The following is a 243,793-nucleotide window of genomic DNA, read 5'->3' on the forward strand; positions in this document are numbered from 1 at the left end:
AAAACAGGCACCTGGCTGACTCAGTCAGTAGAACAAGCAACTCTCAATCTTGGGGGCATGAGTTCAAACCCCACATTGGGTGTAGCGTTTACTTTTTAAAAAATGAGCCAAACAGAGATGTTATATCTTCACAGAACAACAAAGGAGGGCAAATATTTAATTACAATTATGCTAAGTTTTATGAAAAAAAATACAGGAACAGAGAGAACATATTACAAAGGGGTATAAACTAGGTGAGAAAGTCAAGAAATACACCCATTGGAATTGACATTCAAGCTGAGAGTTGAAGAATGAAGAGCAGGTATCTAGGTAAAGATGATTAGGATAAATGTTCTAGGTTGCAGAAACAGGCCCTATGCAAAGGCCCTGTGGTCTTTACAGGAAGCAAGGTGAAGAGTGGCATGAGATGTGACAGGAGATATGGCAGGTAGCAGACTGCATAGGTCTTTGGAGGCTACATTCATGATTTGGACTTCAATTCAAGAGCAATGAAGAACATCGAAACATTTTAAGCATGGGGAGACATGATCGGACATGTCTTTTTAATTACTTGTAGGATTACTTGTACAGAATGGACGGGTAGAGGCAAGAGAAGACCTAAGGAGACCAGACTGGAGGCTACTGTGGGGCACCAGGCCAGAGAAGATGGTGGCTTGGGTCATGAGATTGACTGTGGAAGGGGAGAAGAAGTCCGTAGATCTGACAAATGTTAAGGAAGTTGAGTTGACAGGATTTAGTGTTTGGAAGGATACATTGTGGGTGGGGGAAGAGCCATTTACAGAGCTAGAGACCATTCTTGGAGGACAAAGTTTGGAAGGGAGAATGATGAGTTCAGTGTGAACAAGTAGAATTTCCAGCACATGGGAGCCATCCAAGTGGCTATGTCCATTAAAGAATTGGATACATGGATTTGGAGCTCAGAGAAGGCAGAACTGGAATACCAATTTAAGAATCACTTAGACATGAACTGAAGCAAGGAACTACGGTGATCATTATAGGGTGACATGGAAAGTAAAAGGGGGCTTAGGATCAAACCTTAGTGAACACCATTTAATGTTGGAGTTGAATGAGGTCAACCGGTCAGGGAGACTGAACTGAGCCACCAAAAACCCGTGAGAGCTGTAGGAGGAAAACCAGAAAAGTGTAGGGTCATGAAAACCACAGGAAGTGAGTGAGAGTTTGCTAAAGAAGGATGAGGTGGGTTATGCCAAATGCTCCTATTGAAAGGGGTCCACTAGAATTGGCACCTCGGGGCTCCTGATATCCTTGGTAAGAGAAATCTCTATGGAACAGTGGTAGTAGAAGCCATATTGAGTTGCGGAACGAATACAAAGTGAGGTGGTGTAGACAGGGACGGTTAGGAGAACATTTCAGGCAGAGATGCAGCGTGAGCAAAGGCATGGAGGCCTGAAAATTTACGGTGTGTTTGGAAAACTTCAACAAAACCCAAATGACTAGAGACTTGAGTGTGGAACAGGGAGAGGGAAGGAAGAACGGCTGGAGAAGATGATGAAAAGGGAAACACAGGATGTGAACACCGTTGACTACAAAGGACAAAAGGAAGGAAAACTACTATTTTTTTTTTTTAATGTCTTCTACATCCAGGGAGTTTTCACATCGTCTCTCTCAAAACTCATGTCAACCCTGTGAGTAATGGAAACATTCTTATCTTCACTTTTCCCACTGGGAAAATAGCTGTTCGGAGAAGCTGAATGATTTACTCAGGATCACACATCTTGTAGGCGTTGGGATTCCAGGCCCCCTCCCATAGCCGAGGATCTGAGCAAGTGCCTGGCCAGGTGGCAGTGTCACGTGGGAAGAACAGGGCCAGAATCCCTCTTATCCAGCAGAGATGTAGTGTCAGGTGAGTTAGCCAAAGCAGAGAAAGAGTAGTCCAAAAACCAAAGCCAAGCGCAACAAGAAAATAGTTCAAGAGCCAAATGGTTGCTCCATCCAGAAGTCAGGTTGCCAGAGCCAAGAGAGGTTAGTCTACAAAGCCAAAACCCCACCCAGTAATTGGTCCAAAAGCCAAGTTAATCATAAGCAGTAGAGCTTGATCAAAGAGAGGGCCGAGGAAAGCCAGGAGACTTCACAAGTAGGTGAGCCAACAGCTAAGCCTCAAGCTTCCCGTCGAGCTGACATCAAGGTCCCGGGGATTTGAAGATGGGGAGGAGGTGAAGAACTAAACAATTAGGTCCTCCCAAGAATAGCATCATTGGAAATGTTTTGTGCAAAGATTCTGCTGGTGCCTCTGTGAAGAAGGGCCATGAAGGTCCAGATAACACTATCTCCTCAATCTGGATCTCAGAGAGAAAGGACAACTTGGGCTCAGTCCACAGATTCAACTGCTCTCTGCAGAGTGGGAATATGGGTAGGGCACTAGCTTGGTCCTTGGACTTGAGAAATTATACTGATTTGTATCCTAGAGGAAAAATACGAAGACCCCTAAAGAGGAACACTAAACACAGACCTAGTCTATCCAGGGTACTCAAGACAGCAAGAGCTGTAGGGCAACCAAGCTAGGCCACAAGCATCTATTAAGGGCTTGCCTAAAAATAAGTCTTCTCAGGGACATGTGGCTGGCTCAGTGGGCGGAGCATGACTCTTGATCTCAGGATTGTGAGTTCAAGCCCCATGCTGGGTGTAGGGATTACTTAAAAATAAACTCTTAAAAAAAAAAAAGTCTTCTCACTGGCACAATAGTTTTTCACTGTTTCATTTGAGCCTTGCAACTACTCCATAGAGTATTATTCACCCCTGCCCCTGGCTCGCCACTCCAATTGTTTAAACAGATGAGGAAGCTGAAGCTAGAGCAAGGTAAGTGACTGCCCAAAGTCACACAGTTGGATGGAGACCAGAAGTGCAAGTTGAGGGGTTCCTGGGGGGCTCAGTCAGTTGAGGTCCAGTTCTTGATTTTGGCTCAGGTCATGATCTCCTGGTTTGTAGGACTGAGCCCTGCATCAGGCTCTGTGCTGACAGCATGGAGCCTGCTTGGGATTCTCTCTCTCCCTCTCTCTGTGCCCCTCCCCTGCTTGCTCTCTCTCTCTTTCAAAGCAAAGAAATAAACTTTAAAAAAAAGGTGCAATTTGAGTTCAAGCTTTGTTTTATGCAAATTCTGTCTCTTTCTGCTCTGGAAAAGAAACTGATCAAGGAAGGCTTCCCAGAGGAGGAGGTGCCTGAACTGCCCAAATGGCAGTCCCAAATGTGAAAGGGTGACAGCACCCTCTGGGCAAAGGCACAAAGATGCAACACAGCACATCCAGTTAAGAACACAAAACATGGTTCTTAGAATGTGAGCTCCTTGAGGACAAGAAGGTGCAGCTCCTAGAATGGGGCCTGGGGCTCAGCAGGCACTGTTTGAAGGAATGGATGTCTGGAACACAGTGTACCTGGAGGTGAGGCTCGGAAGGTAGACCTGTATCAGAAGATGGTGGGGCTTGTAGACAATATGGAAGGCTAGTGGAAGAGGCGAGAAGGGGACCTGGGCGCATGTGCAGAGAACACGTGAGGAGAGAATCGGCTGCAAGGTGGTTCCAGGAGACAAGAGGAAGGCCAGAAGTAAATCAGGCTAGGGTAAAGGAACGACAGAGTCAGGAAACGTTTAGGAGTCAAGGTGCCTGGCACCACTCTGAAGGGGAGGGGTGAGCTATACGCGTCTGCAGGCAGAAAGGCAGGAGCAGTGGAATGATGGAGGATGGTACCTGTGGAGGGAACAAGTGTGGGTGGTGGATACCCCCCGCCCCGTCCCCGCCAGGTAGGCTGCAACCTCAGCAGTCACTCCGTAGGTTGCAAGCCAGAGAGGGAGGGGCCTCCCGGACGCCAGAAGGCATCAGCAACCTGCCAGAACCCGGTTAACAAAGGCAGGACTACAATTCCCAGCATGCTCGGGCCCAGTGGGGTGACGGCGGGCGGTGCCTGCGCCGCACCCGCCTGGTGGGCGCGGGACCTGGGTCGGCACCCGAGCCTGTCATTCCGGAGGGGTCCGCGGGGGTGCGGGCGGGCGATGCACCCCTGTCCCCCGCGCTCCGGCCGCGCCGGGCTCGCGCCTCCCGCCCCGCGGCCCCGCCCCTTGCCCCACCCCAGCCGGGCGGCTTAGCTGGGGCCGCAGCGCGGCGGCAACATCACTCTCGCCGCGGCTGCTCCGCCCCATCCCCTTCTGTTTTTCTCTCTCATTCTCCGGTGGCAGCGGCGGGGAAGGTGGAGGCAGGGGCAGCGGCAGCCGCGCTGGCTGCAATGAATGATCCCCCAGCGCGGGGGGAGGACCCCAGGTGAGCCTCTGCCCTCGGGAGGGCCGGGACCCCCGGCCGCCCAGGACCAGCAGCCCCCGCCATGGATCCCTAGAAGAGGAGGAGGAGGAGAAGACAGCTTCGCCGCCCACCCCCATCCCATTTTCCTCTTCCTTTATCTCATTGTTGCCGTAGCTGTTTACGGCAGCGCTCCCTCTGCCCCAGCATGGGGCGGGTTCCGGGCACTGCCATTCGGCCGGTGCGGCTCCCGCGGCTGCCCGGGGATTCTGCCTAATTCTCCCTGCCCGGCCGGTGCAGCGAGGACCGGAGAGCGGTGGAGGCCCGGACTGCAGCAGCGGCGGGGCCACCTCCCAGCATCCCCACCCTAGGAGGCTGCATGCGGATTGAAGAGCGGCGCCTGGGGGCTGGGCCGGCCCCGCTGATCCGGACCTAGAGAGGACAGCAGGACTGCCCAGGCTGCGGAGGGGCCCTGGGGGCAGGAAGGACAGAGCAGCAAGATGGCCAGTAAAACCAAGGCCAGCGAGGCCCTAAAGGTGGTGGCCCGGTGCCGCCCCCTCAGCCGGAAGGAGGAGGCTGCTGGTCACGAGCAGATCCTGACCATGGACGTGAAACTGGGCCAGGTGACCCTGCGGAACCCCCGCGCTGCCCCAGGGGAGCTGCCCAAGTCCTTCACCTTTGATGCCGTGTACGATGCCAGCTCCAAGCAGGCGGACTTGTATGATGAAACCGTGAGGCCCCTGGTAGACTCGGTGCTTCAGGGTTTCAATGGCACGGTGTTTGCCTACGGCCAGACGGGCACTGGCAAGACCTACACCATGCAGGGGACCTGGGTGGAGCCCGAGCTGCGCGGGGTCATCCCCAATGCCTTTGAGCATATCTTCACCCACATCTCTCGCTCCCAGAACCAGCAGTACCTGGTCCGGGCCTCCTACCTGGAGATCTACCAGGAGGAGATTCGAGACCTGCTCTCCAAGGAGCCTGGCAAGAGGCTAGAACTGAAGGAGAACCCGGAGACCGGCGTCTACATCAAGGACCTCTCCTCCTTCGTCACCAAGAATGTCAAGGAGATTGAGCACGTGATGAACCTGGGGAACCAGACCCGGGCAGTGGGCAGCACTCACATGAATGAGGTCAGCTCCCGCTCCCATGCCATCTTCGTCATCACGGTGGAGTGCAGTGAGCGAGGCTCAGATGGTCAGGACCACATCCGTGTGGGCAAGCTCAACCTGGTGGACCTGGCTGGCAGTGAGAGGCAGAACAAGGCAGGCCCCAACACAGCCGGAGGGACGGTCACGCAGTCCACGGGGAGTGGCGGTGGTGGTGGTGGTGGTGGTGGTGGTGGTGGTGGTGGTGGAGGTGGAGAGAGGCCTAAGGAAGCCTCCAAAATCAACCTCTCACTGTCTGCCCTGGGCAACGTGATCGCTGCTCTGGCGGGGAACAGGAGCACTCACATCCCTTACCGGGACTCCAAGCTGACCCGGCTGCTCCAGGACTCTCTGGGGGGGAACGCCAAGACCATCATGGTGGCCACCCTGGGGCCAGCTTCTCACAGTTACGACGAGAGCCTCTCCACCCTGCGCTTTGCCAACAGGGCCAAGAACATCAAGAACAAGCCCCGGGTGAATGAGGACCCCAAGGACACTCTGCTGCGGGAATTTCAGGAGGAGATCGCCCGCCTGAAGGCCCAGCTGGAGAAGAAGGGGATGCTGGGAAAGCGGCTCCGGAGGAAGAGCAGCCGCAGGAAGAAGGCTGTGTCAGCCCCAGCCGGGTACCCTGAGGGGCCAGTGATAGAGGCCTGGGTGGCTGAAGAGGAGGATGGCAACAACAACAACCACCGCCCGCCCCAGCCTACTCTGGAGTCAGCCTTGGATAAGAACATGGAGAATTACCTGCAGGAACAGAAGGAGCGTCTGGAGGAAGAGAAGGCGGCCATCCAGGATGACCGCAGCCTCGTGAGCGAGGAGAAGCAGAAGCTGCTGGAGGAAAAGGAGAAGATGCTGGAAGACCTAAGGCGGGAGCAGCAGGCCACAGAGCTGCTCGCAGCCAAGTACAAGGTAAGGGCCCCAGAGAGCAGGGGTACTCCAGAGGTCCCCAGAGGGATCTGGGTGACAGGCGTTTCTTTGAGGGTCTGTGCCCTAACCTGAGTGAAGCAAGGTGTCCTCCCTCAGCGCCACACACTGCCCTCTTGCCAGATGCTCCCCTGGAGCAGCCAGGCAAATTCCTGTGATTCCCGGCTGCCAGGCAGAACCTTCCAGGAGCGCCTAGGAGGACAGACAAACTCACACGCATACACACACGAAGCAAAGCAGGCAGGTGATCTTTCAAGCCAGTGAACCTGAGCTGGTCTCACCTACTGCCTGTCCATCTCTGCTGGTGCCGTCTGTGTCAGTCGGGTCCACGGGACGACCAGGTCAGCCTCGTTTGGGTGTGGATTGTCTTGCACAGCCTCCTCCCCTGGGACCTCCTCCCTCTGCAGCACCTTCACACCTCACACCATTTTAACCATATCTGACATTCGGACAGCACTTCCCGGTTGACCAAATGCCCCACAAACGCGATCTCCTTTGAGCCTTACAGGAGCCATCCAGGGTCCTGGTTCTTAAATCCCCACCGTACAGGCAAGGAACTAAGTAAGTCTCAGAGAGGTGACATGACCAAGGTTCCATCCTACAAAATGGCAGAGCTGAGCTGGAATGCCTGGACCTCGGGCTCTTTCGGTACTTGGATGGCAAGGTAGCACTAGGGATGGATCCAGCTTCCCATGAAAGCAGTCCACAGGAGCCATGCAGTGCAGAGCCTGGTCCTTGGTAGCATCAGGAGGGAGATTCAGGGATCACAGAGAGGGGACGAGAGAGCACTGGGCTCTACCCTGGAGCCCTGGAGACTAGGCCTAGCTATTCTATAGCTCATTAAGTGACCTTGTATAAGTTGCTTCCTCCTTTTCTCAAACCTCAGTTTCCCTTTTGGTAAAACCGAGGTGGTCTCGGCGATCTCTGAACCTCTTCCAACCTGAGAAGCAAACTGGCCCCCACACCCAGGCCTCGTCCTGGTCCCAGTAAGAGCTAGTTACCCCGTTGCCCTGAGAGCTATCTGGGCCTTCCTGAGCTGTTCCCTTCCCGATGGGGGCCACCAGGCCCTAGGTGGGGCTAAGCTACAGAGGTCCCTGCCAGGCCAGCCACAGACCTGTTAAATTTCACTGCTGCTGATGCCACAACTCAATGGTCCAGGTGTTTCCGGGTCCCTGGATTCCTCAGCACTAGGGGTTGGAGGAAGGACACAGGGAACCATGCGCTTGCTGGTTCACTTGCTGGAGAGAAAAAAACATTGCTATTTTTTATGCCCTCTCAAGAGTGTGGGCTGGGGATCAGGGAACCCAGCCCGCGGAAGGAGAGCGGCAGCTGCTGCAAGACGGGCAGATGAGCTGTATGCCATTGTCTGTGTTTATGGGAATGTGTTGCAGCACCCGCGGCTCTGGCCTTGCATATTTAATATTTAATTCACCTCCGTGAGCTCAGCAAGGGTTCTGCTGAGGTGCTTCCTCAAAGAACGGATCAGGGGCCCGGCACCTTTGGGGCCATCCTGGGAGAAGCGAGATGTTAACGGCAGAATAGTTACACTCAGCTCTCCCTAGGAGGAAGGGAATCCAGGCAGTCTGGTGCTTTCCACTGGGAAAGCTTACATGGGCAGGAGTCTGTCATTGGTTTCATTACCAAGAGTGCCCCCTTACCCCTTACTTTCCCTTCTCCATCCTCATGTCCCTTAAGGCTGGGAGGCCGTGGAGGCTGAGACGGTGCAGAAACACACTTCAGCCCTGACGAAATGGGTAGAGGGGTTGGAGTGAAGGATCCAGTGGATTCTTCCCACTGGGAACAATGGGATCTCCCATTGTTGGCAACTGACTGGCTCCCTCAGTAAGAGTCTTGGATCTCAGGCAGTGTGGGCACAGATAATAGGATGGTCAGGAGATCAGGGCAGCCAGCGCCAGAATTCTTGCTCTAAAGGCATGGTCCACAGAACCCTCCTTCTTAATGCTGGCAGGGGCTTTGGGAAACTGAGGCCTGGACTTGCCCAGGGCCACACAGGTAAGTTAAGGAAATCCTAGACTCTTTATGCTTGATCTGGCCTCTCCATGACAGCAGCATCCTGATGTTACCTGTGCTACTTGATAATCAGAAAAATTCATTTTTCTGTAACTCTTTGACATCTTCACCTCAGGCAACCCCAAGAGATGGGAACTACTTGTTCCCATTTGACAGTTAGGAAAACCAAGGCTGGGGAAGTTGAGTGACTCTCTCTGTGCCCTCAGCTGATAAGCAGTGGAGCCAGGACTGGGACCCAGGTCTCCTAATGCCCCCAGACCTGTGCTCTTCTCAAGTCATCACAGTCCCTCCATGTTTGCTCACTGTGTGATTCAGGGCGAAGGCCTTCGCCTCTCTAGGCCTTAGGTTTCCGTTCGCCTAATGAGAAGTCCCGCATATCTGACACATCTCCCTGGGGACTGGGAGAAACGGTCATTATGTGCCAGGCTTTCAGCCGTTAGTGGAGGGGGAGGGGTGGCTGGGAAATTCCAGGAGGGGAATGAGTCCATGTCCTGTGACTTCTTATCACACCCAGCCCAGGACAAACAGCAACAAGCAACTCAAAGTGGAGCCTGGACAGAGCACCCCAAGCTCCTCGTACCTCTAAGGCGCTGGCTGGTTCAGTGTTGGATGTTTCTGGGATGGAGGAAACAATTTGAGGACTTTTGAGGGATCACCAGGGCGAAGAGGGGAGGAGCGAGGTAGAGATAATCCCGGGCCTGCCTATTCCACGGGCTTGTGCCAAAGATTAAATGAGATCATTAGTGGGTGGGCATTTGAAATACGTTGAAAGAGCCAAATAAATGGAGGGGCATTAGCAGCCACAGGGTGGCTTCTGTCTACCAAGCAGGGGTCCAGTGATCTCCGGGATTGACATCTTTGTTGTTAGCTTGACTCTTTCCTTGCCGGGCCGTCCCCCACGGCCTTGCCATAACCCTGCAGCTCCGGAAGCAGAGCCGGGCAAGAAAGACGTGGGAGAACTCAGAAGGCTGGGAGCTCGGGTCCCTCCTGGAAATTAACTGAGCTTCTGCTCCCCATCAGCCACACTCTCCTCTGGTTCCCACTTCTGAGTTACGGCATCAACTCCCCTTCTCGCCTCCCCCCATTCCCTTCTTCCCGCTCACACCACCCTCTGGGGGCAACTAAGCGGTAGCTGATGCGACCTAGTGCCCTCATTCACTCTCTGACTCATCTTACAGTCTGTCTCGCCCGCTTTCTCTTCCACCTCCAGGCTCCCTGCTTCCTTTGTTCTGTCCTCACTGTGTACAAACACAGTGCCTGTCTCCTTGGAGTCTCCTTTCATCTCTCCTTCTGTGTTCACCGTGGGCCTCAGGGGGTGTTAGGTGTGCAAATGTGTGCTTGCTTGTGATTGCGATTGTGACCAGCGCCTGCTTTCTCACGAATCGTTAGCAACCCTTATGTAGTACCTCCAGGGGGCTTGATGGCTTCCAGGGCCTATGGGGAAGGGGGCGCAGGGCAAGTCACAGACCCACAACTGAGGCTGTGGCTCTGCTGACATGTGTCTGGGCACAGTGCACGGACTGCGGTGAGCACTGGTGAAAGCATATGGATTGGTTGGGAGAAGGCCCACTTTATTCACGTTTAATTGTGCAAGGCGTTTTTGGTTTTTTTGGTTTTTTATTTTTTTTAATGTTTATTTCTGAGACAGAGAGAGACAGAACATGAGTGGGGGAGGGAGAGAGAGAGGGAGACACAGGGTCAGAAGCAGGCTCCAGGCTCTGAGCTGTCAGCACAGAGCCCGGCGCGGGGCTCGAACTCACAAACCGTGAGATCATGACCTGCGCCAAAGTTGGTCACTCAACCAACTGAGCCACCCAGGCGCGCCCCGCAAGACGTTTTTTAAATGACTACTTTAATTTCGCACTGAGTTGTTTGAGGGATTGGACCAGGTAATCTCTAAAACTTTGATCCTGGATACTTAAGAGAGAAAACAGAAGTGTGTCTCAGGGAGGTCAGGGCTGCAGATGACACAAAATGAGGGTTCCAGTTAAAGAGAGGAGGGGAAGAGGCATGCCTGTTGGTCCCCACGTAACTAGGTCTGGAGGGAGAAGAGCAGGCAGGTCTTGGCCGGAGCCCAGCTCTGTCTGTGGTGGGTGTAGAAAAGAGACCCTGCAGCAGCGGCTCCCAAAGCCAAAGGGATGAGGTCATTGCAGAGAATACAAACTGCATTGAATTTTTATTGTCCACTTTGTAGGTCCCTCTTCTTCCCCCCCCCCCACCCCCCCACTCATAAGCACTGGGATTAACCACGAGAAGCTATGCAAAAAGGGAGTTTCAAGCTCCAGAAATAGCAGTGATCACAGTAATAATGCCGTTTACTTAACACTTGCTATGTGCCAAGCACGATACTACATACTGTATTATAAATTATGCAACTTAATCCACACAAGCACCTTCCAAGAAAGGTGGTGTCACTCTTCCCATTTTATAGCTGTTAAACCGAGGCCCATGGAGGTTAAGTAACTTGCCCAAGGCCTCATATTTTGCATGTGGCAAATCCAGTCGAGCCCGGGTTGGTTTAACACAAAATTTGATCCTCTTTTATGCTTAAAGAATTAGGAAGATCAGCAACCTGGTTGCTAGGAAGGTGGTGGAAAATGGCAGGACGTTGTGTGGCTGCATTGAACTTGAGGTGACAAAATCCAATGGGCAGCTAGAGATGAATGGATGGAGTTTAAGAGGAGGCACAAGACCAGAGATGGAGATTGGGGGCCCGTCTTTAGAAGAGATCTTAAATGGGACCCTCACCCTCTGTTCTTGACACTCTCTCCCTCTGTGTAAATGACTCCCAGACTGGGGTCTCCCATCCTGGTCTCTCTGCTGACCTTGTTCTGTAGCGTGCTGTATTCAGAACAGGTGCATCAGACACAGACCTGAGTTTAGTGACTTACTAGCTCTGAGACCTCAGTTACCTCCTCTATAAAGTGAAACAATAACAGTACCACTACGTCAGTGCTATTGGGAGGATTAAATGAGATAATCAGCGTTAAAACACTTTGCACAGTTCCTGGCATGGAAGTGTTCGGTAAATAACAACTGTTTATTACTGCCTCATGGACAGTGTCTCCTGGCTTCACCTTCCTGATAAGTCAGACACACCACGTTTTAGTCTGGCATTCAGGGCCTGCCAGTGGCTGGCTGCCATATATCTCCTCAATCTTGCCCACCCAAGCCAGCTACTCCAGTGGGAGAACCTCACAGCCAGCTGACCTACCCCCATCTTTTGAACCTAATAGGCACCTCACTTTCTGATGATTGCACCGTTTTTTGTTTTTTTTTTTTTTAATGTTTATTTATTTTTAAGTCAGAGAGAGCCAGTATGCACAGGGGAGGGGCAGAGAGAGAGGAGACCCAGAATCCACAGCAGGCTCCAGGCTCTGAGCTGTCAGCACAGAGCCCGATGTGGGGCTCGAACTCACAAACCGTGTGATTGTGACCTGAGCCAAAGTTGGATGCTTAACTGACTGAGCCACCAGGCGCCTTGATTGTCCTGTTTTTATATCCTAGATTGTCCTGGTAGCCAGAGGATGGGAATTACAGGAGCAGATTAAATTCAATATGAAAAACTTCCTAACACTTAGAAATGGGCTGCTTCTAGAGGTAGTGGGCTTCAATCCCTGGGAGGGCTCAAGGAGAAACTGAATGTCAGAGGCGCTCAAAAGGGATTTATCTATCAGCAAAGCCATTGAACTCGATGGTCTTTAAAGTCCCCTCCTCCTCCTAAAAGTCCTTAATTGTTGGAAATACTATTTTTTTAGAGCAAAATATAAAATACTCAGTTCATCTTTTTGAAAATTCAGATTAGGGGTGTCTGGCTGGCTCAGTCAGAAGAGCATACAACTCCTGATCATGAGTTTGAACCCCATGTTGGGGATAGAGGTGACTTAAATAAATAAAACTTTATATTACTATTACTATTTTTTCTAAGTAGGCTCCATGCCCAGCGTGGAGCCCAATATGGAGCCCAACGTGGAGCTTGAACTCACAACCCTGAGATCAAGACCTGAGCTGAGATCAAGAGTCAGATGCTTAACTGACTGAGCCATCCAGGTGCCCCAATAAATAAAACCTAAAAAAGAAAAAAGAAAAAATTAAGACCAGAGGGTTTGTTTTAATGTATGCATTCAATCAATAATAAAAAATAATTTTCAGTTCTCTATCGTGGCCAGTTAGAAAAAGACGATGAAATGAAGAAAAGAGAGAAGAGAACGGGGAGAAAGACAGGAAAGAAATAGAAGGGGACGGTGAAGAGGGGAAAGAGAAGTGGGGTCATAAAGGCAGGGAGAAAGAAGGAGAAAGTGGGTAAAGGGGCGAACAGCAGGACTTCTGGGGAGAAGGAGCCCCAGGAGGAGAAAAAGTGCTGTGGAGGGGGGAGTTAAATACCCAGTATCGTTCCGCTCTCTGGTCTTCACGTTGGTCTCTGAATAGGGCTGTTACCAGTCTCTGGAGAGACTCCCCAGTAATCTAGGAAGTGTCTACTTCCCCAAAGCTGGTCTGGTGCCTTCCACGTCCCCCAGGACACCAGTCCCATGCCAGACACTCGGATTTACGGGGCTGGGTCATCAGGGACTACACAACACACCCCCATCTCAGCTAAGTCCTCCACCATCCTTGAGAGAAGCCTCCTGATACAAAGTGATGGGTGCCCCGAGCTGCGTCTGACATCTAGGATCAGAGTCCATGGCCTCTCGGCATTGATGGGATCTGTGTCTTCTCTTCCTTCCCATCCCTGGCAGCAGTGTGATCATTTAACAGAACTACCATGAGCTGGGGCGTTTTATAATATAAAGATCTGCCTGGCAAGAAGCATTTAAGACTCATACATTTCCATCAGATGTTTTGGGCTTCGAGTTATGTCGAGGCTCAGCAGGCCTTTTGGTCCAGTGTTGGGTTTCTCCCTATGTGTGTTGACTGGAGGACTGTATTATTGCCCTTAGTCATTTCCAGCCCCCAGATAGCACAAGATTGGATCAAGTGGCTATGATAATGTTCTCATTGTGCTCTGAGGACTAGAGGCAAGGCCTGGAATGCAGCTAGAGAAGGGCACCCTTCTCCTGCCATGCCCTGCCAGCCTGTTGCACCTGACCAGTCTAGGGCGCTTCTGGAGCCTTCTTGGCCTGAGAGCTGTTGAACCAGGTAGCCTGAGGAGATAAGAAAATGGTCCCTCTTCCCACAAAGCTAGCCATTCTGCCATGCAGCTGTGCAAGGCAGATCCCTGTTCCCAGAGTTCAGAGGGCACCTGTTCTTGTGGTTTGGTATATCTAGAATTTGTAATATGCTGAGAAATTCCTGGGCATTAACTCCTGGTCATATTAGAGTTATTTCTCAGTCGTCTCCCTTTCCTGCCAGATGTACTTAACAGGAGTACCAGGTCCTGAGCTGATCTGTTTCTATAGCACTAGGTGACGGACCTGCAGGCTTTCTCCTTTCTTGAGGTGAGCCAGCAGAATAATAATGACAACAATAGTAATGATGATGATAGCTACCATTTCTTTAGTGCAGGTTTCGTACAGCCAAACACGCTGCCTGTGTTCTTTATGTGCATTGTTTTTCGTTAATCCGCACATCAGCCCCATGAAGTAGTACTATTTTAATCTCGACGTGACCAGTGAGGCTACCGAGACTCCTTAAGGAAGGAACAACCCAGGGTCACGTGCCTAGGAAGAGTTAGGGCCAGAACAGGAGCCTCTGTCTGCCTGTCTCCAGAGCCCACGATCTTTACCTCCACACTGTAACACCAACTCAGATACGAAAGATTCATGCCAGATCCCGGGCTAATAGGCCCCAGTGGGAGCTCTTATCTGGAGAGATGCTTAAATCAACCCATCTCTGGCCTTCCGTATGATGCAAACCCCCGCCCCTAACTCACCTGGCTCCATTCATTCATATCATCAACAAATCTTTTCGAGTACCCATGACCAGAAGCATGTATCAGTAGGTATAGTTGAATAAGTCTTTAAATTATTTAAATTTCTGGAAGGAATGATGAGAATTCACTAATAGTGGTTATTTCTAAGAATTTTAATGGGGAGGGAGGCTTTCATGTTTCAATTTATACTTTGTTTACCTTTATCATTTTATTTTTACTGCAAGCATATAGTACTTTGTTAAATAAAAACTAATCTAAAAATTTTAAGGGAGGAAAAATATATAAATGTGTTAACACCTGGTTGGAAGATTGCCTTAAAAACAATGAATAGGGGCGCCTGGGTGGCGCAGTCGGTTAAGCGTCCAACTTCAGCCAGGTCACGATCTCGCGGTCCGTGAGTTCGAGCCCCGCGTCGGGCTCTGGGCTGATGGCTCAGAGCCTGGAGCCTGTTTCCGATTCTGTGTCTCCCTCTCTCTCTGCCCCTCCCCCATTCATGCTCTGTCTCTCTCTGTCCCAAAAATAAGTAAACGTTGAAAAAAAAAATTAAAAAAAAAAACAAACAATGAATAATTGGGGCCTGGGTGGCTCAGTCGGTTAAGCGTCCGACTTCGGCTCAGGTCATGAGCTCACTGTTTGTGAGTTCAAGCCCCGCGTCGGGCTCTGTGCTGACAGCTCGGAGCCTGGAGCCTGTTTCAGATTCTGTGTCTCCTTCTCTGTCTCTCTGGCCCTCCCCCGTTCATGCTCTGTCTCTCTCTGTCTCAAAAATAAATAAGCGTTAAAAAAAATTATTAAAAAAAAATGAATAATTGAGGGAGATCCAGGGTTGATAATCATTCTCAGTGATATTCAGTTATTGGTAATCCTGTGACCGTGGACAAGTCACTTCCCCTCCCAGGGACTGTAAGACATGATCAGTAGATGATTCCTTGCTTTCTATACTATTTGCTGATTCACCTCAGAAGCAGCAGGTCAGGAGCCCAAGGTTAGAGGTCAGCCTGAATGATGGGCAGTGGGGACTGGAGAGGAATGACCAAGCATTGCCTGGGGGCTGGAGGCTGTATGACCCCAGTGACCCACCTAAGCCCTTTGGCCCTGTGCCCAGGCTGTCAAATGCTGAGTCTGCCCTTTATGCCTCCTTAGGTCTCATCCAGTTCTGACATTATAGCGTTCTGTTGTTCACTTGCATCCCTGGTGCTGGAGAGACACCCTCTAGAACACTACATCTAAACAAGGGAAGTAGGGGAGAAGGAGGAAGGTAGGGATCAGATGTGAGGTGTTTGTGGTTTTCTGACTGAAGTGAACGGGCTGTTTTTTTTCTTCCCGCTTTTCTCCGAGGGGCATCCATCCCCTGTCCAATACAAAGCTGGGAGCGGAGTCCAGCTCAGTTCACTCCCCAGCCAATATGCTTCCTGATCGCTAATTTTTTTCTTCTTGATGGGAGAATTCCTAGCATTTGAGAGACCAGTCCTTTCTGTTGTGCTTTGAGCCATCCAAGGAGACTCAAGGCAGGAAACAGCCCGAGTCTCCTGATTTCTGTCCCCCGGGGCAGAAAATCGCTGCAAATAGCACGGTTCTTCCCATTACTGTTGTCTCTTTGGTTTCTTTTTCTTTTTTCTTTCTTTCTTTTTTTTTTTTTTTCCTCTTACTGCTATCTTCTCAAGATCTGTAACGAGGGAGCCACAGAAGGAGAAATAGGCCTGTGACAGTAGGAGTGGTGGTAACAAGAGATTTGAGCAAGGACTGTTCCACTGATTGTTTTGTGTTGCTCTTTGTGATGAGTAGACACTGATTGACAAGTAACTGCTGACATTTGATTGCACTTTATCACTTACCAAGTACTTTCACATCTGTTACCCAACTCACCGTTCTTACCCAAAGCCTGCAAAGTTGGTGGTATTCTCTTCTGTTTTACAGATAAGGAAACTGAAGTCCAGGGTCTGATGCCCTAGATTTCATAGCAAATAGATTGTAATAGATTACATAGCAAATGTACCAGCATTCAGGCTCTCTGACATGCCCAGTGCTGTTTATATCATTCCTCTGTGGAACTTGGGAGGTGGCCTTTCCCATGAACATTCCAGGGGTTAGCCTCTCTCCGGGATGCTAGTGCTACTGACAGCCTCCCCCCAGGCATGTGGTTAAGACTCTAACCCACTCATCTCAGAGGCCCCCAGAAGATGCCTCAGGCAAAAGCATCTTCAGCAGAGATCTGCCTGTTTCGGCTCAGGGAGAAAGAAATGGCGCCCTGAGCTTTCCTGATGGTTCCCGAATTGGCAAAGGTGCAAATACCAAATGCTGCTTCTCTCCTAGGCTCCTTCCTTCCTGAACTCAGGAGAAAGCTGTGGAACGGGGAAAAGGACGCCAGTGGAGTTAGGAAGCTGCTGTTCAAATATCACCTCTGCCATTTACTGGCTCCATGACCTTGAGCGAGTCTGTTTACCAGTCTGAATCTCAGTTTCCTTTTATGTCAAATGGCAATCATTCTTGTTATCTCAAATGGGATGATTAAGCTTAAAAGGACCTAGCCTGGCCACAGGCACATGGCAAGTTGCATCTGTGATTCCTGTCGCCCTCAGAATGTCATAGATTAGCTGGCGCTGGCAGGGCAGAGCCTGTCTGGCTTCTGTGAAATCATACCTGATCGTATCTTCTCAGAAGAGTGGCTCTCTGGGCCTGGCTGTCTCCTATCTTTCCAGATTGGCGCTTAATGAGTACTGAGGCCTCCTTCCTCTTCCTTCTGGTCTTGCACTGGACCCTGCACAGGAAGGGGTGAACCTCTGAATATCCCAAGCTGGGCCTGAAGGCTGACATGGTCCCTGTGGTGAAATGGGCTATCAGTTGTCACAGCAGCCGCCTCTAATGCCTGGAATCAAGACCCTGGTCAAATTGGGAAATTATCTGGAAAGAACATAGTCAATGTAGGAGCAGATTACACTTCTTTATTTTATTTATTTTTTAATGTTCATTTCTTTTTTAAAAAATTTTTTTTTCAACGTTTATTTATTTTTGGGACAGAGAGAGACAGAGCATGAACGGGGGAGGGGCAGAGAGAGAGGGAGACACAGAATCGGAAACAGGCTCCAGGCTCCGAGCCATCAGCCCAGAGCCTGACGCGGGGCTCGAACTCACGGACCGCGAGATCGTGACCTGGCTGAAGTTGGACGCTTAACCGACTGCGCCACCCAGGCGCCCCAATGTTCATTTCTGAGACAGAGAGAGACAGAGCATGAGTGGGGGAGGGGCAGAGAGAGAGGTTAGACACAGAATCCGAAGCGGGCTCCAGGCTCTGAGCTGTCAGCACAGAGCCCGACAACGGGGCTTAAACTCACAAACCGTGAGATCATGACCTGAGCCGAAGTCGGTCGCTCAACCAACTGAGCCACCCAGGCACCCCCAGATTACACTTAAAATTTCCTGGATTATGAGACTCCAGGCTTAGACTACTCCATCTCTGTTGACACATCTTAGTGTCCCATCTGTAAAGCAAAGGGGGTGGGGTCCATGATTTGCTGAGGCTGCCTTACTTATGCCATGATTTGTATCAGTCTCTCAAGAGTCAGACCATGGCCCTGGAGCGCCCAGCCCTGCCTCTTCCACCCCCACAGCCTCTGCTGGCCTTTTAGTTACACTGGACTTATTTAGAACCAGTAGGACCAAACCCAGTCCTGTCCACAGGCCCCACCCACCTGTCTTTTGCCTTGAGAGATCACAAAGGCAGCATTAACTAGGGCAGCTAAGAGCTCCAGGGAACTGTTCCTGGGGACTAGGAACCCTGTATTCCCAGCCCCTCTGTTTAGTAAATCCCAGCCTGAAGTGGGCCTACGGATTTGAGGCATCCCTGTCCCTCCCTGTCCTCCATAGGTGATAGTAAGGACAGAGATCTGAAGAAAAGGAGGAGATGGCAACCGGTATCCTCAGAAAAATGGGAGGGGGACATAAAAGTAAAAGCAACAAAAAAATCCCACCCATGTTTCCAAGCAAAGAATTGAAGTCATGCATGACATATTTCAGAGCGTGGGGGCGAAGCAGACAGCATGGGTTGAGAATGGGGAGAAGGTGGGGGCTGAGACCTTGCACCTGCCCACAGATGTTGTGCCAGGACCAGCCCCCCCCCCCCCCCCCCCCCCCACTTCTAGCATAAGACAGGCTCTGTCAGCCAGGCTTGGCTGACAGCGTGGGCTGGACAAGTGGGCAAGACTTGGTGAATCACCAGAAAGGCAAATTCAGTTGTCATTCAGACCACGTCTGTGCTGGGTTTCGGCGGGGCTGGCGGAGAAGCACAGGGGCTGTGGACAAATGGGAGTGGGGTGATAACAGACAGTCAGACATCATCCAGAATTCTCTTCATAGAGCCCAGGGCCCAGCCAGAAGGAGAGATCCTGAAGCAGAGTTCTAGATCCAAGGAGGAGATCCAAGGAGGAGATCTAACATGAAGGCCAATTAGCAAGAACTGACAGAGAAATCAGTCCTGAGAGTCCTATTGTACGGGTAGGGGAGGCTCAGAACCTGGGGGCCCTGGTGGTCTTGGCTGGAACAGCAGATTCCAGGACTGATTGGCAGCTCAAAGTCTGCCTGACTGTCTAAATGGGTATCTTGAATCCATTTGGACATTGTCAGGCAGAATTTTTTTTTTAATGTGTATTCATTTTTGAGAGAGAGAGGGAGAGAGAGGGAGGTGCGGGGGGGGGGGGGGCAGAGGATCTGAAGCAGGCTCTGCTCTGACAGAGAGTCCTATGTGGGGCTTGAAGTCACAAACTGCGAGATCATGACCTGAGCCAAAGTCGGACACTTAACCAGCCGAGCCACCCAGGCACCCCTGTCAGGCCGAATTTTGAATGAAGAGAGCAAAGGACTAGGTGTGGGTAGCTGGAGAAAGTGGAGGCTGAACAAAGAATTGTTTTCAATCAGAGGTCTGTCTCCTTACTTAAAGATCACCAAGAAAAAAAAAATAACTTGAAAAAAGCGTAAAAGGATATGTTGTGAAAGGAGAGCTCAGCCCTCCACAAGTCCACCTGAAAGGTATAGAGAATATAAAATAAATGGGAAGCCTCAATTTTATATCTACTATTAGAGCAATTAAAAAAAATTTTTTTAACGTTTATTTATTTATTTATTTATTTATTTTTAAAGGTTTCTTTTTAAAAAAATTTTTTTTTCAACATTTATTTACTTTTGGGACAGAGAGAGACAGAGCATGAATGGGGGAGGGGCAGAGAGAGAGGGAGACACAGAATCGGAAACAGGCTTCAGGCTCTGAGCCATCAGCCCAGAGCCCGACGCGGGGCTCGAACTCCCAGACCGCGAGATCGTGACCTGGCTGAAGTCGGACACTTAACCGACTGCGCCACCCAGGCGCCCCACGTTTATTTATTTTTGAGACAGAGAGAGACAGAGCATGAACGGGGAAGGGGCAGAGAGATAGGGAGACACAGAATCGGAAGCAGGCTCCAGGCTCTGAGCCATCAGCCCAGAGCCCGACGCGGGGCTCGAACTCACGGACTGTGAGATCGTGACCTGAGCTGCAGTCGGACGCTTAACCTACTGAGCCACCCAGGCGCCCCTAGAGCAATTTTTAATGATAATACTTTGTGCCTATGACATTGTAATAAAAGCAGCTCCATTATTTATTGCTGGCAGTAGTTTAAGTGGTATAAACTTGTTAGAATTTGGCAGTATGTTCTAAGATAGACAAAATGTTTATAATCCTTTGTCCACTCCTGAAATTTCCTTCTAAGAAAGTCATCTAAAAAAACCAAAAAATTATAGGTACAAGGATGTTTGTCATAAACATTGTACACAACCAAAATATCTTTTTTTTTAAATTTTTTAAATGTTTATTTTTATTTTTGAGACAGAGAGAGACAGAGCATGAACGGGGGAGGGGCAGAGAGAGGGAGACACAGAATCTGAAACAGGCTCCAGGCTCTGAGCTGTCAGCACCGAGCCCGACGCGGGGCTTGAACTCACGGACCGTGAGATCATGACCCGAGTGAAAATCGGACGCTTAACCGACTGCGCCACCCAGGTGCCCCAACACAACCAAAATATCTTCTAATGCAGGTTAATGAAATATATTTAAATTAGCTGCTGTATTATGTAATCATCAAATTTATAGTCATAAAGCTTAGTGAAGTAACAGGAAATTCTGGAGAGATTTGATTAAATGGAAATAGCAGGACATGAGTGTATATTTATACCTTGCCTGTTGATGTGAAAAAATGATGTGTGCATATGGAAAAATCTGGAAAAACAGGGAAAATAAAAGAAGCTGAGTATGTGAGGAATATGTCTTTTCCTAATTTTGTTTTATTTCTGTGGTTATTCTGATATTAGTGCTTTTTTTTTTTTCCTGAAGGGAGAGAAAGACAATAAAAGGTTAAATATGTGTGCTCAGGAGGGCACCTGGGGGAGCAGAGCAACTCTTGATCTCGGGGTCCTGCGTTCAAGCCCCACACTGGGCATAGAGCTTACTTTAAAAAAAAAGTGTCTTTAGAATCCCTTAATAAACTGTTAGATATTTAATACAGTCCTCCTGAGATAACCAATTCCATAAATTTACCACCTTTTATGAACAGTAGAACTTCCCTTTATTTGTCAAAAAAAACCCAAAGTATAAGCTCTTCCTCTATGTACCAGGACTGATTGGAAAAGCCTGGATCTTTCCTTTTCACACCTATTTTAATTTAATTTATCTTTTAAAGGGAACATTTTTTTTTTTTAATGTTTATTCATTTGAGAGAGAGAGTATGAGCAGGGGAGGGGCAGAGAGAGAGAGAGAGGGAGACAGAATCCAAAGCGGTCTCTGTCACACTGTCAGAACAGGGCTCCCTCCACCTGATGAACCACGAGATCACGACCTGAGCCAAGGTCAGATGCTTAACTGACTGAGCCACCCAGGTGCCCCTATTTTATTATTCTTTTTTAACGTTTATCATTTTAAGAGAACGTGTGCCTGAGCGGGAGAGGGGCAGAAAGAAAGAGAATCCCAAGCAGGCTCTGCACGTAGCACAGAGCCTGATGCAGGGCTCGATCTCACGACCAAGAGATCATAACCTGAGCCAAAATCATGAGTCAGACACTTAACCGACTGAGCCACATATGGTGCCCCATATTTTATTTTGTTTTTTTAATTAAGCAAGTTCTATGCCCCAGCCTGGGGCTCGAACTCACGACCCTGAGATCAGGAGTCGCATGCTCTACCGACTGAGCCAGCCAGGCACCCCCACACCTATTTTGATCGTATAGTTTCCAGGTCTATCCTCGTAACCTTTCTTTGTCTTTGCAGGCTAAAGAGTCCTAATTTTTAATAGCCCTTGGATGGTTTTAGCCGCCCTTCTCTAGATCACTCTCCTCCGTGTCCCCAGAGACGCAGTGAGGGAACTACACACAGTGCTCCAGATTGAGCTGCGTCACCATTTTATATTAGGGTAGAATGATTTTTGTTTTGTTTCCAAAAAAGCCTTCATGATGGTGCCTGGCCAGATGCTAGTGGCTTTTTTAGCTGTGGAAGCATATTAAGCCAATGTCTTCTGGGAACAATAGAGAATTACTCCCCCCTCCCCCACTTTTTTTTTTTTTAACTCATAACTGATTGCTCACAGCTATCATTTAATGAGTAGAGCTAGGATTACTTCTTCCCAGAATGTAAAACTGTAATTGAAGCTCATCTGACATTTTTTTTGTCAGCTCACACGGCCTAGAAATTCTCTTGGACGTTACCACTTACGAAGCTCTGGGGGCATCTGTGGAGCTGGGTATCTGGCCAGTGTTCTCTTTCTTGTGTGATTTCTAGTGAAAATCAGTCCTGTCTTTTAACATCTGAACAGTTTTCCATCCAGAGAGATGCCTGTTTCTGTTTCCTTTTCCTAATCCACCCCCCTATTACGAGAATATACTTCCCTTCTCTGTCTCCTTACCACCCCCCCCCCCACCGACCCCAGCCCCCCTATCTAAATTAACCAAGGCAGGGGTATTTTAACCTCTAACGTTCTGGCCACTGGCTTCCCCATGTACCGGAATAACCATGGGGATGAGTCAGACACGATTTTCTCCTGATGGAAACGTGTTGCTCTTCTCTTAGCAGGTTCTGCTTCCTAAAACATTGAACAGAATGTCTGGAGTAGAAAGAGCATGGGCTTTGGAGCCAGGCCGACCTGGGCCTGGATTTTCCATTTAAATTTAATGGCCGTGATGTGACTGACGGTGGATGGATTACTTAACCTGTCGGAGCTTTCGTAAGGAAAATGATGGTGCTAACAGCATGCCCCTTAAAGCATGTCACACGGGCCACCTGAGGATCTCCTTACAAAGCAGATTCTGATTCACTAGGTCTGTGTAGGGCCTGAGATCCTGCATTTGTAACAAGTCCCCCGGTAATATTGATTCTGGGGGGAACCTCAAAAAGCAGTGATTCTGGGGCACCTGGGTGACTCAGTCAGCTAAGTGTCTGACTCTTGATTCTGGCTCGGGTCATGATTTCACGGTTCCTGAGTTCAAGCCCTGCATCTGGCTCTGCACTGACAGTGTGGAGCCCACTTGGGATTCTCTCTCTCTCCATCTCTCTCTGTCCCTCCCCTGCTTGTGCTCTCTCTCTCTCTCTCTCTCAGAATAAATTTAGGGGCCCCTGGGTGGCTCAGTCGGTTAAGCATCCAACTTCGGCTCAGGTAATGATCTCGCATTTCATGGGTTCTAGTCCCGCATCGGGCTCTGTGCTGACAGCTCAGAGCCTGGAGCCTGCTTCGGATTCTGTGTCTCCCTCTCTCTCTCTGCCCCTCCCCCACTTGTGCTCTGTCTCTTTCTCTCAAAGATAAATAAACATTAAAAAAATAATAAAAATTAATTAATTAAAAAAAAAAAGCAGTGATTCTTAAATATGAACCTTGAAAAAACACCAATGCCCAGACCTCATCACTGGCTCTCCTGCCCCTTTCCAATTTGGTTGACAGTGGGGTGTAGCCTGGGCCTAATAAAACCTCCCCAGGTGACTCTAATAGACATCAAAGTTTAAGACCCAATTCTTAAAGGTTTAGTAGAAGTAAATATGGAACAGCTGACCAGCAAAGAAAATAATGGTTTTCTTCCTCCTGGTTCCCTGTCCTGTTCTCTCTCAACCCGGGTCCCCGTCCTTAACTCCATCAGGAAAACTGGGGCATCAGCAGTGGCCCCGCACCTTCCTTACCAGACTCTTCCATGGAGCACCTGGCTTGGGAGTTCTCACGGCCGGTCATGAGCCGAAGGGCCCAAGATTATAATGCGATGTGGCCCCGCAGTGGGAATTTGAAAGGCTCCCCAGTGACTCTAATATAGCAACCAAGTTTGAGAAGTCGTGTCTTTATGAGGTGGCAAAGAGTGAAGAACACTAGAGTCACGTAGAGTACCACGGGAAGTGCGAGGACTCAGGGCTGGAGTGTTCCAGAACGGGAAGCCAGGCCAGACACCAAGTCCCCCAACATCTCATTACCCAGTATTTGGAGGGATCAGTTATCCATGGCCCCAGCAGGAGGGGGTTTCCTCCGCATATGACAGAACTGCTGCCTTGTCTCCTTCCTGCCTCTTCACACCCGTCCCATCCCTCCTGCCAGGCTTCCCAGATTCTCAGACCCCACTGCTCTGCCCTTTCACCCTGCACCAGTGAGTGTGGGCCAGTCAGTTGAAGTAGGAGAAGTTGCCAGAAAGGGCCGGTTCTATTCTGGATGAGCGGGCCCAGGAAAAGGACCTAGAACCCCCCTCTGGGACCACCTCAGGGATTCCTTTCAGTTCAGCACACATTTATTGAGCACTTACTATGTGCCGAGCACCAAGACACGATTCCTACCCTGAAGGAGCTCACAGGGGAGACAGGATATCAGCAGTAATGGTCCATTCTGGGAAAATGGTAGGGACGTGTCCTAGTCAGGCCCAAAGGAAGAAATGCGCAGATTTGAGGGAATCAGAGAAAACATCCCAAGGTTCTCAAGGTGGGTCTTGCAGGATAAGGAGCGATTTTCCAGGTGGACGTGGAGTGGGAAGAGGAGCCCGGTGTCGTGGAAAGGCACAGCACATTCCAGGAGCTGGAATTCTTCCTTTTTTTTTTTTTTAATCAAAAATAAATTTATTCTTTGTTTTTCAGGAACAAATTTAGTGATTCATCACTTACATATAACACCCAGTGCTCATCCTAACCGGTGTCCTCCTCGATGCCCCTCACCCCTTCGGCCCTTCCCCCCACCCAACATGCCACCGGGCAGCCCTCAGTTTGTTCTCTGTATTTAAGAGCCTCTTGTGGTTTGTCTCCCTCTCTGTTTTTATATTATTTTTGCTTCCCTTCCCTTATGGTCATCGGTTTTGTATCTTAAATGCCACATCTGAGTGAAATCATATGATATTTGTCTTTCTTTGACTTAGTTCCCTGCAGGAGCTGGGATTCTTTGGGTGGAACTGGAGCACAGGGCACACCTGGGGAGTAGGCAGCCAGGGAGGCTGGGGGGCTGGGCCAGCCCGCGGGGCAGGGAGCTGCTGCCGACCTTGGGTTTTATCCTGCGAGGAATGGAGGCCTGGTAAATACTTCGCAGCAGAGGAGGGGCAGGCTCAGACTTGTGTTTTTGGTGACTGCCCCTGGGTGTCATGCGGGGGGTGGATGGAAGGGGAAACTGAGGCAGCAGGGAGTCCATGGCAAAAACCCAGGTGAGTCATGGAGACCGCAGTGAAGTCAGCAGGTGTCGGTCGTGAGGATGAAAAGGTGGGAATGGCGCGAGCCCTAACAAGGCAGACTTGAAGGGGTCTGATGACTGGCTTGGTGTAGGGGAGGTGGGGGGTTGCACTCAGGGCAGGGCCTGGGGTGAGGAAGCTAAGGTGCCTGGGGCACAAGATTTAAGGAGTCACTCACTGAAAGGATAGCCGCCTTGGGTGAGAAGGAAGAATCTAGGCTGAGTTTGTGCCTGTGGTGGGGGGCGGGGGGGGGGGGGGGGGCTGGGTGGTGAGATAGTAACTCACAGCAAGGCCTGGAGGGGAGGGGCAGTAGCCCAGCAGGTGGCGGTGGTGTGGCCGTGAGGACAGGCAGCTATCCGGGGGGCCCCTTGCTCTGCGGCAGCCCTGCCCTTGGCTTTGGAGGCTGTGTGGGGCCGCTCTGACTGGCCCGGTTTTGCTCAGCGCCCAATGGCATCCTCACACAGCTCAACCTCTGACCCCCAAAAGCAACCCTTAACCCCTGTCCCGCTTTGTCCACGGTGATGGGGCTCTCACAGGTGGCAAAGGGTCTTCCTTTCTCCCACATTGTGACAGCACCGTCTGCTTTGAGAGCCCTCAAGCAGGTCAGCCGGTTCCACTGGGAAAATTTCCAGTGGGGAGGCAGCCAATATCTTCTGGTGGCTCAAGGTGATTTCAACCTTCCGGGAAGCCTGGGATGAAATCAGAGGACAGCTGGAGTGCCCTGGGGCAGCACCCTCTGATTAGCAAGAATGAAAGTGCATTTTATGTAGTCACAGGTTACCCAGTTTATACAAATGCATGACCAGTTAAGCTTCAGAGTCAACCAGCACCCCTGGCAGGCGTGTGCTTAGCACCGGGCTGGGGGCTTTCACCCAGCACAGGAGCTCACGGACTGAGGGTGGCGGGTTCAAATCTTCCCTCTTTGTTAACTAGCTGCATGACCTCAGGCTGGTTACTCTCCCGTTTCTTCATTTGTTCAGTGGGGAAAGCAATAGCACCTTTCTCTTAGGGTGAGGATGGAGATCAGAGATGGTGTTTGTTAGGGGCTTAGTTCAGCCCCTCGCACATAGTACCCAGCAAATATTTGTCGGCCTCCCTGGAACAGAGCAGTTCCCGTGTTACGGATGTGAGAGCCAAAGGGGGTAACTTGGCCAGGGCCTTGCATTTAGTGGGCAGAACCCGAGTCTTTCTGGAGCTCTCCAGGGCTCATGCTGCTTCTGGAACCTCATATTGCCCCTTAGTGCTGCAAGGTCTTCCTTTGCTTTTGCTTTCCGTGTCAGCTGAAGATTACACGTGTGTTGAGAGCCCTCTTCCTGAGTCAGGAGCCAGTTAGCTAAAGAGCTGGGCTGCCTGTTGACTGGAGCCTCTGCTCCCCACTCTTGAACACCAGCTCCAGCCGAAAGCCAGGATTAGGATGCCTTCTGCACGCCCCTCCTAGGCATGGCGAACCAACCTTCCATCTGTATCCAAAGCAAACAGATCAGGTGTCTATATTCCCCGAGGGATGCCCTCTCTTTGCCTCACCTGACAGTCTTGACAATGGGAGCCTTGGGCTGGAGCCCAGGAGGCTGGAGGGGAAACTTTGTTCTCAGTGAGGACCACAGGCCCTGTCTGGGATACATCTTTTGTCCACCCCCGGAAGGACCGCGGAGCAGGGAAGCCAAACCTCTCAAGCTGGTGATGCCATGGCCATTTGAAAAGCCCCTCACCTAATCCCTCTGTGTCCCCAGGCCATGGAGAGCAAGCTGCTCATCGGGGGCAGGAACATCATGGATCACACCAATGAGCAGCAGAAGATGTTGGAGCTGAAGAGGCAGGAGATTGCGGAGCAGGTAGGGCTGGGGGCTTCAGGTCTTGTGGGGGTGCATGGCCTTGAGGTCTTGTCCGGAGGGCATGGGGCAGTGAGCCATCATGGACTCAAGATCCCTGGAATACAGTGCTAAGAACCTAAGACCCGATGCCCTGGATCCCATGGGTCCACCAGCCCAGGAGCCTGCCTGTGTCCGGGGCACTGCCCGCCGATGGCTGAGAGGAAGTGGCAGTTCTCCATGACATCAGCCTCTATGGGGCATCTGGTGTTAATTCCTGCCACAAGGGCGAACGTTCTTTTCCATCTGTATGACCACATCTGAAGTCTTCAAGAACCACAATTTGTTGGTCCTACCGGTCATCGGTGACACCGCAAGGGGAGAGGGTGAGGAAGCTGGGAAGCCAGTATGATGGGAATCTATAGCTGCTGGACACCCCTAGAAGGTGCCAGCTATATGAGCCAAGAAGAAGGTTCAAAGAGGCTCCACTGAGGTTGGGGTAGAAGCAGGGGCCACGGGCCATGGGACACTGTCTTCTCCCCCCTGGCATCTGTGGTCACCATGCAGCCAGACCCCATGCAAGGCAGGATGCACCTGTCCCCTGAACTCCCTTGGCCCTCCCCGGTACACGCTGCCCCACTGAGCCCCTGTTCCCTGCCTTGGCCTAGAAACGCCGTGAACGGGAAATGCAGCAGGAGATGATGCTCCGAGATGAAGAGACCATGGAGCTCCGGGGCACCTACACGTCCCTGCAGCAGGAGGTGGAGGTCAAAACCAAGAAACTCAAGAAGGTGAGATGCCACAGGCGAAGGGGTCAAGTGAGGGCCCGGCAGCCTCTCCCCAAGACAGTCACCCTCCCGAGGGGTATGTGTCATAGGGCCCCTTCCCCACTTGGCTTGAACTGCTGAAGCCCCGAGTTACTTTGCCGGGGCTGCCGGGGTGAGGGGTGGGGAAGGCAGGGGTCTGGGGCTGGAGTGGAACAGAGCCTTTGCTCCTGGGCCAGGCAGGGCCTGAGAGGCTCGGAAGGCCTTCGCTTCCAGTTTCCAGTTGCCATCCTCACGGCGGTGGGTAACTTTCCCCTGTACAGTATCATCAGTGAGTCACAATTTGGGTAGCCAGGCCTGGGACAGGGCCCGGAGTGTCGAGGAGACCTGAGGAGACACAGCCTGGGGGAGCTCAGGAAGGGAGCCAGAGGCGCCTGTGGACAGGGGAAGGGCTGAGACTGTCTGCTCTCCGGGACTCTGCCAAGTCCTTGGCCAGGGAAGGGCATGTATAGGGACAGCAAACTCCGGCCCGGATTCTGGGAAGAGCCTGGAGAACCCTGAGGCTTGTCGACGTGGCTGCCCCAGTGCCGGCCAGGCTGCCCAGCCACAGTGGCAGTTTCCAGGGACATACCTGCCTCTTGGTGGGTTAGGAGTGGGACAGCAGGCTCTGTGCTGCCCTCCACACCCCCATTCGTGAGAGCCCCTGGAGAGGCAGGAGTGGGATGGGTCACCTTGCAAACTGGCTTAGGCCCCCTTCCCCTCCCTGGATCCTGCACCAGCTGTTGTGTACTTGGGTCCCGATTCTGACTCTTCTCTTAACTAGTTGTGTCGCCTTGAGCGTCTCTGTGCTTGAGTTACCTCTTCTATAAAAAAGAGGGTGTTGGATTAAAAGGTCTCGCGGGTCCCTTTCAGTTTGAACATTCCACAATGCTGCCAGCAGCTGAGAGGGAGCAGGTAACGGGCCCTAGTGTTGGGAGGGACAGGACAGCCCTTTGAATAACTTGCCCTGATTTGTGACGGGGCAAGAGGGAGATTCAGACTTGGACCTCACCCCAAACTCAGCTGGTAGACCCTGAGCCTGCGTCGGTGGGGCCCAGGCTGGGTCACAGGGGCCTCGCTGCCACACTGCACAGCCTCTGAGCTGCGCCTCTCTCCACGCAGCTCTACGCCAAGCTGCAGGCGGTGAAGGCAGAGATCCAGGACCAGCATGATGAATACATCCGCGTGCGGCAGGACCTGGAGGAGGCGCAGAACGAGCAGACCCGGGAGCTCAAGCTCAAGTAGGGCCCCCTCCCCTTCCCGGTCCTGGTCCTCACGGCCGTGCCTCACTCCCTGGCCTCTCCCTGATGGGCTTAATTCCTTCCTGAAGGCCTCATTCCAGCCGTCTGCTCACCCAGGAGTCCACGTCCCTTAGGAAGAGAATGTGTCGAGGGATGGGGACGAGGTCTAAGTTCTAGAGTTGCTTATCAACCTCCTCTCCTTGTTTCCTTCTCTTTCCTCTGCTCTGCCTGTATACGATCAGTCCCCCAAAGTGCATGCTGGGTGCTGGCCACGGGTCACCCCTCAGGCCCTGAGCTTACAGTCCTTGCATTGGAAGCAGTGATTTCAAGCTCTGTGACTTCTGTAGGGACCCTCTTCCTCCAATTCTCTGCTTTCTCCTCTGTTCCCTCTGCCTCTTTGCTTCTTGCTTCTAATCCTTCAACCTTCACATGCGCTGTGTGGTCTCTTACCACCCCCCCCAGTTCCCCATCTCTACCTCATTCCTGCTCCCAGGTACCTAATCATCGAGAACTTCATCCCCCCTGAGGAGAAGAACAAGATCATGAATCGGCTTTTCCTGGACTGCGAGGAGGAGCAGTGGAAGTTCCAGCCGCTCGTGCCAGCTGGAGTGTGAGTCTCTCTCCCCCTGGTCTGGGCCTAGGCACTTGCCGGCCCACCCGAGGTTGGGGGTGGCCAGGAGCCTGCGGGAGACAGAGGCTTCTGTGCCTTTGGAGAAGGGTGGGGAAAGTTCTGATGGAGTATGGATTTCTCGAGACCTAACACAGAGGTCTTCACGAAGGAAGGGTGTTTTGCCAAAAACGAAGTGTTTTCCTCGGGTGCCCCATGAGGGACCTACGGAGAGGAAGAGCGTCTCAGCCTTTTGGCACTCCCAGTGAATGATAACATTCTGTCAGTTTGGTGAATATTCGTTTTTCGGGTGCCAAAAACAGCGACGATAGTTAATGTTTGCCTTACTGTATTTTAGACTCTCCAGACAGAAGGTAAATCCGACACAGAGCTCACAGTCCAGTCTGTATTTTCTGAATACAGAGAAGTAATCAGATCAGGAAATGAGAGGCGTGATCCAATCTTTTTAGTTTCACTCAGCTCAGCGTGGTGATTCAGCATTTCCACCTGTTTCCTTGTAGCCCAGCTCTTAGGTACAGTTTGCGTCCCCTGGCTGTGTGTGTGTGTGTGTGTGTGTGTGTGTGTGGCTCCCTCTGCTGGTGGCCGTGAAGATGATCTTCAAACCCGGCAGAGGGACTGCCTCACTCACCTGGACCACTGTCCCTTGATTGAAAATCTTTAGACAGCGGTGTTTAGGAGGCTGGATACCAAAGCACTTCCCTGGAGGTTCTTTGCTGTCTTTATCTCAGGAATATTAATGCCAAGATAGGGCAGCATTCTCCCCAAAGCTCAGTGGGAAGCTAGCCATAGAGGTCTGTGGCTTCTCACTGGGGCATCTGATGCCCACTTAATCTGTCTACTTTCTAAAAGGCCGATCCTACCCAGGCTGACACTGTGCAACTTTGTAAGAGGCAAGTTCATGAGTAGAGGTCTTTTTTTTTTTTTAAGGTTTATTTACTTACTTTGAGAGAGAGAGAGAGAGAGAGAAGGAGGAGGAGCAGAGAGAGAGGGAGAGAGAATCCCCAGAAGGCCCCACACTGTCAGCTTAGAGCCTGACACGGAGCCTGAACTCTTGAACCATGAGATCGTGACCTAAACCGAAGCTGTTGCTTAACTGACTGAGCCACCCAGGTAAAATGCACCTTTCCACTCTAGGTAGGGACCCATAGTAGTACATCATCTAGCACAGAGGTTCTCACCTGTGATTTGGGTTCCAGAGAGTCTGATTTAAAAGGTCTTGGGTGACAGATAGATAGATAGATAGATAGTCAGTCTGTCTTGGGTGGATCCCAAGGACTTAAAATTTTTTTCGAAGCTTCCAGGTGATTCTGCAAGGAAGCCCCACTTGAAAGCCACGACTCCAGTGCCCTCTGCTGGAGGCAGATGCCGGTGAGGCTTCTGGTCTGTAGGGTGACTGATTTTGTGCTTGGACAGGTTCCTGAATTGAAAGTTTGCACGTGGGGGAATTTCTTTACATTAAATAGAGATGGGATGAGAGGCTCTGAGAAGTCATGTGTTTATTACCTTTTTATTTTGAAAAATAAGCATTGCAAGAACGGTGCAAAGAATTCCCTTATACCTTTCATCAAAATTACCAAATGTTAATATTTTGCCACCTCTTGCTTTATTCCCCATCCCCTAACCATTTGAGATTAAGTTGCAGACATCTTGACCCCTTAGCTGTATTCTCTAAGAATGAGCACATTCTTACATAACCACAATACAGTGATCAAATCCAGGAAATCTTATACTGGCACAATACTATTATGTACGCAATATTCAGTCTTAGCCACTTATCCCAGTAGTGTCCTTGAGGGCAATTTTCTGCCTCCCTACCTGAGCTGGGACATGGCATTTAAAGGCAGTGCCTCGTTGGTCTCCTTTAATCTCGACCTGAGAAAGGATCTTGATTGGACTTTTGTAATTTCATGCTTCAGAGGAGTTTATTCATTTCTCAGAATAGTTTGTATACACTGAAAAATCATTCATAGATTTTTTTTTAATTAAAAAAGCTATCTTAAGGGGCACCTGGATGGCTTAGTTGGTTAAGCCTTCAGCTCTTGACTTCAGCTCAGGTCATGATCTCACAGTTCACGAGTTCAAGCCCCACATTGGGTTCTGCACTGAGAGCATAGAGCCTGCTTGGGATTCTCTCTCTCCCTCTCTCTCTGCTCCTCGCCACTTGCACTCTCTCTCTCTCAAAATAAATTTAAAAAAAATTTTTTTTAAGTGCTTTAAATACTTTTTTTTTCTTTAAATACTTTTTAAAAATAGATGCTAGTAATAACTATTAAAAAGAAAGGTGGCTTGGTCGGTAAGCGTCTGACTTCAACTCAGGTCATGATCTCATAGTTTGTGGGTTCGAGCCCCGTGTCGGGCTTTGTGCTGACAGCTCATAGCCTGGAACCTGCTTCGGATTCTGTGTCTCCCTCTCTCTCTGCCCCTCCCCCACTTGTGCTCTGTCTCTCTCTGTCTCAAAAATAAATAAACATTAAAAAAAAAGAAATACATTCACAAGCTTTTTCAAAATAATGGTTAAGTATGTTCACACCTTAACCATGTTATTTTATACAGAATGTGTATAACCTGCTCAGAATACATACAAAGTATGTATTTTATATAAAAATACTAAAACATATCTGGGTAAGGATAAAAGGTATTAAGGCAATAATGACATCTTAATAATCTCTACTGTACTTAAAATACAAAGGATATAAACAATTATAGATTTGGCACCTGGGTGGCTCAGTTGGTTAAGCATCTGACTCATGATTTTGGTTCAGGTCATGATCTCATGGTTCGTGAATTCAAGCCCGGCATCAGGCTCCATACTGTCAGTGCAGTCTGCTTAGGATTCTGTCTCTCTCTCTCTCCCGCTCTCTCTGCCCCTCCCCCTGCTTGTTCTCTCTCTCTTGCAAAATAAATAAACTTTAAAAAATAAATAAACAATTATAGATTTCTCTAAGAAAAAACTCCAATAAATAAATTACTTCAAAAAAATTTATTAGGGGAACTGGGATGGTTCAGTCAGTTAAGCATCCGGCTCCTGATCTTAGGGTCCTGAGTTCAAGCCCTGCATTGAGTTCCACGCTGGGCATTGAGCCTACTTCAAATAAAAAAAAAAAAAAATTGTTAATAAATACCAGGGGGGAGCCTGGGTGGCTCAGTCGGTTAAGTGTCTGACTTGGGCTCAGGTCGTGATCTTGGCATTTCATGAGTTCGTGTTTCATGAGTTAGAACCCTGTATCAGGCTCTGTGCTGACAGCTCTCTCTCTCTCTCTCTCTCTCTCAAAATTAATAAAAATTAAAAGTAAATAAGTGAATGCCAAGTGATCAACTATATGCAATTCTGAATTACTAAAAAATTTTTTCCTTTTTAAAATGTTATTTGCTAACCATTTTTGCTGTGCGTTTACCTCAAAACTTTTTTAAAAATCACAGAAATTACAAAAGTAAAAAATAGATCAAGGATGTGTTTATATGAAACAATTTTTTTAGTTACTTTTTTTTTTTTTTTTTTTTTTAGCAGCAGTTGGTGCTTTAAAATAAAGCAAAAACAATTCCCTCATAACTGGAATCCTAGTTGTGATTCTGACTCAGCACAGAGAGCCACAGGGTAGCATCATAGTGCAAGCGTTGCTCATCAGGACCTCACACTGTCTGCCCCAAACCCCTCATTTCGCAGTGCAAAACTGAGGGTCGGGGGCGGAAGAAGCTGCCTCCCTGGGAGGAAGGGGGGCACCGGGTCTCACTATTTGCAGCCTCATTTCAGCAGGGCTGAAAAACTCTTTTCCCAAAGCCTATTAATCAGGGCGTTGTTCCTTTTGCTCAATTCACATGTGGAATATTTTGCTTTATTTTGGTACTCTAGGGATGAAAAACACTGAAGGCCACTCACAGGAAGAGAAAAAAAAAAAAAAAGCGTTGTTGGAAAGAAATTACCTGAAGTCATGTTGTCCCTTTAGAAAACTTTCGTTGGGGAGGGGTGCCTGGTTGGCTCAGTCAGAAGAGCATGCGACTCATGAGTTCTAGCCCCACGTTGAGTATAGAGATTACTTAAATAAAACTTTTAAAAAAAAAAAGAAAAAAAAAGGGGTGCCTGGGTGGCTCAGTCGGTTGAGCGTCGAGCGTCTGGCTTTGGCTCAGGTCATGATCTCACGGTTTGTGAGTTCGAGCCCCGCGTCAGAGTCTGTGCTGACAGCTCAGAGCCTGGAGCCTGTTTCAGATTCTGGGTCTCCCTCTCTCTCTGCTCCTCCCCTGCTGGTAGTCTCTGTCTCTGTCTCTGTCTCTCTCTCTCTCTCTCTCTCAAAAATAAATAAACATTAAAAAAAAATTTTTTTTTTAAAGAGAAAAGAAGGCTTTGGTTGGAAAAATGGTTTTCCTCCTCCTCCTCCAGCTACAAGCATTTGCCCCTACATGCCCTTCCCAGTGCCTTTAAAAGGTGTTAGCTCCAGGCAACTCTTGAAACGCGCCCATATCAAGTTCTTTTGGGAAAACTCCCCCTTTTTCTTTTTTCTTCGCGATCTCTGTGCCACCACTAGTTGCTACACAGGTGAGGTGCCTTCCACTATCACAATGTTTATGAAAGTTACTTTGAAAACCCATTTTTGCAACCAGCTCCAGCAGGAACTGTTCTACACGTGTGACCTTTTATTTTTAGTTTCTCATAATGGACTTTATTTTTAATTGTATGGATACAAAATTGTCCTCTAAGGGTCTGTATTTGACAATGTCTAGAACCATTGGTTTATAGTCACACAATTCTATTTGTAACTTTAGTTCTTGGGCCTTTGCGACCCCAGCCACCAGAGAGTCTTTTCATTTGTTTTTTTTAGCATTTATTCATTTTTGAGAAACAGAGTGAGACAAAGTGTGAGCCGGGGAGGGGCAGGGAGAGAAGGAGACACAGAATCTGAAGCAGGCTGTAGGCTCTGAGCAAGTGGTCAGCACAGAGCCTGATGTGGGGCTCGAACCCACAAACTGTGAGATCATGACCTGAGCCGAAGTCGGACGGTCAACCGACTGAGCCACCCAGGTGCCCCACCAGAGAGTCTTTTCAAAGGCACCATGGTGCAGCAGAAAGAGACTAGATTTTGGGTTTAGAACATACTGAATTCTAGTCCCTGCTCTGCCACTTGTGGCCTGGAAAAGGTTTTTTTAACCTCTCTGAACTCAAATTTCTTCACCTGTAAAGTCAAGATAGTAAATCGCCCTGCATGATTATTGAGGTTGAAATGAGGTAATATGGGGGGAGGGGCTCCAAGCCCCAGAGGAGATGATCAATAAATGTGTAATCAATAATCATATATCAATAAGCCAATATTATAATTACAGGGACTCCAGAAAAGCCAGTTTGCCTTCATCCCTTAGAAGGGCCGCAGGAGGGGAGTTTGGTTTGCTGTTTTTGTTTTAAATTTTTTTTTTTAACCTTTATTTATTTTTGAGAGACAGAGCGTGAGTGGGGGAGGGGCAGAGAGCGAGGGAGATACAGAATCTGAAGCAGGCTCCGGGCTGTGAGCTGTCAGCACAGAGCCGGACTCAGGGCTTGAACTCACGGACAGCGAGATCATGACCTGAGCCAAAGTCAGACGCTCAACTGACTGAGCTACCCACGTGCCCCTTGCTGTTTTTGTTTTAGAATTTGATTTTATATTCGGGCGCTCTCCAAGTTTAGAGAGAGAGCATTCCTTGCTCTAAATAGAATCCGGATAGTTAAACAGGTTTCATTACAGAGGCAAAGTTTACCTCAGTAGGAACATTCTCGGCTCTGGGTTGAGTCCCTAGATTTATTCACAGGTCTGTGACATCGGAGTTGAATCTGAAACAGGGAGAGAAGTTCCGGCCTCCCCAGGCAGGCTAGGCAGAGTGGAGAGCTGGCCTGTGGGGACAGAGGGACCAGATTGCGGAGACAAGTCGGGTTTGCTGTGGCAGGTGATTGGGAAAGACCCAGAAGGAAAACTCACCCTATGATGTTGGATGCCAGTTTTCAGAACAGAACAGGAAAAGGGGTGTGTGTGTGTGTGTGTGTGTGTGTGTGTGTGTATGCTGAGACAGCTGATAAGGAGATTGGGGTCAGTCCCTAAGACAGAGCTGAGCGATGAGATTTTAATATTAAGGGGAAAATACTGTGATGGCAGCCATTGAGAGGGAGGGTCATATGAGAACTCTCAGGATCTGTCCGGCATAGAGTGATTGTGGGTCTCTGTCAGGAGGGGCGGATACATACAGAGCCAGGCCTCCCGCTCTGGGCTGTCAGCCACAACCTGCTTACTAGAGAGGGATCAATCATGGAAAGTAGGCCTGGGGCAGAAGAGGGCGTAGATGGGAAGTTTGGTGTCCCAATTACAGACTCCCCTCCCCCAGCCCCCTCTTCCCGCATGTCACCCAGAATAGCGCTGGCATCTTTATTGGGTCAGGCTGCCAGCTCACACGATGCACTGCTCCGCTCGCCCAGCCCTGTCCCCCTGTCCATTCCCAGAGCCTGCAGCCTTCAGGGCGCACTCCGCCCCAGCCTGCTCCGGGTGTTCTCCTAGAAACAGTACAGCATCCTAAAAAGAGAATTTGGCAAGGTCCAGTTCGGAGTCTCTTCCTAATTGTTTGACCTTAGGCACAAAAGGCATTTTGCTTGTCTGAGCCTCAGGCTCCTTGTCTGCCCTGTCTACACCGCAGGAGATGACTGCAGAGTTCAAATGGGATGTACAGATGCACCTTATAAATGCTAAGTGGTTATGTTACTAATTTCCCCCCCTCCCCTTGAGTTATGGGCGCGGCTGCCCACGCGCACGGGCACAGCCTCCCTGCTCCCGGGGGTTATGCAGCAGCTGAGCGAGCTGGGGCTTCCGTGGTTTCATCCTTCCCTGTTTTCCTCCTTAAAGTGGGGTCCCGCACTCCCTTATAGGCTTGCTAAAATGAACCACAGGAATGCCATATCCCCTCACCCTCTGCCGCAGAAGGGCGGGCCTGGTGCCGTCAGCTCCAAGGACAGGATGTCCTATCTGCGAATTACTCGGCCTGTTTCTTCTCCTCTGTCTTCTGTCTGCCTTTTGGCTTTTTTTTCATGGCTCGTTTGTATCCCTGCTTGAAATTAGCAAGTAGAATTGAGAATAAATCATCATCACAGCTGCCATGAGTTGAGCCCTTGCTGTGAGCTATGCTAAATCCTTATCGAACTTAATCTCAGCAGTTCTGGGGGACAGGCAAGAGCTAGCTGAGCCGGGGCGCCTGGTGGCTCAGTCAGTTAAGCGTCCGACTTTGGCTCAGGTCCGATATCACAGTTCGCGGGTTTGAGCCCCACATCGGACTCTGTGCTACCAGCTCAGAGCCTGGAGCCTGCTTCAGACTCTGTGTCTCCCTCTCTCTCTGCCCCTCCCCCACTCCCTCTCTCTCTCTCTCTCTCTCTCTCTCTCTCTCTCTTTCTCTCAAAAATAAATAAACATTAAAAAATGTTAAAGAAAAAACGAGATAGCTGAGCCTCAGAGGTATTAAGCTACTTCCCAAGGTAACGCAGCTTTAAGGGGCAGAGCCAACATTCAAACTCAGATATGTCTTACTCCAAAATCTGTGTTATTTTATTTTAATGGAAATACTTTTCTTGATTTCTTTCCTATCTTCGTTTCTTTGTTTTGAATAATAAAAGTAATACACCACACTCATCAGACTGTTGAAAGTAAGAAGCCTGACATGCTGTGATTTGGCTAGGATATAGAGCAATGGAAGCCTTCACGTATAACCACTTTGGAAAGCAATACGGCAATATCTAGTAAAGTTGAAAATGCACATACCCTACAACGGAACCATTCCATTCCTTGGTATACCCCAGGGAAGTTTCTGAATATGTACTCGAAGATACCTGTACAGAAATGTTCACAACGGCACTGTGTATAGTAGATAAAAAAAAAAATCAACCTAGATGTCCATCAAAAGAATATGTATTTTATACACAAACACACACACACACACACATGATGACATATTGCAACCTTAAAATAGTCGAATAAGTAAACTTTAATAATCTAATCTAGAGGTGCATGGATAAATCTTAAAAAGTTGAGCACACAAAAATGTGGTATGTTCACCACACAGTTCAAATTTTAGAAATAGGCATACAAATACCCATTTAATTGTTTATGAATAGCCACATATAAAAATAACAATAAAAACAGGAATGGCATTGGTGAGCACCAAATTCAAGAGAGTAACTAACTCAAGGGAGAGAGAAATAGGAGTCTTAAAAACTGTCTACATTTTCTTGCCTTTTTTAAGCTTATTTATTTATTTTGAGAGAGAGAGAATCCCAAGCAGACTCTGCACTGACATGGGGCTTGATCTCACAAATCTGGAGATCATGACCTGAGCTGAAATCAAGAGTTGGATGCTTAACTGACTGAACCACCCGGGTGCCCCTACATTTTATTTCTTAAAAAAAAAGATTTAGTTTAAGTATAACAAAATGTTAAATGATTTGACAAAGCTGGATGGTAAGCATACATATATATTATTTTCTACACTTTTCTGAATGTCTGAGATATTTAGATATAAAGTTATACATTTTCATTGTAAAGTTCAGATTTTTCAGAAAGGCATAAAGATAATAAAAGTCATCTATGATGACACCATCCCAAGATAGTAACTAGTAGCATTTTGTTGAATACCCAGACTTTTTTCTAAGCGTGCAAACACGTTTCTTTAAAAACAAAACAGGGGCCCCTGGGTGGTTAAGCATCAGTTGGTTAAGCATCAGACTTCAGCTCAGGTCATGATCCTGCGGCTCAGTGCTGACAGCTCAGAGCCTGGAACCTGTTTCGGATTCTGTGTCTCCCTCTCTCTCTGCCCCACCCCCCCCTTGAGCTCTAGCTCTTTCCCTCTCGCTCTCTCAAAGATAAGTAAACATTAAAAAACAAAAACTTGGGGGTGCATGGGTGGTTCAGTTGGTACCCTTATAGAAAATCAATTGATTGCAAATATAAGGATTTGTCTCTAGATTCTCAATTCTTTTCCATTGGTCTATATGTCTGTCCTTATGCTAGTACCACACAGCCTTGATTACTGTAGCTTTGTAATAAGTTTTTTTTTTTTTTTTTTTGACAGAGAGAGAGAGAGAGAAGGTGCAAATGAGCAAGGGACAGAGAAAGAGAGAGAATCCCAGGAGGGGCAGAGGGAAGGAGGGAGAGAGAGTGAAGTGAGACTCACCCAAAGCGGGGTTCATGTTTTACCCGAAGCGGGGCTCGAACTCATCCAAAGTGGGACTTGAACTCATGAACTGGGAGATCATGCCCTGAGCCGAAGTCAGATGCTTAACAGAGCCATCCTGTAATAGGCACCCTGTAATCAGTTCTAAAACTGGGACGTGTAAGTCTTCCAACTTTGTTCTTTTCCAGGATTGTTTAGGCTATTTTGGGACCCTTGCATTTCAAGCCTGATTTTTTTTAATCATTTTTTTTTGTACAAACTCCTAAGAAGAAAAATGAAAACCAGAACAACTAATCATCAACGGTTTTGCATAATGTGTGAAATCAGCATATGAAGCTGAGAGCTGAAAGAAGACTGGATTTCCTTTCTTCATTCTAGCCCTTAATCAAACCTTCTTTACTGTGGGGGGAAAAAAGAACTGAAAAACACAAGAGTAAAGAAATCTATGCTTTCCTGTGTTTTGATAACGTTTAGTTGTCCAGCTGTATTAGAACAATGAGAAGAAAATTCCTGTGAACCACGGTCTGCGGAGTTTCCTGCCTACTTGAATGATACTTAATTCTTCATGATGTCATTTTCCCCGTGTTCAAAAGAAACCCATTCTAATATAGCCTCTTCCCCACAGGAATAACAGCCAAATGAAGAAACGGCCAACGTCAGCCGTGGGCTACAAGAGGCCTATCAGCCAGTATGCTCGGGTTGCTATGGCAATGGGGTCCCACCCCAGGTACAGGGTAAGAATCTGGGAAATAGAAGGGGCGGGAGGAGAGAGGGTCCAAGGGAGGGATGCTCATAACCTTGGCGTGCTCTACGTACCTCATCACCTTCGCTACACCCAGTATTTACTGAGTGCCTGAGGGATCCGATCATCAGGGCCGCTGCTCACGTCTGGTCTGATGTTCCCACCACAGGCTGAAAACATAATGTTTCTGGAGCTGGATGTGTCCCCTCCAGCTGTCTTTGAGATGGACTTCTCTCATGACCAAGAACAAGACCCCCGTGCACTACACATGGAGCGGCTTATGCGGTTGGACAGCTTTCTGGAAAGACCTTCCACATCTAAAGTTCGGAAGTCCAGGTCCTGGTCAGTACCGCTATGGTCAGAGTGGGCAGTGGACTTAGGAGGCATGGAAACCACGTGGGCTGGTTGAGGCTGAAGAGGGTTTGGGTTGTACCTGAAGGGCATTAAGGGAGGGTGATAACTGGAGCCCTGGGGGTGGGCGGGGGGAGGTGGGGAGTTCCTACAGCAACAGGATGAGGAAAAGGCAAGTCCTCACTTTTTTGTTTCCTGCCCTTCCCCAACCTCCCCATTCACCTACCTCACCCCTACCTTCTGCAGGTGCCAGAGTCCTCAGCGGCCTCCACCCTCTACCACACACGCCTCACTGGCCTCCGCTGCTCTGCACCCCACAACAGTGCTAGACCATGAGTGACAACCTTCAGTCAGGCTGCCCATCCAAGAGCCTCCTGGGCTGGGGAGCCAAGCCTGGATCATCTCACCTGACGCTCAGTGTGCGTGCGTGTGTGTGCATGTGCGTGTGCGTGTGTGTGAGGGGGTGAGCATCTGGCAGACCGCGTCTCTGCCTGCTCATCTTAGCCTCCTTTATTTAATTAATGTTATTTATTTGTGGAGCTCAGCTGTGGGGGGAGATGCCTTCACCTGAGCCTGCCGTGGCCACTGCATAGCCTCCTTTCCTTCTGACTTTGGACCCCCGCCATGTCTGACCTCAAGCTCCTCCCTGTCAGCTGCTCCCAGAAGGGAAGGTAGCCAGTGCCTGAGAAGAGAGTACTTTTTCTACCTGTCTCTCTCCATAATCTCCATCTCCTCCTATGCCGACGGTGAGCAGTTCTTAAGCACTTTCTGGGACTAGAAAAATGCTAGATGTCCACAAAGGACAAGACATGTCCTGACAGTGTCAGGCCGATGCTCCCAGGGAAAAGAGCCCTGCACTCAAGCGTCTGGACCTCAGACAACCTCTGTTGGCCTCTTGGGCTCCTTTTCAAGGACTTATGTGACCTCACCGACACAGCCATGCTCTTTGGCTTTGGCAAGAACTCATGGCTTACCAAACTCTGCTTCCTGGCCACCTTCCCAACCCTTGGATGGGAATTGTGAACCAACCAGTTGCTGCCTGCTCAGGACCTGCAGGAAATGAAACAGTAATGGGACAACATGGACAGTCATCAAAGGAAGTCCCTTCTCTGAGTCCCTTTGTTTCTGTTCCCTCTGAGAAGTAACTGGGGTCAACGAGTGATCAAGCCAACACCCCGTTTTTGAGACGCTGCTCCTTCCTGCTTTGGTCACTTTCCTCCGCAGCTGCCTGGATCCCAGTTCATAGTGGGAGCGATCAATGTCATTCTCCCCCTGGCTAAACAAAGGTATTGGAATCTGTTGCTTCCCCCTTCATTTATCACAGGAGACAGGGACCCAGGCACAATTTATCAACCTTGCCTATTACTCCTGTTTCTGCATCACATTTGTTGAGCACTATTTTGTTGAAAACTGATCCTTTTTCTTTGGCATTGTATAAATTGGTCCCTGGGGAAGTACTCCTCGCCTCCCTTTGTGACATACCAAGATGTCTCCAGGTTATCTCAAATAATAAGTAAATTTCTACCAAAAAAAAAAAAAAAACAAAAACAAGAGAGAGAGAGAGATTAATTTTCACTGATTTACTTTTTAAGTGTGTATTTTGGTGGAGGAATGAAGAGGCAATCATGAAAGAAACAAGTGGTTTAAGATTTCAAAATGCCCTAATAGGGGGAGTCTCTAGTTCCCAGAATTTGAGGATTTTAGTCATCGGGAGAACAGCATGAAACCGACCGAGCTGCTTGAAATTGGGTGAGGGGAAGGTGGTGGGGGGTGGGGGCTGATTACCTGGTTCTTCTCTTTCCATCAGGAAGTGAACCCGTCTTATACAGTTCAAGTTCTGCTGTAAGGACCAAGCTATGGTTTGGTTTAATTCAATGATGCTGTCATTTCTGCTGTAATTACCGGACTAGCTGGTTTGGCAACTCAATTGCCATTTGCTCCTGTCCTTCAAGGAAATGCCATTTTTCATCAGAGCCCAAGAGATTGAGACTCAGGATTCAGATCAGAGGTTTGGCTGTGTCTCGATGGGAATTGTGTGTAGAAATGCCCCAGGTGGCCTGGGCACAGGGGGACCTCCATGCCTACATTGAGTAGCCTCTCCCACTGACCTCTTTCTTGTTTGTAGATGAAACAGCACGTGTCACCCCATTCATCACTTGGACACATCGACTTCGCATTGTCTGGTCACTTGACCCTCACAGTCTTATAGCACAAAATACCCAGTCTCACCAACCCCAGTCTGAGGGCTGGGCCCTAGGTGTGTCAGATGAGGAGCTCCTGCCCGCAGTTTTGTGTACGTGTGTGTGTTTGTGTGTGTGTGTGTGTGTGTGTGTGTGTGTGTGTTTACCTCCACAGGGGACACTCGACACTCAGTGTAAGACATGCTGGGAACAGGGCCACCGGGGTGGTTGGATCTCAGTCTCTCTGTCTCTCTCCTTCCCTTTTGATGTATCAGACATTTGATTGACAAAGTAAGGGCCTTGACTGGGACCAAATTTCCATGTCTGTTGCTATGGTCTTTATTTAGGACAACAGTTAACGCAGTGGCTCATTCTTGTCACTATACATATGGCTATACAGGACATATGTAATATATAAATATATATAAAAAACATTACCGTCTGTCTCCTTGGCTTCAGATGAGGCCTCTCTGTTGAGCTGAAATGCACCTGCAGCCCAGCCCTGTTCAAATTAACACAGTCGATAATAAAGGAATGAGTATCGTCGCCGAGCTGGTTGCCTGCCTTCTCTTTTCTTTGTTCCTACTTTTACTCTCGTTTTCTGCCTTCTCTCTCTTCCTTGTTTTTCCAAGAGCAGTTCAAGGGTATTTGGAGCCCAGCTGCAGTTCCCAGCACCTTGGGGAAGAACCAACTGCTTAGAAGGGACTTGTCTGCCCAGTGGGGCTGAGGGGCAGGTCCCAGGCTCTAGTCTGAAGTCCGTGCCAGAACCATGGCAGCAACTGTTTGTGTCCTAGGCAAACGGTCCCCACCCAGTTAATTCTGAGCTATTAGCAGATGTCAGCGCGGCCTAGATTCCAGATTAGCTGTCAATATCATTTGACAGCTCTGCTCCTCCATTGATCAGCCAGGAGAAATGAAAGCGGTCAGTAACGTGTGTAAAGCGCACAGAGATGCCTGGCCGGCGGCGGGCGCTGAATTAAAAGAGTTTCAAAGAAGAACATCCCGATAGGCTCTCTTCTCAGGGCTTCTTTCCCTCCCTCTGAGATTGGACAATTGCTTCCCCGTAGCATGGGGGTCTTATGGGAAAGGAAAAGTAGTTACCTCTAACAAACACAAGGCCCCTGACTCCCAGGGGAGCACCGTGGTTGGCCTGGTGCACGAAATGCAGCAGTGAGCCAGCTGGTTTGGCACAGGTGCTTCTCCCGGAGGGGCTCCCTGCCTGTACACCATGCTCCAGCCCTGAGTGCCGGGGCTGGAGTGGCTCTGCTCTTTGGGACTTGCCAGGTGTTGGGCTGGGTAGTTTACACGTGCACACTCATTTAGTCCTCCCACATGGGAGTTATTGTCACTGGGTTACAGACGAGATTGAAGAAAATTAACTGACTTGGGGCACCTGGGTGGCTCGGTTGAGTGTCTGGCTTGGGCTCGGGTCATGATCTTGGGGGTTCGTGAGTTTGAGCCCCGCATCGGGCTCCCTGCTGTCAGCCTGTCAGCACAGAGTCCGCTTCGCTTCAAATCCTCTGTCCCCCTCTCTCTGCCCCTCCCCAAAATAAATAAATATTAAAAAAGAAAAAGAAAAAATTAACTAACTTAGCCAAAGACATGTGCTCAGTGATGAAGCTGGATTTCCAGACTCTAAAGCCCCTGTTTTTTTTTCCTTTCTCTGCCTCCTCTCTAGCCCATCCACACCTCAGGAAAACTGATAGGCACCCTGTATGTTTTACAAGTAGTGCAAGCCAGGGACAGAAGGGCAGACCCTTCAGACCCTGAACTTAGAGGTCCTATTTTAAAATCACTCGTTTCTGGGGTGCCTGGGTGGCTCAGTTGGTTGAGCGTCCGACTACGGCTCAGGTCATGATCTCACAGTTGGTGAGTTCGAGCCCTATGTCGGGCTCTGTGCTGACAGCTCGGAGCCTGGAGCCTGCTTCTGATTCTGTCTCCCTCTCTCTCTGCTCCTTCCCTGCTCGCACGCTGTCTCTCTCTCAAAAATAAATAAAGATTAAACAAAAATTTTTAAATCACTCATTTCTCCTGTTAGTAGTGGGGTCACTTGTGTGGTTGATGTAAGTGGTTTTCTAGAGCTTTACAAAACAGCTGAGGGTAGGAATTCTCCCTGGACCCTGACCCGGGTCTTCTGTCAACCGTTTGTTGATAAAGAGGCTGCTGTGTTTCACTTCCTCCTCCAAAGCTGGGCACCTGATCTCCAGAGGGTGGGGTGTGTGTTAGAACTCTTGACTGCTACTAAAGATTCATTTAAGCTGGTCTGAGTGAAATAAGGACACAGAGAAGCATGATTTCCACAGACATGGAAATAAAGACCCCAAGGGCAAGGACAGAACGAGTCCTCAGGTACAGCTTAGGACTGGAGGCTCAAAACACCACAAAGACCCTCTCCATTTCACCAAACTTCTTTCTGTGTGGGGTTCATGCTCTTTCCTCAGCTGGTCCAGTTTGTGATGTAGAAAATACGTCTGCCAGCCGCTCTCTAGTTACACAATCCAGTCATCCGGAGAGACTCAGAATCTCAGTCCTGGTGCCAAATTCGTGGGAATGTGATGCCAACTCAGTGGTTTGGGTCACGTGGGTGGAAACGTGGTAGATGGACAAGGCCTCCACAATTTCTGCTACTGTAACCATGTGTATGGGGGAGGGGTGGAAGTAAAGATTTTCTCGAGAAAGGGGGGGGGGGTGGAGTGTGCTCTGTACAGCCAACATAACAGAGGTCCATGACCAGTGCATTCATCACCCATGAGGCCTTAAGAAAGTTTGCTCTGGGGGCACCTGGGTGGCTCAGTCAGTTAAGCGTCCGACTTCAGCTCAGGTCACATCTCACAGTTCCTGGGTTTGAGCCCCACGTTGGGCTCTGGGCTGACAGCTAGGAGCCTGGAGCCCGCTTCGGATTCTGTGTCCCCCACCTCCCCCTCTCTGCCCCTCCCCTGCTTGCGCTGTCTCTCAAAAATGAATAAACATTAAAAAAATTTTTTTTAAACTTTGCTCTGGGGGTGCCTGTGTGGCTCAGTTGGTTGAGGTCTCGGTTGGTGAGTTCGAGCCCCGCACCGGACTCTGCTGTCAGCACAGAGCCTGCTCCATTTCTTCTGTCCCCCTCTCTCTGCACCCGCTAGAGCTCGTGCTCTCTCTCTCAAAAATAAATAAGTAGGGGCGCCTGGGTGGCGCAGTCGGTTGAGCGTCCGACTTCAGCCAGGTCACGATCTCGCGGTCCGGGAGTTCGAGCCCCGCGTCGGGCTCTGGGCTGATGGCTCGGAGCCTGGAGCCTGTTTCCGATTCTGTGTCTCCCTCTCTCTCTGCCCCTCCCCCGTTCATGCTCTGTCTCTCTCTGGCCCAAAAATAAATAAACGTTGAAAAAAAAAAAATAAAATATTTTAAAAAAATAAATAAATAAATAAATAAGTAAACATTAAGAAAAAAAACAACTTTGCTCTGGTATCCCAACTCTTAATTTCGGCTCAGGTCATGATCCCAGGGTTGTAGGATCAAGCCCCAAGTCAGGCTCCACGCTGAGTGTGGAGCCTGCTTGGGATTCTCTTTCTCCTTCTGCCCTTCTCCGCAATTCATGCTTGCTCGCTCTCAAAAAAAAAAAAAAAAAAAAAAAAATTTGTTTTGGGTTCATCCTATTATTCTCTTTATTTTTCTTACAACATGGTCCAAGGCTCACGTGCATCGAAATCAACACCCTCAGAGATTCTATTAGGTCAAGGACACATCAATGTGGTAGACACTAGGTTGCCTTTCCAATATCCACTCTTCTAATTTAAAAAAAGAAATTTAATGTTTATTTATTTTTGATAGAGAGAGAGAGAATGCGAGTGGGAAAGGGGCAGAGAGAGAGAGAGAGAGAGAGAGGAAGCCACAGAATCTGAAGCAGGCTCTAGGCTCCTAGCTGTCAACACAGAGCCCAATGCTGGGCTCGAACTCACAGTCCATGAGATCATGACCTGAGCCTAAGTGAGACGCTCAACAGACTGAGCCACCCAGGTGCCCCTCTTCCCTTCTATTTTACTTACAAAATAAATTTGTTCAAGGAGGGCAGTGTGCCCAACTAAAAATACTCATATTCCCAGACTCTCTTGCAGCAACAGGTGGCCATGGTTTTGGCTAAGGAGATGTAAACTGAAGTGGCTTAGGAATTTCTGGAAATGTTTTTTGCTTTCCGGTTATAGAAATCACCTGTTTTACCTCTTCCCCTTTCTTCTTCCTTCCTAGAACTCAGGTGTACCTCCTGGAAGTGCATTCCTTCATTGAACAACTCTTTATTGAGCACCTGTTGCCCATATATTCATTCCAGGCATGGTTCTAAGTGTTGGGAATACAACAGTGAATAGAATAAACAGAAGTGGTGCTTACGTTCGGTTAAGCCTCTGACTTCAGCTCAGGTCATGATCGCATGGTTTATGGATTCAAGCCCCGTGTTGGGCTCTGTGCCGACCGCTCAGAGCCTGGAGCCTGCTTTGGATTCTGCGTTTCCCTCTCTCTCTCTCTGCCCTCCCCTGCTCGTGCTCTCTCTCTCTCTCTCAAAAATAAATAAACATTTTTTTAATTATATAAAAAAAGAAAAACACGTTGCATGTCATGTAGTGATAAGTGGGGTTGAGAAAAATAAAGCAGAGAAGGGAGATGGGGCATTCCAGGTACTGGTTGGGGTGGGGTAGGAGGAGTTGCAGTTGGAAAGCCTTTACTAATTCTGAGCAAATTCCTGGTGGTAAGGAAGTGGACTCCAGGAGAGGAAAAGCAAATGCAGACTTCCTAGGTGAGAATGTGTCAGGCTTGTTCAAGGAGCAGGGGCCATATTGTAACCCTGAGGCAACAGGCACAGCATGTAAAGGCCAATGGAGTGGGGAGACGTGGAGAACCAAGGTCCTGATGGAGTTTGGGCTGCTGCACCAGCCTGGATCTGTCCACTTCTGGACTTCTAATGGTAGGAGATAGGGGCATCTGGCTGGCTTAGTCGGTGGAACATGTGATTCTTGATCCTGGGGTTGTAAGTTTGAGCCCCATGTTGAATGTAGAGATTACTTAAAAATAAAATCTTTATAATTTTTGTATTGTTTATTTATTTTTGAGAAAGAGAAAGAGAGCACGAGCGGGGGAGGGACAGAGAGAGAGGGAGACACAGAACCTGAAGCAGGCTCCAGGCTCTGAGCTGTCAGCACAGAGCCTGACATGGAGTTTGAACTCACAAACTGTGAGATCGTGACCTGAGCTGAAGTCCAAGGCCTGACTGAGCCACCTAGGCACCCCTAAAAATAAAATCTTAAAAAAAAAAAGAATAATAATGGTGGCAGACAAATCCCTACAGGTTTAAACCAGTATTAGGGGGATTTGCCAGAAATCTCCATTTGAAATGAGCACCTCCAGGTGGTTACAGGGAACACTTACTAAAGTGTGAAAATCTCCATTTCAGCTATTTGCAATTCCAAGTCCTGGTCACCATGGGGCCTGCCCCTCAACATGTACCAGCACTGGGGCCATCGCCTGTGTGGACGCCAGGACCACCCTCAAGGATGATAGAGGCAGAGGGAGGGCACAAAGCCACTAAGCCACTCCAGGGCCCCTTGGAGCCCCTGGAGCCCCTGTACTCAGTCACAAGTGCTACATTCTTTGGACTAGAAAACCAAAGTGATTATTTGTTCACATTCAAAGCTCCCACTTGACAATAAGGAAAAGTAGACCCAGAAAAGGAGAGTGATTTCCTAAAGTCACACAAATGGTTAGCAGGTGACATGGGCCTAGAAGGCATAAGGATTTCGTAGTCTGACTCACTGTTTCTGTTGTGTGTTGATTTTATTTTTTTTATGTTTATTTATTTTTTAATATTTATTTATTTTTGAGAGAGAGACAGAGACAGAGTGCAAGCAGGACAGGGGCAGAGAGAGAGGGAAACACAGGATCCGAAGTAGGCTCCAGGCTCCAAGTTGTCAGCACAGAGCCTGTCATGGGGCTCAAACTCACAGACCTCGAGAACATGACCCAGGCGCTTAACTGACTGAGCCATCCAGACACCCAGGCACGATTTTATTTTTATTTTTTAAATTATTTTATACTCATGGGGGGGCGCCTGGGTGGCGCAGTCGGTTAAGTGTCCGACTTCAGCCAGGTCACGATCTCGCGGTCCGGGAGTTCGAGCCCCGCGTCAGGCTCCGGGCTGATGGCTTGGAGCCTGGAGTCTGTTTCCGATTCTGTCTCCCTCTCTCTCTGCCCCTCCCCCGTTCATGCTCTGTCTCTCTCTGTCCCCCAAAAAATAAATAAACGTTGAAAAAAAAAATTTAAAAAAAAAAATAAATAAATTATTTTATACTCATGGAACCGTTGTAAGAATTGTACCAAGAAACCCATATACTCTTTTTTTTTTCCTTTTTAAGATTTTATTTTTAAGTAATCTCTATACCCAATGTGGGACTTGAACTCACAACCCTGAGATCATGAGTCTCACTGACTGAGCCAGCCGGATGCCCCAAGAACACCCATATACTCCTCACCTAGACACTGTGTTCAAGTTTTGCCAACTGTCCCAAGAATTACTTTTATAGCAACAGGATTCTAACCCAGGACCACGTGTTTCACTTCCTTATCATGTCTCTTTGGTCTACTATCTAGAAGAATTTCTTAGTCCAGTTTTTTAATTAAGCTTTTTTTTTCTTTTTCTTTTTCTTTTTCTTTTTCTTTTTCTTTTTTTCTTTTTCTTTTTCTTTTAAGTAACTCTACACCTAACATGGGGCTTGAAATCACGACCCCGAGATCAAGGGGTGCATGCCCCACTGAATGAACCAGCTCGGTGCCACCCCTAGCCTATTCTTGACCTTTGCACCTTTCACATTCTTCGGTATTACAGGCCTGTTAATTTGTGGCTGTCCCTCTATTAAGGTTTAGTTTCGTCATGATTAGATTCACGTGATGCACAGAAGTGAGGCGGTGGCCTTCTTACCGTATCCCATCAGGTGGCACTTGATGACAGTGTTTGGTTCGATTACTGGTGACATTAACTTTGATCATTCATTAAGGCAGTGTCTGTCAGGCTTGTAGCTTCTCCTTATCTCTTTGTAATTAATAAGCATTTGGGGAGGAGATACTGTGAACTATGTAAATATCCCACTTTTCTACGTTTCCCCACTAGTTTTAACGTCCGTTGATGTTTCCTGCTTGAATTAATTACTGCTATCTGGTTGCCAAATGGTGGCATTATTTGTTCTGCAGTTGTTAGTCGACATTAACGTGAGAAACCATTTTCTCTTCTTATTTGTTTGCTTGTTTATATCAATGTGGACTCTTGGATTCCTGTTTTATTTAATGGGTTATATAAGCCATTATTGTCATTTTTTTTTTAATTTAAATTCAAGTTAGTTAACATATAGTGTAGTATAGGTTTCAGGAGAATTCAGTGATTCATCCCTTACATGTAACACCCAGTGCTCATCCCAACAAGGGTCCTTCACCCATTTAGCCCACCCCTCCACCCACCTCCCCTCCTGCAACCCTCAGTTTGCTCTCTGCTCTTATGATTTGCCTCCCTCTGTTTTTATCTTATTTTATTTTTCCTTGCCTTCCCCTATGTTCATCCATTTTGTTTCTTAAATTTCACATGAGTGAAATCGTGGTATTTGTCTTTCTCTGACTTATTTGGCTTAGCATAAGTTCTAGTTCCATCCATGTTGTTGCAAATGGCAAGATATCGTTCTTTTTGATCACAGGGTAACATTCCACTGTATATTTATACTACATCTTTTTTTTTAATGTTTATTTAGTTTTGAGAGAGAGAGAGAGAGAGAGTGCGCAAGCAGGGGCGGCATGGAGAGAGAGAGAGAGAGACAGAGGATCCAAAGCAGGGCTCTGCGATGAGAGAAGCAAGCCCGACGTGGGGCCCGAACTCATGAACCACGAGATCATGACCTGAGCCAAAGTTGGTCGTTCAACCGACTGAGCCACGCAGGCGCCCTCTGCATCTTCTTTATACATTCATCAGTCGATGGACACTTGGGCTCTTTCCGTAATTTGGCTCTTGTCGATAGCGCTGCTATCAACATTGGGGTGCATGCGCCCTTTCAGATCAGCATTTTTGTATCCTTCTGATAAATAACCCAGTGGTGCAGTTGCTGGGTCTTAGTGTAGTTCTACTTTTAATTTTTTGAGGAACTGAATACTGTTTTCCAGAGTGGCTGCACCAGTTTGCGTTGTCACCATAGTTCAAATATTCCCCTTTCTTGAATTCTTGCCAACATCTGTTGTTTCCAGAGTTGTTAGTGTTAGCCATTCTGACAGGTGTGAGGTGGTATCTCATTGTGGTTCTGATTTGTATTTCCCCGATGATGACTGATGTTGAACATCTTTTCATGTGTCGGTTGGCCATGTGAATGTCTTCTTTGGGGAAGTGTCTATTCATGTCTTCTGCCCATTTCTTCGCTGCATTATTTGGCTTTTGGGTGTTGAGTTTGATAAATTCTTTATAGATTTTGGATACTAACCCTTTGGATACGTCATTTGCAAATATCTTCTCCCATTCCATTGATTGCCTTTTAGTTTTGCTGATTGTTTCCCTCACTGATGTAGAAGTTTTTATCTTGATGAGGTCCCAATAGTTCATTTTTGCTTTTGTTTCCCTTGCCTCTGGAGACATGTCTAGTAAGAAGTTGCTGCAGGCAGGGGCACCTGAGTGGTTCCGTTGGTTAAATGCCCGACTTTGGGCATTGGTGGTTCATGGTTGAGGCCACACTTTGGGCTTGGGGCTCTCATTGCAGAACCCCCTTCGGATCCTCTGAATCTCACAGGTTCATGGGTTCAAGGCCTGCATCAGGCTCCACACTGACAGTGTGGAGCCTGCTTAGGATTCTCTCTCTTTCCCTATCTATGCCCCTCCCTCACTTGCACTTTCTCTCTTCCTCAAAAAGAAATAAACTTAAAAAAAGAAAAGGAAGTTGCTGCAGTCTGCAGTCGAAGTCAAAGAGGTTGCTGCCTGTGTTCTCTAGGATCTTGATGGTTTCCTTTGTTGTTGTTGTTGTTCTTTTATAGCAAACTCTATGCCCCCCATGGGACTCGAACTCACACCCCCAGGATCAAGAGTTGCATGCTTTACCAACTGAGCCAGTCGGGTGCCCCTGTCATTATTTGTTTTGATGCTCAAATTATCCCAGATTTGGTCAGTGGTAGTGCCTTCAAGCTGGCTTCGGTGTTCTTTTGAAATCTTTCCTTTCTTCTATAAGCACTTCCTTACTTTACGGCACAAAAAAATGTTCCAGACTCATCCAAGAAGGCCCAATTCGTTTTAGTGACAAATAGTGCCCTCATTGCTAATGGTAGTCTATTACTCCCAGGCTCTCTCAGTGGACAGAGCTTGGAAATATACATGTTGTATTCACACACTCGTTCATTCACATACGTTTTACAACTGTACTTACATCTACCTATCTAACCACGAGTGCTCTACTGATTCTTCCAATTTTGAGCCAACATCTCAGGGTTTGTTTGGGGTTCCCATTTTTCATATTTATAACTCCTTTCCCTGACAGTTGAGACCCCTGGCTCCCATTAAACTCAACGTATTTATTTGTTGCCCAATTTCCTTGTATGTGGCCAATTTCTTGACCCCCTCCAGGACTGCCACCATTTGTTAGTTGTCAGTTCCCCTCCTCATGTGGGTGCCAGCCTTTGCCAGTCCCTGCTCTGCACAGCCATGCCTGAAGGCTTTTTGACTGAATTTCTTTTTAAAAACTTTCTTTAATGTTTATCTTATTTTTTGAAAGAGAGAGAGCACAAGCAGGGGAGGGACAGAGAGAGAGGGAGACTGAGGCCAACTCCAGCCTCTGAGCTGTCAGCACAGAGCCCTACGCGGGGCTCAAACTCACAAACTGAAAGATCATGACCTGAGCTGCAGTCAGACTCTTAACTGAGTGAGCCCCCCAGGGGCCCCAGCTTTTTTGACTGAATTTTTAAAGGAAAGGAGGGGAAAAGGTTGAAGAGGGCAGAGACACATTGTATTTGAAGCAGGAATCCTCTATCTTACATCGCTTTCCATGTGCTGCAGCAAATTTAGAAAAGTAGGAGACGAGAAGAGAAGGGATGTGAACTGTCCCTACTCCAGGGGTTTATAGATAGAATAGTCCAGAAGAAATTCTTTGTGAATGTTAAGAGCAGAAAGCCAGCATGCTCATCACCCGTGCTACTCACACATCTGGCTTCCAGCTGCTATCTGTCCCTGTTGGTGAGGTAGCTATATCGGGGACCCTTCCCTGTGTGCTCCCAGGCAAGTCAGTCCACATCCTGGGCCTCAGGCTCCTCGTAGAAAAGGTCAAAGTGATGACCTTTCCTCTCTCACCAGCAGCTACTGATCATAAGAGACACTAGAGAAGTTTACGAAGAATAGAGAACCCTATAAATGTAAAGTGTTATTATGGTTGTATTTGTTACAATATAAGATCAGCTGCCTAATGGCAATCCAAAATTGGGGCTTAAACAAATAGAAACTCTCACACGTAGTAATATGGGTATGAATGGACCAGCACTGGCTCGGGACTGTTCCGTGGGATGAGAGACCTATGTCCTTGCACATTGTTGTTTCAACCAAGACACTCACGACCACATCTGTATTCTTGTCATCGGAAAGGGAGAAAAGAAGTAGAGGACACTTCCTGTTCCTTTATGGGAAACTGGAAGTTGCATACCCCTGTTGGCCAGAACTTTATCACACCTCCCTTCAAGGTGGAAATCCGTGTCTTTATTCTGAGTGGGTAATTATCAGGGATTTTATTATGGTACTATTTTATGTATCGGTCCTGTTCCTGTTCACAGGATATGTCAGGATTCTTTTTTTTTTTTTTTAAGATTTTATTTTTAAGAAATCTCTACACCCAACGTGGAACTTGAACTCAATCCCAAGATCATGGGTCGCACGTTCCACCAACTGAGCCAGCCAGGCATTCCTGCCCTGTATTCTTTGGGCTTTTCATGATGGCCTCTGCAAAGTCTAGGTGGGTCCTTGCTGGGAACAGCAGAGTCAAGGTCTGCAGGTGTTAGACCTTATACAATCTGGGGGAGGGGGAGAAGAGTCCTTATTAAGAAAAAGAATGAATATTATGAAACAAAATTAGATATCCAAGTCAATATTTGAAGGGCACCTGGTGGCTCACTTGGTTGAGCTTCAGACTCTTGATTTCAGCTCGAGTCATGATCCCAGGGTCATGGGATCAGGTTCATGCTGAGCTCAGAGCTCTCTCTCTCTCCCTCTGTCCCTCTCCCCTGGCTTGCGCTCTGTCTCTCCTAAAAAAAAAAAAAAAAAAAAAAAAAAGTTAATATTTGTTTGGAATGAGAAAATAAATCACAACATAGGACACAATTTAAAAGCTGACAAATACCATATCATAAAATTCAGAAAAATTATACAATATTTTTATTAAACACTTGACAGACCTCTCTAAAACTTTTACCCTGTATTTTTTTTTCTGCTGTGCATTTTTTGAATGCCTCTGCCTTTGACAGCAATTTTGTAATTGTTTTCTAGCCAAAAAACACAAAAATAATTCTGCCTTTCTCTTTTTTTTTTTTTTTTAAGATTTTTTTTTTCAACGTTTATTTATTTTTGGGACAGTGAGAGGCAGAGCATGAACGGGGGAGGGGCAGAGAGAGAGGGAGACACAGAATCTGAAACAGGCTCCAGGCTCTGAGCCATCAGCCCAGAGCCCGACGCGGGGCTCGAACTCACGGATCGCGAGATCGTGACCTGGCTGAAGTCGGGCGCTTAACCAACTGCGCCACCCAGGCGCCCCAATTCTGCCTTTCTCTTATTGAGAGTTTAGAACAGTTTCTTTCTGCTTGACCTCATTATCGGTAATGTCATCTGAATTCTTAGAATTATGGTTAAATTTGGGAAAACCTCTATCAAGTTTTTTCATACTAGAGCTATAAGATTTTAGGGCATTCCAAGTTGTATGTGTGTGCACAGTAACTAACCTCAAATACGGTTTGAAATAATAATGCTTATTAACTAGTTTGTTGACAGTGTTCTAATTGTGATGGCTGAGTATGAATTTTTTGTATACCTTTATATGTCAGTATCTGTAGAGATGTAGAACACGTGCAAAGTATACACAGATGTACTAGCTCTTTTCTTGTGGCTACAAGATTGTAAACACAAGAATCCTGATAATTCTCTTGTGTGCAATTTCCATCAAAAAGGGGAAAGATAAGAGGAGTGCCTGGGTGGCTTGGTTCCTTAAACGGCTGACTCTCTTGAATTTGGCTCAGGTCTTGGGATCCAGCCCCCTGCTGGGTTCTGTGCTGAGCATGGACCCTCCTTAAGATTCTCTCTCTCTCTCTCTCTCCCGCTTTCTCATTCTCTGCCCCTGCAGCCCCAACCCGCTCGCGCACTGTCTGTTTCTCTCTAAACAAACATGGGGGGAATTAATGAATTTTATGCGCCTGATTCTATAGGCTGTACCATGTACATTCCTGACAGGGGGGAAATTCCAATTTGACCAGGCACTGATGAGAACCCAATAGTCCACCTACACTGTTTTACACATCTGATAGAAGAAGTTTCGGCCGACTAGCTTTGGGTTCTGTAAATTTCAGACCTTGTCTCTCCTTCATTCCCACCCACGTCTGGTGCCAGGCACTGCAGAACTCTTCATTACCAACTTGTAATGTCTGGCCTGGCACCCTCACATTTTGCTACCAGGCGTATTGGGAGAGTGGATGATAGGCATGTTCCTGGCAGCCATTCTCGCACTCGGTGAGCTAGCAACGATTTATCCATGCACGCAAGTGACTGTGAACCACGTAACTATATCCTACTAAAGCAAACTCAAGGTCTCCAACTCAGTGTCTCCTTAGTTGGATCTCAATGCCTGTAGCCATGCCATGAGACACGGTGTTGTGTTTGTTTTTTTTTAAACGTGTCAAAATTTTCTTCATTTTCTTTTTCCTTTTCATTTTTTTTTTTTCAACGTTTATTTATTTTTGGGACAGAGAGAGACAGAGCACGAACGGGGGAGGGGCAGAGAGAGAGGGAGACACAGAATCGGAAACAGGCTCCAGGCTCCGAGCCATCAGCCCAGAGCCTGACGCGGGGCTCGAACTCCCGGACCGCGAGATCGTGACCTGGCTGAAGTCGACGCTTAACCTACTGCGCCACCCAGGCGCCCCTCTTTTTCCTTTTCAAATTTGTATTTACATTGTGGTTAGTGAACGTACAGTGCAATATTGGTTTCAGGAGTAGAATTCAGTGATTCATCCCTTAACATATAACACCCAGGGCTCATCATCAAGTGCCCTCCTTAATGCCCATCACACATCTAGGGCCCCACCCCACCCCCATCAGTCCTTAGTTTGTTCTCTATCTTTAAAAGAGACAGGGTGCCTTGGAGGTGGCTCCGTAAGTTAAGCATCTGACTCTTGATTTGGGCTCAGGTCATGATCTCATGATTCTTGAGATGGGGCTCCACGCTGACAGCTCAGAGCCTGCTTCGGATTCTCTCTCTCTTTCCCTCGCTCTCTGCTCCCCCATCGCTCTCTCTCAAAAATAAATAGACTTAAAAAAAAAAGAGAGAGAGAAGAGACCGTGGTCTTAAGTGACTGCAGTTAAAATATCTTTTAGAATTTACATTGTTAGGGCTCCTCTCTGGGCCGTGCAAACAGGAGGGTCCTAGGGTTTAAGCTTCAGTAGCCCCAGAGTAAATTTACATCAGTCTCTGCAGCCATAGCACAGAGCTTTAATGGCAAAGTGATTCACGTTAGGAAGCAACCTTGCATTCCCCTTTGGTCCTTAGCCCTGGTGTTTCTGCCTCCATAGCACTTCACTCCCCAACCTCCATCCCAAAGACTGCTCTCTTCCTGATAAAGAAAATGTAAATAGGCAAGTAAGTATCACCATGGAATTTTTTCTTAATGTGAACTGTTTTTTTTTAAGTTTTTTTTTTGAGTTCTATGCATTGTGGGGCTCGAACTCACCACCCCAAGGACAAGAGTCATGTGAACTTCCATTTGAGCCAACCAAGTGCCCCAGAAACTATTTTTTTTAATTATAAGATCAATACATGCCAAGTCAGAAAATTTGAAATAAACATACACATACACATGCACACAGGAAATTAAACAATACCTAGATAAATAATTTTAATCTATGCATTTGGGGGACTTTTTTTAAAGTTTTATTTATTGAGAGAGAGAGAGAGAGAGAGAGAGAAGAGGAGGGACAGAGAGAGAGGGAGAGAGAATCCCAAGCAGTCTCTGCGCTGTCAGTACAGCGAGTCCCTATGTGAGACAGGAACTCACAAACTGTGAGATCATGACCTGAGCTGAAATCAAGACCCCGAAGCTTAACTGACTGAACCACCCAGTCGCTCCTGTATTGGAAGGACTGTTGAGGATGGGTGCTAAAAGCTTCCTCTCCCACTTTGGGACTGTGCCCAGTTCATAGGCAGCTTTCACCAAAGGCTAAGCTCCAGAGCGTTGCTCCTGAGCATGTGGCCGGGGTGGGAGGGTGAGCGTGCACCTGCACTCATGTGCACACACACTCGTGTGCACACACACAGGTACAGGCACATAGCCGTGTGTTTGGTCTCTCTCTCCAAAGAAGAGGAGGAACAATTTCTAGAGCTACATATTCACACAAATGTTCACTTTTGATGCCCAGTCTGGGTGACCTCCCTTTCCTCAACTAGCGCCAACCCTGGAATGTAGCTGATTAAAGAACATCTTTGTTTAAAAATAGGCATAAAGTCTGATGACACAATTAAACGGCTCCCACAGAAGGAATCTAAATGTATAGAGCTTCCTCCCTCCCTCCTTTCCTTCCGGCCTCCTGCCCTTCCTTCCTTCCCTCCTTCCCCACCTATCTGTCTCTCTCCTTCTCTCTCTCTTGGGAGCCAGGGGTCCCCAAGGGATAAAATCGTGATTTAAAAACAAAACAGGGTGGGGCACCTGGGTGGCTCAGTCAGTTGAGCTTCCAGCTCTTGGTTTCAGCTCAGGTCATGATCCCAGAGTCATGGTATCAAGCCGTTGTCGGGCTCTGTGCTGAGCACTGAGTGTGGAGCCTGCTTAAGGATTCTCTCTCTCTCCCTCTGCCCCTCTCCCCCATTTGTGCTCATTCTCTCGCTCTCAAATAAAATTTTTAAAAAATTTAAAAAACTAAAACCAAAACAAAACACGTTTAAAATAAAAATCAAACAGATTTTTTTATTATCTTTGAGAAAGACTGCTAATATATTTTACTTATCTACATTTTTCATGAGCAACAAAGAACACAGAACGAATAGTTAAATATGTTTTTAAAAAGCCAAAGTTCTGGGGCGCTTGGGTGGCGCAGTCGGTTAAGCGTCCGACTTCAGCCAGGTCAGGATCTCGCGGTCTGGGAGTTCAAGCCCCACGTCAGGCTCTGGGCTGATGGCTCAGAGCCTGGAGCCTGTTTCCGATTCTGTGTCTCCCTCTCTCTCTGCCCCTCCCCCGTTCATGCTCTGTCTCTCTCTGTTCCAAAAATAAATAAACGTTGAAAAGAAAAATTAAAAAAAAAAAAAAAGCCAAAGTTCTGCAATTTGGCTGCTTTTGTATGTGGCTGGTTAAGAGACATTATTAGCCAGACAGAAATGGGTTTGCAGGAAAGGGAAAAAGAAAGGTGTGAGAGAGCCATCTAGAAAGCCCAGTATCCCGGAAGGGCCATGCCTGTCAGCAAGGCCACCCTGGGAGACGAGAGCGCGCTCACGGAGAAGCACTCTGCTCAGCTCCACACTGGCCCTCCAGCGTCCTGCCAGCTTAGAGCTGACCTTTGAATCCTTTTGACTGGTGCAACAGTTTCAATGTCACCTCTGCAAAGAAAAATAGGCTTTCTGCTGTTATTTAACTTTTGAAATGTATCGCTAAAACAATAGCTTGATGCTAAAACAATGGAATCGTTTAAGCAGGGAATTCTAAAAGTTGGGCCAGCATTTGAAGGAGTGACTTGTGTTTCAGATACTCCCCCCCCCCCCATACCTAAGCTTCCTCTTTGGAGCCCTATGACAGCTCGCTTCAATCTGCAAAAGCCGCTTGACTCATCTTTGTTCTTGCAGAGATCAGGGCTGTCGTATGCCACAGTACTGACAATTTACAGTTGTTCGTGACCCTTTCCCCTTGTCAAATTAAACCCATATTTTGATTGCATTTTGTTCTAGCAGGATGAGATGCCGTGGAAACGGTAATAAAAACAGCCGAGTGAAAGTGACTTAGAGGAGTAAATTGATTTTGCCCTGGGTGCAGCAGGGAAGAGTCCTTCGTCACTTCCAGCCTCTCCCAGCAACGGGAGTCCCTGGAGACCGAGCAATGCCTCACACCTCCCAGGGGAATTGCAGAGCTCCCAGGCCGCCCCCACTCAATTTGCTTTACAAAAGGAAAATGATTCCTAGCGAGCTGTTGGATTGCCTCCTACCGGGAAGAAGGGGGGTGGGGGGAGGGTAACAGTGACATATTTGAAAAGAGAGCTAGAGAGCGAAGGGGCATATGATAACCAAAAAGATTCAACTAGCACTCACACCCACACCCGCATGCACCTCTACAAAACCCCTGTTACCAACTAGGAAATGGAATCTGGTTTGGGGACTGATGATATACAGCAGTCTTCCTTTCATCGGTGAAGGATTACAGCCGTGTCATTTCAGAAGGGAAGGGAGCTTCCTTCCTTCACCCATTCCTTCAACGACTACCGGCCGATGCCTACCAGGAACAGAGCGCTATGAGGTGTTCCTCCTCACCACTCTGTAGCTCACCATTTCCCCTGCTACCCCCACCCCCACCCAGCAAGAGCCTCCTCCGCGGTCCGTCCGCTCTACCATTGCTTTGACCTTCCCTCCCGCCCCTCCCCCACGGTGCCTTCTTCACACAAAAGCTAAAGAGGCATTTCATAGCAAACGAGTTCTATTTAAAATGCAAAGTGAGGGGGCGCCTGGGTGGCTCGGTCGGTTAAGGGTCTGACTTGTGCTCGAGTGATGGTCGCACGGTTCGTAGGTTCGAGCCCTGCTTCGGGTTCTGTGTTGACCGCTCAGAGCCCGGAGCCTGCTTCAGTTTCTGTGTTCCCTCTCTCTCTCTGCCCCTCCCCTGCTTATGCTCTGTCCTCTCGCTCTCAAAAATGGGTAAACATTAAAAAAAAAAAAATTGAAATGCAAAATGAGGTCATACTAGTCCTCTGCTTAAAAGTCTCCAATGGCTTTATGTCGCACTTCAAAAACTGGACTATTTTCAATGGCCTACAAAGTCCTACCTGATCCAATTCCTGTCTGCTTTTATGACAATCTTGTATCCCTCTACCTCCTTGAAAGTACTCTGCAGCTACATTGGCATTTTCAAGGTCCTATTTTGTACTTTAAATATGCTATGTTTGTCCCCGGCTCAGGGCCTTTGTGCTTGCTTTGTCTTTTTCTTAGAATTGCCCTCCCTCCAGATTTTTAGGTGGCTAGCTCCTTTTCATCATCCAGGTCTCAATCAAGTATCCCCTCAGAGAGGCGTTCCCCGGCCACCCAGTCTAAAGTGACCACCCATCCAGATCATGTTCTACTCCACTCTCCTTTGCTACTTTCTTTCTTTTTTTCTTTCTTTCTTTTGGTAATGTTTTATTTTTGAGGATTAAATAAATCCAAGCTGTCAGCACAGAGCCTGTCGCGGGGCTCAAACCCACAGACGGTGATGAGATCATGACCTGAGCTGAGGTCTGACGCTTAACCGACTAAGCCGCCCAGGGTCCCCTCTCCTTTGTTATTTTCTTTCTTCTTTTTTTTTTTTTTTTTAATTTTTTTAAACGTTTATTTATTTTTGAGACAGAGAGACAAAGCATGAGTGGGGGAGGGGCAGAGAGAGAGGGAGACACAGAATCTGAAGCAGCTTCCAGGCTCCGAGCCATCAGCTCAGAGCCCGAGGGGGGCTCGAACTCACCGACCGCGAGATCGTGACCTGAGCTGAAGTCGGACGCTTAACCAACGGAGCCACCCAGGCGCCCCATCCTTTATTTTCTAAAAGCTTAAGATATTTTAGCATTTGATTATTGACATCGGTTCTCAAAGTGTGCCCCGCCCCCAACCAGCAGTTTTAGCATCAGCTGGAAACTTGTCAGAACTGCATATTTTTAGGCCCTACTCTGGACCTATGGCATCAGATCTTCTGGGGGTCGGGCCCAGAGATCTGTATTTTAACAAACCCTCAAAAAAAAAAAAAAAAAAAAAAAAAACCAAAAACCTCCAGGGGACTCTGATGAAAAACAAAGTTTGAGAACCACTAGCTTACAGTGATTATTGTTGCTCTCCCTCGTCCCCCCACAGAATGTAGACTCCGAGAAAAGGGGTGTCCAGCACCAAACACGTAGCAGGCACTCAATAAAATAAATTGTTGAATGGTGAGAGACTGGATGAATGATTGATCTGGTGCCTCGAGTTCTGTCTCAGGGGCCCTGTGGGAGAGGCTTAGCAGAAAGTCCAATAGAACCGAGCCTCGGGGATCTGCTGGCCACCTTTCCACGAGAGCTTTTAACTGAATGGCATATTGATCTCACAGGCTAGAAAAACCTGAAGAAGCGGTTCTGAGATTAAAGAAACACTTGAAAACTATGATTCAAAATGTTATGAATTACAGTTTGGAAACTCCAAGTGTGTGCCAAGGTCCTTCTCAGAGAATCAGAAGGTCTGTAGATTTGTAGATGGTATTCAATTAGAGGGCAAGGATAATATCTTTTTTCTTTTCAATTCCGTAGAGCTCTTAGTGCATTATTCCCAGAGCAGGCTGCTGATTGACAAAGTGGCTTTCTCTTCACTTGGTCTTTCTGCTTTATATCAATCTTGAAATCTTAAAAAAAAAAAAAAAAGAGGGAGAGGGAGAGGGGAGCTCTAAACCAATTAATCCTGTCTCCAGTGCTTTCTAAAAGCTTTCAGACTGAAAACACCAGGTCAATCCTCCAGTCCAGATCATGGAGGAAAAACACTATCTTTGCAAAAGACATTGAACTTTAGAAAAGGTTAGATCAACACCAAGAACAATGGAAAGGCCTTGGGAGCCTCTCCTTAGAAATAATACACTGGCTTGAAGCAAATACTTTGGGCCAGGCACCATGCTAGATACCGGGGTTACAAAGACCCAGAGAATAAAGTTCATGCCTTCAAGGAGCTCATAGTCTGGAAGAGAGACAGGCATGTAACCAGACGGAGCAGAGCGTCTTTGCTGTAGGAGTGACCAACTGCTTAATTTGGCCAGGGAAAGATTGCTAGAGGAGATGATATTTGAACAGATTTGGAAGGCTGGGTCTCACTCTGGAGGTGCGAAAGAAGTGCAGTCTAAGCAGAGGAGACAACAAATGTAAAAGCAGAGATGAGAAGGAGCAGGCAGGGTCCAAACACGGTTACCAGAAATGACTGACTTGGTTAAAATATATATCCACACGTTTGTGGACATTTGAATAGTGATTGGTCAGTTAATGAGATTATGGCATTATCGTTAATTTTTAGGGCATGTAAATGCTGTATCAAAACCTTATCTCTGGCTGAAATGTGATATCTGGAATTTGCTTCAAAATAATATTGGAAAGGGTGGGAGAAGGTAGGAATAAAGATGAAATAAGGTTGCTCTTGAATCTCAGGGTCAAGCCCAAGAGTTCAAGCCCCACGTTGGGCACAGAGCTTACTTTACAAAATAATAATAAAATAGGGACGACCGGGTGGCTCAGTTGGTTAGGCATCCAGCTCTTGATTTCAGCTCAGGTCATGGCCTCACTGTTCATGGGTCTGGGCCCCTTCTCAGGCTCTGTGCTGGTAGTGGCAGAGCTTGCTTGGGTTCTCTCTCTCTCCCTCTCTCCACCTCTCCCCTGCTCATGTGCTCTGTCTCTCCAATCAGCCAGTTGTCCAAAAACAACTTCCTTAAAACACCACAGAGATGAGAAATATCACTATTGGAAAGTATTTCTTTGATACTAAAATTCACAGGAGAGGACATACACGGTGCACTTCTCAGACTCTTATTTTTTTTTTTTAATGTTTGTTTTCGAGAGGGGGGGAGGGGCAGAGAGAGAAGGGGACAGAGGATCTGAAGCAGGCTGTGTGCTGACATCAGAGAGCCCAGATGCGGGGCTCAAACTCATGAACCACGAGATCATGACTTGAGCTGAAATCAGACGCTTAACCGACTGAGCCACCCAGACACCCCTCAGAATATTATTAATAATTTTATTGTAGGGACACTTGGCAGCCTCAGTCAGTAGAGTGTGCAACTCTTGATCTTGGGATCATGAGTTCGAGCCCCACACTGGGTGCAGAGATTACTTAAATAAATAATAATAAACATTTATTTTATGCTAGAAGTGTCTTAAATTCACGTAGTATTGTGAAGTTTACAAGACATTTTTATAGTTGTTTTTTTTTTTAAGTAATTGCTATACCCAACATGGGGCTAGAATTTATAACCCCAGTATCAAGAGTCAAATGGTCTTCCAACCGATCCAGCCAAGTACCACAAGATATTTTGATTTACTTTATCTCATCCAGTCTTCACGAGGGGCCTCTACATTAACAGGTAGTATTCTTTTCACTTTCCTCCAGATCTCGTAACTACTGGGGCTTGAATTCAAACTTTTTAACTCCCAGAATAAAGCTCCTCCCTACATGTTTCAGTTAACTCTCCCTGTGTAACAAACCGCCCCAACACTTGATCAATTCTCATACTTCTGTGGGTTGCCGGAGGACATCTAGTCTTGCGTGGAGTCACTCACGACAGCACCCAGCCAGTGGCTAGGCTGGGGTTGCCTGCTGGGGTACCTTGCTTCCCCCTGGCCTCTCCCTGTGGCCAGTGCAGACTTCCTCACAGTTGCTTTAGGGTTAGCTGGACTTCTTACATAGCAGCAAGATGCCAACAATGAAAGCAGAAGCAATAAGGTCTCTTAAGACCAGATTCGAAGACCAGATTTAAAGAATCTTTCTTTACATTTAATTTTATTCCTGTTTATTTATTTATTTTATTGAAGTATAGTGGACACATAATAAAATAAACCCTCTTTAAAAAAATTATTTATTTATTTATTTATTTAATTTATTTTTAATTTATATCCAAGTTAGCATACAGTGCAATAATGTTTTCAGGAGTAGATTCCAGTGACTCATCCCCTATGTATAACACCCAGTGCTCATCCCAACAAGTGTCTTCCTTAATGCTCCTTACCCATTTAGTCCACCCCCCCCCACAGCCCCTCCAGCAACCCCCAGTTTGTTCTCTGTGTTTAAGAGTCTCTTATGTTTTGTCCCCCTCCCTGTTTTTATATTCTTTTCGCTTCCTTTCCCTTATGCTCATCTGTTTTGTATCTTACATTCCTCATATGAGTGAAGGCATATGAATTTGTCTTTCTCTGACTGACTTATTTAGATCCATCCACGTTGTTCCAAAAAAATAAACTCTCTTTTGATGGGAGGAGAGGAAGGCATATTATAGAGGGGTATTGAAGGGGGGAGGCATGGTTCCCTAGGAAGCATTTTTCTTTCTTGTTTAGAATAACCTTTAGTTTTAGAACAGTTTTAGATTTGTAAAACAATTGTGACGACAGCTCAGAGTTCCCATATAGTCTATACTCAATTACCTTACTATTGGCACCTTACATTAGTATGACACATTTGTTGTAATTAATGAATGAATATTGTTACATTATTATTGGCTAAAGTCCATATTTTATTCAAATTTCCTTAGAGTTTACCTAATGTCCTTCTCTTTCAGGATCCCATCCAGAATACCACATCACATTTAGTTGGCATATCTTCCTAGGCTCCTTTAGGCTGTGACAGTTTCTCTGACTTTCCTTATGCTTTTTTGTTTTGTTTTGTTTTTTTGTTTTTGTTTTTAAGTAAGTTCTATGTGTATCAAGGAGCTTGAACTCATGACCACAAGATCAAGAGTCATATGCTCTACCAACTGAGCCAAACAGATACCTTATAGACTTTTTTTTTAGATTTATCTATTTATTTAAGTAATCTCTGCCTCCACCATGGGGCTTGAACTCACGGCTCCGAGATCAAGAGTTGCACACGCCACCAACTGCGCCAGCTAGACACCCCAACTTTCTTTGTTTTTGATGAACTTGACAGTTGTGAGGAGTACTGGACAGGTATTTCTTAGAATGGTTCTTCTGCTGGGCTTTTCTGATGTTTCCCTCATGATTAGATTATGGGTTTGGGAGGCTGGGGTGACAGGTTTTGGGGAAGAAAACCACAGAGGTAAGGTATCCTTATCATTACATCATTATCAAGGGTACATTCCATTAACATGACTTACCACTGTTGACCTGACCTTGATTACTTGGCTGATGTAGTGTTTGTCAGGTTTCTCCAGGTAAAATCATTCTTTTTTACCCTCTTTCCATACTGTGCTCCTTGGAGGGAGGTCACTATGAGCATCCCATACTTACTTGGTTGAGGGTTATGCTATCCCTTCCCTGAGGATGGAGTATCATCTTTGGAAATTATTTGGAATTCTTTTTTTAATTTTTCTTTTATTTTTTTTACATTTTTAATGTTTAAAAAATTTTTTTTAATGTTTTTATTTATTTTTGAGACAGGGAGAGACAGAACATGAACAGACATGAACAGGGGAGGGTCAGAGAGAGGGAGACACAGAATCTGAAACAGGCTCCAGGCTCTGAGCTGTCAGCACAGAGCCCGACGTGGGGCTCGAACTCACGGACCGCAAGATCGTGACCTGAGCCGAAGTCGGCGCTTAACCGACTGAGCCACCCAGGCGCCCCTACATTTTAAATGTTTATTTACTTTTGAGAGAGAGAGAAAGAGAGACAGAGTGTGAGTGGGGTAGGGGAAGAGAGAGAGGGAGACACAGAATCTGAGGCAGGCTCTAGGCTCTGAGTTGTCAGCTCAGAGCTCAACGTGGGGCTCAAATTTATGAGCCATGAGATCATGACCTGAGTTGAAGTCGGATGCTCAACCGACTGAGCCACCCAGGTGCCCCCCAATTTTTCTATTTTTTAAATTAAAAAAAAAAAACTTTTATTTATTAAGTAATCTCTACCTCCAACATGGGGCTGGAATTTAAAACAACCCCAAGGTCAAGAGTCATATTCTCTACCAACTGAGCCAGCCAGATGCACCTGGAATTCTGCATGGGAGATTTGTCTCCTCCCCTATTTGTTTATTTTTCAACCATTTATTTATATCACTTTGGACTCATGAAATTTATTTTGTACTTTGGGTTATTTATTGCTCAAATTATGGGAAGCCATTTTTTTTTTTTAATTTTTTTTTTCAACGTTTATTTATTTTTGGGACAGAGAGAGACAGAGCATGAACGGGGGAGGGGCAGAGAGAGAGGGAGTCACAGAATCGGAAACAGGCTCCAGGCTCTGAGCCATCAGCCCAGAGCCCGACGCGGGGCTCGAACTCCCGGACCGCGAGATGGTGACCTGGCTGAAGTCGGACGCTTAACCGACTGCGCCACCCAGGCGCCCCTGGGAAGCCATTTTTAATCATCTGTCATTACACTGAAGCTGCCAAGCAGAGGGTTGCAGGATTTTTTTAAACTTAAAAAAATATATATTTGGGACACCTGGGTGGCTCTGTAGGTTAAGCGACCGGCTTTGACTCAGGTCATGATCTCGTGGTCTGTGAGTCCGAGCCCTGTATTGGACTCTGTGCTGACAGATAGGAGCCTGGAGTCTGCTTTGGATTCTGTGTCTCCCTCTCTCTCCGCCCCCTCCCCTGCTGGTGCTCGGTCTCTCTGTCTCTCTCAAAACTAAATAAACGTTAGAAAAAAATTTTTTAAAGTATACATTTAAGGGGCACCTGGGGTGGCTCAGTCAGTTGAGCGTCTGACTTCGGCTCAGGTCATGATTTCATGGTTTATGAGTTTGAGCCCCACATTGGACTTGCTGCTGTTAGCCCGGAGCCTGCTTTGGATCCTCCGTCCAACCCCGCCGGCCCTCCCCACTTACACTCTCTCAAAAAGTAAACATTAAAAATTAAAAAATATATATACATATATTTAATATATGAACAAAATTGTACAACCTTAAGCCTACTGCCTAATGAATTTTCAGAGACACCCATGTAATCAGCATCTAAATAAAGAAACAAATGATTCTAGCTGCCCCCAAACCCCCTCATCCCGCCTTCTAGTATTACCCTCCAAAAGTAACTGCTATCTTGACTTCCAATAGCATATGTTCATACTGCCTGTTGTCGCACTTTATATAAATGGAATAATACAGCATGTACTCTTCTGTGTCTGGCTTCTTTCACTAAATGTTATGTTTGTGTTATGCTTTGTTGTAGATGATGCATTCTCGCTATGTAAATTGCCCACCTTGGCTTCCTCACCCCAAGGTTCTGAAATGTGCCATGTTTCTCAAATTTATTTGATTGCCTGCCATCTTAGGTTGGGGTCCTCAAAAACAGACTCTGAGACAAGAACATAGTGCAAGTCGTGTACTGGGAGTTGATCTCAGGAAGCACCGGTAAGGGAGTGAGGAAGGAAACAGAAGAGAGGAAGCCAGGCAGAGGAGTTAATGAGAAATCAGAGCTCAGTCTTGGGGGAGATCCAGGCGACTGTGCAGAATGTGTCTCAGAGCTGTCCCTCAGAAAAGCAAAGAAGCTGGGGTATTTATGCACCAGCACCTTTCAGTTATCGGTTGAGAGCTGCCTCTGAGTACATTAACCCTCTGGCCACTGCAGTCTGTTCCAAGTCTGGGCCAAATATGCACCTATAGCCAGAGAAAACTGCCAAGCAGAGGGTTGCAAATACTGGCAGGAAAAAGCCATCAGAGTGAGGAGAGGTGTATGCCAAGGGAATATATGTAGGGCGCCAAGACACCTTCTTCTACTCTGATCTGCTCATATCCCACATTAAGTTCATTCTGTCACTGACTCTTCAAGGTGGTAGCCAACAATATATAAAATAAAAATTAATTGAGATGAGTTAATAGAATAACCTCAGTCCATGTTATTGCACTGATCCTGCAGCTGTCCTGATATTTATTATCTCCCTCCCCTACCAATCATCCTTGGTCTCCATTCTTGAGGAATCTGAATCTTTGGTTATGGAGCTCTTGCTTGAGAACCAAGTGCTCTAATCCAGTACTTTCCCCAATTGGGAACCACACTGATGTTTTGAGTTACCTGGTGTCAGTGTCAACTCAGAGCTCTTGAATCGTCTGGATATTCTCTTTCTCCATTGTTCAGTTATTCTAGTAAGTGGCCATAAATCCCCTTGTGGAAAGATTAATGGCATCACTACCATCTATACTTGTTGTTGCAGCATTGTAGGGTCCTTCTTCAAGGGGACTTGGCATTCCCTTCAGTTCATGGGCTCTAGATCGAGAAACTGGGTGAGGGATTATGCTTTTCCACCATAGTGGCTGACCTCAACTTTCTACCCACTTGTATTAGTTTTATATTGCTGCATAACAAATTACCACAAACTTAGAAGCATAGACCACACTCTATTTTATTCGCAGTTTCCATGGGTCAGCAATCTAGGCGTGGTTTAGCTAGGTCCACCACCTGAGGTCTCACAAGGCTGTAATCAAAATGTCAGATGGACTATTCCTTTCTGGACAGAGCTCCCTTCTGGAGTTTCTAGCATTCTTCCAAAATGAAATCGTTGTTGGAATTCAGGTTTTTGCAATTGTAACATAAAGGGGGTACTCTTAATCCATGGCCCTCTCTCTTCCAGGCAAGTTCACCTTTTACAACTTCCTTCTTCAAGGCCAGCAGGAAGATTTCTCAGTGCAGTTGGCCAAGATGGTGCCTTTCATAACATAACCTAATTAAGGAAGTGACTGTCCCAATCAATCACCTTTACCATACTCTCTTGGCTAGAAGTGAGGTATAGGTTCTTGAGAAGAAGGAATTATATGAGAATGTGACTAAGGGGGATAAGGGACTCACCCTAGGCAAAATGTGTCTCTTTCACATTCGTGCATGATCTTTTTTCTGTTATACAAGTTAAGCAATACCCTTATTGTCTGCCCATCTTTCTTATTTCTAGGTGCACCATAGTCTATTAGCCACTGTCCCTTAAATCCAGGATCATTTGTGACTTGCTTTGACCAATAAAAATGGCAAAAGTGATAGAGTACCCGTGACAGAGCCTAGACCTTGAGGTGCCTGGCAGCTTTTGCCTCTGCCCTCTTGAATGCTGAGACCTCCATGTAAGGAAGCTGGGCCAGTAAAGAAGAAGGGCCATGTGGAGGAATACCAAAGTGTTCCAAGCAAACGGCCAATGCCAATTGTGAGACATGTACCTGATGCCAGCTTGGATCTTTCAATTACAGTTGAACACAGCTACGTGAGTGAGCCCAGGCAGAAGCAGAAGAGGAATCGCTTGGCCCACCCACAGAATCATGAGAAATAACAAATTGTCGTGTTAAGCCACTGGTTTTGGAGTGCTTTGTTAAACAGCAATAGGTAAGTGAAATATGTATTCCTTTAAAAAAAATTTTTTTTAATGTTCATTTATTTTTGAGACAGAGACAGAGCGTGAGCAGGGGAGGGGCAGAGAGAGAGGGAGACACAGAATCCAAAGCAGCCTCCAGGCTCCGAGCTGTCAGCACAGAGCACAACGTGGGGCTGGAACCCACGAACTGTGAGATCATGACCTGAGCCGGAGTCGGACACTTAGCTGACTGAGCCACCCAGGTGCCCCTGAAATATGTATTTCTATATCAGCTCCATCAATCATTGTTTGATGGTTGCTCTGGGGACATTAAAACCCTGGCTTTTCTGGTCAAGCATGCTCCAGTGATTAGGGAAAACTCTCAGGCAGGAAGTCCTAGATGTTTGCCGGAAGGATCTGTCAGCATACACAGGAACTGACTGTTGGGCGGTTATGACAGAGACCAGTGCATTTGCTATGACATCAGAACCTTTTTGTCTCCAACTTGTAAATATTATGTGGAGTAGGGGTGGGAGGTGGAGGGGAGGAGGTTTCTTCGAGGAACCTTGGACATTGGAGTGGATGATGCCCCCTAGGGGAAAAGTTTCCAGAACATAGAGGTAGGGGCTGTGAAAAACGAAGATCGAGGACCTGACTTGTTCTTTTCAACTTCTCTATGAGCCAGAGTTCTCACAGCCCGCTCTTAGACTGAATGCCTAGAATCCCAGATTTTGCTAGCTCTCAGATTCCTCTCCATTGCACTTTTCCTCCTATTGGGAAGCCCACTTTCTATCCCTGGCTGGACTCATCACTAGCCTCCTACCAACCTGTGGTCATTCTCACCTCTCAGCCACCCCCCAGTCTCCCAGCCTCTGTCCTTGAAGTCCCCACCAATTCCATGTCCTGTCCTGTTCAAATCAAGTTCATTCAGGGGTGCCTGGCTGACTCCATTGGTAGAGCATACGACTCTCTGTCTTGGGGATATGAGTTCAAGCCCCACGCTGGGCATGGAGCCTCCGTTTTTTGTAAAGGGATTTGTCAAAAAAGATCTCATTGGTGAGATGAAATTATAGAAAATCTCAGGTGTGATGTTCTCCATTTCTGCCATTGCAGAAGAGATTATATTTAAAGTTGCAATAGATATGGCATGCTACACTACAGAGTTATTCCCAGGCATCAAATGTTGTGAATTAATATTTCAAAACATCTTGGAAAGTCACCAGAAGAAATCTTTCTTTTGTCTGAACATGCAGAAAGAGAAAGAGAAGCAAATTTTGTGTATATACTAAAATTTTGTGCATATACTGTGTTCCTGTATTTGGAATATGAGGAAGTGATCCCACAAGAGACTGACAGGAGAAATTTACTTCCAGTTTATTAAGACCACAAGAGCAAAAAATCGCGGCATTTTGTACTGGGTGTGCAAAAACGTTCAGGTTTAAAACATCCAGATGCTAAAAAACTCCCTTTTGGTGGAAAACAGTCTTAAACCAAAGCTCAGAATACATAGCGTATCGTTTACCTCTCTGATAAATTACAGATGGTGGCAAAAATAGATGAGTTGGTTTAGTTTTCTTCATCTTAAGATTTTTCTCCCTTATAATAGCTAGTGAACATTTCTGAGCATCTACCATGTGTCAAAAACTTCCATTCACTTCATCTAATTCTCAGCGCAACATCCACTATGCCAACTAGTTCTAGTTGAAATTCATGACCACGCATCTCAAAAGGAGTCTCAATGCTGCCAAGCAACCCTACTACACTTCTCCAGTATGTTCTCTCCCCCATTCTCCCAAACAAGTATTCACACATTCCCCGGCTCTTCTCAAAGCTCTTACATCCTCCTCCACTTCCTCAGTCCTGCCTACCTCTCCCACCTCTCCCCAGCCCCTCTCCACCTCACTCCATTGTATATCTTCTTTATATTCCAAGGACACACCAAGCGCTTTCTTCCGCCTCAGGGCCTTTGAAATTCTCTTTCCCTCTCATTGGAATGCTCCACACCCGAATCTTCACGAGGCGAGTTTCTTCTTGTCTTTTTGTCCTCAGTCTCAGCTCCAATGTCAAATTCTTCCTCCTCCAAAGATGCTGCAACTCCATCACTTCTTGCACATCAACTTGGTGGATTGTCTTCCGAGCATTTATCAACATCCAATACTGTCTTGTCTATTTATTTCTCTTCCGTCTTCACTTGAATGAAGCTACCCTGTGTGGTTTTCTTCTGTATTCTCAACATCCAAATCTGAGCGTGTCACGTAATAGGGACTCAAACGTGAACATTTATTGAGTAAATTATCTCGATTTTGGGGCAGATGAGGAAGCTGAAGATTAGAGAATCCTAGTCAATTGCTTAAGTTCACTTAGGTAGTAAATTACAATGATGAGACTTGAACCTAAATCTATTTAGGTCCAGGCTGTATCCCCATCTATGTAAAAAAAAATCTCTTGCTAGGATGAACATTTAAAAATGAATTTGGCCTCTGAGGAGTATTTGTGAATGTGGACAGCATTTAAGATAACTTCAGAATGAATAGTCAGATTCCTCAGGCAGAAAACCAAGGAGATGCTAGGACATCTGGCTGGACAAAGCCCATGGTAACTAAGGAGCAGTGCAGTCTGGCTATTCCCAGCTTGTTCCTGGCTGGCCTCCAGTTCCTCTGCCTTCCTTCCTGCTTCCTGCGTCTCTTTGCCTTTGACCACCTGCAGTACAGCACAGTTTAAGTCAGGCTCTGGTTTTCCCTTCATATGCTTGAAGTGAGCTAGTTCATGCCTGTCAATAGCATTGAGATCGGTGCTTTAGAGAACCTGGAATAAGATATCTTCCTCGGGGACCTGTCAACTTTAAATCTATGTTTGTATATCAGCCTTAATTCTTAGGAAGTTGCCTTTTTTAGTTCTTTGCAGAAAACAGGAACCTTGTGTTGACACTGCGTTGATCCTCAAAATGACTAATAAAAAGTGAAGGAGAGAAAATGAGGACTCTTTTGGTTGTTATTTTAACTAGCGTTCAGGGAAATCTTCATAAGCAGTTTACAGTCTCAAGGAATGCTGGATTTAAGGGATCATTCATTGGATTTTCTTCAGAAATCAAGATGATTTGATATTATGATATTTATTGAATATTTATAATACACCTGGCATTATTTTAAATTTTCTATGTGTACTTCTTTTATTTCTACAACACCTTATATTTTAAAAAAATTGTTTTTAATGTTTATTTATTTTTGAGAGAGAGAGAGAGAGAGAGCGCAAGCAGGGGAGGGGCAGAGGGAGGGAGACACAGAATCCGAAGCAGGCTCCAGGCTCTGAGTCTGGCTCTGAGGTATCAGCACAGAGCCAAGTGTGGGCCTCGAACTCACGAGCTGTGAGATCATGACCTGAGTGGAAGTCAGATGCTTAGCCGACCGAGCCACCTAGACACCCCCCACTTTATAAAATAGAAAACTATCAGTATTACACACATTTTTCACATGAGGAAACTGAGGCCCAAAAAGATTTTGAAAATTTGCCCAAAGTCACACACTGTTATGGAGCGCCTGCATGGCTCAGTCTGTTAAGCCTCCGACTCTTGCTTTTTGACTCAGGTTATGATCTCATGGTTTGTGAGTTTGAGCCCTGCATCAGGCTCTGCCCTGACAGTGCAGAGACTGCTTAGGATTCTCTCTTTCTCTGCCCCTTCCCTGCTTGTGCTCCCTCTCTTTCTCTCTGTCTCAAAATAAATAAATAAACTTTTAAAAAATGTAAAAAACTAAAAATAAAAAATAAAGTCACACAGTATTATGTGACAGAATCCCAATTCCTATTTTTGTGTTCATTTGTTTTTACTATGGATTTCTTTGAGTTTGTGGAAGACTATAGACCCCTTCTCAGAATCTCTTTTATTTATTTATTTATATTAAATTTTTTCCCATGCTTCTTTATTCATTTTTGAGACACAGAGACACGCACAAAGCACGAGTAGGGGAAGGGCAGAGAGAGAGGGAGACACCTGAAGCAGGCTGCAGGCACCGAGCTGTTAGCACAGAGCCGGCCATGGGACTCAAACTCATGGACAGTCAGATCATGACCTGAGCCAAAGTCAGACGCTTAACCCACTGAACCACCCAGGGACCCCTCAGAATCTCTTTGAATGTGTGAACAAAATCCATGGGATCACAGAGAAAAACATTTCTATTGAAATATAGTGATTAGCTTATTAGAAAAACAAACTTGTGTTATAGCGATACATGTGCTTCATTATTAATGCACCAAATAACAAGATCTGGTGCCAGGTCTAATAATATTGAAGTTGTGAAATTGTGATAAATGTAAAAATATTTCTAGATGTCTTAAGTGTAATGTAACCTGAAAATATCTGTGATTTCCGTTGGTGACCAAAGTCATAACTTTAAGGTTAGTGAAAATAAACATAATTTTGTCTAAGCTAATGGACTCCTCCCCTGGACTGCAGGTTAGGAAATAATGTCCTGGAAGTGCTGCAAAACCCTCCCAACTGGTCTCCTTGCTTCTCATCTCATTTACTCTGCCCTGTCCACTCTTCACTGGTTGCCATTCCTTCTTGGAGCCTTGCTGGATACCCTCCCTTGTGCTAATATCCATAGGGTTCCTATTCCTCTATGCCATTTTAGGATCTTGTATATATGTTTACGATTGCATGTATAACAATGTATGGTATTTGTTCATAGGTCTTTCTTATTTTCAGATGAGCTATTTTGGAGTAAGGACTATGTCTTCTTTATTTATTCATTCATCTACTTATTTAAAAAAAAATTTTTAGTGTTTTGTTTATTTAATTTAATTAATTTATTTATTAATTTATTTATTTTTTAACGTTTTTTATTTATTTTTGGGACAGAGAGACACAGAGCATGAATGGGGGAGGGGCAGAGAGAGAGGGAGACACAGAATCGGAAACAGGCTCCAGGCTCCGAGCCATCAGCCCAGAGCCTGACGCGGGGCTCGAACTCACGGACCTCGAGATCGTGACCTGGCTGAAGTCAGACGCTCAACCGACTGCGCCACCCAGGCGCCCCTATTTTGTTTATTTTTGAGACAGAGAGAGACAGAGCATGAGCAGGGGAGGGGCAGAGAGAGAGCAAGACATAGAATCTGAAGCAGGCTCCAGGCTCCGAGCTGTCAGCACAGAGCCCAACGCGGAGCTCGAACTCACAAACTGTGAGATCATGACCTGAGCCGAAGTCCGATGCCTAACCCACTGAGCCACCCAGGCGCCCCCATTTATCTACTTATTGATTCAACAAAAATGTATGGAGAACTTCCTATCACAAGGTGCTATTGTGGGCACTGCAAATATAATAAACATGACAGGCTCAGTTCCTGTTCTCACTGTTTTGCAGTCTTACACTCGTTTCTGGCCCTCAGTATTTGGCTCATGGCTGAAATATACTAAATTGACCTGTTTAATGGAATTGGATTGAGTATTTGAAGATCATATTACTAATTGGCAGAAATTGTCCCTGAAAGAAAAAAGGAAGGGGTGCCTGGGCTCAGTTGGTTAAGCTTCTGGCTCTTGATTTCAGCTAAGGTAATGATCTCATGGTTAGTGAGTTTGAGCCCTGCGTCAGGCTCCATGCTGACAGTGTGGAGCCTGCTTGGGATTCTCTCTCCCTCCTTCTGTCTCTTTTCCCCCTCCCCTGGTCTCTCTTTCTCTTTCTCTCAGAATAAATAAACTTGAAGAAGAAGAAGAAGAAGAAGAAGAAGATGAAAAAGAAAGAAAGAAAGAAAGAAAGAAAGAAAGAAAGAAAGAAAGAAAAGAAAAAGAAATTGTCCCTAAAAAAATGTTTCTTGACAAGAAACATTTGTATCCTCATATATATTGCCAGGCATTTAGCAGACATTCAGTAGATTCCTTTCATCTAGGCTCTTGCTGGCCCTGTCACCAAGTAAGCTAAATCTTGCTGCATAATTGAGAAATGGGAACAGCTAGTTATTTTTTAAGTTTTGCAGGGGGGAAGAAGAGTTGAGAAGGTCACTTTTGCCCTTGTGAGAAGTAGGCTCACTGACCCAATCAAAGGAGGGATGCAGAGACTCGGAGCACAGGGAAGAGAGGCTTTAATCAACGTTCTTGCAAGAGTGGGTGATGGACAGGCACACTCTGGGCAGTTAACAGCAGACAATTTATCTTCTAGCATGCAAGTCCTTCCCCTGGTTCCTCATTGCCTGAGTGCTACAGAGGTTACAGCCTTACCCAGACACTACCTATGCCCATGTAAGGCAAAAATAGTCTGATTGAAACAAATGCAAATTCCCTGAGGTATGGCAGAGATTTTTCAGTCCCTCCTCCCTTTGTTCTTTGGCGCATGCTCATTGCAAAGCCCTTGAAAATAAGCCCATGAAAATAAGTCCTTGAATCGGACAGGGGAAGAAGAACCAGGAAGTGAAGTGTCTAAAGGTTTGGGACTCCATTTTGTGGGGCGGGGATGGGGGGGTGGGGGGGGTGGGGGTCGTTCATATATATTTCCAATAAGTTGTAAACCTGCTGTTAACTAGACAGCACAGACTTTATTTGGTAGTTTTGAGAATGAATCATCTCCCTTACTTCTCATAGCCCTCTTTTCTGTCCATATAATATAGTATATATACTATACGCTACTATATATGTATATGTATATACTATATACTACTATATACGTATACTATATACATATAGTATATACACAGAAGTATATAAAGTATATATACAGAGTATATATATATACAGAAGTATATATACTTGTGGTATAATATAGAAGATACAATAGTTAGCATTTATGGATAGCATCTAATGTACCAGGTACTATTGTAGGTTCTTTACACAGTATCTCCTCATTCAAACCTCACAATAATCCCTGTAGAGGGAACTGAGACTTAAAGAGTTCAAGAGGCTTGCCCAGCTCCTGATAGGTAGAATGTCCTCACGTGGGGAATTCCAGACCAGGGAGTGTGAGCCCAGCACCTCTTCCCCTGTGCAGCCACTGACTGATGTAGGGTCAGACGTGAGGACTTCCAATGGGCTCCACCTACAGCCTCCCTGCTGCTCATGACCTAACTTAAGGCAAGCATGCTTGATATGGCAAACTGGTTAAGGCTGAAGTCTGTAGCAAAGGCAGAGCTAACGAGAGCAGAGCTAACAGCACGTGCATTCTTTGGCACATTCATACTATGCTGTTTATTTAATACTGCATTTTTATTACAATTGCTCAATCTTTTCCCCCCTGAAACTAATGTTGGTTCTACTATCTGCGAAGTTACAGGAAGAAGTCTCTTAAAAAGGAAATCCTCTTTGGACTGCCATTAGACAGAATTGGTTAAATTCTACCAAACTGGGGTACTTAAGTTAATTGTAATGCATTGTGATATAATGATATAAATAATGTATGTGCATTATTTACCTAATTTACCAAACTGAAACACAAAGCAGAAATACAATGAGTACCTGAGTATCTTTTTAACATATGGATAGAAGTAACTTTAAAAAGATTTTTTCCTTCTCCAGTCAAAAGATAGTAGAGTGGCGAAATGGATAAAAAAGCAAAACCCATTATATGCTGCCTAGGAAAGACTCATTTTGGCTTTAGGGCACAAACAGATGGAAAGTGAAGGGATGGAAAGAGACATTGTGTGCAAATGGAAACCAAAAGAAAGCAGAGGTAAGCTATACTTATATTATCCAAAATAGACTTTAAACCAAAGTCGGTAACAAGAGACAAAGAGGGTCATTATATAATGGTAAAGTGATCAATTCATCAAGAGGCTGTAACGTTTGTAAATATTTGCGTACTCAACATAGAAGGACCTAAATATATAAAGCAAATACTAACAGATCTGAATGGAGAAATAGACAGCAATACAATAGTAGGAATTTCAATATCCCACTTTCAACAATGGATAGATCATCCAGGCAGAAAATCAATTAAGAAACATTGGACTTAAATGACCTGGTAGACCAGATGGACTTAACAGACATTTACAGAACATTTCATCCAACAGCAGCAGAGCACACATTCTTCTCAAGAGCACATGGAACATTCTCCAGGATAGATCATATGTTAGGTCACAAAATGAGTCTTAATAAATTTAAGAAGCTTGAAATCTTATCATCTTTTCTGACCACAATGGTATGAAACTAGACATCAATTACAAGAAGAAAATTATGAACTTCACAAGTATGCAGAAATTAAACAGCATGCTCCTGAACAATCAATGGGTTAAAGAAATTAAAAGAGAAACAAACAAAAAAATCTGTGAAACAAATGAAAATGGAAATATGATATATCAAGATTTATAGAATGCAGCAAGAACAGTTCTAGGAGGGAAGTTTATTTTTTTATTAAAAAATTTTAATGTTTGGGGCGCCTGGGTGGCGCAGTCGGTTAAGCGTCCGACTTCAGCCAGGTCACGATCTCACGGTCCGTGAGTTCGAGCCCCGCGTCAGGCTCTGCGCTGATGGCTCAGAGCCTGGAGCCTGTTTCCGATTCTGTGTTTCCCTCTCTCTCTGCCCCTCCCCCGTTCATGCTCTGTCTCTCTCTGTCCCAAAAATAAAATAAAAAAATGTTGAAAAAAAAAAATTTTAATGTTTATTTTTGGGGGGGGAGGTACAGAGAGAGGGGGACAGAAGATATAAGCAGGCTCTGCACTGACCGCGGAGACCCCAATGGGGAGCTCAAACTCAGGAACTGTGAGATCATGACTTGAGCCAAAGGTCAGGATTAACCAACTGAGCCACCTGGGCACCCCAAGAGGGAAGTTTATAGCAATAAACTCCTGTATTAAGAACAAAGGAAAGCTCTCAAACAGAGAACCTAACTTTCTACCCCAATTAACTAGGAAAAAAAGAACAAATGAAGCCCAAAGCTAGTAGAAAGAAGGAAATAACAAAGATCAGAGAAGGAATAAATGAAACAAAGACCAAAAAGACAATAGAAAAGATTAATGAAACCAAGAGATGGTTTTTAAGATAAAATAGGGGGTGGGACAGAAAAAAAAAGGATAAACAAATTAGACAAAACCTTAGTAGACTAACCAAGAAAAAGAGACAGGACTCAAATAAATTAAATTACAAATGAAAGAGGAAGCATTACCAAAGAAATTCAATACCAGAGAAATTCAAAGGTTCACAGGAGATTATTATGGACAAGTAAGTGTATGCCAACAAGTTGGAAAAACTAGAAGAAATGGATAAATTTATAAAAACATACAAACTTCCAAGATTGAATCATGAGGAAATAAAAATCTGAACAGACTGATTACTATCAAGGAGATTGAACCATTAAAAAAAACACCCAACAAAGAAAAGTCCAGGACTAGGTGGTTTCACTGGTGAAGTCTACCAAACATTTAAGAAAGAATTATTATTAATCTTCTCAAGCTTTCAAATGGAAAGGGAGGAAACACTTCCAAACTTATTTTATGAGGCCAATATGACCCTGATACTAAAGCAGACAAAGACACTACAAGAAAAGAAAATGATAGCCAATGTCCCTGGATGCAAAAATCCTCAACAAAAAATGAGCTAACCATAGAACAGATCAATGAAACCAGGAACTGCTTCTTTGAAAAGATCAACAAAATTGATAACCCTCTAGCCAGACTGATTAAGAGAGAGAGAGAGGCAGAGAGACAGGGACAGAGAGAGACAGAGAGAGAGAAAAACAGAGGGAGAGAGAGAGAGAGAGAGAGGACTCAAAAAATGATCAAACAGGGGTGCCTATGTGGCTCAGTTGGTTGAGTGTCCGACTTCAGCTCAGGTCATGATCTCATGGTTCCTAAACATTAAATTTTTTTTTCTAAAAATTAACAAACCAAATTCCACAGTACATTAAGAGGGTCATACACCATGGTTAATTGAGATTTATTCCAGGGGTGTTCAATATCTGCAAATCAATGTGATATGCCATATTAAAATGAAAAATAAAAATCATAAGATCATCTCAATAGATGCAGAAAAAGCATTGACAAAATTCAACATTTTTTCATGATAAAATTGTCAACAAACTGTGTACAGAGAACATACCTCAACATAATAAAGACTGTATTTGACAAGCCCACAGCTAACATCATAGTCAATGGTGACAAGCCGAAATATTTTCCTCTAAGATCAGGAACAAGTCAAGGCTGCCCAGTATTTAAAAAAAAAACAAAAAAACAAAAAAACAAAAACTTAGGGTGCCTGGGTCTCTCAATTGGTTAAGCATCCAACTTCAGCTCAGGTCATGATCTTGTGGATGAACCATTCGAGCCCCATGTCCTGACAGCTCAGAGCCTGGAGCCTGCCTCAGATTCTCTGTCTCCCTCTCTCTCTGCCGCTTCCCACCTTGTGCTCTGTCTCTCTCTCCCTTAAAAATGAGTAACATTATAACAATTTTAATTTAATTAAATTAATTAATTTTTTTTTTTTTAGAGAGAGAAAGGGCTCAAGTGAGGGGCAGAGAAAGAGAGGGAGAGAGAGAAAGAAACCCAGAAGGGGCAGAGAGGGCAAGAGAGGGAGGGATAGAGAGAGAGAAAGAGAGAGGATCAGCACTCATCTGGGGCTGGTGTTTTTACCTGAAGCAGGGCTGGAGCTTACCCAAAGTGGGGCTTGTGCTCACCAACTGTGAGGTCATCACCCAAACCGAAGTCAGATGCTTAACAACTGAGCCACCCGGGTACCCCAATTTAATTTACTTTTTAAAAGTAATCTTTACACCCAACATGGGGCACAAACTCAAGACCCTGAGATTAAGAATTACATGCTTTACCATCTGAGCCAGCCAGGTACCCCAAGGATGCCCATGCTTCCTGCTTTTATTCAACATAGTACTGGAAGTTCTAGTCAGAGCAATTAGGAAGAAAAAGAAATAACAGGTAACCAAACTGGAAAGGAAGAGGTAAAATTGTCTCTATTTGCAGATGGTATGATATTATATGTGGAAAACCCTAAAGATCCCACCCCAAAACTGTTAGAACTAATAAACAAGTCAGTAAAGTTGTAGGATAGGATAGAAAATCAATATGCAAAAATCAGTTGTATTTCTATACACTAATAATGATCTATCAGAAAGAGAAATTAAGAAAACAATACGATTTATAATAGCATCAAAAAGAATCAAATACTTAGGAATAAATCTAACCAAGGAGGTGAAAGATCTGAACGCTGAAAATTACAAGACATTGATGAATGAAATTGAAGAAGACACAAATAAATGAAGATATTCTGTGCGCATGGATTGGAAAGATTAATATTGTTAAAACCTCCAGACTACCCAAAGCTATCTACAGACTGAATACAATCTCTATAAAAATTCCAATGGCGTTTTTCACAGAAATATGAAAAACAATTCTAAAATTTGTATGAAACCACAAAAGGCCCTAAATGGCCAAAGCAATCTTGACAAAGAAGAATAAAACTGGAGGCATCACACTTCCTGATTTCAAGCTATATTACAAAGCCATAGTAATCAAAACAGTATGGCATTGGCATGAGAAACATAGATCAATGGAACCTCATAGAGAGCCCAGAAAAATACCCACATGTATATGGTCAACTAATTTATGACAAAGGAGCTCAGAATATATGCTGGGGAAAGGATAATTTCTTCAATAAATGGTGCTGGAATAACTGGATAGAAAGTGATCCTGGCATCAGACAGACTTAGCTCTACAATGAACCTGCTACCTGATGAGGAAGTTAAAGATTATGTAAACTATACTGCGTTCAGTGTCTAGGATTCTGCCCAATATATAATAGCATCATTGTCTACCTTGAAGTGACAATCAGATATCCAAGTCCTGTGAGTAAAGAGGTTGGGATAGTAGGATCCATAGGTACAATTGTGAAAATCTGAGCAACTGGTCATGGGAATTGCCAGTCTTGACTTTTTGCTTTATTTATTTATTTATTTATTTATTTATTTATTTAAACGTTTTATTTATTTTTGAGACAGGGAGAGATAGAGCATGAACAGGAGGGTCAGAGAGAGGGAGACACAGAATCTGAAACAGGCTCCAGGCTCTGAGCTGTCAGCACAGAGCCCAACGCGGGGCTTGAACTCACGGACCGTGAGATCATGACCTGAGCCGAAGTCGGCCTCTTAACTGACTGAGCTACCCAGGTGCCCCTTGACTTTTTGCTTTAATGGACAATCCTGTGAGCAAGGAGGTGAAAACAGAAAGACTCCTCCCTCATCCCATCCTACTGAATGCCAAAAACTCTAATTTCTTGGCCAATAATGATTTCCTACAGATGTACAGAAACTAGTGGCATCAGGATGCCTGGGTGGCTCAGTTGGTTAAGATTCTGACTTTGGCTCAGGTCATGATCTTGTGGCTCATAGGTATGAGTCCTGTGTTGGGCTCTGTGCTGACAGCTCAGAGCCTGGAGCCTGCTCTGGATTCTGTCTCCCTCTCTCTCTCTGCCCCTCCCCCGCTCACACTCTGTCTCTCTCAAAAATAAATAAACATTAAAAAATATTAACAACAACAACAACAACAAACAACTAGTGCCATCTTTCTTAATAATAAGATGTCCAGGGCACCTGGGTGGCTCACTTGGTTAAGCATCTGACTCTTGGTTTCACCTCAGGTCATGATCACGGGTTCATTAGTTCAAGCCTCAAGTCAGACTCCATGCTGTCAGCCCTCTCTCTCTGCCTTGCTCATATGCATCCTCTCTCAAAATAAATAAATAAACTTAGAAAAAAAGATTTCCAATAACAACTTCATGAAAAATAATTCTTTACAAACCTGCTTTAGTGATATTTTTGCCAATGCCTGCCTCATAAAAGATGTTGAAGATATCATCGCTACCCGAAAAGCCTGGCATGTGGCCCATGGCCATCGTGATAGAAGCTGTGTTCCAACATGGGTGTCTTGGCAGATACTGCACATTTAGACTCTAGCATGATCAACAAGGAAATGTACCTACCTGTTTTATCTATGTGTCTATTATCTATATCTACTATTTCTTTTTTCTTTCTTTTTTTAGAGAGAGAGAAAGAGCATGAGCAAGGGAGAGAGGTAGAAGGAGAGAGAGAGAATATTTTTTTTGAGAGAGAGTGAGTGCAATTAGGGGATGGGCAGAGAGAGAGAGAGAGAGAGAGAGAATCCCAAGCAGACTCTGCCATCAGTGGGGCTTGAGCCCACAAACCATGAGATCATGACCTGAAGTGAAATCAAGAGCCAGACACTCAGCCAACTGAGCCACCCAGGTGCCCTTAGAGATAGAGAATCTTAAGCAGGTCCCATGCTCAGCACAGAGCCTGACGTGGGGCTCGATCCCAGTCACTTCCTCACTGATGATGTCACTTTTATCATATATTAAATTCTGTTTATTCTAAGGGCTGTTTCTAAATTAACTAATATGTCAGTTTTGGAATCAGTTTCCAAAGTTTTGGTTATTCTTTTTATTCATTCTAAAAGTTTTAATACCTGGTGGGGTAAATCTCCCTCATATTATTCTTTAAAAAAAAAAAACTGTATTGGGGCATCTGGGTGGCTCAGTCAGTTGAGCGTGAACTCTTGATTTCCTCTTAGGTCATGATCCCAGGGTCATGGAGTCGAGCCCCATGTCCAACTCCATGCTCAATGTGGAGCCGGCTTCTCTCTCTCTCTCCTTCTGCTCTTCCCCCTTTTCCCCCCACCAAAAAAAACCCTGGTTTTTTTTTTTATAAAGAAGATATCCCATTTATTTTTTTAATGTTTATTTTTGAGAGAGAGGGAAAGAGAGAGAGAGAGAGAGAGAGTGCACATGAATGAGGAAGGGCCAGAGAGAGAGGGAGACCTGGGATTAAAAGCACTTAGAAACCAATTTGACAATAAATTTCATATATTGAAAAAATAAAAAAATAAAAAATAAAAACACTTAGAATAGTAAGACTTTTTAAGAACGTGGTTTGCATATTTATTTGTTTAGAGTCTTAGTTTTCTCAGAAATTAGCTGTTTACATTATATAGATTATGAACAGTGCAGACATTTTCCCTGGACTTTAGTTCTAATTTTAGGCTTGAGCGTATCAATATATGTGTCTATGTACACACACATATATGTATACACTTTTGTGTAGCTAATGAGAATAGAACTTTTAAAACTTTCTTATCAGTTTTTTACTGGTATATAAAACACTGGTTAATTTTTTTAAAGGATTTTATTTTTAAGTAATCTCCATATCCAACGCAGGGCTTGAATTTACAATCCTAAAATTAAGAGTTGAATTCTCTACTAACTGAGCCAGCTAGGTGCCCCAATACTGGTTAATTTTTTTAAATAATTGTTTAATTGTGGTAAAATATACATGAAATTTATCATTAAACATTTTTTTAAGTTTATTTTTGACAGAGAGAGACACACACACACACACATAGAGCATGAGTGGGGGAGGGGCAGAGAGAGAGGGAGACACAGAATCCGAAGCAGGCTCCAGGCTCCAAGCTGTCAGCATAGAGCCCGATGCAGGGCTCAAACCCATGAACTGCGATATCATGACCTGAGCCAAAGCCGGACACTTAACTGACTGAGCCACCCAGGAGCCCCTGAAATTTATCATTTTAATCGTTTTTTTCATTTTAATCATTTTAAGAGTACAATTCAGTGACATTAAGTACATTAATATTGTTATACAACCATCACCACCAACCATCTCCAGAATTTATTCATTATCCCAAATTGAAACTCTGTAACCCATTAAGCCTGTTAATTTTTATATAAGTATGTTTAATCAGGATTCCTGGGGCGCCTGGGTGGTTCAGTCGGTTTGGTGTCTGACTTCAGCTCAGGTCATGATCTCACAGCTTGTGAGTTTGAGCCCCACATCAGGAGGCTCTGTGCTGACAGCTCAGAGCCTGGAGCCTGCTTCAGATTTTGTGTCTGCCCCCCACCCCCATTCTCTCTCTCTCTCTCTCAAGAATAAATAAACATTTAAAGGGGCGCCTGGGTGGCGCAGTCGGTTAAGCGTCCGACTTCAGCCAGGTCACGATCTCGCGGTCTGTGAGTTCGAGCCCCGCGTCAGGCTCTGGGCTGATGGCTCGGAGCCTGGAGCCTGTTTCCGATTCTGTGTCTCCCTCTCTCTCTGCCCCTCCCCCGTTCATGCTCTGTCTCTCTCTGTCCCAAAAATAAATAAACGTTGAAAAAAAAATTAAAAAAAAAAACAAAACATTTAAAAAATCAGGATTCTTTTAAAGTTTTGTTTTTTTTTTTTAACATTTATTTATTTATTTATTTTTAATTTTTTTTCAACGTTTATTTATTTTTGGGACAGAGAGAGACAGAGCATGAACGGGGGAGGGGCAGAGAGAGAGAGGGAGACACAGAATCGGAAACAGGCTCCAGGCTCCGAGCCATCAGCCCAGAGCCTGACGCGGGGCTCGAACTCACGGACCGCGAGATCGTGACCTGGCTGAAGTCGGACGCTTAACCGACTGCGCCACCCAGGCGCCCCAACATTTATTTATTTTTGAGACAGAGAGAGACAGAGCATGAACGGGGGAGGGTCAGAGAGAAAGGGAGACACAGAATCCGAAACAGGCTCCAGGCTCTGAGCTGTCAGCACAGAGCCCGACGCGGGGCTTGAACCCACGGACCGCGAGATCATGACCTGAGCCGAAGTCGGACGCTCAACCGACTGAGCCACCCAGGTGCCCCAAAAAAATCAGGATTCTTAAATGAACTTTTTTATTGTAATCATAATTTGGATTTCACTGATACTCATGAAGTACATATTGTTTTTTTTTTAATTTTTAACTTTTTTTAAAATTCATTTTTGAGAGACACAGCATGAGTGGAGTAGGGGCAGAGAGAGGGAGACACAGAATCTGAAGTAGGCTCCAGGCTCTGAACTGTCAGCACAGAGCCAGATGTGGGGCCTGAACTCACGAACTGAGTGATCATGACCTGAGCCAAAGACAGACACTCAACAGACTGAGCCACCCAGGTGCCCCTGCATATTGTTTTTATACATATATTGCGTAACTGAATTTCCTCTTTTGCGAATTGTCTGCTTATATGTATCTGTTTAACTGTACTTGTCTCCTGCTTCTATCTGAACATAGATTCTTCTCATCCTCAGTTGGTGCCTCTGCTGGTCCAGGTGGTTTACCTGGTGATATGACCCAGAGCCTTATGCCCGAAGGGTCATTAGCCCCCGATACCAATGCCCTTTATAGGCCATGGCTGATGTACTTTTCCATTTACAAAATTGGGTAAGAAAGCACCAAGGGATACTCAAGTGAATTACCTGGGTGCCGAACATCGTCCTTCCATCTTCCATTGTGTAACAGAATTCCAACTTCCTCTCGATGATTGGGATCAATCACCCCTGCCAACACGGTGACTTGTCTGGAGTGCCTGGCTGGCTCAGTTGGTGGAGCACGGGTCTCTTGATCTTGGCGTTATATGTTCTAGCAGCATGTTGGGTGCAGAGATTACTTAAAAATAAAATAAAATTTAAAAAAAAGATGGTGCCTTCTTGTCATGTCTGCTGGTCCCTTGTTACAAGGCATCTGAAATGCTCAGGCAGCAATTATAGCTTGAAGTTCAATGGGACTCCTGCTGTATCTATTGGTGGAAGCAGTCCCCTTTGGAAACCATGATTTCTGATTGAGTTGATAGGATGCACCAAGCAGGGTCATTCCTACCTTCACCCCTTCATTTCCAGACCCATATATTCTACCTACTGGGGACAAAGCACCATATATTGCTAACTGATTTAGAGTGTATGAATGTGGTCTTCAGGATGGTGCCTAATCCTCACAAGATATTGTTTCAGAGCTGGTGTTTCAGTGTTCCTTCAATGAGCCGTTGCATTGCTTAATATCTAGGGATGGAGACTTCTTGAATGGACTACAAACCTAGGCCTTTTTTTTTTTTTTTTTTTTTTTTTTTTTTAAGACTAAGTAATCTCTACATTCAACATGGGGCTGGAACACACAACCCGGAGATCAAGAGTCACACACTCTATTGACTGAGCCAGCCAGGTGCCCCTAGACCTAGACTTTAGAGGAAGATGGTACATACCTTGAGTACTATGGAGAGTGCTGTGAGTTACTAAAAGGATTTGTGAAAATATGCCCAAATCAATTATGCTGTTATGGAGCTGTTTGATCAATGTCTGAAGTTGAAATATAAGTAAGTATCTAGATGGCCTCTCAAACTCCCTATTAAGACTTTTTTTTTGGGGTGGCATTTGTGTTTCTCAGTTGGTTAAGCGTTTGACTTTGGTTCAGGTCATGATCTTACCGGTTCGTTGGTTTGGGCCCTGCATCAGGCTCTGTGCTGACAGCTCAGAGCCTGGACCCTTTTTCAGATTCTGTGTCTTCCTCTCTCTCTCTGCCCCCTCCCCACTCACACTATCTTTCAAAAATAAACACTGAAAAAAAAACCCAAACCTTTTTTTTTTTTTGGTATAACAGCCCCTTTTGAAAAATTGAAAGTCATGAGTTCTTTTCTCAAACATGCACAATTACATTAAAATGCTGTTCACAATTTTAGGGGGTCCATGGGGTTTTGAAACCTAACCATGGACTCTAAGTAAAGTATTGCTCTCACCTGTCTTTCCTCCCAAGAGGCAGCCCAACTCTCAGTCCTATTTTAGAATATAGTATAGGGCTAAGTTTACCAAACTAGATACAACTTCTGAAAGCAGATGGATTTGGGAGAACAGTAGGCGTTACTGCATATTCTTTTTACCTTGTAAAGTATAAAAACATGCGATGGAAGATGCCACATTCTGGATTTTCCAGGAGGCTGTTTGGACCCTACAGATAATAATTTTTGACTACAGACAGCTGACTCATTCAGCAAATATTTACTGGGTGCCTGATATTTATAGGCACTGTGCAAGTGACTAAGGTCTCCAAGAAAGAAAAGACACCATTTGGGTCTTTGATGAGACTATTCACTTGAAAAAGTGTGAACGCAGTTACTGGTGGCCTTTAAGAAAGGGCTGAGGGGATCATCTTAAGTTTTAAAGGAATTCCTGGAGGTGGAAAACCGGCTCTTGAGCTGGCGCCTTGATTCTTGGTTTCCCCACAGCCTAGAAATGGTGAGCTTGGCAGGTCGAACTCAACTTGCCTCATCTATCCAAACGGGTTAAATGAGCAGACAAAAATTGTTGCAAATCGTCACAAAGATAACCTTTGTAAACCTGTACATGCACTAATGAAAAAACACAAGCACGAGGCTTATTGAAAGCAATCGCTAGGAAAGTCGCCGCTTGGGGAAAAAAGCACGGCTCTCCCAAGCCTCTACAGCCACCTAGGCGCCCGGCACGCGGTCAGAATCCGTTCAACAAGCCTTCCGGGACGGATCAAGTTCCGCTTCCGCAGGCAGATTTTCGCTGTAGGCGTGAGCACTGGACGCTCGACGCACTTTAGCGTCGGACCTCCCTCCCGCGCATGCTCCAAAGGATAGGCAGAGAGCGGAAGGGCGGGGGAGTGACGAGACGCAGCGGACCGTCGGCTCGTTCGTCCTGCAGCCCCGCGCGGGAGGCGGGGGCGCGCGCGCACGTTCGCGCGTCCGGCTGCGTACAGTAGTGACGGCCGCGCGGGAGCGGTCACGTGACCGCAGCGGCTGCCTGTACAGTAAGGACCCAATATGGCAGCGGCGGTAGCAGTGGCAACGGCAGCAGGAGGACCGGCCGCCCCATAGACCCCCGCCCCCCCCCTCCGCGCACCACCCCCGCCGCTTCCTCTGCTTGGGTGCTCCTCGGACCTGACTTCCCCTTTCTCCCACTTTTCCCGGCACCGCGGGAAAAGCATCGCAGGGCAGAGCAGGCAGGGAGGGCGGCCGGAGCCCGGACACGGGAGCCTCCCAGTCAGTTCAAGACCCGACATGAGGGAAAAGGGCCGTAGGAAGAAGGGCAGGACCTGGGCGGAGGCCGCCAAGACGGTAAGGGGGAGGGAGCGAAGGGGAAGCCCGGGAGAATTTTGTTCCCTCGCCGCCTGCCGGTCGCAGGGGAAGGGAGGTCATTGGCCCAGCGACCCGGCTGAAGGGGGCACAAAACCGCGCGGAGAGGGCGGCGGTTAGTGTCGGGGTTGTGATCCCTGTGGGAATGGAGGCGCCTAGCGGAAGAGGGTCGCCGCGGGGCTGTGGCTTCTCCCTGCGTCTGCGACGAGTCCCCTTGGTGTTTTGAAGCTGCCTCTCGGGGTCACGTCGCTCTCACCTCCACACTGAGGTAGCCCCCGCCCCGGCATGGGGAAGTCTGTTGTGCTTGCACAGTAACCGGTTCTTCTCCCTTGTGCGGCTGAAGAGCCCCCATTGGATGCAGATAGGAGAAGGCTTGTGCGTGCACCCAGCCCCGGAAAGAAGAGAGGAGCGCTGGATCTTGGTAGAATTTACCCGCTATAGCAGACATGCCGCCTGACCCCGGGTCCCCTGCTCGTCTGGGCTCCCGGGTCCAACGTGAGGTCACGAGGCTCTTGTTTTTGTTTGCTGTTGAAGCTGAAAGTGCAGGAGGTGTTTAGAAACGAAGTAACAGGTGGGACTTGTAGAATTTTTTTTTTTTTTTTCTGTTTCCGTAGAGACCTACTCTGAACAAGGCAGCAATGCATGGTGGGACGTGTAGTTTACCCGGCCTTGACTTTTCCGTAGCTAAAGTGATGGTGGCCTCACGAAGTTGTGATTAGTGGGTAAAATTGTCATTTCCCCCCACTTCTACCCCCCCCATTTTGTTATAACGAAATTTAGAGGTAGGTTTTTAAAAATGGACAGTTTAGGAATGGTGAGACTTTTATTACGTTGTATGAAAAAAACGAAAAGCGTGCATGTATGTAGAAATAAAACGTTGGGAGATGCAGCAGAAAAGTTAGAGACGTAAAACAGCATTTTAGTGTTGGAAAGTGAGACAGTGGAGGCATTATCTTTAATGGTGAATCATGTCAATAATACTTGTATAATATGAAGACCCCTTCTAAATGAACCTTTATGTGATGTATGGTTTATTTTTTAAATGATTTTTTTTTTCTGATTACGAAAGTAATAAATGTTCACTGTGGGAAAATTTGGAAAATTATAGAAACGTATAAAGAAGAAAATAAATCACATATCTCACCCCTCAGTTACATGTTAATGTTTTGTTACATTACCACCCATTCTTTTTTATTTCCCCAAATTTGGATTCTGTTGTTTATTCAATCTTGTGCATTGTTGTAAACCGTGTGTATTTGTTTTGTAAATTTTATGTGATAGGGGATTGATGAGTCTTAAGCTTGTATTTCTGTTTTAGTTGGAAATGTGAAAAAGTTAGTGAATAAATAAAGCCACATTTTATTTATTGAGTGTTTTCACTTAACAGTCTATCTTCATAATTGTGACTGTGCTGATAGTTTCCTTTAAAAGATAAAACTCTAGAAATAATTTTTTTGGTGGTGGGGAAATTGCTTCTTCACAGAAGACTGTTAGACTTTCTTCTACTTGATGAATACCTCAAGACTTTTTCGTTTTATTAAAAGAAGGATGGCAAATTGTAATTATAGGTAAGCAGACCACAACCCTAATATATTAATTTATTTCAAGTCGCTAGAATCTTAAGAGTATTTTTTGCATTATGATCTCTTTGGATAAAATAGTCTAATCGTTGGGAGATTGTGACAAGTAGGAAAAGTTTGCATCTGCTGTTTAGATTTTCCTATGATAGGTTAATATATTTGCTCATTTATTTTTATTTTTATTTTTTCAGTTTTTAATTTAAATTCTAGTTAGTTATATTTGCTCATTTATAATAAACATTTCATGCCGTAGTTATGTTTAAAAGATGGAAAGCTAGTTTATAAGTAGAGTACTGAGTGAGTTCTTGAAGGGATCAGAATATTAGTGGTTTGGTATTTTTATTTGATTCTGACAAATGTAAAGCCTCAATCTAAGTTAAAATTAGAATGAGAGTGGTGACACTAAAACTTTTTTTTTTACTAGCAGGCAAAATCTAAAAAGCACCCTGCTCTTTGGTTCATTTTATCATCTGTAAAGTGAGGAATTAAACTAAACCTCTGCATTCAGAAGATTTCCATTTGTAAGAAGGACTAAGTAGAAGTAAATGTAGGGGGAATAGACAAAAGTCAATCTTTAATATTTCAGAATAATGAGATCAGAAAATTAGTGTTTTGACAAACGGAAGTAACTTTGACCTAAATTAAGAAATGTTGCATATATTTGTAAGATCAAAACGACTAGGAGAAGTAAGTCTTAAGAAACTTATTTCAAAAAAAAGAAACATTTCATAGGCATTAGGGTCAAATGTTCTAGGAACAGTTTCATCAAGGAAAGAATAAAATTACTTACGAAAACGAGCACTATCTGCTTCTTTTTTCATTGTGTTCTTGGTACCTGCATTGTAGAGCTGTCCTGTTTTAGGGAGCACTATTGAAATGAGGTTGTATTTCTGACCAATAGTATAGCAACAAATAAATAAAATTAATTGTATGTATATGTACATGTTTGATGTGAGGGTATGCATGGAGGTGAGAGCTACATGGATTGATGTAAGGTTGTTACGAACAACCTGAAAAAGCAAGATAATATTCATAGTTACTGTATAATAGTAAAATTATATCAAAAGTCTGATTAAATGTAGAACATACAGACTAGTTCCAATAACTAGGGACAGCGGAGAGAGGGATGATGGAGTTGAGATTCTGTAGAACTTGAATGCTCATTCACTGTACTGGACTGTCTCCCTACCGATTTTCTATTTGCCCTATATAAATACACTAGTTATTAAAAAGCTTTACTTGAGTATTTAAAAACATTTTTTTTAAGTTTATTTATTTTGAGAGAGAGAGTGCATGTGCAGAAGGGGAGGGAGAGAGAGAAAGAACTCCAAGCAGACTCTGTACTGTCAGTGAAAGGAGCTGGATGTGGGGCTTGAACCCATGAATCCATGAGATCATGACCTGAACCGAAATCAAGACTTGGACACTTAACCCACTGAGCCACTTAGGCCCCCCCATTGTTACTCAAGTATTTTGTTAACAGTCTTGGATGTTTTTAATTTTAAGGGTAGCAGTGATGGTGATGAAATGATTGGGAATTAGATCTACAGTGTTTGGTTCGACTTGAATACAAAGATTTGTAGTAAGCCAGAGATCTTGAGAACCATTGCACTGACTTTAGAACTGTGCTCAAAGTTAAGCTCATGCTTTAAAAAAAACAAACAAAACACACACACACACACACACACACACACACACACACACCAAAATGAACATTGTATCATCTAAATATTTAATGACATCCCTGAAGAATTTAGCTGTTTTTGCAACAGCAGAGCTTTGGAAATACTACAATCTTGTTGGTCCTGTTTTCTCTTTTGACTTTTCCCTTGTTACTACTCACCACAACCAGGGAAGCGTTAAAAGGGAAAAATGTCCTAAAAGGACAAGTTAGTTGTGATTGTAGGTGGAAAGGACAGGGAGGCAGCCTTAAGAGATTCTATACTAGAGGTACCTTTGGATATCTTGGGAGCAAAGTGGTCAGGGTACGTGAAGTGAAGTATGGGTGTTAGAGGTGAGCACAGACTGTCTTGTATAGGTCTTTAGCATGTGATTTGTGGGCAGAAGATTTCCCTTAGTGATTAATGTTATTTTGAATGTACATAGGTTTTTATTTTTGACATTTGCCTGAAGTCACTTAACTTTAGGGAATAAGATGGAAGGTAGAAAAAAAAATCTTTTCTTAAGTTAATTAATTTATTTTTTTGAGAGAGAGGGAGAGAGTGAGAATCCCAGGCAGGCTCTGTACTATCAGTGTGGAGCCTGATTTGGGGCTCGAATTCATGAATCGTGAGATCATGACCTGAGCAGAAACCTAGAGTTGGACACTTAACTGACTGAGCCACCCAGGCGTCCCTAGGACATTTGTAAAAAAGAAGTAATACTTGAGGCTAAAAACTTTTGTGGAGGAAGTATAGAAAATGGAAAATAATTTAAAATATGATAAAAGTATATAATGAATAGAAAGATGTTTTCTAGAAAGATGTTTAGGAAAACTTCTTAACAAAATGTACTTTAGTAAAAATAGAAGTCTTAGAAATTTTCTGTACCCTTAATCTTTACCATGAATAGTTTTTTTTTTTTTAAATTATGAATACAAGTACAGACTTAAAAGCCAAGCCTGGTTATATCCTTTTGGATATATATTGACTAGGCCAGAGTCCTTTTTAGTCTGTGTTTGTATTGTATTGTAGTAGTATTAAAATCTCCAGGAAAGAGTGTGCATCTTGGAAAAAGATATTACATGTATTGTTTATAGACTGTTGGAGGTAAAACTGGGCAAAATCTTGGAATACATAGAAAATAGAATGAGAAAGCATTGTAAGGGGCATGGATTAAAAATTGACAAACTGCTGTGATCCATAATTTTCAAAATACCAAGTGCACATTTATATTTATTATTTCAGCTTTATTGAGGTACAGTTGACATAAAATTGTAAGATATTTGATACATGTATGAAATTGCTATCTGCAAGTCTGTTTGTGCTGGGTGATTTGATGTAACACTCTTGACTGATGTTCCTTCTTGCCATAATATTAAAGTTCCCCTGTGTTTTGCTTCTTGAATTCTGTGTTATTTTCAGTTTGTCTTTCCTTCTGTCTTGTTTTTATGTGCCTGTCTTAAAAGCCCACAAACCTCCTAACAACTGAAAAAAAAAAACAAAAAAAAACACCTCTTTTGAGCACATAAATTAAACATTTCTATGAAAGGTGCTGCTGCTACTGCATCTCCTAGAATTCTGACAGGAGCTGAGAAAATAGCATCACATTTGTAGAATTCCTTGCTATTTCCTCATCTGCAGACTCTTTTTTTCTTAAAAGGCTATGCAGTTTCGCTGTCGGTGAAAGAGCATTTATGTTTTTACTATAAAAGCTGTTTGGAAGGAGGCCAGTGTGTGGAAGATACAACTGCAGGGAACTCATCAGTAGGGTTCAATACCTGCTATCTTTGTTCTTTTTACCAAAGACCTCTGAATGCCTCTCTAGTCCTGTAGTCTTTCTTTCTATATTGCATAGAGACCAGCCTCATAGTTTATAGTAGTGTGCAATTTAGTAATTTTATTTTCATTTATTTTATTTATTTATTTTTCTTTTTAAAGATTTTGTTTTTCAGTAACTTTTACACCACCGTGGGGCTTGAACTCACAACCCTGACATCAAGAATTCCATGTTCCATCCACTGAGCCAGCCAGGCGCCCCTTTAGTATTTTTAATACAGTTTGATTTATCCATCATGTTTTTAATGTTGTTTTAAAAGGTTATTGAATATACTAAATTTTATTATTTTTATTTAAAAAAAATTTTTTTAAAGGTTATTTATTTTGAGAGAGAAAAAACATGAGTTGGGGAGGGGCAGAAAGAGGGAGAGACAGAATCCCAAGCAGGCTCCAAGCCATCAGTTGAGAGCTCGATGTGGGACTGGAACTCATGAACAATGAGATCGTGACCTGAGCCTGAGCTGAGATCAAGAGTCAGACGCTTAACTGACTGATGACTGAGCCACCCAGGCACCCCTTTAGTATTTTTAGTACAGTTTGATTTCTCATGTTTTTAATGTTGTTTTAAAAGGTTATTGAATACACTAAATTTTAGAATTTATATGACTTAAAAACACTGGTTTGAGTTACTTTGAGTTTCTATTAAAGTTATATAGGCTCATTTATTTTTTTAAAATGTTTATTTTTGAGAGAGAGTGGGGGGGAGGAGCAGAGAGAGAGGGGGACAGAGGATCTGAAGCAGGCTCTGCTGACAGCAGACAGCCTGATGTGGGGCTCGGGGCTCATGAACCATGAGATCGTGACCTAAGCCGAAGTCTGATGTTTACTGACTGAGCTACTGCCTAGGTGCCCCTAGGCTCATTCTTTTAAAAAAAAAAAAAAAAGAGGAATAGAAAAGTGTAAAGAGTTAATCCTGGATGAGTCATTCTAATAAAAACAAGACTAAATGAAAGTCTGCATCCTGAAATATTGACGATATTTAGTTACCATACTGAAATTAACTACAGTTGATAGTTCAAATATAGCTTTCTGGACTTCTAATTCTGTATGTAGAGATAATACATAAATATGTATACCTATTTATATTTTATATACAGTTTTGCAACTTGTGAATATCATGGATACCTTTTAATGTCTTATGTATCTGCCTCATTCCCTTAAATGTTTTAATATTCCACTGTTTTTATTTATTTATTAAACATTTTTTAATTTTTATTTTTTAGTATTTATTTATTTTTGAGAGAGAGAGAGCAGGGGAGGGCAGAGAGGGGGGACGGAGTATCTGAAGTGGGCTCCATACTGACAGCACAGAGCCTGATGTGAGGCTCGAATTATGAACCGTGAGATCATGACTTGAGCTGAAGTCAGCCCCTTAACTGAGCCATCCAGGCACCTCGATATTCCATTGTTTTTAAATGTACCATCACTAAAAAAAAAAAAAAAAAAAAAAAAAAGTTACTTATTTTTTGACTTATAGGCCATTTATTTATTTTATTTCGTTTTTTTAAGTAGGTTCCATACCCAATGTAGGACTTAAATTCATGATCCTGAGATCAAGGGTCGCAGGCCCCACCGACTGAGCCAGCCAGGCGCCCCGATGTATAGGCCATTTATAGGTTTTTTTTGTTTTTGTTTTTTTTTTTTGCTGTAACAACTAGTTCAATATGTACATGTGGGCATATGCACGTACATTGTGTGTCTGTGGATGCAAGTGCATTTGTGTGAATAGAATGGTTAAGAGTTTGTAAACTTGAGTTTGTGCCAATTTATATTCCTCTCGAAAATGTTGAAGGTTACTGCCTTTTTCCTACTTTTCTCTAATCCAAGGAATATATCAATCTTTATTCTTTGCCACTTTGATATATTAAAAAAGCATTTCTTTTGTTCAGTGGAACTTGATGGAAATGTTCTATATCTGTACTGTCCCAACACAGTAGCCACTTGTCATATGTGGCCATTTAGCACTTGAAATGTGGCTAGTGTGACTAAGGAACTGAATTTTGAATTTTATTTAATTTTAAGTTTAAATAGCCTTATTTGTGGGGGTGTCTGGTTGGCCCAGTCAGTAGAGCCTGTGACTCTTGATCTCAGGGTCCTGAGTTGGAGTCTCATGTTAGGTGTGGAGCCTATGTAGAAAACAAAACAAAACAAACCTCAGCAAATAGTCTCATTTGTTTAATGGCTACCATTATTGGACAGTGCAGGTATAAAGTAACTTCCTATACTTATTGACTATCTGTATGTTTTTCAGTAAACTTGGCTGTTTAGATCTTTTGCCTTTTTTTTTTCCTGGTCCCTTTTATACTAATTTTTGTTTAAGTTTTATTTACTTAAGTAATCTGTACACCCAACATGGGGCTCGACCTCATGACCCCGAGAGGAAGAGCCAGCCAGGTGCCCCTGTACTAATTTCTAAGGTTGTTTTGTAGATTAAGGAAATAGTTTTTTGTCATTCATGTTGCAGATCTCTTTCTCATTTTTGTCTTTTGATTTGACTGATTTATCCTTTTTTTTTTTTTTTTTTTTTTTTTTGCTGCCTGGACATTTTTTATTTTAATGTAAACAGTTTTATCAATCTCTACCTTTTATGCCTTTCTAGGTTTTGAGTCCTGTTAAAGAAGATTATTAAAGATTGTAAATAGAGTATAAATTTTAAAAAATGTTCAGCTTTGGGGCAGCTGGGTGGCTCAGTTGATTAAGCGCCTAATGTCGGCTCAGGTCATGATCTCATGACTCATGAGATTGACCCCTGCATCGGGCTCTGTGCTGGCTGTTCAGTCTGGAGCCTGCTTCGGATTCTGTGTCTCCCTCTCTGTCTCTGCCCCTTCCCTGCTCACACTCTGTCTCTATCTCCTTCAAAAGGATATAAAAACTTAAAAAAAAAAAATGTTCAGCTTCAAAGACATATTTTTCCTAAATATATGTTTCCTTGTGGACAAATAAGGGGAAATTCAGTTTTATATATCAGTAAGATTGTGTCCCTTGAAGGCAGAAACTTTTATTTTGTTTTTAAAGTTTTTTTTTTTTAAGTTTTTTTATTTTGAGAGAGAGAGAAAGAGAGGCAGAGGGAGAGGGAGAATCCCAAGCAGGCTCTGCGCTGTCAGTACAGAGCTTGATGTGGGGCTTGAATCCACAAACCATGAGATCATGACCTGAGTCGAAATCAAGAGTAAGCCACTACTGAGCCACCCAGGTGCCTTGAAGGGCAGAGACTTTTAAATGTTTCTGTCTGCAGAGCTTAACTCACTTTTTTGCACATGAGTGCTGAATCTTTTTTTTTCTTTACCTTTTTTAAATTGGAGATAAAAATGAAGACACTGTTCTCTTGAGTGAGTGCAATTTATTTTTTTAATTTTTTATTAATGTTTATTTTGAGAGAGAGAGAGAGCAGGGGAAGGGCAGAGAGAGAGAGGAAGAGAGAGAATCCCAAGCAGGCTCTGTGAACTCAGCTTGGATCCCAATACGAGGCTTGAACTCACAAGCTCTGAGATCATGATCTGAGCAGAGATCAAGACTCTGGCGTTTAACCGACCGAGCCACCCCATTTTGCTTTATGTTTTTGAATGAGAAAACTATTGTGAACATGTTCTTTCTTAGCAAATAAGCACAGAGATTTGAGACTATTCTAATGAAAAGCCCTTTAACCTCAGGGACCCCGTTTGCCAGTTGTTTCCCAAGGTGAATGTGGAATCACACAGAGACTTCAGCTAGCTGTGAACAACTTTAAGAACTCACTGAAAATCCTTTTCCTGCTCCAGGAGATTCTGCACAAAATTCCACTCTTGACTTAGACGTTAGGAACTGCCTATAGAGAGGGCCATGAGGCAAAGAGTGGCAGAGAGAGAGCCTCTAGGAGCTGAGTGACTCCTGGCCAAAAGTCAGCAAGGGAACTGAAAGGGACTTGAAACCTGCCAACAAATAAGCTTGGTAGTAGGCTTGGAAAAGAATCCCAAGCCTCAAATGAGTTCGGTGTCAGTCCCAGCTGACACTTTGATTTCAGCCTAATGAGACCCTGAGCGGAAGGCTCCGTTAATCCATGCTCAGATTCCTGACAACGTAGAAGCTGAGATAAAATTATGTTGTTTTAACCTAAGTTTCATAATTAAACGTAATCACAAAATGAATTTGTATTGTAGAGGCTGTTTAATAGCAAACAAGACTAATACTAAAATTTGGTGGAGAGGGAACATGGCAGGGTTGGTTTCAGAATATTTGGCCTGGGTATTGAGGGATGATTGATAAAACGTTAGGTGAATTCACATAGGTGAATATGGGTAAGGGCATTTTAAGCAGACGGAAGAGCTGAAAAGATGGATCACTGAAAAATGCAGGGGATGTTTGATGCATGGCTAATTCACCTTTGAGTACTGAATGGTGAAAGATCAGGCCAGAAGAGGTAGGTTGGGGCCAAAATGTGGATAGTTTAGAAGTTGGGCTGACAACTATTTTGATTTTAGGAACCGTATGGAGTTTTTATGCAGGAGATAGCATCACACCTGTGTTTGAGCAGTTTTGGTCATTTGAGGGATTTATTGTAAAGAGGTTATGAAGGTTACAGTATGGCTGTCTTGAATTAAAAGGGTGGGAGGGGGTATACATTTTTTTCCATATCATTCAAATTTTTCTCATTTTATATCTATTCTACCTACACCGATCCCACTTACAGCTCTCCAGCAGAAGCCTTTAGACCTGCTGGTCTTCTGAAGTTTTCACACATACAGGAGGTTATTGAATGCTGTTTAACACAACAAAACCTTACCATTCTTGAAATGGAAAAAGAAAGCAAAACTCTTTCCCCAGTTATACTAGCTCATGTTGATTTTTCTTCTCTCTCTGAGTTCCTGTATGACTGTTGTTTCCATACCATTGTCCTCTGCACCACTGGTCTTCAGGTTTGTGCCAGTGGTAGAATCAATCAGGGCCATGTGTTGCACAACTCCAGAAGGAGCCAGTCATCCTGTATTAAATGTGACTACTGCTCCTGGGAGTCGAACATCACAGTAGCTCTGGGTTGCATGTTGCTTCTTGTGAAAACACATTTAATGTTATTTCTCATTAAAAATTAGACACATTTTTGGGACATCTGGGTGGCTCAGTCAGTTAGGCGTCCGACTTCAGCTCAGATCATGATCTCACGGTTCATTGCTTTGAGTCCCCCCTCAGGTTCTGTGCTGTCAGCTTAGAGCCTGGAGCCTGCTTTGGATTCTGTGTCTCCCTCTCTCTCTGTTCCTCCGCCACTCATGCTCTGTCTCCCTCTGACTCTCAAATGTTAAAAAAGTAAAAAAAAAGAGACATTTTTGCCAGGGGAAAACCTATTACAAGTTTGTGATACAAAAGTCACACTTTGAGGGCAGATGTTGGAGGGGATAGAAGGACAACTTGCCTATTTTTTTTCATTTAGTCCTGGATTTGCTTCATATTTATTTCCCAAGTTTGTTTTCTAGCTGACAAGAGGTAGCAAATGGTAGAGATTTAATGGAAATGATTGTTAAACTAACTTTCTGTAGACCTCCCACCAGGAATTTGTATATTCATTCAAGGGGTTATAAAAGTTGTCTGTGAAGATAGTTATGTTTTATGCTTTTAATCTTAAAAGTTGTGTGAGCATGTTTGTGATTTAAATTGTGCCTTAAAACGCTGTAATTTTTAAATGGCTTTAGTCTACTTTGTATCATTTTTAGATATTTTCTCAATCTGTATTTGGTCAACATTTTTGTCTTTTTTCTCATTAATGGTCTAGATGAGGGTTGACATTTTATAAATTTACTTCGATTTATTGTTTGTGAATCTTGGTTCTGAGTTAGGATTACTGTCTTACTTTTCACTTTATGGGGCTTAATTTATTATTGAAGAGTAATTGACATATAATATTGTATTACTTTCAGTTATACAACACAGTGATTCAGTGTTTACATACATTATGAAATATATATAATTTGTCACCATACAAAGTTTCTATAATATCATTGACTATATCCCCTATAATGTACATTATGTACCTGTGTCTTCTTTACCACTGGAAGATTGTACCTCTTAATCCCCTTCACCTATTTGGTCCATCACCCAGTTCTGTCTCCTCTGGCAATCATCAGTTTGTTGTCTGTATCTATGAGTTTGTTTCTGTTTTGTTGGTTCATTTGTTTTGTTTTTTAGGTTCTACATATCAGGGAAATCATATGGTAATTGTCTTTGTCTATCTGACTTATCTCACTTAGCATAATATTGTCTAGGTCCATCCATGTTGAAATTTAAAATAGATATATTTTAGTTATAGTAATATGTAACATAGGTTTCTTTCATTTTGCAAAAGTTTCATGAATTATTAGAAAAAAAGAAAGATCACTTATTCTGTCTGACACAATATAAACATTTTGGGATGTTTCCTTCTAGTCTTTGATACATTTTTTTCTTTTTGGTTGTAATTAGTCTCTCAGTTTCTAATCTGCTTTTTCTTTTTTCTTCACATTTATTTAATTTTGAGAGAGCATGAACGGAGTAGGGGTGGGGGTGCAGCGAGAGGTGGGGGGGACAGAGAATCCGAAGCAGGCTCCAGGTTCTGAGCTCTCAGCACAGAGCCTGTCACGGGCCTTGAACTCATGGACCTGAGCTGAAGTCGGATGCTTAACTGACTGAGCCACCCAGGCGCCCCTCTAATCTGCTTTTTCATGTTCAAAAATACTTTCATTTGTCATTTTCTGGGTTTGCTAATAATAACCCTTTTTTTTTTTTTTTTATGGCTGAAGGGTATTTCATGAAGTGGCTATGTCTTAAATGCTCAATAGTATTATGAAAATTAGAAACCTAAAATGACCACTTTAATGCTGTAGTGACTGTCTTTTTATTTTCTACTTACACATACACTTGTTAGCTCATCTCAGTATTTTGATTTAGAAGTTATTATTTAAAAAATTACCATGCAGTAAAAATTGACCTTTTTGTTACACAATTGTGTGAATTTAACACATATAACTACCACCACTGTAGTCAGGTACAAGCCTGAATATCTTATATAGTTACCCTCTACTTGTCCCTGACCCTTGGCAACCACTGACATGTTCTTCATCACTAGTTTTGTCTTTCTGAGAATGTCATATAAATGGTGTCATATGGTGTATAACCTTTTGAGACTGGTTTCTTAAATTCACTTTAATGCCTTTGAGATTCATCTGTGTTGTTTTGTGTATTAATAGTTAATTCCTTTTTATTGCTGAGTGGTATTTCATTGTACTAATGTATAATGGTTTATCCATTCACTGTTGAGGGATGTGTAGGTTGTTTTTATTTTTTTGGCAAATAAGAATGGAGCTGCAGTAAAAATTGGTGGGCATAATGTTAAGTTTTCATTTCCCCAGGGCAAATACCCAGAAGTGGGATTGCTGTGTAATGAATAAGTGTGTGTTTACCTTTACAAGAAACTGGGAAACTTTTTCAGAGTGGCTGTATCCTTTTGTATTCCCACCAGCAATGTATTTGAAATAGAGTTGCTCTTCATCCTTGCTTGCTTTTAGTACTGTCAGCACTTTTTATTTTAGCCATTCTAATATGTGTGCAGTGGTACATCATTGTGATTTTGATTTTCCTAATGGCTTATGTTGTTAAGCATCTTTTTTTTTTTTTTTTTTTTAATGCTCATTCATTTTTGAGAGCAAGAGAGTATGTTCGTGCACAAGCAGGGGAGGGGCAGAGAGGGGGGACAGAGGATCTGAAGGGGACTTTGCGCTGACAGCAGAGAGCTGGATGTGGGGCTCGAACTCACCAGTCGTGTAAACAACAGAGCCACTCAAGTGCCCCTGAATTAAGTGTCTTTATTGGGGAAAGCCAGTATTACAATGGACTTCAGAGTTGGCACTGGAGCCTTTTTCTTGCCAAAGGTGGGCACAACATTGACAAAGCACTGGTTATATTGCATCTGCTGCTTGGCTTGGCCTGTCGTGGTCTTCTTTTTCTCCTGTTTGGCCACCTTGGGAGTCTGCTCTCTTATTTTTCCAGCACAGGCCGGGGAACCGTGGACTTTACCTTTAAGCATGGGGCGGGCTACTTCCAGGGTGGTCAGAGCCTTTACTGCACTGACCTAGGGTAGCTTCATTCTCTAAGGGTGTGCCTGCCAGGAGCACTACTTGATCTTCTGGAGCGATGCCCTCCAGCGAGGCTACATGAGTCTTGATCCGCGTCTGCTGTCTCCTGACTGGTCACCTGGAGGGTGTGTAGCTCCTGGGCACCGACAGAGCTGCATGTCAGTGACTGAACTGTGGCCACTGCAGCTGCTACTGAGATGATGGAGTCAAAAAAGAGGAAGGAGTAAGGTCATGAGTGTCCTCACCACCTGTTGTGTGCCATGTCACCGTGTTGAGCATCTTTTTACGTGCTTCCTTTCCAAGCGTATATCCTCTTTGGTGAAGTGTCTGTTCAGGTCTTTTGCCCACTGTGTAACTGGGTTGTTGTTCTGCTATTGAGAGTTGAGAATTCTCTATCCATCCTGGGTGTAAGCCCTTTGCTGGATATGTGATTTGCAGATACTTTTTTTCTGATTACAGGAGAAAGTATTTAGTCTTTCATCGTTAAGTGTGTTAGCTGTAGGTTTTTTATAAGTACTTGTCAGGTTGACCAAGCTCCCTTTTATTTATAGTTTACTGAGAGTTTTTGTCACGAATGTATGTTGAATTTAGTTCGATGCTTTTTCTGAGTGAATTCCTAGGGTCATTTGCTTTTAAGTTTTAGACTGTTAATATGGTGGATGACATTGATTTTCAAATATTGAATTGACTTTGCATTCCTATGGGGAAAAAAATCTCACTTGGTTGTGGTGTATTATGCTTTTTAAACTTTTTTAGGGGGAGCCGCCTGGGGGTGGCTCTGTTCGTTGAACATCCGACTTGGGCTTGGGTCGTGGTCACGGTTTGTGGGTTTGAGCCCCACATCAGGCTTGCTGCAGGTGGCACGGAGCCCGCTTTGGATCCTCCGTCCTCTTTCTCTGTGCCCCTCCCTGCTTGTGCTCTGTCTCTCTCAAAAATAAATAAAACGTTAAAAAAAAAAGAAACTTTTTAAGCAGGCTCCACCCTCAATGTGAGGCTTGAGCTCATGACCTTGAAATCAAGAATCAGATGTCCCACTTACTGAGCCACCCAGGTGCCCCTGTGGGTTGTGTGTGTGTGTGTGTGTGTGTGTGTATTTTTTTTTTTTTTTTAAGTTTATTTACTGAGGCGCCTGGGTGGCTCAGTCACTTAAGCATCCGACTCTCGATTTAAGCTCAGGTCATGATCTCATGGTTTGTGAGATCCTGCCCCACTGTGGGGCTCTGTGCTGATGGCATGGAGCCTGCTTAGGATTCTCTTTCTCTCTCTCTTTTTCCCTTCCCAGCTTGCTCTCTCTCAAAATAAATAAATAAACATTAAAAATATTTTATTTTATTTTTAAAAAATTTTTTTTCTTTTTTTACGTTTATTTTTGAGACAGAGACAGACAGAGCATGAACGGGGAGGGGCAGACAGAGAGGGAGACACAGAATCGGAAGCAGGCTCCAGGCTCTGAGCCATCAGCCCAGAGCCCGACGTGGGGCTTGAACTCATGGTCTGTGAGATCATGACCTGAGCTGAAGTCGGACGCTTAACCGACCGAGCCACCCAGGCGCCCCTTAAAAATATTTTAAAGTTTATTAATTTATTTTGAGAGAGAGGGTGAGCATGCACACATGCATGTGGAGGAGGGGCAGAGAGAGAGAGAGAAAATCCCAAGCAGGCTCAGTTGCTGAAGTGTGGAGTCCAATGTGGGGCTCAATCTCACAAACTGAGATCATGATCTGAGCTGAAATCAAGAGTTGCTTGCTTAACCAACTGAGCCACCCAGGCACCCTATGCTTTTTATATATAGCTGGATTTGCTATTATTTTGTTGAGGACATTTACAGTTATGTTCATGAGAGACATTAATCTTTAGTTGTCTTGTATCCTCTGTCTCTGGGTTTTGGTATCAGGATAATGCTGGCCTTATAAAAATCAGTTGGAAAGTCTTCCTTTCTTATAGGTTCTGTTGTTGTTGTGGTGGTGGTTCTTCTTCTCCTTCCTCCTCTTCCTCCCTCCCTCTTCCTCCTCCTTCTTCTTCCTTGTGTATTTGAGAGAGAGAGAGAGAGAGAGAGAGAGAGAGAATCCCTAGCAGACTCAGCACTGTCAGCACAGAGCCTGACATGGGGCTTGATCTCTTGAACCATGAGATCACAGCCTGAGCTGAAATCAAGATTTGGATGCTTAATTGACTCAGCCACCCAGGCACATCCCCCCCGCCCCATTCTGTTTTCTTAAAGTTAAAAAAAAAAATTATTTATTATTTTGAGAGAGAATGCGTGTATGTGCAAGCTGGGGAGGGGCAGAGAGAGAGAGAGAGAGGGAGAGAGAATCCTGAGCATGCTCTGTGCTGAGTCCCATGAGCAAAACTGTGTTATCATGACCTGAGCTGAACAAGAGTCCAGTGCTTAACTGAGCCCCCACAGGTGCCCCTAAAGATTTTATTTTTAAGTGATCTCTACACCAAATGTGGGGCTCAAACTCACAACCAGGAGTTCAAGAGTTGCATGGTCCACCAACTGAGCCAGCCAGATGCCCCTCCCTGTTCTTTCATTTTCTTGATTTGTCCTTTGGCATACAAAAATTTAGAGTAAAGGGTTTTTATTCAATCACTAGATTATTTGTTTTTCTGTTTTCATGTTTACTTCCTCTTATTGATTTATTTGATGAGGTGGATAAGGTGGGATTTTTTTTTTTGTTTGGTTTATGTTTCAGTTCTAAAATTTCCATTTAGTTCTTTTTGTATTAAATTTTTTTTTAATGTTTAGTTTTGAGAGAGACAGAGACAGACAGAGTGCGATTGGGAGAGGGGCAGAGAGAGAGCGAGAGAGGGAGACACAGAATCCAAAGCAGGCTCCAGGCTCTGAGTCAGCACAGAGCCCAACACGGGGCTCTACCTCACAGACTACGAGATCGTGACCTGAGCCGAAATCTGAGCAGATGTTGGGATGTTGGACGCTTAACCAACTGAGCCACCCAGGCGCCCTTCCATTTGGTTCTTTATATTCTACTTTATATCTTTCTCTTCCTTCAAGACCGTTTACCTTTACGGGCGCCTGGATGTCTGACTTCAGCTCAGGTCATGATCTTGCAGTCCATGAGTTTGAGCCCCTCATTGGGCCCTGTGCTGCCAGCTCAGAGCCTGGAGCCTGGAGCCTGCTTCAGATTCTGTGTCTCCCTCTCTCTCTGCCCCTCCCCCACTGGCGCTCTGTCTCTCTCTCTCTCTCTCTCTCTCAAAAATGAATAAATGTTAAAAAAAAGTGTTTACCTTTACTTGGAGCATTTTTATAATAGTTGTTTTTAAGTCTTTATGAAATATTTCCCATACCAGTGTTATCTTGTTGTTTCTGTGTTTTGATTTTCTTTCCCAAGCAAACTGAGGTTTTCCTGGGTTTTGGTATACCATGTAAATTTAAATAGTAATTGACACTCTGTGTCTTGTTTAAATTACATGGAGAATGTTAATAGTTTTATTTTAGCAAACAGCTGAATTGTGTTTAGGCTTCAGGTTTTGACCAGCCTTCTGTGGGTTGTTGTTTCAATGTCAGTTAGGACTTCAAAGCCTTTTTAGTGCTATTTGGACTTTTCCTTTGTGTGAACCATCATACTATGTGGGATTTGGGTGGTGGTCTTCCCTTTGGGTTATGAAACTCTGGCCTGTGGGCCAGATCTAGTTCACTGCCTATTTTTATAAGTAAGATTTTATTGGAACACAGCCATGCCCATTTGTGTATATTTTTTGTGGCTGCTTTCATACTTTGGTGGTCACAGTTGAGCAGTTGCAACAGAGACTGGCCCACAAAACATAAAATATTTACTGTTTGGTTCTTTATAGATAAGTTTGGCTGACCCCGATTTATCCCACAGTTCAATTCTCAAAGTCTGTCTATACTGTTTTAGTGTCCAGTTCATGTATGCATAGCTCAGGTGTTAGCTGAGGAGTTCATACACAATTTTAAGGGTCGCTTTCCTGAGTTCTTTTGTTGGCAGTCTTCCCAGTACTTTCTGATTTGGGGGGATTCCCATTTTTCATCTTTGGCCAGAAATGTCTTTATTTTACTCTGCATTTCCTACGACTGTATCTCCCTTGGGCTGAGCAGCCGGAGACGAGAGGGGAAAGAGCAGTGGGGTTTTGCTTCATTCTTTTGGGACCCTAAACTCCTCTGATATGGAGGGGAAGGTTTTCCTCCTTTCAAAGTTTTAAGAAATAAAATGGAGAAATTCCTTCTTTGTTGCTGAGTATTAGGAGACTCCTACTCTAATGGAACTCTATGTACACTAATGCCCATATCCAGGTTTTGGGCTCTGTTGAATTCAGATTGAGAGGTACTGGAGGGGGAAATTTGCTAAACTCTGCCATTTGGTGGTATTTTGAATTCTGGTTTTCCCCAATCTGTGTGCTACCATTCACTTTGTTGGATTTGGATTTTTGCACTTATGTTAATGAAAGATATTGATCTGTATTGTTTTTTTTTTTTTTTTTCTTCTGGTGTCTTTGTCTGGTTTTGATATTAGGGTATTGCAAGCCTCAGAATGAGGAAGTATTTCTTCTGCTCCTATCTTCTGGAAAAGATTGTACAGAATTGGTACAGTTTCTGCATTCAGTGTTTAGTAGAATTTGCCAGTGAACCTATGTTGGTCTGGTGCATCCTGCTTTGGAAGGTTATTAGTTATTTATTCTATTTCTTTAAAAGATATAGGCCTAGGGGCACCTGGTGGTTCAGTCAGTTGAGTGTCACTCTTGGTGTGGGCTCAGGTCATAATCTCACTATTCATGGAATTGAGCACAGCATCGGGCTCTGTGCTGACAGCATGGAGCCTGCTTGGAATTTCTCTCTCTCTCTCTCTCTCTCTCTCTCTCTCTCTCTCTCTCTGCCTCCTGCTTGTGTGCTCACTCTCTCAAAAATAAATAAGTAAACATTAAAAAAAAATATACAGGCCTATTCAGATTGTCTGTTTCTTCTTGTTGAGTTTTGACAGATTGTATCTTTCAAGGAATTGATACGTTTCATCTAGGTTATCAAATTTATGGACATAGAGTTATTCATAATGTTTGTTTATTTTTAACATTTTATTTTATTTATTTTTTAAATTTGAGTGTTTTTTTTTTAAGTTTATTTTGAGAGAGACAGAGAGTGAGTGGGGGAGGGGCAGAGACAGAGACAGAATCCCAAGCAGGCTCTGTGCCTTCAGCACAGAGCCGGATGTGGGACTCTAACTCACAAACTGTGAGATCATGACCTGAGCAGAGAACAAGAGTCAGACTCTTAACCATCTGAGCCACCCAGGTACCCCAAGGGTTTATTTTATTTTATTTTAAATTTTTTAATGTTTGTTTATTTTTGAGAGAGAGAGAGAGAGAGAACAATGGGGGAGGGGCAGAGAGAGAGGGAGACAACAGAATCTGAAGCAGGCCCCAGGCTCTGAGCTGCCAGTACAGAGCCTGACGCAGGGCTTGAACCCACGAACCACGAGATCGTGACCTGAGCTGAAGTCAGATGCTCAACTGACTGAGCCACCCAGGCGCCCCTCCCAAGATTTTATTTTTAAGTAATCTCTACACCCATCATGGAGCTCGAACAACCCCGAGAGCAAGAGTTGCAGGCCCTTACCAACTGAGCCAGCCAGGTGCCCCCATAATACTCTTATATTCTTTTATTGTCCATGGGATATGTAGTGATGCTCTCTCTTTCACTTATAATACTAGTAATTTGTGTCTTTTTTCTTAGTCTTAGGTTTATTCATTTGTTGATTTTTCAGAGAACCACCTTTCAGTTGTATTGATTTTTCTCTATGATTTCCAGTTTTCAGTTTCACAGATTATTGCTCTCATTTTTATTATCTCTTCTGTTGAGTTTGAATTTAATTTGCTCTTTTTCTAGTTTCCAAGGTAGAATCTTGGATTATTAATTTTATATTTTTTTCCTAATGTGTGCATGTATGTGTTCAGTGCTGTGAATTTCTAAGCACTGCTTTTCCTGCATCTTGAAATTTTGTTAACTTGTATTTTCATTTTCATTTAGTTCATAATATATTAAAATTTCTTTTGCGATTTTTTTTCTTTAGCCAATGTATTAGTTATTTCATTTTAAAATGTTTATTTATTTGGTAGGGGTGAAGGGCAGGGAGAGTGGGAGAATACCAAGCAGGCTCTGTGCTGTCAGCACAGAGCCTGACGTTGGGCTGGAACTCGTGAACCATGAGATCATGAACTGAGGTCAATAGCTGGATGCTTAACTGACTGAGCCACCCGGGTGCCCCATAGTCTGTGTATTATTTAAAAGTGTGTTGTTTAATGTCCATGTATTTTGAGACTTTCTAGCTGTTTGTCTTTCTTTCTTTCTTTCTTTCTTTCTTTCTTTCTTTCTTTCCATAGTAAACAAAATACAATGAAAATTATGAAGTATTTAGAAATAAGTTGGATAAGAAATGTGCAGGATCTAGGTGAAGAAAACTATAAAATCCCTGAAAAGGATGAGGGAAACACTTGAAAAATGGAAGAGAGTCAATTTGTTTTATTTGGATGGGAAGAATCAATATGATAAAATTTCAGTTCTTGTCAAGTACAGTTCTACTTTGGAAAACAAATCAAAACTTCAACTGGGTTAGACTAACAATATTTTAAAAAATGTTTTATTTATTTTGAGAGAGAGACAGAGAGAGAGAATCCCAAGCAGGCTCCATGCTGTTAGTTCAGAGCCAGATGGAAGGCTTGATCTCATGAAGCATGAGATCATGACCTGAGCTAAATCAGGAGTTGAACACTTAACCAACTGAGCCACCCAGGCATCCCTAAGAATATTTTTATTTAAAAAAAAAAAATTTTTTTTTTAACGTTTATTTTTGCGACAGAGAGAGACAGAGCATGAACGGGGGAGGGTCAGAAAGAGAGGGAGACACAGAATCTGAAACAAGCTCCAGGCTCTGAGCTGTCAGCACATAGCCTGACGCGGGGCTCGAACTCACATACCGCGAGATCGTGACCTGAACCGAAGTCGGACGCTTAACCGACTGAGCCACCCAGGCGCCCCACCTAAGAATATTTTTAAAAAGAGAAGTGTAACCTTAAAAAAGAGGCATAACATAACTTTTTTTTAATTTTTAAAAATTTATTTGTTATTTAAAAAAAATTTTTTTTGGTTTAGTTTTGAGAGAGAGAGACAGAGACAGAGAGACAGAGTGCCATCAGGGAAAGGGCAGAGAGAGAGGGAGACACAGAATCTGAAGCAGGCTCCAGGCTCTGAGCTGTCATCATAGAGCCTCACACAGGGCTTGAACTCCTGAACTGTGAGATCATGACCTGAGACAAAATTAGATGCTTAACCCACTGAGCCATCCAGGTGCCCATAGACATAGCATATTTCTAGATGTTATAATGTATTGCAAAGATACAGTGATTAATGCAACATGGCACTGATTTGGGACTAGACAAGATTGGTAAATAGTACAGATGTGAAAATCCAGAGACAGTGACATATATTTAAGAATTCAGTATACAGGTAGTGTTGAGAAACCTAATAATCTTGGGAAAAAAATATATGTATCTCTGCTTCATATCACATACCAAAACAAATTATAGAAGGGTTGACATTTTTAATGTAAAAAGTGAAGCCATGAAACTAGATGTTAGAGAATTAATATTTGCTTTATAATGGGGAGGATGATGGGTATAGGCCTGGATAAATGTGTATGTTTATAATACAAATAATAGATGCTCATGGCAAAAATCCCAGATCTTTAAGGGTATAATAGACTTTTACATCTCCAACTCTTTTTCCAGAGGTAAACAGTGATAATGGCTTCTAAGATGTAAGGCCAGAAAATTTCTTTCCATATATGTAATCCTGCCCCATTCCCACCCCTTTAAAGGGTAAGAAGTTAAACTATACTATATACAGTTCTGCAAGTGTCTGTACATCTGCTCATAGAGTGCTGCATTGTTCTTTTTCCCCCATAATATTTTATTATGAATAATTATAAATACAGCAAAGTTGAAAGTTTTACAGAAAATAACCACATATCTACCACCTAGAATCTGTCATTAACATTTCCTATCTTTCCATCTATCTACATGCTCTTTTTAAAAAGTGGTGGTAAAATAATGTATAACATAAGGTTTACTTAGAATATGCAGTTCAATAGTGTTAAATATATGCACATTGTTATGTGACGTATTTCTAAAACTTTCTCATCTTAGAAAACTGATATTCTGTACTCAGTAAACAATTCCCCATTTTTCCTCCCCACACAGTACCTGGCAGCTACCATTCTGTTTTACATTTCTATGAGTTTGACTATTCTAGATACCTTGTATAAGTGAAATCATACAATGTTTGTCATTTCATGATTTGCTTTTTTTAACTTGGTATATTGTACTCAAGCTTCCATCATCTTGTAGCATGTGCCAGAGTTTCCTTTTTAAGGCCAAATGGTATTCCATTGTATGTGTACATCATATTTTGTTTACTCATCTGTCAGTGGGCACTTCTGCCTTTTGGCTAGTTGATAATACTGCTATGAACATGGTGTACATGTATCTCTTTGAGAGACCTTGGTTTTGATTCTTTTGGATATGTAACCAGGAGTGATACTGCTGTATTCGTATTATGATTCTATTTGTAATTTTTTGAGGAACTGCTATACTATTTTTTGTCAACAGTGTACAGGTTCCATTTTTTCTACGTCCTTATCAACACTTGTCATTTTCTGTTTGTCTTGTTTGTTTTGTTTTGAAAGCAGCCATCCTAGTGGATATGATTGATATTGCATTGTAGTTTTGGTTTGCATTTTCCTAATGATTAGTGCCTTTCCCATATGTTCATCTGTTTTTCTTAAATTCCACCTGAGTGAAATCATACAGTGTTTGTCTTTCTCTGACTGACTTATTTCCCTTAGCATGGCTTAGCACGATACACTGTAGCTCCATCCATCTTGTTGCAAATGGCAAGATTTCATTCTTTTTTATGGCCGAGTAATATTCCATTGTATGTATATACCAAAGCTTCTTTATGCATTCATCAGTCGATGGACACTTAAGGCTATTTCCATAATTTGTCTATTGTTGATAATTGTTGATAATGCTGCTATAAACATGTATCCCTTCAAATTAGTATTTTCGTATCCTTTGTATAAATACCTAAATAGTGCAGTTGCTGGATCCTAGAGTAGTTCTATATTTAGCTTTTTGAGGAACCTCCATACTGTTTTCCAGAGTGGGTGTACCAGTTTACATTCCCATCAACAGTGTAAGAGGGTTCCCCTTTCTCTATCCTTGCCAACATCTATTGTTTCTTGTGTTGTTAATTTTAGCCATTCTGACAGATGTGAGGTGGTATCTCATTGTGATTTTGATTTGTATTTACCTGATGATGAGTGATGTTCAATATATTTTCATGTGTCTGTTAGCCATCTGGATGTCTTTGATTTAAAAAAAAAATGCTTCACAAATATGTATGTCGTAGGGGACATGCTAATTTTCACTGTATTGTTCCAATTTTATTTTTTTAATTTTACTTTATTTTTTTTACATTAAAAAAATGTTCATTTTTTTTTTAGAGAGAGAGAGAGAGAGAGAGAGAGAGAGAGAGAGAGAGCATGAGTGGGGGAAGGAGAGAGAAAAAGGGAGAAAGAGAATCCCAAGCAGGCTCTGTGTCATCAGTGCAGAGCCCGATGTGGAGGTAGAACTCCTGAACCATGAGATCGTGATCTGAGCCGAACTCAAGGTGCTTAACTGACTGAGCCACCCAGATGCCCCTTGCTTGTATCATTCCAATTTTAGTACAGGTGCTGCTGAAGCAAACACTATCCTGAATATTAACTCTTTAACATATATGATTTGCAAATATTTTCTCCAGTTCTGTAGGTCAGCTTTGCACTGTTGTGACTGTGTCCCTTGATGCATAGATTTTAAATTTTAACGTAGTTCATTTTGTCTCTTTTTACTTTTGTTGTCTCTTAGTGTCCACATTGCTCTCTTTGATGGCATATTCTTCTATTATTTGGTTAATTAGAAATCTATTTTCCTAATAACTTACTGGAATTTAGGCCATTCCAGTTTTACCATGTTATAAACATAGTTTAAGTAAATGTTGTATGTATTATTTGTGTTCTTGTAAGAATATAGCCATATAATTAATTTTTATATTATAATTGGTGGGTCAGAGATGTACCCAATCGGGGCTGGAGAGTACCAAATTGTGCTTCAAAAGGGTTGTGCCATTTTACAGTAATGGATGACAATACCTGTTTCTCATATGCTGACAAATAATGGGCTTTTCATACCTTTTCATTTTTGCAAACTCAGTAGATGAAAAAAATCTGGTTTGATTTCAATTTCTGTATTTATGGTTGCATGACTGTGGTTGAACATCTTCTGATGTTTACTGACCACTTGTATTTGTTTCTCTAAACTACTTTTTTATATCCTTTGCCAGTTTTCTCTTTCTTTCTTTCTTTCTTTCTTTCTTTCTTTCTTTTGATTGCTGGTTTTTTTTCTCATTTATTTAAAAAAATTTAAGTTTATTTTGAGAGAGAGAGAGAGTGTGCACAAGCTGGGTAGGGGCAGAGAGAAGGAGAGACAGAATCCCAAGCAGGCTCTGCACCATCAGCGCAGAGCCCGATATGGGGCTTGAACTCACGAACCATTAGAACGTGACCTGAGCTGGAGGCTTAACCTACTGCACCACCCAGGTACCCCTTTCTCATTTATTTATAACAACTTTTTCTGTGTGTGATATATTTTCCTGGTTTTTATTTAGACTTTTTTTATGGGTTTGTGTGTGTACATGTGCATACATACGGTACCAAGTTTTTCATTTTTATGTAGTCACATTTGGTAATATTTCTCCTCCTGTTTCTCTGGTTTTGTGTCATTCTATGGAAAGCATACTTAACAAAACAGAATCCATAAAGGCAAAGATTTGACTGCATAATAATGAAAAAAACCCCAAACCCTTTTGTGGGTAAAAATAATACTTGCACATGATAGAAAATGTGGGGAGGGTTAAAAGGAAAAAAAATCACCCACTGTCCTCACTACCCAGTGGCAACCACCATTAGTATTTCAGTCTAATTGATTTGCACTCCCCCCCCCCCCGCCGACTTAGTCTTCTTTTGATTTGTGGAGAATCATTGGTATGTAACATGGTCACTGACCTTGAGGTAACACTGGACTTATTGTGGAGGAATGATGACTCTTATTTCTTTCATGAACTCTAGTGGTTCACTAGACCTCCTGTCAGCTCCTAAGGGGTTAGAAGGGTGGAAGCAAGAGCAGGGAGTATTGGTATTAGAAGGTCATCATGGTGAGATTCAGAAATCTGCTCATATGAAAGTGACTGCAAATTGTGTTGTCCTTTCCTTCCTTATGTTGTGCAACTTTTCCCTTAATATTTAATAAAGCTCTCTTTTTACAGTGCCTCCAGTTGCTTTTTTTTTTTCTTTTTTAAACTTTGCAACGGCAGAAAAAAAGGTATTTTGACTCACTTTTTTCATGGAGCTTTAAATAGAAATTGTACCTCTGGGGGTGGCTTAATTGTTAGGCTTCGATCTCTTGATTTATGCTCAGGTCATGATTTCACGGTTCATGGGAATGAGCTCCACGGAGCTCCGTGTGCTGACAGCACAGAGCCCACCCACTTTGAATTCTCTCTCTCCTCTCTGCCTCTCCCCCATGCTTGTACATCTCTCAAAATAAATAATAAAATAAAACTAAAAAAAAATAAATTGTACTTCTGTGGGGCTGTTGTGGTGGTGGTGATATTAATCACAGAGGAAGAGTCTTGAGTTTTCTTCTGAAAGAAAGGTGAAATTCAGTAAATCTAAGTTGGAATTTCTTGCTCATCTGTCCTGTTTAGATTTTTTTCTAGTTCTCTTTTGATTAAAACCTTGACTATTTTGTCTCAGTGAATAAGTGCATTTCACTATGTGGAGACAAGAGTTAGAGACTAAAATAAGCAGGAATGATAAAAATATGTATACAATTAAATGCCAAAATTGCCCATTTTGAGTACCTAAAGTTGAGAAGGAAGGGTGTCATTGAGGATGTGAGTGACTTCATGAGTGAGGTGAGACTTTAACTTGGTTCTTTTGAACAAGGATATGGAAGTCCAGGTTGTGTTTGACATCTATAAAATTCTTCAGTCTTAAGACAATTGCCTTGTCTTAAGGCATTTGCTTTCACTGACTTTGGGAATATTTCATCATATAGTTCAGTAATTTACAAAGCTTAAAAAATATATAATTTTTTTTCTCCTATACTAGGTTAAAAGCTTTTTGTGACTAGTAGGCTCTAATTATTGCCAGTGTATTTGCCATAATTAGCTTTACTGTTATGAACTCATGTGTATGGATTCAGAATAGATTTACCTATTTTAGGAGTTCTTAATCTTGATCTAGGGATGGGCTCTATGTCAGGATTGTTTTTGAAAATGGTAGAGGGCATTAAGGAAGACACTTGTTGGGATGAGCACTGGGTGTTGTATGTGAGCAATGAACCACGGGAATCCACTCCCAAAGCCAAGAGCACACTTTACACACTATATGTTAGCCAATTTGACAATAAATTATATTTTTAAAAAAAGGGAGGGCATTGTGAAGATATTCTTTCTCTCTCTCTCTCTCTCTCTCTCTCTTTCTCTCTCTTTCCCTCCCTTCCTTCCTCCCTCCCTTCCTCACTACCTCCCTATCTCTTTTGTTGGTCTTTTGGATGTTTGAAAGCTGTTAGCTTCAGTGTCCCATCATTCAAGTTTAAGTCAGTAGTTCCTGTGATTCTGCTCCTGCAGCCTTAGTTTGAGTCTTCTGTCCATTTCTAAGTGAATTACTATGGCCTAGAGGTTGGAAAGTGCTTTTTTTTCTTGCTTTATTGCTAGTGTTGGTTCCCACCATATGGATTGAGAATGGAGGAAGAAGGTGGGTCTCCAAAGGTGAATCAGGGCCTTTTAACCAGAGAAATGTTGAATGGTACATAAATGGTTAAAATCACAAATGTACCTTAAACTTCATGGGATCTGGTGACCCACAGAAACTAACCATAAACTTTTTTTTTTCCTCCTTAGAAGAGTTTTCATAGCTATCATCAGACTTTCAAAGGGATATGAACCCCTTAAAAAGGTTAACTTTTCATATGGGTCTGGGAAGAAAAGGGCATTTTAAATGAGGAAAGATTCATTACCAAAGGTGTACGTGAGAATGATTTTTGAGACAGTGGAATTGGATTAACTTAATCCAGTAAAGATAGTATATTGAGGATGGTAGAGTATAAATCTGGATATTTTAGATGCCTTGTTATGTGATCGCACTATAGTTGACCCTTGAATAACATGGGTTGGGGTGCTGATTCCCCGTGCAGTTGAAAATCTGAGTATTACTTTGGACTCCCCCAAAATTTAACTACCTATAGCCTACTACTGATGGAAGCCTTACCAATAAACCAACAGTCGATTAACACATATTTTGTATGTTACATGTATTACATACTGTGTTCTTATAATCATGTAAGCCAGAGAAAAGAAAACGTTAAGAAGATCATGAGAGCAAATACATCTACAGTACTCTGCCGTATGTATCCAAAAAAAGTCTGCATGTAAGTGGAGTTGTGTAGTTCGAACCCATTTGTTCAAGCGTCTGCTGTATAGAAGGTGCTTAGATATTGTTGAGATCAATATGGTAAAAAAAAAAAAAAATTCAAGTAGTTTAAGAGAATAAGAGAAGTACTTTTAAAAATAATAAATTGCTTCCTTCTTTTCCATAATTATACCTTTCACTTACTTCTTTTCTCTGGATATTATAGTTGTGATTTCCCTGTTGGTCCAAGACTTTTTTTTGGGGTTGAGATAAAAAACAGTTTTAAGGACTTATTTTTTATAATTTATGATTTTATTGCATTATAATCACAACAAAAAGAACATTTTACGGTTTTTGTAATTATTGAAGCTTCCTAATAGGCAATTTTTCTAACCATTTTACTAGTGATTGGGAGATAAAGTAGAAGTTTTTGGAGTTTGAAATTTGGTATATCTTTGAAATCAACCTTACTCATTTTATTATTCACATACTCTTATCTCTGTCTTGCAGTCATACATGAGAATTGTAGAGGAAAGATTGAGAGAGAGGGGCACCTTAACTCTAATTAGGATAGTGGTTGCTTTACTAGCTTCATTTTTTTTTTTTAGTGTATGGCTTAGCTCACCTCATTTTTTTTAACTTATTTTTTCTCCCTTTTTTATTTGAGAGAGAGAGAGTGCAATCAGGGGAGAGGAGCAGAGGGAGAGAGAGAGAAAATCCTAAGCAGGCTCCACCCTCAGTGCGGAGCCTGATGTGGGGCTCGATCCCACAACCCTGGGATCACGATCAGAGCTGAAATCAAGAGTTGGACATTCAACTGACCGAGCCACCCAGGAACACCTAGCTTACTTCATTTTGTTGGAAATTTTTATCAGGGATGGTGACAACCCTGATAGAATTTAGAACCTACTTTTTATCTTAGACATAGAATCCTTTTACATAAATTCTTTTTTGATAGTAACACATTTGTACAGTGGTACTACCAGCATTGGTTTCCTATTCTGTTCCTTTTCCTTTGTTAGCTGGCTCATCTCTTTGAGGGACTCAGAGTAGGCCTTTGTTGATGACAAGTTTTGGACACTTAGCAGGAACAGTAGTTAAGGTTTATCAGTTTTCATGAGAGGAAACCTCTATGCTGTTGGGCTTATAAATAACCTTCATCCCTGCCACTATGACTTCCTCATTTGTGGGTCTGTTGCATATGTACGGAGTGGTTTAAGACAGTCTGGAGCATTTATTTGTTCACCCTGGCAGTTGGTTTAGGATTTCTGGTAAGGTTGCTAACTTCCCTGGACTCGTGAGCTGCCTTGCTGCTATTTGGGCTTTCGTGGCTTTGGAGAAAGCCCTGAGGCAGAAAAGTGGAGAGACTCATGGACCCTTGGGATAGGCTACTCTCAGCATGAGGGGACACTGTCATTGTAAGTGGGAACTGTCCACAGGATATGTGGCTGAATTCCCCTTCGGCTGAGGGGATGTGATACAGGGCACCACCTGTTTCTGCTGTATACTATGTAAAAGATGGGAAACAGTTCCCAAATCTATCATTAGGAGATGGTTAAGTAAATAGTAGTATAATTATACAATGGAATATTATGCAACTATCAAAAGGAATAGTTGCTTTCTATATACACATAGGGTCCTTTGAGATACACTAACTAAAAAAGGTCATGTATTGAGTATTGTGACTTACTGCCTTTTGTGTGTAAAAGTGAAAGAAGATAAATATATTTGTGTTTGTTCATGATTGCTTTAATGTTGGGAGGCTACATAAGAAACTGAGTGTCTGAGTAAGAGATGGGGTACATGAAGGGGTTGAAGGTGAGGCGGGGAAAGGAATGAAACTTCGCTGTATATTGTTTTCTTTAAATGTGGTATCTGTTCTTTTTTTTTCTTTTTTAAGTAAAACCACCCTAATGAAATATTGAGTTTGAATATTCTTTTTTTTTTTTTTACGTTTATGTTTTTATTTTGAGAGACAGATCACGCATGGGAGGGGCAGAGAGAGAGAGAGAGCATCCCAAGCAGGCTCCGCACCATCAGTACAGAGCCTAACATGGGGCTCAAACCCATGAAACTCGAGATCATGACCTGAGCTGAAATCAAGAGTCAGACGCTTAACTGACTGAGCCACCCACACACTCCTGAATTTTATTTTCCATGTGGCTAAATAAACTAAGACTTATCATGGCTTTTCATGGCTCTTGTTTTGCCCTCAAATATTCCCATGCCTGGCAACTTGTCACTCAGTTCTCAGCTTAAATGTTGGGTAGTCACTGAGGCCTGATTACTCAGTGGATTTATCTCTTTTCCCATTCACTGTCAACCTTATTATCCTGTTTTATTTTGTATATTGCACTTACCACTATGTGAAGAAAAAAATTTTTTTCTTACATATTTGTTGTCTGTTTCTACCATTAGAATGCTAACTTGCCTAACAGCCAGGGCCTGTTGTGTATTGTCTACCATCTCTTGGCATTCTTTTTTTATTTTTGTTTGATGGCTACAATTGATGCAGTATCTTTTTTCCTCCTAAGGATTTAAGCCCCCCCCTCCCCCCCCCAGCTAAACAGAGAACTTTATCCTTTCTGTTTTTCACCCCTCTTTCCCTAACTTTTTCTGTTGGATATCCTTTCACTGCTTCTGTTATTTTGGTCATTTCAGGTATTAAGACAGTATCTCAGATGTGAATAAGTGGAGTTTTATACAAACCGTAATTTCCACCCTAACCCATTTTCAAATTTTTTTCCTTAATTTGTGCTTACTCTTGAATTTCAGGGAGTGTGGCGTATTTTTCCAGTATTCCTTCATTTTGGTTTAATTCCTTTAAAAATCAACTTATTGAGGTATATGCCAGCTTTTTTGAGGTGTAATATTTATATACTACAATGCATACATCTTAAAAGAATAGCTGAATTCATTTTGACAAATGTATGCATCCATGTGACCACCACCCTAGTCAAAGTATAGAACATATCTGTCTTTTCAAAAAGCTCCTTCGGGGTGCCTGGGTGGCTCAATCAGTGGAGTGTCTGACTCTTGATTTTGGCTCAAGTCATGAACCTAGGGTTGTGGGATTGAGCCCTGTGTTGGGCTCCTCGCTGAGCCCGGAGCCTGCTTGAGATTCTCTCTCTGCTCCTCCCCCACTCTTGTGCACATACATGCTCTTGCTTTAAAAAAAGAAAAAGTTCCTTCATTTTCCTTTGCAGATTTGACAAAGTTTCCTAGTCAGTGCATAAGTGTTCTTTTATTTTGTAGTTTACTCTGTATTTGAAATACTGCATAATTTTTATAGGAAGAATGAAATGTTCTTTACTTTTGCTTCCATATATATTTTTTTATGATGTTTATTTATTTTTGAGAGCGAGAAAGAGAGAGAGATGGAGTGCAAGTGGGGTAGGAACAGAGAGAGAGGGAGACACAGAATCTGGAGCAGACTCCAGACTCTGAGCTGTCAGCACAGAGCCCGACACTGGCCTTGAACTCACAGACTGTGAGATCATGACCTGAGCCAAAGTTGGAAACTTAATCAACTGAGCCACCCAGGTGCCCCTCTGTAGTCCTTTACATCCTTTTAGTATTTCTTCTCTCATAGTTGTCTGTCTCTCCTTTCTGCCATTCTTTCTCTACTCTAGTTGTGAACTGGGCTTGCTTGTTTTTTTTGTTTTTTTTTTTTTTGAGAGAGAGAAAGAGAGAGCAAGAGCGAGTGTGATCTGGGGAGAGGGGCAGAGGGAGAGAGAAAGAATTTTAAGCAGGCTCCATGCTCATTACAGAGCTGGACTCTGGGCTCAGTCCCACAACCCTGGGATCATGACCTGAGCTGCAATCAAGAGTCAGATGTTCAACCCACTGAGCCATTCAGGGGTCCCAGGGCTTGTTTCTTATTCATCTTTGCAGTCCCAGGTTTTGGCACTTAGACAGTTAGTGATTGTGTGTTTACAGTGAGAATTAAATTTAGAAGTGGTATGGATGTGTAACTGATTGAGGGAGGCAGTATAGCATAATGCTTAGGAGCAAAGAGTCTTGTCCTCCATCACTTGCTGGCTGATGTGACCTTGGGCAAATTACTTATTTTTCCTGTGCCAAAGTTTTCACATCTGAAAAAAATGCCATATTAGCATCTACCTCGTAGGTTTATTGTAAAGATTAAATGAGCTAATGTATGTAAAGCACTTAAAATGGTACCTGGCACTTAAATTCTAGATAAGTATTAAATCTTCAGAATTTTGAGAGAATGAGCTTTTGGGAACTTTCTTTTTTCTTTTTTCTTTTTTTTTGCTGAACTAGGGAGTGTACATAACATACAGACTTCTTGGATAATCAGATAAAAATAACCTAATGTAGAGCGGAATAACTTGATAGAGCTGTTCAGAACTGAGGGACTTTTAGGTAAAACTGTACTTGTGAGCTTGAGAAGCCAGTCCATATAGCTATCTGTAGCTATCTGGGCCCCTATCTGTAGCTATATGGGCCCATATATGTAGCTATATGTAGCCCATATAGCTATCTGGCTATCTGTAGCTGCCTCTTTGTATTAAAAAAATCTTTTTTATTAATGTTTATTTATTTTTGAGAGAGAGAGAGAGAGACAGAGCACAAGCAGGAGAGGGGAAGACAGAGAGGGAAGGGAGACAGAGAATCCAAAGCAGGCTCCAGGCTCCGAGCTGTCAGCACAGAGCCTGACGTGGGGCTCGGACCCACGTCCTGTGAGATCATGACCTGAGGCGAAGTCAGATGCCCAACAGACTGAGCCACCCAGGCACCCCTGCCTCTTCGTATTTAAATATTCTCAGCTGCTTCTTACATTTAAGTTTCTGTCCCTGAATCTACAAACTTATTTGCATTTGCATTCACCTTTCATCCTTTCTTGTTTAAAAAAAAAAAATAATTTTTATGGAGCCAGTCTTACCGTCTGTGTTCCTGAATCCGCCAGTCAGCCCTCACGTTTTACACTTAGTATATGATAGGCACTAAGGATACTATATGAACAAAACAGAAGGTCTCAGCTCTTATGGAGCTTATGTACCAGTGGGTAAGACAGATGATTTAAAATGCAGTTATAATAAATACAGTATGATAAGAACTATGAGGGGTGTATATAGAATGCTCCTGTAGGAGCGTATTGATTTTTGAAACCGTGAGAGGATGGAAATGTGCAAAGAGGTTAGAAATTAAGAGAATTCTGAAAGAGATCATTATTAAAATACTGTGGAGAATAAAAAGTCACTGGTGGAGAGGGTAGGAGGGAAACAAGGAGAGTCTGGTGTAACAGAGCTGAGCTGAGTGCATCTCAGGACAGAGTTAGTGATCAACAGATACTGCTAAGCAGCCAGGTAAGGTCCTTTTCTGTCTTTCCTTTTCAGATATTTGGCTCTATTAGTTATTCCTTCTAAATTGCATGTATTGTTACTTTCTGTTTAGCTTCTAAACTCACGTAGTGTTTGCATAGTTAGTTAGGTGGGGGATACTGCATCCTCTTGATTCATCTTGTTTCAAGTGTCAAATTATAAGTAGCACAAGTTTGGGTAATGAAGGATTTGTCAAACTTGATCTGAATAATCTATTTGTCTATTTGAAGTGGGGAGAATTGGATAGCTAGGGATGCTTCTCTTTCCTTTTATCCTGGTTCCGTGAAACTTGTTCAAGTCCATTTGACTACGCAATTTTTCCTTGACTCCACATTTCCTTCACTGTTTTAGGAAGAGTTGTTTCAATTCCCTGTCACCTCTTCTGGACCTCCCATTCAGTGCTAGGCCCTGTCAAGTTTGATTTCTTCTCTCTTGGTTAAGTGGAATCTGAACTTGTAAAACTAATTAAAGAGCTCTTTGTTGGGGCACCTGTGTGGCTCAGTCAGTTAACTGTCTGACTTCGGCTCAGGTCATGACCTCATGTTTCATGAGTTCGAGGCCTGTGTTGGGGTTTGTGCTGATAGCTCGGAGCCTGGAGACTGCTCTGGATTCTGTGTCTCCCTCTTTCTCCGCCCCTCCCCTGCTTGTGCACGCACGTGCTCTCTCTCTCTCTCTTTTTGTCTCTCTCAAAAATAAACATTAAAAAAAGGGTTCCTTGTTGCTAACTACAGGGGATTTTGAAGTTGTGTCAGTTTGTAGGCAGTTTTTGACATGATTGACCACTTCATCGTTCTTAGAATGTTTTGTCTTTTCTGAGGCACCATGTTCTTCTGATTTTCTTCTTAGTCTTCTAGCCACTCCTTACTTAATGGCTGGTTTTTCTTCTCTGACTCTTACACATTGGTATATTGGTTTTGTAGTATAGGCTTACATCATTCTGCATATTTCCTGGGTGACCTTATTCATTACTATGACTTTAGTTACACTAATTGAAACTAATTAGTTAAGACTAATTGAAGCTTAGTAAGTAAGCCATATAACACTGATTTAAATCTATAAAGATTATCATATTTTTATCTGCACATTTTAAATGCAAGATAAAATCACGTAGATTATACAAAATTCAGGCTCTGCATATATACATATCTGGAAGGAACTCATGAGTGCATCAATAATTGAAATGCTGTTGTTTATGCTAGAGTTAAACTTGAATCTTAGGGGCTGTCTAGATTTTTCTTGGTACTTAGAAAGTATAATTTTAATATCTTATTAGCTGGATGTGAGAATCTGCAAATAAAGAAATAGATGCTTTTTTATAAAATAGATGTTTTAATTTTTTAAAGTAGGCTCCATGCCCAGCATGGAGCCCAACATGGGGTTTGAACTTATGACCCTGAGGTTAAACATGATCTGAGACTTAAGAGTTGGGCACTTAACCGACTGAGCCACCCAGGCACCCAAGAAATAGATGTTTCAGGCACACTTTAAAATTTTTATTTTATGCTTTAATTCAGTGTGATGTTAATTTTAATTCTTCTGAGCAGAGGTGCCTGGCTGACTCAGTTGTAGAGCATGCAACTCTTGATCTTGGGGTCATGAGTTCAAGCCCCACATTAGGTGTAGAGCTTACAGTAAAATAAAAAATTCTTCTGAGAAGCTATTCTGATTGTCATAAAGTAGTTTCTACAAATTGTGTTTGTAGTTCCATGAACAATGCCAAAGGAATGCTATTTTTGTTTGATAAACACTGCCCTCCTGTGGTTAAAGTAAGCTAAATGTTTTGTAAAACTACTATGGTCTTTCTGGTAAAATAATGTAATAGTAATACAATGTAGTAATAGTATTGTAATAGTAATGTATCTAGTGTATCTGCACATTTTTCCCACTCTGTCTATGCATAATGCATATTTTCTTATTAAAAATTAAGTTAATTAAAAGTTAAATGTAAATGAAAAGTTGGAAAAATATTAAGCTATCTAAGGGAGGGAAGATATAAAATGTAGAAGTGCTAAAGAAAATCAAAAGAGGGGTGCTTAGGTGGTTCAGTTGGTTAAGTGTCCAACTCTTGATTTTGACTCAGGTCATGATCTCACAGTTCGTGTGTTTGAGCCCTGCATAAGGCTCCATGTTGATAGTGCACAGCATGCTTGGGATTGTCCCCCCCCCCCCATGCCCCTCCCGATGCATGTGGTCTCTGTCTCTCTAAATAAATGAATAAACATTGAAAACAAAAAGCTACCAGGAAAAAAAAAAAGGAAATAAAAAGAGAAGACCAGTTATAGTACATGAAGTTAATAAAAACCTCCATGTAAAAATAGCAGTAATGAAAAGATAAAGGATAAACTGGAAAAAATATTTGCAATAAATGTGACAGCAAAAGTTTTAGTATTCATTTTAAAGTTTTAATATATTGAATGTGAAAATAGAACTCATACAAATGGTATGTATACTAAGTAGACAGTGGTCATGAATAACCAGTTTACAAGTGAGGAAACACAGTTATTAAATTACAGAAATATATTAATTTGTAATGATATTTCATAAAATGATATTCATAATATTCCTAATGATGCTTCAAACAAACAACCCAACTTCACTGGTTCCCTTTGGAGCATACTAGGAAAGTTGGGTAATTACTCTGAAAATTGTTATTATTTTTTAAAATTTTTTTTAACGTTTTTTATTTTTGAGACAGAGAGAGACAGAGCATGAACGGGGGAGGGTCAGAGAGAGGGAGACACAGAATCTGAAACAGGCTCCAGGCTCTGAGCTGTCAGCACAGAGCCCAACGCGGGGCTCGAACTCACGGACCACGAGATCATGACCTGAGCCCAAGTCGGCCGCTCAACCGACTGAACCACCCAGGCGCCCCACTCTGAAAATTATTAAATAGGACACAATCAGACACTTACCCTTGTCTGTATGAATTCTCTGTCTTTCAGGTAACTAAAAAGTAGATGGAGGAAAACATTTCTTTTTGGAAGGATTTTAGCTAATGAATGAAGAAGGAATGACAGACTTATCACCATTTTTGGACACCTAAATAAAATAACGAGTCTAGGTAGTGATCATTATGGGTACTAAAACAATTAGGTAGGAATGCTTATGGGAGACTTTTTAATACTTTATAGTATAAAATAGCTTGTAGTTTAAAATATGAAACTCTATAGAAGTCATTTCAAAAAAAGAGACCACAGGTATTTTGTGTTCTGACGTGGTGTGATAGGAAGTCTCCAACACTGCCTATGAAGTGTTTTTGCTAAAATAAAATACAAATCTGAGCCAGTCTCTAGGTGTTAATTCTAATATTCAGGAAATATGAGGGACAGAGTACAATTAACAAAATACAGAAATGTGGGAAACTATAGCACAGTCTACCCGGTTTCTTCAGTAAATAAATTGGAAGAAAAATGGAAGAAATCTATAGATTAGAAGAGAGTTTAAGACATGTGTTAACCAAATGTGATATGTTTGGGTCTTTGAATACTGATTTGAGCAATCTAACTGTTTAAAAAAGTTTGTTTTTTTCATGAAAAAGGGGGATGTCTAAATAATTTGGTATTACAGAATTGTAGTTATTTTTTGAGGCTTAAAATTTGTTTTTAATGTTTATTTTTGAGAGAGAGAGACAGGAGTGCAAGTGGGGGAGGGGCAGAAAGAAAGAAAAACACAGAATCTGAAGCAGGCTCCAGGCTCTGAGCTTGTCAGCACAGAGTCCAACGTGGGGCTCGAACCCATGAACTATGAGGTCATGACCTGAGCCGAAGTCGGATGATTAATGACTGAGCCTCCCAGGTGCCCCTAGGGTCAGAGAATCTTTCACAGGTTCTATGCTCAGTGCAAAGCTCTATGCCGGACTTGGTCCTGAGACCCTGGGAGCAGGACCTAAGCTGAAGAGACAGACGCTCTACCAACTGAGCCACCCACGCACCTCAAGAAAAACATTCGTTTCTCCTCCAAACTAAGTGATTTATGGCTCTAAGTATTGAGAAATCTAGCACAAATAATTTTCTAAATTTAAAATTAATTTTGAGTTCCTAATATTTAAAGGAACTAGTGATAAACTTTTTTTTTTTTTTTTTAATTTTTTTTTTTCAAAGTTTTTTATTTATTTTTTGGGACAGAGAGAGACAGAGCATGAATGGGGGAGGGGCAGAGAGAGAGGGAGACACAGAATCGGAAACAGGCTCCAGGCTCCGAGCCATCAGCCCAGAGCCTGACGCGGGGCTCGAACTCACGGAGTGCGAGATCGTGACCTGGCTGAAGTCGGACGCTTAACCGACTGCGCCACCCAGGCGCCACTAAACTTTTTTTTTTAAAGGAAATGCTTATGCAGTTGTAACTAACTGGCTTCTTCTATTTTATTTCATTAAAGACTAGTATATCTAGATTTATGGCTCTAAGTATTGAGAAATCTAGCACAAATAATTTTCTAAATTTAAAATTAATTTTGAGTTCCTAATATTTAAAGGAACTAGTGATAAACTTTTTTTTTTAAAGGAAATGCTTATACAGTTGTAACTAACTGGCTTCTTCTATTTTATTTCATTAAAGACTAGTATATCTAGAAAATCTGGGAAGTCCTCACTAGAAAGGCGTATAAAAATTTTTAGGTCTTTTTTTTTTTTAATAATTTTTAAAAATTTATTTTAGAGAGAGAGAAAGAGAGACAGAGCACAGACAGGGGAGGGACAGAGAGAGAAGGAGGCACAGAATCTGAAGAAGGCTCCAGGCTCTAAGCTGTCAGTACAGCGCTCCAGGTCTTTGATTTTAAAAAAAAAAAAAGAAAGAAAAAAATTAATTAATTAATTTTGAGAGAAAGAGAGTGAGTTGGGGAGGGGCAGAGAGGGAGGGGGAGAGAGAGAATCCCAAGCAGGCTCCATGCCCTCAGTGCAGAGCTAGATGCGGGGCCCGAACCCACAAACTGGGGAAATCATGACCTGAGCCGAAACCAAGGGTTGGACGCTTAATGGACGAACCACCCAGGCACCCCAACAGAATGAAATTAATTGCCAGGGGGATGATTGTATCAGTTTCCTTAGAAATTCCTTCTAGTTTTTTTTTTTTTTTAATTTTTTTTTTAACGTTTATTTATTTTTGAGACAGAGAGAGACAGAGCATGAGTGGGGATGGGGCAGAGAGAGAGGGAGACACAGAATCCGAAACAGGCTCCAGGCTCTGAGCCGTCAGCACAGAGCCTGACGCGGGGCTTGAACTCACGGACCGTGAGATCATGACCTGAGTCGAAGTCGGACGCTTAACCGACCAAGCCACCCAGGCGCCCCGAAATTCCTTCTAGTTTTTGACAAGAGCAAGCAATTGTACAAACTGTTTTTCTTTTATCAACTCCAGTGCTTTTCAGAATGGTTTACAAAAACCTCTACATTTTCCCACTTTTCCCAAGTAGAACTTGTAGCAAGCAACAGAGTTCCTCAGAGATTTCAGTGGCAGTATGTTTTCTTCTGGCAACCAAATGGATTGTTTGAGGGGAAGTTCTGTGTTGGAACTGAATCTGCCTGGAATAACAACTAAATATGGAATATCATTTATACCCTTAACAATGCTTTTAATGTAGTTTTCTGCTTTGGGTTAATCAGTTGTGTATTTTTACTCTTTTAACTTGTTGATGGAAATACATTTTGTTTAGGTAGACTTGGCAAAATCATTTAATGTTCTCCTTTCTTTTATGGAATAAAAGCAGTGTATTTGTAGTGTTCAACCAGGTCTCTTTTTGTGATGTAGTTGTTAAGTTGTGTGTGTGTGTGTGTGTGTGTGTGTGTGTGTGTGTGTAGGTAGGCTCTATGCTTAACGTGGGACTCGAACTCACAACTCTGAGACCCAAGACTGGGCCAGCTGAGTGCCTCTGTAGTTGTTAAATTTTATAATTTATTTTTTATTTTTATATTTTTAAGTTTATTTATATTTGAGAGAGAGCATGAGCTGGGGAAAGGGGCAGAAAGGGAGAAAGAGAATCCCAAGCAAATTCCATGCTGTCAGTGCAAAGCCTGACATGGGGCTCGATCCCACGTGAGATCACAACCTGAGCCAAAGTCAAGAGTTGGATGCTTAACTGATTGAACCACCCAGGCACCCCTATAATTTTAGTTTTTAATTTGATTTTTATTATTTAAATCAAGTAACTTGTTGCCTTATGTCAGGGTCACCCAACAAAGGAAATATAAATGTTTAATGACATGAAAAATCCAACCTCATTAGTAACTCAAATTTTAAAATTGTAACATATGTATATTTAAAATAGTTACCAAAGAGTTTTAAAATGATATAAATGCCAGTTAATGGTGTAGTGAAACTCCCGTACATCTGGCGGATAGCAATTTGACTATATTAAAATAATTTTATGCAGCAATTCCACTTGTTAGATTTTAAAAATAATCAGAAACACTTGGCATTTGTTATAGTAAAAAATAAAAAAAAAACACAACACATTATTGAGAATTGCTATACCCCAAGTTCTATTTTTTTTTTCCATGTTTGTTTATTTATTTTTTCAAATTTTTTTTTCAACGTTTTTATTTATTTTTGGGACAGAGAGAGACAGAGCATGAACGGGGGAGGGGCAGAGAGAGAGGGAGACACAGAATCGGAAACAGGCTCCAGGCTCTGAGCCATCAGCCCAGAGCCTGACGCGGCGCTCGAACTCCCGGACCACGAGATCGTGACCTGGCTGAAGTCGGACGCTTAACCGACTGCGCCACCCAGGCGCCCCCATGTTTGTTTATTTTTGAGATAGAGAGAGGGAGACAGGATCTGAAGCAGGCTCCACACTGTAAGTACAGAGCCTGTTGCACGGCTCAAACTCATGAAATGTGAGATCATGACCTGAGGCAAAGTCAAATGCTTAACCGACTGAGTCACCCCACTATCCCCAAGTTCTAAACGAAACTGCTCAAAATAAAATATTCTCTTTGACGCACATGGTCTTTCATAAGTTATAGATATTGTTCTTATTTTCATTTTACTGATGAATTTGAGGCTCAGAGATTGACTTTCTAAAGTCACAGAGCTCTAAATGATAGAATCAGAGATAAAATTAGGGTCTGTCTCATTCTTGGCATTTGTTGGTCCAGTGTGTAAGGATAATAATAATAGTGCTTCTTTAAGTGATTTAAAAATTTTTTTAATTTGTTTATTTTGAGAGAGACCGTGTGTGTACTGGCAGGGGAGGGGCAGAGACAGGGAGAGAGAATTCAAAGTTGACTTTGCAGAGCCCATTGTGGGGCTCCATCCCACAACCTGTGAGATCATGACCTGAGTTGAAACCAAGAGTCAGATGCTCTGAACCATCTGGGCACCCCTTTAAGTGATTCTAATATGCAACAATAGGAAATGGATTAAGTGATTTAGTGTTTATGTGTGTATAATATTCACTGGAGTATTATGCTGCTATGAAATATATCAATAAATGTCTCAAGATTTACAAAAAAGGGCTTCTAATAATATTAAAATAGCACAAACTGATATGTGCAGAGGAAATCTCAACTATGTAAAATGTTACTGAAAAACTCCTGGAAGGGGATATGCCAACATGTTAAGTCCTGTTCTGTCATGGCAGAAGCCCTCTGTACATACAGTGAAATAAAACCTGTGTTTTTTGTTGTTGTTGTTATTCTGGATTTTCTAGAATGGGGATACCTGGCTGGCTCAGTCAGAAGAGCATGTGACTCTTGATCTTGGGGTTGTAATTTTGAGCCCCACATTGGGTGTAGAGATTACTAAAATAAATAAATGAATAAGTATTCTAGGATGAATATGCATTATCATTGGGGAAACCCTGGTACTTTACATATGGTATATCTGACTGTATATAGATTTAACTCAGCACCTGGAATTAATTTCTTTGTGGAGTACCATGAATTTCACTGGAAGTTGGTGAAACACTCTTATTTAGCCTGATTAATACTAGAATTTGAGAAACACAGTTTTTAAAATACTAGGATCTCCCCAGCCCCCACCAGGATCTTATTTTTCAGTTTTATGTACTTGCTCATTGCTAAAAACAAAGCCAGGGACCCACTTCTTAAGATACCAACTTACTTATAGACATATGTAGAGGCTGACATTTTCATTAAGCTAATTTTGTCATGTTTCAAAACACACGTGTGGGAAAAAGGTCTCTATTGGATCTTTACAGTTGAACATCCTATTCCTGTCTTAATCAAAAGAGTAAGTGACATTTCTGTAATCCTGTTAGTTTTTTTGTTTTTGCCTCAAGAGGTAAGAACCTACCCACTCTTCAGCAGAGCAGTTTGTATCATTCCAAAGCATATTTTAGTTAACAAAATAAGTATTTCTTTTATCATTGAACTCTTTTGTTTTGTTTTGTTTTTGAGAGAGTGAGAGAGAGAATGTGCATGAGCTGTAGAAGGGCAGAGGGAGAGAGAATCTTACGCAGGCTCTATGCCCAGCTTGGAACCCTGTGTGGGTCTCAATCCCACGACCTTGGGATCGTGATCTGAGCTGAAATCAAGAGCCAGACGCTCAACCGACTGAGCCACCTAGGCACCTCTGAACTCTTCACTTTGTATAAAGTGTTAATATTATCCTCTAGTTTGGGGAATTAAGAGTTTTGCCATCTAAGTTCAGGCTGTGCTTTGTCTCTGAGTCTTAACTTCCTGGTAAAATAGACATAACTAAACCTGTTTTCCTTCTTGGATTATTGTGAGGATCAAATGAAATAGAATGGCTATATGATGTTTATAAACCATAAGGCAGTTATAAATATGTGTGAATTAAGGGAGAAATGTAAAAAAATTTTATGTATTATCTTGGCAGCACCATCTGAAGATAATCTTCATAGGAAGTTTTTTTTGTGTGAATTCAGGTTTTATTGTTTTAATAGGTATATCAGTCTTTTGTGTTTTTATTTGACCATATTTTATGTGTATATCTCTATATAAAAACTCTTTTTGTGCCACATCAGTTGGTACAGACACTATGGTAAACAGTATGGATGTTCCTTAAAAAATAGAACTACCAGGGGCACCTGGATGGCTCAGTCGGTTGAGCGTCCGACTTCAGCTCAGGTCATGATCTCGCAGTTTGTGAGTTCGAGCCCCGCGTCAGGTTCTGTGCTGATAGCTCAGAGCCTGGAGCCTGTTTCAGATTCTGTGTCCCCATCTCTCTCTGCCCCTCCCCTGCTCATGCTCTCTCTCTCTCTGTCAAAAATAAATAAACATTAAAAAAAAAAAAATAGAACTACCAGCAGTCCCACTTCTGGGTATATATCCAAAGGAAATGAAATACTGTCTTAGAGAGGTATTTGCACCCCTGTGTTCATTGCAGCATTATTCACAGTAGCTGAGACATGGAAACAACTTAGGTGTCATACAGATGATCTGAAAAAAAAAATTACAGTGTGCAATGGAATACTATCCAGCCATAAAAAGAAGGAAGTCTGCCATATATGACAAGGATGAACCTTGTGAGCTTTATGTTAAGTGAAGCAGTCAGATAGAGAAAGACAAATACTGCATGGTCTCATATGTGGAATCTAAAAAAAGTTGATATCAGAGCACCTGGGTGGCTCAGTCAGTTAAGAATCTGACTCTTGGTTTTGGCTCAGATCATGAGTTTGAGCCCTGTGTCAGTCTCTATGCTGACCGTTTGGAGGCTGCTTGGGATTCTCTGCCTCCTTCTCTCTGTCCCAACCCTGCTTGTTCTCTCTTTCTGTCTGTCTCTCAAAAATGGACAGATAGATGGATAGATAGATTAAAAAAATTGATCTCAGAAACAGAGTAAGTTGTTGGTTTCTAGGCTTTGGGGGTGGGTAGGGGAAATGGAGAGATGTTGGTCAAAGGATACAAACTAGCATTAGAAGAATAAATTCTGGTGATCTAATTAATGTACAGCATGGTGATTGTAGTGAACAATATTGTGTATTTTTTTGCTAAGGATATGGGACTCCTGCGTGGCTTGGTTGGACATCCAACTCTTGATTTTGGCTCAGGTCATGATCTCACGGTTGTGAGATTGAGCCCTGCCATGGGCCCGGCACTGGGTATGGAGCTTCCTTAAGATTCTGTCTCTCTTTTTCCCTCTGCTGCTCCCCGGTGCTTGTCCATGCATGCATTTTCTCTTAAAAAAAAAAAGAAAGAAAGAAAAAGTGTGAAATTTGCTACAAGTAGATCTTTTAATTGTTACCATGTACACAATAACTATGTGATAGTTAACAAAGCTTAATGTAATCATTTAACTATATATAAGAATATCACATGACCATATTGTATACTTTAAACGTACACAAGGTTATTTGTCAATTATGTCTCACTAAAGCTGGGGGAAAATCAGACTAAGGGAATAAAGTGTGTCTGCGTGTGTGTGTGTGTGTGTGTGTGTGTGTGTGTGTGTGTGTGTGTGTGTAGGTGGTGGCGTTGCTTGTGAGTGTCTGAGTGTATTTTAGAGCGGTCAGGATCTCTTTGAAGAAGTGAAGGGAGAGAGTTAAAGGGGAAAGCATTGCAGGAGGTGGGACAGATGCAAATGGCCCTGAGTTAGGAATGAATTTGTTATATTTGAAGAAGGGCAAGAAGGTAATGTAAGAAGAGTAAGGTACAGGCTTTCATGTAGAATTTTTTAAGCTCTATCAAGGAATTCAGATTTCAATTTTAGCTAATTAAAAGAAGTGTTGGGGCGCCTGGGTGGCTCAGTCGGTTGAGTGGCCAACTTCGGCTCAGGTCATGATCTCGCGGTCCGTGAGTTCGAGCCCCGCGTCGGGCTCTGTGCTGACAGCTCAGAGCCTGGAGCCTGTTTCGGATTCTGTGTCTCCCTCTCTCTCTGCCCCTCCCCCACTCATGCTCTGTCTTTCTCTGTCTCAGAAATAAATAAACATTAAAAAAAGATTAAAAAAATAAAAGGTAGTTACGTACAGACTGTGCTGCTTTTTCTTTTATCAAAATACGGGTGCTTGGTGAAGACTTGGGGATGGATGATGTTACTCAGGGAGAGTTGGTGGAATGAGCAGCAAAAGCTGCAGATTGATGCTTATAAATTATTTAAGGGTGGGCATAGAAAAAGACATCTGTGAAGAAGACTAAGAAGAAGGGTTTTAGAAAAGTCTAGAGAGAGCAATGTCTAAGAAAAGAACGGTTATTAACACTGTCAGATGTAGCAGAGAGATCAAGGAAGATGATAAATGGAGGTGTGTCTGTTGGATTTTATGAGTAAGCAAATGAGAAAATGGATGTAGACACAGGACACAGTGTGCTGTAGTGATGCAAGATAGACCTGAGTTTGAATTCTGGCTACCACTTACCCTTGCTGTCTTGTGTTTGGAAATCTACTTATTGAACCTTAGTTATCCCACTTTTTGAATGGGGATACTAATGTTTTCCTTTTATTTATTTATTTTTTTTTTCAACGTTTATTTATTTTTGGGACAGAGAGAGACAGAGCATGAACGGGGGAGGGGCAGAGAGAGAGGGAGACACAGAATCTGAAACAGGCTCCAGGCTCTGAGCCATCAGCCCAGAGCCTGACGCGGGGCTCGAACTCACGGACCGCGAGATCGTGATCTGGCTGAAGTCGGACGCTTAACCGACTGTGCCACCCAGGCGCCCCAAATGTTTTCCTTTTTAAGTTGCTGTGAAATTTAACTGAGAGAATGTATAGCACTTATTTGTATTTTCTTCATAGGTGGTAGTAGGTGATACCACATCGTGATACCTTAATGGCTGATCTAGGGTTTCTGACTTTAATGATTTCTATTATACAAGTCTTGTATCTGTTATTATTGACTTTTGGTAGTATAGTATAGAGAACTGGTTCAATTTTAGTTTTCATTGGCATCTTTTAATTGCCAAGAGTTCTTTATTTTTTTTAAATTTTATTAAAAAAATTTTTAAACATTTATTCATTTTTGAGAGACAGAGTGTCAGCAGGGGAGGAGTGGAGAGAGAGGGAGACATAGAATCTGAAGTAGGCTCCAGGCTCTGAGCTGTCAGCACAGAACCTGATGCAGGGCTCAAACCCACGAACTGTGAGATCATGACCTGAGTTGAAGTCAGATACTTAACCTACTGAGCCACCCACGTGCCCCTAGTTCTTTATTTCTTTAACAGTGAGAATGGAAAATGATTTAGGTATAAGAGTTCTGCTTAAACTTTGGATCTAAAAAAAGAGGAAACCAGAATTGACTTAAAGGGAGTCATTTTATTTATTTATTTAAAAAATTTTAATTTATTTTTTAAAATAAATCATTTTAAACCTAGTGAGCTAGTGGCAGACACTTAGTTTTCCTTCATCTGGGAATGTTTAGATTTCCCCTTCATTCTTTTTTTTTTTTTTTTCCATTTTCAGCATTTATATTCATTTTTTTTTTTTTTAATTTTTTTTTCAACATTTATTTATTTTTGGGACAGAGAGAGACAGAGCATGAACGGGGGAGGGGCAGAGAGAGAGGGAGACACAGAATCGGAAACAGGCTCCAGGCTCTGAGCCATCAGCCCAGAGCCCGACGCGGGGCTCGAACTCACGGACCGCGAGATCGTGACCTGGCTGAAGTCGGACGCCTAACCGACTGCGCCACCCAGGCGCCCCTTCATTTTTGAGAGACTGAGTGTGAGTGGGGAAGGGTCAGAGAGAGAGAGAAGGAGGCATGGAATCCTAAGTCGACTCCAGGATCTGAGCTGTTAGCAATATGGGACTTGAACCCAATATAGGACTTGAACTCACAGACTATGAGATCATGACCTGAGGTGAAGTCGGATGTTTAACTGACTGAGCCACCCAGGTACCCCCTTTGTTCCCATTTTTTTAAAAAAGTCATGTCTATACTAATATGGGGCTTGAACTCATGACCCCGAGATCAAAAGTCAGATGCTCTACTGACTGAGCCAACCAGGTGCCCCCTTTCCCTTTTATTCTTAAGGGGCGTTTTTGCTGGATAGGAATTTTGAATTGAGAGCCCTTTTCTTACAGTACTTTACAGTGTTTTTTTCACTATTTCTACTTTCCATGGTTTCTGATGAGAAATGTACAGTCACTGGAATTGTTCTCTTAAATAAATGGTTGTTTTACCTGGGTTGCTTTCAAATTTATTTTGTTGTTTTAGCGTTCGGTATGGGTTTCTTTGAATTTATGTTGTTTGAGATTCATTGACCTTGCTGAAATTGTAAGTGTATATCTTTAACCAAATTTGGGGAGTTTTCTGCTGCTGTTTCTTCAGATACGGTTTTTGCACTCTTTCTCATCTCTTTTTGGGATTCTGATAACATGAATGTTACACTTTGTGATTCTTTCCCATTAGCCCTGTTCATTTATTTTTTCTACCATTTTTCTGTCTATTCATCAGATTGGATAATTTCTATTGCTTTAGCTTCAAGTTCACTGACTCTTTTCTTCATTATCTCCATTCTGCAGTTGAGTGCCTCCAGGGAATTTTGGGTTTTATTTTGGTTATTGTATTTTTTAGTCCTAAAATGTTATTTTGTTTCACACAGTCACACACACACACACACACACACACACACACACACTCACACACACTAATCTTATTTCTCTGCTGACACTCTGTTTCTTTCAAGAATAGTCTTGTCTGTTTCTTTCAAGAATATTCTTGTTGACTTTTTTTTTTTTTTTTAAGATTTTATTTTTGAGTAGTCTCTACATCCTGTGGATGGAGCTCCAGCTCACAACCCTGAGATCAAGAGTTGCATGCTCCACCGACTAAGCCAGCTAGGTGGCCCGATTCCTGACTTTTTTTTTTTTTTTTTTTTTTTAATGTTTATTTGTTTTCGAGAAAGAAAGTGTGTGAGCAGGGTAGGGGCAGAGAGAGAGGGAGACACAGAATCCAAAGCAGGCTCCAGACTCCAGGCTCCGAACTGTCAGCACAGGGCTGATGTGGGGCTCGAACCCAAGAACTGCAAGATCATGACCTGAGCCAAAGTTGGATGCTTAACCAACTGAGCCACCCAGGCACCCCCCTCTTCCTGACTTGAAGCATGGTTATAATAATTGCTTTAAAGTCTTTGATAATTCCAATGTCTTTGTCATCTTGGATTTATTCTGTGTAGGTTGTCTTTTCCCTTGTGAGTTCTTGAGAGTTTCCTAGTTGTTCAGTTGTCAAGTGATGTTGGATTGTATATAGACATTTTAATGTTATGTTATCATATTGTATGTCTTATTTAAATCCAATGGAGAATAATTTTGCAGGTATTTAAAGCAGGTATTTATTTGACTTTGTTTTAAAGCAGGTATTTATTTGACTTTGTTAGGTTCAGATCACAAGTTTCCACCCACCTTTTGTGCACTAAAATTCCAATATTTAGTTTTCAAAGCCTTTGCAGAGTTGTTCTGATCTGTTCTGCATGTGTACCACTTACTGGCTAATTTGGGAACCTGATAGTATGATTAGGGTCAGACACACACATGCATAGCTCTGGAGTGACCCCAGGAGTGTTTATGGAACTTTGTGGTATTATTTTCTTGGCTCCTTTGTCTTTGCAATAACTTTCTCCCTGATAACTTTCTGGCTCCTACAGACCCTTCTTCCTTGTCCTATGGCTGGACAACTGAGGCTTTCATTTCTCTGTTTTGCTGTATATTCCACAACTGCATCTGCCTTTGATGGCAAACAATAGGATGACAGAGAAAGAATATAAGCCATGTGGATTCCCTTCACACCTAGGGGATTAGAAGGGTTCTGTTTTGTTGGAATTTTCAGTCCCTGTTCAACCATTGCTGGTATCACCACTGCCAAGGATGCTGTCTTGGCTTGTCTGGGGGCATAGGTCAAGAGAAAGGGGGGAAACCTCAGAAAACCGCCTCTCCCTAGGGGACCCCTTTACTGGTCCTCAGATCAAAAAAGAGAAGAATTCTCTTGAGAGCCATTTCTGCCTGCTGTTAGTGGACAGTTCTGAATTTGTACTGCCTTTGAGTTTAGACTGAGTGGTCCCAGAGCAAGTAAAATCAGGAAACTCACTTAGGGGTTAGTAAAACTTCTAGTTGTGGTTTTGTACTCCACCCCGATTGCTACCTCAGATAGCTGCTCCATGCATTCCGTCCAGGTTTTTAGTCATATTCAGCAGGAGATAAACTATGCTTACTCCTTTTTTACCAGAACCAGGAAATTTTGTTACAACTGTATTGTTCATTTGTTTTGGTTAAGAATTTATTGAGCATTCATGCCATACTCAGCTTTGCTGGGAATGTAAAGATGATAATCTCAAACTACCTATAGTAGATCCACAGTTAGGCATGTGACATGGAGGTGGAGGCAGAAAGTACATAATTTTATACTAAACACTACTAATAAATAATTTAGTTATTAATCTTAATCTTTTTTGATCCATTTCTGTTTCAGGACTTGACATATTGTTTGTGACTAAGAGAGAAGAACCTGTTTATATTCCATTAATTTTCCATTTTTCTTATTGTCCCAAAATTAAAGGAATGAAAAGTCCCTGGATATGTATGTGCTGGATGAAATTAATACATAGTTATAAGAATAAGAACTATAATTATACACATAATTATAATAAGAACTTAAAATAAGAAATAATTTATTATTATATACTTGTTTCTCAGGTCTTAGAAAAATACCCCAATACACCCATGAGTCATAAAGAAATTCTTCAAGTTATCCAGAGAGAAGGACTAAAAGAAATCAGGTGAGTTACTTAAATATTATTAGTAATAATTATAATACTTGATTAGAGTATTTTGTAGTATATAGCAGTGTACTTTAGCCCTGAAGATTGATGATTTAGTAATAACTGCTTTGCTAATTTCTGATTTATTCAGTTGTCAGATCTCTGGAGTTTTCAGTCATAGCACAGTTATAAAACCACAAGTATGTTTAAAAAAAAATTCTTAGAATGTATCTGTTTCCATCCCATGCACTTTAATTCTTAGGAAGGCCTGGAGCCATCTTCAAACCTTCATCTATGAGTTCAGGCTTTTAATTTAATAAGCTTGGTCAGTAGCATGTAACAAGTATTCTCTAGTACAGGGAGAGTGCTAGAAATAGACAATCTAGGAAGAAATAACCTTGGCCAAAAAGAATAAAATGGAAAAGGTACATACAGAGCAGTATGTATTTCAAGTAATAGTTATATGTACAAATAAAACAGCTTGGGGTCAATTAATACAGGACCAAAGATAAAACACACTTTAATTTCTAAGAGCCTTCTATTACAATAGCACGTAATAGTCACTTCATCAACAAGACCTTCTGTCATCAAGAAATGTTAAAATTGGGGCAACTGGGTGGCTCAGTCAGTTAAGTGTCCGACGTCGGCTCAAGTCATGATCTTGCTGTTCACAAGCTCGAGCCCCACGTAGGGCTCTGTGCTGACAGCTCAGAGCCTGGAGCCTGCTTCTGATTCTGTGTCTCCCCTTCTCTGCCCCTCCCCCACTTGTCCTCTCTCTCTCTCTCTCTCTCTCTCTCTCTCAAAAATAAGTTAAAACATTAAAAAAATAAAAAAGAAATGTTAAAGTTATGTTCAACATACTTTGTATTGTTAACATTGAAATCTGGGAGTCTACATGAGAGATACTTTCATTAAGATGGGAAAGGTTGGAGTGCTTTAAAACTGCTACTAGTTTTCTCAAGTGGGGGTGGTATTGTGTAAACACCCTTAGGGAAAGTGTTCAGAATTTATGGGGCTGTGTTTGATTGTCAAAGTGACTAGAAAGTACAGGAGCACGGTGGCATTTAACAGGTAACAAGATGCTAAATGTCTCACATTGTGCTGGATGGTCCTTCACACTGGAGAATTGTTCAGCTCAGATGCCAGAGTAATAATGAGCTATGGTAAAATATTTGTAAACAGACAGTAATACATTTTTTGATAAATAGCTGTTGTGTGTTCTAGATTGTAATTCTCATCTTCTTGAATATAAAATTCAGTTTTTTGCCCTTGTTTGCTAACAGAACTCAAAAATTTTTGTTTGATTTGTGGCCAAACGTCAATAGGCTGGGAATAAAATAGGTTTGTGTTATGACTTTGAAGGAATGAAGTAAAATTAGTGTATTTCACTTTATGTAACATAAGTCTCTCAGAAATTGTGTGAACATTTAAACATTTTTGTAAATTAAAAAATTAGTCACTTAATTTATCAGTGATATAATTCTAAATTTTTATTTGAATTAGATAAGACTTATTAGATTAAAGCATAATGTCCATGTAATAACATCAATTTGTACAAAGCTACAGGAGCAAAAGGTAGTGATTTTTGTGGTTCTGAGGAACAAATTCTGCTAAGGTGTTCTAATATTTTTTTTTATAACACTATGGGGTTTTTATAGAATATGAATGGGCAAGAGATTTCATTTTTTTCCCCCTTAAAATTAGACTTTTGATGCACACCGGGGACATAGACCAGGATATCTGGTGTGGAGAGAGTAAACTACCCTCAGTCTCTTAGGTCTCAGTGACAGGTGTAGGGTCATCTGGCTCCAATATACTAAAGCTCTGTGACTTTACACTTATCGTTATCATTTTTAGGAGCCAGGCAAGAATAGTAAATAAATAAAAGAAGGGGAAAAAAAGAGATTTAGAAAAAAATAGCAAAATGGTAGAGTCAGCAAAAATAGCTTCTGGCTTCACTTCCTGATAACAATTTATAAGTAGCTGTTCTTGGTTAAACTACATTGTTGTGATGCAATTGTGTAACGACAAAGCAGTTCTTTCTAAGTCACCATTGACTTCCATTTTGTTAACTCCATGGGACTTCTAGTTACTCTTACTACTTAGCATTATTTAACACAGTTGACTACGCCTTCCTTTTTGAAACTCTGTTACCTGAAGTGATTACAAACATTTCTCCTCTCCTCCTCCTTCCTTCTCAGTTTTTTTTTTTCCTTTGCTCATTACCTTCTAACTTAAGTGCAATTTTGTCCAATCCCATAGTTTTAAATATTCTATGTTATCAATTCTCAAATATGTAGGGAAGCTCTTTCTTACTTCAGCCTTTGTATATGCTGACTTTTTTTTTTAATTTTTTTTTAATGTTTATTTTTGGGACAGAGAGAGACAGCATGAACGGGGGAGGGGCAGAGAGAGAGGGAGACACAGAATCCGAAGCAGGCTCCAGGCTCTGAGCCATCAGCCCAGAACCCGACACGGGGCTGGAACTCACGGGCCACGAGATCGTGACCTGAGCTGAAGTCGGATGCTTAACCGACTGAACCACCCAGGCGCCCCATATGCTGACTTTTTAACAAGGAATGTGCTTTTACCTCAGTTACCTCTTATTTTTTACGTGTCAGTTTGAATATGTCTTTCAGAGCACTTTGGCTGACTTTACGAGTTAGAGCATATTTCCTTTTTTAGTGTATTATAGTGTTCTGTTTATTTCTTCCTACCACCTAAAGTTTGAAGGCACATATTTTTGTGATCTTAGAAAAGTCATCAAGCTTCTCTATTGCTTACATTAAGGTAGCTCCGTGAGGAGTGAAATTTGTTCTTTGTCCCCCTTCTCTTTTGTGTTTGGCATATGTCAGACATTGAAAACCTACTTGTTATATATGTGAAGTATTAGTAGTTGGGAGATCACATTCAGATGCAGTTACAGCTGATTCTCTTGCTGCAGTGATGTGTTAAATGATAGTCTTATAATCATTAAAGTTTTTAGATTACTGAATGAAATAGATAATATCTTTATTAAAGATGTGCTGCTTTTTACAGTTTAATTTTCATTCCTCAATCCATAGTACGTGGCTTTCAGTTCTTTTTTCCCTTTGTAGTTTTCCCCATCTTCCCCATTTTGAAGAAGCTCACTTAAGTTTGATTATTCCACGTTCTATTGTTTTATTTTAAAATACATTAAAGTGGACACAGCCTAAATGTCCATTAAAAGATGAGTGGATAAATAAAACGTAGTATATAATTTCAATGGAATATTATCAGCCTTAAGAAAGAATGAAATTCTGATACATACTACATGGATAAACCTTAAAAACATGCTAAGTGAAATAAGACACAGAAGGACAAATAGTGATGTGACGACAGGAAAAAAAAGGACAGATATTGTACAGTTCCATTTGTATGAGATACTTAGAACAGGCAGACTGATACAGAGACAGAAAGTAGAATAGAGGTTACCGGGGACTGAGAGTAGGGAAGAATAAAGAGTTATTGTTTAATTAGTATAAAGTTTCTTTCTGGGATGATGAAAAAGTTATGGAAATGGACAGCGGTAATGGTTGCCCAGCATTGTGAATGTACTCCATGCCACTGGAATCTACACTTAAAAATCGTTCAGATGGGGGCACCTGGGTGGTTCACTTGGTATAGTGTCCGACTTTTGATTTTGGCTCAGTTGTGATCTCACGGTTTGTGAGATTGAACCCCGCATCGGGCTCCACTCTGGCATTGTGGAGCCTGCTTAGGATTCTCTCTCTCCCTCTTTCTCTGCCCCCCTCCCCCCCAAAATAAATAAATAAACTTTAAAAAAAGATTCAAATGGTAACTTGTATGTTACATATATTTTGTCACAAAAATAGTATTAAAAGGTAAGTGATTGGCTCCTGGCTGAGAAGGACAGAGGTACTGGTTCCTTTAAGAACTTAAGAGTTTTTAAGAGGTTTTCTGCAGTCTTTGAGCTGTACAGTTTTATAAGTCTCAGGGTTGGTCAACAGACAGAAGCTACATGGCAATTTGAACAGGGAAATTACTAAGTTAACTAGTTATTAATTTGTTAACCAGAAATTAACTATTAAAAGGGAGCAGCCAGTACCTGCAGGGCTGAGGCAGTGTGACCTAAGGAGACCCCTCCATGTCCCTAGGCTGTTATTCAGATCTTAATGGACAAGGTAGGGCTCTGGTCCCGTGGATGACAAAGTTCACTAGTGCTGTAGCCTGGGCTACCACTTAGGAAACTCCCTACTGAGTATTAGAAGAACTTGTTGGAAAGCCTCCTGCTGGGCACCTGTCCCACATTCACTGGGAGCCAGCTGAGGCTCCAGCAGAATTTTCTGGGAAGCCACCCACAGGCATTCTGCTGAACCTTGCTGAAGGTGGAGGGCCGTCAAGTGTCCTTCATGTTGCTGGGTGCTGTGTGTCGTAAGAGCAGGCAGGCAACAGTACAGTAAAACCAGAAAGAAAAGCGCCCTTTCATGCTGTAGTGTTCCTCCAGTGCACTATTGACAAACTTAACGTTGAGCCAACTGGCAGAGGAGAAGTGTTTATAGGGTCCAGCTCCACTACTACAGAGAGGACAAAGGAAGCTGGATTTGGAGCTAAAAGTCAATAAATTGATAACTAGCACAACAGACTTCAGTAGTTTTTCAGTAGAATAACTGAAATCATTGTCTGGCCCCATATACCATTTTGTTTTACTTGATTTGTTTCCATCTTCACTCCAGCTAAACTGTATAGACAGCACATAGTATTTTTTAAAGAAATATTCTATCTGATAATCATTGACATGATTAGATTTACTCTACCATTTCACTATTTTCTGTTTTTCCTTATATTTTATTTTACTGTCCCCTCTCTGCTGCCTTCTTTTGCCAGTGTTATCTGGCTGGCTCAAGTCTCTCAAAAGGCCTAGTGAATATTTCTTAATCCAAGGGCAAAGACCAGACCTCTCTTTGGGTAAAGGTAAATTCTTTACTACATACTCCCATACAAATCAAATTAGACTTCCCAAATGTGCCAGCTTTCTTAATTTTTAATGTTTAAGGTAGTTGCTTTTTAAAAACTGACATATAATGAACATACCATAAAAGCATTTTAAAGCATATGGTTCAGTGGTTTATTATTTAATGTATTTGTACAGAACATTTCCATTATCCCCAAAAGAAACCCTTCAGTATTAGTTGTCATTCCTTTTCCTTGCCCCACCCTCAGTGCCCCAGCCTTAGGCAACCTCTAATATGCTTTCTCTGACCATGGATTTGCCAATTTTGGATATTTCATAAAATGGAATCACACAATATGTGGTCTTTTTTGACTGGCTCCTTTCATATAGTATAAAGATTTGAAGGTTCATTCATATTGTATTATTTATCAGTACTTTACTCCTTTATTGCTGAATAATATTCCATTGCATGCATATGCCACATTTTATTTATCCATTCATCAGTTGATGGGCATTGGGGTTATTTTCACTTTTGGCTATTATGAATAATACTACTGTGAACATCCATGTACAAATTTTTGTGTGGGAAGTTGCTTTCTGTATTTTTACAAGTTTTAGTTGCAACCAGCCAGAAAGAGAGAGAGGCTACTGTGGGTCTGCTCTCACCAAGTCTCACTCAATTTTAAATCATGAAATTGGATTGAGCTTTAAATTTGTGGAGTTCATGGAAACATGAATTAATCCACAAATTTCAGTTCAAAATCATTGTGTTTTTCTTTGGCTTAGAATAGAATTCCAGATTTTGGTGTAGCCTTTGTTTTTCAGTCATTTTAAAACTATAGGAAGGGGGTTTATCACAGATAGTCTAGTATAGGCTACTTAACACAAATATTTTATGACTAGTGTTTGAAACCTCCATGTTGAGTAGTTCTGTAATCGGAGCCAGTTTTTTGTACCAAATGAGTAAGTGGATGTGAATAGAACACAGTAAACCAGTATGAATTTAGCCAGTGGTTAAATGTTTAAGCATCACTCTGTCCAAACGTGTAGTCAGTTCTCAAAAGGAAATAATACATCTGCCTCAAACATTTGCATCTGATAATTACAAGATGATATGTAGTCTGAATTATGATTTAGATAAATACATATATTTAGATGAATGTAATTTATGAAGAATGGCCTGCAGCAGTAGGAGTTGAAAGGGTTAAGGAGACTAATAAAGGGGCTGCTTTACTAGAGCAGGCAAACTATAGTGGTGTTTTGTTTGGATTTGGTAAGTAGTGCTGGGGAGAATAGATGGATTTAAGATACATATTTCAGGACTTGCTGATGGATTGGATGTGGAAGGTAAAAGGAAAGAGGAAATAAAAAATGATTTCTAGGCTTCCTGATTATATAGCTGCTATTTACTATAGAAAAGAACTGAGGAATGAACTGGACAAGTGAGGAGTTGTTAAAGGATTCACTGAGCATGTATTTGTGGATTCAAAAAAAAGTTGTGAACCTTACAAGGGGTGAGGAGGTATTCAGGTGCAGGGCGTCGTTACAGTATAAATTTCAAGGTCTCAGCTAAAAGGTAACAGTGATCTGGAGCTATAGAGTAGGTGTCTATTTTCAGAGATTAATACCTAATACCTGTTTGGCACATCACTGAGTAAAGAGTTCTGGTGTGTTATAGAATCCAAAAATGCATCCTTTCCTTTCATGATAATGTACTTTCACTTATGTTACAAGTCTCGGTTAATAAGATACTGAAGACGGTTGCCTAAATATAAATTTTTACTTTTAGAAAATTGCAAATGGAAAGAAAAGCATACATTCTCCAGCTAAATTATAAATTGTCCTCTCACCCTGGACTGTTTTGAAGTCAATCTTAGGCATTTTATTACTTCAGCAATGCAGTATATATCCAACAGAGACGAACTCAAGAGACTGTGCAAATTGAATATTTTGGCTTATCAGAAAAGCAAACAACTAAACATAGACATTAAGTATGCAATACTGTTGGTGAAACATACGCAGAATACTCCATAAGTCAAATGTTTGTGTGTGTTTTGTACAATTCCCATTAATCCTTTACTGTTAATCACTCTTCACTACTTCTTTCCTTAGTCTTGTACAACAGGTTTCTCCCCTTCATCAGCTGTGGCAGCCATTAATGTTTAAGTATAGGACTTCAAGCCTTCCTTCTAAATTAGCCATTGCTTTTAGTGCCTGCGCCCCCTCCCCCGCCCCAGGTTTTCTTAACCTGCTTTGTTCATCCTTTAGCTGTATTACCTTGACTCTTCTTATATCTGCTATTAGAGAAAGAGAGCTTTTAGCAAAGAAGAGAAAAATAACTATTTTCTGAAACCCTTTTCTCTTACTACTATTTCTTTCCATTCGTAAGTAGAAGAGGAAAGAGAAATTAGGAAGATTCTTGGTATTATGAATTTATCATCCACAGATTATTTTCTGAATTAGACCATTTATGAGTGGTCCCAAGGGTTCATGATATACAATAATTAATAATTTTGGTGAGTCATGAATTTGAATCTTGTACACCATAAAATTGATGTGGGAGAATAAGTTATGTAGCTAGTAAAAGAGTGTAGCCAACTACCTAGCTTTTAAATTATAATTTAAAAAATTGGATTTTTTTGCAAATGAAATTTCTCTAGCTGTTTACAGCATGATGGCCCTGATTAACAGTACCCCCAGAAAGGTAATCCCTGTTGTATTCCTCACTCTTGCCTCCCTTCCCCAACCCCTTTTCCAAATCAGTCACATTATTTCAGTCACAGAATGTTATAGCTGGAATAGTTAATTGGGATATTACCGTTACATGTCAATTTATTATTGAAGAATTTAGGCCCATGGAGATTGGTCAGGGTCAGACAACTGGTTCTGTGAAGCTAGAAACCCAGGCTTACTGTTTCTGGTTTTGTTCTTATTAATATATCATACTGTCTGTATATCCGTAGTTCTTCCTACTCTCTTGATTAGTATATTTGCTTGATTTTTCAAATCAGTCTTGTATTATGTGCTGGTACATAACAACATTAGGATAGTTGCTATCTAACTGTAAATTTCTTTCTGGAAGAATTTGGAACAAAAACCTCAGCCATTATAACAACTTGACTTCTGAAAGGGCCACTACATTTTTAAAGAATTTACAGTAATGGGACATTTAAATCTTTATATTGTTGTTTTGTAGAACTCCAATTTGTTCCCTAACAAGGAGTTGATTTTTTGTTTTTTTAATGTCTCAGTCTTGTATCCCAAGCAAGCTCCTTTAGAGTTGGAATTATAAAGAACCTGGGAACCATCTAACAAAGATCATGCTCAATAAACAATTGCTAGATTGAAATTTTACCTCTTTGGAGGAGTCCCAATTGCATCTAATTAGTATTAATACATTTACTTATGAACAAGATAATCTCTATCACATGGTATTAAAATAATGTTTTAGCTTACCTCATACCAAAAACTAATCTGAGCACCTAATTTTTTCCCCATCTCTTCTTTTGTAAAATAGGGTAATAAAGTCAACATTCTCTACTAGTTTTCAGCAGAAATCATTATCTCTGCAGAATAGATCATTGGACTGTTTGCCAAGCTGAATTGCCTTAAATCATTATCTCTGCAGAATAGATCATTGGACTGTTTGCCAAGCTGAATTGCCTTAAGGTGATATACTGGAAAGTTTAAGAATGAAGAATATTATTGATTAAATTGATACCATATTTATCTGAAGTTAGCTGATACCTTTGAATTCAGCCTGTGTTTTCTTTATCTGCCTGTTGCAGTCTGCTTTCAAGCACACAAACCTTGTAGGGATGTCAGAAAGGCTTAATAATGAAGAAACAAAAATCCCCAAATGCTTGCATATTAACAGAAAAGAGTATTCTTACCCATTGTTACTCAGCTTCACAGTAGTGGATTCATTATGGAAACTAATAAACCTTAGGGTCCATAGCTGATGGCTTTATGATGGCTCCTTGAAATTGAAATGCATGGGAAGAATATTAAAGAATACTCATTGTATCCACATTTGACTCAAAACTGCTTTAATAGTTTTAGTTTGTCACATAATTAAGGTATGCAGTTGTTATCTGAAATGGTTTAGACTATTTATCTGAGTTTAACTGTGCATGTCTAGATAACGTGATATTTTGGGCTAACTTGTAAATTCTAAAGAAGAAATGAATGTTCTATATAGCAAAGTGGGGGGAGGGTGCTAATTTGAAGAATTGTGGATATTGCTGGGAGGGGAAGGGAGAGTTTACTTTTTGGTTTTATTGTTAAAATTAAAAGCTTTTTTTTTTCTTTCTTTCATTTTCTTGGGGTGCATTCCAACTCCAGAAGGTAAGAAGTATTACTTTATTCTAAGGAAGTATATATAATGATAAAGTACACTTTTACAAGTTTAATTGAACTCATCTTTGGATGTGTGATTTTTACTTATAAAACTAAACAATTAGTCCAGAAACTAAATAAGAGTAGAAGTACTATGTAAATATTTATTATATGTGACTTTTTTTTGTCCTTTTAGTCTGTAATCATTATTTGGTCATAATTTTAGAAACCAGTCTACATTTGGCTTTATTAAAATTATCATTTGACATATTAGCATTGGAATACCTAGTGTTCATGCTGACTAATAATAAAAATATTTCATATTGGAATTGTGTGAGCTAACATTTGCTTTATGACCATAATATTGAAAATATATGTTTATGCTCTAACTGGTATAGAGGGAATATTGGTAAGTCTTCTAAGAGAATGATACTTATTTAAAACCAGGCTAGAACAGGTTAAAATTCATAGTTTGGATCCTTTATTGAGTTGGCTTTTTTTCTGTGTTGACATAGCATTAAACACACCTCTTCTAAAACAGTTTTTATGTTATAATTACTTATAATTATCTGTCTTAGCTATGAGACTTTAGAATAGGAACCACATCATTGTATTTTCATGTTACTTGGACTTCGTATGGCTTTTAGTTACAGCTAAATCTTTTTAACTGCAGCCAAATTTGCATTCTATTAAGTTCGTTTATAAGAATCTTCATTTTTTTAGTATCAGTTTATGGAGAAAACCTTAATTCGGTTCGTGCGAACAGTTAAAATTATTTAAAAAATTTAAAACTAGGTAAGGTGTTTTTGTTTTTTGTGGGGTGTGTGTGTGTGTGTGTGTGTGTGTGTGTGTGTGTGTTTTGAGGGGGCCTTATATTGATTAGGTTCTTTAGGTGCAAATAACAGGAACCAAATGTGAAGAACTGAAGCAAAATGGGATATATTTGAAGAATGTGGGGTGGTAGCTCATAACCTCAAAGGAAAGAAACAAACCCTGAAGTTGAGAGAACTAAGTTAACTTCAGAGATCAGGTAGCTAGAACTAATGGATGGGCTCATTAGGACTCTGTAGCTGGGATGAATTAGTCTGTGTCTCTTCCGTTCAGGGTTAACATACAAGGAAGAGTGAACCTGGCTGGTTCAGTGTCCAGGTATGGTGAGATCTTGATGGCCAGTCCTACAAGAGTGTTTCCAGTAGGGTAGGTCATAGTTCCCCAAAGCAAAGTGTACATTCTTTCCAGAAGAAGAGAGAATGTATTTAGCCAGGCAGAGCCAACAGATGTCTACACATTGCTCACTGTAGAAAATTAGAGTAACAACAGGAAAATATAAGGTACAAGCAGTTGTAAGAAATCATCCTTTATACAGATTCTCCCAATGGTAACAGTGTGCAGCACCGTAGTACAGTATCAGCAACCAGAATATTGCTTTTGATACAGTCTACTTGATTTACTTGTACTCTTGTGTGTGTGAGTGTGCACATGTGGATGTGCATTTGACTCTGTGCGGTCTTACCACATGCATAGATACATGTATCTACCACCACAGTCAAAATACAAAACAGGTTTATCAACAAGAGGATCCCTTGTGTTGCCGATTTCATAGCTACACCTACCTGCCTAGTACCACCTCCATCCACCCCCCTCAGGCCAGCCACCACTAATGTGTTCTCCATTTCTGTAATTTTGTCATTTCAATAATTTGTATTAATGGAATTGTATGAAATATATAATATTTGGGATTGACTTTCTCAGTGTAATTCCCTGTAGATTCATCCAGGTTGTTGTCTGTGTCAGTATTTCGTTTCTTTTTTTATTGCTGAGTAGTATTCAGTGACATGGCTGTACAGTTTATTTAACTAGTCACTCATCGAAGGACATCTAAATTGTCTCCAGTTTTTCACCGTTACAAATAAAGCTTCTATGAAAAGTATACATGTTTTTGTGTGAACATAAATTTTCCTTTCTCTGGTGTAAATGCCCACAAGTGCAGTTGCTGATGTTGTATGGTAAGTGCATATTTAGTTTTTTGTTGTTGCTGTTTAAAAAAAATTTTTTAATTCATTTTTGAGAGACAGAGTGAGTGGGGGAGGGGCAGAGAGAGAGGGAGACACAGAATCTGAAGCAGGCTCCAGGCTCTGAGCTGTCAGCACAGAGCCTGATGTTCGAACTCATGGACTGCAAGATCATGACCTGAGCTGAAGTTGACACTTAACCAATGGAGCCACCCAGGTGCCCCTAGTTTTTTTTTTTTTTTTTTTTTTTTTTTTATGTTTATTTTTGAGAGAGAGCGCGAGAGTGTGCTAGCGGGGGAGGGGGGGCAGAGAGAGAGGAAGACAGAGGATCTGAAGCAGGCTCTGTGCTGACAGCAGACAGCACGATGTGAGGCTCAAACTCCAAACCGTGAGATCGTGACCTGAGCTGAAGTCAAGACACTTAACCGACTGAGTCACCCAGGTGTCCCATGCACGTTTAGTTTAAAGACACTTTCACATTGTTTCCCACAGTGATTGTACCATTTTACATTCCCACCAGCAACATTTGAGAGATCCAGTGTCTTTGAATTTGAAATGAATTTCTTATAAATAGCATATAGTTGGATTGTGGGGTTTTTAAGCCTTCTCTGCTAATCTTTGCCTTTTAATTTGTATATATACGTTATTTATGTTTAGGTTAATTATTAATAGAGTTTATGCCTGCCATTTTATTATTTGTTTTCTATTTGCTTCTTCCGTTTCTTGTTCTTCTATTTTTCTTTTCTTACCTTCCCATGAATTATTTTAGGGTTCCATATTGGCTTATTTATAGTGCATTTCTTTGTATATCTGCCTAATTTTCTTAGTGTTTGCTCTGGGTATTAGAGTGTACAATATGTGATTTATCATTCTGATGGTATGAGCATTTTACCACTTTGAAGTGTGGAAGCTATTCCATTTAGGTTCTTATCACATGATGTTTAAATTTTTGTTTCAATCATCAAATATTAGCTAAAACCTCATGAGAAGGTTAGTCTATTGTATGTGTGCTTACTTCTATTCTTCCTTCTTTCCTGGTGCTCTAGTATCCTTTTATCTTTCTGTTTAAAGAACTTCCTTTAGCCATTCTTGGAGAGTGGGTCTGCTAGCAATACATTTCTTTAGTTTTATTGTTTCTAGGACTGTCTTTATTTCTCCTTTGTTTATGAAGGACACTTCTTTAGATCTAGAATTCTTAAGGAATTTGTATAAAATCAACGGTTCATTTTGTTCAGCATTTGTAAGATGTGGTACTATGTCTTTCTGGTCTCTGTGGTATCAGATGAGAACTCTACTGTTGATTGAATTAGTATTTCCCTACGGGTAATGTGTTGTTCCTCTCCGACAGCTTTCAGGACTTCTTTTTTGGATTTAGTATTCAGAAATTTAATTATGTGTCTTCATGTGCAGACTTCTTTGAGTTTATTTTATTTAGATTCATTGAGTTTCTTGAGTATTTATGTTTATTTTTCACCAAAATAAGAGAAGTTTTTAGCCAGTAGTCCTTTGAATACTCTTTGTCTTTCTTTTCTTTCTGGGCTCATGGTATGAACTTTTTTATAACTTTAGTTTCTTTGCAATTTATTATATTTTCATTTGTTTCAGTAAAGTTTCTTTTATAATTTTTTTAAAGTTTATCTACTTTTGAGACAGAGAGAGAGGGAGACAGACAGACAGACAGAGTGTGGGGTTGGGGGGAGGGCTGGGGCACAGAGAGAGGGAGATGCAGAATCCGAAGCAGGCTCCAGGCTCTGACTTGTCTGCATAGAGCCCGATGTGGGGCTCAAACTCACAGACCGTGAGATCATGACCCGAGCCAGAGTCAATGCTCAACTGACTAAGCCACCCAGCTACCCCTGTTTCAAGAAAAATTTTAAGTGCATATAGAAGCATCCTTGTCTTATAATTTCAACATTTGTCTTAGTGTTGGTGTCAGTTGATTGTCTTTTCTCATTTAGGTTGTGATTTTCTTGGTTTTTGGTATGATAAGTGATTATTGTATTTGGATCCTGGATATTTTTTATTTTTATTTTTATTTTTATTTTTCAGATCCTGGATGTTTTAGTTTTTATGTTAGGAGATGTTGGATCCTATTAAATTCCAATCTTTTATTTAAGCGGGGATTCACACTGCTTGGGTTTACCATGTGAGTTCTAGACTCCCTTGGTGGACTGTGATTCAATAACAATTTAATTTTCACAGCCTTTGCTTTGCTATTTGGGTCTTGTTTTTTTGTTTTTTTTTTTTAATTTTTTTTTCAACGTTTATTTATTTTTGGGACAGAGAGAGACAGAGCATGAACGGGGGAGGGGCAGAGAGAGAGGGAGACACAGAATCGGAAACAGGCTCCAGGCTCCGAGCCATCAGCCCAGAGCCTGACGTGGGGCTCGAACTCCCGGACCGCGAGATCGTGACCTGGCTGAAGTCGGACGCTTAACCGACTGCGCCACCCAGGCGCCCCTGGGTCTTGTTGTTTTGATGACAGAGGCTCCCAGTGATATCTGCTGTTTTCTTCTGAGGGGGTAGAAGGAGTTTCCATAGGCCAGGCTGCCTGATGCCTCTAAATGTGGGATAAAGGAAGTCTCCAGCCTGTGGAGGCAGAGAGGCTTTCCAGGCCATGTGCTTATGATGGTTCTTTCACTTGCTTGTGCCACTGGTCTGCTGAGCCTATCAGGGGAGAGAGCTAGTAGCCTTTGGCTGACCAGGACAAAGAGGCTTCCTGAACTGGGCTGCTGCTTCTGGTCTGATCACATTTGCAGATGCCGCCTTGCCTTGCCTTGCCTTGCCTTGCCTTGCCTTGCCTTGCCTTGCCTTGCCTTGCCTTGCCTTTTTTAGTCTTTATTTTTGAAGTTTGAGGGAAGCTCATTTGCAGTCAAAACCATTTAATTGTATAAGGTTTACCATAACTCTTAAGTTACTTCTGTGAGTTGGAAAATGCTAGAAACTAGTAAGATTAATGAATCAACTGACTACTTCAAAATTCTGAATCTTGGGGTGCCTGCCTGGTTTAGTCAATAGATCATGTGACTCTGGGTCTTGGGGTCATGAGTTCAAGCCCCATGTTGAGGCTACTTAAAAAAAAAAAAAAAAAAAAAGAATTCTGAATCTTGACGTAAGTGGCTATGCCAAGACTGAGAGTTCCTGTTCAAAAGCAGAAAATAATTGTAATAAATAGCTTTGGCTGTTTAGATATATAAACTATATTGCTAAATGAACAAAAAATACCAAATATTGCAAAGATGCAAAATCACAACAGATTGTTTTTTGATACTTAAATCTGTTGAATTTTAATCTCTCTCCAGCTTATTTCTTTCAAAACTATGTCCATAGCTTATAATGACAAGTATTCTATTCTTAGTTTCTGTTTTCTTCGCTAATACTTGTTTTATTCCAAATAGTATGTCCTTATATGCAGCCCTTCACACCTCTTTAGTTCAGAGACATGCTCTTTAGGAACTTGGCCCGGCCAGTTAAGACATGTCAGCATCCTGATCAGCTGAAATAAAAGCATTTGGTATTTTTTTATATGCAATAGTTACAGAGTGACCTTAGAAAGATTGTGTTTCTCTTAAAGTCTATATTTTCTTTTTATTATGTTATTTCTCGTAAGATTGAAAAGCAAGATGCTTTAGTTAACCAGTAGTGGAAATGGCCACCGGCTAAGATAGGAGTCAGGTACTTTATGCATATGATCTTTTAAATCTTTTTTTTTTTGTTTTAAGTTTATTTATTTTCAGAGAGAGAGAACGAATGAGCGATGGTGAGCCAGGGGAGGGGCAGAGAGAAAGAGAGACTCCCAAGTAGGCTCTACACCATCAATGCGGAGCCTGATGCGGGCTCACGAACTGTGAGATCATGACGTGAGCCAAAAATCAAGAGTTGGACACTTAACTGACTGAGCCATCCAGGTGCCCCTGATCTATTTAATTTTAAACCCTCTGAAGTCTTTATTTCATAGATAAAGACATTGAAGCAGTAAGAAATTACATAGCTAGTTAGTGAGAAAACTTGAATCCACATCTGTCTGACTCCAAAATGTAAGTGCTGCTTCTGCTGCCTCATTTTTTCTTTTGAGTAGGATCAGGAGATGGAGTAAGGCTCTTAAAGGAGTCTTTTTTTTTTTTTTTTTTTTTTAATGTTTATTTATTTTGAGAGAGCGAGTATGAGAGGGGGTGAGGCAGAGAGAGCGAATCCCACACAGGCTTCTCACTGTCAGCACAGAGCCAGATGTGGGGCTCAAACTCACATACGGTGAGTTCATGACCCAAGCCAAAGTCGGACACTCAACCAACTGAGCTCAACCAGCTGAGCCACCCAGGAGCCCCTACTTTAAATTTTGCTTTAACATTTATTCATTTTTTGAGAGACAGAGTGTGAGTGCGGGAGGGGCATAGAGCGAGGGAGACACAGAATCCGAAGCAGACTCCAGGCTCTGAGCTGTCAGCACAGAGCCCGACACAGGGCTCGAACTCAACGGGCTGCGAGATCATGACCTGAGCTGAAGCTTAACTGACTGAGCCACCCACATGCCCCTTTATTTACTTAAAATAAAACAGAATCATTGGCTCTTTTTTTTGTTTGTTTTCTTTTTTTCCTCTGGTGAAATGGTTTTGCTTATATCTTACTGGTACTGGACAAACCATGCTTTTGAGAAAACAGTAGTAGGGGAAAAAGTCAAAAATGGAAAGATAAAGATGAGAGTGTAAACAGTATACAAAACACATTTTTCAGAGTCTGTGTTTATTTCTGTGACCTCCACCTCCATGCTAGTCCTAGATTACTCTCTTATTTGTTTTATGCCCTTTGGCTACTCTGCTAATCCAGACCTTTCATTTTGGGATCCCAAAAGGGCTTCTCCAAAAATGCCTGTTTAAAAATTTCCATCTATACCCTTTCAGCTGTCCAGTGATCCTTTCCCATTTGTTTCATGGTGTGTTTGGGGAGGAAAATAGTTTGAAGAAACTAATTTATTAAAGTATGGATGAGTCACATGCTACTTTAAAAATCTTTACATTTATGTTATTTCCTTTTTATTTATATTTTATTTTATTAAAAATATTTTTTAATGTTTATTTATTTTTGAGACAGAGCACGAATGGGGGAGGGGCAGAGAGAGAGGGAGACACAGAATCCGAAGCAGCTCCAAGCTCTGAGCTTTCAGCACAGAGCCCGATGCGGGGCTCGAACTCACAGATTGTGAGATCATGACCTGAGGTGAAGTTGGAAGCTCAACTGACTGAGCCACCCGGGCGCCCCAATATTATTTCCTTTTTAAAAGTTAGATTCGTTGTTACCCAAATGAATTTCTTGTTGGAAGAATTGCTGGTAACATGACCAAGGGAGAGCAAACAAAAGACTTTAATGAAGGGTTTCTAAGAATACAAAAATTTCCAGTGACTTAAAAACCTACCAAGGTTATTTATTAATTTAGTGACTTCTAAACTCCCTGTTTTTCAACATAAGGGTTCTGCTGAGTTCCGTTTTGTTCTATGTGCTCTGTCAGGTAAGTATGCCATAAAAATCAGTTCATCCTTAGTTTTCAAGTTACTTAGGCTAAATTTTCAGTTCATATGTGGATAATGATTACTGTGCATATGCATCTGTGTCTGTATAGATATGTGCATAAGTGTATCAGTTGAGTGAAAGATTCTTATGTTTATTATCTTTTTATATTTAAAATTAAGCTGAAATAGGGCATTCAAGTATCTGGGGAGCTAGATGACTCTACATATCTTTTAACCTTGAAAGTCTGAGTCTGTTATTTAATCCTATTGAAATTCAAGGGATTGAGCTTTGAAGGATAAATATAGAGTGTGTAATAGTTCCGTCAGAGATAAGGAAGCTGATTAATTGAGGCCTAGTTTTGACAAGCCTATTCTGTAGGAGGGAGTACAGAAAAATGAACAAGAGATTGAGATTAGAAATTAGGCTGGATAAATTATTACAAGGGGAAATATCAGTGGGAATAAATAAATTAGACTGTTGAAGTCTGTTTTTTCTTTTTTTTTTTTTTTTAAATGTTTATATATTTTTGAGAGAGAGCCAGCGAGTGAGCAAGCGCAAGTAGGGGAGGGGCAGAGAGAGAGAGGGACAGAGGATCCAAAGCTGGCCCTTGTTGACAGCAGAGAGCCTGATGCAAGGCTCCAACTCAGGAACTGCCAGATCATGACCTGAGCGAAAATCAAGAGTCGATGCTTAACCGACTGAGCCACCTAGGCGCCCCTACACTGGTGAAGTCTCTTAAAGCTCTTTATCAAAGGCTTGAAATGAGCATAATAAATACTGGAGGATATTGGAGAATTTTGAGGATGAATAGTAAAAGTTTATTCAATTTCTTTAAATTGGTTGCAGGAGGGGATGCCAGTGAGGAGAGAACCACAAATATGGGAAGGTATAGACTTTAGGATTTTATGAAGAGTCTTAAAGTACTGGAAGGACTGTCCTATGGAATAATGAAGAAATAATGGTAAACTTCTTCCCCCCACTACAAAGATAAATTATTTCAAGGTCATTTTGGAAAATTCCCAGTACAGAAAATCACAAAGAGGAAAGAAAAGATTGTCCCAGATTTTTCCACTGTGATAGCCACTGATTTCCAGCATAAAATCAAGACTAAAAATGAAGTTATGGGAAGACACACTTGGCTAAGCTTGAGGAAGAATATAAATGATCGGAAATGCTTGAGGACATAGTTAGCCTCCACCACCTCAAATGCTTGTGCAAAAGATTGGACAATTACCTATTGATGTTTTCAGAGGAGCTCTAAGCATCTGTAGTAAATGGGCTAGATGACCTGTGAAGCTCCTTGTCATCAATCTGTGGATTTACCTGATTCTTTTTTTTTTTTTTAATGTTTTATTTATACTTGAGAGAGAGAGAGACAGAGCATGAGCGGGGGAGGGGCAGAGTGAGAGAAGGACACAAAATCCAAAGCAGGCTTTAGGCTCTGAGCTGTCAGCACAGAGCCTGACATGGGGCTTAAACTCACAAGCTGTGAAATCATGACCTGAGCTGAAGTCGGACACTTTACTGAATGAGCCACTCAGGCCTCCCATTTTTTAAAAAATATTCATTTATTTTTAAGGGAGAGAGACAGAATGTGAGTGGTGGAGGGGCATAGAGAGAGGAAGACACAGAATCCAAAGCAGGCTCCAGGCTCTAAGCTATCAGCACAGAGCCTGATGCAGGTTTCAAACTCACGAACCACGAGACCATGACCTGAGCCAAAGTCGCATGCTTAACTGACTGAGCCACACAGGTGCCCCTGGATTTACCTGATTCATATCTGTGGGTGTTACATAAACTGAAAATAAGGTAAAGAATGAGTAAGAGTTGAGGATTTTATTTGACCTAGCAAGTCCATTTCTGGGTATACACATAAAAGAATTGAGGCAGAGACTTGAATACATATTTTTGTAGCAATACTCATAATAGCAATAGTCACAATAGGCAAAAGATAGAAACAGCCCAGATGTCCATTAATGAATGAATGGATGAACAAAATGTGGCATATACATTCAGTGGACTGGTATTCAGCCTTAAAAAAGAAGGAAATTCTGGAGCACCTGGGTGACTCAGGTAAGCATCCCACTCTTGATTTCGGCTCTGGTTATGATCCAATAGTTCGTGGGATCAAGCCTGAGTCAGGCTCTGTGCTGACAGCAGGGAGCCTGCTTGGGATTCTCTCACTATCTCTCTCTCTGCCCCTCTTCCACTCTGCTGCGCATGCTCTCTTGCTCTCTCTCAAAATAAACAAGTAAATAAATAAATATTAAAATAAAAAAAGGACATTCTGACATATGCTACAACATGGATGAAATTTGAAGACACTGTACAAAGTGAAATAAACCAGACATAGGAGGAGAAATTCTGTGTGATTCCACTTACTGTTTATAGAGGCAAAAAATAGAAGGGTGGTTGCCAGGGGTTGGATGTAGGGGAGAAATGGAGAGGTGTTTAAAGGGCATAGGGTTTGAGTTTTGCAAGATAAGAGTTCTAGAGGTTGGTTGTGTAAGTGGTATGAATTTATTTAAGTGTAAGTGAAGTGCACACACACAGAAATGGTTGAGTTGGTAAATTTTATATATAGCTGTTTCTGATTGTGTTCAGTTCTTTTTTTTTAATGTAAATTTACTTATTTTGGGAGAGAGTATGCATGCATGCCAGCGGGGGAGGGGCAGAGAGTATCCCAAGCAGGCACAAAGCCTGTCAGCACAGAGCCTGACACAGGGCTCCATCTCTGTTGAGACCATGACCTGGGCCAAAATCAAGAGTCAGACGCTTACCTGACTGAGTCACCCAGGTGCCCCTGATTGTGTTCAGTTCTTGTGCTGATAGCAAAATTGCAAATATGGTACATTATTTTACATTACTAAACATTTAAAATTTGCAGCAGCTTGCCTCGTCTCTCTGGTGGGAGGGAAATATCAGTTAATCATAAATTAAATGATCCTATAGTATGTGTGCACGCACTAGGAAATGAAGACCTCATATTATCTGGCTCTGCTCAGTGCCAGCTCTGTTTGTTTGTTTGTTTATTTATTACATTAAAATGTAAGAATGTGTACTTATGGAAACTTCTGCTTCCTTTTTTATGTCACCAGCACTTACTACCTTGTGGTTACAGAATAGCTGCTTTGTAAATGTTGAATGAATGAGATTCATTCAGATTAAAACAACTTTACTGAAGGCACCTAGGTGGCTCAGTTGGTTAAGCATCCAACTGTTGTCATGAGTTCAAGCCCTGCACTGGGCACGTGCTAGGTGGGAAGCCTACTTAAAAGCAAAAACAAAACAACTTTATTGAGGTATGGTGTATGTAACATAAACTTCATCCATTTTAAGTGTACAGCTCAATGATTTTTAGTAAATTTACTGGGTTCGGCAACCATCAGCATAATGCAGTTTTAGAACATTTCCATCTCCCCGGCAAGATCCCTCATACACGTATACAGTTAATAGAAGTTCTCATTGCCAGGCATTAATCTACTTTTTGTCTGTAGATCATGTCTAGATATTTCATATAAATGGAATCGTATGTGGTTTTTGAGATTAATCATATTGTAGCTTTTATAAGTACTTGATAATTTTGTATTGGTTCATATTGTTTTCATAGCTTTTCTCATACACAGTGCATGTTTTTAGCTTTTTATTTTATTTATTTGACACATTAATTTCAGACTTTAAATTTTACTAAAAGTGGTAGGAAGTGGTAGGAAGAATTTTAACTTTTACTAAAATTTCCCAAATGCTAACATTTTATACTTTATCATTCTATCTATCTAATTTGTATTTCTGAAATGTCAGATTAAATTGTAGACTTAACGCTCTATTCACATTTAAACACTTCAGGGTGTGTTTTCTAAAGGAAAGTACATTCCTTTACATAACCACAATGTAACTCTCAAAATCAGGACACTAACTTTGATATAATATTACAAGCTAACAAACGCAGTGTATTCAGATTTGGTAATTCTTCCACTGATACCCTAATTCAGGATATCACACATTTGCATCTTTTTCATGTATCTTTATAGTCTCCTTTAACTGTGGAGCTGTTCTTTAATTTTTGTCTTTCACGACGTTGGCATTTTTTAAAGAACTCAGGCCAGCTGTTTTGTAGTCTGTCCCTCAATTTGGTTATGTCTAATGTTTTCTCACAATTAGATTTGTGTTGTGCTTGAGTAGGCTGGAGCAGAGGGTGTGGGAAAATGATCATGGTCAGATTGTATTAATAATTCTGGACTTGGGAGACACCTGGGTGTCTCAGTCTGTTGCGCATCTGACTTTGGCTCAGGTCATGATCTCGCAGTTTGTGAGTTCAGGTCCCACATTGGGCCTGCTGCGGTCAGCCTGTCAGTGCAGTGCCTGTTTGGGATCCTCTGTCCCCCTCTTTCTGCCCCTCTCCCACTTGCATTCTTTCAAAAAAGATACATTAACAAAAATAATTCTGGACTTGACTCTAGGACATTGTGATATCGTGGATGAATTTTAAAGCTAGGCGAGGTGGCATGATCATATTTGTTTTTAAAACTTTTACCCTGGCTTCAGAGTGGAGAATTGATGGGGGTGACGGTAAATTTACTGTCTCTTGAGATAGGGAACACTGGAATACTATGAGAGTGGAGTGGAGGAGCAAGCCGTTAGGGTCATTACCACAGTTAGTGAATCTCTTCTCTGACATACACTTTATATATATTACCTATAATCTGTGCAGTCAAATTACAAAGTAGGTGGTATTACCCCCATTTTATAGAGGAGACAATGAAGATTAAGGGCATTTAAAGTGACTTGCCTGTGGCCACTCTCAGATCTGTATTCAGATGAGTGTGAATATATGTCTGGCTCTTTTTTGCCACATGGTGATGCCTCCTTTCATTAGTTTCTATATGTAATGTTTCACCTGAGCAGTGTAATTACAAACCTCAGGTCTTTCAGCCCTACTCAATACTGCTGAGTTACAACTCTTCCTGCAAAGAGAACTAAATAAGGCCATTGGCAGTATAACTGAAGTTACTTCTATTTTGGGGACTTGTGTATGAAACATCTTACTGTATTCCTTTACATGAGGTAGATTCAGCACAAAATTATAGCACGTGTTCCTTTCCCTCCTCCCCAACTCTACTTTCTTGAGCATGGGTAAGAAAAATTAGAAGTTGCATTGTCTCATGAATTATGTAATCTCTTGAGGCGTTCTTGCTTCAGGTGTCAGGACTTACCTCATACTGTACTTAAACTTGACTTTACGTTGGTATTGATCTTCTGAGTACCAGGGTTTTATCGCCCATTCACATGGAACCTATTTCTTTGAATTATCAGTTCTTTTATTTAATTATATAATTCTGGAGTTATTTTCCTTGAAGATCTATTATACTACCATCATGGGAAGTATAGCCTTTTACACTTCTCTGCCATTGCTTCATTATTCATAAAAATAAACTGCCAGGATTTTCTGACTTTTTGTATTTTCCTGAAACCAAATCTAAGTTTTTTTTTTTTTTTAATTTTTTTTCAACGTTTTTTATTTATTTTTGGGACAGAGAGAGACAGAGCATGAACGGGGGAGGGGCCGAGAGAGAGGGAGACACAGAATCGGAAACAGGCTCCAGGCTCTGAGCCATCAGCCCAGAGCCCGACGCGGGGCTCGAACTCCCGGACCGCGAGATCGTGACCTGGCTGAAGTCGGACGCTTAACCGACTGCGCCACGCAGGCGCCCCATAAGTTTTTGTTTTAATTAGTATATAATTCTGTATATCTTGTGGGTTATTCAGAACTTCCCTATTTCCTTTAAAGGAAAATTATACCCAGATTTGCAAGGAAAATATTATGATGGTGTTTTTAAGACTTTTACCACATCTTTTCACCAGATGTGTATCATTTACTTTCATTTCTTGGGTTTTCCTTTAAAAATTTTTTTTTTCTCAACGTTTATTTATTTTTGGGACAGAGAGAGACAGAGCATGAACGGGGGAGGGGCAGAGAGAGAGGGAGACACAGAATCGGAAAAACAGGCTCCAAGCTCTGAGCCCTCAGCCCAGAGCCCGACGCGGGGCTCGAACTCCCGGACCGCGAGATCGTGACCTGGCTGAAGTCGGACGCTTAACCGACTGCGCCACGCAGGCGCCCCATAAGTTTTTGTTTTAATTAGTATATAATTCTGTATATCTTGTGGGTTATTCAGAACTTCCCTATTTCCTTTAAAGGAAAATTATACCCAGATTTGCAAGGAAAATATTATGATGGTGTTTTTAAGACTTTTACCACATCTTTTCACCAGATGTGTATCATTTACTTTCATTTCTTGGGTTTTCCTTTAAAAATTTTTTTTTTCTCAACGTTTATTTATTTTTGGGACAGAGAGAGACAGAGCATGAACGGGGGAGGGGCAGAGAGAGAGGGAGACACAGAATCGGAAAAACAGGCTCCAAGCTCTGAGCCCTCAGCCCAGAGCCCGACGCGGGGCTCGAACTCACGGACCGCGAGATCGTGACCTGGCTGAAGTCGGACGCTTAACCGACTGCGCCACCCAGGCGCCCCTCTTGGGTTTTCCTTTAAGGAGTTTTTTTGGTTTGGGTTGTTTTGTTTCCGTTTTTGTGTTTTGGATTCTAGGTACTAGATCCTAGATCACATTATTTGTTTCTTTCTCTGACTTAAAGTACTTTATTTTTTTTTTTTAAGATTTTATTTTTTTAAAGTGATCTCTACACCCAACATGGGACTCAAACTCACAGTCCAGAGGTCAAGAACGCAAGTTCTACTGACTGAGCCAACCAGACGCCCTATTAATGTAGTTGTTACTGATTGATGTCTTGTTGGTTACTGTACTAATACATGGCCAACCATTTGCTTATTAATGAACTTTAAGCCATTTTCAGTGCTTTGACACTTTTAACAATGCTGGATATAATCCTCCTATATATGGCCATAAGTCCTTGTGGCCTTATTTTTATGGGATGGATACAAGTGGGATTATTGTATCAGTGGGCCCTAATTTTTTTTTTTTTTTCATTTCAATGGAAATTTCCATGTTACTTCCCTAAGATAGAACTGAGAAGGGATGGGAAAGGTGGTAATTTTTAGCTCTGCCAACAATCTTTTAAGAGTACTCATTTGCCCATAACCTTATCAGCAATGGATTTTATCAATTCATTTGATTTTTTGTTTTTTATTTTAAAGTAATTATAGACTCCCAGGAAACTGGGAAAGTAATCCCATGTATACCTCACCCAGCTTCCTCCAGTGGTAACATAGTGCAACATCAAAACCAGGAAATTGATGTTAGCACAATACTGTTAACTAAGATGTGGATTCATTTGATTTCCAGTCTAATCAGCGGTATCTTGATTTAATTTTTTCCCCTTTGATCACTAAGAAGTTTGGGCTTCCTTTTAAGTGTTCTATAGGCCATTTACATACATGTTTTATGATCACTTATTCATATCCTTTATCCACTTAAAAAAATTTTTTTTAAGTTATTTATTTATTTTGAGAGAGAAAGAGAGAGCACAGGCTGGGTAGGGGCAGAGAGAAAGAGAGAATCCCAAGCAGGCTCCGCACCATCAGTGCAGAGCCCAATGTGGGGCTCGAACCTACAAACTGTACCTGAGCCGAGATCAAGAGTTGGATGCTTAACCAATGGCACCACCCAGGCTCCCTCTTTATCCACTTTTTTAAATTAGTTGTTTGTGTTTTCCTAAAAGCAGCTCTTGTAGGACTCTTCATTATTTTGTCTGCCATTTGTTTCACAGTTACTCCTTTCAGCTTCATATACTGTCTACAGTTTGGTTGATCTTATTTTTTTCCTACATAGAGATGTTTATTTTTATTTAATTATTGTTTCTCTTTTGTGGTTTTTAGGTTTTTCTCTCTTATTTAGAAAGGTTTATCTATCTTGCAGTGATACACTATTTTCCTTTTAATAATCTCCTATTTTTTTACAGTTTGGCCTTTAATCCATTTGGAATGTTGTGCATATACTGTGAAAATTATTTTCCCCAGATGAATAACATGCTATGCCAGCACTACTTAACATAAACTATTTTATTTACAATTCTTTTGGTTGCTTTTGACTTAAAATCTCAGCAGTTCCAAAGGTAGGATCGGCTTAAGGCAAGGCTTGATAGAACTGCAAAAGTAACATTGCTAAAATTATTGCTGTTTTCCTTTTTTTTCTTTCGTCAATTCAGTGCCTTTTTGGGTGTTGTATTTTTCCCTATAATCCTTATCCAACCCTTCCTTTGTCTGTCCTATGTGTTGTTTACCCCAAATCCAGATACTTTCCTCATGGTCACATGATTGAAAGGTTTAGGCATTACTTCATCTTACTGCTAAGGGAAAGAGAAGGAGTTTCTTTTCTTAAATGCCCAAGTAAATAGCTCCTAGGATTGTTGCCCCTGATTAAGTCATGTGTCTGTTCCTGAATCTGTTACTGTGGGGGTGGGGAATGGGGGTGCTTTTTCAACTGACTGGCTTTTTTCAACCAGAAATCATGGTTTAACAGTTTGAATTTACACCTGTGATGCACAGGGGGTTGAATCTGTCTCAACCACATGTGTGAGAGTGGGAGAGGAATAATGTTCCATGGGAAATTTTAGGTATTGTCTTCAGAAAAGGGAATAGATAGATGCTAGGTAGTCAAACCACAGGTGACGATGTCATGAGCCTGTCTCCTTCCTACTACACAGATCATACAGATAGGTACAGAATTGTACAGTTAACAAAAATCTCACTTTTTACATTTATTAGCTGTTTCTGTATTTTGTTTTAACAACAGTCTAGAGTGTTAATTTGCCTATTTATTTTGTCTTGGAAACATATTACTTCAATAATCATAGCATACAGTACATTTTAATATCTTTTAAGTCTCCCATCATTTTTTGCCCAGAGATTTTTTTTTAAGTTTATTTATTTTTTTGAGAGAGAGAGTGAGAGAGAGCACGAGCACAAGTAGGGGAGGGTTAGAAAGAGAGGGAGAGAGAGAATTCCAAGCAGATTCTAGGCTGTCAATACACAGCTCGACTTGGGGCCTAAGATCATGAGATCATGACCTGAGCCAAAATCATGGTCGCTTAACTGACTGAGCCACCCGCCCAGGTGCCCCGCCCAGAAATTTCTTATATATTTATGTGATATAAACTTAGGAGTTCTGACTAGAATTGAAGTGTGTGTGTGTGTGTGTGTGTGTGTGTGTGTGTGTGTGTGTTTTAAGTAGGCTCCAACGTGGAACTTTGTACTCACGACTCTGAGATAAGAGTTGTATATTTAACCAACTGAGTCACCCAGTTGCCCTGCAGTATGTGTGTTTTTAAGATGGAAGTTCCAAATTATGTAAACATAACCATGAAAATCAACCTGGAGAGTCTCAACACTTTCTTCAGGAAAAAAAAAATTTTTTTTTTTTAAATTTTGTTGGTTGCCCTCCATCTTCTTAACAGTTTTTGACCCTCAACACTTTCATAACTACCAGAAGACAGTGGACCCATGGTCCTGCTCTCCCCCATAGACAACTCTTTAGGTATATCCAAGATACCTAGCAGCCTCTTCTATTAGGCTTATTTGGGTTTTTGAGTGGTACCAACAGAGAATTAAGAGAGAGAACAGCTGGAAATGTACAAATAAGCTCAGGTATTAGGAGGAAAAAAATCTTTTTAAATTAAGGATGTCACACATCTATTATATTGCTATTTGTTAGATAAGTACAAAAAGATAGGAAAATGAAATGTGGTAACAGAAAGGAAAGTATTATATTTATATTTTTTTACAGATAATCTATTATATACCCAAAGCTCTAGAGGTTTGGTGAATGTATATTGAAATTAGTAAACATTTAACCAAGGTGCTACAAAGAAGATAAATGTTCTAAAGCCTACTTTACCTGTTTAAGTGATCTTATAATAGATCTAAGTACAAGAGACTATTGCATTTTTTATATATATATATATATATATATATATATATATATATATGGCATCACTGTGTCGTACACTTGAAACTAATATGAGTAATATATGTCAATTATATCAATAAAAATGTAAAAAATAAATATGAGACCATACAAATGTGTTCTTTCACACCTCAGATTCAGTCTGTTGCATCAGTGTGCATGGAGATAGAGATATATGTTTTTTATTAATATTGTTTGTGTTCTGCCCCCCCCCCCCCCCCGTTTTACTTCTGGACATGTAAAGCTTGTGAAAACTTCTGCTAAATGAAGGAGAAATCTTTTTTTTTCCTTTCTTAATTTTTATTTATTTTTTTTAATGTTTTATTTATTCTTGAGAGAGACAGACAGACAGACAGTGTGAGCAGGGAGGGGGCAGAGAGAGAAGGAGACACAGAATCCGAAGCAGGCTCCAGGCTCCGAATTGTCAGCACAGAGCCTGATGCAGGGCTCGAACTCACGAACCGTGAGATCATGATCTGAGCCAAAGTTGGACCTTAACCAGCTGAGGCACCCAGGTGCTCCCTTCTTTCTTTCTTTCTTTCTTTCTTTCTTTCTTTCTTTCTTTCTTTCTTTCTTTTTTAATTTTAGCTTTATGGAGGTATAAATTGACAAAATTGTAAGTGAATTACAATATTTGTAAAATATATTTGTAATAACTCCTGTGAGGTACATGTTCTCTTGCTAACATGTTAGCTACTGCATCAGGATGAAGAAAATTAAAGAATTAATTTTTCTTTAGGTACATGGGGATAAATTTTACATCCATTTCTCCATGGCATCCTTTCTGTAGGTTGATATTATAGTTTATAAAATGTGTTTATAGTTTATAAAATGTGTTTATGTGAAATGATGTTGATCAGTTAGTTTTATCTTAAGTCAGTGTCATGTAGGATACTCAGAGACAGAAACTAATCATTGTGTTCCTCTTGTTCTTTTTTTTTTATTTTTCCTTTGCAGTGGGACTTCCCCTCTTGCATGCCTGAATGCAATGTTGCACACAAACTCCCGAGGTGAAGAGGGCATCTTCTATAAGGTTCCAGGTAGAATGGGCGTATATACTTTGAAGGTAAATATTTTTGTTAGGACGTCACTTAAAAACTAAAATCGGGAAGAGGTAATATGTTCAACTCTGTGTCCTGCACAGTTTTTTTACTAATCTGTAACCATCTGTAGGTAGACCAGAAAAGTAATTTTATTTTTTATTCTTTATTATAATGCTATCTTGAAAGGATGAACTGAAAATGACTTCCAGTGACTTTTTTTTTTTTTTTTAATTTTGTTTTCAACGTTTATTTATTTTTGGGACAGAGAGAGACAGAGCATGAACGGGGGAGGGGCAGAGAGAGAGGGAGACACAGAATCAGAAACAGGCTCCAAGCTCTGAGCCATCAGCCCAGAGCCCGACGCGGGGCTCGAACTCCCGGACCGCGAGATCGTGACCTGGCTGAAGTCGGACACTTAACCGACTGCGCCAGCCAGGCGCCCCTTCCAGTGACTTTTTAAGGGACCTCCCAACATTTGAATAATGAGTGTTATCTTGGAGCTACCGCCTTGATGCTTTATATTACTTTGTGATTTTATTCTTGTAGCCTGGATGCTTTATATTACTTTGTGACTTTATTCTCCATTAAATTCAGAGCTGCAGTTCTCCTTTTGTAATGGAGAAAAAGCCAAAGTTCTTGCTTAGTGTTGGCCAGGTAGGATAAGAACCGGAATATGGACCCAGATCTGACTGGATTCCTGACTGAGTCTTCGTTCTTTTTTATCCTAATAGTCTTGCTGATTTCTGATTCTGGCACTGAGGTCCCTTCAGTGACAAACAGGAAAACCAATTTAAAGGAGTTTGATTAAAACAGAGAGTTTACTATAGAACTATAAATTCTGAGGAAACTCAGCCTGGATCCAGGAGCTCAAATGATGTCATCGGGGATTGGTCTCTGTCCTTCTTTTGGCTTCATTCTCAGGCAGGCTCTCTCCTATTGTACATGACTTCACTGTCCACCCCAAATCTGCAGGCTGTAAGTCTGGAGAGAAAAGAGCCTTGAGTCTGAAGTGGGAGCCCTCCAGTTAGTTTTGATTTGGTTTAATTGGTTTGGTTTGGCCCATGTGTCTATACTTGAATAATGAATGCACTGAGGCTTCTGATTGGCTGTACACAAGTTCATGATCACTCTCTCTGTTTTTTTTTTAAATGTTTACTTATTTTTGAGAAAGTATGAGCAAAGGAGGAGCAGAGAGAGAGGGGGACAGAGGATTTGAAGTAGACTCCGGGCTGATGCCCCAGACTACTTTTGATGTGAGGTTGAGGGTAAGCCCTCTGCCAGACGAATTCAGGAAAGGGGTTGTATGCCAGAGGAAATTATCAGCAGGAGGAGAATTAATGCTTGGCATGCACTGACTGTTATCCATGTGTACGTGGGACTCTGTCCCCTCTTTTCAGCTTTGCGCTGTAGTCATCACTATGTTCAGTGGTTTTGTGTAGCCCACTAACATTAGAAAGTTCTAATTTACCTATAAAACCTCCTTTTTATACACTTTGTTAAACTTCTGTGATTAGGGACTCTACTCCCACAGGGAGCTTTTTGTGTTTCTTTTAAGTGTTAGTTGTTCTAGACCTTCCATATTGTTAATAACATTAATTAAATGCCTACTCTATGCTGAGCACTGTGGAGGTCATAAAGAAGAAACTGGACGCTGATCTCTCGACTCTCACATAGTTATTAAGCAATTGCATACTGACAAAATGTACTGTGATATAAAGTACTATATTATAAGGCCTCATGATCATGTAGAGAAATAAAGATTAATTTTGAATAAAAGGATCTAGGAAGCTTTTCTTTTTTTTTAACTTGTAAGATTTGAGATAAACTTTTACAAATAAGTAATGGGAGGGGGCCTTCCAAGGATAAGGAAATAGCTTAAGTAAAGGCACAGATAGAAAGATTCAGAATGGATTTGAAAATAGAGTAAATTAGACTGGTTACCATAATCTGTGTGTGGGCTAGTGTGGTAACGGGTTGGGGGTGGGGTTAACATGAGGTAAAGATCCAACTTTGGAGGCTTTTGAAGACCTGACTTAGCAGTTTGAGAGAGAAAAAAAGAGAGATAGCTGAGGAGATGGCAGAGGTTTTTCAGGAAAATAGCATGATCAAATCTGTTAGGAAGATAATTCAAGTAGGATAGATTTAAGGGTAAAGCAGGGATTGTTTGCAAGAGATAATTGGCCTGAACCATGAGAGTGGTAAAAGAGATAGAGGCGAGGGACATTACAGAAATAAAATGTATACTATATGGAGTTGGTAATGATGAGGTGAAATGATTCTGAGATTTGGGGCGTGCACAGTTGACCAGCTGATCCTGAAAGGGTCACAAGTTTAAGTTTAAGAAGCATTATGTTTGTACTTAAAATACTTGTTGAACCTACAGGTCAGGAGGTCTGGCTGGCAACTAACTGTAAAAGTCCTGCATTTTGAAGGAAAGAATACAAAAATATAGGGTGTGTATTTTAAGAAAGTATATAACATAAGAAATGACTTAGAAATGGCACTAGGATATAAACATAAGTGGGAAGTATCAGTTCCTTACTAGATCAGAGGTTATTATCTTGGCTGTAATGTTTTGAGTGCCAGTTGTAGGTAGGAGGGTTACATGTCAGAATTATTTTTTATCTGATTATAAAAATTAATTATGTGGGAAAATAAAAAAAATACATTGAGAGGGAAAAAGAACCATCCATAGTTTCATACCTTAGAAATAACATTAATATGTATATTTATGTGTGTATATTTTTATATACTATATACATATATAGTAGTTAATATTTATTAAGCTCTTATTATATGCCAGGCACTATTGTAAGCATTTTACATTTAACTCATTTAATTTCTGAATAATCTTTTAAGGTAGGTACTATTATCCCCATGGTATAGACAGGTAAACTGAAGCATATGAGGTTAAGACTTTGGCCAAAGCTGCATAATTAGAAGATAAAGCCAGAATTCAAACCCAGAAAGTTTTTATTTCCAAGTTCTTGATCTTGCAGCATATACCGTTATATTTCTCATATACTGTGCTGACACAGGTTATCCTTTCTGATTAGCAATCTCACTATCCAACGTAGAAACCAAAGATTCTCAGGAGTTGTTTTTTTTTTTTTATTTTTTTTTAATGTTTATTTATTTTTGACAGAGACAGAGACAGAATGTGAGTGGGTTAGGGGCAGAGAGAGAGGGAGACACAGAAGCAGAAGCAGGCTCCAGGCTCTGAGCTGTCAGCACAGAACCCGACGTGGGGCTTGAACTCACGAGCTGTGAGATCATGACCCGAGCCGAAGTCAGACGCTCAACCGACTGAGCCACCCGGGCGCCCAAGTGTTTAAAAAAAATTATTCCTTTTGCGGTGCCTGGCTGGCTCAGTTGGTAGGGCATTCTGGTAGAGCACGTGATTCTTGATCTTGGGGTTGTAAGTTTGAGCCCCATGTTTTAAGATTATTTAAAAATACAAAAAAAAAATTTTAATTTCTTTTATATTTGACTCTTGCTACTTATTAACCAATATGTAGGAATCAGATTCAAATAATACAGTATCTGTTCCTAACCAGACTCAACTGAATTCATAATACATAATGGTACATACATGCAAATAATGTGTGTGTGTGTGTGTGTGTGTGTGTGTGTGTGTGTGTATATATATATATATATATATGTATATATATATGGATGATGAATATATCTACCTTTTACAAAATTTTTATTATATACTTGTTTTATTCTGAACATTTCCTCATTTACTTGGACTTAATATATTTCCAGTTTTTGTCTAATTTGAGCCTCTGTATTGTGCTTGCATATGATTGTCATGTATAATTTTTATCTTTGGATGTAGATGGAAACATTAGCTAAATTGACCCAAAGAAGAGAGATGACAGGAATTCAGAAAATATTGCTGGTTCTGCTACTGAATCCTATAATACTAAAAATTATTCAGCACAGTTAAGTTGCAAACAATGCATATCAGAAATTTAATTCCTATTTGCTGAAATGGTAATGATTAATCCTAATTGGATGCCTACATTTTCAGAAAGATGTGCCGGATGGGGTGAAAGAGCTATCAGAAGGTTCAGAAGAAAGCAGTGATGGTCAGTCAGATTCCCAGAGTTCTGAGAACAGCAGCAGCAGCAGTGATGGTGGCAGCAACAAGGAGGGAAAAAAGAGCAGGTGGAAAAGGAAAGGTAAATCCACCTGATCTCTCAATAAAGTACTGAATGCTATAGGACAAATGCCCTTGTTAGCTCCTCTTTTTTCAGACCGTAGGACAGTCTGTCTCTTTCCCTTTCCCTGTAGATGGGTACCGTCCAGTTGAATTTCTTGAAGTGATGGAAATGCCCTGTGTCTATGGAGGTCCAACCCAACATAGCCAGTAGCTACACGTGTCTATTGAGCCCTTCAAATATGGCAGTTTGGGAACTGAATTTTTATTCTTTTTTAACTTAAATAGCCACATGTGGCTAGTGGCTATCGGTTGGACAACATAGTTCTAGGTTTATTTATTTATTTATTTATTTTTTATTTTTATTGTTTTCAGTATATGAAATTTATTGTCAAATTGGTTTCCATATATAGCTCTAGGTTTTATCTGGATTTATTTTCAGTTCTTGGTCAGCCATAGCCTTTTTTTTTTTTTTTTTTTAAAGACTGTTCTAATTTTTTTTCTTGTCTTTTTAATCTTCTCTTCTAAAATTTGAGCATTTTTTGCTCTAACAGCTATATGCTTACTAGGAAAGAATGCTTTTCATTTCTGCTAGCAAAGCCTAAATTTAGTCTGATAGTCTTTGCTCTTTCCTGCTTGGTGTCTGCTTCATAGCTTATCCAAAAAAACTTTTTTTAGGGAATAGTGTCTTTGTTGCTACAACTTACCTGAGATGGATTTTCCACTTAAGGATGCATTTTATTTATCTATTCTTGCCGATTATCTGTAGCTTCTTGTCAGAGTCTTCTTAAAGAGGGCAAATTGTTTTCACCTCAGTATTCATAAATTCAGCTGTACATGCAGGGCAGATTTTAAGCCAAATCATGGTGGTTTCTTTTCAAGGACTGATATAGGGATATTCCAGAACAAAATAGACATCCAGGAGTGTCCCTAGCTTGGATATCCTCTTAGGTTTGTGTTATAGGTCAACTCTCTTTGGATCTAGAAACGAGAGTTATATATGTAGGAATCCTGGATTCATTAATTTTAGGTGCCTTTGGAACTATTGATGTGGAACTGTATGAGAAAAGCAGTCTGATTCATTACCATCACTGCATTCATGCATGTGCTACTCTTGGAGAGAACTGAGATGATTGGTGGCATCATTTGTGTCCTCTGGTAAAGCTACCACACATGCAATTTGGGCACATTTTGTAATCAGGATTTTAGCTTTAAGATCACAACCACTTAAGAGAGCAACCTAGACCTCAGATACTAGGAACGAATGGTATAAAGTCAAATAAAGCTAGTACCTGTGGTAATTATTCTTGTGTGTGTGTGTGTGTGTGTGTGTGTGTGTATACACACACCCTGTCAGTAGTGAAAGGAGGTGTGGTCCATGGCTTTACATTCCTTAGATTCCACTAAGGATCTTTTTTTGGGAGGGTGTAGCCAAAAGTGGTAAGGGGTCTATATCTCCTGCTTGTCCCCAGTTTAAACTTTTAAGTTTGGAAATTGTTGTTCTAAGATTAGGAACCAAGCCAAGTCATTAAGCAAGAGAAGCAGTTAGCAAGATTCATAATTTCTAGATATGGCTGGAAACAGAAATCAGTAACAACGTTGGTCAGACTAGTGAATTTGGGAAGAAAATCATGGTCTTGGAGGTCTCTCCTTTTCAATAGCCACATATGCAGCAGTAGCTGTTGTGAGTAGGGGCTGTTACATGTTTGGTAAAGCCTATCTCTAAGAAATTAAGAGGAGGGGCGCCTGGGTGGCTCAGTCAGTTGAGCGAACGACTTCGGCTCAGGTCACGATTTCGCGGTCTGAGTTCGAGCCCCGCGTCGGGCCCTGTGCTGACAGCTCAGAGCCTGGAGCCTGTTTCAGATTCTGTGTCTCCCTCTCTCTGACCCTCCCCCGTTCATGCTCTGTCTCTCTCTGTCTCAAAAATAAATAAACGTTAAAGAAATAGCGATAGAATCCCGTTGTTAATAGGTTAATAGATCTAAAATAGCATAACCTTGTGCTATACTTGGCATAGTAATAGAAGATATTTAACAGGGAAGTAGTAGCAAATTCAGAATTGTGATCTAAATAAATTGTTATTGAACTGCCTTTGTATTCATTGCTTTTCTAGAAATTATCACATTATTGAGTATTTATCCTCAGTTTACGTTAAGATGAGATGTTCTGTAAAGCTCTTTTCTCATTATAGGAAGTTCAGTAAACTAAGAGTAGAATGGGCTAAATGGTGTTTGGAAGATAAAGATAAGAGGGGCGCATGATGTCATGTAGAATTCATGTTTACTCTTTGCTGAGCTACCAGTAACGAAGAATGATTTCATTTCTCATAGAAAGTGCTTCTCTCATTCATGGGTCGTACATATGGCATATGGCTTAGATAGGTAAATTTTTAGGTGTATATTATATAATCCGGGAATGTTTTTGTAGTCCAGTGCAAATGAAAGTGGAAAACTTGTAGTTAGCAGTGCTAGTAGCAACATGCAGCAGAGCAGTTTTAAATCAGTTACAGTTATTAATAAAGGGAAAGCAAAGTAATTGTGCCTATTCTGTTTTCTTATTTAGGGCTGTTACTCTCAATCTGACATCATTTTATTTCAAATGCATTGTAAGACAGGAAGAACATTGAGATAGTATCAAAACCCACTTCCTTTTATGTACAAAAATAAAGAGCTCTGACAGCAGAACTGGTACTTCTAGTTGAAAATCGATAGAACCTTTCTTGATAATAGGTATACCTTTCAGCCAAATAGGCACAGAGAACAGAACTTTGAAATTCAGTCCAATATTAAAACTAGTTTATTGATTTCCATGTAAAGTGGAAGAACTTAGAAGTTCATAGCTTTGGTTCCTAATTGTCAGACAGGAAACCATGTTCAGAGAAGAGCTTTATGGGATTCCATGCCAAGGTAAGGCGGAGTAAATCTAGAAAAAAATGATTAGAGTCAACTTTTTTGTTGCTTTTTTTTTTTATAGGATCATAGCTAAGTGAAGTCTCTGTCTTTTCCCCCAAATAAAATACAAATATTGCAGCATGAAGCAAATATAGAAGTATTATTTTTATCTTCTGATAGAAAAAAGTTTTGTTAAATTTTGGCCTGCTTTTAAAATGTCTTAAAAGAAAAATTAATTATGTAAGATATACCTTTTGACTTACAAGGAATTACAAATTCTTCCCAGGGGCATGATCTAATGTTAATTTTATCACTTATGCAGAGGTATTTTAAATCAGAAATTTGACAAATACTATGTTTGGAGTTATTTAAAATACCAAAGACCTGCCTGCCCTATAACATCATTTATACATGTAAGTTTACTAAATGAGGATGATTATTTATAGAAATGTCTCCTTTAAAAATTAGTACACTGTGGAGAAAAACTCCTTTGGGCAAAGTTAACTTATGTGGAGAGAGAGAGCTTTGAGAGAGATGTTCTCTTTCTTCTCTGGTGTGGTTGGTGGCTGAGTCAGAGGTTTTAGCTGTCATATATTAAGGATGGCTCCACTGTTAGGACTTGGATAGGTAGGGTACCCAGATATCCTCTCCATCTTTGATTAGGGGATTGTTCGAATATTAGTTGTAGCCACACCCTGCCAAGTTTGAAGGAGACTGCACTTGGAGTAGGAAGAGGGTACATAAAAAACTAAAAGTTTGTTAACTTCTAGAAATGAAACTACTCAAAAGAAAACTATTGTGAAAAAAGAACTCTCCCTTAAGAGAAGGATTACTGTTGATGAAAATTAAAACAGTTTGGATACTTCAGTTGTTATCAGTATTTCAGCTGTTAATCCTTCAATTGTAGGAAGCTAAGCTTCACTTGTAATGTTACTGCTTCATTATTTCTGATAGTATTTCTTAAAAAAAAAAATTTTTTTTTGTCATGTATTTATTTTTGACAGACAGAGACAGAGCATAAGTGGGGGAGGGGCAGAGAGAGAAGGAAACACAGAATCCAAAGCAGGCTCCAGGCTCTGAGCTGTCAGCACGGAGCCTGACACGGGGCTCGAACCCATGAACCATGAGATCATGACCTGAACTGAAGTCGGATGATTAATGACTGAGCCACCCAGGCGCCTCTCTGATAGTATTTCTGATGCTTCAGAGGGGCCCATCAAATATCTTCAGGAAAAAAGAAAGTAGTCAGGGTCTATTTGCTAAGGCCTCTAATTCAGAGGCATCTAGCATGGATAGTCTGTATCCTTTTGATCTTGTTCAGTATAATCATCCATTGAAATGGAAAATTCTCAGTGGTGTAATATATCTGAAAAGTAGTACTTTCTGAACACGTACTCAGTGGGTAGTACCAGTTATCCAACAATCTGAAACTACTTGAGTAAACTATGTAAAACTGGCTTTAATGAGCCTCAAGTTCTGAAATTTATTTTAAATAGTTTTCTGAAAACAATCTTAAGCTTAAAAACTCATTTCTCTACTAGTTTGCTGGGTTTTAAAAATCAAATAGTAAGTAACTGCTGATCTTTTTATCAGAATTTGTTAATATTGTATCTATGTGTTTATATGAAAGCAAACATTTTTGTTTCTAATCAGATACTGAATATGTTCTCTAAATACGAGTGCTTTTAAGCTGTTGAGCAGTCCACATTGGAGTACCAATAGGTCAGGATATACTTGGGAAGTATTCTTTAGGCCATTAGTTGATTTATAAAACGAAAGAATTATCTCTATTTATTTATTTATTTTTATTTTTTTTTTTTAAATTTTTTTTAACGTTTATTTATTTTTTGAGACAGAGAGAGAGAGCATGAACAGGGGAGGGTCAGAGAAAGAGGGAGACACAGAATCTGAAACAGGCTCCAGGCTCTGAGCCATCAGCACAGAGCCCGACGCGGGGCTCGAACTCACGGACCGCGAGATCGTGACCTGGCTGAAGTCGGACGCTCAACCGACTGAGCCACCCAGGCGCCCCAGAATTATCTCTATTTAAAATGCTTGCCACACTCATTCATTCTCCAGTACATATGTATTATTTGCCAGGTATTTGGGAAACCAATTTGAATAAGGGGTGGGCCCTATCCGTAGCTAGAAGGATAGAAAAAGAAGCAATTAGCAAATTAGTTTAATAAGTAACAAGTGTTTATATGTGTCATGTTATGGCAGCATTAGAGAAGGGAATAGTTAACTTTACCTGGGTTACTATGGCTTATGTAAGCTATAGGATAATTTTTTTAATGTCTATTTTGAGACAGAGAGAGAGAGAGAGAGAGAGCATGAGCAGGAGAGGGTCAGAGAGAGAGAGAGGAAGAGAGAGAATCCCAAGCTGCAGAGCCTGCAGGGGCTCTGAGTCCCTGCAGGGGCTCAGAGTCACAAACCATGAGATCATGACTTAAGCTGAAACCAAGAGTCGGATGCTTAACCTGCTGAGCCACCCAGGCACCCCGAGAATAATATACTTACTTCCATTGGGGGTATAACCTCTGAGGAATACAGGATATATTATGAAAAAAAAAAACATATATAAAGGCAAGAAAGTAGCAGCATGTGTATAGTGTTTTCAGGAAGCCATATGATGAAGTAAAGTTTGGGGTGGAAAAGGGGATTTGTGGAAAGAAAGTACGGGAAAGAAGTAGGGATCAGAGTTAATATTTAGTGCTAGTCTCCATTATTTATAGGGTATTGGTGTGCATAAAGTAATGTTTTTTTTTTAATTTTTTAACGTTTTTATTTATTTTTGAGACAGGCAGAGACAGAGCGTGAACAGGGAGGGTCAGAGAGAGGGAGACACAGAATCTGAAACAGGCTCCAGGCTCTGAGCTGTCAGCACAGAGCCCGACGCGGGGCTCGAACTCACAGACTGCGAGATCATGGCCTGAGCTGAAGTCGGCCGCCTAACCGACTGAGCCACCCAGGTGCCCCTAAAGTAATGTTTTTTAATGTTACTTTTGAGAGAGAGTACAAGCAGGGAGGGGCAGAGAGAGGGGGACAGGATCAGAAGAGGGTTCTGTGCTGACAACAGAGAGCCTGATGCAGTGTTCCAACCTGCGAAACAAGATCATGACCTGAGCTGAAGCCCGACGCTTAACTGATTGAGCAACCAGCGCGCCCCATAAAGTAATTTACTAGGAGGATTAAGAAATGTGGTATTCTGGATCAGAGAATAACAACCCTGCTGACTCTTTCAAATGTTTGTAGCCACATACCAAGAGGAACGAAATTTTTGTTTATAGTCCATTTGCTGTTGGTCTCATTCTTTTGTCCATTTAAGATCTGAGTTAATATACTAGCTTTTTAAAAAATTTTTTTATTTCTGTTTTTAATAAAGTTTGTTTTTGAACGAGAGAAAGAGAGTGCGTGCACATGCATGAACATACATGTGAGCAAGAGAGAGGGGCAGAGAGCGAGAGGGGAGAGAGAATCCCAAGCTCCTTGCTGACAGTGCCAGAGCCCAGTTGCGGGTCAATCCCACGAACCGTGAGACTTGATCTGAAGACAAGAAAGAGTTGGACACTTAACCAACTGAGCCCCCCAGGTGCCACTTTTTCTGTTTTATTATTTTTTTCTTTCAAGTTTTTATTTAAATCGCAGTTAGTTAAATATACTAGCTTTGATTTGTTTTTTCTACTTACTAGTGTTTATTGTGATGTCTCTTCCTATTGGATGGGGTCCTCCAAATGTGGGGCAATAGGCATTGAAAGAATTCACCTGAGGCAGAACCTAGGCGATAGGAGTTTATTGAACACACTGCAAGGGAGCAGCAGGCAGGACCCTAGAGGAGAGGCTGTCTGACTTGAGGCAGTGGTTGGGGGCTATTTTTAAAGGGGGGAAGGTGAGGAGGTATGGGGATGTATGGAATTTTCCCTTTTTTGGTAACTGTGCCTGGTTGTAAGTACCCCTTGGTCAGTTACTGCCTGTGGATGTTTGGAGATGGGTTGCCTGATGTCTGTATTCAGCCAAGGGGTTGCCTTGCTCTGCATTCATTGCTCAAGTCCGTTTCCTAAAAGCGGCCTTTACATTTACGTTAGTTCAATTCATTTCTGTTCACTGGTATATAGGTTAAAAGAATTTATTTCCATTTTACTGTTGAAAATCATTTGTTTTGAGTAGATTTCCTTAATTCAGGATGAGATTAATTGGTGACATTAGTTGGTTTTATTTGAAGTTAAAAGTATAACTGGTAGTACAGAAGTGTGAGGGATTATTTTTCTCTAAATGCCACTTTGTAGGATTAGGATTATAAACATGTCTCAGGCCTTGTGGGACCTTTGGGCCAACACGCTGGTGTCCCAGCACTTAATCAGTAGGGATCTATGAAACCCGGAAAACGTTGGAATGGAGAGAAGGCAAAAAACATAACAGAGGTTTGCTTTCCCACTGCTTGGTGTTGGTTTGAGAACTAAAGAAATATGTGTCTTTCACGTGAATTTGTGCACTGAAAAATCGTATATGCAAGCACACATACTATCTACCAAGAAATAAATGTAATTCGTTTTTTAAAAAAGATTATAAGCAGGGGCTTGATGAAGTTAAAATGCAGCCTTAATGTTTATTTTTCAAACAGTGTCTTATTCTTTTTTTGTTTTTAATTTTTTTTTCAACGTTTATTTATTTTTGGGACAGAGAGAGACAGAGCATGAACGGGGGAGGGGCAGAGAGAGAGGGAGACACAGAATCGGAAACAGGCTCCAGGCTCTGAGCCATCAGCCCAGAGCCTGACGCGGGGCTCGAACTCCCAGACCGCGAGATCGTGACCTGGCTGAAGTCAGACACTTAACCGACTGCGCCACCCAGGCGCTCCAGTGTCTTATTCTTAATATGTTCATCTTGTAGGATATAGCCCTAGGAAATCTTGGTTCCTTATTTTGTGACTGTGGGCGCTATTCCCAAGCCCTTCCTGTACACTCCCTACCCTGCATCCTCCCCTCCTCAGCTAGCTGGTTTATTCTCAAACTTTTCATCACAAAGGACCATTCTCTCCCCCTCCTCTATCCTTTGTGCACTGATACCTACGTAAAATACATAAAAAATGGCCCAGCAGTGTCAGTGTCAGATTTCTATGAAAGTGTCTAAATGCGTATTCTCACTGTTATTTCTCTTGTAGCAGACCTGTATTTGAATGGCAATGGTTTAGCTGGACCACATTTAAACAGCAGTGGTTTAAATGATTTGTCAACCTTAGAAACTGTTGGGGATGCTGTATTTCTTTAACAAGCCCTTGTTTTGAAATGAGAGTGGAAAATAACTGCACCTTCATAAGTAAATAATTAACTATAATGATCCTTCACTAGCACTGCAGAGACATTATGCCATCTCTAGCCACTGCGCAAAAACTCCTGCCCCTTGTGTCAATATAGATTAGTTTTACCTGTTTTAAAATTTTTGATTGTATATATCCAAAAAAGTGCAGATATTGTAAGTGTACAGCTTGTTGAATTTTCACAAATGGGACAGCACCATGAACCAGTATCCAGATCAAAGAACAAAATAGCGTCAGCACCCCAGTGGCCCTCTCTGTGCTCTTGTAAGATTTCATCCAAATTCTTGTGTATCTTATTCATATTCCTTAAAAAATTTTTTTTTATTTTAAAATATTTTCATTGGGGCGCCTGGGTGGCGCAGTCGGTTAAGCGTCCGACTTCAGCCAGGTCACGATCTCGTGGTCCGGGAGTTCGAGCCCCGCGTTGGGCTCTGGGCTGATGGCTCGGAGCCTGGAGCCTGTTTCCGATTCTGTGTCTCCCTCTCTCTCTGCCCCTCCCCCGTTCATGCTCTGTCTCTCTCTGTCCCAAAAATAAATAATCGTTGAAAAAAAAATTTAAAAAAATAAAATAAAATAAAATACTTTCATTAAAATTTTTTTCTCTTTCATGTTTACTTATTTTGGGGGGGGGAGTAGGGACAGAGAGAGAGAGAGAGGGAGAGAGAGAATCCCAAGCAGGCTCCTTGCTATCAGCACAGAGCCCAACATGGAGCTCGATCTCATGAACTGTGAGATGATCTGAGCTGATATCGAGTCAGACGCTTAACCGACTTAGCCACTCAGGTGCCCCTATTCATCAGATTCTTAAAACTGAAGAGTATTCTATTTTATAAATATTTCCCAGTACCTCAATTTATTTATTGATTCTACCATTGATGAACATCAGGTTATTTCTAGTTTTTGCCTATTTTATTAACTTTATTGTGAATGCTTTTGTGTATGTCTCCCCCCCCCCATTTCTTTTGGTATATACTTGGGAGCAGAGTTAAGTGTAGTGTGTATTACCAGAGAGTTTTCCAAAGTGCTTGTACCAATTTATAGCCATACCAGTAATGTATGAGAGTTCAACTAATATTTCACATGCTCAGCAATGGTCAGTCTTTTACATTTTAGACTTTGGTTACTGTGTAATAGTGTCCCTTATGGTTTTAAATTCTATTTTCATCATGGCCAACAGAATTGGACTCCTTTTCATTAGTAATCATTTGGATGGCCTCCTTTGTGCAATGCCTTTTCCAGTGTTTTCAATTTTTCATGGGTCATCTTTTCCTTAGTTCTTCATATATTACCTAATTGAATGTATATCTTATAAGTAACTTCTCCTTTGTGGCCTTTTTTATTTTCTGAAAACTTTATTTTGATGAATACAGTTTCTTAATTTTAATATCATCCCGTACATCCCTAAGAAGATTGACTCTCCCACTGACACGAAGATAGTTTCTTCTGGTCCATAAAACACGTCTTAACAGATGTAAAGGAATGGGAATGATATAATGTCTGCTCTCAGACAGCAGTGAAATTAAACTAAGAGTCAGTAATAGAGGGACACCTGGCTGGCCCAGTTGGAGGAGCATGCAACTCTTGATCCTCAGGGTTGTGAGTTTGAGCCCCAGTGGGATATAGAGATTACTTAAATAAATACAAAAACTTTTAAGAATAAAGAAAAGAAACAGAAACAACACATTTTTGAATAACACATGGGTCAAAGAAGAAAAGAGAAATTTTTTAATGTTTTTAACTGAATGAGAATGAAAACACAATGTATCAAAAGTCATGGTATGCAGTGAAGAAAGCGGGGTTTAGAGGGAAATTTAGTTTAGAAAAGAAAGAAGAAAGATCTCAAATTAGTAATCTGTGCCTCTAAGAGTGCAGAAAAAGAAGAGCAAATAAAACGTAAATTAAATCTAAGCAGAAGAAAAGAAATACTAAGAATTAGAGATAGAAATCAATGAAATTGAAAGCAGAATATTAGTAGAAAAGAATCAATGAAACCAAGAGCTGATTCTTTGAAAAGATCAATAAAGCTAAGAAAGCTAATTATGAATATCAGACATGAGAGGCCATCATTAAAGATCCCATGGACTTAAAAGGATAATAAAGGAATACTATGAACAGTTTTTCTTGTTTTTACTCTGAACAGTTTTGTGCCCACAGATTTGATAACCTAGATGAAATCGATCAGTTCCTTGAAAGACACAATCTGTCAAAACTCCCACAAGAAGAAATAGACTGTCTGAACAGGCCTGTGCCTGTTAAAGAAATTGAGTCAGTAATTACTTACCTTCCAGAACAAAAAAGACCAGGCTCACTTTGATTCCCTAATGAATTCTACCAAACATTTAAAGAAGAAATTCTACCAATTCTGTATGATCTCTTGCAGAGGATAGAGGGAGGGGGAATACTTCCTAACTCATTCTGTGAGTCCAGCATTACACTAATACCAAAACTAGACATGAGAAGAAAACTACAGACCAATGTCTCTAATGAACATGGATGCAAAAATCGTCAACAGAATATTTAGCAAATTGAATCCAATGATTTATAAAAGGAATTATACATCACCACCAGATAGGATTTATCCTGAGTGTACAAGGCTGGTTTAACATTCAGAAATCAGTTAATGTAGGGCCATCTGGGTGAGTTACAGCCAAAGTAGTTACCAGGAAACAAATCAGGGCATTGAATACCTCTTATCAATAAATAAAAATGATATACATACAACCAGGAAAGCTAGAAAAAAAAAAAAGAACAAAGTAAAGCAATAAAAAGCTGAACAAAAGAATTAAAATGGAAATTACTGAATTTGAGAGGGGGACAATGATAGAAACAGTTTCAAAATAAATGAATAAAAGAGACCAGCTTCACTGACCTTTAAAAAGAGAAAAGATATACATATACAAATTCAGATTGAAGTAAATACCAAAACAAAAATTTTAAACCACAAGACTTTTTCACAAGCTTTAAGAACTCAGATGAAGTCAGATGATTTTGTAGGAAAACAGGATGCATAAAAATTGAACCCAGTAGAGATAGAAAATCTAAACAATAAAGTTTCATGCAAAGAGGGATATAGAAGAGCTCCCCTTCAAAAGAACACATACTTAAACAGAAATTCATTGTTCACAGACTATGTTTAAAGATCAAACAATCCCAGTGTTTTTAAAACTATTCCAGTGCAGGAAAAAAGGTCGTCCAGATTCTTTTTCGAAGTAAAATTTTAAAACTTTCCACAAAGTACAAAGCTGTCTTGTGAACGTTGAGGGAAGATCTTAAAGGTTAACATACAAAATCCAGCCATATGTTAAAAAAATTACATATCCTGGGGCACCAGCGTGGCTCAGTCAGTTAAGCGTTGACTCTTGGTTTTGGCTCGGGTTGTGGTCTCATGATGTGTGGGTTCAAATCCTGCACACACACGCTGGCTGTGTGCACATGCTGTCTCTCAAAGTAAATAAATAAACTTAAAAAAAATTATATATCCTTAAAAAATGGGGTTTTAGGTTGTAAGTATGATTCATTACTGGGAAATCCATTATACTTTATCATATTAATACAGCTAATATGGAAAATCTTACCTCTGTACTTGCTGAAAAGGCCTTTGTGTAAATTCAGTACTCAATAATATTGAGAATTGGTGGATACTATTTTAACATAATAACTTAGTCAAAAAAACCAGCATCTTAAATGGGGAAACACCAGTGGCTTGCCCTTAGGTTAGAACAAGTCAAGAACAAGGTGCCCAGTATCTCAGTTCTTATATTCCAACACAAGTAAGCAAGAGAAAGCCGTTGGAACAGTGAGCAACAAAAAAAGGGGAAAGCTGCTTCTGTGTGTAGATGACACATCCAATTATGAATCTGACAAAAGAATCCGTGGAGATAAAGTCTGACAGAGAAGGGAATTTAGAGCTGTATTTTCCAAAACGACGAAAATGGATTCATTTTTCACATCATACTCCATGATAAATTTCAAACAAACGAGAGATACAATGTAAAACATGAAACCAAGTACTAAAAAGAGAAAACACGGTGAGCTCCTTTGAAAACCTGAGAGTAATAAAACTTTTTAAAGTGTTGTTTCTGGAAGCATATATTTTTATCCGTTGACTTAGCAAACCCACCTCTGAGAATCAATCCTCAGACACTGTCGACAATACAAAATAGCATAGCTTAAGACTAATGCTTCTCAATCACATAGATTTTATTATGACACAGATTCCTGGGCCCTACCTTCCAAGTTTCTGATTCAGTAGATCTACACTGGGATCTAGTAATTTGCATTTACAACAGATTTTTTGCTACTGATGGTGTTTTTCTTGGTACAATACCTTAAAGAACCACTGATTAAGACATTGTAGTAATAAGAGCAAAAGACAAGAAAGAACGGACATACTCACCAAAGTCTGGTTGAAGATATTATGGTACATCTGTACAGTGGAATTCGGTGTAGCTATTAAAAAAGGAATGTGGAAGATCTCTGTATTCTCTTCTAGAATGTTCCACAGGATATATTAGTTAAGTTAAAAAAAAATCAAGATTTTGAACAGCTTACAGTGCAGATTTTTTTTTGCTTAGAAAAAAAAGAGTAAAAGTATTAAAATATATACACTATGTTTTCGCCAAAACAAAAATACAAGCAAACAAAAATGGAAGGATAGTTAATACAAACCATTTCTTAAAAGGAAAGAGAAGTAATAAAGTAATAGGGGAGGGAGCTAGGCTTATATGGAAGTAACTTGTTTTATTGCTTTACATAATTAAAACAAGTTTTTAAAGTGTACTTTCTAGAAATATGAAACAAAGCAAACTGAAGTGTATGTCAAATTTCTGGCATAATGACATATGTAAGTTGTTTGGGATCTATCTTGGGTGTAGGAGTCCAGACACAAAGACATCTTAAACCATATTTGAGTAGTCTTGTTTTCAGTAATTATATTGGTACAGTTTCTTTGCAACTAGATGTATATTAGAAAAACAATAATTACAGTAATGTTATTAGGAACCAGGGTTATCAGGGAAGAAGGGAAGTGATAGAAGTATAAAATCAGAAAAGTTAAGTGACAGTCCTGTAATATAAAATTAAAATTTGTTATCTGTGCATGAATTTTTCTCCTTCTAAAAAAAAAAAGACTTTCGGGGCGCTTGGGCGGCTCAGTTGGTTAAGTGCCCAACTTCGGCTCAGGTCATGATCTCATGGCTCCTGAGTTTAAGCCCTGTGGGCTTTGTGCTGCCAGCTCAGAGCCTGGAGCCTGCTTCAGATTCTCTGTCTCCCTCTCTCTCTGCCCCTCCTCCACTTGTACTCTGTCTCTCTCTATCAAAAATAAGCAAACATTAAAAAAATTAAAAAAAAAAAAAGACCTTTCTTGTTCTAATCGTTAAAGTCCTAGAACCAGTGGTAACCCTGTAGCAAGTGATTACCTCCTTCGGTGCAGCACATGGTCTTTTAATACCATTTCCTATTTGAAAGATATCAGTGGTCCTTGGAGAAGTGGCTGATCCAAGTTGGGGGAAAAAAAATGCAAGGTTGCCTCGGACTGTTTCTTGTTAGATAGAAAGGAGAAGCAGTTGGTTACTGCTGAGGCCATGTCCTAAAGATGGTTTACAACTTACAGGCTCTCACACTAACTCAAAAGGGGACAATCTGAGTGCCAAATTTGCAATGATTGTTTTTGATTTAAACATCTCAAATATATAAACATCTATGGATTGACAATGACACTTTAAAATCATTTTACATACTGTTACTTTTATGAGATTGCTATAACAAATTAGCGCAAACTAGGTGCCTTGAAACATTTATTTTCTCACAGTTCTGGAGAACTGAAGTCTGAAATCAGGTATCAGCAGGGCCGCACTCCCTACAGAGGCTCTAGGGGAGAACTCTGTTTTTTGTATTTTTTTTAGCTTCTACTAGTTGCTGACTTACTTGCCTTGTGGCCACATCACTCCAATCTCTGCCTGTCTTCACATCGCCTTCTTTTCTGTCTGTCCTCTGTGTCATTGGATTTAGGACACTGAGATAATCCAGGATGATCTCATCTCAAGATCCTTAACTTAATTCCATCTGCCAAGACTCTTTTTCCAAATAATGTGACATTCACAGATTCTGGGGATTAGGACATAGCTTTTTGGTGGCCACCATTCAGCTCACAACAAATACCCACTCATTCTGAAAACAATACTAGTTTGCAGGGCGCCTAGGTGGCTCAGTCTGTGAAGCGTCCCTTGGTTTCAGCTCATGTCATGGTCTCACAGTTTGTGGGTTCGAGCCCCACACTGGACTTTGTGCTGACACACTGGGATTCTCTCTCTCTGCCCCTCCCCAGCTTGTGCACACACACACTTTCTTCTCTCTCTCAAAATAAAAATAAAAATAAAAAAATGAAACTATGCTCAGTTTGGATCTTAGCTATGCCCCTTACTGTCTGAGTCTTTTGGCAAACTCATTACATTTCCTGATATGTAAAATTTAGCTAATCTCACAATATACAGAAGAATGTGTACATTTAAATTTTTGCATAAATATATGTCCTTAAAAATCTTTTCATATTTTTTCTTTGTGTAGAAAAAGGTCAGCAAGGATGCCAACCCAAATACACTACTTAGTTATCTCTGAGGGGAGAATTGGAGGAGTTTGGGTGGGAATAGAAAGCGGACTTGGACCCACCTTAAAGAGTAGTTCGGTGAAATCCTGTTCACATGAACCTAGCACACTATTAGATACACACAAGATACTTACTTTTGGTTCTTATTAATAAACTTGTGTGTGAAGACAGTGTAGCCACTAAAATGCAATCTGAGAGGGAAGTTTCTCAGCATGTGTTTAAATCTTGTTTGTTGTTTGTAGTTCTGAGCCTTAAATATATGAAAGTTAGGACAGTTTCATAGACGTTATGAGACCAGTACTTGGCATAAGTCAAATCTGGGAGATACTCCTTACTTGGTGGGTCCTGAAGTTTTCGTGATTTATTTTGGCTGGCTTTGAGACGTGTTTATGGTTTCATTTGTTAGAAAGGGCTTTTGCCTTAAGGGGGAACAGTCCAAACACTTTGCCGTGGTAATACGGATAGCTTTTGTTGTTCCTTTTTCAGGCTGCTAAGTGGAATTCTTATATTCTCTAAGGGAATTATTTTGTTTTCTGTTTATTTTTAGGCAGTATTTGAGGTAGGTAAGGAAATGCGTATTTTCAGATTTCTGCAAACCATTGACGAGAAAGTGAGCATAGTCAAATATTAATAGTGTTTAACTTTATTTTCATTATGTCCCTTTAAAAACATCGGTTCAAATGAAAAAGATAGGCAATAACAAGTGTTGACAAGCATTAGAACCCTCATACATTCCTGTGGAATTATAAAAATGGTATAGCCGTTTTGGAAAACATTTTGACAGTTCCTCAAAAGTTAACCATAGACTTGCTGTAAGACCCAGCAACTCCACTTTAAGATATGAACCCAGGAGAATTGAAAACATCTGTCCAACATGAAATTGTGCTGATGAGTGTTCTTCACATCATCGTTCAGAATGGCCAAAGACATAAATGACCCAAGTGATCATCAGCTAATGAATAAACAAAATGCAGTGTGTGCGTACAATGGCATATTATTTGGTGATAAAAGGGAAGTATTGATCCATGCTCTGACATGGATGAAACTTCAAAACATGCTAAGTGAAAAAAACAGTCATGAAAGAGCACATATTGTTTGATTCCATTTATATGGAATGTCTAGAATAGGCAAGTGCATAGGGACAGAAAGTAGATTACTGACCTCCTGGGATTAGAGGCATAGTTAGGGGAAATGGGTGACAGCTAACCAGTATGGGGCTTTATCTCAGTAAAGCTGTTATTTTTTAAAATTGGTCCACATAAGTAGACTGAGGATGTGGTTTCTTTTTGCCGCTCAGTTATCTCAAGAACTACCCAATTTTATTCTTGTATGATAGATTACAGTGAGCTTTTTTAAGCATCACACTTACTGTATGTCAGTTCTTTCCCATATATAAACCCTGTCATAAGGGTGGAACGCAAAGCCAATAACCAAGTCTGACAAGTCACCTTCTTAGTATTATCTGCTCTTGTCCTCTTGAAATGTTATCTATTGTGTATTCCTTTGTTAGGACATCTGAGAATCCATGGAAATGCTATTTTCCAAAACTTGTGTATTCCAATGAGTCATGCTTCTGCACTTTTATATCAGGTAGCTACCTACCAACATACTTTATATGGTATCTTAAAGCTCTTTAGCCATAGCTAAATGGGATGCCATTTTGCTATCCAGGCCTTTATAGTCCAGCTGCCATGGAAAGGAGAAGGTGTCAGTAAGCACGCACTCTGTCAACACTATTCCAGAGTCATCACCAGCAGCAGCAATTATTATTTTATTATTAAAGGGTCTGAATCAGCAATTTCGTTATCTCTCGCCATGAGCCGCATGCACTGCTGAACTTTACGGAACCTAAAACTGTAATTGCTATTTATTAGAAGAGGACAGGCTCTTGAAGGGGAAACCCTCATTCACATAAGACTGATGTTTGGCTCAGCTCTGATGGGGTATAAAACAAGTAGTGATGAGTAGAGAGGGGTTATACCCTGTGCAAACGTCCATTGCTGCCATTAGAGGTATCCTACAACCCTCTCACACTGACTGGTGGGCCTGAAACTATTGATTTAAGAGATGAAGGAATATAAGAATTAAAGCTGTTCTAGAGTTTTTGAGGTGGAATGGCCTTATTGCCTTCATTTTAAAATAGGGAAAACTGGACCCTTTCTGTCAGCCCAGGGCCCTTCCACTGTATCATGTTGTCATCAGATTTACCGTAAGACACACATACTGTACAACAGGCTCTAGAATCTTTTCTCAGTTTTATCTAATTTGATGACTCATGGTTTATATTCTTCCTGCTTCAATCAATCTATTGAAAAATAAAAAAATGAAAAGTAGTGAATACTAACACCCATCCCTTCCCCGTCGTATCATCCTTCATTAGAGCTTTCTGAGGAAATAAACTGAAAAGGGAGGCTGTTGCAGTAGAACTCCAAAAAGAAGATCCTTCCCAAAAGTGTTTGGTCACAGTTCTTAATACAGGTAGCAGCATATGATTGGGGAAGGAATGGTGCTTGATAGCAACTCTGATAACCACCTTTTTTATTGTCATTTCCCCCCAACTAGTATCGTCTAGACTGTCACAACCATCCTCTCCCCAGTCAGGCTGCCCATCACCTACCATTCCAGCAGGTAAAGTCATTTCTCCATCACAGAAGCACAGCAAGAAGGCACTAAAACAGGTAATCATGCTAGTCTGTGTTTAACAGAAGTATTATGTTCTTGATTAAAAATGCATGATTCTGGAAGTCATTGACAATTTCTTGAAAGGACATTAGGTCCTTTTAAGGAAAAATTTCATGTAGTTTCCCAATCTGGATTTAGTAATATATGTACCTCTGTGTTGTAGGTTTGTGGTAGATAGTCTTTTTATCACTTTAAAAAGCTCTTCATTTGTGGGGCACTGGCAGGTTCAGTGGTTGAGTGTCTGACTCTTGATTTTGGCTCAGGTCATGGTCTCACAGTTTGTGAGATTGAGTCCCTCATTGGGCTCTGTGCTGACGGTGCAGAGCCTACTTGGGATTCTCTCCCTCTCCTTCTCTCTTCCTGCCCCTCCCTGGATCTCTCTCAAATAAATAAACATTTAAATTAAAAAAAAAAAAAGCTCTTCATATGTTCCTAACTTCCTGAGAAGCTTTTGTTTGTGTGCATGTTTGTTTGTTTTAATGTTAATTTTTGAGAGAGACAGTGTGAGTGGGGAAGAGGCAGAGAGAGAAGGAGACACAGAATCTGAAGCAGGCTCTAGGCTCTGAGCTGTCAGCACAGAGCCCAACGAAGGTGAGATCATGACCTGAGACACTCAACTGACTGAGTCACCCAGGAGCCCCTGTTTGTTTTAAATTATGAATAGGTGTTGAATTTTTTAGGTTTGTTTTCTTCATCATTTATTGAGATGATCAGGTAGCTTTTCTCTTTAAATCTATTAAAACACAGAATTCCATGGCTAGATTTTCTAATGTTAACATATACTTAGCTTTCTGGAGTAAACTCTACATGTTGTTACCTGTTTTTGAATACGTTATAGAATTTTCTTTTTTAAGATTTTTGTTGTTTTCTTGTACAGTTTTGGACTCAGGATGGTTCTAATATAATAAAATAAGTTGGGTAGCTCTCTATATTTTTCTAGATTTTTGGAAAACAATTGTAGAAATTATCTTTTTCTTGGAAATTTTTTAAATCTCACCTTTTAAAATTGTTCTAGCATTTCAGTTTCATCTATTTTTAGTGGTCTCATTTGATTCCTGCTTTTTGAACTAATTTTAGAAAAAGGGTTTTTTTTGGAAATTTCTCTTAAAAAATGGTCCATTTTACTTGATATTATTTTTATTTTTCATTATTTTTTAAGTTTGCTTAATTTGAGAGCAATAAAGAGCATGTGGGTGCCTGCACTTGAGCAGGGGAAGGGGCGGAGAGAGAGAATCCCTGTGAGATCATGACCTGAGCCAAAATCGAAAGTCAGAGGCTCAAGCAGTCCACTGAGCTAGCCAGGGTCCCCTCACTTGATTTTTAAAAATACGTATTTATCTGTGGGGCAGTTGGCTGGCTCAGTCAGTAGAGCATGCGACTCTTGATCTTGGGATTGTAAATTTGAGCCCCATGTTGGGTATAGATAAAATCTTTAAAGAAAATTGTTTAAAGTTGTGTGTAGCATTCTTTTATGTGTCCTTTTTGTTCCTTAGTGTTGTTCGTTAATCATGTATCTTTTTTCCCAGTGCTACTTAGCCATCCATCTATTTTGTTGGGCTGTTCAAAGACCTAGCTTTCAATTTTTTAAATGCAAAATGATCTATAAATACAAACTCACTAGTAATTAATGGAACCTTAACAGACTACTTTTATCCTCAGATTGGTATACACAAGAACTTAATTTGTAATATCAGGCATTGGCAGGTATGTAGAAAAATGTCTAATGGCAGTTTGACAGTGGAATATAAATTATTGTAGAAAGAAATTTTGTGATGTCTGTTAAAATTTTATTTTATTTTTAAAGTTTATTTCTTTATTTTGAGAAAGAGAAACATAGAGCATGAGCAGGAGAGTGGCAGAGAGAGAAGGAGAGAGAGAATCCCAAGCAGGCTCCTCACTGACAGTGCAGCCATGAGGTCATGACCTGAGCCACAGTAGAGTTGGATGCTTAACTGACTGAGCCATCCAGGCGCCCCTGTCTATTAAAATTTTAAGAGCACAGGGGCGCCTGGGTGGCGCAGTCGGTTAAGCGTCCGACTTCAGCCAGGTCACGATCTCGCGGTCCGTGAGTTCGAGCCCCGCGTCGGGCTCTGGGCTGATGGCTCAGAGCCTGGAGCCTGTTTCTGATTCTGTGTCTTCCTCTCTCTCTGCCCCTCCCCCGTTCATGCTCTGTCTCTCTCTGTCCCAAAAATAAATAAACGTTGAAAAAAAAAAAATTAAAAAAAAAAAATTTTAAGAGCACATATCCCATGACTAAGCATTTGAACATTTTGGAACTTAGGTTAGAAAAATACAAATAAGTACACATATCAATTACACACACACACACACACACACACACAAATATTTGTGTTAAAGTTTGTAATAGCAAAAACTTGCAAGTAGCCTAATATGTATCAGTTAGGGAATTCCTTATGTAAATGATGGCATATCTATATGCTGGACAATTATGCAAGATTAAATGTTGGTAATATGGTTGTTTTATATATATAGACATGGAAGCATCACCACAGTATAATGTTGAATCACTGAAGTTATATTACAACATGTAGAGCATGATGCCATTGATAAAAAATAAATACATATCTGCAAAACAATATTATATTTTTAGTAGAAATATACTCATAATGTCAATGTAAAAAAAAAGCTCAATATAGAAAAATAAATTGATGTCTGTAGTTATCTCTGAAGATTAGGGACAAGACTGAGTGATGGTCAAGGGAGTTTAGCTTTATGTGTGAATTAAATGGTAAAGATCGTAATCATGTATTATCTATATAATTTTAAAAATTATGTAGATCCTAAAGTATTTAAAGCAAAAGTGCTTTTTTATTAAGAGTTTCAGAAATTCAATAACATTAATTGCTGTCTGCCTGGATAATAAATACAATATTTTATTTTGTATAAAAATACAAAATAGCACTTGTGTTTTTATAAATACTTTGGAGGATTTTAAGAAGTATAAGATGCTTTTTTCCACAGGAAAAGGCAAGTATTTTCCTAAACCTTGTTAGATAATCCACAACATGTTTACTACTCCTGTATTATTACACTCCTATAATCCCAAGGGTCAAATGTATTGGAAGAATTCCAGTATGGGAAATTATGTAAATAAGGTTGGTGGGACGTAAAGTAAGGACTTGCCTTCAGTGTATGTTTTGTATGGTATTAGATGAAGAAAAATTAGTTCAACATAAGTTATCCTTTATGACAATGAAGGGTTGTTTTTGCTGTTTGGTTTTTAATTTTTTTTTATGTTTATTTTTGAGAGAGAGAGAGAGACAGACAAACAGAGCACGAGTGGGGACAAAGGCAGAGAGAGACGGAGACATAAAATCTGAAGCAGGCTCCAGGCTGTGAGCTGTTGGCACACAGCCTGACTCGGGGCTCAAACCGTGAGATCATGACCTGAGCCAAAGTTGGACAGTTAATCGACTGAGCCACTCAGGCACCCCCCGTTTTTTAATTTTAAAATAGAATTAGGAACACCGTTTGTAAACTACTGAGGGAGAAAAAGAACTGAGTACACTTCCTAAATAGAGAGGCTATAAGTTACTCTGTTTCCATCATGTGTCTGAATTTATATGATGACAGTAGGAATAGATGAGATCAAATGGTTTTATTAAATTTTGCACTAACCTAGAATGATCTAGATATTGTGAATGACCAGAACAGACTCTAGTGGCTGCCACCCAGGAAGTGTATAAACATTTTCTGTTCTGATTGCAGAGAATGAGAGATAAGCTAATCAGAAAATGCCAACTTTTTTCTTTATTTATTTGTTTTGAGAGAGACAGAAACAGCATGAGTGGGGGGAGGGGCAGAGAGAGAGAGGGACACAGAGAATCCAAAGCAGGCTCTGGGCTGCCAGCCTGGATGGAGCTCATGTGGGGCTTGAGCCCACGAAACCATGAGATCATGACCTGAGCCATTGTTTTTTATACATTACACGCCTGCTTGCCTGCTGTAATGTTGTAGGTGAATGTAAGCCAGATACCTGACTCACTCAGTTACTGTTTTCCCTTGACAGCTTAGTCAAGATCAGTTGTTGTATAGCAGGGATGAGTGTAAATGTGGAACCGGAAGGAGAAAACTATATTGTGCGGAGGGAATGGGAACCAACTGGCCAGTTATTCCACACTTTTCTGCATGATGCTCTGAAGGTTGAAGCTTAAACTGGCAGTTTAGTAAGGTCATAGATTTCCAGCCTTTTCTTGAAATGTATCTTTACTTTCTTAGTTTCTCTTTTTTTTAACCTTGAGTTAAAAAGTTGCCTTCATATATTTTCATGACTAAAATCTGAGAAGTTAACTGTCTTTTTATTCATTATTTAACTAGTTGAGTGTAGTGTATTCTAGAAACAAGCTAGAAACGTTATAGAAATAAAAGTAATTCTGAAATAGCCAGGAGGAACCATATTGTTCTTAGAACCAGTATTTTCTAGGGTCGCCTGGGTGGCTCAGTGGGTTAAGCCTCTGACTTCGCCTCAGGTTGTGATCTCGCAGTTTGTGGGTTCGAGCCCCGTGTCCAGCTCTGTGCTGACAGCTCGGAGCCTGGAGCCTGCTTCGAATTCTGTGTCTCCGTCTCTCTGTCCCTACCTTGCTCACACTCTTTCTCTCTCTCAAAAATAAACCAACATTAAAAAAAATTAAAAAAAACCAAAACTTTTCTAACCTTTATTCCCTTCTGTATATTGCATTGCTGTAAATTGCAGAGGATTTGGTCATTGGGCCAAATCTTACTGCTCTTACAGTCGATCAGAATAAGTAGTTATGTACAACCTTTTGTCCAAATGTATCACCTCTGAAATATACATAAGCTAAATATTTACGTTTGTACGTAGAATTAATGCAAGTGGGATTGTACGTAGAATTAATGCAAGTGGGAATCTTTTTGGTGGGGGGTTTAGAATTTGTTTCCAGAAATGATTGAAAACCTCTAATTTGCTGCTGCAAAAATGGAAAGTCCATGGCTTACTGGTGATTTTTAGGTTCTAAAAATGTTCATGACTAATTCTCACATTTATCTAAAGGAGTAATACTGCCAAAAAAATACTCAGACTCTTATTAAAGTATCATTCAGGCCTTGTGTTTAACTGGTTTAATTTAGGTTTTGTTTACTTTGATAGCTTTCAAAGAAATTGAATGATCAGCATGCTCCTCACCACTTAAAAAGCAGTCGTTTACTTTTTGCTATTACTAAAAACTGATTTGTTTTTGTTGCTCATAGCCAGTTTTCTTTTTATAGGCTCTAAAACAGCAACAGCAGAAGAAGCAGCAGCAACAGCAATGCAGGCCAAGCATGTCCATCTCCTGCAACCAGACTCTCTCCCTGAAGACTGTCAAAGCAACCAGTGACTCTGTTTCTGCCAGGCCTGGTAGGCAGATTTGGGCATCTTTTCAGTGGAAGTTCTTTTTCCCGTATTTTTGTGTTGTTTTTCCACGTTTGGATACCATATCATTTATTTTTAAATTGCTGTATTTATGTACGTAGTCTGTTACTGCCAAATCACCAATATAAATCCTTTCAGGGTAAATGGGAAAATTTATACAAAATCATTGTGCAGTTACGAAAAAATACATCAATGAGATTTGCATGTTAGAATGAGATCAGTGACTGACTTCCAAGATGTCTAACCTAATAATATTTGGAAGCTTCTAATCTGTGATCTTAAAAAGCTGATGTTGCCAAGACACTCAAACCAAACTTCACCCATTTTCTCCTTTAATGATAAAATGTCTTCCTGAGAATATAGGCTACCTTTGAATTTCCATTGGATATAAAAACAGGCCTTTGGATTTTTGTTGTTGTTTGGTTTTGTTTTTCCTCTAAACTGGGTTAGATACAGACTTTGTATTTTATTACACAATTAATTTTGATGCTAGCTGATTATATGGGCCTGCCAAATTTAAACTGTGTCTTGCAGAGCTTTGTATTTTAGTTAGGAAGGAAATTTACCACCAGAAGCAAATAATGTGCTTCCTTCCAGAAGGGAGTTTATTTTATTTTTTAACTCTGAATTTGCAGACTCAAAACGCATGTGCAAGGTCACACTGCCTCATGTTTGAGGCAGTTTTATTTAGTGTTGAATGATTTAATTGTTTGATTGATTTCTGTCTGTAACCTCAGTGTCACCAGTCTTTGATATATTTTTTTCTCTTAGCAATGTGGGAAGGAAAGCCATCTGATGGCCAGTCAAGCAGCCCTCAGAACTCAAATTCTAGCTTTTCTTGTTCAGTTCAAGTGGAAAATCCCTTGCTAGGCTTGGGGAAGAAGTCATTCCAGAGGTCTGACAGGCTCCACACAAGTAAGTTGATTTACAAAGAAGGTTCTGCATCTTAATTTGTCAACTGTGTGTTTGAAATTCAGCAGCTGTTTTGTGGTTTAGTTCTTTTTCTGACAATAGGTTGCTTTGTCCAGCATTATTAGTGTCTTATTTCTGTGTACAGAAAGATAGAAGGACTTATAATTAAACACAGAAAACTGACCCTTTTTTCCTGCTCCCTTTGAAATCCCACTAAGATGAGAATATGGAAATGCAAAAGATTAAATCCATAAGGGTGACGAAAACAAGGAGACAACAGATGGGCAGGCAGTGTCAACAAATTTTGAAAGATGAAAACTGGATGGAGTTTTTCACAGAGCTGAGCAACAGATGCCAATAATAAGCAAGCCAGTTAAGTCTGCAGAACACCAGATAGATTCCAGAATAGGAGATAACCATGTGTCATAATGGAGAAGGGTGAATGAAGCCTAGGGTTGAAAAGAAGACCTTTTGTGAAAGTTAGTAAGAAGCATATTGATGCTTCACCCAAGCAGGAGACAGGAGATTTGTTTTGAGGTGAAATGAAACCATACAGACTTCAAATTCAAAGATACCACTCATGGCTAAGGGTAGATAAGGAGGCAGTGTACTGAAATCAGGGGAATAAAGAAAAATACAAATACTAATAGTGATCCTTCTGCTTGGCTTCCAGAATGCTAGTAGGAAAGCATATTTCTGCCACCACTATTTCCTTCCTCCCAGCCCCACCTGTGTTCCAGCAGGAGATGGATGGGTTGATACCTAAAGAAATTGAATAGCCTTAGAAGAAAATCTGCAGCCAAATTTATAGATTGCAGTCTAAAAAGAAACCATCTTGATCACACTTCTGTGGAGCTCATCTGTCTATAAGACCTACCTACCTATGTACCCAAAATTTCCAGTTGACCTTTTTTTAAAATTAAAAAAAAAATGTTTTAATGTTTATTTGTGTGTGTGTGTGTGTGTGTGTGTGTGTGAGAGAGAGAGAGAGAGAGAGAGAGAGAGAGAGAGACAGACAGACAGACCGAGAGGGAGAGAGCACAAGCAGGGGAGGGACAGAGGGAGAGGGAGACAGAATCTGAAGCAGGCTCCAGGCTCCGAGCTGTCAGCACAGAGCCTGATGCACGGCTTGAACTCACGAACCGTGAAATCATGACCTGAGCCAAAGTAAGATCCTCAACCAATTGAGCCACCCACGTGCCCCAGGCCTTTAAAAAAAAAAAAAAAAAAAAAAAGTTTATTTGTTTACTTGTGAGAGAGAGACAGAGAGAGAATGTGTGCACCCAAGCTGGGGAGGAACAAAGAGAGAGAAAGACAGAATGGAAGCAGGCTATAGGCTCCAAGCTATCATTGCAGAATCCAACCTGGGGCTCGAACTCATGAACCCATGAGATCATGGCTTGAGCCAAAGTCAGATATTTAACTAACTGATTGAGCCACCCAGGAGCCCCTCCAGTCAGGCTTTTTTTTTTTTTTTTCCAATTGTGATTGTTCACAATCACCTTTGAAGACCTCCATCATGAGACACAGAATCTGAAATACAGATACAGAAGAAACAGACAATTCAGGAAAATTTAAAACAAGCAACTTTAAAAACTATAATATCCACAGAAAGAAATAAAAGATGATATTGCATCCATGAAAGAATAGACTACTATTTTAAAAATCAGAAAATAAAGAGTTCTTGGTATTAAGTAATAATGTAGCTTAAATAAAAAATTATGATGGAAATACTAAAAGGTAAAGAAATTTCTCAAACATAGGGCAAAAGAGAGATTCAAAAGGAGAGAGAATGTAAGAAAATTGGAATACCAATCTAGAATGTCTAATGTCTAAAATAGTACGACCATCAGAGGAGCACTTGGGTGGTTCAGTCTGTTAAACGTTGGATTCTTGATTTCGTCTTAGGTCATGATCTCACAGTCATGAGATCAAACCCTGCATCAGCTCTGCACTGGGTGTGGAGCCTGCTTAAGATTCTCTCTTTCCCTCTGCCCCTCTCCCTTCCTCTTTGTCTCTCTCTCAAAAAGAAAAAAATAAAACATTTTTAGGTTTGCCTGGGTGGCTCATTCAGTTAAACATCTAAGTCTTCAGCTGGGTCATGATCTCATGGTTTGTGAGTTCAGAGCTTGGAGCCTACTTCAGATTCTGTGTGTGTGTTTGTCTCTCTCTCTTTCTTCTGGTCGCATGCTCATGCTCTGTCTCTCTCCTTCAAAAATAAACATTAAAAAAATTTAATAAAATAGTAGGACCATCAGAAAGAACAAAAATTGAACGGGGAGTAAGATAAAAGAAAAATAATATAAGAAAATTCCAGAAACAAAAAAAAAAAAGGAAAAAATTCCAGAGAATTGAAAGTCAGAGATTCCAGAGTAGAAGTACACAATTGGTGTCAAGAAGCATGAATAAAAAGAAACCCATTCCAAGGCACATTCTTTTGAAATTTTAAAGCATCCAGGATAATGAGAAGATTCCAAAAAAGCCTCCAGAGAGAAAGAAAACACTTCGTGTACAAAGATGTAGGAATTGGGATGGTGAACATCTCAGAAGCAGAATAGAAGCTAAAAGATAGCGTGGCAATGGTGATAAAATTGGAAGAAGTCATTGTATACCCACTTCTATGTTCCAGACCCTTCCACACTATTAAGCGTGAGAACAGAATTAATAATATTTCAGACAGCTTCTTTGGGTTTTTGTTGTTGTTTGATTTTACAGATTATTTATCAAAATAAGTAAGAATTCCTGAATTCCAGAGGTACCTGGCTGGCTCAGTTGGTAGAGTACTCGACTCTTAATCTCGGGTTTGTGAGTTCAAGCCCCACATTGGGTGTAGAGATTATTTAAAAATAATAAAATCTTTAAAAAGAGAAAAGGGAGAAGAAAGAATTCTTGAAATCCAACACTTGCCTTCCTGGGATTGGTTTAAATTTTAATTATGGTGTTTTTGGAAAATTGTGCTACAATATGGATACCTAGAGACATTTCCAGTCCCATAGGAGCTGTGGCTCAGGTGTCCAGGCACCTGCAGAGAGCAGAACCAATCTAATTTGTTTTTGCTCCCCAAGAAGACGCTTAGAAGTGAGGTGTAAGGCAGGCAGGGGAAATAATTTGAAGATTACCAGGCACAGTATAAGCGATGAAATTAAGAGCCGAGTCAATAAGTTGCTTGAGGTGCCCGCTTCTTTGCCGTCCAGCAACCAGACAACTTCTTTGTAAAAATCAGGTTTGATTCTGGGTGGATTGTAAAATGGTGCATTTTTCTTTAGAAGCAGTATCTGCCGTGAACTGAGCATACCCTTTGATCATCAATTCCACTGCCAAGGATTCAAAATATTCATTAATTAAATAACTACTTATAGAAGGTATACTAATATGCCAAACACAAGTTCCTAGTGATGTGGTGATGAACAAAGTTCCTTCCTTATGGAGACTATATTCTACTTAAATGCAGTCAAAGTCACAATTTTAGTATCTTCATTCAACTGCAGTAGAAATGTAAATGTAAAAAATTGAGAAATTATGGACTGCAAATTTCTGGCTTGCATACTAACAAACTAGGAAAAATTAACCATAAAAAAAGAAAGCATGGTGTATCTAACTTTCACCTCATGGCCAAGAAGTAAATGCAGGTTCATCTCCTCTCATGCAAATAAGCATTAATGGAAATAATATGGGAATTTTTACAATACATGCCACAATGAGTATTTTTTAAATCTATGGAAGAAGTTGTACATTTTGTGTAAAATATAAATGATAAAACTAAATTAGATAATTTACACAAAACTTTTTTAGTTAATATTGGTATAGTTTGTTGTAACTTCATTAAAATTAATGGTATATATTTTTATGTCCCAGATTCAATCAGAAAAATAAAGATAGCTGAGATATCAAGTATAATACGATAGAATGTGGCAACCTAAACTGAAGGAAAAAACAAACAAACCAAGGTCAACTTTTGACTTTTAAGAGGACATGAAGTTTAAATTCTAAAAATTAGCAGTTTGTCTGAGGCACATAAAAATATCCATGGGCACTATTTGATCAATAACAGAACAGACTAATTTGTAACTCCTAAGTCTTACTTAAGGAGTTAGGTTAAAATCAATGGGGTGCCTGGCTGGCTCTGCCGGTAATACATGCAACTCTTGATCTTGCGGTCATGAGTTCAAGTCCCATATTCGTCGTAGAGCTTACTTAAAAAAAATAATTCAAGTTTTAACTCCAGTTTGACTCAGATGTGAAGGTAGAAAATGAATGCAAAAATAATGAAAACTGTTCAAGGAATGCTGGCACTCTCATTTCATCGGTCACACGGGGAAGCAATAGTAGGATGTTGCTCTCAGTTCCTGGGGCCATTGCAACATTGTTTTATGCAAACCAAAAATTGATCACGTCTGTGATCCTCAGTGGGTGCCTAGTTAAGTTAGTCATAGTATGTATGTTGGAATATGGTGCAGCTTTTTAAAGAGTTTTGTAGGTGATAGTTTGGAAAGATGTTTAAGATATTCTGTGAAAGAAAAGACTAAATATAATTTGTATGTATATTGTGATTTCATTTCAAATTAAAAATGTCATTTTTGGGGTGCCTGGGTGTCTCAGTCTGTTAAGCATCCTACTCCTGATTTCGGCGCAAGTCATGGTCTAACGGTTCATGGAATCGAGCCCCTCGTTGGGCTCTGCACTGACAGCACAGAGCCTAATTGGGATTTTCTCTCTCTCCTTCCTTCTCTGCCCCTCCTCTATATGTGTGCTTGTGTGCACACTTGCTCGCTTGCTCTCTCTCTCGCTCTCAAAATAAATAAACTTAAAAAAATACAAAAATATAAATAAAATGTCCCTTTTGGTAGAAAGCTGGGAATGTAGAAGCCTTTACTTTTCATTTATATATTTTGGTACTATTTTAATTGGGGGGATATTTACCTTTATCTCTCAAATTCTGTTTTTAATATCATCCAATTTGAAGTTTTAAAATTTTTTACTGTGATTTCTTCTCTGTCCCAGGAATTATCTTGAAGTTTTAAAATTTTTCTTAAGGGTGCCTGGGTGACTCACTTGGCTAAGTGTCAGCTCAGATCGTGATCTCACAGTGCATGAGATCAAACCCCACTTCAGGCTCTGTGCTGACAGCATGGAATCTGCTTGGGATTCTCCCTCTCTCTTCTTCTGCCCCTCTCCCCTGCTCATGTGCGTGCGCTCTCTCTCTCTCTCTCTCTCTCTCTCTCAAAGTAAATAAACAAACTTAAAAATTTTTTATTTTCTTAAAATACATAGGGATTTGCGGGCACCTGGCTGACTCAGCGAGTAGAGCACGTGAATCTTGATCTCAGGGTCATGGGTTCAAGCCCCACACTGGGCATAGAGATTACTTAAAAATGAAGTCTTTAAAATACAAATATATAGGGATTTTTATGTTCCTGTTATGAACTTTTAACTTAAATACCTAGTAATCAGAGATCATGCACTGTATGATACCTGTGCCTCTACACTATACTGATAAATAACAGACTCTGGAGCCATGATGCCTAGGTTCAAATTCCTTCACTCTAATCAGTGGTACAATTTTGGGCAACTTACTTGCCATTTTGGACCTCACTTTCTTCTTCTGTGAAATGTATAATAATAGTTTCCTACTTCATAGGGTTACATGAAAAATAAATGAGCTAACACATGTCTATGTTTAGAGTAGTGCCTGGCACTTACGAAGCCTTACAGAAGTGTTTACAGCTGCTATTATTGGTCATTGTAGTTATGATTACTACTAATATTATTTGAAATTCACTGAGACCTGATTGTGCTCATTCCTGATGATTTTATCCCCATCTTTACAATCACATTCTTTATTTTTTAAATCCTTTTATATAGCGCTATTTTGTATTCTATCTATGACAGTTGCAGTAATAGCAGTAGTTTTAGGTCTAAACCTTTTATTTTTGGTTTCTGTTGATTCTCTGTCATAGTGGAATGTCTGTTGGTTTGTCAAGGTAGTCTGTGTGAGATAACGCTGGATCTTAATTTGTAGGAATCCTATGGGCCTAACTCTTTCCGCTTAAGAGAGATTACTTCTGGGGGCACCTGGGTCACTCAGTTGATTGAGCGTCTGACTTTGACTCTGGTCATGATCTCGCGACTTGTGTGTTCGAGCTCCGTGTTCGAGCTCCGCGTTGGACTCTGTGCTGGCAGCACACAGCCTGGAGCCTGCTTCGAGATTCTGTGTCTCCCTCTCTCTCTGCCCCTCCCCTGCTCTCTCTCTCTCTCGCTCTCTATCTCTCAAAAATAAAAACATTAAAAAAAATTTAATAAAATAGATTACTTTTGTTTCTGCTTCATCCAGGAGCAGACGTTATGCACATTCAGGGTTGTGTAGCTTTGTGCATATGTTTCTAAATGTAGAATTTCTGAGTCTTATATTCCTGTGCACATTAAAATTTTGCTATATATTATCAAATTTTCTTCTAATAAAATTGTACTCATTTGGGCCCCATCAGCAGTATTTGAAGGTGGTCTTAGCTTTTTCTTTGTGTAATCTCATCACTGTATTGCAGTATTTGCCATTTTGATAGACAAAAACTGTTCATTGGTTTTACTGGAATTTTTAAAATATTAATATCGTAGCGTCTGTTTATGGTTAGTCACCTGTGAATTGCCTGTAATCCCCTGTGCTCATTTTTCTCAAGGTGATTATCTTTTTCATTTTGATTTGTAGATGCATTAAAATTTTTTTTTAATGTCTAGCAACCTATTTATTTATTTAAAGTAAGTTCTAGGCTCAGTGTGGGGCTTGAACTCATGACCCTCAGATCAAAAGTTGCATGCTGTGCAGACCAAGTTAGCCAGGTACCCCATATCGATTCACTTTTAATGTGGAGAATCACAAAAGTTTTGTCATGGCTTGCAAATATTTTTGTCAAGTTAGTCTTTTGTTTATGATATTTTTTGCCATTTACATTTGAAACTTTTTTTTGTATTGAAATCTGTCAGTCTTATGAAAGAATATAACCTTCTGATTGTGACCAAGTTTCTTGAAACCACTAAGCTGTTCAGTCATAACATTTTTAGGTAATGAAAATTGATGAAAGAATTCCCATGGAAAGGGAAGAAGGATCCCAATATGATTTATTATATAGATTTGAATTTTTCTGGATTTTTTTTTATCATTTTGCATATGTGCCACACCTTGCTTTTTGTGAGTCTTGGAAGAAAATTTCTAAATACCGTAAGTGTTCCCTTCTTCACAGCATGATATTTAAAGTAGTTACAACTGTCATTTTTTTGCACTGCAGAGCAAACTACTCTAGATAGAAACAGGAGCGTAAAAGAGGCCTAAATGATTCTTTCCCCTATTTTTATAGGGCAAATGAAAAGGACTAAATGTGCTGAAATTGATGTTGAGACACCAGACTCCATTCTGGTTAACACAAATCTACGAGCACTGATCAACAAACACACCTTTTCAGTCCTTCCTGGAGATTGCCAGCAGCGACTGCTTTTACTCCTTCCAGAGGTGGATCGTCAGGTGCGTTATTTTCAAGCATAAGCAGTTTTCAAAAACCCTTCTGAGGCTTTCTTCACTCATCCCCTTTAGAACTCCTTAAGACTTTTTAAATAGCTTTTTATGTATGCTCGTAAAGAAGTGGTGTCAAAGCTACTGAACAAGAAATAAGAATATTTTTATGGAAGTGTTCTTAAGAATTTTGCCCTGTAAGTCTTACAAAGGAAAAAATCTCATCAGAATGTCAAAATTGTGGAATAAAATTTGTGTAGCTATCATACTCGGTAGGCATTCATTGAATACATTGAGTTCAGGAAGAAGAGTTGTCTTATTTCGGACATTAAATAGGGGTTCTTGAATGGATTTTTTGAAAGGGGTAAGAGTGTTAATTATTTTCATTATTTTGTTAGATTTTTAAGAAACAAACATTTATTGTTTTCATAATAAAGAACTTTAAGGGGCACCTGGATGGCTCCGTGAGTTAAGTGTCCGACTTGGTTTCAGCTCAGGTCACGATCTCACGGTTTGTGGGTTCGAGCCCCTCGTTGGGCTCCGTGCTGGCAGTGCAGAGCCTGCTTTGGATTCTCTCTCCCTCTCTGTCTCTGACTCTCCCGCACTGTTTCTCTCTGAAAAAATAAGTAAACTTAAAATATTATATATATATATGAAGAATTTTAAAAGCCCAGTAATTATGTTATAGTCTTAAAAGAGATAGCTATAAGAAATATCAAATTTGAGAAGAGTCTAGGGAGAGACCAGGGAGATTTAGGTCAGGAATTAGGTAATGATCAGAGACTTAGGCTTTCATCAGAGAAAGAGTTACTTGCAAGTCACCCCCCCGCCCCATGTCTAATTATGTTTCCTCCTCTATAATAGGACCGTTTTGATTTTCTAAGATTTATTCAATTCTGAGGGTTTTTAAATTCTGAGTTTTTGTTTTTTTAATTCATTATTTCCAAGCACATACTGTGTTCTAAGTAATCTGATAGGCCCTCTCCCATTTTTCCTAATCATTATAAAAACAAGATGAGAAAGAAGGGTTTTCCCTAGTTCACAATAAAAAAACTAAATATATCCCTCTAGTTTATAGTAAGAGATTAAAGGAGAGTAAGCTACACACATTATCCTAGCTAATTGACTATAATGTCAAAACAAAATATTTCTATTTTTGAAAATTCTGAAAATCATCTTTCTATTCAACTGCATTGATATCACTTTCAGTCACCTTGTGCTATGAGTCAGCACATGTGCAAGCAGGTCAGATTCTATTTTCAAGGAGACCAAGTAAGTCAGGTGCTGGTAGTAACCAGCAATAGGGACAAAGAAGTAAGTAAGCTGATCGTCCCCAGCTCCTGCCTTCCCCACCTTAACACTTCTTGGAGAAAGTACAGTGTTTGGGATGCCTAGTTTTTGGTTCGAACAAGTTAGGAGGCTGACATTTTTGCAAAGTTTTTAGAGAATTTCTCAATAAGGATTGTTCTCATCTTTAGTTTACAGACTTAAGTTATTAGGTTGGGAATAATAAGATGGGACCTAACTGAGGGCCCATCTCTAGAACTCTAGTGCAGGTTCCTTAGAATGGTCTTTTGACTAATGGTCCTTATCCTGTCTCAGAAGGAGGACTGCCACATACAGTTTTAGAATTAAAAGGTATCTTGAACGTTATCTATTCATCTTCCTATAGAGTACAATCCTGTGGGGAATTCTTTTTTTTTTTTAATGTTTATTTATTTTTTTTTTTTTTGAGAGAGAGAGAGACAGCATAAGCAGGGAAGGGACAGAGGACCTGAGGCAGGCTCCATGATGACAGTAGCGAACCCGATGTGGGGCTTGACCTCACAAACTGTGAGATCATGACCTCAGCCAAAGTTAGATGCTCAACCGACTGAGCCACCCAGGTGCCCTTGTGGGGAATTCTTATTGGGGCATTAGTTGGACTTACTTGATTACGGTGGGAACACACAGTAATTTGAGAAATAATGTCCTTATCTATAGAAGTATGGAACTCAAATTAACTTCACTGTCAGATGCAGTTTGGAGTGTTTATAGAATTCTGGGTATTAGTAGGATGAAACATTGAAAACAACATTTCTGTATATGGAATGCCCAGCCACAAAGTAGAAAAACATTATTTAAACCAGAGGAAAGAATATAGGAGGGGACTGGAGCACTCTTTAGGTATATTTGAAGGTCTGTCAAATGAAAGAGGTAAACTTTTTTGTGTTTCCAGAAAGCAAATGTGGAGTTAAAATAACATTTTTCTTTTAACAGTTGGAGCTGTTAAAATGGAGTGACCTGTGATGGAGTAACTTGCTCATCACTGAGCTATTCAAGCAGAGGTTGGCTGACCTCTTAGAGTTCTTATAAGAGTTCTTATAGGGAAGACTATTAGTTCTTATAGGGAAGACTGTTAACCCCCTGCCAGCTCCCTAGAGTACAGATCAGCAGTCAGCAAACTGTAGCCCACTGGCCAATTTCAGCCCACAACCTGCTTTTGTAAATAAAGTTTTATCGGCACATAGCCACTTAACATTAGTTTACGTATTGTTTGTAGCTGCGATCATGCGGCAAGGCAGAGTTACGTACTTACAACAGAGGCCCTATGGCGTTGCAAAGCCTAAAATATTTGCGGTCTCTCCTTTAACAGAAAAAAGTTCACCAATTTCTGCTCTAGAGCTAGGGGAACATAATATGGGCCCAGGTAGGTGTAGAAAGTGAGTTTCTCAATCTGTAGGGTGTCCAAATAGTTATAAATTTTCTTCAGAAAATTGTTTTTGACCACATTTAAACTTTTAATCTATCTAGAATTTTTTTTGTATTGCTCAGAAATTGGGATTCACCTTTATTTCCCACTGAATAACAGATAGCCATTTGTTCCTCCACCATGTATTTAATGTAACGATTTTTTTGTCACGGATTGAGATACCATCTTTGTTATATATTTTATTCAGTTATATGCAATATGTGTTTAGTTTACATGCACACCTTCCTCTTCCACTCATTTCTTTATTCCTTTTAACACTAGTAATAATAGTTTTGATTATAGTGGCTTTGTGTGTGGTATGTTTAATAATTGGAAAGGAGATTTTTCTCTTATTTTTTTCCATATGTACTTCAAAATCATTTTGTTAATGCAAAATCTGCAAGGAATTCTGATTGAAATATAGATATTAACTTTGGGGAGAATGGCAATTTTATTAAGTTTTTCTGTCCAGATTTTTCATATCTTGTGTTTTATGTCCTTAAATAAGATTTTATGGTTCTAAACCAAGATAGGAAATCCAAAATCTCTAATATAAAGAACCTTAAAACCTTTTGGGAAGACATCACAAATCAAGCCAGTAGATTGATTGAGGGAAATATTTTTAATATATGTTCTAGTTTTACTAAGAGTACTATGTAAAAGATTCTCGCAAGTTAATAATAAAAATAAGCAGCCTCATAGAAAAATGAGCAAATGATAAGAATTTCACAAGATGGCAAATCTAAATATTTTTTTTTAAATTTTCTTTAAAAAAATTTTTTTAATGTTTATTTTTTAAGGGGAGACAGAGAGAGAGAGAGAGTGAGAGTGGGGAAGGGGCAGGGAGAGAGGGACACACAGAATCCAAAGCAGGCTCTAGGCTCCAAGCTGTCAGCAGACACCGATGTGGGGCATGAAATCATGAACTGCAAGATCATGACCTGAGCCGAAGTTGGACACTTAACCGACTGAGCCACCCAGGCGCCCCGCAAATCTAAATATTAATAAACATGCAAAAAGGTGAATAAAATTCCAGTAGTCAAGGTAAAGGAAATTACCATTTCAAACCCATTAGAGTGGCCAAAAAGAAAATAGTCTGGTTAACATCTGTTGTTCATAGGGTAAGCATATATTTCTGATAGAAATATGAATTGTAGCCTTTTTGGAAAATAGTCTAACAATACCTGCTTACACACACAATATTGCTTTGCTTTTAGAACTTACTCCACAGAAATAGAAGCACTGGTATGTTCATCTTTACCAGAATGCTAATTGCAGCTTGGTTCATTATGGGAAAACATTGGAAACAAGGTGTATGTTTATGATTAAGAAACTGGTAAATGGGGGCACCTGGGTGGCTCAGTTGGTTAAGCATCCATCTCCTTGATTTCAACTCAGGTCATGATCTCTCAGTTCGTAAGTTCAAGCCTTGTATAGGGCTCTGCGCTGACAGTACAGAACCTGCTCGGAATTCTCTGTCTCCCTCTCTCTCTGCCCCTCCCAGGCACTCACTCTCTCTCTGTCTCTCTCTTAAAAGCAAAGCTAAAAAAAGAAACTGGGTAAATGAAATGAGGTGCATACATACAATGAAAAAATATGCAGCTATTATAAAGGCTAACATTGTGCCTGTTGACTTGGAGAGACTTCCATAGTGTATTACGTGAGAAAAATTAGATTCAGAGGAGTGTGTGTAGATTGGTCACAGTTTTACAAAACAAATAATAAACCTCTGAAGAAAAGAACTTCTTAGATGTATATGTATTTGTTTGCAGATGATTCTTTGAGTAGAATAAATGGGAAATGGAATTGAGAGTAGAGGAATAAGGGAGGAGAGGTAATCAGGAAAGAAATTTATTAGAAAAAAGTGATACATGATAAAACAGGAGTATCCGTAATAGGCAGAATGGTATGATCTAGTCATGTTTCTATAAAATTAAATATATATGTATAAATGTGTATACATTCTTCTCTAAAATAAAGTCAAATTCCACAAGATACATTTGGCTTTCATTGTTAGCTTTTCTTGGCTTGTTCTTTGACCCAGGTTGGTCCAGATGGTCTGATGAAGTTAAATGGCTCAGCCCTTAACAATGAGTTCTTCACTTCAGCAGCCCAAGGCTGGAAGGAACGACTCTCAGAAGGTAAGTGTTCTACCCTGCATGCTTCCTAGGTTGTGTATGCACTTGGAGCCACTGTGAGGGCATATTGGCACCTCTCCACCTCGATGAGTTTTTGAGCAATTTTGGTAGGCAAAGGACAGGATGTTTCCATGGGCTAGAGGTAGCTATCCTGTGGGAAACACTACACTGACCTTTATCCAGAGCGTGTGTAACCAGGTTTTAGCTCCAGATGGAGTCTAGCAGTGTTTCTTCAAGAGTTCACAGTCACCTGGGAAACTAAAAAAAAAACAACAAAAAAAACAGATTTTTAGGCCCTAGTCCTAAAGATTCTGACTTAGTGATTCTAGGTTAAAATGAGATTTTACTAAGCTCCTTAATAAGTGGAGTGTAAAATTAGAGTTACAGTGCTGTATTATGTTTGTTTTTCAGTTACACATGGAATACAAACCAGCACTTGAAAAGTCATAATGAATTTATGCCAAGGCATAGCTTAAAACAAGTGTGAGAAACTTTAAAATAAATAAATTTATGGGGCACCTGGGTGGCTCAGTCAGTTAAGCCTCCAACTTTGGCTCAGGTCACGATCTCACAGTTCAGGGGTTTGAGCCCCACATCAGGCTCCGTGCTGATGGCTCAGAGCCTGGAGCCTGTTTCAGATTCTGTGTCTCCCTCTCTCTCTCTCTGTTCCTCCCCCACTCTCACTCTGTCTCTCTCTCTCAAAAATAAAATAAACGTAAAAAAAAAAAAGATTAAAAGTAAATACATTTGTAAGGAGAGCAATTAGGAATGCTATTCATCTGACTTTTTGTCAGATCTCTAGCATTTAGGGTTAACTGACAAGCTAATATCTACATTCACTGCAGTTGTTGACATTTTCCCTCCTCTTGTTTTTGTTCTTTTCGGAGGCAAATTCTGTCCTTTTTTTTTTTTTAATGGTTAATTTTTTGTGTATGTTTATTTATTTCTGAGAGAGAGAGTGCAAACAGGAGAGGTGCAGGGGTTGGGGGGCCAGAGGACTGAAGTGGGTTCTGTGCTGACAGCAGACAGTCCAATGAGGGGCTCGGGCTCCCGAAGCGTGAGATAAATTATGACCTGAGCCAAAGTTGGACGCTCAACCAACTGAGCCACCCCATTGCCCCTAGGGGGCAAATTCTGTGTAGAAAGGCTCTCTCACTGATTACTTTTTTTCTGCAAGAGCTAAAATGATAAAATTCCGTTTTCTTACCCCCAAGAGACCTTCAACTTCACGTCTACCATTGCTACCTCTTACTCCTTGGTGTCCTGGGTGGTAGAATATAACAGAGACCAATGTTTCCAAGCCGCAGCTTGAAGGTGGCCTACCCAGCACATTGGACGGTTCTCTGCTGATGGAGTGGGAGGACTGAAGGCGGCTGGTAGTATGTGCACGTAACTGTCGTGTTCCGAGCAGCTGGGTGTTTGACATGTTGAATGCCTCCTCGCCAAGGCGCTAGAGTGGCACAATTTCTGGGACAGTTAGAAAACTGGCAACTCCTAAATAGCTCCCTCTCTTTTTACTGGAGCCTCAAATGCCTCTGAGCGGGGCCATAGCTGTTCATTATGCAGTAGGAGATAAAGGGCATAAAATACAAGTCGCCTCAGAGAAACAGAGCTTTAAAATAATAAAATACTCAGTGGCATTATTTACTGAAAACATATGATGAGAGTCATATCAAATTTCCAGTGGAAATTAAACATTCAAGGTTAGTGATAAAGGAAATCTGTAGAGAAATGATGTTTGGTGTTGGAGGGAGGTGCTACAAGGAAAGCCCAGAGAAAAGGCACAAGTGGCCCAGGCTGAGACCGAAAACTGCATGGAGTGGTGCACAAGTATTTTTATTTCACCTGATGGCATTTAGCTGCTCCCTTCCAGTGAGGAATTTTGAGAAATTTCTGTTAGAATTCTGGGAAATTTCTATTATTTTCACATGATGGTATTTTGACTCCTGCACAAGTCTTTTGTAATCTGCAAAGTTAAAAAATGGAAACACCATATTTCTATTGAGTATCCTTTTTAAAAATTTTATCTTATTTTATTTTGGTACATTATAGGTGAGTTTACACCTGAGATGCAGGTGAGAATTCGACAAGAGATTGAGAAGGAGAAAAAAGTAGAGCCATGGAAAGAACAATTCTTTGAAAGCTACTATGGTCAGAGGTAATATATATCAAGACAGGTTCCATAAACAAAATGTTCATTCCTACATATATGTCACACAGTGTTTCATCTTACTACCTTTTTGGAAAATCTGGTCCTCAATTTCCTTCTATTTTTTTCACCAATTCTATTTTAGGAAGAATTATTTTCTTTTTATGAGTCATGGGTGCCCAGAATTGGATTACTTGACTCTTAACACATTACTATTGTGGGTGGGATGGTTTTATTTAAAAAAAAAAAAAAAAAGTGTTATCTTGAATTAGAGTCCCTTTCTTTGAATAGGGTGAATAGTTCTTCCAGTGACTTTATAAGTTAAGAGAATACTGAAATCCTGTACATCTTTTCTAGTAGTTAATTATCATCCCACAAGATGATAATTTATCCAGAATCACTGAGGAATCCCATAATATGGATCATTATGCCCAGTGCATCATTAAACAGTTTCTTCTCTGTATAGGGCCCTCTGGGAGATATTCATAGCTGAATCAAGATACAAACCCTGTTCTCAAGGATATGTTGTCTAAAAATTTTTTTTTTCCTAACAAAAAGTCCAAATAAGATTTTAAAGGGGACATTTAAATAGATGGCAGTGGAGCTGTATTGTTCGAAGTAGAATTGAACATCCAGATTCTGTTGGTTTGGCTCCCTTCTTTCCTTCTGCATACCTAATGGCAGTCCTTAAGAACACTCATACCCACAGTTTGAGAACTAATGGCTCTTTTCCTTATCTCCAAGTAGTTCATTGATCCCCTTTATGGTCACTTAGGAAGTAATTCCTCCTGAGATTCAGAGTCTCACTTACTGGGGCGCCTGGCTGGTTCAGGTATTAGGGCATGCAACTCGTGATCTTGGGGTTGTGAGTTCAAGCCCCACGTTGGGTATAGAGATTACTTAAAATCTTTAAAAAAAAAAAGAAAAGAAAAAGAGTTTCACGTATTGATATTTCTCCACTCTTGGTATGAGCTCTGAGCCCTCCCTCCTTAGGCAGATAGAGCATTGTAGCAATTCTTGGGTTTTTCTGTTTTTAGCTCTTATTTTTTGCCAGCTTTTATAGAAGAACTGTTTTTTGCTATTGTATAGTTTTGTTGTTAGCCATTGTGCAGTCCTTATTGAAGTCACCAAAGAGGGTGCCTTGCTTTTGCCTGTTTAAACAATATTCTAAAACATTAGGAGGAGTCTCTAGTGACTCCTACTGAGTAGCTTAGCTCTAGGCCACACTATGGAAGTCCCATCAGTTCACTCCTGGGATAGCTCAGAGGCATTGGTCTCGGAATTATAGAACTATACTAAATGAAGTTTAAACAGGCTTTCCAGAAACTCCCAAGTTCTAATTTTCAATGCTTGGAGAGTGTTGACAGCCAACTCCTGTCTCCTCAGGGGCCCTTAGATTTCTTGGGCCAGCCTTTCTCAGGTGCTGCAGAGCAGAGTTGATCAGGGTGCATGAGTCTTGGCCTTTTTTCACTTCCCTTGTGAGTAGTCTGTGATGCTTGCTTCTAGACAAGGTAGCCCCTCTTACATGCAAAAGTAATGATAATAATTAACACTATTGAGCTTTAATATGTGCTAGGTACTGTTCTAAGTACTTTACATGCATTAACTTAATAACACCAATAGTATCAAGTGATGAATCTCAGTATATAACTGAAGAAAGTGAGGTACAGAAGACTAGTGACTTACTCAATGTCACATGGATCTTATCAGAGCCAGGATTTGCATCCAGGCACTCAAACTCCAGAGCTTCACTAATGATGATAATAGTGAAGATAACATGTGAGGAATACCTCCTATGTGTCAGGGTTCCTTCTAGGCATTGCCATATACTATTATCTCATAATGCTTTCAATAACACGAGCCATTTCTCAACTAGAATATTTTTTTCTTCCACCTTTTAGTTCTGGCCTGAGCCTTGAGGATTCAAAGAAATTAACAGCCTCGCCCAGTGATCTCAAAGTAAAGAAAACCCCAGCAGAGCAACCAAAATCCATGCTTCCTTCAGACGCCTCACCTGCCAGTACAGTCCCAGTGATTCCCCAGTTAGAGTCTATAGAAGAAGTGGCACAAGCACCATCCCCAGTAAGGAAGGAAGAGCATGAAAGCCAAGATCTGGTGCCGCCGAACTCGAAGCCCACAGAGCCCCTACTGTCCTCAGCAAGCAATACCCAAGAGCTTGGCGGCACTGTTCCCATCAAGTGCCCTAAGGATGATGAGCTCTTGGAGCAGAAGCCAGTTGCCTCTGTTGAACAGGAGTCTGAGAAAGAGAATCATCTCACTACAGTTTCTAATTACAACAAAGATGAAAGCCAAGGAGCTTTAGTTACATCCCCAAACAAACCCAAGAGTCCTGGGGTGGATAAGCCAGGAATGAAGCCCATAGTGGAAACAGGTCCACAGGAGACCAGTATGAAAGAACCTCCATCAGCTCTGACCGATCACAGCCCAGAGAGCCTTAAGAGGAAATCTTGTCTCCTTCAAGAAGAGGCCCCTGTGAGCTGGGAGAAAAGGCCGCGTGTCACTGAGAATCGCCAGCACCAGCAGCCATTTCACGTCTCGCCACAGCCCTTTCTCAGTAGAGCAGACAGGATCCAGGTGCGAAAAGTACCGCCTCTCAAGGTAAGTGAGTGGGAAGAATTGAGTTTCTGGTCATACTTATTTAATTTCAAGTCATTTGTGTTATTTCTTAATGCAGAAGCAGTTGTATATATTTGATAAGCATGTAACTGTGGTCTTACCCGAATAAAATTATTAATAAACAGGCATTTAGAACTCCATTCCTACAGATCTTTTAGTTTTTGAGTAAGTAAGGTACCTGCATATCTAATGTAGACTACGTCCGTCCACCCACCCACCCCTGCTGGCTACTCTTATATCTTAAAATAGTTACCGATAGTATTCTGTCTCATGTGGCAGAATAAGAAATATGATAAGAGAAGGAAGTCATCGATGTGATTAAAAGATCTGTCTTTGGGGCACCTGGGTCGCTCAGTTGGCTAAGCATCTGACTCTTGGTTTTGGCTCAGGTCATGATCTCATTGTTCATGGGTTTGAGCCCCGTGTCTGGCTCTGCACTGATAGCGTGAAGCCTGCTTGACATTCTCTTTCTCTTCCCCCCCACCCCCCCGTTCCTCCCTTGCCCTCTCTCCCTCTCTCCCTCTCTCTCTCCAAATAAATAAATAAACTTAAAAAACAAAAAAGATCTCGGTAGCGAGAGCGATGATATTTAAGTGTACCTTGGCCCTTTTCTTACTGCCATAACTAATTTGATGTTCTGTGGCTCTAGAACTACCTTTAGTTCCACCTTTTTTTTTTTTTTTAAACTTTATTTACTTATTTTGAGAAAGACAGAGATAGTGTGAGTGGGGGAAAGGCAGATAGAGGGGGAGACAGAATCCCAAGCAGGCTTCACACTGTCAGCACAGAGCCCGACATGGGGCTTGAACTCAAGGAACCTTGAGATCGTGACCTCAGCCAAAGTTGGACGCTCAACAGACTGAGCCACCCAGGTGCCCCATCTTTTTAAAGGAAACGTTTGTGGCTGCCTTGAGTCACTGCTGGTTTCTTGAGAGAAGGTTTCTTCTTAGTAAGGTGAAATAGCCTTGCTAAGCTCTGCTGCTTAGGATATGTCATTAACTTCCATGTTAGTGTTATATTGCTGCGTATCAAATCTTTCACATTCGGAAAGCAGTATCGCTAAGATATTATATAAAGACTGCTTTTAACCAATAGTGAGCCCTTTAAAGCCCAAACACATTTTTTACTTCTGATATAAAGGTTTAGTAATACTTGGCCTTGTGCTTAATATCAGTTTGTAATCCATTTATTCATTTGATAAATAGTATCTACATTTTTATTAATGGTATTTATTAATACTATTGTGTCTACTATGAACCCAGGCACTGGGTATTATTCATTCATATTAGGATATAAAGAGAAAAATAATCCACATAGAAATACTCCCCCCCCCCCCTTTTAATTTAACTTAGTTGAACCAAAGTTGTTCTTTCAGGAAATATCCCTTAGAAACTTTCATTTGCTAGTACTTGACCCATTTCATTTACTACGTGATTTCCCTCTCATTTTGCCTACTACTAATTGTATGACATTCTTCATGACTTCTTAAAACATTTTTTTAACATTTATTTATTTTTGAGAGACAGAGCATGAGCATGGGAGGGGCAGAGAGAGGAGGAGACACAGAATCTGAAGCAGGCTCCAGGCTCTGAGCTGTCAGCCAGAGCCCTACGCAGGGCTGGAACTCACAAACTGCGAGATCATGACCTGAGCTGAAGTCGGATGCTTAACCAACTGAGCCACCCAAGCGCCCCTCTTCATGACTTTTTAATTTTAAGATTTATACACTTACAAATCTCACCCTTTTAAAAAAATTTTTTGAGACTTTTCTACCATGAATGCTTTGCCAGAGAGTGTGATTTTTATGAAAATCACTTTTACTATTCTTACAGTACCGTGGCTTGATTCTTTTTTTTTTTTTTTTTTAATTAAATGCCCTAGAACATCTGTAATAGTTATTTGTTCCTTTAAACTCTAGCAGCTACTAGGGGGGGCCAGACTTTGATGCATTCTAATGAACTCTGATAGCTTCTGAAGTATAGTTTCAAATATGAGTCAGATTCCTTTCAGATACAATATTTCATGATATGAAAATCAGTGGTTTCAAACCTGATAAAAGCATTTTTCCCTAGGGTTCTAATTTGTAAATTTTGGGATAAGACTCAGAGCGCATATAGTTTTAAAAAGCTCCCCAAGTAAGTTTAAAAAGCTCCCCAAGTAAGTATTAAGCCAGCCAGGGAGGAGAATGACTATAGCAAACATATATATTATGTGCATCCTTCCTCATGGGATGGGCAGAGTGGGGTGCGTCTGTGGATTACACACTGTCTCTGTCTTCCAGTGCTATCTAGAAGCCTCTGTCATTGAGATAATTCAGCCTATATGCTTAAGTGTGCATGGGTGTATGTGTGTAGAGCAGAAGAGAGCAAGAATTTTTCCTTGGACCTTGGAAGGAGAGCTAGGAAGACAAAGACAGTGGTATGCTTCTCACACACACACTTTTGAAAGCGCAAATACCGTAGAAAGGTCTGTATCGTAAATAATAAGCAGTTGTGAGTAGTAATGCCATTAGGAGGGAGTTGTGTTGGGAAAAGCGGTATGGGGATTTGGGGTGGACAGGATGTCGGGGGAGGAGAGACTTTGGCACCACTCTAAGAGGTGGAAGGACCCTGGAGACGAAATCGTGTTGCTGTCTCCGCAGTCTGGTCTCTTGGCCATGGACCTGCCACCATTGCCACTGGTGTTGTGCAGTGTTTACCCTACTGGGAAAATTCAAGTGTTGATGAAGTTCTGTTACTCTTGTAAGTGAAAACTAAGCTCTGGCGTTTTCTTTTTCTCCCTCCTTCTTTCAGATACCTGTCTCCAGAATCTCCCCCATGCCTTTTCCTACATCGCAGGTCTCTCCCAGGGCTCGTTTTCCAGTCTCCATCACTAGTCCTAACAGAACAGGAGCCAGAACTCTTGCAGACATCAAAGCAAAAGCCCAGCTGGTCAAAGCACAGAGGGCAGCAGCCGCCGCCGCCGCCGCCGCTGCCGCCGCCGCCTCGGTTGGAGGGACCATTCCAGGACCTGGCCCGGGGGGTGGACAAGGTCCAGGAGAGGGTGGTGAAAGGAAGCCTGCTAGAGGAGGGAGTCCAGACTCAGACAGAGCCCGTGAACCCGGAAAGGGCCCCGCACTGGAATTGGCAGGAACTGGAAGCAGGGGAGGTACGAGAGAGCTTTTACCCTGTGTTCCAGAGACTCAGCCCCAGTCTGAGACCAAGACCCCAGACCAGGCTCAGCCTCATAGTGTCTCTGGAGCACAACTACAGCAAACCCCCTCAGTGCCTCCAACACCTGCCATCAGTGGAGCACGCACAAGTGTCCCATCACCAGCCCACACTCACGCACCCCCACCAGCTGTAGGGAAGCTGAGTAATGAAAAACTGAATCCCACCAGGGCAACAGCCACAGTGGCCTCTCTTACCCACCCACAAGGGCCCAACGATTGCAGACAGGAGAAAGCGCCTTCTGCTCCGACAGATTCTGCTCTCCTCTCTGGTGCCTCGCCTGTTCGTTTTGCAGCTGACGGCACAGTTGAGCCCAGAGTAGGTTCTAGTAAGAATATACCAGACCCTTCAGCCTCAGCAGAGACAACTGCTAGTACGTCAGTGGATATGACTCCCTCTCCTTTAACATCTTTATTAACAGCAGCCACTTTAGAAAAGCTTCCTGTACCCCAGGTCAGTGTGACTGTAGCACCTACCGGATCAGCTCCGTCCTCGAGCACTTTGCCAGTAGCTTCTAGCCTTAAAACTCCAGGAACTTCTTCAAATATGAATGGACCCATTTCAAGGCCAAGCTCTAGTATCCCTGCGAATAATCCTTTGGTCACTCAGCTGCTTCAGGGCAAAGATGTTCCCATGGAGCAAATTCTGCCCAAACCTCTCACCAAAGTTGAAATGAAAACTGTTCCACTGACCACAAGAGAGGAGCCGGGGGTAGGAGCCCTCACAGGCACCAACGCAACAGAGATCAGCAGAGAGGAAGTTAGTGAGAGGCAGTCTCGCCCAGCTCTACAGCCGCTGGGTAAAACCTTGCAAAATAAGCAGCTCCCCCAGGTTCCAAGATCCCTCCAGCTCTTGACAGGTAAGGATCTGAGGGACTCTAGCATTGACACACACCAATACCAGGAAGGACTAAATAAAGCCACTCAAGATCAGATCCTTCAGACTCTCATCCAGAGGGTTCGGAGGCAGAATGTTCTCCCGTTTGTGCAGCCCTCCCAGTTCAGCTTCACTCACTCAGGTTTCCAGTTAGAGGATATCTCCACAAGCCAGAGGTTCATGTTGGGTTTTGCTGGCAGAAGGACATCAAAGCCTGCAATGGCAGGTCACTACTTACTTAACATTTCCACCTATGGCCGGGGTTCAGAGAGCTTTAGGAGGACCCATTCTGTAAACCCTGAAGACCGTTTTTGTCTAAGTAGCCCCACTGAGGCCTTGAAAGTGGGATATACAGACTGTAAAAATGCAACAGGAGATAGTAGCAGCGGCAAAGAAGAAGATACTGATGAGGAAAGTACTGGTGATGAGCAAGAACCCATCATGGTGAAGGAGGAGCCCCAGGCTTCCCAGGGTTCTGGCAAGTGTGAAGCAAGTTCAGGACCCCACAGTAGAGAGACCCCATCCACCAATGATTGTTTAGCAAAAAAGAATGTGAAGGCGGAGACACCAGTGCATGAGCAAACCACTTTAAGCAAGGAGAATTACCTGTTCCCTAGAGGCCAAACATTTGATGAAAAAACCCTAGCCCGAGATTTTATTCAGGCAGCACAGAAACAAATAGCTCATGCAGTGAGAGGGAAGACGATGCGTAGCAGCCCTGAGCTTTTCAGTTCTGCTCTCCCTCTGACTGCAGACAGTCCCACCCATCAGCCTCTCCTCCTTCCGCCACTGCAAACCCCAAAGCTATATGGAAGCCCCACACAGATTGGGCCAAGCTACAGAGGCATGATCAATGTCTCCACCTCGTCTGACATGGACCCTAACTCTGCTGTACCGGGGATGCCTGACTGTAGCCAAGTATCTAGCAACGTAGGTGATGTCATGTCCTTTTCAGTGACTGTCACTACTATCCCTGCTAGCCAAGCTATGAATCCCAGCAGCCATGGCCAGACCATTCCTGTTCAGGCCTTTCCTGAAGAGAACAGCATAGAGGACACACCTTCGAAATGTTACTGCCGATTGAAAGCCATGATCATGTGCAAGGGGTGTGGAGCATTCTGCCACGATGATTGCATCGGCCCCTCTAAACTTTGTGTCTCCTGCCTTGTCGTTCGGTAACGAGACTAGAAAGAGAACATGCTGTAAAGGAGGCAGGAAGGGAAGGGTTGACGAGATGTGTTTTTTGCATCCTTTGGGAATCACAGAAATAAATAAGGAGGTTTCAGTTGTCTTGAGAGACAAATGTTACTTAATCAGGAATACAGAGTGCAGATCTTACATTTTAGAGGAAGAGCACCTTGTATAGTAAGTCTAGGTCAAGCAAGACTTTGTGAATTTGTGACAAGTTTGCACTTACAAAATCATGTAAATATGTCACATTTTGTTTTAACGTTTTTCCAGCTGTTTAGGTAATGATGTATTACTTTAAATTCAGATTTATGTTCTGCTTCATGTGACTCTGAGAAAACTTTAATGCCATGCATGGTTACAGGAAGCTGTCTCTTTTCTGTCCTTTCCTAAGTAGCCAGGAAAAGGAAGGAGTTGAAGGGATGGTCTGGAGAAATGACCATTCAAGCTGATTATGTCATGACAGTCTGACTGCAGGCTTTACATGGATTATTCAGCCTTTGCAGAATCTGGAGTCAGGGTTTGCTCAGTCCCTTTATCTTAGACAGGAAGAACCTTCTTAAGTTCAAATTTTTGATAAGATGTTAATTTCACAGGTAGTATTTCAGACTCCAAAAGCTCTTGACCTGGTTCTTGGCTTCCACAAACCCGTGCTGTTGCCAAGCTCTCTGCTTGCAGTTTGTGGATCCCTGCCCTCAAGTCCCACTACCCTGCCCTGAGACTGTGAATGTGGCCCATAAAGGGGATGCCTCTCCGGGCCCCTGCTGTTACTGTCGCCTGTGCAGGGCAGCAGTTCTGGCAATAACATCCAAGTACTTTGTCAGTCGTGGAGCTTACAAACAGGTAGGAAATACTAGGACAAAAGTAACAAATAATATTAATGATGGGGTGATTTGAACTATGTGTTTTGTTGGGCAAAGGAGTAAAAGTGCAGAAATTGTTAAACTGAACATACAGACCTTTGGAAAACGGTTTTAACACTAGAAACAAGGTAGTCTTTCTTTTCCTCTTCTTGCCCAACCCGTTCCCTGATGTTCTGTAGTCCTGCTGTCGCTGCAGGAAGAAAAGCCCTTGGCTGTCACATTTGCCCGTTCTGTTAAGCCTGTTTGGACCTCCCAGGCATCTGAGGAGTATGGAAGAACCTTGTTCTATATGACTCTGAACACAGTGTGCACGCATACAGTAAAAGTTAGACACTTTTCCTGTTTGAGAAAACCTGTCCTCTATTTTGGATTGCTGGTATCTATGCACTAGAGATTTCTAATGTAAAGGGGCCTCAGTAAATGGCTAAGGGAACATCTAGAAAGGAGAAATTAGCTTCACAGTTTTGTTATTTGTTTTTGTTGACTTTTTTTGTTTCCTTTTTTATTCTTTTAAATCTTGTCTCTAATGACTGAAGAGTTTTTGAGTACATATATTTAGGTCATGGTTAAAGAACATTAGAATAAATCTACAGTTTATCAGAATTTGGTATCGAAGAATTGGGTGTTGTCAATGTGCATCTTTTGCATATTGATTTTAAGTTTCCTAATTTCAAGTGTATAAAGTAAAAATATTATTGCAACCTAGTACACTTGTGGTTGTACTTAGTATTCAGGATGTGATATTTACCATATGCAGAACAGTGTAAACTTATTAAGTCACATTCCAGATTAGGAGAAAGTAGACAGTAACACTCTTCCCCATTCTGTTACCCATTCCCCTCCTTGCCCCATAATATACATGCTTGTAATACTTTTGAACCCCATAAGAAACTTACTGCTACACTATTCTTCAGTTTTTGTTTTTGTTAAGTTTTTGCGACCCAAGGCAAATACAAGATTAATATCTGTGTTCCAGTTTCAGCTGAGACAATAGGATGCCCTCCTAACTTCCCGTTTTCTTCGTGGCTTAAAAATATGAAGGCTGCAAGGATACAGGGGTAAGGATTAAGTTCTCCAGCCAAGATCCAGTAGGAAACAGAAACCATGCTTCTGTTCCCCAGACTGTCAGTACCCTGGACAGTCCAAGGGAGGGAGTTCAAAGCACCTATTGCTGGGTTAGACTCCCCATACTTAGCTTCTTCACTCCCTGTGTCCGTGCCAGGACCGAAGGCGGTCTGTGCGCTGGAAGTGCCTGAGTGATTCAGAACGGACCCCATGCTGAACGTTAATTACCAGTTTGGATTGATCAACGTGAGTTTTCTTCTTTGCGCCTTTGCTGTCATAGAAAGTCTCTCTTCCATGGTTCTCCTAATCTGAGGTTGGACAGACTAACCAGGAAAGGAGGAAACGTATCAGGGATTTTCAAGTCCACTTGGAGAGCAGACCGTATTGTGCCTCTTCATCTTGACCAGGCTCTTGCAGATAGGCCCTAAGCATTATGATTCCCCAGATTCTCCTAACAAATAATACTCAGCTAATGAAATATTTGCATTTACGAATGTCCCTAAAACAGAATTTGTCGTCTAGGTACACTGCCTCAATCTTGACAAAATGAGAGAATAGATTCTCTTGGGTTGGTAGTAAATTAAATACAACCCATTTGTCAGTTCGTTTCAAAACAGTGGTTTCAGGTAGAAAGTCATTTTAAGAGCTGAACAGAAAAGCAAGAGCAACAATCCAACCGTATTACAATCTGACTCTTTTGAAAATGAAGCAGTAGGAACAAGAAAGATCTTTGTGTTGTTAAGAGCATGGGACTCCAGTACCTTTGAAGCAGTTTTTATCTTAGGTTTTCAGAGTTGCTTTACCTTTCAGTTCAATCTGAAAGGTTGTGGATAAGTGCTAAGCTTATTTTTGTGGTATGTAGTTGCACTATTTCCAGTGACTAGTCAGGCATTGTGCCTGATGCTTATACCTCCAGGGTATGCTTCTCAGCCTTCAGATACCTTCCTTTGTAGGTCACCTTGGGGAAAGAGCATTAACAATAATCATCTCAGTCTTACTTAACGAATGTTCTGAGTTGTCTAGTAGAGAAGGCTCCCTGAATCTTAAAAAAAAATTTCCATAAAAATTCTCCAGCCTATTAAACAAAATAAAGCCAAATAACCTGGAGTGTTTGCCCTACTATTCCTTAAACCCTGTGCTCAAGATACTGAAACTATATGTGATGTCCCATGTAACATTTCTAAGAATAAGATCTGGCAAATGGGACGTTTTTCTTGGGGTAGGGGAAGCATACTAGCATGGGCTGGGAAGGCACCCAGATGTATGTGTTTTAGGAATTCTCTCAGATTTAAATAAATAGCCAAAGGAAGACCTCGTTGCCTTCTGGGTGAAGGTGTAAATTCACATGTATTAATAACCTGACAGTGACCATCCTAATTGCTTATTAATTGCCTTTCTCTACCTTAGAGTCCTTAAAGAACTGTTCGGTGAAATGATTTGTTATAATGAGGGGGGGGTCTTCTCTGGTCAATACACCACTATTTATTTCTAGAACTCACTGTCCGTGAGCAGCGCCAGGGTTTTCTCTGTGACCTAGAGGTTTCACTTTCACAGCAAGGAGGGAAAAGTTCCCATTGCATTACAACAACGTGCTAAGTAAAAAACTTGGCCAGTGGTAGCTTTCAGCTCAATTTGTAGAATAGTCCAAAGAGACTCTGAGAAACATGATGATAGGCAGGGATCTTTCCTGCCATGTTTCAGTACCTACATACCTATTGAAAGGGAACAATAGGTGAAACATTTCCTAAAGTTGAAGTAAGAGCTTCATAGATTCTTGGTTACTTTATTTTTTTTAATGCTTTACATTTGATACAACTATTAAAGATCAATTTTAAAAATAGCTTTCCAGTAATATATTTTAAGTAATATATATTTTAATATCTATGTAAAAAGTGACAGTGGAAGACTTTGAATTTCTCATATATGGTATGTTTAATGTAGGACCTCACTGTTAAGGCACAAATTATTACAAAGGAAGTTACTCTAAAGACACTCAGATTATTTCCGAGAAATGCAATAAGGGGAATAGTTTTGAAGTTTATTTTTTATTTTAAAAGAAAATCAACTTATTTACCACAAGCTATTTTTTTTCCCTTCTGGCTTATAAGGTTTGTACAGACTGGTTTGGTAAATGCTAAACTTTTGTGTCTTTTGCCTTTTTAAAGGAATTGTTAACATTGGAATTGAGGGTATGTACAGAGAAGTTGGTGTCAACACCATTTAAAAAGTCATATTTTTTCACAAATATAGAAAAATCATTTTACATAAGAATTTTAAGTATTTGCAATAAATATATGTATATAGATTGTATGTATTCATATATTCTTATTTTTCATTTTATTATTAAGTAAAAGATAATTAAAGTGAAAATAAAAACCTTGGAGTTTTTGGTGAATCTTGAGGTCTGACATCCATCTGAGAGCGGTGTGGGTAAGGGCCCTCAGCTGTTGCCTTATATTATCATTGGAAGATTACCACAGATTGTATAGAGGAGTGAAATGAGGAATTTGGTGATAAACATATCAGGGTAGCGTATTTCTTTCAGAATTCTAGTAAAAATGTTAAATTCACCGTATCTGTCTGTCTCTGTTTTCACCCTTGAACTGTTCTGTCTCTTAACCACCTGGTGTTCCTGGGAACGTTCAACACAGACAAACACAAAAACATGGTGTGCCCACTGTTTGCTTCTGTAACAAAGAACGGTAAGAAAATATCTCAGGGGGAAAATAGGTTTTTCTTTCTCAACAATGGTTAATGATTCATTAGCAAACATTTGCTGCCATCACCTTACAAGCAGTAGGACTACGTGAAGAAATAATCTCGTGAAGGTAATTGAAAACTTTTTTTCTGTTTCCCAGTTCTTCTCTAAGAAGTGAATTTCCTAAGCAGTTCTGTATCCTTCCTGATTTATCTGGAGAGGGAGTTTCCTAGCCAGTTTTAGGTCCTTGCTGGTTGATCTTGAGAGCTAGAAGAGCTAGGAGAACTTGGGTTTTGAACTGCCCAGTGTCGGGAAGGGCAATTATGCAAATACGGAATGAGCCAAATATTAGGAGAGCTTAACTGCCCATGGTCCCATACCTACAGATAGTCTGCAATCCTGTTCAAGAGAATTTTGTGGTTGCAAATACTTGGTTTTAGGATACGATTGAAGGAGCAAAATGATACCTAGATAGTCTTTGGAAATAAAGGAATCTAGCCCATTCTTTAAAAATGAATAATTTCTAGATTTATATTTTGGAAATTAATAAGGATATGTAGAATGCTTTTTAAAAGACAGCCTTATTATTTTTCAAAAATTGACATTTCAAACATTGGCGTTGCCCAACGACATTGAATATCGTTTACCCATCCAAGAGAACAGCACTGTAAATCTTTGCTGAAAATGCGCTTTTTTCTAAAGGAAATTTCTGAAGTCTCAGGGAATAGCTGCATCCTCATAATTCCCATATAATAAATAGGAGTGAAGGTGAGATATTAAATGTGTTTACACCAGCCCATTATGGCCTTTTACAAAGCCATCCCCCCATTTCCAGTAGATATAATTACTTAAATGGGCCTCCTACCTCACCGAAAGTAAAATTCATATTCAGGTAATGACATAGGAGCCTAAATGTATAGTTGATCTGCAGTTGAGTGAGAAAGCAATATACCAGAACACAACTTCAGCTTGAATCCCCAACTGTCCTTTATTTACATCACAACCTTAGAAACCTGTGTTCATTGCTTTTGACACTACTTGACCATAAAGTGGTCTTTAGAAATAAGATTTTGCATACTGTTTCTAGCTGTTTTTGTGTACAAATCATGTTACTCATTCACATATTTCTTGGAGCTCCTACTATGTGCTAAGCACTACTGAAGTTCAGGTTATACAAGGGTAAACAAAAGCAGCCATGTAAATTGCAAAAGGTCTTCCTAAAGTAGTAGTAGCCATACAGCGTGTGTCTAGTTAAGGGCTCAAGGAGTAAATATGTGCTACATATTTCCCAAGACATAATGGAAATTTAAGTGTAAATGAATTACAGAGGTGAAGCATTTGAGGCACTGAGCGAAACAGTGGCAAGACATGAAGAAAGAAAAGAAAGGCATTGCCCCTAGGTGAAATAACAGTGTGGAAGTGAAGAGCCATGTTAATAAAATTTACATTTTCTAAAAACAATCATTGGAAGATGTAGAATTCTTAATAGAAACGTCAAGAAATTTCTTAGTAACATCTTAGTTGAAGAGAGAATCCCTTTCAATTAATTCTGGTCAGTGCATCAGGAAAGATGCTATCTGTTATTCTCAGCTAACCCTTTCTAATAACAATTAGGTAAATAATGCAGCCTTCCTGTCACTGATGTTAAAACACAAAGGAAGCTAAAGGGAATTAAAACTAAATCTTGATTTTCGTCTTGTAGTCTGGTGAGAAGGAAATGTATCCCTTTATTTTATATTGTTAAAAATGTTGTATCCGTGCTTTTTCTCCAAAGTGGATAAAATTAGTGTTTTAAAGTTTTTTATTATAATATCGTAGAACTGGCTTTCCCCTCCCCACCCTCATCTCTAAGTCACAGAACTTGAGTTATAAGAAACTTCAGCAGGATTCTAGACCTAAAATTTTTAGTGGCCCAAATTCCCAATTCTTACTTTGAGACTGTCTGGTGTTTAAAAAAAAAAAAAAAAAGTTTTTAAAGGATAAATCATTGTGTTTTGTTAGTGCTTATTCTTGAAATTTCCTTACCATTTATCTTTAACCTGAATTGCTGGATTTGCAACTCAAATTCTGTATGCCAAAATAATCCAGATTCACCTTTCGGTCAAGAAGGTATTTGGTGTATTCCACTGTGAAATGTCTCAGCTTTGTCCAAGAAGCAGGAGGGTGGGTATCCTATATTTTCACAGTATTTGGTCACCTTAAACAAAAGATTTGGTTTCTTTTATAGAGACTTTATAAACTAAAGAATTTCTATACCTCCATGGAGCTTTCAGTCTTAACCGATAAAGGGCATCCTTGGAAAGACTTCCTTAAACTGGGAGGAGGGACTGAGCCTTGAATGGAGAGCCAGAGACGATCAGCTGGGCAGATGGGCTGTGACCACATAGTGGACTGAGCCTTGAATGGAGAGCCAGAGACGATCGGCTGGGCAGATGGGCTGTGACCACATAGTGGACTCTCCTGAAGAATAACTTCCAACTCAATGTCCCTGGTTCTCCAAACTCAAAGAGGCTAAAGGGAAATAAAAAACCTACTGATTTCCATCGTGACCGCAAAACCCAGAGAATGCCTAGGGGAGAAGAAAGATAAACCCAAGATTGGGTTTAAAATAGGTTTAAGTAAACTTGGGGTTATTCTTAACTTTTTTACAAAATGATTTTTTTTTTTTTTTTTTTAAGGTTTTGGCTTCACATAATGTTACATTGCCATGATCGGAACCATTTGATTCCATTTGATTCGAGACATTTTGTAGGCTAAGTAATGGTTTTCTATTGAATCATCTACTGGCAACTTTTGCTACTGATCAGGATTTAGGTCTATACACCTGTCTGTTAGATGACACAGATGTTGCTCATAAACTCTATTAAGCCAACTTGAGTCAACATTGAATTTTACTAACTTTAATCATGGATCCTCTTTTTAAGTAGTTAAAATTCAGATTAGTCCAATAAGAAAGCAATGCATTAAATGATATCAAAATATTTGAAGATACTTTAGAACTATTTTGCACACAGCCTATTTCCTTTCTATGGAAAGTGTGGTACAAAAAAATGTTACTTTCTTGGGTCAGTTCTTTCTAAGAGTCAGTGTCTGATGTTTTCAGATACCTAGAGCTTGGACATGATGGAGTTGGACTTTGAACCCCAAGTAAGCAATTCTCATTTTAGGATTTCAGGCAATAGCAATTTGAAGACTCTGGTGACCTCAGCTGAACCTATATGTAATCACTTACCGCAAACTTTAAATTAATGAAACTCTTCCAGAGTCTCATATTTTGGTTTCCTCTTTGTTGCATAAGGAGACAGATACTGGGCTGGGAAAGACCTGACAATTTGCTCTTTGATAATAAACTACTGATTGAAGGCCAAGTTCTTACTGAATTCACAAAATATGTAGAATCCATGAGTACATGACAAATGAAACTCTAGAAATTAAAAACTTTTAGCCGTAAGTGCTATGACCTACTTTTTTTAAAAACCCATCTTAGTTCTGTGATTGCATCACACCTTAAGACTTTCACCAGCACCAAGAGAAATCCGAATGGAAGAAATGACCTTCTGTTGGTCTTGTTCACTTTAAAACTTTGTGCACATAGGCCTTAGCACTTTGACAGATAAAACTCTGCCTTTTAGCTCCCTCTCACTATCGTCTTTATTCCTCTCACTTTTAGACTGTTCCTTTCATTGGTTGTATAAAACTACCTTCTTCAGAATTGAATGTATAATGTTTCTGCACATGGGCAAATTGTATTTTATCTTAACGACTCATTTCAGTTGAATAAAGGCATACAGTTTTACTTTAGCTAGCGACGGTGCCTTTTCTTTTCCAAAAACCCCCAATACCATGTTGAATGACTCACCTGTTACTCCTTTTCCTGCACCTGATTGCACAATTTTCCCTGGATGCTGGCTAATTTGGGGAACTACAGAAAGTGCCAGTCTCCAGGCAACACTTGAAGGGTGTTAAAGAACTGAACATGAGCCAGAGAGAATGTGTGGTGCATTTCAAAAATAAAAAGGAAACCTGTACTACAAAGCCACAGTAATCAAATAGTGTGGAAATACCTTGAAGACAGACATACAGACCAATGAAGTAGAATAGAGAGCCCAGAAATAAACGGTTACATATATGATGGAGTGGTTTTTGACAAGACCAGTCAATGAAAAAAGGGCAGTCTTTTCCATAAATGTTTTTGGGAAACTTGATACCTACATGCAAGAGAATAAAATTGGACCCTTACCCTAAGTCTTACACAAAAATTAACATCAATATAAGACCTAAAAGCTAAAAACATAAAACCCTCAGAAGAAGAGAAAGCTTTATAATCCGATTTGACATTGATTTCTGGGATATGGAAAAAGCATAGGCAACAAAAGATAAATTGGATTTCATTAAAAATGAAAAACTTGTGCATCAAAGGACATTATTCACAGTGAAAAGGCAATCCACAGAATGGGAGAAAATATTTGTAAATCATATACCTAATAAAAAACCAATATTCAGAATATGTAAGGAACTCCTACAACTGGCCAATTAAATGAGTAAAGGACTGGAATAGACACTTATATAGAGAAGATATACACAGATGGCCAATAAGCACATGAAAGATGATCAACATCACTAATCACCAGAAAAATGCAAACCAAACCATGATAAGATTTCATATCCATTAGGATAACTATTATAAAAAACAGAGAGTGCTTGGCTGGTTCAGTTGGTAGTGTGTGCAACTCTTGATATCAGGGTCATAAGTTCAAGTCCCACGTTGGGAGTAGAGTTTACTTTGTATAGCAGTGTGTGTGTGTGTGTGTGTGTGTGTGTGTGTGTGTGTGTGTATACCAGCAAGAAAATAACAGTGTTGGCAAGGATGTAGAGAAGCTGGAACCCTTGTGTGTTGCTGGTGGAAATGTGAAATGGCTCTATCGCTGTGGAAAACAGTATGGCAATTCCTCAAAAAATTAAATGGAAGTACCATATGATCCAGCAATTTCACTTCTGGCTATATACCCCAACAAAATGAAAACAGAGACTTAGATAATTGCACACCAATATTCATAGCAACATTATTTATGATAGCTAAAAAGTGAAACAATCCAAATGTCCATCAATAAATGGATAAACAAAATGTGATATTCTTGGAATATTATTCAGCCTTAAAAAGGCTCTCTCTCTCTCTCTTAAAAAGGAATGAAATTCTGACACCTGCTACAACACGGATGAACCTTGAAGACATTATGCTGAGTGAAATAAGCCAAACACAAAAGGACAAATATTATATGATTCCACTTATATAAGGTGTCAAGAGTAGTCAAATTCATAGAGAAATTAGAATGGTGGTTGCCAGTGACTTGGAGCAACAGGGATTGGGAGTTTGTGTTTAAAGTTCTGGAGATGGACGGTAGTGTGGTTGCAACATCCTGTACTTAACGCTACAGCACTGCACACTTACAAATGGCTAAATTGGTGAATGTTATGTATATTTTACCACAAATTCTTAAAAAAGAGACTCAGTGGATAAAGAAAATAAAACTTGTGTGACATTTTCTTTTCTGAGCAACCTGAGATTAATTTAAAAATAGCTTTGTTGGGATGCCTGGCTGGCTCAGTCAGTGGAGCCTGCAACTTGATTTCAAGGTTGTGAGTTTGAGCCCTACGTTGGGTGTGGAGCCTACTTAAGAAAAAAAGAAAAGAAAAAAAGTAAATGTGGTTTTGTTTAAGGAAATGAAGAATCTATGGTCCACCAGTGGAATTAAGAAAAACCCTGTAGCACTAGAGAAACTAGTAATGATGTTAGAAGAATTGATGTGTCCTTGAGAGAAGCCAAGGTCTTGCAGTTCACTCTGTGCATACTCAGAAAAATGTCCTTGACCTAAGAAATGACAGCTGAGAATGGAACCAAATTCAACATTTTAGTACAGCCAAGAACCAAGACTCTAGCATCAAAGCTGAAGATTACCAGAATGTTATAGGAATTGGTGGCAACAAGGGTGAGTCCCTTTTGAAAATAAGCAAACCATTAACCATCCGCCTGCCTGGTATTAAGCAATTCTAGTGAAGAGTAGAATTCTTATAATGGACATCTTTGCTGATCTCAGATAATTCATATGGATATCAAAGGACAAATAGCCTAACCAAATTTGAAGGTGAAAAACAAAGTTGGAAGACAAATATTACCTGACTTAAAAACATTTATAAAGCTGGTTGGGATTCTCTCTCTCTCTCTCTCTCTCTCTCTCTCTCTCTCTCTCTCTCTGCCCCTCCCCCCATCAAAATAAATAAACATTAAAAAAATAAAAATAAAATCTTTAAAAAGTGCATATTACTGAGAACAGCCAACCTGAAAAGTTTGCATACTGTGTGATTCCAACTATGTGACATTCTGGAAAAGGCAAAACAATGGAGACAATAAAAAGATCAGTGGTCAAGGGGAGAGAGAGATGAATAGGTGGAGCAGAGAGGATTTTTATAGCAGTGAAGTCATTCTGTAGGATACTATAATGGTAGATACATGTCCTTACACATTTGTTAAAACCCATAGAAGCTACAACGTTAATGCAAACTATGGACTTTGGGTGGTAATGATGTGTCAATGTAGATTTATTGATTTAAAAAAATGTACCACTCTGGTATAGGGTGCTGATAATTGGGGATGTGTGGAAGCAGAGGGTATACGTTAACTCTGTCCTTTCCCTTCAGTTTTGCTGTGAACCTAAAGCTGCTCTTAAAAGTCTATTATAAAATACATGAGTCAAAAACTAATAGAACTGAAAGGAGAGAGAAATCTATCATTGTAGTTAAAGATTTCAATATTTCTCTCTCAATAGAGCAAGTATACAGAAAAATAAGTAAACATATGGAATACATAAACACCTTTATCAACCAATTTGATGTAATTGACATTTATGGTACACTTCCTCAGCAGCAGAATACACATTTTTTTTTCAAAAGTATGCAGAATATAGGCTATATTTATGGGCTGTAAAACAAGGCTCAGTATATAGTCAGACTGATTCAAGTCACACAAAGTATGTTCTCTGACTATAATGGAATTAAAATAGAAATCCATTAGGAGAAAGATATCTGAAAAGTCTTCAAATATTTGGAAACCAGATAGCATATCCCACGTGGGTCAAAGAAATCAATCAAAATTAGAAAGTAGTTTGAACTGAATAGAAATTAAACAACATATCAGAATTGTTGGGATGCTACTAAAGCAGTACTTAGGGGGAAATTCATAGTACTCAACATTTTAAAAAAGAATAAAGTTATCAAATTATTGACAACAGCCTCCATGTTAAGACATTAGACAAAGAATAACAAACCTAAAATAAGCAAAAGAAATGAAAATGTTTCTATTAAACAATTTTTTTTAACGTTTATTTATTTTGAAAGAGAGAGAGAGAGAGCGCTCAAGACAGGGAGGGGCAGAGAGAGAGGGAGACAGAATCCCAAACAGGCTCTGTGCTGCCCATGGGGCTCAACATGGAGCTCAAAGTAGGGTTTGAAGTGAGACTTGAAGTGGGGCTCAAACTCAAGAACCATGAGAACATGACCTGAGCTGAAACCAAGAGTCAGATGCTTAACCTACTGAGCCACCCACACACCCTTAACGATTTTACTTTTAAGCAATCTCTGCACCCAATATGGGACTCAAACTGACAACCCTGAGATCAAGAGTTGCTTGCTCTTCTGACTGAGCTAGCCAGGCACCCCTCCATAATACGCATTTAAGTTTCCTCATGTCTTTGCATGGCTTGATAGCTCATTTCTTATAGCTCTGAATAATATTCTATTGTCTGGATAGACCACAGTTTATTTTGTCCATTTCCCTACTGAAGGGCATTTTGGTTGCTTCCAAGTTTTGGCAATTATGAATAAAGCTGTTATTAACATCACTGTGCAAGTTTTTATGTGGATATAAGTTTTCAGCTCATTTGGGTAAACAGCAAGAAGCATGACCACTGGATTGTGTGGTAACAGTATGTTTAGTTTTATAGAAATTGTCAAACTGTCTTCCAAAGTGGCTGTACCATTTTGCATTCCCATCACCAATGAGTGAGAGTCCCTGTTGCCTCTCATCCTTGCCAGCATTCAGTGTTGTTAGTGTTTTTTGATTTTTAATGATTCTAATAAGTGTGTAGCAGTGGGGGGCCTGGGTGGCTCAGTTGGTTGAGTGTCTGACTTTGGCTCAGGTCATGACCTCATGGTTCATTAGTTTGAGCCCTGAGTCAGGCTCTGTGCCAGCAGCTCAGAGCCTGGATCCTGCTTCGGATTCTGTGTCTCCCTCTCTCTCTGTCCCTCCCCTGCTCATGTTCTCTCTCTCTCTCTCAAAAATAAATAAACATTAAAAAAAAAAGTATCTCACTTTTTAAAATATAATTTATTGTCAATTTGGCTAACATACAGTATATACAGGGTGCTCTTGGTTTTGGGGGTAGATTCTCATGATTCATCTCTTACACCCAACACCCAGTGCTCATCCCAATCTCGTTTTAATTTGCATGTCCTTTATGACATACGACATTGAGCATCGTTTCATATGCTTATTTGCCATTTGTATGTCTCCTTTGGTGAGGTGTCTGTAAAGCCCTTTGCCCATTTCTTAATCAGATTGTTAATTTTCTAATTGTTAAGAGTTCTTTGTATATTTCAGGGTGCTTGGGTGTCTCAGTCAGTTAAGCATCTGACTCTGAATTTCAGCTCAGGTGTTAACCTCACAGTTCCTGAGTTTGAGCCCTGCGTCTCTCTCTGCCTCTCCCCTGCTCATGCTCTCTCTCTCTCTCCCTCTCTCTCTAAATAAATAAACTTAAAAAAAAAGTTCTTTATATATTTTGGATAACATTCCTTTGTCAAATATGTCTTTTGCAAATATTTTCTCCCAGTTTGTGGCTTGTCTCATCATTCTCTTGACAGTGTCTTTTACAGAACAGAAGTTTTTAATTTTAATTAAGTCCAGATAATAATAATAATTATTTATTTCATGGATTGTGTCTTTGGTGTTTTATCTAAAAAAGTTGTCATCATACACAAAGTCACCTAGACTTTATCCTATGTCATTTTCTAGGAGTTTTATAGTTTTGTGTTTTACATTTAAGCCTATGATTCATTCTATTTTTATTTGTTTAAGTTTGTTTACTTTGAGAGAGAGAGAGGGAGAAAGAATCCCACGCAGGTTCTGTAATGTGAGCATGGAGCCCGATGCAGGGCTCAAACTCATGAAAGGTGAGGTCATGATCTCAGCTGAAACCAATAGTCGGATGGATGCTAAACTGACTGAGCCACCCAGCAACCCAAGCCTATGATTCATTTTAAATCATGATCCCTGAATGCCTGTCATTTTAGTATGTGTGACAAAATGGGGAGTTTACACATAAAATACTTCTGCATACTGAAGAACAGTAGTTATTTTGAGAAAAATCATTGGTGTAGTTATTTGAGTGATGAGCTGATCTACCCGCTTTTTTCATGTTTAAGAAATGAGTGAAGGTGGGGCACCTGGGTGGCTCAGTCAGTTAAGTGTCCAACTTTGGCTTGAGTCATGATCTCACAGCTCCTGAGTTTGAGTCCCACATTGGCTCTGTGCTGATAGCTCAGTATTTGGAGCCTGTGGATTGTGTCTCCCTCTCTCTCTGCCCCTTCCCCACTCACCTCTGTCTCTCTGTCTCTCTTTCTCTCTCTCTCATAAATAAATAAAAGTTTTTTAAAAATTACTATTTAAAAAAAGAAATGAATGAAGGTGGTCAAAGGGAAAAAAAGGAAGAAAAATCATTTATGAATATGACAGAAAAACTATGGTTATTCAGATTTGGGAATTTTCTTTTTTTCAACGTTTATTTATTTTTGGGACAGAGAGAGACAGAGCATGAATGGGGGAGGGGCAGAGAGAGAGGGAGACACAGAATCGGAAACAGGCTCCAGGCTCCGAGCCATCAGCCCAGAGCCCGACGCGGGGCTCAAACTCACGGACTGCGAGATCGTGACCTGGCTGAAGTCGGACGCTTAACCGACTGCACCACCCAGGCGCCCCTTGGGAATTTTCTTGAAAATGAACAAATTGAACCTGTCACTTAAGAAAAATAAGTGTATTAGGGTGCCTGACTGGCTCAGTCAGTGGAGAATGCAACTCTTGATTGGGGTCCTGAGTTTAAGCCCCACATTGGGCATAGAGCTTACTTAAAAAAATAATTGAGGGGTGCCTGGGTGGCTCAGTTGGTTAAGTGTCTGAATTCGACTCAGGTCTTGATCTCACAGCTCATGAGTTCAAGTCCTGCATCAGGCTCTGTGCTGACAGCGTGGAGCCTGCTTGGGATTCTGTCTTGCTCTCTGCCCCTCTCCTGCTTTCTCTCTTTCTTTCAAAATAAAAAAAAATAAACTTAAAAAAAGAAAAATCTAAAAAGTTAAAAAATATAATTGATGATATTTGTTGATAATGATAAAATTTGAGCTTTTGAGTGAAAGAATTTTGGAAAAAGTATATCTGCCACCATGAGCTTGACAGCTTCCCAAAACTTAAAGACTTCTAAAAAAACCAAAAATACTAAGCTAGCTAGCTAAATATAAATAGACATAGATATATTTGACACTGTATAGTGATATGTGTCAACATTTATAATATCTACATAACCCAGTGAAACAATACTTCACAAATGACAATGATGTCACAAAATTATGAATGGGTAAATGATCCATTCAAAGTGCAAAATAGATCCATAAACTTTAGTGTAATAGAGAATAAAAAGTTTACTGATAATGTAGTTTTATTTATTTATTTTTAAGCAATCTGTATACTCAACGTGGGGCTCAAACTCACAACCCCAAGATTAAGAGTCACATGTTTTACTGACTGAACCAGCCCGGCACCCCAATAATGTGGTTTTAGATTCTCCATTGCAACTAACCATTACAAAACTAACACTTGTTGACTTTTGATGTAGTATCAAAGTAGGATATCCACAGTTATCTAAATTTTATTTAGATACTTCTCTTATCCTTCATGAGGCTGGATTGTTCACGTTCTTCAACCACAACAATTTTTCATGACAAATTTAATGCAGGATCAAATAAAAGAATCCAGCTTTCTATTAACCTTGACATTAAAGACATTGGCAAAAAATATATATATAAAGTAATGCCATTCTTCTCACTACATTTTTTTTCTTTTCTTTTTTTAGAGGGGCAACCAGAAGTTTCTTTTATTTTAATTTTTTTTTTTAATTTACATCCAAATTAGTTAGCATATAGTGCAACAATGATTTCAGGAGTAGATTCCTTAGTGCCCCTTACCCATTTAGCCTATCCCCCCCCCCCGCCACAAACCCTCCAGTAACCCTCAGTTCTCCATGTTTATGAGTCTCTTCTGTTTTGTCCCTCTCGCTGTTTTTATATTATTTTTGTTTCATCTTCTCACTACATTTAAAATTTTTTTGGAAAATAGTAATTTTGTACAAAAAGTATATTAACATCAATGAATTTATCTTTTAAAAAGTTATTATGTTTTTAGTTTTGTAATGTTTATTTTTGAGAGAGAGAGGGAGATACAGAGTGTGAGTTGGGGAGGGGCAGAGTGAGAGGGAGATACAGAATCTGAACCAGGCTCCAGGCTGTGAGCTATCAGCACAGAGCCCAATGCAGGGCTCGAACCCACAAACTGCGAGATCATAACCTGAGCTGAAGTCAGATGCTTAACTGGCTGAGCCTCCAAGATGCCCCTAAAACATTAATATGTTAAGCATTTCTTAATTTTATTTTCTAATATAGTAAATCCTTATAGCAATATATATTAAAGCTCTTTGGGGTCCTCAGTAATATGTAAGAATGTCAAGGGATCTTGAAACCAAAGAATTTGAAAACCTCACCCCAGAGAAACAGGCTCAGTAGATACTTGGTCTGCCTTCCAAAGATCAAAGAGTTTGAGAAGTCTGTTCTATAACACTCTCCATTATAGTGGACCCATGAACCACATGGGTTTGAACTGCACGAGTACATTTAGATGCTGATTTTTTACAGTACTGTAACAGAATTTTCTGTTCTTTGTGATTTTCTTAACATTTTTTTCTCTAGCTTACTTTATTATAAGAATACAGTATCTAATACATACAGTATGCAAAATATATGTTAATTGACTATGATGTTGGTAAGGTTTTCGGTCAACAGTAGGCAATTAAGTTTTGGGGAATCAAAAGTTAAACGTGAATTTTTGACGGGGAGGGCAGTCAGTGCCCCTAATACTCCCCATTTCCTGCTTCAAGGATCAGCTGTATATAGTTGGTATCTTAGGAGGCTGATGCCAGGCCCACCTACATTAGGCACCTCCCTCAACCATTGCTAACCAATCCAAAGCCAAAGTTTGTCTGAGAGAGGTAATCAGTATCCTCACACTCAGTGGGGAATCAGGACACCAGTCTTGATATTCTTAACCAACTGAGCCACTCAGGTGCCCCTCCAGTCTTGATATTCTTAACCTCTCCCATACTACCTAGTGTTTTGCTGTGCAGTTTTGACACTCAGGTGAGGCAAGATGAGACCCTGCCTTTCTGTTTCTCATTCCCAGCTCATTCCCACTCTGGTGGAAGGATTTCCTCCTCCATATGTGGCAGGAATCTGTGCTCTCTGTGGCTTATTCTATGGTCACTTCTCTAAAAGGCATTGTTTCTTTTTATGTAGAAAACCTAGTTTAGAATTTCTGAGAAATACCTCTTTATTTTTCAAAAAATTCTGGCTTTCAAGACTATTGTCTCACTGTGAACTTTTAAAAAGTCTAACTTGAAGTGCAAAGCAGAGCCATAATTTCTTTGTTTTAGCCAGAGTTCATCTTTCTCTTCCCTCGGGCAATAAGCTTCAGTCCCATTGTCTGAGGTTGGCAGGATGGGTGGGGGTGGGGGGGTTGGGCGGAGAGGATGAGCTACCTGGAAGGGAAAGTACATTATTACCCAATAATTATGGATTGCAGGTGCTCATTAGGTTGAAGAAAAAGTTCAAAACACTGAGATCCAGGGTATCGAGTACAGCAAATCTGTGTGTGTATTGGAATAGGAGATTTACCACCAGGTGAGTTGGAGAAAAAACTCCATAGATTTCAAATGTCTTTCTCAGCTCTGCATATGTACATGTATGTTGAATCATAGAGAATTCTTTAGATGCAATTTTAAAGTTCTCTTCTTTTACTTTCAAGAACTGAGGAAATAGGACAGATGGAAAAGCAAGGGGAAGGAAGTGTTTTTGAAGCGCCATCAAGAGAAGGAAGAGTTCAGTAAGTGGTCTGACTTCAAATTATATTTCATTTGATGTCAAATTATATTAAAATTATCAAATTTAAAACGGTACAGCTGAAGGGATAAACAAAGGCATACCAGTATTATGTACTGCTTTCAGTGTACTTGGGAATGAAAAAAGTATTCACCTCTCATCAATTTATTTGCAAAATGTATATTTAGACAACTAAATATACAGTTATCTCTAGTGTTTGTTGAGTCAGTACCTCTCTAGTTTAAAATTTTAATTGTAAATAGTATTATTAGTAATCAAATATTTACTGAGCACAAACCATGAGTTGAGGATTGGGATGCTGTAGTCCTGGAGGGGAAGAAGGGTGAGAAGATGATGGCACGCTTACTTCATAAGTAGGACAGAGCCTCCCATGTCAGTGTTCAGTGGGCACTGGCCCTTTGTGAAGGGGGAAATCCAGGCACTTCTACTACTTACGGCGACACACCTACATTTATATCACACACCTACAGTTTATGAAGTGCTTTACAAAACATAACACATTTCATCCTCATTACTCTCCTGTTAGGTAGAGATTATCATGCTTATGTAACATGTGAAAATCTGAGGCTTTGAGGGGATAAAAGGTCCTCAGTCACACAGCTAGTTGGTAGCAGAGTTGGAGCGGAACCCCATTTCCTGAATCCTGGACCCAAGCCCACCGCTGCCTCCCTTCTGAGAAAGGGAGGGCAGGCCCCACCATGACCATGGCCGCCTGCTTGATTTTGCTCCTTTTCTGGCATTATGATCTCCTGGAGGAATCCCAGGCTCCTCCAGGGGAAAGAAGCTCTACAATTAGACTAAATATAGTCTGGGAGAGGCCGCATCTCATTGGGACTAATTATCCCATCACCCGTCAGAAGAACAAAGAGTGAAGACTTTTCAGGCCTCATCATTTCCATTCCTCTCCCTGGCTTGGGCTTTCATGGGATGGGCCTGGAGACAAATGCGAACAGAAGAGACATGCTAGTGGATTGAGGAATGTCTGGGCTGCCCAGGAAGTGCTTCCCTTTCTAGCATAGTGCTGGCATTTAGAACTGGAAGGAAGCTGGCCTGATGAGAGATCTCTTGCTCCTGGAAATGCCTGGATGGGAGACGTGGGACAAGGAATGGCCCTCGGGGCAGTGCAACTTGACAGGCAGTCACATCATATATTGATAACCTACCTTGCAAAGTCCTCCTGTTCTTCCATCTAGCAAATGTTTACTGAGCACATGTGCGAGGCATGTGGGGAGTTTGTTAAATATCATGCTGTAAGGAAACCTGAAGAAACCCTCACTGAGTCCCTAAGAGGTGAATTCAAAACCAAAGTTAGAAAAACTCAAGGGGAGAAAGATACTTTGGTCAAGACATGTGCTTGTACCAGTAAGCTTTGGGGTTGAGTGTCATTACTGAAGACTAATATTGTCAAGGGCAAGTTTAAGCCATGAAATACAGTCTCAGGAAGCTTTTGCTAAATTCTTGTTTACATCAAGGAGGTACCATAGCACACCTAGCACCAGCCAGTAACACAAATGTTTAAAGTGAGGAATGATGCTTCATAGAACACACAATTCTGTTAGCCACCAGCATTATAAATAATTCTTATCAATTTGTCACTGGCTGTCATGGATGGCTGTGTGATAGAGGCATAACATCTGCAAATAAGCCCAGATAAATTGTTTTATCAAAGAATCTGTAACAGCACATCTGTGACAAGTTCCAAGTAAAACACTGCATTGGAAAAAATGGTCGGCATGTTTCAGATCACATGTTTGCACGTTATAAAATCAAATCTCATTTCTTAGAAAAGGTACGTAGCTTGTTCAGCATATGGGACATGAAATACAGAGTTCAAAGGGTTCACATCATAGTTTGAATCATCATCTAACCAGAGGAGTGGGGACATGCGTGGTACTCACTCATGGCTATTCAGGCTTCATCAGTAACAGTACTGATAATCCGCTAGGATAAGGTGAATGGAAATGGCAAGACAGTCTTGCATTTCATGTGTGCATCCTTCTTCCCTTCCCGATGCATATGCTGTTTCAACACAGGATTCTGCTGCAGAGCCCAGCTGTGAACGAGTCAGGAGCTCCCACCTCTACCCGAAAACCGGAGGAGAGGGAAGTAGGCTAGAACCCAACACAGTGCTTCCGGAAAGCACTTCAGAAGGCAAAGGAGCAAGCTGAGGTGAGGATCTAGGGCTTTTTTTTTTTTTTCAATATATGAAGTTTATTGTCAAATTGGTTTCCATACAACACCCAGTGCTCATCCCAAAAGGTGCCCTCCTCAATACCCATCACCCACCCTCCCCTCCCTCCTACCCCCCATCAACCCTCAGTTTGTTCTCAGTTTTTAAGTCTCTTATGCTTTGGCTCTCTTCCACTCTAACCTCTTTTTTTTTTTTTTCTTCCCCTCCCCCATGGGTTTCTGTTAAGTTTCTCAGGATCCACATAAGAGTGAAAACATATGGTATCTGTCTTTCTCTGTAAGGCTTATTTCACTTAGCATAACACTCTCCAGTTCCATCCACATTGCTACAAAGGGCCATATTTCATTCTTTCTCATTGTCACATAGTACTCCATTGTGTATATAAACCACAATTTCTTTATCCATTCATCAGTTGATGGGATCTAGGGCTTTTTGAAGCTGAGAAGGTTAAGATTGGCCATCTCCATTCTTCCTGGGCTTGTTAACCCCTTAGTTCTTTGGTTTGTCTCCTCTCTCTCTCTCTCTCTCTCTCTCTCTCTCTCTCTCTCTCTGTGTGTGTGTGTGTGTGTGTGTGTGTGTGTGTGTGTGTGACCCACTCTTGCCTTCGCTCCTTCCTTCATCTCTCCCTCTCCTTCTGGCTTCCTGTTATTTTGCCTCACTCTTCCTTATCCTCTGCTTTGTCCAGAATTGTATTGCTTTGCTGCACAGATATGAGAAAACTACCAGATCAAAAACCAGTCACTCTAGAAGTCTGGGCTGCCTTAAAGACCAAATTGGATTAAGTATGCCCAGACAAGCTTTTAAAACACTTTGAAAAAGAAAGAAAGCCAAATGAACTGAAAAGTTGGGTTCAGTGCCCTTGAGGTAATTTGGATAATTTGCATATCTTGGTGGGGTGTTCAAAGGGTAAAAAAGACAAGGCCTTTTCCAGGAATATTTGTTTGAAAACTTAATTATTTTATTTTTATTTTAGAGAGAGTGTGTGCACAGGAGCAGGGGAGAGGGGCAGAGGAAGAGAGAGAGAGAGAGAGAGAGAGGGAGAGAGAATCCTAAGCTGGCTCCATGCAGACGCGGGCCTCAGTCCCACAATCCTGAGACCATGACCTGAGCTGAAACTAAGAGTCGATGCTCAACCAACTGAGCCACCCGGGTGCCCCAGAAAACTCATTTCTGTAAGAGAATCAGTCAAATATAACACACAGAATATAGTTATAGTGCTGAGTGCTCTGTAAACAGATTCCCGGGTCCATTCTTTCTGTCCCTGAGAGGCTTATGCTTCTGGATTGAAAAACCCTAAGAACCTTCTCCAACACGGGCAAGTGTCATAGAGTCTGGAACAGAAGGGCTAGTTTTTCTAAGACTTGGAAGGATGAAATGTGTTTCTCTCCCTTTATGGCCCAAAATAACTGATCGTGGACTAAGCAGGTCCCCTCTAGACCCTGGTTTCTCAACATTGGCATATTGAAGTTTCGGGTCAGCTAGTCTGTGCTGGGGGGTGTCCTGTGCATTGTAGCTCAGCAGCCCTGACCTCCACCCACTACGTGCCAGTAGCATGCCCCTCACCCCCAGGTTATAACAACAAACATCAAAAAATGGCTTCAGACTTTGCCAGATGTCCCCTGGGCACAAAACTGACCCCTGTTGAGAACCACTCCTTTAGGGAGGAGGATGGAATATTCTGTTCCAAAATATACATATAAGATATTAACTTTTAAAAAATGTTTAGGAAAAGAGGATATTTTAGAAGAAATATGATAATACCTTCATAGCTTCCAAGGCATGGCTCCAAGCTGTTATTTCTGCTAAATTATAAGCTTTCAAGGGCAAGAACAATATGCATTTTTCTTATTTATTGCCATAGTCCTAGGATCCGGTATAGTGCCGGGACATAGTAGGTGTTTAATAAGCATTTGGGGGATGAATGCATGATTTATTGAGCAAATGCCGCATGCCAAGCACTCTGGCATGTTCACAACAACACTAATGGGATAGGCGTTAAAGTAAAACTCTATAATAGAGCAAATTCAGGTGTGGCATAATTGTTTTTCTCCTGGGTCCTGACCTTACCCCAGGCTCTTCTTTCAAACGGATGAGCTACAGTTCTTCCGACCTGCCCCTGTGGGAAGGGCCACAACTCCCTCCGGGGAAATGGGGAGGCAGAGAGTGAGTCTCTGTGTCTTCAGTGTTCTCCCAGCCAAATTTCCCTGGGTCCAAAAGACACTCTGGGCGCCAGCTGATGAGGACATTCCTGGAATTATTGCTCCTGTCCTGGGAACTTTAGCCAGACAGCCGCAGGACCCATCTCTGTCCCCATCAATATTTAAACCAGAGTAAACAGTACTCAGATGGCACCAAACCACGGCTGAGACTGGAAAGGACTTAGCTCATGTCGCCAGGACCCCAAAATCCAAGTATTTCATTACTTTCTCGGAATCGTGCCCTTGCGTTCTACAAGCTTGACCTCTTTGTGACCTACTTGTCACCTTCTGGTGGGGTTTTACCGTATCATCCCTATGGTATGAGTGAGGAAACTGAGGCCCTGAGAGATTCAAATCACAAAGCTGCTGTGTGGTGACCCGAGATTCAGACCCGGCAAGGTTGGGCTGCCAGACAAGACGGAGCAGTGAGCACGTACGCTTCCCCAGCGGAGCTGGTGATGGCCGTTTCTGCGTCCCATGTGTTCCCATTCCCTGCATGGTATGGGGTGGTGGGTCCTGTTGTCTATCGTGCGAGCTCAGGAGAGACAGATGGACGAGACCTGGCTGAGAGCCAATAGCCTCTGAGCCATGCCAGGCTGGAGTGCGGCAGACATACCAGGATGAACAGCAGGCAGGACCAGGCTGGCCTGGTAACAACAGGCAGAGACAAAAATGCAGCGTCCACTGAGGGGAGGAGCAAGGTGAGGCAGAGCCCAGCTGAGGACCTTGCTCGGCACTTCTGCCGCAGGCCGGACCGCGACGTGGACCCCTGCATCCGAAAATGGGGGAGCAGGATGCCTGCTGTTAGATAAACCAGGAGTCTTGGCAGCTGCCCTGCTAGGGAGCGTGACTGTTAATTACACGCACATACAGTTGTTCGCGGGGAGGAAGCTAGTGTTCTTTACACAGATCCTCTTATTTTTTAGGGCTCTTCGATTCTTTTTTTATTTTTTATTTTTTAAGTTTATTTATTTATTTTGAGAGAGAGAGAGAGAGCACAAGCAGGGGAAAGGCAGACAGAGAGGGAGAGAGAGAATCCCAAGCAAATTCCTCACTGTCAGTGCGGAGCCTCACGTGGGGCTCGAACTCACGAGAGATCACGATCTGAGCCAAAACCAAGAGTCTGTTGCTTAGCAGACAGAGCTACCCAGGCGCCCCTAGAGCTCTCCGATTCTTTAAAAGGTGTTATGCTTGAGGCAGTTGTGTGGTCATCCGTCAGGCCGTGGATGTGCATCGGTGAGTGGTGCCAGATACTACAGACCAGGAGCCTGGCTGGTTAGAGAAGCAAGCACACCACCGTTTCTAGCACAGATGGCTGAAGCCACGATGCTTTATTTAGGGGGAGCAATGGGACACATGACTCCATCTTCCTTGACTGGGAACCGCACTGCAGGGGGGGAAGCCAGGTCTGCTCTGGGAGATGGAGATGGAACAAAACAAGGAAATAGACCTGAAACACTGTCCAAATGAGCAGGTGGTCCCAGCTGTGAGCCAAGCAGGGTAGGTGCTTCCTGGAGAAGAAAGCAGGTCTGCTTGGCATGAAGAGACCAGAGTGGCAGATGGGGTGATGCCATGGGATGGAGCTCACTGTCTCTCCCCTGCCCCCAAAGGTGGGGCTGCTGTGTGACAGCTGCACGGGCCTGACAGGACATCACTCTGGGCTCTCACAACCTTCACATCGCAATGTGCTCTCTTACTTCTGCAGGGGATATGATGTATGAGCAATTGTCTGTACTACATCCCATTCCTTCATGGTGTGAACTCATGTCATGTATTACTGTTAAAATTATTTCCTATTATTTCATTAATCCAATTCTGTTGATGCAGGGGAACTCAAATGCTAGGTCTTTCATTCTCATGTATCCTTTAATGCGTGGAAAGTTAGCAGTACACATATATTTTCAAATGTATTCAGGGGTGCCTGGGTGGCTCAGTCGTTTAACGTCTGACTCTTGATTTCAGCTCAGGTCATGATCCCAGGGTTGTGGGATTGAGCCCCGTGTCCGGCTCTATGCTGGGCAGGGAGCCTGTTTGGGATTCTCTTTCTCCCTCTCCGTCTGGCCCTCTCCTATTCATTCTCTCTATGTCTCTCTCAAAAAAATAGTGTGAACCCTAAATGTATGCATGCTTGTTTTCAGCAGAGGCACTTAGCTCTGAAGCTGTTATGTTTCCCTTGGGCTGGTTTGAGTCCTACAATTATTTCCCGGCACTGTTAAATTACATATGCCATCAGAGAGTCCACTGTGTCCTTGATTTGCTATAATGGTTAAGGAGGTGACAAGTGTCAGGTAAGGGCTTTGTGGACAGGCAGGATTTTGTAATGGTGAAGTCTCACCTTCAGCGGGTTGTAACAGGTTGACTAATGGGCCCCTGAGATGTCCACACCCTAATCCATGGAAGTGGTGTTGCTTTACGTGACAGACAAAAGGGCAGACGGACTTTGCAAGTGTGATTAAGTTCAGGAGCTTGAGCTGGGGAAATGCTTCTGGATTATCTGGGTGGGCCCCATGCAATCCCAAGAGTCCTTGTAAGAGGGAGGTACTGGATCCAATGGGTAGAACACGATAGGATGATGGAAGCAGAGGGAAAAAGACAATGTGATGTGGGCCAAGGACTGAGGGTAGCCTCTAAAAGTTGGAAAGGCAATGAATCCTCTTTGAGAGCCTCCAGAAGAAAACAGCCGTGCAGACCTTGATCTTAGCCCTGTAGAACTCATTTTAGACATCTAACCCCTTGAACTAGATAATGATTATAAAATCATTTTGTGTTGTTTTAAGCCACCAAAGTTTTATACTTTGTTATAGCAGCAATAGGAAACTGATGCATGAATGTTTTCATCTCAACCCCACGACAGGAAAATGTATGAATCCTTCTTCTGGTTCCACCTCTTCCATCTGGTTGTAGAGCAGGACTCGATTTGGAAAGAAGGAGGGAATAATGCAGCTGTGTAGGGAAGGAAGGTCACATAAGAGCAGACATCTGATCTCCTTTTTCTCTAACTTCTACGTAACATCACATCCTCTGCATCCTGCCTTGCTTTGAAGTCTCTCCTCAGGAAACATGAAAGGGAGCCCCCCCCATGCCTCTGTGCCTCCAGCTGAGAGGTGCTGCATCGATCTGGAAAGACCAGATTGATCCGGAAAGACCAATGTAAACTAGTCCTGATATTGATTTCCTCACAGCCAATTGAGGAATCTATAAGGAATAAATGAGCAAAGGAATATACACAAGGAATTCAATTAGTCACCAAGCACTTACTGAGCACTTTGGATTTGCCAAGAACTGCACTGATACCAGGGAGCCAAAGATAATGAAGTATAGTCCCTGACCTTGAGGAAAGGCAGATGTGTACACAATGAATTATAAAACCATACATAAAATTCTGTAGTAGAAGGATCAAACTTGCCTAGGAAGACGGGGCACAGGGACTAATCCCGATCAGCGGATTAGAGATAACTCCATTCGGGAAATATCTGATCTGGGCTTTGAAGGCTGTACAGGAATTTCACAGAGAAGAAGAAATCCGTGTTCCAGGCAGAGGAGAAAAGTCATGAAAACACATTATTTAGCAGCCTGCAGTCCTGCATCACCCTTCTCTCTTCTTTACTGTTACAAGCCCCTCATGTGGCTCCGCTAACAAAATAACAGTTTCATGGAGAAAGAGCGTAGGTAGGAGTCGTGTACAAAGGACCACAGAGACCAGAAATTGGCAATGTGGGAGTGGGGGGTGGGGACAGTTTCCTTCCACACAGAATTACTGGCCTCACATTAGTTGCCACGCAGCCTCCTCTTGGTTCTTTTGGCTCCTCCAAATCCGACACCTTGTCTTAGTCCCTATTCACACACAACCCACGGGGGGTGGAACATTTCACCCTTTATACCTCCGTGGAGCCCACTAAATCACTGTTCAGAAATGCATTTTAAAAACTATGAGCACAAGAAATTTTACAGAAAGAACAGAATTTGGTAAAAGTGTATTTTGCATGTAGCATTTCAACTTCTCTGGCTCTTGTCAGAAAACGTACCAGCGTTAAAAACTAACAAAGTTAGAAAGCTCACTTATCAAAGTGAGATCCCTATCTTCCCACAGACACTAAGAGACAGGGGCTCTGACTTCAGGTGTTGGCTGGAACAAACAGCATATTCCTTGGGCAGCCTTGAGAGTTCTTAGGCAGGCACCTTAGGTGGGGCCTCTGGTCATCCCTAGGATGTGGCCTCGAGATGTTAGTGTGTTTGTTCGAGACTATGTTAGTGTGTTTGTTTGAGAGTTTCTAGGCCAAGATTGAGGCCTGGTTGAGAACAGGCTCAGAGGAGCCTGGCTGGAGTTTGGTCAAGGAGAGAATGTCACCACTCAGATGCTTGGCCTTGTACCTGATGACCTTCCAGGGCTTGTCCCTGTCTTCGAGACACTTGGGTCTAGTTGTTATTCTTGGGATCCCAAAGATAAACCTCTCAATAAAGCTTCCTAGTCTCCCAATACATTTTCCTTTATTTAAGCTAACTGGCTGGAGCCCACCCTCAACAGGAAGCAATCCTTAACCAAGACAGATCACATTACCTACGTCAACACAGCCCCACACTTGTCATTTTTAAAGGTTAAATGGTCATTCCTTTTTGTTAATTTACCTTAGTTTGTTTTACAATGACTTAAGTCAATTCTAGTTGTTTTTTTTTTATGTTTGTTTTTTATTTATTTTGAGAGAGACAGAGAGCAAGCGAGCAGGGGAGGGGCAGAGAGAGAGAGAGGGAGAGAGAGGCTCCCAAGCAGGCTCTGCACTGCCAGCGCAGAGCCTGATACAGGGATTGATCTCATAAACTGTGAGATCATGACCTGAGCTAAAATCAAGAGTTGGATGCTTAACCAACTGAGCCACCCAAGCACCTCCATTTCTAGTTTATATATGCATATGTATTTTATTATTGTATTATTTTTTAATTTTTTATTTTTTTTAAATTTACATCCAAATTAGTTAGCATCTAGTGCAACAATGATTTCAGGAGTAGGTTCCTTGATGCCCCTGACCCATTTAGCCCATCCCCCCTCCCACCACCCCTCCAGGAACCCTCAGTTTGTTCTCCATATTTATGAGTCTCTTCTGTGTTGTCCCCCTCCCTGTTTTTATATTATTTTGCTTTCCTTCCCTTATGTTCATCTGTTTTGTCTCTTAAAGTCCTCATATGAGTGAAGTCCTATGGTTTTTGTCTTTCTCTGACTGTCCTGTTTTTTTTTAATGTTATTGCTAGAGCTACCATGAACCTATGTTAAGAGTTACTTTTTCCTCCTGCCATAAAGTCAACAGGTGTACGGACTTTTGAGCTCCTGTCAGGCTGCCGCCAGATTCCTCTCCAGCTAGATTGCCACCAGCCCTGTTCCAGGGTGTCTGTTCTCCCACAGCCCCCATCTAAACAGGGTTTCATTTTTACGGAGTTTGGTTTGTGTAATGGTACCTTGGAATTGCTTCATTAATATTTTAAAAATTCCTACTGAGGTTCTATGAGGATTAAATTTGGTAATATGCAGAGACACCCTAGCACAGAGCCTGGCAGGTAGGAAGCTATTATTACTGCTATTCACAGTTATTGAGTACAAAAACGAAGTATTGACTTTATATATTCGTGTTTTTTCTTACGTATTTGTGTTGAGGGTTGTTTCTCTTCTTATCTACACAGGCGTACCTTCTCAGTCTGTGTGCTGCCTCCTGGCTCAGGCCTCAGGCCACTTCTCTTTTCTCGACTCACTCAATAGTGATTTCATTCCGTCCCATGTCCTTACTACTCTCCAAATGCTGGCAATGGGCATTTGCCTCTCTAGCCCAGACCCCTCTCCTGTTCTCCACACACATCTCACCACCTGCTCAATGTCTCTGCTCAGACGTGGCATCTCACACTTAGTAACTTCCAAAAGCTGAGCCCCTGCTCCCCACCAAAGCTCTTCCTCCCATGGCCCTTTTCCATCTCAGTGAATGGCAACCAAACCATTCTTGTGCTCGAGTTAAAAACTTTTGAGTTTTCCTTGACTCTTTTTTTTTTTTCTTTCACTCATTCTCCACATCCCTGGTCTCCAAATCCTTCGGCCATTCTCTTCAAAATATATCCAGAATCCAGCAACTTGTCGCCACCCTGGCCAAGACACCACCGTCTCTCACCTGGAAAAATCAGTCTTCCTACTTGTACACTCATGCACCCCCAGGATCTCAGCTTTGACCTTGGCTCTCCTCCCGCTATGGTCCTGCCTTCATGGTGAATGTACAATGGATGAAGGGGACACTGCTTAGAGTGACGAACCATTTGCAGAAGCTCTCCAGCAGGCTTCCCCTCACTTGATCATCCCTAAACCAGTCATCAGCAAGAGGATCACTGCACTGACCTGGACTAATCAGGGTCACCCCTGAACAGTGCTGGGGACAGGGTTATCTTTTATGACAAGTAGATCCCTGAATAGCAGTGGGGCTCTGTTTGTTGAGGAAGAAATGGGGAACAGATATTGAGTAAATACCCAAACAGAGTCTGTCACAACGTGGGAGGTCAGAGAGTCGATAAGAGAATCCACTTACTTTTCTGAGCTGCTTAGTGTGGGTGGCCCTGGTTCCCCAGGCCTTGGCCATATATAGAGCATCAGAGGTCTGCTCCTGACCAAAGAGGGGATAGGGATGTGGCAGGGAACTTGGGTGTATTTCTGCCAACAGTAGGTTCCCACCTTTCTTGGGGGGTCCTTTAATTCAGGTCGATGGAAGAAGGTGTTATTATCCTCGGACTATGTGACAAATTGCCACACACTGGGGCTTAAAACAACAGAAATTTATCCTCGCTCAGTTCTAGAGCCTGGGAGTCAGAAATCAGGGTGTTAGCAGGGCCAGGCTCTCCCAAGGCTCTAGGGGAAAAATCGGCACTGTCAGGGCAGAGCCCGATGCAGGGCTCAAACTCACGAACCCGCGAGATCGTGACCTTAGTCGAAGTCAGATGCTTAATGGACCGAGCCCCAGGTGCCTCCAAATAAGGTCAACTTTTAAGGTCTAGGGGTTAAGACTTCAACAAATCTTTCTGAGGAACATGAGTGAACCCATAAAACTTATATTTAGAGTATTAATTAGAACCTAATTTTTCTTCACTTCTTCCTTTCTGATCTGAATGCCCTTTCTTTTATTTTCTTGCCTGGTTAGAACATCCAGGCATTTATAAATTTCCCTCTATGTGCTGTACTAGCTGCAGCCCATAAATTTTAGTATGTTGTACTAAAGTTTCTTTAGAAACTATTGTGTGTTAAGCCTTGACTTGAATTTGCTTTATCAGTATTAGTAACTGAAATTTCAAAGATAAATATGTATAAAATACATTCCTCACATTTATGTATGTGTGTATTAAAAAATTTTTTTTAATGTTTATTTATTAATTTATTTGAGAGAGAGAGAGAGAGAGAGAGAGAGAGAGACCACCAGCAGGGAAGGGGCAGAGAGAGAGGGAAACACAGAATCCAAAGCAGGCTCCAGGCTCTGAGCTGTCAGCACAGAGCCTGACGTGGGGCTCGAACTCATGGGCTGTGAGATCATGACCTGAGCCGAAGTCTACTGCTTAACCTATCGAGCCACCCAGGTGCCCCCTGTATGTATGTATTTATTTATTGAATGTTCCTTACTTTTCAAGAGTAAGAGTTGTTTACTGAAAAGTTTAGTAAACTAGTAGCCATGAACTGAGAGTTATATTGTTTATAGAGAGAGCATAAAGACGTTGTGTATTAACGTCCTCTCTTTTCTTTTGGTTGTTCATGCCTGGATTATGTATTTCCCATTGGTGCTAACAGGGCCAAAGCTTGATCCCACTGCATGCATCCTGTCAGTACCCAGATTATAGATCTTGAGCTTAGGGGGAAGCAGCCACAACAGACCATGTAATCTTAAGACTATATATGAAATTTGCATTTTTCATTTCAGTGACCACTCTTTTAAGTTTTATCTGCAAGTCAGCAACTTTTTGGCTTCTTACTCGTCTTCATTTTGCAGAACCATTTTTAAGACTCATGGGTAGAATTAACTCAATGATAGAGGGTTTATATTCTTTTTTTTTTTTGTCAGTTTATTTGTTTATTTTGAGAGAAAGAGGGTGAGAAAGTGCAATTGGGGGAAGGGCAGAGAGAGAAGGAGACAGAGAATCCCAAGCAGGCTCCACACGGTCAGTGCAGAGCCTGATGCTGTGTTTGAACTCACGACCTGGCATCATGACCTGAGCCAAAGTCAGATGCTTAACCCACAGAGCCACCCAGTCACCACTAGTATTTATATTCTCCAGCTTCCTAGGGATCGGAAGAGCCAAAGGCCGAAAAGGGAAGCTTCACAACGGCATCGTATCTTCCATCGTTTCCCTTGGAAAAAGATGCTTTTCTTCACCTTCCCCCAGCTTTCTTCTCCACAGCACCCAACATCTCTGTGGCACTAATGCTCTTCCAGGTCACAGGCATTCCCCTGTGTACCCCACGCGGGCTCCCTGTCTCCAGCCAAGTCCTCTGAATCTCTAATTACATCCCGGGAACCAACATTCTCCTCTGCCCTCTCTCCCCAAGGAAAGATGTCTCTGCTGTCTCACTGAGCTCCCTGCGGGGAAACCGACTCTCAGGTGAGTGTTTCTCTGACTGCGTTTCCTGGCA

The 243,793-nt window shown here is 41.5% G+C and overlaps 2 protein-coding genes, 2 long non-coding RNA genes, 1 other non-coding gene and 2 pseudogenes across 9 annotated transcripts; 3 read left to right on the forward strand and 4 right to left on the reverse strand.

The window, feature by feature from the left end:
• Positions 1–3,940: 3,940 nt before the first annotated feature.
• Positions 3,941–67,892, forward strand: KIF3C (kinesin family member 3C). 3 transcript variants are annotated; one of them, XR_007151012.1, is made up of 9 exons: positions 3,941–6,301; positions 26,633–26,734; positions 27,379–27,501; positions 28,636–28,754; positions 29,248–29,364; positions 39,176–39,284; positions 39,462–39,634; positions 39,890–40,929; positions 67,804–67,892. XR_007151012.1 is itself a non-coding variant. In XM_047853325.1 (8 exons), exons 1-8 carry the CDS (start codon positions 4,745–4,747, stop codon positions 39,981–39,983), a joined length of 2,394 nt encoding a protein of 797 aa, XP_047709281.1. In that variant the 5' UTR covers positions 3,941–4,744; the 3' UTR covers positions 39,984–43,211. The 3 variants fall into 3 exon arrangements, 1 of the variants encoding a protein (XP_047709281.1); XR_007151011.1 differs by lacking the exon at positions 67,804–67,892 and adding an exon at positions 41,451–43,211; XM_047853325.1 differs by lacking the exon at positions 67,804–67,892 and having other exon boundaries at positions 39,890–43,211.
• Positions 21,361–21,434, reverse strand: TRNAR-CCU (transfer RNA arginine (anticodon CCU)). Its single transcript has one exon. It is a non-coding gene; the product is annotated as a tRNA-Arg (tRNA).
• Positions 67,893–70,098: 2,206 nt separating the features above from the next.
• Positions 70,099–87,630, reverse strand: LOC125162601 (uncharacterized). Its single transcript, XR_007151095.1, has 3 exons — positions 87,497–87,630; positions 84,396–84,585; positions 70,099–71,138 (listed from the first exon to the last, which is right to left on the reverse strand). It is a non-coding gene; the product is annotated as an uncharacterized LOC125162601 (long non-coding RNA).
• Positions 86,712–221,301, forward strand: ASXL2 (ASXL transcriptional regulator 2). 3 transcript variants are annotated; one of them, XM_047853822.1, is made up of 13 exons: positions 86,713–87,046; positions 134,646–134,728; positions 143,991–143,993; positions 162,397–162,505; positions 166,519–166,669; positions 184,022–184,137; positions 189,389–189,518; positions 190,305–190,448; positions 197,795–197,958; positions 202,722–202,818; positions 204,868–204,973; positions 206,866–207,583; positions 210,394–221,301. In XM_047853822.1, the coding sequence occupies exons 1-13, from the start codon at positions 86,990–86,992 to the stop codon at positions 212,863–212,865; spliced, it is 4,350 nt and encodes a 1,449-aa protein (XP_047709778.1). In that variant the 5' UTR covers positions 86,713–86,989; the 3' UTR covers positions 212,866–221,301. The 3 variants fall into 3 exon arrangements, with proteins under 3 accessions (XP_047709779.1, XP_047709778.1, XP_047709780.1); XM_047853823.1 differs by lacking the exon at positions 143,991–143,993 and having other exon boundaries at positions 86,712–87,046; XM_047853824.1 differs by lacking the exons at positions 86,713–87,046; positions 134,646–134,728; positions 143,991–143,993; positions 166,519–166,669.
• LOC125162059 (FAU ubiquitin-like and ribosomal protein S30) lies at positions 99,937–100,495 on the reverse strand (annotated as a pseudogene).
• On the reverse strand, positions 109,622–109,704 carry LOC125163141 (uncharacterized; annotated as a pseudogene).
• A 9,179-nt stretch (positions 221,302–230,480) lies between the features above and the next one.
• On the forward strand, positions 230,481–243,478 carry LOC125162600 (uncharacterized). The gene is made up of 4 exons (XR_007151094.1): positions 230,481–230,547; positions 230,672–230,749; positions 232,800–232,935; positions 243,439–243,478. It is a non-coding gene; the product is annotated as an uncharacterized LOC125162600 (long non-coding RNA).
• Positions 243,479–243,793: the final 315 nt, after the last annotated feature.

This window comes from Prionailurus viverrinus, chromosome A3 (genome assembly GCF_022837055.1).
Source record: "Prionailurus viverrinus isolate Anna chromosome A3, UM_Priviv_1.0, whole genome shotgun sequence".
NCBI lineage: Eukaryota > Metazoa > Chordata > Mammalia > Carnivora > Felidae > Prionailurus > Prionailurus viverrinus.

Excerpts from the sequence above, each read along its gene's own strand:
- ASXL2 (XM_047853822.1), top strand. The coding sequence starts at position 86,990 with ATGAGGGAAAAGGGCCGTAGGAAGAAGGGCAGGACCTGGGCGGAGGCC. Across the intron at positions 189,519-190,304 it reads CTCTGTTTCTGCCAGGCCTG|CAATGTGGGAAGGAAAGCCA; the intron begins GTAGGCAGATTT and ends TTTTTCTCTTAG. Across the intron at positions 207,584-210,393 it reads GAAAAGTACCGCCTCTCAAG|ATACCTGTCTCCAGAATCTC; the intron begins GTAAGTGAGTGG and ends TCCTTCTTTCAG.
- KIF3C (XM_047853325.1), top strand. The coding sequence starts at position 4,745 with ATGGCCAGTAAAACCAAGGCCAGCGAGGCCCTAAAGGTGGTGGCCCGG. Across the intron at positions 28,755-29,247 it reads ACCCGGGAGCTCAAGCTCAA|GTACCTAATCATCGAGAACT; the intron begins GTAGGGCCCCCT and ends TCCTGCTCCCAG. Across the intron at positions 39,635-39,889 it reads GTTCGGAAGTCCAGGTCCTG|GTGCCAGAGTCCTCAGCGGC; the intron begins GTCAGTACCGCT and ends TACCTTCTGCAG.